The sequence below is a fragment of the Mytilus trossulus genome, chromosome 5 (assembly GCF_036588685.1).
Source record: "Mytilus trossulus isolate FHL-02 chromosome 5, PNRI_Mtr1.1.1.hap1, whole genome shotgun sequence".
NCBI lineage: Eukaryota > Metazoa > Mollusca > Bivalvia > Mytilida > Mytilidae > Mytilus > Mytilus trossulus.
In genome coordinates this window covers 2,517,056-2,805,413 of record NC_086377.1, presented here as the reverse complement: position 1 = coordinate 2,805,413, position 288,358 = coordinate 2,517,056, and the positions used below count along the sequence as shown (strand labels likewise).

General features: G+C 32.6%; 6 protein-coding genes and 1 long non-coding RNA gene across 10 annotated transcripts in view; 2 read left to right on the top strand and 5 right to left on the bottom strand.

Moving 5' to 3' along the window:
- Positions 1-4,139, bottom strand: part of LOC134718454 (uncharacterized) — an 8,256-nt gene extending 4,117 nt beyond the window's left edge. Inside the window, exons 1-2 of the long non-coding RNA XR_010107386.1 lie at positions 4,031-4,139; positions 1,012-1,269 (exon numbers count right to left, since the gene is read on the bottom strand). This is a non-coding gene — a long non-coding RNA (uncharacterized LOC134718454). The remainder of the gene's footprint in view (positions 1-1,011; positions 1,270-4,030) is intronic.
- A 1,800-nt stretch (positions 4,140-5,939) lies between these two features.
- LOC134718453 (uncharacterized) lies at positions 5,940-27,680 on the top strand. Of its 2 annotated transcripts, none has more exons than XM_063580973.1 (4): positions 5,940-6,028; positions 22,608-22,757; positions 23,727-23,928; positions 25,048-27,680. In XM_063580973.1, the coding sequence occupies exons 2-4, from the start codon at positions 22,715-22,717 to the stop codon at positions 25,136-25,138; spliced, it is 336 nt and encodes a 111-aa protein (XP_063437043.1). In that variant the 5' UTR covers positions 5,940-6,028; positions 22,608-22,714; the 3' UTR covers positions 25,139-27,680. The 2 variants fall into 2 exon arrangements, with proteins under 2 accessions (XP_063437043.1, XP_063437044.1); XM_063580974.1 differs by lacking the exon at positions 5,940-6,028 and adding an exon at positions 6,084-6,259.
- Positions 27,681-30,328: 2,648 nt separating this feature from the next.
- LOC134718452 (RNA polymerase-associated protein LEO1-like) lies at positions 30,329-48,023 on the bottom strand. Its single transcript, XM_063580971.1, has 12 exons — positions 47,938-48,023; positions 44,361-45,164; positions 44,126-44,206; positions 43,102-43,202; positions 39,000-39,142; positions 38,484-38,568; positions 37,701-37,819; positions 35,381-35,515; positions 33,458-33,593; positions 32,629-32,800; positions 31,776-31,888; positions 30,329-31,125 (listed from the first exon to the last, which is right to left on the bottom strand). The coding sequence occupies exons 1-12, from the start codon at positions 47,981-47,983 to the stop codon at positions 30,982-30,984; spliced, it is 2,079 nt and encodes a 692-aa protein (XP_063437041.1). The 5' UTR covers positions 47,984-48,023; the 3' UTR covers positions 30,329-30,981.
- An 11,687-nt stretch (positions 48,024-59,710) lies between these two features.
- On the bottom strand, positions 59,711-61,312 carry LOC134719300 (uncharacterized). The gene is made up of 4 exons (XM_063582306.1): positions 61,147-61,312; positions 60,229-60,368; positions 60,075-60,085; positions 59,711-60,029 (listed from the first exon to the last, which is right to left on the bottom strand). The coding sequence occupies exons 1-4, from the start codon at positions 61,295-61,297 to the stop codon at positions 59,795-59,797; spliced, it is 537 nt and encodes a 178-aa protein (XP_063438376.1). The 5' UTR covers positions 61,298-61,312; the 3' UTR covers positions 59,711-59,794.
- A 5,388-nt stretch (positions 61,313-66,700) lies between these two features.
- On the top strand, positions 66,701-170,444 carry LOC134718451 (tight junction protein ZO-1-like). 3 transcript variants are annotated; one of them, XM_063580968.1, is made up of 37 exons: positions 66,701-66,993; positions 81,860-82,025; positions 83,507-83,600; positions 89,000-89,035; positions 112,560-112,607; positions 113,643-113,767; positions 114,172-114,274; positions 117,559-117,646; positions 118,184-118,287; positions 118,818-118,956; positions 119,365-119,589; positions 120,705-120,852; positions 122,241-122,270; positions 122,642-122,798; positions 123,645-123,747; positions 125,175-125,226; positions 125,974-126,144; positions 126,997-127,142; positions 131,102-131,116; positions 133,879-133,929; positions 134,384-134,479; positions 135,274-135,359; positions 136,037-136,247; positions 137,189-137,286; positions 138,001-138,234; positions 139,006-139,054; positions 140,178-140,315; positions 140,679-140,797; positions 141,877-142,097; positions 143,428-143,622; positions 146,132-146,461; positions 152,415-152,567; positions 155,840-155,983; positions 157,334-157,468; positions 161,823-162,034; positions 162,760-162,903; positions 165,955-170,444. In XM_063580968.1, exons 1-37 carry the CDS (start codon positions 66,714-66,716, stop codon positions 166,056-166,058), a joined length of 4,950 nt encoding a protein of 1,649 aa, XP_063437038.1. In that variant the 5' UTR covers positions 66,701-66,713; the 3' UTR covers positions 166,059-170,444. The 3 variants fall into 3 exon arrangements, with proteins under 3 accessions (XP_063437038.1, XP_063437039.1, XP_063437040.1); XM_063580969.1 differs by lacking the exon at positions 157,334-157,468; XM_063580970.1 differs by lacking the exons at positions 152,415-152,567; positions 157,334-157,468.
- Positions 170,445-172,024: 1,580 nt separating this feature from the next.
- On the bottom strand, positions 172,025-182,136 carry LOC134718450 (peroxisomal membrane protein 11C-like). The gene is made up of 4 exons (XM_063580967.1): positions 181,817-182,136; positions 174,677-174,855; positions 173,299-173,379; positions 172,025-172,779 (listed from the first exon to the last, which is right to left on the bottom strand). The coding sequence occupies exons 1-4, from the start codon at positions 182,033-182,035 to the stop codon at positions 172,554-172,556; spliced, it is 705 nt and encodes a 234-aa protein (XP_063437037.1). The 5' UTR covers positions 182,036-182,136; the 3' UTR covers positions 172,025-172,553.
- Positions 182,137-219,079: 36,943 nt separating this feature from the next.
- LOC134719299 (ankyrin-3-like) lies at positions 219,080-242,545 on the bottom strand. The gene is made up of 9 exons (XM_063582305.1): positions 242,402-242,545; positions 239,486-239,497; positions 235,985-236,083; positions 233,772-233,915; positions 229,921-230,019; positions 224,115-224,213; positions 223,312-223,416; positions 221,000-221,092; positions 219,080-219,124 (listed from the first exon to the last, which is right to left on the bottom strand). Exons 1-9 carry the CDS (start codon positions 242,543-242,545, stop codon positions 219,080-219,082), a joined length of 840 nt encoding a protein of 279 aa, XP_063438375.1.
- Positions 242,546-288,358: the final 45,813 nt, after the last annotated feature.

The window sequence follows — 288,358 nt, the reverse complement described above, 5'->3', positions numbered from 1 at the left end:
TCAGGGATCTAATGTTCGGTGGTTGTCGTTTGTTGATGTGGTTCATAAGTATTTCTGTTTTGTCGATTTTTTTTTATATAAAGATCGGACTGTTGGTTTTCCCGTTTGAATGGTTTTTACACTAGTAATTTTATGGCCCTTTATAGTTTACTGTTCGCTGTGATCCAAGGTTCTGTTTGGAAGACCGTAGTTTGACATCATGATTTTCCTCTTACAAATTATGACTTGGAAGGGGAGTTATCTTCTTATCTATATCCAGTAGAGTGGAAATGAAAAACTAATTGAATAACCTGTCATAAACCCCAATAATCTGGGTTTTAGCCTGGGATCCGGCCCAATCTAGCTGCGCGTCGTATACTGACATGATTAGCCAGGACCCCAGGCTATCTGGGTTTAACTGAACAAACTCACTCGTTATAAGAACACACACATAAGTTATTCTAGGCGGACAGGGAAAAACTATTGTGGATTGCATATATTGATTTTCATTTGTAATTATGCATGATAAGCTATCAAAAATTCATCTTCACTTTTGAACATAAATACATCCCGATTTTTAGTGCTGCTGAATACTCATTAACATCCGGTCTTGAGCAAGATTATTTTCCGCAGTTTTAAATACCCCACCAAACCCACAAACTCCCACCCCACCCCAAGAAATTTAAATTCAAATAATCAACCCATTGTGGTTCATTTTCCTGGGTCCGAGAAATTGTTCTCGTCAAAATATGCATCAAATATTTGCCACTGAATGTAAATCAAAACAAATTACTAGCTGTATTGAACTTTATTTTCACACTACTTTCAAAGCTATTTAGTATTTGTACAGGTGTAAGGTCAAGAGCCCCCGCCCCCTTTTCCTCCATAATGTACAGGTATTAAGTCAAGAGTCATCCCCCATCCCCCCATAATTTACAGGTATAAGCAAATAGTCCCTTCCCTTTTCCCCATAATGTACAAGTATAAAATTCAAGAGCCCCTCCCCTTTCCCCCATAATGGCAAATACCTACTTGTCCATGGGTTATAATTTCTATAATGCACATATCCGTGTTTCCTCCTTCTATACACCATACATAGTCCTATGACAATTGCAATGAATAAGATTAAAGCCAACACGATTCCAATTGTGGCGCCAATGGACGGACAACAGTAGTTCCTGCCATCTGGTACCTTTGGTCCACAACATCCGGTCAAACAAAATCTGTATTCTGACAGCGGAATGGTTCTAAAGTAATACTGATAATAGCATGACCCTGCTTTCACGTACGCTAGAAATACAAATATAGAAATAAAATGCGTATGTACGCCAATATAAGGCCTAGATGAATGCGTATATACGCCAATAACATATATATATATATATATATATACATATTTTATTTGCAAAACAAACACCAATTTTGATTATGGCAAATACATAGACAAAACATACATAATGAAAACTCGACAAAATTATAATAGATATGATAAAAACAGTTATTGGTTTCCTTTACTCAGTTCAAATGAATCTTTAATAAAAGAAACAACTGCCTTTACATCATTTGGTGTTGATGGATTTAGTATAATCACGAGTTTATCAGTAAAATTAAGTGTATAAAATTTACATATTTTTGTATATAATATTTTAGAAAGATTTCTCTTTTATTTTTACTAATTTTATAGTTAAAGAAAAATGGAATTTATCGTCTAAGGTATTACAAATTTACCATTTTCTTTCATTTTGTGGTATTTTTGTATATCGGTAATAACATAAACGCCATTAAGTTTTTTTTCTCTGATCGTTAATGACGTCTTTACGCTAAATCCATTGGATGTCATATTGGATTTATAATGGTTGATATTCAAGTCTTAAAGATACATATTTTGTTTAACAGTTGTTACTGGCTTTGAACTAGCTGTCAGTAACTTCGAATACTCTCAGATATGTACCGAGTTGGTGGTGTTGCATCTTACATCTCCCTCATGCAAAGCTCTAATTCCTTTCACGAATTTGGCTATACTTTTTGGACATTTTGGATTATAGCTCTTCGTCTTTTATATAAGCTTTGGATTTCAATTATTTTGGTCACGAGCATCACTGAAGAGACATGTAATGATGTATCGTCGAAATGCGCATCTGGTGCAGGAAAATTTGTACCATTAATGTTATTACATAGTTTAAGATTTACACTTAAGCGAAGGAACTATTTTGTTTGATAACTACTTTCCAGTATGTTTTCTTTTTCTTTTCGGGGCCCCGATAAAGTGGTGTTATATCTTACAAATCTATCCAAATTATTTTGGCAAATAATTCCTCTCAAGCCAGTGCTAGGGGTCTTATTAGTCGTACAGTTAGGTGAGAGATTTTGTTGTTGTTGTTGTTTTATTTTTTTTTTATTTTTTTTTTTGTTGCTCCGTGTTGATGACCTCGATCAGTGTTATTTTGAGATGAAGAACAACAATAAAAGAGATATTCCTTTGAATTTTGTGTGTGCTTTTTGCTGTGCATGTACTGATTTTGTGTACTGGATAAATGCCAGGATACCCAATATCCCTTGTTTTTCTGGATGGATAAGTACCCTTCGACGTCCGGCTGTTTTTTAGTTTGATGATTTTGTCTGCTTTTAATCGAGTTGATGAGTTAAATTCAAATTCTGATTCTTTATAATAAATCAAGCCTTTTCGACTGATTTTTAATAGTTTATTCCTATGTTGTGTTGTAAAATCCCATGAACTGGCGCGGGTTATGTGAGGAATGAGCGTTTACAATAAGAATAAGAATAAGAATATTTCATTATTCCAATCAAGGGCCCTTGATGGACAGCATAACATGTACACATAGAACAATACATAATGATTTGTAACAGAACAACATTTTTATATAATAAAATGAAATATTGAAAAAAGTTCAGACAGATGTTATTATCTTCATTCTATAAAATCATATACATTTAATTCCAGGCAGGATCAGAACCATATAATCATTACAATTATGAATAATTGTTGTTACATACATTAATTAACATTTCGTCTAACATCTAGACTTGTAATAATATAGCTCCCTAAATATTTAAGTACAGACAAATTTTCATTAGTAAATAACCATACAAATTTTGCCTCATTTGAAAGATGTATAAAATTCGGACAAATACAGTTTATCTCCTTGAAAAATATCTCCCTATTATTTTTGTATGCTGGACAACTAGTTATAAAATGTTGTTCATCTTCAACCAAATTTAGACTACATTTCTTACAAAGCCTTTGATCTCTCTCTATATATAATGTTTTATACCGGTCTTTTTCTATTTTGAGATCATGTGCACTATAATTCTAATTTTACATATGGCACTTCTCAATTGAAAATTGTTTAAAGATAAATACATTTCTTTCGAAAAACAAGTTTTAAGTTTGAAATAAGTATCTAATTTACTATTCTGTGTATCTGTTCTTTTTGTGTTCCAAATTAATATGAAACATGTTTAATCCCACGTTTAATCCCGCCACATTATTTGAAACATGTTTAATCCCACGTTTAATCCCGCCACATTATTTGAAACATGTTTAATCCCACGTTTATTCCCGCCACATTATTTGCGCCTGTTCGTTGCCGGTTGTTGTGGTTTCATGTCTGCCATGTTTGTTTTTTGTAAATTGTTTTGTTAAAAACTAGGCCATTGATTAATTTTCCAATTGAATTGTTTAATGTGTTCGAGCTTAAATTTTGAAAGGCTATGTGGACTTTCTACTTTGAATTTTCAACTTTTCGTTCAGTTTTGTTTCGTTTCGTTCATTCCGTTTTGATTTCGTTTCTAATTTTGCTCAGACCAATTAATTCTGAATTTTAGCTGGGTACTTGTTTCTCAAATGGCAACAGGGACAATCTTTAATTTTCTGCGTGTTTATTTTTCTGACTAATTGTCTTATGACCTCGTCATTGTGATATAGTTGTAGATATCCTGCTTGCAACAAAAAAAACCTTCAAAACCTGTGACAAATGTGGAACAAGAATAAAATTGAATATGGGAAAAATTGATCAAATTTGTTACTTACCAATTGTAAGACAAAAGATAAAAACGTTCTCCATCATTTTACATACATCTATCAAAACCGGAAATTATAAAAAAAAAAATTCAATGAGAGATATTTTTAACGTACTTGTGAAACTGAAAGTGTCAGATTTTGTGCAAATTTCTTCCTCGTTTAAAATTTGAACACATCAAGGACTTATAAAGTCCCTGAACACATTTTTCTTTCATATTCCTTCTCGTATAAACTATACTTATCGATGCAGACAATATACAATATTTATTAACACAAACACATTTACATTTTACAGTATTGAGACAACCGTTCGGTTGATTTGAATTTATAGAGTGACAGTGGTATTAACAAGAGGGGGGTTATAAATAAGCTTTGTTTAGAGTCGGCATGGTATATAAAACATAGACAAACATAAGCTCTAATGAGGTTTTAACCGACATAATTAAACCCTTTGGTGGACTCGAAGTGGCACACTTTTTTGGGGGGTTTAATATGACGCGTCCATTTTTACTGAACTATAGTCAATAAGAGTTAAGGCCACCTACGGGTGCAGGATTTTCTCGCTGTGTCGAAACTACATCATTTAGTATTTTTTAGAATAAAATAAAGGTTTAGTTTTATGGATTTTATCTTTTTAATAAAAATTCAAATTGTTTGGAGCATGAGTAAATATATATGAGAGGATGTCGTATGATTGCCAATGAGACAATTCTCCTCTATATTCAAGTAACCAATGAGACAATCTCAATTCAAGTTAAAGTGTTTTAAAAGTTACCATCTATAGGCCCCAAAAAATCATCGGGTCGACCAGTGTAAAACAATTAACAGAAAAAAACCATGAAAAGTAAACTTGTGAAGCAAACCAAAGAACGACAACGGTTACCACTGAACAGCAGGCTTCTGTAAACCATGTTTGTGTTCATTGCAATGAAATATGTATTATTATATGATTACGATATATTTTCTATGATATTGAGATTCCAGTAAGAGAATTTAATTTTGGCGTGTCGCAGGAATAAGCTACCTTAGTTCTGGAAAACTATCAGAAATAGAAATGATTAGATCAATAAAGTTTCCATAACTTCAAGTATAGAACCTTTACATTTATTTTAAATCTATATGAAAAGGTGGGATAACAGAACCTACGGTACCACGATCAATTGAATATTAGATATTAGTAGCCCCAGAGATAAATATATATATAAATATGATGCTTATTTAAACTTTATAGTGGACTCTGAGCAAATACTTTGAAACTGTTACACAAACCGATTTAACTTTAACAGAGGATCAGCAAATACCAAACCAAGAGTATTCAAAGTCCAAAGTCACAATTAGCAATAAGAAGATATAAGAAGATGTGGTATGAGTGACAAGTGGACAACTCTCCATCCAAGTTACAATTTGTCAAAAGAAGAACCACCTAAGTCACAGTACAGTATGATAAAAAAAAAAACAATTTCAGTTAAACAAACCATATACGTATGCCAATATTTACCAAAATCTGTGAAATATTGCCCATTTATCACATATTTGTTACGAATACCTTGGGTTTTGCATATGCCCGGGGCAAAAAAGAGTATATTGATATTGTGTCCTGGTTCCAAATGACTTGACGTCATTGCATCGAGCTCCTAAACGACGCTTTTGTGATAAAATTGTTTTAAATTTTTTAACCGTTCTGTTTCATTAAATTCTTATAATTATTTTTTTTCTCCTTCCTGCAGAACTTAAATATGTGATATGAATATGCTATATAAAGCCTCGTGGCTGATATGGAAGTCTCGGGATGATACCAGGGAACATGGTAAAGGGCATGTTATAATCTATACTTCATGTACCTTTTTTGTCTTAAATGACCTCTAGTAGTTTTTGTACGTTGTGGTATATTACAGTTTAAAAATAATTTTATTATTTAGTGAAATTTTTACCTGTTCACATACCTAACAATCTGCCTAGTGCTTCAATCTGCCGGTCTACATAAATACAGACGAAAGCAAGAAAAAGGTATTTTTGTATCATAAATATTTAAAAAAAGGTATAGGGACCACAACAGGTCTTTAAATGGTCAAGAAAAAGCATAGGTGGTTCTTAGCGGTCTTGCTAAGTGTTCACATAAATAATTTCCAGCTACAGAAGTTGCACTAAAAGTGTAAAAAAAGGGGGGTTGTTATCATCTGTAAAGTATTGTGTAAACACAGCAGTCGAGCAGACATTAAAATGAGATAAATAATTTTGGTCATAAAAATTACAGTAATTTGTAAAGATCAGCTGTTTATATATCGAAATTTACTCTTGGTACTGAACCTAATTGGAAAAGTTTATAACTGTATTTTTTATCCGATGGTCCAGATTGTTTACCAAACTCAAATCATAGTTTTATACCTACATAAGATACCTTTTTAGCCCACCATATTTTGGTGCACTTTCAAAACTGATACAATCATCAATCCTGCATGATTTGGGGCAATATTTAAAACAATTAAAAAGTTATATAGAAAACTATTTGTGTCCTCATCATTTTTTACCTGATACAAGTCTGACTCCCAATGATATGGCGTACGGAAAGGGTCAAAAGTAAAAAGAGCAGCATAAGCTATATATTATAGCTTATGCTGCTTTGTAGCATAAGCTATATTTTGTAGCATAAGCTATATTTTATAGCTTATGCTGCTTTGTAGCATAAGCTATATTTGACGTACCAAAAGGGTCAATATATATTTGTGTGGTTATGCTGCAATTTAATCGCATATGCTATATTACAAACACTGACTATGCTATATTTTTAAATTGTAGCATATGCTGTACTATTTCAAACACATCAATAAAGGGTCAAAACTCGAAAGTAGCATAGGCTATATAATTTATTTTGATCGGACTGTATATATCTCACTGTTGGAAGGCGTGTTTAAAGAATCTAGTAAATTGTCATCACTTAAGTCTCCGCCCTTTTTTATCAATACTTCTAGAAATGGAATGTATAATACGCTCATTTGAAAACAAAAACACAACTTTTTTAATGATCAAGTCGGAGTTTATTGAACAAAAAAATCTTCTTTTTATATATTATTACATTTTATATATACTACATATTTTTTTGCCTATATTTATGGAACGCCACGACTGCCTTATGTTAATAATCAGCATTATACGCAGTGTTCACAGCATTATATGAAGTGATCACAGCATTATATGTAGTGCTCACAACATTATATGAAGTGATCACAGCATTATATGCAGTGCTCACAGCATTATATGCAGTGTTCACAGCATTATATGCAGTGTTCACAACATTATATGAAGTGCTCACAACATTATATTAAGTGCTCACAACATTATATTAAGTGCTCACAACATTATATTAAGTGTTCACAACATTATACGTTTTTTATTGTATGATGAGATTGATGTATGATGAGATTTATGAATGATGAGATCATTCGGTAAACTTCGTTTTTTAGCGGAAATTACCGAATCCAGAATTGGTAAATTACGGTAATGCCCAGCAAACAAATTTAAAAAGTTATTAAAATCATGTTATCATAAGGTAGCATACAATATTTAAAACTGATTGAAATAAGTAAGGAAAAGATGAAACTGAGAGGTGAATGATTGAAGTAGTTCTGTTCGTCGTAAGAAATACGAATTGCAAAATGTAAGTTAAATAATTAAAAGTTTATTTAATGAAATATCGTAGGAAAATTTGTATGATATATTCTCGAGTTCATTTCCTACTGAAGAAATTTAGCAAGGTGCCACTTTATAGTCCGTACTCAGTTTTAAAAAGCTTAATTGCCTTTTAAATAAAACAGTAAGCTTTCTATAACACATAGGTGCCATATTACGCTAGCTTATATATGTCATGATAGAGTCATTTTTGGCATCAATTTTCAGAATTTGGCATTTTTACATGAATAAGTATCTAACAGATATGGAAAATGCAGTTTAAAGCATTTCACTGTAGGTGTTAAACATAACTTTACATCAATTATTCCATTTTTTTGCAAGCTTTTTAGCACGGCAAGTACTAAGATTGTCTTCTAAATATGATCAGCAGTCTTATATAGAAATTTAAACTTTCATAGAAAAATTTACCCTTTCAAGACCCTGTTTAACATTTTCATTTAAAGTTATCATCTCTTATGAAAATTGAGTTTGTGGGGATGAATAAAACGTTTACTACGTTTGTTCGTCAGTTTGCACGGTACATATATATATATATATATAAAAGTGGTATGCTTGCCAATGAAACAACTTTCCATGCACAAGAGACAAAATGACATCACAGAAATTTTAAACAGCTAAACGGCCACAGTACGACCTTCAACAATGAGGAAAGCCCATACCGGATAGTCAGCTATAGAAGGCCCCGAAATGATAAACGAAAAATATTCCTAATTTATGTACAAACAAACGATCGAAAAACTAACATGTATACATATAACACATTAATTAACAAACGACAACCACTGATATAAAGGCTCCTCCTGACTTGGGACGGCCACATATATGCAAAATGTGGCGGGTTTTAACATGTTAGCGGGATGTTGGTATCCTCCCTCTAACGTGGGACAGTGGCGTAACAGAACAACATAAGAACGAACTATGAAAATCAGTTGTAAAAGGCTTGTTAGTTTTCTCGTTTGAATTGTTTTACATGGTCGTATCGGGGCCTTTTATAGCTGACTATGCGGTATGGGCTTTGTTCATTGTTGAAGGCCGTACGGTGACCTATAGTTGTTAATGTTTGTGTCATTTTGGTATTTTGTGGATAGTTGTCTCATTGGCAATCATACCACATCTTCTTTTTTATATTAACTCATTAGATGGGTACAAATATAAATACATATGATCTAACAAGAAAATAGAGTGAACGTGCATGTGGGCGGGTACTTGTATATCCCAACAATAAAAAGACACTATAAGTACTGATCTGAGAGTATATATAACTAATATAGTACCATGCTGTTGATTAAAAATAACATCACTCCAGACCCTTTTGTTTTCCACATAATTAATATTGCCAATAATTAAGAAGTTCCGGGTCGAATCGATACCAATAATATATTCACCTGTTAACTATTACATTATCTGTACGTTCCGCATCTGACAGGAGTACCACGAAACGCTGTATATAAGATTTTGCTATATACACGGGTCGTAATCACAGGGTTGAAACTACTTAATTCAATCATTGTCACATTGTTCCCGATTGTAGTAATTTAATCAGTATGACTTTCTAAGATGGCAATACGAATAATAAAAATCTGGACTTAAAATAAGGCGTATAGGTACAGCATGTACAGTTTTCAATTTGTTAGACATAAAACAGCGAATCAAAGATTCAATTTTATTCATAACTCATAAAGGACAAAACTGTTGATTAAAAAATACTCCTTTCCAGAGACTTTTGTTTTCCAAACAAAATCAATAATACCAATATTAAATTGACAAGTTCCAGGTCGACGGGTTCAAACAGAAAGATGTTAAAAGCAGAGAAAACTTCATCTTATAATCGGCATGACTTTATCAGATGACAATACCAATACTAAAATAAGGCTTACGCATAGTTATATTCTTTAATTCAGTCACAGACCCGCGATATCACGGATGTGTTCTAGTAAATATATATACATATTAAGTTGTGAATATGGTGAAACTAATCCTCAAAATAAGTTTAAAATGCCCTGCATGGTGTGGAATAAACTTGGGTTAAATTGATCATACTTCTGAATTTACTTATTTCAATCCGTTTTAAATATTGGATACTGCCTTAATGATAACATATATAATAATAACTGTTTAAATTTGTTTGCTGGGCATTAATTTACCGTAATTTACCAATTATGTTTTCGGTAATTTCCGCTAAAAAACGAAGTTTACCGAATGATCTCATCATTCATAAATCTCATCATACATCAATCTCATCATACAACAAAAAACGTATAATGTTGTGAACACTTAATATAATGTTGTGAGCACTTAATATAATGTTGTGAGCACTTAATATAATGTTGTGAGCACTTCATATAATGTTGTGAACACTGCATATAATGCTGTGAGCACTGCATATAATGCTGTGATCACTTCATATAATGTTGTGAGCACTACATATAATGCTGTGATCACTTCATATAATGCTATGAACACTGCGTATAATGCTGATTATTAACATAAGGCAGTCGTGGCGTTCCATAATATATATATTAGTGGATTTTATAAAACTGGCTTCGGGTAATTTTAAAACAAGGTGATTGGAAATTTGGTACACATGAACAATATCTTATATCATCTCTATCTCAGGTGATGTATTAATTATGTACCCAGCAGAGCCTTCTCACTAACAAAAATTGACATGAACGTCCCTGCCGTGGCAATTACGTACCTTCAGTATCACTTGGTAAATTCAGATTAATAAGTCTAAGTATAGTACTGAATGCTTCTTGTAAATAATTTCATAGCCTCGAGTTGCACATGTATTAGCGTTGACCACGCTTCTTTACAGAAAGAAACATTCAATTCTTGAATAAAATTTTCAAAACCTGATAATAAAATTATCAAGACATTGTCCAAATAATCCTTTCAAACTTTTGGCTAAGGCCGAAACACGAACAGATATGCCAGTGACACAAAAAGTACGTACATGTATGCAGCAGGAGAATTTGATTTAGCTTTAAAGTGGGACTGAGTTCATAATTTTATGAATCATTTTTTTATAGTTTAACAGATATTCACTGGCTATAGTACTGCTCTTAATAAGCTACCGGTATTAATAAGAATATTTTGGTGACTAGTCTTCAGCTGCCGACGCCGAGTTCTTAATTTGAACAAGAAATATAAAAAAAAAAGTTTTAACGGGGATATTCCTTAATTCTAGAAAAAAATGTAACCAGCTAGGAAACTTAATTTCTATGTTGAAATGATACCAAATTCTACGTTCTATCATACATAATTCTATAGTTCTTGGAAATATTCAGAGCTCTCTGTAACATCCATAGACAAACAAAGAACACACACAAAAAAAAACAGAACAGAGAGAACTATTTCCTTGAAAATCGGCACAAGCAATAAAACAGAATATCAGCTTTAGAGCGAGAGAAAGAGTCATAATTCTATATTACACAATTTTGAAGTTTTTAGTCGGACAGAATCTAGAAACATTGGGAAAAAATAATGCATCTCATAAGTGAAAAAGTTCGTGTATGTTTTGTTATAATAAAACACCCATGCAACCACGCATCTCATATCGCATGATAAGATCAGACCAGAGGCAGATTTAGGTGGGGGGGCTTTTGGGGAAACATGGTTGCTTATATAGGGAATCACTTAGGCGTGATTGGAGCGGGCCCTCTCTTAGGCAGTCAGTGGGCCCCCACTTATGAAAATTTCTGGATTCTCCACTGCCGACACTACTTTAGTGTTTCGACAGTTGAGCTTGGGATGGTCATTTTAAGATGAAGTATTTGAACATAATCAAATATGAAAGTTATTCATGTATATATTGATACATTTATTTTTTATTTCTTCTTCAATAAATCTAGTTGGTATGACAGATCTGCCATCCTCAGGGGTCCAACTGTCAATTTCATGTCAGTAAAGTCTTTAACTTAATCTACTAAGCATATCTCAAACACTCTTGTGTTTGCTATACGCAACAACTGGTGTTGTGTTGAATATTTGTACACAATCTTCGTCAAACTGTAATAAATGCCCTTGTTTCATAATACGTTTCTTTATTTTACGTATATATGGATTATATTTAGTTGAAACTAATGGAATATTTTTCTTTTTCTTTTGTTGTAGTAATTCAGTACGACCAATTGATAAAACATTAGTAATACTATCATTTATTTCCACGTCATCATAAACCCCTATCTAATAATTTCACTTTGAAATTAGTTAGATTGTTTATTTAATTTGTTATGGTCACTTGGTTTCTAATTTGACGTATTGCTTCACCTTTAATAAATTCTCTGAATACATGCTGTGAGTGACAGCTATATCTGTGCAGAAACAGATAAAAATTGGTTTCTTTAAATGTATTTCAAGGTCAAGCATGCCATGTGTTGTAAATAGTTGACCTTTTATTACATCAACATCTAAGAACAACATTTTATCAATTAAGATTTCATAGGTGAAACGAATATATAATTTCATTTAGATATGCAGATCTGATTAACTTTCATAACTTTGCTACTGAAAAAATGTTAACAAAACAAATGATTAACTACGCAAAAATTACTCCAAATACAGTACTTGTCTGTACTTCTACAAGGAGGGTTAACATTTAAGATCATTTTAAAAGAGAGGCAAGCGGTACCAAAGGAACAATCAAATTCAATGGTCGAAAACAAACCGATAAAGCTATGGTGAAAAACGAAAACCGATGAGAAGACAAACAGCTTAGCAGCCAACATATAACAGCATACAAAACAATAAACTCAGTAACACGAAAACTGGAATGATCTCAGATCCACCTGAAAGAATTGAGATCCTGCATTTTGGCCACGAAGGATTTTTTTTAAATATGAAAGTAATTGTGCAATCACAATCATTTTTAATTCGTTTTATGGGTTATTTCTTTTTGAGAGTGCGTATTTTCATTAGGTCCAGAATTATTTGTAGGACAAGATGTTAATGTTTTAACACAGGGAGAAAAATTCGCACCCTGTGGCGGGCTACATCTATCCTTTTAGACAGCAACCATTTGATTTTCGCGGGGGGGGGGGGGGGGGGGAGCTATGGATTTTTTTCTGGACAATCTATTTTTTTGGCGACAAGTCGAAAACAGTATTTTTCTTTCAATTTTAGCATTACATATAGTGGCAGCTGATGGGGAAACAAACAATTTCTTTCTCAGGATCAAAAAGTCAAATGATTTTTATTTGATCTCTTGATGGATATATGTAAACAGGTTGAGAAAAGGTATCACTCCAAGGGATTGAAATTTCAACTTTTGATCAAATTTTGCGGAAATGTGTGACACCTTTACACCACTTTTAAAAAACATATAGGTTGATGCCATGAAGACGTCAAAAAAACATTATAGCTTTAACCTTTCAACTTCTGGATATCAAATCTTTACAAAATACTGATTGCACACATATACAAATATATGACACAAACAGTAGGCTTAATTTGTAAGAAAGGAAAGAAAAGGAGCTGGTAAAATGATACGTATTTTTTTCCTAACAAGTACCAATCTAGGGACAAATCTAATTCAAGAAAAGAGTAACGAAAACTACCATAACATATCACCTTCCTACTCTTCTTAATAAACTCTTTTAATAAACATTTTGGGTCTTCTTTGTTGAACTCCTGCAAGTCTTTCATTTTGCCCATACAGCTGTCGTCGTGTCAACCTCTATCTCACCACCTAGATTCATTAGCGCACATTGCTGTCGACTTTTTAATATAGTTGTTTCTTATGATGGTCAAATGATCTGTATACTTTTATTGTGAAACGTTTTGATTTACGGCACTTTGTAATCAAAACAGGGGGGTGTTTTTTTTTCACATGTCGCACTGTATCTCAAAAACGATTCTTGATTATGGCTTAAAACTTTGAACACTTCTTAGTTATATTAATCTTAATATCTGTATACTTTTTGGTGATGATTCAAAATTTCATTTTTGAGTTATTGAGTATTTTGTAAAAAAAGGGGAGTTTTTTTTTACATGTCGCGCCATATCTCAAAATCGATTTATGTTTTTTTAAACAGGAAATAGTAATTATATTTCCTGCATGAGCCTCGCCGACTCTTCAGCTATGAAACACTTGTTCAGGTCAATATGCAGAAACCATATCGGCAAAGGCGAATCCAGGGGGGGGGGGGGGGGGAATTTGCGCCCCCTTTTCGATGGAAAAATTATGTTGATTAAATAGAATATCACTGAATCATGACTGGAGGCCCCCTTTTATGTCAGTCAGCGCTACACCCACCCCCTTTATGAAAAGTTCTGGATCCGCCACTGACCTCACAAGATTTCTTGCTTAATCGAAAATGAATCTTAAATTGGTATCGTCTCTGAATAGTAATAAGTAACCTTTTTCTACTGTTTTTGTTGTCCAAGAAAAACAATATCTGCTGAGCATTTTCCATATGAATGGTAGTGAGTAATGCCATGACATTGAGTTCCATCTGAGTCATATTTATCATTAAAATTAATTTTAATAGCCTTTGCTGTCGTTGATTGTGTGCCATTTTAATAGCCACAGATGATAAAAATCGTTTGGAATTGCGTTGCAAACCATAGGTGCCAACATGTTCTAAAGCAAAACCTATAGGTAGTCCGTGGGTTGTTTACGTTTTAACCAAGTTTTACTTATTTTCTGTCTATATGTTACCTATAGGTAGATGTCCAATCACACCCCAGGTGTTAATGAAATTGACAACTTCGTGCAATGTGAAAGGCACTCGAAGGGAATTTTCGGTTAACAAAAAAAGAAAATGTCTTTTTAATCATTAGAGAAACAGATTCTTACATAGTTACTCGTGGATTATCGGATTTATCCAATCTCGATAGTTAAATTATAAAATTATAAAAATTGAAAATTTAGCTATCTCGATTGGATAAATCCGATAATCCACTGGTATCAATGTAAGAACCTATATTTACATGTAATATATATATATATGTTCCGGACCATATGAGTATTTGGACCATACGCGTATGGTCATGACCATATGCGTATACTCATATAGTCCGACCATACGCGTATGGTCCGACCGTACGCGTATGGTCGGACCATATGAGTATAATACTCGTTTGGTTATTAACGGGCCGGACCATATGAGTATTTGGACCATATAGGTATATATATTTTTTTCAAATTACATTACAAATGTTTCAATTATACAAAAACTTTATCTAAAAAAACAGTGATGGTTTAAAACATGACATTTTTTTTAATTTTATAATCCAAAAAACTACGTAAAAATTTAATATTGATGCCATAGTTAGTTTTCATCGCTAGTTACATTCGTGCATTGTGTTTGCGAGTGAAAAACAAGCCTTTTTTTGCAGCTGCGTTCAGTGATACCGAGGTCTTTTGCAATTCTGATGTCTACGGGATTTTTAAGAAGCTCTAGATCTCAAATATCGTAAAATGACTGCAATACACCATCTTCACAACACAACTTAAATAAACTAAAAGTATGCTACTTTCCGGTGACTTCTTATGTAACAGTTCATTAAGAAATTTTTTGAATTTAATTTTTTAGTCGACATATTGCCATTTACTCGTAATAACAAATCGGTAATGACCATCGGTATAAAATGTGTTTACTTTCAATTTGACAATTAAGTAAAATTAACTATGTGAAACATTTTATTTTTATTTAGCTTATCTTTTTATGATAATAATTATAATGATAAAATTACCTATATGAAAGCATATTTTGAATGAACGGTCATACCATATGAAGAGTTTAGAAGTATTAAAAGTAAACTGTAACAGAGTGTTAATTACCCCGACCATATGAGTATATACCCATATGGTCATGACCATACGCGTATGGTCCAAATACTCATATGGTCCGGAACATATATATACACTTATGTTGTATAAAAAAATAATTTCGAGGAGGTAGATTCAAAGCAAAACTAGAAAAAAGAGTACACATGATGAAGAAAAAGCTACAAAAATAGACGAAAATCGTGAATGAAGTATATGGATACCGTCACTGAGTATGATCATTTATACAGCATAGTATAGTAATGTTCAAAGTAAGACAATAAGATATCTTTTAGACCCTTTGATAAATATAATTATAGACATTTTTTAAATGTTGCAGTTTTCTTCAACTATTAAAGTCCCCCCCCCCCCCCCCCCCCCCTTTGCTCGGATTAATCATACTAGACTTCGTGAACTTTGCCGTTTCCCGTGTACTCTAGTATTTAATTTTTACGCGAAAATTCTTTACTTATAAAAATTCTTTTTCGCTTGAATTTTCTGATTATCAATTCATGTGATTCGCTATGGTGGAGTTGACCAGTGCGTCGAAAAAACGTCGCTCAGTCATTTTGATATTCATATCTTTGCAATAATTGCTTAGGCTGAGGATGACAATTATGACACATTCAAAGCGACATAGGATTGAGCAAGAACGTATTGACATCTATTTCACTATTCCACCAAACAGAAAGTAATACTATATAGACTAGCTATCATGAAAAAAGCTCCACGGCAAATTTATTTAACTTCGAAAACATGTTTAACCCTAAACGCCCCAGCCTATTTTAAAATAGCATAGCTGAATAATGATCTACAGTCAGTATAAGCTCTAGATATATTTTAAGTCTAAGGTACGAACCATTTAATTTGATGATGAGACAATCTGAGATATTTTAGAGAAAAAAATGACTCTGATTTTTGCTTTAAAATTTCCAACAGAATTATTTAGCAGTAAATGAACATGATGAATAAAAACGGGCACAATTTTTTGTGGCAGGGGTTTGCCGCGATGATGTGTGACCGGACTGTCTGTTTCACCGAACTGATATATTTTTTAAATACTTGTTTCAAGACCAGACTGCAAACTATCTGCTGTGTGTGGCTTTTATGTCCCAATTTGTCGACCGTCATTCATAAATTCGTTGTCATTTCAGACGCATTCGTAGCTTTCGGTTGATTAGGAAACCCTCACTTCTCTTAAATTTGGATAAAAATTGCCAATTTTTCTTTTTTAACTGGTGTTGGTCGTATTGTAAGTTTTATTGAATAGCCCGGCGTATGTCTTGTTTACAACAAGAAATATGTGAGGTTATGATAAGTTAACGTATAACAAAACCTGCGAGAATTTTCAATGTCTATTTTTTACTGACAAGTTCCACATCAAAAGTTATCAGTACATAGCTTTGGATCCATACTATCATTTTAAGATAGGCAATTAATAGGGAGAAAACATCATCGAAAATGTCCAACCCTTATACTTTACAGCAACTACAAAGTAAACACGCCCCACTCCAGGAACCGTTATAAAGGTGAATATTACACATGTTTTATGTTTTTATCCCCAAAAAAGGTCTCAAAATTTGTTCGCCTCGCTCCGTTCGGCGAACTTAAAAAAACTTGCCCCCCCCCCCTTTTCCAAAATCCTGGATCCGCCCCTGTATGCATTTTAAACTTCTACTTTCCCAATAAATCTGGCCAAGTGATTCGATATATATTTGTAATATTTTCAACTTGTTCGTTCCTTTTTTGAATCAGAAGAAAGAGTTAGACCCCGTTCACAATAGCATTTTATTTAATCGATCTAATTTGAATCGATCTAAATAAAACCAAGTAGAGTTCACATTATCCTTAATCATAACGATCTCTATCGGTCTAATCTGAACCACTGCGTTCACACTACAATTAAAAACGCTTTGATCTGACCTTTTTACCTGTCAAACTGTAAGCATTGTGTATAAATAGAAATGATTTGTGAAATTCATGTAATACACCGATATACATACTTGAAAGAAAGTAAAAGTTATTGTTCTCTTGAATCACAAGTTAAATTTTGATACCGGTGTTATTGTAGTTTTTTTTATTTTGAAAAAAAGAACTGTAGCAACAAAGCTTCAACACGACGAAATACTGCGGTTCCTGAAAAGAGAAAAAATCAACATAAAAAATGAAGATTCATATTTCTCGAATCTATGCTACGGCGAAGACAACATGTTTTCAGTTTGTTTTAAAAGCCTGTTAAAAGAGAAATAAGGTTTAAACAACGAACTTCTGAGACAGTTTTGCCGCTGTAGATGCGCATACGTTATTTTCGATTCAATCGTACTAGTTTAAACCGATCTTTGCGTTCACATTTAAAGAAAGATCGGTTTACTTTAGATCGATTCAAACTAAACTACCTCTTTTGGTGTTTTACTTTAGACCGATTGAAGATCGGTTCACAGCGTTCACATTGGCCCTTAAACCGATCTTAAATGAATCGGTCTAGTTTAAATCGATAAAAATTTCATAGTGTGAACGGGGTCTTACTTCTAAGTGATTAGGAATATAGTTGAGAATAGTCGCACAATTTCATCATGAATCAAAATGATCATAATCGCCTTAAGTTTCAAAATGCTTACATTTTCCAACTTTCTTTCATTGTCTTAGTTTTTATTCAAAGATTTTTGAAGTATCAATATTGTAACCAACTAGACTAAGTGTTTGCATTACACCAAAATAATGGCACAGTCAGGAACCTTATTTTCAGTGGTTTTCGCTTGTTGATGAGGTTCATAAGTGTTTCTAGTTTCCTTTTTTATATGGGTAAGACCGTTAGTTTTCCTCACGGTTTGAATGAGTTTGCTGTTTGGTGTGAGCCAAGGCTACGTATTGAAGGCCGTACTTTGACATATATTAAATATGTCAAAATTAAATTTACAAATTGTGACTTGGATGGAGAGTTATCTCATTTGCACACAAAACACTATTTAAGATTACCAATTGCCTTAATTACAGGGTCATAAGACGAAAATAAAGGGAAACTTGAACAGGTACAATAGACAAACGGAAAAGTGGGGACATATATTTAATAGAGTAGTCCGATGTCGGTAATCTGCATCTTTTCTGACTGCTTGGCCCTGATGCATGTATACATTTTTTGTTGATAATCAATTTGACAATATAATTATAAAAAATTGTGGTATGATTGCCAGTTAGACAACTCTCCAAAATAGACCACAATGACACAGAAATTAACAACTATGGGTCACCGTAAACATGTCTTACTATGGCATAACATTTTTATGGCAGTGACAATATACAGCTACATTCAGTTTGATGAATCGATGTTACCACTGTGCTACCATCTTGTTGTTCTAATTCACAATTCTTTCCTCCTTTACAACAGCTAAGAGAGAACTGAGGAATGTTGAAAATCAGTTTACCAATTATCATGGTCAATTTGTATCGATTTAAAACTGTCTGAACATCGGAAGATAATGTCTATTCTTTACAGGTGAATTTGTCACTATAAATTCTTCGAAAATGCTGACATATACTAACATTAAATATCGATCACGAATTCTTTGGCAATTACAAAAAATATATGTCTCCTTTTCGTTATATACTATTAAAAATACCAAATTTGTACATATTTTTATAAAACGTATTGTTCTTTTGTAATGCCATATTTTTTCGATACAATTTGACATTGAATCTAGCTGAGTATTTGCATAATTATTTATATTGAACTTTCAAAATTATGCATCCTTGGTGTCTGCCCATAAAGTGAGAACAATACCTTTTCTTCGGATTTCTTATGATTAGTTTTGAAAAAAATTAAAAGTCCCTATTGAATTTCACCCTAATAATGTTAGAACTAGATTTGATTATTCACTTCCTCCCAGGCCGGGCTGTATAATGTATATCGAGTCTGAAATGAAGACTGGCAAAACTTTTTTTGGGACATATTAGCAAATCGGTAACATAATTTTGCGAAAAAAATGGGCAATATACATCCCATTTTAGCGAAATAAGAAAACACGTAGCTCAAATTACGGAAATTGCGTCGTATTCCTTTTATTATTTGTTTATATTGTAAGGATACAAAGTGAATGTGTTCATAAAACTTGTTTTTTTTTGTTTCAACTACTTTTATTTATATCTAGTAATAAATGACTTCGAACAGTTTAATATTTCATCGTTTCTTGAAAATTCTTATATACATGTACTCGAACTGAATAATCGCCTACTATACTAAACCTTATAACGAACACATATTTCGCTGATCTGTGCTATAATACAGACATGTAAACATATTTCTGATGATTGAATTCAGTATAAAATGAACAGTACATCAATCTCATACTTGTATTTTTCATCATACAATAGACAATTTATAACTAGTGCTTGCTGTATGGTGTGAATTTTATTAATTTTGTAAAGTCTCACAGCGACTTTAAGACGTTCAAATGCATTGTTTTTCGTACCCGTATCTTTATCCTGGTTGTTTGCCTGAATTTTAATATCCTTCATCCAGCTTTAAATATTATGGGGTACCAAAAAAAAAGAAGAAAGATTAAAGTGCCATATCAATCTAAATGTCGAACTATTTTTTATGGTTTTACTTCTTCAAATAAATTTAGGAATCGATTGCCAAAAAACCATTTCAAAATTCTGTGTATTTAAAATGATGAGAATTTCATTATGACAAAAAAGGTAATTAGTCGTGTATTGTGATGTCCACACTTGAATGAAATAAGTTTCTTATTTTCAATCAATCTCAAAATATTTTAAAGATTCTTGTACAACACAGTTTGACCTTCGATGTCTCAGATTTTCCCTATTGCATTTCATTCTCTCACAAACATCAAATATCAAAAGTTTAATTACACATTGTATTTTCAATATGGATGTTATACCTTTTAGTACATAAAATAATAATTATGCATGTGTACATTAAAAATGATCAGTTGGTCAGTTTAGATGACCTTCATGGGGGATTTCTAGAACTATAATTGTATAGTACAATGACAATATTGGGTTTTACTCCAAGTATATTTTTATTTCTATTTTTGCAGTTTGAAAATGAAATGTTTAATTCTTTTAATAAGGATTCATATCTGTTACAGTATCCTCAAAGAAGTTCTAGTATAAACCTCAGCAATATTAATTGTTCACAGAAGTAACAAAAACTGACGAAAATTAAATTATGATAAAATGTAGTTGCCTTTGTATTGTGCTACCTTAAATTTCATGTAAATATTCCGAATTTATCATTGACTCTCTGAACTCGACTATCAATTAATTAAATCATAATGCTCTTCAACTTTCACACACCCTTAACAAAATGTGGTTCTGTTGGCGTTATCCTAATTTGTGAAAAGTCTTCAAAGTTGAAGAGTGATTGACAGTAAATATATAATAGAATCATTTGTGATTGACAGTAACCCCACCTTATATCCATATGGCACAATACAGATTATGCTACATTTACTTTTGACCCTTTCAGGACTGTTATTACTTAAATGTAAATAATGTACATGTTTCAATAATTATAGCGTAATCTGTATTTCCTTTTGAACCTAATGGTACGTCAATGGGACGCTTAAGCTGCATATGCTGTTTATTACAGCATAGGCTGCATTTAATATAGCATAGGCTGCATTTAATATAGCATATGCTGTATTAATTACAGCATATGCTATATAGTATAGCCTAAGCGACATTAATTACAGCATAGGGTACATAAATTATAGCTTAAGCTGTAATTTATATAGCATATGCTATATTAACTGTAGCGTATGCGAAATAATTTACTTTTGACCCTTTCCGTACGCCATACAATGACGGTCTATACTAATATTAAAAGCTTCCACAGTTTTTGGTGAAATAACTTCAACTGGAAGGTTATTCCAATCATTAATAAAACGTTGTTAATCGAAAAGAAGTTAAATTTTTTACATAAATAAGGCCGTTAGTTTTCTCGTTTGAATTGTTTTACATTGTCTTATCAGGGCCTTTTATAGCTGACTCTATGCGGTATGGGCTTTGCTCATTGTTGAAGGCCATACGGTGACCTATAATTGTTAATGTTTGTGTCATTTTGGTCTTTTTTGGATAGTTGTCTCATTGGCAATCATACCACATCTTTTTTATATGTTATACATCTAGGTTTTGCTAATTTCCATATTAACAATGACAATGTCTTTGATAAGGTTGAAAATCAGTGAGATTCATTAATTTCTTAAAGAGTTATGCCCCTTTGAAATATTAATTATATGGAATATATCTCTAATGTACACAGATTTTTATGAAATTTATATTACTGGTTTTCATCATCAATGTCTTTTGACAAGTATATAAAACAGTGCTGATGAATTATTCTTTTAAAAGAGGAAGGTCTCTTGGAAATATGGACATATTATATTTATAAGCTTTCTTATGTGTACAATATTACTGATTACTCAAATAATACAAGCCCTTTCCGTATCTGATTTTCTTCCACACGAGGGCTTGTACTCCTGAGGATCATTGGCCGTGTCGCCTGCTCTCTGTGAGAGAGAGCCAATCGGGGGTGATCAGGATGAGACTGTGCAACTGTCTTGTAATTGATTTACCAAGCACATGTGTTCAATAAACACACATTCGATAAAAATTAATAAACATCAATTAACATCAGTTTACATCATTTAACATCAATTAACATCCGGAACTCCTCCTTCTTCAGCTGCTAACTTAAATCAAAATTCCCATATTGCATAGCGGTGTAAATTTTCCGGTTGACAGTCTTTATCGAGGAAGACGTTCAGGCGTTAATGTAGCCTTCGTAGATCAGCCGAATATAACGACTGAATTATTCCAGTTATCATAGTTATATGGACATATTATATATATAAGTTTTCTTATGTGTAAAATATTTTGGATAAACTTTACAATCTATATCTATATTTTATAACTTCTACCAATCTAGGCACACCTCCAGAGTCTCTTTGTAAATATATTAGTTTAAGTAAAGTAAAGTCACATTTGTTTAATTAGGATAAAGCCAAGGCAGTCCACAGTTTTTTTAAAAGCTCAAACTTGTATAAAATTATGTTACTTTTTTTAAAGGTTGATTTTATGTAGAGAATTATCATGATTATTTTACAGATATTAGAGAACAAGCAAGTAGTTATTTTAAAGAATGAATCTAGAACATTGAATTTCCTGTCTTGGAAGGAGAAGAAATATAAAGATGGGATAAGACTGATGTAACTATGGACAGTATTGATCCAGTCACCAATATCACAGATATTACAGGTTTATATATGTTCTGTTTTATGCCCCCAAAAATTATTTTTCTTCTGAAATATAAGAATTTGGGCGTTGCAGCAACCTGGATTTGGTTTCTATGATATATCAATTAAGAAATAACAATAATTAGATATAGGAAGATGTGGTGTGAGTGCCAATGAGACAATTCTCCATCCAAATAACAATTTAAAAAAAAGTAAACTATTAAAGGTCAATGTATGGCCTTCAACACTGAGCCTTGGCTCACACTGAACAACAAGCTATAAAGGGCCCCTAAATTACTAGTGTAAAACCATTCAAACGGGAAAACCAACTATCTATTCATTATTATAAGTAAAACTATACATTTAAAATCAGTCATACATCGTCTTAAGTATAGGCATAGTAAGCTTTTTAAGGATATTTGGTCATGTTGGGAATCTATCTACTTTTTGCATTTGTATAAATTAACAAAAAACAGACTAGATTTTCTTGCTGCATTGAAGACCCATCGGTGGCCTTTGACTGTTACCGTATAGCGGGTTATTTTCGCGGGTGTAAAATTTCGCGATTTTCATTGAATAAGGTATACGACATTTGTTGGCGGTTATTATTTTGGCGGATTCAACATTTTTAACATTACCTATGCATGTACACTTTTAAATTGGCGGAATTTATTTTGGCGATTTTGTTCTTTCCGCGAAAATAAGCGAAAATTTACACCCCGCGAAAATAACCCGCTATACGGTATATGTTCTATGGTCAGGTTGTTGTCTCTTTGAAATATTTCTCATTTCCATTCTCAATTTTTATTGCCAGGTGAAACTTTACTGTTTATTATAAAGATAAAGAAAAACTGTCTTAATTTATTTAATATAGAAATGAAAGACCCCCATTGTGCATAAAACTTATTTCACAACTTAATTTGTATCAGACTGGCACTGGATTAGAAAAAAAAACCATTAATTTTTGCATTTTCTTTTAATTTTATTTTAGAAGCAACAGCTTCAGCATATAATACCAGTATTACAACGCCATTCTGGAAACACCATGACGATGATGATTCCTCTGGTCACGGAATTAAAGACCATACAGTTTTTGTATCGTTGGTTGTCATGGGGATTATTGTGCCAGCCATCTTTATTTTCATATTTACAATGATTTGCATTAAACATAGGAAAACCAAGCAGACAAGAAGGTGAGATACTATATATAAGAAGATGTGGTATGAGTGCCAATGAGACAACTCTTCATCCAAGTCACAATAGATATAAGAAGATGTGGTATGAGTGCCAATGAGACAACTCTCCATCCAAGTAAGAAGATGTGGTATGAGTGCCAATGAGACAACTCTCCATCCAAGTAAGAAGATGGGGTATGAGTGCCAATGAGACAACTCTCCATCAAAGAGATATAGGAAGATGTGGTATGAGTGTCAATGAGACAACTCTCCATCCAATAGATATAAGAAGATGTGGTATGAGTGCCAATGAGACAAGTGGTAAAACATTTTCTGGAACAGCCTAACAGAAAAATATGAAGAGCTGTCTACAATTGATAAACGTCATAAGGAAGCTAACTTTTGATTTTTATTGAGGGGATAGGATGAAATTGTTAAGAAGGCAGAAGGAGTTTTGAGTAAAAAAAGGGTAGGATGAGCAACTTGGCAAACAGAAAAGAACAGATGACAATTTATGGGGAAAAAATCAGGATAAACTAATTAAAAAAATGCAAGACCAAAGAGAGTGAAAAAAGCAGGACAGACATTACAACTAAAAAAACGCAGGACAATATTTTTCATTGATTAGAGTCTCAGGAATTTGTTAGTACTTATAGTATACACCACACTGAAAGTAATTAAGTGCCAATCTTTGTAAGAATCAGGCAATTTATGTAAAAGTCAAAACATGATTAGAAAAAACCCACCAAGCTAATCATGCTATTTAATACTTACCATCATCCTGAGTTAAAAATTAGTAGTCTTTCGTTTGTGTGTGTCTGGTAATATCAAATAACTTGGTTAGAAAATTGGTTAGAATGATAGCAAATTACAGAGTTATCTCCCCTTATTTGTTAATTTCTAATGCATTTCATCCAAATTGTATCTTCCATTACCAGAACAGAAAACGGAAATGAATGTTATTTTTGTGCATAACTACATATTATCAACTTAAATCAATGTCAAATTGGGTGGTTTTTTTTGGTCATGTTTTCACCTCTTCCTGAATTTTAGGCAGACTGGCACTTAATATAATTTATGTCGTTTATCATATTTATAGATCATCAAAAGTAATATATAAACTTCATTTCTTTTTAGATCAACCATGTTATTGAGAAACGGCCCTGACATTCCCATGGATGATATTCCTCTGTCAATCAGAACAAATCTAGAAAATGGCCGACTCTAAATCATGTATACAGCAGACATCTTGAGAGAGACAGATTAAGGACTATGAATGTCAGAAAACATTTAAAATGTTTTGCTTTTAAAACCTGGTTGTACTATTTTTAGGATGTGATTTTTATTTTATTTTTTTATAATTTTTAGTCTAGTCTACATATATATATTTATGCAATACTTGTATTTGTCAAAAAGTAGCTTTTACAGCTTTCTTTTTTTAAGCCATTCTAAATCTTAAATTTTGACATTTTTCAAAATATTAGGCTAAAGGTCTTCTAACATTTTGAAGAATGAGTGTTATTTCTAGAATTTCGTAGAGAAAATTGTTTTTTACAACTTTTAATCAATTGAATTAGACATGTTTGGTCTTTTATATAATAAACCTTTTGAAGAAGTTTAGATTTGTTGTCTGATTTTTCTAGTGAAAATCTTTTTGAAAGTTTTATATTTGTTGTTGTCCGATTTTTCTCATGATTTTTTTTTTAAAACGTCATTTAGTCAAACGAATGGGGCATTTTTTCCCAACGTATCCGCTTAATAACTACAACAAGTCTTATACCTATTATAGCACTGAATGTAAAAAATTGCTTTAATTTATCAGTGGGAATTAAAATTAAATATTGTGTTGTATAAAACTCTGGTTGTAGTTGAGTCAATTACAATTCTGGACAAAGGAAGATAACTCCAATTTTTAAAGATGACTTTAACAATGACATCATTTATATTTTTAGAACAGATATTAGATTCCTGCACCTTGCAAAAGTTATGTAATTGTCTTGACAATTGTTACATCATTTTTTTACTTAAATATCTGAGTATATATTACATTGATAAATTACTGGAAATGTTCATGGATAGGATGTATAGAATGTTATGATCAATGCACTATATTTAGATATCAAGTCAGTACCATAGGGTTCTGATTGCATTATGTGAAACTATGTTACTGAGCCTAGCTATAGATACTGTAAATTCAGAAATTCATGTGTAATTTGAATTCGATTCGCATTAACTAATTCGAATTAGTTTAATTTGCATTCGAAATGTTTCACGTCCTAACGTCAATTCTAATTTGAATTGGAATGCACGTCAAATCCACTGAACTGTCCTAAGGACGTTAACCTTTTATTCGGACTAACAAAAATGTATTTCAGGTGCAAATTAGTTATTTCGAATAAGCCAAATAGAATCAATTCGAATTAAAAAAGAAGAGTGTGTGAAAGAGATAAGCAAATTCGATTCAAATTAAAGTTATGTGTGAACGAGGCAACAGTTCATTTCTTTTTGCAATTTGAGAGGAACAAACAATATGTGAGATTAGTTATTGCCATTCCAAAACCATATGTATGCAGATGAATGTATAAAATTTCAGAATTTAAGTGCTTATAATTGCCATACTCAGTCAGTACCATTATTGGCAATGATAATAGCCTCACTTTCATTTCTGAATGTACAGTTGTAGAAATGTACTTTAATAAGGGTACCTATTGTAATAAAACAAAACATTTTTTTTTGTAGTATTGTATTAATTGGTGCTAGCAAATGTAACAAATGTTTAAAGTAATTTATAGTCAGGGTCCATGGTATTCAGATGTGTTTTTAATTATTTTCGTTAATCTTTAGATTTAAAGCTGAAATTGGATTATTGATGTTTCGATATGCTTTTTTGTATGTTAACAACATATTGATCAGAAGTCAATGTTGGGTTTAAAAGTGCCTTGTGTATTTATTGTGGGTCTCATTGGGGTCTAAGCGTGAGGCGGGATTGCCAATTTTTCGTAATCGTGAAAGTAAAATTATTATGTCGTGAAAACGAGAAATGAGGTCTTGCAGGACCTGGGAAATAACAGATAAATGAGAATTGCTTACGTACAAAGTGTAACCGGGATACAGGAATCTGACAAAACAGTAAGCGGGGTCCGGGATCGGAACCCCCCAATGAGACCCCCTTTATGAATCTTGTTATTGTTGATATGCTTTCTCAAAGGTTATATTAACATCCTCAACATTGCTTCATCTCAAAGGCTCCCCATAGAGTTTATTATGTGATTAAAATATATCAAGATTATTTGCAAATCTAGTACTTCATTTTTGTCACAATAAAATTTCCAGTCAGTTCCTCATTTCTTCAAGGCATTTTTTTGTGCTTGATAGGCTTATTTACATTCCCTATATTTGACTGTAACATTTGAATTATTAGTATCTCATACTAATAGCCCCTTCTCTCACTTTCCTAATTAATTTTCCTCTGAGTTCAGTATTTTTGTGATTTTACTTTTTTCTCAAGGAAGATTTCCCCCAGCATTTAATACCCTACATTGCAATAATATTTTGTAATAATATTTGAATATAAATTCTTATGATTTTAATCAAAAGGGTTGCGCTAGTATTTATTTCTCATAAGCCTTTTTTAATTTATAATAATTAATAGAATGAATATACATGTACGCATATTTTGTAACTGTGCCTTTTGTTTTATTTCTAAGTGCCTTCTACATAATATTTGTAATTGTTATACATGTATAAAAGAATAAATACTTTTGTTATGATGCAGTTTTGTTAAGTTAAATGCCACAGCATAGACACTGAATAAAAATTCCTAAACTTTTTTATGCCCACACCTACGACAGAAGAGGGGCATAATGTTTTCTTGTTTGTGGGTTAGTTCATTTGTTCGTCCATTCTTCTGTCCATTTATTCGTCCAACTATCTGTCCCGCTTCAGGTTAAAGTTTTTGGTCAAAGCAGTTTTTGATTAAGTTGAAGTTCAATCAACTTGAAACTTAGTACACATGTTCCATATATGATCTTTCTAATTTTAATGCCAAATTAGAGTTTTTACCCCGATTTTGTTGAGGAGGCATCATAAACCAAGAACATCAAATCAAAAGACCCTAGATCTTTATTATACCCCTGCTTTAAAAAAGGGGGGGTATACAGTTTTACCTCTGTCTGTCCGTCTGTCAGTCCGTCCGTCCGTCCGTCCGTCCCATGAATATTTTTCGTCGCATTTTTCTCAGGAACTACAATACAAGGATTTCTGAAATTTGGTTTCAGGGTTTATTCAAGTCAGCTATACTGTGTGATGTGTTTTCAGATTCATCACTCGACAACTTCCTGTTTACCAAGCACTTGCATATTTTTACACTATTAATATTATCTACTTGCGGCGGGGGTATCATCAGTGAGCAGTAGCTCGCAGTTTCACTTGTTATACATGGTTAATGAGGTATATTAATATATGCATAATTCAAAATATGCCAATATATATCAGGCATATGTTAATCTAATGTTTAGTACATTTGATATGATAATTGGTACTTTGTGATATCATGTAAAGTTACAGATCAAGTTTGAATTTTGTTCCAATCTAAGGATTGCATGCAGAGTTATGGTCCTTGGACTTAATTCACTCAAATAATGAGTTTTCCATTTTTTCCTGTAATGCTTGAAGATTTTGATTTGGTAATTGGTAGATAGTTTTAGTCCAAATTAGAATTGTGTTATGGTCAGATTATTTTGTGCAGAGTATGTTCCTTGGACTTAAAAAAATTTCCACACTTTTTGTCGATGCTTGAAAATATTGACATGATACTTGTTGTATAGTTGACACCATGATCAAGTTGGCATATTGTTCCAGTACAAAATTAATTTTTAACAGGTATGGAACTATTTATTGCCATGCAATACTCTCAGAATGCTTGTTTTACATGTCATTTCATGGCCTATAGTACCATGCTGTGAAGTACGGTTTGGATCATGGTTGAAGCCTGTAGAGTGACCTATGGTTACATTTTCTGTGTAATTTGGTCTCTTGTGGAGAGTTGTCTCATTGGAAATCAAACCATGTCTGATTATTATCTTACACATTAGCTACATTAGGTTTTTACAAAATAAAAAATAATTGCGATTCTGTACTTTTTATTACATTAGTTTTCACCATAAGGCTGCATAACTGCCCTAAGTAAGTTGTTGTGTAAAATGTATTCATAATAGTAATGGTAAAGCCAAATAAAAATATCTGTGGGATTCCAGTATCATCCTTAGAGTTGGCAGGAAGGAATTCTTTTATTCTTTTTTTATTTTTATTTTTGATGGTGAAAATCCACAAAATATTTCTTTTGTTAGGGACCACATCAAAAGATTGATGCAGAATAAAAAACTTAAATCAAATAGTTTGGGGGTGGGGGATCAACATTGCTGCAAGTTTTGTAAATCTAAAATCGATTTTACATATATCCCTATTGGTCAATCAATTTTTTCCCAAATTATGTTAAGAAGAGGGGTGTAGGGTAGGGGTCAGTGAAAAAACTATGTGAATTAAGTTTTCATCCTTCATTGAACTTTTGATGTCGTCCCTTAATCAAGTCAGATTTCGGTATATTCATGAATGCGCTTGAAACTTGAGTTAATTTTCAGTGTTGTTCAGTCACTTTTTCGATGTAATTTATTGCAACTAATGTAATAATCATATTTATCACATTTTAAGTTAATTTTATTGCAATCTGTAATATGAATTTGTTGCATTTTAGCCATAACAGATACATTTTTGTACTTCAGATGACAGAAGTCTGTGAATTAAATTATTTAAATTCACATCCCTCCAAATTTGATCATTTAAAAATGGTATTTATCAGAATGAAAAAAAAGTTCTAAGGATGGGGTTTAAACTGGGATCTGTCACATATATACTTTTATTTGTCCTATAGTTTTCATGAAAACAGCGATTTATTGCCCCTTCTGCGTTATCTTTTAAGAAATAATATCCAACATAATTCATTTACTTGTTTTTTATTTTTATGTTTATATTTACAAATTGCACATAGTTTCATCCCTGTCAAATCACATCCCTCGTTCTCATACTTCTCTCTCCTAACAGTTTATTGTAAGTTCCACATGGCATTCATAACTATCTAACAAGCACAACAATGGTTGAAAGAGAATGTTTTAAGTCTGTTTCACCTTAATGCTTAAATAGCATTGATGAAATTGTCTATAACAAGCACATCACTGATTCAAAGAGATTATTTTAATAGATATAGGAAGATGTGGTGTGAGTGCCAATGAGACAACTCTCCATCCAAATAACAATTTAAAAATTAAACCATTATAGGTTAAAGTACGGCCTTCAACAAGGAGCCTTAATGCTTAAATAGCATTGATGAAATTGTCTATAACAAGCACATCACTGATTTAAGTCTGCTTTACCTAAATGCTTATAAAGCATTGATGAAACTGCCTATAACAAGCACATAAATGATTTAATAAGTTATCTCCTATAACTGCTGGTATCAAATCTATATTTTAAGTCAACAAATCGGTTGCACTCAATGCATGGCAATATACATATTATACATTATACATGTATGCAAGAATTTTAACCTTAATAACTTACCAACATTGAAATAGGAATTATACACTACTAGATTGATGATTGAACATTTAAAAATATTCTTACAAATTTTGCTTTCCTTTTTCTTGGTGCTTTAACAAAAAAACTTATAACTGATATTGATCGTAAGTGTACTGAATTGTTCATGACTAATACAATCAATCTTAGTCATAAGTATTTTTATGAAACCGACTCCAGAATGCTATTTTCCAACTGGAAATTACATCAAAATCCCAAAGAGTGTGCAGTTGACATCAATCAAAATAAATTATTACATTGACCAATCAGAATTGGTGTTATAAAAAGTAACATTTGAATCCATGAAAAAATTTATGTCCATGATAAATATACATAATGATAAATGGATATGAACATCATACAACATTCAAACTTTCATACATCACTCAAAAACCACATTTCTATATCTCAATCATACAAACTCCACTATACAATTCATGTCTAGTCCGATTCTGACCCAGATTTATTTTTCTCTGACTCACTACCACTCTGCTTGCCACCGCCTCCACTTCCGGCTTCACTTTCTTCATCAGATTCTACAATTCTGGCTTTCTTCTTTTTATGTCCTGTATCTGAATCCGAATCCTACAAAATAATAAAAAGTTTGACATAGAATTTTTCTTACGAGGAAGCTTGGAGCATGCTTCCAGGAAGCTTGGAGCTTTTTAAGTTGGCACTTCTTAGCAATATATGTAACACCAATTATAGATATAAGGCGATGTGGTATGAGTAAGAATAAGACAACTCTCTTTTCAATTCAAAATAAAAATCACATCAACAAACGACAACCACTGAACAACAAGTTCCTAGTTCGGGCAAGTGCAAACAAATGCAGCAGGTTTTTTACAATTATATCAAAGGGAAAGAATTTTATCATAAGTGTATGTTAAAGGTTTGAGTTCAACATTACATAAATATATTACAAAATTGTAAAATAGTTCATGCATTCAGGTAATACATTTTTTGTTTCTAAGAAATTCTCTATATACTGTGGATTAATTTGTTTTTGTCTGTTTTATAGCAATGGTCAAGGCTAGTAACATCAGAATTTGGTCAACTCATTATTTTAAAATATTCAATGAATATACATTTATCATCTAATTGAATATATTGGGTAATTGGATATATTTTGCTGACATTAGGGTTTCTTATTTGCTAGATTTTACTGTAATTCAAAAGCTTGGTTTCTAATTTGCCAGATTTCACGGTATTTCAAAAGCTTCCTTCTAACTTACATCCTCTACTGGACCTTTCTTAGCCTTCATCAACCGCTGTGCTCCAGATCGTTCTTTGTCAGAATCATAAGAATCACTATCACTAGAGTAAATGTCTGGAACATTTGGCCGATCTGAAAAAATCAAATTATATGACATCTTATATTTACAACTAGTAAATTGTATGACTGAAAAATAATAACAAATACATTTTTCATAAAACAATTATATTTTCATTAAAAACAATTCTGAACTTATTTTTTGTTTAGATGTGAAGGCATACAATCATAATAACTATCAAAATATGAGCATTTTCTCAAGACATGATCTTTGACCTACCTTTAGCATTTTGTGTAAAAGTTTGTTATTTTATTTCTCTAAAAGAAGACTTGACTTTTGACCTACCATTAGCATTTTGGTAATGTTTTTTTTTGGCTGCTATCAAGATTTGACTTTCAACCTTCCACTAGCATTTTGTAATATTTTTTATTGGTGGCTATCAAGATTTGACCTTTGACCTACCTCTAGCCTTTTTGTAATGTTTTTTAATGACTGCTGTGAAGATATGACCTTTGACCTACCTCTAGCCTTTTTGTAATGTTTTTTAATGGCAGCTATGAAGACATGACCTTTGACCTACCTCTAGCCTTTTTGTAATGTTTTTTATTGGCAGCTATCAAAATTTGACCTTAGATCTACCTTTAGCATTTTTGTAATGTTTTTAATAGTTGCTATGGAGATATTCCCTTTGACTTACTACTAGCATTTTGTTATGTTTTTTAATGGCTGCTATGAAGACATGACCTTTGACCTACCTCTAGACTTTTTGTAATGTTTTTTAATGGCTGCTATGGAGATTTAACCTTTGACCTACCTCGAGCATTTTTATAATGTTTTTTAATGGCTGCTATGGAGATATCTCCTTCTTCCTCTTCATCCCCACTTTCTAGGTAACCACCAGAAAGACCCTTAGCAACATGTCTTTCTTTTTGTCTTTTCCTTGTTCCTTCCATTCTAATGGCTGCTCTCAACTTTTCTTCCTCTTTCTGTAAAATATGACAAACTTTAGATTTGACAAAAAGTCTATACTGACTGAAAAACTCAACAAGAATGTGTCAATAGTTCAGAAATGCCAAACTTCTAATGTTCAGTGGACCGTGAAACTGGATAAAATATGACAAACTTTAGATTTGACAAGACAAACATTCTATACAGACTGAAAAACTATACAAGAATGTGTCCATAGTACATGGATGCCCAATTTGCACTATCATTTTCTTATTTCAGTGGACTGTGAAATTGGGGTAAACAAGATCTGTTAGTGATGGGATAATACTGTGGACTCATTTATTTTCGTGGGTATCAATTTTCGTGGATTGCTGAAAAGTTGCATTTTCGTGGATATTTGATTTCGTGGTTTTGACAATCACTGTATATAAAGACTATAGAAAATATATTATTCGTTGAACATTTGAATTCGTGGTTCACCTTTACCCACGAAAACCCACGAAAATTGGTATACAACGAATAATAATGAATCCACAGTAGGCACTACCTTTATCATTTATGTTCTGTTAGAATTATATTAACATTTGATGGGATAAAAGCCACTACCTTTATACATTACATATATACATTTATCATTTCAGATCTATTAGTGAGTTAGTGAAGTTATAATAGCCACTACCATTGTATACATATACCTTTATCATTTCTGATCTGTTAGCATCAGGATCTTTGCCGTGGATGGGTAATACTTTGACCTTTTGTGCTTTCGTTGATCTGTCTGCTAATGACAAGGTCATTTTTCTGTGAGTGAACGATTCTGTAGAATGTGGTCTGAGGGAAAAAAAATAATAAAAAATTAATGTTAAAATATCCATATATGATAGGGAGTCAAAAACATGATGAAGTATGCCTAATCTCAACCACTCTCATACTGTGCCTGCCCAAAGCAAGGAGCCAGCTGTAGATCATAATCTCAACCACTCTCATACTGTGCCTGCCCAAAGCAAGGAGCCAGCTGTAGATCATAATCTCAACCACTCTCATACTGTGCCTGCCCAAAGCAAGGAGCCAGCTGTAGATCATAATCTCAACCACTCTCATACTGTGCCTGCCCAAAGCAAGGAGCCAGCTGTAGATCATAATCTCAACCACTCTCATACTGTGCCTGCCCAAAGCAAGGAGCCAGCTGTAGATCATAATCTCAACCACTCTCATAGTGTGCCTGCCCAAAGCAAGGAGCCAGCTGTAGATCATAATCTCAACCACTCTCATACTGTGCCTGCCCAAAGCAAGGAGCCAGCTGTAGATCATAATCTCAACCACTCTCATACTGTGCCTGCCCAAAGCAAGGAGCCAGCTGTAGATCATAATCTCAACCACTCTCATACTGTGCCTGCCCAAAGCAAGGAGCCAGCTGTAGATCATAATCTCAACCACTCTCATACTGTGCCTGCCCAAAGCTAGGAGCCAGCTGTAGATCATAATCTCAACCACTCTCATACTGTGCCTGCCCAAAGCAAGGAGCCAGCTGTAGATCATAATCTCAACCACTCTCATACTGTGCCTGCCCAAAGCAAGGAGCCAGCTGTAGATCATAATCTCAACCACTCTCATACTGTGCCTGCCCAAAGCAAGGAGCCTGTAGATCATAATCTCAACCACTCTCATACTGTGCCTGCCCAAAGCAAGGAGCCTGTAGGTCAGTTGTATCAATCTTTTATAATTGATTTTGTTGAAAGTGGATTTGTTTATTTTTCATTGGTTCAAATTTTTCGTAGATTGAGGAAAACTTGCATTTTCGTGGATATTTAATTTTGTTGTTATTACAAATTCTGCATGTAAACATTCCATTAGATAATTTGTAATCTGTTGAACATTTCAATTTGTGGTTCCCCTGTAACAGGGGTTCCCCTGTAACTGGGGTTCCCCTGTAACTGGGGATCCCCTGTAACCGGGGTTCCCCTGTAACGGGGGTTCCCCTGTAACGGGGGTTCCCCTGTAACGGGGGTTCCCCTGTAACTGGGGTTCCCCTGTAACCGGAGTTCCCCTGTAACTGGGGTTCCCCTGTAACTGTGGTTCCCCTGTAACCACAAAAATTGGTGTCTGACAAATATTAATGAATCCAAAGTATTATTAAATAAGGTCGATAATTTTCTTTTAAAACTATTTCACATTTCCTTATCTCGCAGCCTATATAGCTGACTATACTGTATGGTTGTGGTCAATGTAAAATGTCATAGAGATCCATTTACTTACTGTGGATTCATTTATTTTCGTGGATTAAGAAAATCTTGCATGTTCGTGGATATATAATTTCGTGGTTTTGCCAAAGTCTGTATACAAGCTTATATAAAAGTTTGTATTTGTTGAACATTTAATTTCATGGTTCTGCTATACCCACAAAATCAACGAAAATTGGTATCCAACGAATAATAATGAAATCACAGTAAACTTAAGTTATTGTCTGGAAACCAAATGCGTCTTTAGTTTAGTTAAGCATTATAAGAACCCCAAAACATCTTTGCGGCCATATAAAAATAAGTATGTTTTATAAATGTTAATATATCATGTAAGTTATACATGAATGAGACAGCACTAAAACAACAAAACGTTCTTACCTGAAGGCCACTTTTGTCCTGAATACACTTTGACCTTGTAAACCAGTACCTTGACGTACAAACAAGTGATTAAAATCTCCCTGAATAGGCATAGTATGGACGTCAAATATCTCCGTGCCCAAATGTAATGACATGCTGAAATATAGAAAAAGTCACCATCAAAATTAATAACTCATAACAGAGCAAGGCATAGTATAGAGGTCAAATATCTCCGTGCCCAAATGTAATGACATACTGAAATATAGAAAAAGTCACCATCAAAATTAATAACTCATAACAGAGCAAGGCATAGTATAGAGGTCAAATATCTCCGTGCCCAAATGTACTGACATACTGAAATATAGAAAAAAATACCATCAAAATTAATAACTCATAACAGAGCAAGGCAAAGTATGGAAGTCAAATATCTCCGTGCCCAAATGTAGTGACATGCTGAAATATAGAAAAAGTCACCATCAAAATTAATAACTCATAACAGAGCAAGGCATAGTATGGAAGTCAAATATCTCTGTTCCCAAATGTAATGACATACTGAAATATAAAACCAGATGCTCTGCAGAGCGCAGCTTTATACGACCGCAGAGGTCAAACCCTGAACAGTTGGGGCAAGTATGGACACATTATTTAAGCTTGATACAGCTTTGCATTTGGATTGTGATTAAAAAGTTGACACAACTTAGGTTTCTGAAACAGAATGAATGTGGTCTAAGAACTTAAACTTAAAAGGTTTTTGAAATATCAATAAATTTAGACATCACAAGCCTATTTTCTTAAAAACACTATTTTTGTCCTTCCAAATTCAGTATAATTATCTGCCCTTGATTAATGATTTTTTTTTCTGAATTTTAATTACACTTGACTTTTTTGATAGTATAATTAAGAAACTTGAAGATATATAACTATCCTGTTGAAACTTTATAAAAATTTAAATCTAAAAAAGTATATTTGCAACATGACCATAAAGGATCCTCAGAAAAAATACTACTTGAAGTTTAAAATGAAATGGTTAACCATTACTACCTTACCTGCCGTCTGACCATCGTACAATCCTAGCCCTTACCTGCCTTCTGATCATCGTACAATCCTAGCCCTTACCTGCCGTCTGACCATCGTACAATCCTAGCCCTTACCTGCCGTCTGACCATCGTACAATCCTAGCCCTTACCTGCCGTCTGACCATCGTACAATCCTAGCCCTTACCTGCCTTCTGACCATCGTACAATCCTAGCCCTTACCTGCCGTCTGACCATCGTACAATCCTAGCCCTTACCTGCCGTCTGACCATCGTACAATCCTAGCCCTTACCTGCCGTCTGACCATCGTACAATCCTAGCCCTTACCTGCCTTCTGACCATCGTACAATCCTAGCCCTTACCTGCCGTCTGACCATCGTACAATCCTAGCCCTTACCTGCCGTCTGACCATCGTACAATCCTAGCCCTTACCTGCCGTCTGACCATCGTACAATCCTAGCCCTTACCTGCCGTCTGACCATCGTACAATCCTAGCCCTTACCTGCCGTCTGACCATCGTACAATCCTAGCCCTTACCTGCCGTCTGACCATCGTACAATCCTAGCCCTTACCTGCCGTCTGACCATCGTACAATCCTAGCCCTTACCTGCCGTCTGACCATCGTACAATCCTAGCCCTTACCTGCCGTCTGACCATCGTACAATCCTAGCCCTTACCTGCCGTCTGACCATCGTACAATCCTAGCCCTTACCTGCCGTCTGACCATCGTACAATCCTAGCCCTTACCTGCCGTCTGACCATCCTACAATCCTAGCCCTTACCTGCCGTCTGACCATCCTACAATCCTAGCCCTTACCTGCCGTCTGACCATCGTACAATCCTAGCCCTTACCTGCCGTCTGACCATCCTACAATCCTAGCCCTTACCTGCCGTCTGACCATCGTACAATCCTAGCCCTTACCTGCCGTCTGACCATCCTACAATCCTAGCCCTTACCTGCCGTCTGACCATCCTACAATCCTAGCCCTTACCTGCCGTCTGACCATCGTACAATCCTAGCCCTTACCTGCCGTCTGACCATCGTACAATCCTAGCCCTTACCTGCCGTCTGACCATCGTACAATCCTAGCCCTTACCTGCCGTCTGACCATCGTACAATCCTAGCCCTTACCTGCCGTCTGACCATCGTACAATCCTAGCCCTTACCTGCCGTCTGACCATCATACAATCCTAGCCCTTACCTGCCATCTGACCATCCTACAATCCTAGCCCTTACCTGTCGTCTGACCATCGTACAATCCTAGCCCTTACCTGCCGTCTGACCATCGTACAATCCTAGCCCTTACCTGCCGTCTGACCATCGTACAATCCTAGCATTACTTTCTTTCTGTGGTGCACCTAACTCATCCAATACATCAGTGCCGTCTACATCTTTCACTTTTCGCCATCGAATAGCATTCTCTACCTGTAAAGTCATGCATAAATTAAAGTAAAGGATTATAACTTAATTTTTGTTGATAGTCATTGAAAAAAAGATTTTATTTTACCTTTTTTCAAACAATTATGTGACTTTATTCACTCAATTCAATTAGTTTTATGTATATATAATTTTCAAATTTTAAAAATATTTATCGTAGACTTTTTCATCAAAATGAGTACCTACGTAATCAAACCTAATGCCATTTCATAAAAAAAAGAGGGTCCTATATATGAGGGCCCTCATGGGGTTTTTGATTATGTGATTACTTGGCCATTTTTTTAATGATTATTTGATTATTAAGCCAAATATTTCATGATTATTTGATTACCTAGGACTGTATTTTTAGTTTATGATTATTTGATTACTAAAGATAAGCAAATATTTAATGATTATGTGATTATATTGGCAAAAAAATGGTGATTATGTGATTACTAGGACCCCCCCATGAGGGGCCTCATATATGTACTCATTTTTAAGTAAAATCAGTTTCAAACATAAAAATACTGTTGAAGAAAAGCATCTTTTCCTGATATGTCAGTTTGACTTTGCAAAAATAACATTTTATGTTTGCAATGTCATTATCTTCACAGTAACTGTATTGTATGCCCTTGACATTGGTTTTCAGACATAACAAAGTGACCTTATTTACCTTCAACTTTAACCTTGCTCGACCTTCTTCATCCAAAACTTCATCTTCATCAATCTCATCTTCATATGTTGTAGCATCATAAGGCCTATAAAATATATTTATCAATTATGGACTTTAGTTTTCTCGTTTGAATTGTTTTACATTGTCATTTCAGGGTTTTTTATAGCTGACTATAGGATGAAGGTTGTACAGTCACCTATAGTTGTTAATTTCTGTGTCATTTTGGGATTGTGGACAGTTTTCTCATTGGCAATCATACCACATCTTCTTTTTTTATATTTTGACTAGGTCAAGACATTACATATGGACTGTTCAGATTATATTTATTATATTGACCATGTTGAACCCTTTCTAGTACAAAACCTGATGTGACATACTATGCTTTGTTGGTATTAAACATATAGTTATGCCTCAGTTTATAATGATACAAGGGGCATGATACATGTATGTGTAAGAACAAATTTTACACAATGCATAGCTCTGTTTTATTTTGTAATGATACAAAGGGCACATTACCTGGTTTCTACACTGAGGAAATTTGGTAGTTTAACATAATGTATTGTTTTGCCAAGATTTGTAATGATACGAGGGATCTCTACTTCTATAAGTGTTTCTTGTGGCTCTTCGACCTCTTCTTCCTCATCAGAACCTCTCCTTCTCTGCAATAAACAAAAATAAGGACATCAGGATTCTTAAGTTAATGTTTAAAAAAGTTAAATGAGTTAAAGTTAAAGTTTTATACATTATTGACTAAGTAAACGACTATAAGTTCAGAAACTATTGCGACATTTTCATTATTGTGATTTTTTTCTAACTTCACCTAATAGTTATCAAAAGTACCAGGATAATAGTACGCCAGACGCGCGTTTCGTCTACATAAGACTCACCAGTGACGCTCAAATCGAAATATTTATAAAGCCAAACAAGTACAAAGTTGAAGAGCATTGAGGATCCAAAATTCTAAAAAAGTTGTGCCAAATATGGCTAAGGTAATCTAGGTATGCCTGGAATAAGAAAATCCTTAGTTTTTCAAAAAATTCAAAGTTTTGTAAACAGAAAATTTATAATCAAAGAGCAGAATGCGTTGAGGGATACGATTGCCATAGTTTTCATTGACACATGTATAGCAGTTCTGCCAAATTTTCATTAAACAAATGCATGAGATTTGGCCAAAATTCAAAAGATCAAAGAGGAAAGATATAGATCTAAGAATACTGTTGCAAAAAAAGCATGAACATGCGCGAGTCTCAAGCATTTTTGGCCGGTAACCCTGGTACAGCTGGATAGTATTATTCTCTAAACTAATTCAACTGCACATGCAAAATGTAACAATCTGAATAGTCACTCAACTTAAAGAATAGCCAATCCTCGTTACAAGTGTATGAGCCATGTACTTATTGTGTTTTATCGAATTATAGTTATCCTGTACCATTGTAAACTCGTACCATTAAAAAAAAAAATCGAACCATTGCTAACTCGTACCAACTTATTTAAATGCATTCAAATGGTGTTCAATGATGAATATACATGATATACGTTACTTTCACCCAATACCTCTTAAGTCTGTAAAATGTATATAATTTGAAAGTACAATGATCAATTTGTAGCTTATGTTCCTTGTATATTGGATAGAAAATACTGTGGCAGATGTAGATAATTAAGGTATATACAGTTTCACCCGAAGAATATTTTTCATGAATAATAAAATCTTAGCAGTTAGTCAAAATGATTGCCAAAATTATTTTTACTGTCTATAAATAAATGTAACAATGAAATTTAACTGATTCCTGTTAAGGGGGTCCGCATTTTCCCCGCAAAAAAAGCACATGGCTTTCAACAATTGTAAACATAGCATTCAATTTGTGATCATGGATTACAGCTTTAATTAACTTAAATTGGATATATACATATTAAACATGTTCAATTTTAATAAGGTACAGTTAAAGCAATGTTTTAACTTTCCTCTGGATTAAGTTCTACAGTGGCGGATCCAGAACTTTTCCGAAGGGGGAGCCCGCTGACTGACCTAAGAGGGGGCCCGCTCCAGTCATGCTTCAATGATTCCCTTTATTATCAACCAAATTTTTTCCACAAAAAAAAGGGGGGGGGGGGGGGGCTGGATCCGCCTATGTTCTAGTTAAAACATTAATGCTTTAAAACATTCTTTATTTTTGTCTAAGTTTTCATTTAACTCCTGTATAAAATTCAAGTAATTCAACTTTATTTCTATTAAGTTTACAAACAGAAACCCATAAAACATCATATTTTTTATATATTTTTCTGAATGTTACGACTTCCCAGTAGTACAAGTTAACTTTTTTGGTTCCAATGCCGTGGTACGAGTTAACTTGCTTCCGTATCTTATCACAGTAATTCTAGGAGGAACCCTAATCTGGACCCCTATCATATTGTGTTCACTTATCGCTACACTGACCTTCGGTGCGAAGCTATATATAGAACGGCGGACCAGTTTAGGAGGAACCCCATTTCTTACTCTTTAATTATTGAAGTTCCTTTTGGTCAGAGGGCATGACTCCTTTCCGTACACACTCCTCTGTTTACATTGAGATCGTTCTTAATATAATACGACGTTTACCGGCATTAACGAGTTAATTCTTCTTGACGAATACTTCGAAAAGGGAGACAACTCGAAACGATAACATGGAAGATTCCATTTCTGCTGAAGGGGTGTTATAGGTAATTTTTACGATGAAACATTTTATTTTAATTTAAATTATGCATGTGATTTAAAATTATGCAACAACAATAGCCCTCCATATGCAGACAGACATAGAAAGAATCCCATGAGTTTCAAATTAATCAATGAAGCGGGGAATCACTCAATCTGATACCCCTTGAAATCAGGAAAACTACACGCATGTGGGGTCTCACTAATTAGCGACAAAAAGCGTCAAGAAGCGACAAGAAGAAAAATAATAAGTGACAAAAAGCAACAAGAAGCTATTTAGCGACAAGAAAACATTTTGTTATCACATACATTAAAATATTTTTTAGGATTATATTGAAAGATGAAGAAATAAAAAAAATTCGATGAAGAGATTGTGTACTTCTTATTATCATATTGATAGATGTAGAAATTAAACATGTGTAAGAACAAAGGAAATGTAAACGCTATAAAATGAAAATAAAAACAAAGATTTGTCACCTTCCTTTTGAAGGATTTAATAAAACAAAAACATGAAATATTATTTCCTTCCTAACTGTACAATTAATTTTTCCTGATAGGACCAACATTAGCTGTGGCTTCACTCTAAGGTAATACACAATTAAGAGCAACAAATGAGATTAACTAGGTGCGTGTCCTTTGTTTTATTGCAACAATAACATCCATTAACACCTTCATCAATTACACGCACCAGAATATAAAATTATTGTACCGAATAGTGAACACCTGTTGAAAACTCAAGATTGTCATCAATTTCCTTTAATCTTCAATCTATATGCATAAACATGATAAATATCGTTAAATGAGACAATACACTAAATAAAATGATGAAAAATATTCACATTTTAATTATGTTTTCCTCTTGTTTGATTTCAGTTCTTAATTTGTATTTCACAATTTGTGTATGAATTTTCTGGACAATTATGCACAAATAATGCATTTTGCAAGTTAATTATATATTGTACAAAAATGGTTTTAAAAACAAATAAAAAGACAAAATATACTTCCTGTGATACCTTATAAATATCATGTAAATAAATGTAGCAACTGAATTAGATTTACAAGTTTCATTTTTCCCCCCTATCAAAATTAACTTTCCTGTCGTTGAAATTGTTTTCTTTTGCATATTTTTTTAATATTTATTTCGAATAAGTAATATAAATAAAAAAATGTTTTCTTGTCGCTAAATAGTTTCTTGTTGCTAATATTATTCTTCTTGTCGCTTCTTGACGCTTTTTGTCTCTACAATTCTTTTTGTCTCTAATTAGTGAGACCACGCATGGACATTAATACATAAACAAACCGCGACTTGCGATTTGGAACAAGAACGTTTATTAAATGATATGATGAATGGTTCTCCATTTCTTTATGAGAGTACAGTATCAAATATCAGTTTCATAACGGTAAAATATAGAAATACTCCACTTCAGTTCTTGTGACAGAAATAGAATTATCGATCGGCTTTCAGAGAACTCTCGCAAGTTATCAAAATTTGGGAATTCCCTCTGACGTGTTTCTAAATTTATAAAAACACTAAATATAAATACTGTTTAATTCTGATTTTCCGTATTGTTAAAAACACGCATATAAGTCAAGGAAAATATCATACATGAAGATTATGAGTAAAACATTACAGGAAAGTTGTTTATGTTCAATTGTTTTGCTTGTTTTTACCTTTTAAAGCAAGACAATCATAAGAATCTGAGATGTTGCCGAATGTTTAGAATAAAACGAATGACGTGAGGGAGTGTGTCATAGGGTCAATGGTAAAAGTCTACAGATTGCTTGACAGCAATCGTATCCCAAAAATTACAACATGATTGATATTCATGTCAACACCGAAATGTTGACTACTGGGCTGGTGATAACCTCGGGGTAAGTACATCCTTTAGTGTAATTTTAACGTTTTAAGTTGACTGCTTCACAACATACCGGAGAATTATCATCTCTGTCACCTGACTCGGGCCGCTTTTCTTTGTCTTCTTCGTCTGAACTGATGTCATCTGCATCTCCAAAGAGATTGTCAACAGTAGCTACAAGTAGATAAGGAAACATTGGTTTTAATGATTGCACATGAGGTGTTTCTGCTACCCCTCTCTATGTACACGATGTCACCGTTGTTGTGACGTTATCTATTAAAGTTCCAATACAAGTATCATTGAAAGCAGACGTTCTTATTTCTAATTTGTGTCCATACAACAACTCTACGTTAAATGTTTTATATTTTTCATTGGCCAAAACTGACAGTCTGACATGAAATTACCCATATGTTGTAGAATGTGACATTAACCCCCATCAAAGAAATTATTAGTTCTTACACAACAATGATGATGCACTGCTCTTGGCTGTAATCTAGTCTCACCATGGTTGCAATATATGAAAGTTCTAAAATGTAAAAAAAAAAACCACCCTACCAACCTGCTGAGTGTGTGAGTCAGAATGCCAAACAAACAATTTCTTAAGGGTGGCCTAGGGGCCATTTTGAATGTCAGGGTTTTTAAAGTTGACAATTAGGTACTAGCAGGTCTCATTGTTGAAGCCGTACTTTACCTATGGTTGTCAGAGCCTTTTATAGCTGACTATACTTTATTGACAGACAATGTTGTATCTCAATGTTAAAAGACCATGTGTTCTCTATGGTTCTGAAAACAAGAGGTAGTTTCTCTGCTACAATCAAAAGGCAACAGAAAATCTACAGGAATAGTTTTTTGGTTCCCTATCTTAATGATCTAGATGGGGAATCTATGTTTATTGTTATTTTCTTAGAAGTCCTATATAAACTTTTTTACCTTGTAGTAAATTAAATATGAGAAGTTGAGTCAAGTCATGCATGCAATTCAGAATTTACTTATTCGCTGCTGTAAAGAAGCTTATAAAACCTTTTGAAAAAGGTTCATTCAAACATTTAGGCGATCTTAAAGAGTTACTTCCCTTTGTATGTTGTAACAAATCTTACCATCTACTCTCCCATCCTGGCCTTCCTCGTCACTACCCATAATCTTCCTCTTCTTCCGTCTACCAATATCTGAATCACTTCCTGTCAACATAATAATGTCATAATTATTAAAGTACAGTCGTTTCATTTATATTCATATTTATTAATTTTCTTGCTTTAAAGATGAGCATACTTTTCTTAGATACTAATTAATGATTTCTTTGTTTTCCTTAAGACTGCATACAATAATAAATACCTGATCCACTTTTTCTTGAACCTGATCGAGATCTTGACCTAGGACTGCCTGCCTTCGACCTTGGACTGCCAGACTTTGATCTTGGACTTCTTGATCTAGACCTTGGACTGCCAGATCTGGATCTTGGACTTCCGGACCTCGACCTTGCACTCCCAGATCTGGATCTTCCTGATTTTGACCTTGGACTCCCCGATCTTGACCTTGGACTCCCTGATTTTGACCTTGGACTTGCAGATCTTGATTTAGGACTACCAGATTTAGATCTTGGACTGCCTGATCTTGACCTTGGACCAGGGCTTCTTGATCTACTTTTAACTGACATAGGGCTTCCAGATTTTGGACTTCCAGAGCCACTCCTGTGAGAATGTGGGCTTCCAGAGCCACTCCTGTGGGAATGTGGACTCCCAGATCCACTCCTATGGGATCCTGGACTTCTAGAGCCACTCCTCTGGGATCCTGGACTTTTAGTGCCACTCCTGTGGGAATGTGGACTTCCAGAACCACTCCTATGTGATTGTGGACTCCCAGAGCCACTCCTATGTGATCTTGGACTTCCAGAGCCACTCCTATGAGACCCTGGACTTCTAGAGCCACTCCTACGGGACCCTGGACTTCCAGAGCCACTCCTGTTGGATCTGTGACTCCCAGAACCAGATCTGTGACTTCCTACAGGACTGCCTACTGGTGTCTGGCTATGTTCTGATCCACTGTGTTGAGCTGGACTACCAGGTGGACTCCCTGAATGTGCTGGACTACTTCCACCTGGAGTTCCTGGGACTGATCCATGACCACTTCCATCACTTTCTGAAAGTAATAAAAAGACCATAAAATTATACACTGTACAGTGATGTCTCTATGGAGTTCAAAGTAAATATTAAATTGCAGTAGAGGAGCAGGTTCCCTTCTTATTGCAGTGTCATATTCTTCAAAATATTGGAAATCAGAAAAAAATAATAAATTTTCCTATGACAATGTACAAATGATGAATTCCAATTCTTACTGAATACCGAGCAATGAGATATATATATAATCTAAAAGTATGGTAATATTGGGAATGGGAATCGGGAATGTGTCAAACAGACGACAGTTAGCTGACCAAATGGCAATAAAGAGCCAAAATCTAGTGTTCTCTCCAGGCAGTTTAAGCGTCTACTTATCAAACTTTTTAGCGTATATTAATCATTTTGATATTGAGCTAAATAAGTTTGATACTTAAAACTATAGAAAGTTATCATGATTGGCGTTAGTTAATGTTTCATCAATTCAATGCATTTAAAGTGTTTCATTCATTCCCAATCTCTTGTCAAAAATTGTTTATTTCCATTAAGTTTTCTTCTGCTGCCATTGACATATTTGTGTAAACTATGGATTGGAACCGGACCAGATATGACAAAAGCCAGCATTTTATGATTATAACTACAGATGCACAGTTGACAGAAAAAAATATCCCAAAGAGAGAAAACTATATATATGCATTCCACACACATTAACAGACTATTTGTTATATATCTCCTGACTTAATGCATTCATTTTAAAAATGCATTGTTACAATACACTGATCGAAGTGGCATCTATTATAAAAACTGCTACTAATTTATTGAGTGCCATAACAGAATGAATTTCATGTGATAAAGAAAAAAGTTTTTAAATTGAAAACTGCTATGCAGGGGCATAAAAATGATGAATTAAACAAAACGATAATTAAAAGAAGAATAATAGACTAATGGGGGTTTAGATATATACCGAATAGTGAAAATTTGTATTAAAAGTATACATTACAGAAAATGATTACTCTACCAACCGTGCGAGGGCTGTAAAGCCAGTCATGTACATGATGTTGTCAAGGACGTTAAACACTTCTATCATCAATGATGACCCAGACACTCTACCCATCCTCATACCTAGACCCTCCTAAAATACTACTTAAACGTATAAATTCTTAAGTCAGAAGTACATGTATGTATATATCTTGAGTAAGGAAAAATTAAATCGAGTTATCTTTCTTTATCTGGGTGTGCACCTTCTTTGGAGGATTGTATACAGGATTTAATAATATCCCCTATGAAATAATGACCACCATTAAATACTGTCCATGGACAATATTGCCTTCTTATTACTGGGTGTACATGTAGTTTATAAGGGTTTTCATACATTTTCTGTCCATGGCATATTTTCACAACAATCGTTCAAAAAGGCTAAACTAACTTTGTGGTAGCTTCAAACAAAGACAAGTGTTTCATTCACCAAAAAAACTGGTGCGTTTCTGCGAAAAAAATCATGTGCAATTTTGTGAATGAATGGGGAAAGTAGATCTTGTGTGTTGCATTCATGCATGTCATTTAATAATAATGCACATGTATACAGTAGAGTTCTTCTCCTTTTAATTTATACTTTACACACTACCTTCTTATTGTTGTTCTTTCATTCATTGTCATAGTTTATAGCTGGGTATTTCTTAGAACTTAAAATGTCTCTGTCATTCATTTCCATCCATTTATTATCTGAGATTTGTTGACAATCAAAATTTTTGAAATTCCTAGTTTTAATCAAAATTTTGACTAGCCTGTCGGACTACTATGATGAAATCAATATTTCTTTTTTTTTTTATTTTGCTTTATTTTGTCCAAAAAAACTTAAGGGTCAGGCATGAAAAATTAGAAGATCCTGTAACAAAATCACATTTCTAGTCTAGGTCTGTCACTGCAAAGTTTCCACATGTTACACAATTTATTACATTGCAATCCACTATATATTTCAACCATTCGTGATCTTTTTCTCAAGATTTTTTAAATAAATCATTCCCTTTTGTCAATTTCAAAAATCCTTTCCCAATGTTCTTTTGCATGTCAATTATTCTTATTTTTTTGTCTGACGGTTTAACTCCTTCCAAAAATTTTCACATTTTGTGTTGTTGTGAAGGACACAACCCTCACCCGAGATATTAATTAACTTGATCAATTGTAATAATTAGTACCCCCAGTATTGTGTAATTGATTTTGACAGGTAATTTTTTTTGTAAAACAAACCGTTTTTGCAGACCTGCCAACTTTTGAAAATCTCCATGGGGGATTTAGCGCGCGACAAGATTTTTAAGGGTTACATTCTATTGGTCTCAGACCACCCGACCAGTGCTAATTTCGAATCAAGGCAAAGATTAAAGATGTCATGTAGTTTGTTTGATTGTTGTGAAGTCCGTTTTGTAGACTACAGGAAAGCGCACCACTCAATTGTAACCTCACTATTGTTGAGGTACTTCCATGTTCACGTATTTTGCCTGTTATTTTGGTTCATGCCATTGTTAGAAATCTTAGCCACTATATGCTTTACCAATCGATCTGCGATCAGAAACTGTACTTGGGAGGGATATGTTTCTAGTGTATTCAATTTTGCAGGATGGAATAAATATTTTACTCTGGAAGGGATTTAAAAATTATAGTGTCTTCGTCCTTTTTGTTAAATTATTTTTTCTACAGTACATGTGACAGGTACATGAACCCTCATATTAAGAATACTACTTATTTTTGAGTGTGAATATCAGAGTAAATCATTTCAAATATATATATGTAGCAGATTATACCATTTCCACTCTCGTCACTGCCAAACAATTCTCTGCTTTCCGCCATGCTTTTTTGCTAAATTAAGAACCGATGTCGGACTGGATACGATAAGACAAATCGGCATCTGTTTATTTCGACACTTCTTTCTTCATAAAATCAAACGTGACAAGTCGTACCTTCACCAACTCGTACTAAACCAAGTCGTACTATATTTAAACCAACATGTAGCCATAATGTATATTTTTTTTTACACTTAAATAAAACATGATAATCTAAATCAAGTAAAATTTAAATGTATTGTGGCAGTCAGGATAATTATTACATTATTATTTCCCTTGTTTAAAACTATAAATTTCATATTTCTTTATTTGATGATTTACATGAAGTTTATTCCGTATATATTTGTTAAATTACATAGATTTTGCTATTTGAATTCATTGTTTAAAGATATTTATTTATATTGTAAAGTTTAATATTTGCACCGTCGCAAAACCTTTGATTTGAGAAACTTATAAATTTTAAATAACTGGTTTTAGATTATTATGTTAAATCCTCTCAGGACTGACATTCAGTCCCACTAAGGAAAGCCAAGCTTTCCAACCAGTTACCAATAGTGCATATGCTACATGCCTCCACAGTACGGTAAATTGAAGTGTTCTTGAATGCTCCATTTCTACATTTTTGGCTTTACATAATAAAAGTTGTATTTTGTTAATTAAATCATATATTGTTTTCAGTTTTTGGTTTTTATTTACTTAGATTTATTACAGCTCATCACTTTTGGCATCAGTCGTTTTCCGCAAATCAGTTTACAAACTAGAATTAGCTGTGGTCCGCACTCCCGAATCTTAGGCAGAATTGTTCCTGCTACAGTATGTATGCTTTTGTATTTTATTGTGAATATTTGAACCTTTTCCTATAATATGGCACTTCTGTGGTGATTGTAACACCAGAAAAATAGAGATAACACAGGAGCGTGCCGTAAGATTTATAGATGAGGAATATTGTAGTACCTATGAACAACTTTTTATATTAAATCAAAATTACCAAGCTTAGAAATTGGAAGAATTAGAATGATAGCAATAGAGGTATATAAAATTATTAATAAACAGTGTCCATTATATCTACATGAACTTATTGAAATTAAAAAATGTAATTACTCTTTTAGAAATAACAACATAGTAGATTTTCCCAGGGTAAGGACAAATACCCATGGGCTACCAACTTCCAAGCAAGGACTGAAGCTCATAAACTCGGCAATCAATCGGTGTTAAACGCAGGACTTCGGGAATGTCCGGAGAGCCGACAACCTTGCTTCGGAAGTTGATGGGCTACGTCACTCATTTAGATATGCAGGAGCCAAACTCTCGAACGAACTGCCAAATAAAATGCGGGAAGAAATGCCATTGGGTCAGCTTAAAAGTTTGGTTGGTAATTGGGAGGGCAGTTCGTGTCAGTGTTCCTTCTACAGATCTCGATGAAGTGTAGATCAGTTTATTTATTTATCTTGTATACTCTGGCTTTTAAATTATTTGGCATAATTTATTTTTTTATTTGTGTTCTTAATGCTTGAATTACTTTTAGTGCTTTACAATAGCTTTGCATGAATGTTAGTATATCTGCATTTTATGTTTGCTTATATGCTTTAATTGTGCTTATTAATTGCTGTGCTTGATAACATTATTTATTTCGCCTGATGTGCTTCGTGTTTTTGTTTTGTTTTATGTATTGTGCCTGTCTTATATGTATGTCGGAAAAAAGCTCTTCAGAGCTTATGTTGTATTGTTATATGTATAATGTATAACCTACTTTAAATAAATCTTTTATGCTTTATGCTTTATGCTTTTATGATCTTTTTTCCTGTTAAGACAGAAAATGTCGTGGCATGTATTTATATATGTATATGTATTGCCCTTTTGAATCTAAAATAAGTCAAGATTACATTTATTATCATGATTATCTTATAATTTGGTTTGCATCTAACTTTGATACACCAACCATGCACACTCTACATAAATCGTTCATTCATCTATACACTATATGATGTTATCTTAACTTTGATAAACCAACCATGCACACTCTACATAAATCGTTCATTCATCTATACACTATATGATGTTATCTTAACTTTGATAAACCAACCATGCACACTCTACATAAATCGTTCATTCATCTATACACTATATGATGTTATCTTAACTTTGATAAACCAACCATGCACACTCTACATAAATCGCTCATTCATCTATACACTATATGATGTTATCTTAACTTTGATAAACCAACCATGCACACTCTACATAAATCGTTCATTCATCTATACACTATATGATGTTATCTTAACTTTGATAAACCAACCATACACACTCTACATAAATCGTTCATTCATCTATACACTATATGATGTTTTCTTAACTTTGATAAACCAACCATGCACACTCTACATAAATCGTTCATTCATCTATACACTATATGATGTTATCTTAACTTTGATAAACCAACCATGCACACTCTACATAAATCGTTCATTCATCTATACACTATATGATGTTATCTTAACTTTGATAAACCAACCATGCACACTCTACATAAATCGTTCATTCATCTATACACTATATGATGGTATCTTAACTTTGATAAACCAACCATGCACACTCTACATAAATCGTTCATTCATCTATACACTATATGATGTTATCTTAACTTTGATAAACCAACCATGCACACTCTACATAAATCGTTCATTCATCTATACACTATATGATGTTATCTTAACTTTGATAAACCAACCATGCACACTCTACATAAATCGTTCATTCATCTATACACTATATGCTGTTATCTTAACTTTGATAAACCAACCATGCACACTCTACATAAATCGTTCATTCATCTATACACTATATGATGTTATCTTAACTTTGATAAACCAACCATGCACACTCTACATAAATCGTTCATTCATCTATACACTATATGCTGTTATCTTAACTTTGATAAACCAACCATGCACACTCTACATAAATCGTTCATTCGTCTATACACTATATGCTGTTATCTTAACTTTGATAAACCAACCATGCACACTCTACATAAATCGTTCATTCATCTATACACTATATGATGTTATCTTAACTTTGATACACCAACCATGCACACTCTACATAAATCGTTCATTCGTCTATACACTATATGATGGTATCTTAACTTTGATAAACCAACCATGCACACTCTACATAAATCGTTCATTCATCTATACACTATATGATGTTATCTTAACTTTGATAAACCAACCATGCACACTCTACATAAATCGTTCATTCATCTATACACTATATGATGTTATCTTAACTTTGATAAACCAACCATGCACACTCTACATAAATCGTTCATTCATCTATACACTATATGCTGTTATCTTAACTTTGATAAACCAACCATGCACACTCTACATAAATCGTTCATTCATCTATACACTATATGATGTTATCTTAACTTTGATAAACCAACCATGCACACTCTACATAAATCGTTCATTCATCTATACACTATATGCTGTTATCTTAACTTTGATAAACCAACCATGCACACTCTACATAAATCGTTCATTCGTCTATACACTATATGCTGTTATCTTAACTTTGATAAACCAACCATGCACACTCTACATAAATCGTTCATTCATCTATACACTATATGATGTTATCTTAACTTTGATACACCAACCATGCACACTCTACATAAATCGTTCATTCGTCTATACACTATATGCTGTTATCTTAACTTTGATAAACCAACCATGCACACTCTACATAAATCGTTCATTCATCTATACACTATATGATGTTATCTTAACTTTGATACACCAACCATGCACACTCTACATAAATCGTTCATTCGTCTATACACTATATGCTGTTATCTTAACTTTGATAAACCAACCATGCACACTCTACATAAATCGTTCATTCATCTATACACTATATGATGTTATCTTAACTTTGATAAACCAACCATGCACACTCTACATAAATCGTTCATTCATCTATACACTATATGATGTTATCTTAACTTTGATACACCAACCATGCACACTCTACATAAATCGTTCATTCATCTATACACTATATGCTGTTATCTTAACTTTGATAAACCAACCATGCACACTCTACATAAATCGTTCATTCGTCTATACACTATATGATGTTATCTTAACTTTGATACACCAACCATGCACACTCTACATAAATCGTTCATTCGTCTATACACTATCACGGTGGGTATGGTTGTCCTGCGAGAGAACGTACTGTGCTGGTGATTTGGTCCTGACGGGTGCTGGTGGGTCCTGATTCTGTGCTGGTGGGTTTGTTTACATTGTATCAGAACGGCAACAAAACGACTGTTTTGTTGCTTATTTTTTCTCTGATGTGTCATAAGTACCATGCAAAGTATATTAAAACAATATTATAATGCAAAAGTCGTGCAAGTTCGTTAAACGGAATTGTCCTGACGCTGTGCTGGTGATAAGAAAAACGGTCCTGGTTCTGTGCTCCTATGTCCTGGTTCTGTGCTTTTATATTTTAGTTAAAAGTGACATATATTCAAGATCATTGATGCTGTACTGTTATTGACTTATTATAGCTGTTGTCTGCTTTCTTGAAATTGACATTGTTGTGAATCGGTTTACTGTTATTATGAGAGAAAAAATACCCCTATTTTAAAAAAAAAAAAATTAAACTAACTGTAATATTATTTATTGGCCTGTTAATGGAACCCTTCTTGCCCCCTTTTAAGCTAAGAAAATATGTTTACGATTTTCGGGATTACCATCATTTTGCAAGATCACAAAAATACGTTGTAATTCATACAATACTTATATAAAGTAGATGATGTGGTATGTTTGTTGTCAATGGACAAATTTCCATATGAAACCAAAGGAAGTATGCGTTAACAGCCATACGTCATCGTACGACCTTCACCAATAACCCATAAAATAAAAATGTAAAAGGTTTTGCATAAAAATGGAGAGCAAAAATATAGAACAAAGGACTTTTGAGCGTTTGAATCGTGTCTTTAGCAGCTTAAAACACATTTGTTTGTGAACAATTGAGTGCTGACTATAAGAATGACAATAGTATTGCGGGTTTTTTTTTTGGTGTGTTTTTTTTTTGGGGGGGGGGGGGGAGGGGAGGGATGGGGAAAAGTTAGATCGAGGTTACAGTGAAAGCTTGGAATAGTTTCCCGTAAGATTTAAAAGTTGTATTGTAAAAGAAAAATGTATCTTATAGCTATTAAGAATCACTTGCTGTAAGATTTTTCCAACATTTTTTTTGTCTAAACGGTTATCAGTTTATTTTTTTTCGAAAGTTCGATAGAAAACTTAAAAAATCACTATTTTATGAAAGGGCAGGCTAGAATATGTCAGAGAATGAAGACGAGATAACCTAGTATAGAGAACACTTATAAAATTAAGATTTCTTAGCTTTTTTCATTTCAAAATAAATAATTTTGATAAAGAATTACGGGGAAGGAAGTGAACAATGTGTCCTTCTTTTCTATATATAAATATTTTTCATGAATAAAAATAAAATGTGCCTTGGTTATAATTGAAAATGAGTAAAAGGAAAAAATACTCAACTAAAATACACTTTTATTTTAATATTGGTAATATCACTAAGCTTTTAAGTTTTGTGTGTCAAACACACCATCTCTGTAGTAATGACTCCTTACTAAGATATTTCACTTGATTCATATTTTTTCTGCATTTTTTTATATTGTAAATTCATAGAATTATTATAATAAAATGTAGCCTTAATTTATATTTAAAAAAAACTGAATCTAAAGCCAGATATATCAAACATTTTTGTTTCCATCTATCCGTTTTCAGGACTTTAACAATCAATAATAACACGCCTGGAAAGTAAAATGCGTACTCGGCTGTCTGTAATCGACCATTTTGAGACACCCCAGGCTCCTAAAAAAACAAGACGGGTGGGGGTTCAAAGATGCAAATTAAGTACAGTCACTACTTATATCAATATTTTATCTTTTCGTGTACGGTTTATGACCCCTCCTGTGGCCTGTCCATTCCGAAATGTGCAAACTGCAATAGTATCAAAACAGCACAGACAATTAATAATAGAGATATAATTTTGTACATATATCAAGGGGAAACTTCTTGCAAAGCAGTATTATTTATAGTTCATTATTGTATTTAGTAGAAAAAGATAATTTAGTGAAAATAAAATCACAATTTTTGTAGAAAATTCACAAACCTTTGTACAGAGATTTTTGTTATGTTAAGCATGGGATCAACACAATGGTTCATTACCGAGTAAAAAAAATCAAAATGTCTATCTACCTTGCACATTTGAGAAAATTCAGATCAGATAACGAAACTGGTTCCAGCAACATTTATAAGCAATTTAAGATTGTGACCCTCACAGTTTCCATTCACCACAAATATTCTCGTTACAACGAATCATTTTAAATACAAAAATACGTGTTGCATGCAGCCTTTTGTTAATCTATTAATATATGTATACGGATAAAGTTATATGAAAGACAGCAGGGTCATCAGGGTGAGGAGTCCATGTCATCTGAAATAAATGCTAAGCATAGATCTAGAAAGCGACATATAATCATGACATTTAAAAAAGTCTCTTCTTTTCGACTTTTTTCGAACAAATTGACACATAAAATGAGTTATATAGTATTGTGGAATTTTTTACTTATTTTAGATACTATATATTGTTATCTGATATTGGACGAAAGATGTTGCCCTTTTATGTTATTATGTAATACAAGTTCAGATCATTTGAAAACACATATTAAACAGCCAAATGGATGCACAAGAGCTAAAATAGGAGTCCTGTTGGCAACACTTATCTGGCTAATTTTATTGATTTGTAACATTTGTTTCAAATATGACCAACTTCTTATCCAAAATCACCAGCACCGTATCAGGACCCACCAGCACAATGACAGGACCCACCAGCACAGTATCAGGACATGAATAAATTGGTAAAATGCTAAATTTTAATAAATTGCAATGTTTTTTCACAAATTGTTTTGTCGTGTGGATTGCGGTATAGAAAGCGGACTCTATGAGCATTTTTGTTTTATTTTTTCAGTTCAAGATTTTCTGAAAATGAGCATTTTTGTGTTACGCTTACTGAAACAGTTTAGAGGGTCATTTTTTTAATGGTTTATATATGAACCCATAAGAAACGAAATTGAAAAATCTATACTGTTTTCTTCCATTTTTCATGAGTGAAAACGTCAAAAATCATCATTTTCGTCTTTGTTTACATTTTTTCATTGATCACCAGCACCCGTCAGGACCGAATCACCAGCACAGTACGTTCTCTCGCAGGACATCCATACCCACCGTGACTATGTTGTATTAAAACTGAAGGTATATTATCTTTTAACACATCCTTGATGAATCAATGGGAGAAAAAAACACGAAGTTTATTCTGTTGTTTTTCATATCTTGTCACTAAATTTTACTTCTTGTCGCTATATTCTTTTTTCTATCGCGCGCCTCTTGGTGCCTTTTGTCGCTTCTTCGCGCTTTTGTCGCTTTTTGGCGCTTTTATTTTCTATTTAATTTATCAATGCAATAACACCGTTATCTTTGCGGTGCTATCTCGTCGTTAAGTATATAACTGACAAGATTTCTTTAAATCTGTTCTGTCGTAATTTTAAAGAACTAATATAACTGTGAATAAATTAAACGTAAACAGAAATAATTGCCCTTTCTTATATCAAGATACTTCAGTTAAACACAAGAAACACTATGGAAAAGTTTTCGACAAAATGGCCGATTTTCCCGTTCCTTATTGTTAATTTTCTTTACCAAATATTTTCATAGATGCAAAGATTTCAAAAGCTCAAACACTTCAAACGAATGGACAACAACTGTCATAGTTCTCACATGGTACAGATATTTTTTAATGTGGATAAACTCATCATAGAAACCAGAAATTACATTTTGTATTTAAGCCAGACGCACGTTTCGTCTACAAAAAGTTTAAAACTCAGCAGTGACGCTCGAATCCCCAAAAAACTTTAAAAGGCAAAATAAAGTACGAAGTTGAAGAGCATTGAGGACCAAAATTCTTTTTAAAAAAATTGACGCATACAGCCAATTACGATAATCTATTCCTGAGGTTAAAAGGCTTAGTATTTCCAAAATTTAAAAGTTTTGTAGTAAACAGTTAATTTATAAAAATGACCATAACAATGATAATCAATGTCAGCACGTAAATGCTAACTACTGTGCTGGTGATACCCGCAGGGAATTTAAACTCCACCAGAAGTGGCATCGACCCAGTGGCTGTAAATAAACTTATGATAAAGATACCAGGATTAAATTTTGTATTTACGCCAGACTCGCATTTAGTCTACAAAAGACTCATCAGTGACACTCGAATCCAACAAAAAAGTTAAAAAGGTCAGACAAAAAACGAAGTTGAAGAGCATTGAGTACCAACATTTCTAAAAGTTTTGCAGAATACAGCTAAGGTTATCTATTTCTGCGGTAGAAAAGCCTTAGTATTTCAAAATTCAAAAGTTTTGTAAACAGTCAATTTATGAATATTACCATTTCAATGATAATTCATGTCAGCATAGAAGTGCTGACTACTGGGCTGGTTATACCCTCGGGGAATTAAAACTCCACCAGCAGTGGCATCGACCCAGTGGTTGTAAATAAATTCATCATAGGTACCTGAATTAAATTATGTATTTACGCAAGACGCATGTATAGCTAACTTCTTATCTTTCTTCATAAGAAGTTCCTGTATGAAGTCAGCCTTATAATCATAAAGAAACAAGTCGGCAAGGAGAGGGGCACAATTTGTTCCCCTTGGAATGCCGACAGTCTGTTGAAAAAGACTTCCTCCGAACGTAACAAATATGTTGTCAATCAAAAAATCAAGCACCTTGACAATGTCAGTTTCAGAGAATTTTTTGTTTAAAGGAGAGTAAAGTAGGATTTGTCCCTCCATTTGTACACCGTGTTTATTTACAATTGCTATATATATATGAACGTAGTTTTCAATTTAGACTCGTTTATATTTTTTGTTTGGGCATGTATCATATTTTCCCTCCGGTTTATATGATCCGTTCATCCTATATTGTCTCTTTAAATTCAAGAGTCAATCTTACATTGAGAGTAAATTATATGGCCTTCCAAATACCGTTTCGATCCCTAACATCACTGAAGAGACATATATTGTCGAAATCTAGATCTGGTGTACTAAAGAAATATTGACACCGAAAGTTTGTGGCACAACATCGTAGCCACAAGTTAACAATTTTTTTTTCTGTGACGTATTAAATTTATATTCAGATCCATTTTGTTACATCTTGTGATCAATTTTATTTGGCAATCGTCAGTGGCAGTCAGCAGGGTTAAAGAACATCAGTTGTTCGACCTGTTAGTCAAATGCGTTTTGTTTAAATATACTTTTTCACTTTTTTGGTCTTTTGGAAAATGTTGTTTGTGCTGTTTTTAGACCCTTCTACAACGAAATTTGTTTGACATGCACACGTATAAAAATTGCGGTTTTTATCCAACGCAATCATAGGTTTGAACGTAGTTTTCAATTTAGACTCGTATATATATACAACTCGTCTAAACATCAACCCAACAATGTTAGATCTGTAAATTTGCTTTTTACAGATCTAACATTGTTGGGTTGATGTTTAGACGAGTTGTATATACATTATGTACACAGCCATGTATCACCATCATTGATGGCGACCCGATGGACACATCTGCTGTAGGGTTGTCACTGACTCAGACGTACTTATGTATATATATATATATATACAACTCGTCTAAACATCAACCCAACAAGGTTAGATCTGTAAATTTGCTTTCGCAAATTTTTGGTTCTTCCCTCGCCGGGATTCGAACCCATGCTACTGTGATATCGTGACACCAAATCGCCTGCACTGCAGCCGTCCCGCTAGACCACACGACCACCTGGGCTCTCAAAAAAAGAGATTTCGGTGGGCATGTGTTACCTTTCCACGTCAGTTTTAGTCTAGCGGCGTACTACAGTACATGATACATAAGGCATGAAGATGTTATATATATATATATAGAGAATAATACATGGCAAAATCCGTATCATATGTCGTATCATCCCGAGACATCAATATCAGCCCAAGGGCCCTTAGGCCCGAGGGATGATATTGGTCGAGGGTGATACGGCATGTGATACGGATTTTGCCATGTATTATACGCTTTATCATATATTTCAACAGAAGAGTATTATATTTTATGAACTGTTTTCTGATCCATAGCACTGGGTTACCTTCAGTTCTGCTTTTGTCTTGTTTCAAAGCCTTAAAATAACTGCTCAATTATTTATACGAAGCACCTGTGTTACCTTACAATCTGTTTTAAAAATATTTTGTTTATTATTGTATTTATTTGAGTGTTTTGTATTTTTTATAGTTACATTTAGTGTGACAAAAAATATGTTGTGAAAACTTGACGTCACATACAATATGAAAACTTCAAAGACGTTACATATCAAACAATGACGTCATTCAAAAAAATTACCTATTTTGAGGATTTTTTTTCTTAAGCCAAAAAAAAACAAAAAAAACTGACTTCATGTATTAAAAATGTAAAAAAAAAAAAAAAAAAAAAAAGGTATGCGATACGGGTTTTACCATGCGATACGGGGTATGCGATACGGGTTTAGCCATGCGATACGGGGTATGCAATACAGGGTAGGTGATACAGACTGGAAAAACGAACCTTTATTAGATATACAAAATAGCTGTATTTTGTACTAAATATATGATAAATATATTTATCATATATTTAGTGCAAAATACAGCTATTTTGTATATCTAATAAAGGTTCTTTTTTCCAGTCTGTATCACCTACCCTGTATCTCATACCCCGTATCGCATGGCTAAACCCGTATCGCATACCCCGTATCGCATGGTAAAAACCGTATCGCAAACCTTTTTTTTTTTTTTTTTTTTTTAACTAAAGTCAGTTTTTTAGGGTTTTCTTTGCTTAAGAATTTTTTTTCTAAAAATAGGTAATTTTTTGGAATGACGTCATTGTTTGGAATGTAACGTCACGTACATCAAGTTTTCATATTGTATGTGACGTCACGAACATCAAGTTTTTACAACATATTTTTTGGCACACTCAATGCAACTATAAAAAATACAAAACACTTAAATATATACAATAATAAACAAAATATTTTCAAAACAACAGATTGTAAGGTAACCTAGGTGCTTCGTATAAATAATTGAGCAGTTATTTTAAAGCTTTGAAACAAGACAAAAGCAGAACTGAAGGTAACCCAGTGCTATGGATCAGAAAACAGTTCATATACTTTAATACTCTTCTGTTGAAATATATGATAAAGCGTATAATACATGGCAAAATCCGTATCACATGCCGTATCACCCTCGACCAATATCATTCCTCGGGCCTAAAGGCCCTCGGGCTGATATTGATGTCTCGGGATGATACGACATATAATACGGATTTTGCCATGTATTATTCTCTATATATATATATATATACACGGCAAATGACGTATTTCGATTAGACATTCATCAGTGGGAATAATTGCATAATATTGAAGTGTGAGTTTTGTCTCTTGCTTGTTATAAGTGTCAAAGTTGTTGGCTGTTATGTTTTATTGTTGTTTTGTTCTGTATATGTTTTTTTATATGTGTTCATGTGTTTCAGCGATGATCCTTTTGTATTGCATTTTATACTGAATAAAATTAGTAAGTTAGTTAGTTTGAATTTTAGATTTTAAATACACAATCACAATAAGATTGTTAAAAAATTGTTAGTGATGTCATTTCATTGATTATTTATCACTTTTTAAACATCCTTCCGGCTCCATGTATACAATTATCAGAAAGCAGGTTGTAATTTGCACCGCCAGTTCCAACATAACTTCCGACATTTTGGTTACCGCCAACGTCACGTGACCCCATAGATTGCCATTGATTGGACATATGTTTTGCGTCAGTTACAACCGTTTGACTGGAATTTCCGTAGCCAGCACCTTTATGAATAAGGTATTGATTTCCATGATCTGTGGTTACTCTAAAAAACAGAAATTGAAATTGTGAAAAATTTATGATGATTTACATAAATTTAGCCTATGCAAAGTGGTAATGCCATTTGCATTCAAGTTTTCTTCAAATACTGATAATCAATGGTTTAAAGAATATTATATGTCTCAACATATTAACATTATAGCATGTATAGAGTAGAGAGACTGTACCTCACGCCCTGGTGATCAACAAATGGGACATTTGCACTGCCCCCCACTACTGCCCATTGGTCTTGCCATACGTTCCACATTGGTCACTTTCTCGTTATATATACCGGTCAGTCCACTTTGTGTCTTTACGTCATGTGGGAAATTTGCCATTTCAAACCCTGAAACATAAACGTATTTCATTAACATTATAAATATACGTGTGCACTGATTACTCTAAGATACAGTTAGTAAGCGTAGTTAACAAAAACATTTCAATAAATTTTAAAAAGAATCTACTTTAAATTTAAAATTTTCAACCAATTTTCTGAAACGGACATTAGCAAGATGGTTCTCACGGTTCTTGATTGGCAACATATTTGTTACGATAGGAGAACATAATTTTCAACAGTCGGTATTCCCCTGGGAACAAACTTGGCCCTTCTTCTCAAGCTAATTGTCGACTTGTTCATTTATTCGTATAATGCTGACTTCATACAGGAACTTCTTAGGAGGAAAGAATTTCCGCTATATAAATGATGTTCTCTCACTAAATAACTCAAATGGACTGATTTTTAATAAAAATTAAATACACAATGTCTGCAGTTTCTTTCAATAATTAAAAAAATAAAGCTGTCATTTATTTGGGAAAATCAGTTAAATAAAAAAATATCAGCACGAAAAAAGGCAGCATTTTTCGATAGTTGTAGCAAGGATTCGTATAAATCCTTGATTGTAGTAGAAGTATGGTGTTTGACGCGGCAAAGTTGAATGTTTCACATTGAAGACATCAAGTAAATAAATCACAATCTTACAGGGGGCAAAAGATACCAAAGGGACAGTCAAACTCATAAATCGAAAATAAACTGACAACGTCAGTGCTAAAAATGAAAAACACTAACAGACAAACAATAGTACACATGCATGACACAACATAGGAAACTTAAGAATCATCATTACCTTGTATTTGAAATTCAGTGTCCTTAGTTAAGCTAGAAATAAAACTGTTACTATTCTGTCTGGTCTTCGATGTTAACTGCGCAATTAAATTTTCGCACTGAATATAAATCAAATCAACGGAAATCCACAGTTCTAAAAATAAGTTTAACATGTTTAAGTCAATAGTAAAATCAATTTTTTTATCAAAATACGCAGAATTTTAGTAAGTTTATCTTACTTTCGTTTTCGAGTGAACTTTCATTGTGATTACAAGTAATAATTTGTTTTCCTAAAAGCTAGTCTTCTCATAGCTGATGAAATTTGAAAATTTTGTTTTTGCATCGTAGCTTTGTTCATACAGAAAAGCATACGTACGATGAGACACGGTGTACATGGTATAGTCAATAACAAATAAAAATGAGACAACTGCAACTTGTCAGATTTTAGGATATAATAGGAGGAATGGTATCATTTAATTACCTACGTTTGTTTCTTTTCGTCCGATCGAATGGGTTTTCGTTAAAATACATATGAGATTCCTTTACTACTACTAAGATTGTTTGTTCATTTCTTTGTGTTAGAAAAATGTTATGGCCACTTCGATAGATGTGTTTTTTTCATTTTTTATTCATAGTATCAAAAATATTGAACTCCGAGGAAAATTCAAAACGGAAAGTCCCTACTCAAATGTCTAAGGCTCAAACATATCAAACAATTGCATAACAACTGTCATATTTTTGACTTGGTGCAGGCATTTTCGTAGTAGAAAATGGATGATTGAACCTGGTATAATATCTAGCTAAACCTCTCACTTGTATGACAGTCTCATCAAATTCTATGATATTGATAACGATTCGTGAACAAAACAAACAGACTAATAGGTAAAAATGTCAAATATACAGCAGTCAACATTGTGTTATATTCAGAGCTCCAGATAAGAATTCACAAATTGGGGTTTTTACCCACCATTTTCTTATGTAATTGGGTGATAAAGATTTTCAATTGCATTATCAATTCCAATTCACCCCTCAAGTAAATATCAAATTGGGTTTTTCACCACCAAGCTCCTTAATGTATTGGGTTTTTTCATCAACACACTATTTATCAACCCCGGATGTTTTTCTATCCTAAGTATGTTTCTTTCTTTGAATGATATGTACTATAGCTGTTTTATTTTCTTAATTCACTGACGAGCAATTATAGGTTTAATTTGTGTCCCGTTTTTAACCTTCTGCCAGTTTTGTAATTTCTCACAACTTATAATGTAAACTGTATATAACGGATATGTGCATTCCCAAGCACTCGTCTCAGATCTTTTTTTCTCTTATATACCTTTATTTAAAAATTCTGAGAGGAGTACCTGTGTGTGTATTCACTCATTAACCGTAAAACGAAAGAAAAAAAATAGTATATAAACTCTTACTATACTTGAATGTTTTTGTTTTATTCAATTTACATAAATCTGGGTTAATTCATCCTTTATTAGAACTTTTGGTTTCAATTACATATCATTTCATAATTGATTTGGCCTTTCACATTTTCTAACGGCAACTGATTCAGTTTTTGACGAAGTCCCGTGTTTATTAGCAAATTATGTTCTCGTTGAGGTACGCAAACACTCCCATGTGTTCGACGGACGCTTCCTAAAAACACTGGCTGAGTGTTGTTATCATCATATCTTTCCCTCAGCTATGCAAAAGAAGCTAAAAACATGCTTCTATTCAATATTTTTATCGGACATTCACTTTCGTTTTAATTCAATGTATGTTATGATAAATCTCGAGCAATTCGAAAAAAAATGTGACAACATGACGCACGCTAATCGGATAAACGCCGAGAAGATCGAAATGATTTCAAAACCACGTGTACCTTTTGAGCAAGGGAAAATGCCAACAGGGACCCATTTCAGCTACTTGATATGCAGGAATCTATTTTTATAACGAAAGGACATTTCCAATTATAAATATAATAAAAATATTATAGATTACGCAACAAGTGAAAACAGATAAGGGTAAATAACGCAAACGGTAGCCAACAAAAGGGTTGAGAACTCATGGTTTTGGCATATAATTGGGTTTTCCTTTGAATTAATTGGGTTATTGAACCCTGCAATGGGCAATTGCATTGGGTTTTCTATTTTTTGAATTGCGTGATCACGCAAATACGCAGCTTATCTGGAGCTCTGTATATTCTTACATCACTAGAAAAACATCAGCTATTTACTAAAGAAGCACAAAATGGCAGATAGACCAAGCACAATAACGACACGAATACATTTTCTTTTTTGTTTTTTATCATTCAAAACGAATTAAAACGAAAGAGATCTAGAAAACTAAGCGTAAATAAAGGCAACAGTAATATACCGCTGTTCGAAATTCATAAGTCGATTGAGAAAAAAAAACAAACAAATCCGGGTTCCAAACTAAAACTAAGGGAAACAAATCAAATATAAGAGGAGAACAACGACACAACAGAAACACAACACTAAAATGCAACACACAGAGACGAACTACAGTGAAACCTGTTTAAACCGAACCTATTCGGGACTTCGGATTTTGACCGATATTCGGTTTTATCAGGTTCACAATTAACGCACATAATTTGATATGACTATGCTTACGAACCTGTTTGGTTAAACAGGTTTTCGGTTTATGCAGGATTCGGTTTAGTCAGGATTCGCTGTATAATATAAGAATGCCCATTTTCCTGACTTGGAACAGGACATTTTAAGAAAAATGGTGGGTTGAACCTGGTTTTGTGACTAGCTAAATCTTCCGCTTTTATGGCAATGTTAAATATAACATCAAAAGGACAACATTCATGACAGGACAGAGAAACACGTCCGAGGGAGAACAGAACTTGCGTGACAACTATTTGATTTGAAGTTTTCTGTTTTGAAATTTCCTACATGTATGAGGGATTTGCCTCAATGTATTCACGGTCTTTTAAAATAGTGAGATAAATTAAGTGTTCCTGAAATAGTATACCTAAAGTTAAATGAAACCCATTTTCAGACATTTCAAGTTTATTTAAATAATATTTATACTTTTATTTGTTAAGGATTTTCCCGAACATTTTTTTTTAAAAGATGAAAAAATCTGGTGTCGTCTCATACTTTCGAATAGCATTTACAGAATGGCTTAAAAGACCCGCCGAGTTATTTATTTTCAATACATTGTAAGTCAGGTTATTTATTTTCAAATTACCACAGAACAAACAATTTTTTTTTTATTATTATTAAGGCTGAATTATTTATTTTCAAAATCCTCCTGTCCACCTCCCCCAGAATATCAAATGGTCGTTCCCTTAGAATACGCGTCCATAGTATGGGACCCTTACTTAATGAAGGACATTCATACACGTGAACGAGTCCAGAGACAAGCAGTGCGTTCCATCAATGGGTATTTCACAAGCAGAGAGTAGTTTAAGGAGAATTCGAAATGAACAAAAACTTCCGACACTGGAAAACAGACATCATCAGACTCGATCACGGTAGACTCACGGTAGACTCTACAAGGTGGCCTGGGAGTTGGTAGTACTAAGTACCAGCTTTACAAAAAAGACTCAGTATTAGTCAGGCCGGGAGAGACTGCCAAAATGACAAATAAAAGCCAAACAATTTAGTGACTATATAACAACAAACTTTGTAGATAAAGTAGTAGGTCCAGTACTTGAAGACACGGTCCTTTTTGGCTCCAAAACATAGCAGTTTTTCAAAATTGTTAAAATCACGGTAAACTTTTAGTTATTTATTGGAAGGAAAAACTTTTCAGCTACACAAATATGGGCTGTTTTTCACAATATAATGCACAGATATCGGGTACCAGCATCATTAAGGCATGCTTAATTACTGAAATCTTCACGATCAGTTTAACTTTTTATTTTAGACGGTTTCAATCTTAAATGAAAGTGGCCGCATTTGTGTTCAATTCTAATATTGAAATGTAAGTTGTATTTGCTGATAATACCTAACATATATGAAGGTTGAAGATGAACAAGGATGCGTGGGACATTTCATTTTTGACCAAAAAATTTTGAAAGTGACATTTTGTGGCATATTGGATAGATTTTTCATATCTAATCTTGCATCGGAGCGTTATTAATTAATGACTTTTAAAATCAGTTAAAATCTTTCACAGAAACTAATTGAATCAACTGAAATAGACAAAGTTAAGTGTTTAAAAAGTGTCCAAAATCTTCCGTCAAATGAACTCATAATTCAGGCCAAAATCGGCCCTTACCGCACCTACTCCTTCTCTAAAAACAACAGCCAGTGCTTCACTGAAAATTCCACCTAGCAAATCCAATCAATATAAACAGTCAAAGACCATCAACCAATCTCGTGTGTGCCAAGACAATTGAGAGCTTTTAAAGTTTAAGACTTCGGTTGCTCTCACAACGTTGAACTAATTTTCATGCGGCCTCTCTCCCGAAACACATTTATGTCATATACTGGCCCTGCAAAGTACACATTCAGATCATGCATATCATATTAAGATATTTGCAACTGTACGTTAAACAAACATGAAGCCATGACAAATCATCCCAAACCTAATCGCCCCACTTTTTCACCATCTCGCCCCACTTTTGTTTACCAACTCGCCCCACTTATGAAAAAGGTTAAATTTCCATTGAAAAGAGGTTGGATAATTGCCGAAAGTCTATTTTTGAAAAGGGTACAAATCTGAAATAAGGTCTACCAACTCAGTCGCCCCACTTGTGAAAAATAAATAAATCCGGATGAATTTAGTAATGCAAAACCGTTGTATATCTTCGTTTCCTGAAATAAAATCAATACCTATGAAAACCTAAGATAAACATGCTTTTCCCGTTTGAATTGTCATACACTAGTTATGTTCGGGCCCTTAATGGCATATACTGTTCGGTGTGTGTCAAGGCTCCGTGTTGAAGACCGTTATTTGACCTGTAAAGGGTTGTCTAACAAATTTTGATTTGGAAAGAGAGTTGTCTCAAAGGCACTCACAGGATTTCTGTGACGTGAATGGCAACTAGCCCCACTTGTGAAAAAAATATAGAGAAATCCTAATGAATTAAGTCTTGCCAACTCGCCCCGGCCACTTATGAAAAATAGAAAAGTCCTGATGAGTTGAATCATACCATCTCATAGTCAATAAAGATAGTTTTATAAATTTTCGTTTGTAAGTGGGTCGAATTGGCAGACATGAAAATTATATATTCATTTAGATTCTAACTTTGTTCATCAAGTAGGGCGAGTTGGTAGGATAAAAAATAACGGGATTTAACCTTTTTCACAATTGAGGCGATTTTTTAAAGAGTTGGACGAGTTGGTATAAACCAGTTTGGGGCGATTTGGTGTGAGGCGATATGCCAGTGGGTCGATTTGTCCTACTTTCAACAAACATCATTTCATTTTTTCGCAAATTCTTAATCGTCTGAGTATGAAGGCCTTTTCATGAATGCATTTCTCAGTATTCTTGTTGCATACCAATTCATAAGTTGTATTTGTTTTATATAAATTTCTGATTTCGTTTCGTTTAATTTGATCGTTTCACAAAAATATTAAAGTTGATCCGCAAAATGGATTGACCGTAATCAAAGTAGACAAGATGGCGGGCAAAAACACTGTTGCCCGTCTTCTTGGTCAACATAAGGCAGCTATACTAAGAGATTTGGATGTAAACAGAGTTTTACCACGACTGATAAAAAACGAAGTTATAACACAATCAGAAGAAAGACAAATACTAGAGTCTGGTGGTCGTAAAGTACAATGTGAAGTGTTTTTAGACATTTTATCCAAGAAAGGTGTCGGAGCATTTCATGAATTTTGTGCAAGTTTAGAAGAAAGTTCGCCACATTTATTGACAGGATTCTTATTAGAAAACCCAGGTTGTTATTTATTAAGAAATATATTTAATTTTTTAAGACATAAAAAAGAAGATGTGGTATGATTGCCATTGAATAAGACAACTATCCACAAAAGACCAAAATGACACAAAAATTAACAACTATAGGTCACAGTATGGCCTTCAACAAATGAGCAAAGCCCATACCGCATAGGCCGCTATAAAATGCCCCCATAAGACAATGTAAAACAATAATTTATCCTTGCAAAATGACGTCACAAATAATTTTACAAGAAATAGACTTGGACTACAAAAAAATTATGTAGGTCTATGACAAGGGTTTCAAATTATAAATATTTTTACCCTTGAAGTAGACTTACATTTCAACATCTATAACTGTCAGGAAGAGCCTTTGATACACTATACATAATAACATCTACGAAACATGAATAATTCTTTTAGAGTTATATAGATATACAATATATACATCCTTAACAATAATAGTGCATTCTAGTCCAAGATAACTCTGATGTAAAACGGCTGTGAACTTCGAGTTGGGGAAGTGGGACGCTAGAGCTCTTCCCATATTGAAAAGTGGATATTTGTCCGTCCAAAATAGAAGCCCTGCTTCGTCCCTTTAGGAGAATCCAGGTCTGTTCGAGCCCAAATCATGTTCACATCAAATTTTTATTGGTTTTGTGTTTATTAAGTTAGAAATCAATGTTTGACAAGTGTATTCCTCTAAGTATACATGTATTTGTTGTCAATGTCATGTGAGACAACGTTTTTTTTGTGTTGAATAAATTTTAATCATGTTTTGGTTAGTGTATTGCTACAATTTTTTGTTTCATTGTTTCAGATTAAAGTGGCCAAGCTGTTAAAATCTTTTGTGTTTTTCATTTAAAATCTTCAATTTTTACTCATACATGTCATACCAAGCTAAATATATATTTTTGTACATGCAGTTTTTACATCAAATTAATTAAAAACAACAATCTTGATTTTCCGATTATTCTATAGGAATTTTAATTTAAAATTGGGTGCAAACGTGCAAGGTGTGAATATGTAGGGTGTGAAAGTGTATTGGGCGCAAACGGACCTGATACCGCTTCAGGACCAAGTGCCGACTAGCTTACAATGTATGTCCTTGGAATTAAAAATAAATTGGACATCAATTTGTTCATTTTTCATTATTCATACCATACTTTTCAGTGAATTCAGTCACTTGTTCAAAGTGTTCTGAAAATTTTGAAAACAGTAACTTTTTGTAGTTAGCAACGATAAAGTCCTAGAATAAACTGGACCCCTGCTGCTGTTTCACTCTTATCGTTTGCCGAAGTAACAATCAGCTGGAGACCAGTTTAGTCCGAGAACTCGAGTGTACAATGACGTTCCCGATTCAATTACAGAATCGTCATTCGACAGTGACTGTGAATTTGAATTGGTCAGTGAATTAACGGATGATAAAATAATTATAAAAGCAAAATCGCTCCAGGTCGGACATTTCACAACGAGGAGTGTGATTGACGGAGTGGTGTTTGATTTTTAAACAACAATGTAGCAATACGTCTATCTTCATCTTCTTTTTTTTTACATTTACATCTAAATCAACACAAAAATAAAGCTGTCGTCTGTTGTGTCACCTATTATCCCTTGTCAGTAACTACCAAAATTACTTTGGTGTCGACTTCCGTTTACCTGTACAATCCGAACACCTGTGAAAACCGAACAAAACGCAAAGTCCAGTGGGTGTTTGGTTTGGACAGGTTTCACTGTATAAGCATGATAAGATAAGATGAAAAATGTACATGTACATTTGTAAGAAAAAAATCAACACAAGCTCTAAGACAGATTACACAATGTAAAAAAACATGCAGATATATAAAGAAGATATGAATGCCAATGAGACAACTCTCCATTCAATGTTACCTTTTAAAGATATTAACTGTTTTTGAACATATTCAAAAAATATATTGCAATTTCTTTTTGGTAATTATACTTTTAGCAGTCCATGTTCTAAACATTAGTAATACACAAAGCAATTGACTTGTTGATGTATTAAAAGCTGTAATTTTTAAATAGATTAAAAAAACATATTCTTTGATAATGGGTAGGGTGAAGTTAAACTATAAAAACATAATATGTTGATGAAGATTGATAACCACGGAAATAAATGAATCCACAGTAACTTTGTCTAAGTCTTTGGTTGTCACTATTAAGGATGTTTGCTCCTCCATTTTTGGATTTTTTGATCGATTTTCGGAATCCTCTGTTTTTATCCATGTATTGTCATTAAAAAAATTTGCCCACTAACCCCTACTTTTCTTTTCATAATTTTATGACATAAAGTTTAAAAAGCCATATTTCAAAATTTTATTAAATTTTTGTTATTTTTTCATAGTTTTTGAAACAAATAAGGTGTCAATGTTAAATATATGAAAAATCTAGAGAGAATTATTTTCCCGCCAAATTTTCAATGACTTATATCTTGAAAACGAATACACGGACCCATCATTTTTTTCTACTTTTTTAGTTTCTTTATTAATATACTATCAAATTATAATAGTCTTTTAAAAAGCTTGTTATTTTTTAACAGAGTAGCGAACATCCTTAAAGCAGTGGCTTACCCAAAAATTATCAAAAGGGAGGGGGGGGGGGGGGGTAGTCATCCATTGGATGAGATTCTGCTCCATCCAACATGTCCCAAGTCCATCCATTGGATTAGATTCTGCTCCATCCAACTTTCCAGGTCAATCCTTTGGATTTGATTCTGCTCCATTCAACATGTCCAAGTCAATCCATTGGATAAGATTCTGCTCCATTCAACATGTCCAAGTCAATCCATTGGATAAGATTCTGATCCATTCAACATGTCTAAGTCCCTCCATTGGATTATACTCTGCTCCATTCAACATGTACAAGTCCATCCATTGGATAAGATTCTGCTCCATTCAACATGTCCAAGTCCCTCCATTGGATTATATTCTGCTCCATTCAACATGTACATGTCCATCCATTGGATAAGATTATGCTCCATTCAACATGTCCAAGTCCCTCCATTGGATTATATTCTGCTCCATTCAACATGTCCAAGTCCCTCCATTGGATAAGATTCTGCTCCATTCAACATGTACAAGTCCATCCATTGGATAAGATTCTGCTCCATTCAACATGTCCAAGTCCCTCCATCGGATTAGATTCTGCTCCATTCAACATCTTCAAGTCAATCCATTGGATTAGATTCTGCTCCATTCAACATGTACAAGTCCATCCATTGGATAAGATTCTGCTCCATTCAACATGTCCAAGTCTATCCAATGGAAAATTTTGCTTCATACAACATGTCCTAGTCCCTCCATTGGATTATATTCTGCTCCATTCAACATGTCCAAGTCCCTCCATTGGATTATATTCTGCTCCGTCCAACATGTTCAAGTCCATCCATTGGATAAGATTCTGCTCCATTCAACATGTCCAAGTCCCTCCTTTGGATTAGATTCTGCTCCATTCAACATGTCCAAGTCCCTCCATTGGATTATATTCTGCTCCATTCAACATGTACATGTCCATCCATTGGATAAGATTCTGCTCCATTCAACATGTCCAAGTCCCTCCATTGGATTATATTCTGCTCCATTCAACATGTCCAAGTCCCTCCATTGGATAAGATTCTGCTCCATTCAACATGTACAAGTCCATCCATTGGATAAGATTCTGCTCCATTCAACATGTCCAAGTCCCTCCATCGGATTAGATTCTGCTCCATTCAACATCTTCAAGTCAATCCATTGGATTAGATTCTGCTCCATTCAACATGTACAAGTCCATCCATTGGATAAGATTCTGCTCCATTCAACATGTCCAAGTCTATCCAATGGAAAATTTTGCTTCATACAACATGTCCTAGTCCCTCCATTGGATTATATTCTGCTCCATTCAACATGTCCAAGTCCCTCCATTGGATTATATTCTGCTCCGTCCAACATGTTCAAGTCCATCCATTAGATAAGATACTGCTCCATCGAACATCTCCAAGTCAATCCAATGGATGTGATTCATCTCCATCTAACATCTCCAAGTCAATCCATTGGATTAGATTCTGCTCCATTCAACATGTACAAGTCCATCCATTGGATAAGATTCTGCTCCATTCAACATGTCCAAGTCCCTCCTTTGGATTAGATTCTGCTCCATTCAACATCTTCAAGTCAATCCATTAGATTAGATTCTGCTCCATTCTACATGTACTAGTCCATCCATTGGATACGATTCTGCTCCATTCAACATGTCCAAGTCCCTCCATTGGATTAGATTCTGCTCCATTCAACATGTCCAAGTCCCTCAATTGGATTATATTCTGCTCCATTCAACATGTCCAAGTCCCTCTATTGGATTATATTCTGCTCCATTCAACATGTCCAAGTCTATCAATTGAAATAGATTCTGCCCCATCCAACCAACATGTTCAAGTCGGCAAGTCCATCAATTGAAATAGATTCTGCTCCATCCAACCAACATGTCCAAGTCCATCAATTGAATTAGATTCTGTTCCACCCAACCAACATGTCCATTTCCTTCCACTGGATAAGATTCTGTTTCATCCAACATGTCCAAGTCAATTCATTGGATGAGATTCTGCTCCACCCAACCAAACAAGTCCATCCATTGAATGAGACTCTGCTCCATCCAACATGTTGAAGTCTGTCTATTGTATGTAATTCTGCTCCATCCAACATGTCGAAGTCCATTCATTGGATGAGAGTCTGCTAAATCCAACATGTCCAAGTCCATTCATTGGATGAGATTCTGCTCAATCCAACATGTCCAAGTCCATCCATTTAATGAGATTCTGCTCTATCCATCCAACATGTCTTAAGTCTGTCTATTGTATGTAATTCTGCTCCATCCAACATGTCGAAGTCCATTCATTGGAAGAGATTTTGCCCTATCCAACATGTCCAAGTCCATTCATGGTATGAGATTCTGTCCCATCCAACCTGTCCAAGTCCATCCATATGATAAGATTCTGCTCCATCCAACATGTCCAAATCCATCAATTGAATGAGATTCTGCTCCATTCAACCATTATGTCCAAGTCCATCAATTGAATTAGATTCTGTACCAACCAACATGTCCAAGTCAATGCAATGGATGAGATTCTGCCCCTTCCAACATGTCCAAGTCCATCCATTGAATGAGATTCTGCTCCATCCATCAAGTCTTTTCATTGAATGAGATTCTGCTCCATTCAACATGTCCAAGTCCATTCATTGGATGAGATTCTGCCCCATCCAACATGTCCAAGTCAATTCATTGGATAAGATTCTGCCCAATCCAACATGTATAAGTCTATTCATTGGATGAGATTCTGCTCCATCCAACATGTCCAAGTCCATTCATTGGATGAGATTCTGCCCCATCCAACATGTCCAAGTCAATTCATTGGATAAGATTCTGCCCCATCCAACATGTCCAGGTCCACTCATTGAATGATATTCTGCTCCATCCAACAAGTCCAAGTTCATCCAATGGTGATCAGCCATATTATAAATACAAGTCTAAATTGAAAACAATATTCAAAACTATGACTGCGTTGGATAAAAACTGTAATTTTTATATGACCGCAAAAAAAAAATTGTGTTGTATAATGGTATCATGTCATTGTCGTCTGTGTCGTCCGAAGACACATTTAGTTTCGGAACAATAACTTTTTAGATTTAGTGAATGGATCTTGAAAGCAGTATAAGGGAGGTAGTTTAAAAGCAGTTAATATACAATGTTTGGATTTATCTCCCTTACACTACTTGTAAATAATGTATAAAGGTAGCAATAAACAGTTAGGAAAAAATACTAAAATTTGCCCTTATGAATTTTACCATTCCCTTTTCATTGCTTTCTTGCAATATCAAGCTTACTGTTTGTGTCATATATGGGCATATGTATGTAATCAGAATCTTCCATAGATTTTATTTCCAGTATATAAAATGGTAAAATATAATTTCTTTTTGGTGTATCCATGGCAACAATCTGCATTTATTTGTTATGAAATATTGCAAAAAGGGGGGGAAAGATGTCACATATTTCCCCAAAATTTGGCTAAAAGTAGAATTTCAATCGCTTGAAGTAATACCTTTTCTGAAACTGTGTACATATATCATTCAGCAAATCCAATGAAAATCATATGTCTTTCGTCTCATTTTTTTGTAAAATTGCGTCAAAAACTTCGTGTAGAAAAAGAGTGTTTGTAAACAGTACATTAATTTCTGGACCGATGACCGGTCTAGCTATGAAAATACGGACTGTCAAACAGAAAACAGCCCATAAAACATGTAAAAAATAATCTTGATGCTCTTATAAACCACCTTTGAAGGCTAAATTAGCACTCATCTGTCTAAAAATGAATTTTATTACACAATAACTTTCCTATTTGAAAAATTCACAGGGGCCATAATGCGAAACTAAACCCCTAACTGTGTATTGCTACCTTAATAGTAAATATTTTTTTCAAAGTCTCCCTTTTAACTTATTTTCTGAGTTCTGCTAGCTAAAACGAGTAAAATGGCCTTTTATTTTTGAAAATTGGTTGAGTAATGAATATTTTATGAAGGTTAGCAGTTGACCCTGAAACGCGACAAAAACTGATTTTAAGAAAGGTGCCAAGTCAAAGTGTAAAATCTTGTCTCTACCTCAATTTTTAGCCAAATCTTAAAAACTGTACCTCTTTTGTCAGTTTTTTAATGTTGAATATTATAATAAGATCTCTGATGATGCAACATTGTACAAAATTTAGCAATTTTAAGCATAAACATGTTAATCTTTATGCTTATTGCATACAAAAGACTTGATTAAAAAAATTGTTGATAGGGAATCAATATCTTACATCTGATTTAATTATGCATTTAATATATGCCAAAATGTAACATGAAATCTTGATAAAAACAATAATTATATATATTCGCAAGAAAAAAACCAACGCGTTAAATACTTGGGCTACTACATGCAGTCCAATCCATCAGAAGCAAACGTTAAGCCGATAGAGTACAAATATAAGCCTAGTGTCAAAATGTCTAATTTTGGTTGCTAAGGACTGTAAACAATAAAATTGACACATATTGTCATTGTTAAACACTTAATTTACTCAGAAGTTGATTTTGAATCTAAATATCAATAGATTTGTGGCATGAAAAGTCTTAAAGTATACAATTCTGAGCTTGGTAAGTATGCCATAAGGTAGCAATAAACAGTTAGGAAAAAATACTAAAATTTGCCCTTATGAATTTTACCATTCCCTTTTCATTGCTTTCTTGCAATATCAAGCTTACTGTTTGTGTCATATATGGGCATATGTATGTAATCAGAATCTTCCATAGATTTTATTTCCAGTATATAAAATGGTAAAATATAATTTCTTTTTGGTGTATCCATGGCAACAATCTGCATTTATTTGTTATGAAATATTGCAAAAAGGGGGGGAAAGATGTCACATATTTCCCCAAAATTTGGCTAAAAGTAGAATTTCAATCGCTTGAAGTAATACCTTTTCTGAAACTGTGTACATATATCATTCAGCAAATCCAATGAAAATCATATGTCTTTCGTCTCATTTTTTTGTAAAATTGCGTCAAAAACTTCGTGTAGAAAAAGAGTGTTTGTAAACAGTACATTAATTTCTGGACCGAAAATATGGACTGTCAAACAGAAAACAGCCCATAAAACATGTAAAAAATAATCTTGATGCTCTTATAAACCACCTTTGAAGGCTAAATTAGCACTCATCTGTCTAAAAATGAATTTTATTACACAATAACTTTCCTATTTGAAAAATTCACAGGGGCCATAATGCGAAACTAAACCCCTAACTGTGTATTGCTACCAAAGAAATGTCAGGTTTTGGACTTGTTGCAAAAAAAAAGTGGAGAGGGGTGTGGGGGGGATTGGTAGTAGGTTTCAATTTTTTTTCCCAAATTTTTGAAAAGTTTGTAGAAGAAATCTTTAATTGCACAATATTGCATAATAGATTTGTAAGATCTTGACATTTGTTTTGTGTCTGAAACTCATATTATGTCAAGAATTTGATCACAATTTAAATTTAGAGCTGTATCAAGCTTTTATGTTGTGTCCATACTTGCCCAACTGTTCAGGGTTTGTCCTTTGTGGTCGTTTAGAGCTGCACCCTGCGGAGCCATTGGTTGTTCATGTGCATGTAAAACGAATTTCACTGAAGAGGGGTCTTAAAAGTACAGCACAAACAACATGAACAATATTTTCCTAATGACCAAAAAAGTGAAAAAGTATATATACATTGTAGCTTAACAAAACACATTTGACTAACCGGTACAACTCCTACTGACTGCAATATATACATGTATATATCTACTGTACAAAGTTTCACATTTAAATTGATGTTTGTAAACAAAACCTTATATAATATGTATTACAATGATTACAAAGTCATAATAGTAAATGTATTATAAACAAACAAATGTGTAGAAATATATCTTGTTTATTTTGTACACAAAAAGATTTAAATTGTGGACTGGATCAAACCAGGTACAGTTTTATCTCTTCTTTTTCCCAGGGTAGATTTACAATCCTGACCTCCCTATTTACCTGTTTGTTTGGACTATTCTGTAGTACAATAGTAAGACTTATAGACTAGTACATATGACAAGATAGGTAAAAAGTTCACCTGTAAAATGTAGGTCAGGTATAACGCTTTTTAAATCACTACAGGTAAGACAATTTTAAATAATTCAAAAAATATAATTTGCATTTTAAAGATGACTTGTAGATAGTAAGTTGGATTACTAATTGTAATATAATCTATATTGAAATTACGTAAAGAAGGTTATTTAAAAATTATCTGCTCAAATTGTCTTTTAATTGGTTGTACAATATTTTGACATAAAACCTTACTATATGACTAGATCATGTCTTTAACTTTTAAAATTTAAGGGTAAAATGAGTCATTTGTAAATCCTAGATATTTTATATTAACACAAATAATAGCATGGAGAATGGTGTTAATTATTACTCATATTTTACTACAAATCACAAAATTGTCATTAGAAAAATTACTGTGGTTATAAAATGAAATAAATTCCCTCTCATTGGCCTCTTTAATGTGGATATCGGTGCATCAACTTTTTTGTTGTGTATATTTAAATATGAGAAGATAAACAAGACGCATGGCTTCAAATGGTAAGATTTACAATTTTGTACACAAACTCAAACGACATATTGGGTCAGACGAGAACAAGTAATATTAAACTTTATTTTGAGTTTTATTTCATTAATTTTGTTTTATGATTGATTAGTGATTGCTAGACATAACCTTAGCAAAAAATGTTATTTTGTTGTGATTTTGGTGGAAGATGTTTTAGTTACCAAAAGATCAGAAACTACAGTGTGTGCATTTACTATTGTGATGGTTAGACATTGTTTCCAATAATAGACAGAGGCAGACTTAAAGGGTTGGGGGGGGGGGGGGGGGGGGTGGCAGGGGGTGGCAGGGGCACTTGAGCTCCCATTTTTTTTGGAAAAGTTGGTTGTATACTTAAGGAATTACTGAAGCATGACCGGAACAGACCCCCTCTTAGGCAGTCAATCCCCCCTCCCCCTTTCCCCCCAAATGAATTTTTCTGTATCAGCCACTGATAGAATGCTGTGTTGTCTATCTATCTTAAAATATAGGCCAAGATCTAAATCTTAACCAGTCTAAAAAAAAAAGGAGGAAAAAATAAAATAAAGAACATCCCAAGTGACATTGACAAAAACAAAACAATGTTGTACTGCACTGTAATTTAAGTAATTATTGTGCTGCTTGTGCATTTATAATTTTAAAAGTTATATATATAAACAATACAAAAATATGAGATTAATTATTAGAATTTTATGAAATACTGCATACAAGTATAAAGCAGTCAAATCTCAAAAGTTTAATTTTTATTAAACTCATCCCTTTGTAATTTTTGTTTTATCAAAAACCTCATAATTTAAAAAAAACTGACCTTATTTAGAAACTTGTGACAAGAAGAAAACGTATTAAATGACAACAAGACAAATGTTATTGTGGATGTCATTTCAGGCCTCATTTAACTGGGGGATGTTTTATGAGGAAATATTTAAAAACAACGATTTGTTCAGTCAGAGAAAAACTGTATGTTGCACACAGACTACATTTTGTATTTGTATTGGTGTGTGTGTGTGTCTTGAGGAGTTATGGTAGTTTTTGTTGAGCCTTCGACTTTAGTCGAAAAAGCGAGACTAAGTGATCCTACATTCCGTCGGCGTCGGCGGCGTCCACAAATATTCACTCAGTGGTTAAAGTTTTTGAAAATTTAATAACTTTCTTAAACTATACTGGATTTCTACCAAACTTGGACAGAAGCTTGTGATCATAAGATAGTAAATTTTTCAAAAATAAAATTCCATTTTTTCTGTTTTTTACTTATAAATGGACTTAGTTTTTCTGCGGGGAAACATTACATTCACTCTGTGGTTAAAGTTTTTAAAATTTGAATTAACAAAATTGTGTACTAGACTAGTTCAGTGAAAATGGACGTCCCATCAAACTCCAAAACCTATTTAAATGAAGTAAAATTATAAAAACATACAAGACTATATATGTGAAGCAAAACTGTTCAACTGTTTAAATCAGCTAGTCTACCCTGATTGAGCCAGCCGTGATATCATCATGTCATGGCTAATTTATTCTATACAACCCCACTAACAAAGGAAGTATAAGATTACTAGTATGAGTAATGATTGAACATATCTTTTAAAGTTAACACCTTGTATTGTTATCTTCTTTGTTTTAATTATAGATATAAGTGTCTACACGTGGAACATTTAATTATCAACTCATAATTTTTTATTTCAACCCAATAGTTAAGTATATGCGAGGTCAAGGGTTCAATCTTATTATTATTTTTTCTTGTCTCTCCCAAAATTACTATATAGGGAGGGGGCGCTCACTCACTGTGGTGGCTGAGTGGTCTAAGCAGTCAAACTTCTGTATCACTAGCCTGCAGTGGCAGATCCAGAACTTTCATAAGAGGGGGCAAGGCCACTGACTGACCCAAGAGGGGGGCTCCAGTTATGCTTCAGTGATTTCCTATATAACCAACCAAATTTTCCCAACAAGTGGGGGGCTGGATCCGCCTATAGCCTGTCATCACTGAGGTTGTGGGTTCCTACACATGGCAGGGACACTTGACTCTAATCTTAATTGATCAGGGTTGTCAGATTTTCTACAGAGGTGTCAGTGGTTCTCCTGGCACTCCAGCTTCCTACAAAAATAAAATGCTACAAAACTGGTAATTGTCTGAAAGTAACATTAAAGTTTAAACGTCAATCAATCAAATTGATCGTTGCTCTATATATGAGAATGATCAATATATAATTGCTATCACCTTATCCTCAGTCCATTCTTATAACAAATATTTTGATCAGTCTTCTCAGAAATTACTGAATAAAATGACTTGATGGTTGGTCAGCATCTTCACCGATACGAGTTGTTTTTAATCTTAAATATTAAAATTGCAATAATAGATGCATGCAATAATTTTTGGACAGCAGCTTAGTAGAATTGTTAGTCAGATCAGCTTTGAGATCTATCAGATTTATTTAGTTGAATTTTAAAGTTATTTGTTATTTAAGAAAAAATGATTGAATTAATAATGTGTTAAAAAAACATCACACAATGTTGATTTGTAAATGTGACTTATCTCCCTTTAACTGTATTACATCAATGAATCCAGGACAATTCACACCAAACATATCAAGCTCCCATAACGGAAATAAATATCATTAAATCAGATATTTTGTTGATGATTTAACAGAATGTCTTGTGAATCAGCTATGTGACTAACTCCCATCATTATCCTCCTTGTTAACTTTAAATTATCTGTACTTCCCAGGTGAGGTCATCCACAAAGGTATTACTGGCTACAGGTGAAATAATTGGATTAATCACTTGTATATTATATTGGATTTCACCTTGATGTAATATATTTTACCCTTGTTTCCCCCCCCTATTACACATTTTAACGTTACCCATTAAGGGGTGTGCTTTTTAATAGGAAGCTCATACATGTCATACCAAGAAAGAAATGAAAAAAAGTAATACGTCACAGGGCTCACACTACTTCAGAATTATAGGGAGAAGTGACTTATCTTTTTGAAACTGATAGGGAGAAGTGGTGAGATTTGAACAGGGTGACTTGTTTTTACTTTTGGGGGTTGGGAAAGCAACTTCTTCGGCCAAGTCGCCTGGTAGTGTGAGCCCTGAGACATTTTGAAAATAAGTCTTTCGGAGGCTGTTAATAAGTAATTGTAAATCCTTAGCTACTGTACACATAATTTAAAACTCTTTTTTTTGTATACATGAACAATGAGGTCAATTCTTTAGAACAAAAATGCACCTAATTACCAAATTTGTGGTCTGGAACTAGAAGTCATTATAAGACAAGATAAGATAGATTTTATTTTCCAAATAAGGTCCCCAGGGGGGCATGTACACATAACATATATAATTGATACATCATACAGTATTTTACATAACATTGTAAAATAAACTTGAAATAGTCATACAGGTATTATTTGTTAAATAAAAAAGTATTTCAGAGTTGCTACTCCAGAGATGTGGCAAACCCCATTTATATAATTACTTATTTTTTTTTTCTTTCTAAGTATAAAAGTGTAATCATCCTCAGAATACAGATAATTCAACCTATCACACCATTAGATTTTGCAGGTTTGAATTAGCCATGCCATGGCCCACTCGCCAATGGCCCCTAAAATTTGGCGTGAGCTACTTAAATTTCTACTTTTCTGGTATAGTGCGGCTACAAAATTAAAGTTGTGGGCTACCATGCCAATATTTTAACTTTAACAATTCCTGTTTTGTGTCACCAGAACAAATTTTGCCCTTCTTTAAGTCCTTAGTACTGAGTAATGATGTGGAGCCTAGAACTGGTAGTATTTTATAAACAGTTGAGAACAAGCATATAAATATAAATTTATAAGTGAACAATACAATTTCAATCTCAGTCACATTTTCATCATGTTCATTGATGGCCCTCAGCTGTTTTCTGCTCTTTGGACTCTTTGACACATTCCCCATGTCTAACCTCAATTTTATTTCATGTTTATCAGTGACAACACAACATTTCTTTCCTTGGCCTAATAGGTGGTCAGGTCTTGTAGTATTGGTTTTATCAACAGATAAGAACATGGATATTTTATTTGTCAACAATTAAAATTCCAATCTCTGTCTCATTTTATGGTCATTTGTTTCTGATCTTAATCAGTGAGACAATATTGATATAAGGGAGATAATTGGTTGACCGTATAATGGATATGGCGACAAGTTGTCACTTAAATTATCATACCATTAAAACATTAAAGACCGTGACTCACATGACTGATAAGATTGTTAAGAAAGAATTATTTTAGAACTTTCTTGTTCGCTTTTGGATCCTGGACTCTAGACAGATCATAGACTATTCTCTATAGTACTGGCTGAATGAAAACAATAAATTAGAAAAGCTTAAGAGCCTAGAGATTGAAATAAACAATTAATTTCCCAATAGGCAACAATGGTAGCCTTTTTCGAGATACAGACTTTATAAAGTTGATTTTTTTTACGAAACCTTGCTAGAATCAAAGAAAAGTTATTAGGACAGTATTTTTTGGTCCAAAAAATATAGGTTCGCGTTGCTTTTCTTAGCGTATTTTGTACTGATCTCCCATGCCTATTAATTTTGCCCTTAAAAATACGTGTCTTGTCCTAGCGTTGAAAAGTCATCTCAGTGCCTTTAGGGCTACGGAATAATTTTTATTTTGCCTTTTGTATAAAGAAGAGTGCACAAAGTCTCTAATAATAAAAAATAACGGGCGCACATATCGACCAATCAGGATTTGCCATACTCTTAATTCTGAATACCATGTTATGCTCATAAAATGGCTGCGCCCATACAATCTAATGGTGTATTGTAACCTAGAGGCCTCTGATCCCTCATTAATTCATTGCTCAAATTATAATGCATCCACAGTTAACTTGTTTTAATAATAATTTAAAAATGCTATAATTTTTTAAACATATTTATTTATAGTGGATTGGGAAACAAGTTTTGCAACTTATATTAATCCCTTTCCACTTTGCGGGTGCGAGTGCTGCCTTGTAGCGGCATTAGCCTACTCTTTTTCGAAATCTACAAGGGTGTCTTTAACGTGCAAGAGATGTGGCTCTCTCTTAACACGGGCCAGCCATTTATCGTCCCCGTCCGACGGACTATCATCGTTTCCTCAAGACCATACTTGCAAATGGTGTCAAGGGAGAGCCGAAAATTGGGTTCCTGAAATTTTCATCCCAAACTGGAATCGAACCAGGAACCTTTGTGTTAGTAGTCCGATGCACTAACCACCACACCACGGTAATATTTCCTGTGATTGAAACAAAAATCAAGGAAAAAGTTTGAAAATGACGGAGGAAGCTTGGAGCAACCTAATTATAATAAGTAATAGAATTGGTTTCCTGCTTATTTTCATGGTGTGATACCAATTTTCAAAGAATATTCACTTTCAATGTAACATTATGTTTTCTTAGATATCAGGTAATTTAGACTGTTGTTATTTTAAATTGCTGGTTTTCCTATACCCATGAAATACATGAAAATTTGTATCCCCCAAATTATAATGAATTCCAAGTTAACATGTTACAACAATTAACATAGGCCAATTTAGAGGGGGGCCAAGGCTTTATTCGGCAGTCAGAGGGCCCCACTTGTGAAAATTTCTGTAATTCGCCGCTGATTAATTCCAACATGTTGTAATACATGATAAAATCTCCTTTGATTGAAAAAAAATCAAGGTAAAAGTTTAACGATATTGATGTTTATTTTTAGAAGCAATATCTGATGAGAAAGGACCAACAAAGGCCCTGCAACTGGGATTTGAATTGGCCCTGAAAGAGAGAGATCATGCTCTGAGACAGCTACAACAAGTAAAGACGGAGAGAGACTCAGCTCTAGCCAGTCTGGACAATCTGGAAGGGAAAAATAAAACTCCAAGGTAAACAAGAATGTGACCCATCTGCACTATTATTTCTTTGTTCAGTGGCCCGTGAAAATGGAATAAAATCTCTAATTTGGCATTAAAATTAAAAAAAGATCATATTATATTAGGGAACATGTTTTGTTTACTAAGTTTCAACTTCATCAAAAATTACATAAATATTTTTTTTAAACAAAACTTTTACCTGAAGCGGGACAAACGAATGGACGGAAGAACGAACGGATGCACAGACCAGAAAACATAATGCCCATAAATGGGGGATAAAAAACAACACTGCTCTTAGTAGACAAAACTTTAAATTTTTTTTCTGATTCATATGACACTAAAACAGAATCAAATTTCAAAAGTGAACCAACCAAGATTTAACGTCTCAGGCAAAAAAAATTCATATAGTTTTACAGTTTAAAACTCTGCCTATTTTGAGGTGCAAACTGAATCATCCTATGTCATTTTATTCACAATTTTACAGTTAGACCCTGTTTACACGAATAGGTGTAATATAGGTATATATATAATCATTATGAAAATAAAAGATTTTTTTCATGTGCTTTTATACTTGCCTAATCAAGAAAAGAGAAGTATTAGCTTTAGATGACAGAGAAAAGATTTATATAAAAAATCAGAACAAGAAGGCTTCATAAGAAATAAATTTGTTATCTTGGTGTGAAATCAGGTGTATTGAAATTACACTGGTGTTGAAAATTCTGTACACCCCTAGGCCTGATTACACCAAGATAATAATACAACAACAACAACAACTCTCAAGTGGTCCCATAAAGACCATCACAACAGAAAGTAGGAACAAGAGGTACAGGCAAGGTGTGAATATAAGATAAACTCATCATAGATACCAGGACTAAATTTTGTATATAAGCCAAACGGGCGTTTCGTCTACAAAAGACTCATCTGTGAAGCTCGAATCCAAAAAAGTTAAATTAGTTAAATTAGCCAGATAAAGTACGAAGTTGAAGAGCATTGAGGACCGAAATTCCTAAAAGATATGTGTTGTAATTAGAACGTGTCCTAGAAGTCATGTACTGTGGATTCATTTATTTTCATGGGAACCAATTTTCGTGGATTAAGAAAAACTTGCATATTCGTGGATATTTAATTTCATTGTTTTGCTTATGTCTGCATACAAACCTATAGAAAAAGTATCATTCTTTGAATATTTAATTTCGTGGTTTGACTGTGCCCACGAAATCCACAAAAATTGGTATCCAACAAATAATAATGAATCCACAGTAAATTTTATACTGTGGATTCATTATATTTCGTTTGATAGCAATTTTCGTAGATTTCGTGGTAGCCTGGGATTCATGAATTCAAATATCCAATTAATTACATATTTTGTAGAGGAATTTGTGCAGAGTTTGGAAACAAAATGAAATATCCACAAAAATGGAAAATATCATCAATCCACGAAAATTGGTACTAATGAAAAAATTATTGAATTCACTGTTATTGTTTATTTTCAGTAAGTCCTCGGACAGTAACCAGGACCACAGATCTAAGTCTCCGAGTCGTAAACCTCGCAGTAAAAGTATGGAAAGTGACACAGAAATAGACGAAGTAAGTACAAACTGTTATCAGCAGGTTAAATTGTCATGACTACGTAGGACAGACAATAAATCAGGATTTACATTTGCAGGACCCAGTTGATGATTCTTCAAACTTTTTAAGAAATGTTTTCAAAATTAACTAAAATCGACAAGACGAATATATTTTTTATCAGGCGTGTACTGTCAGTCGTGTGCAAATTTGGAGGATTAATGTTAGAAACATATTCCAGCATTATTTTCTTCAATCAGAAATCGGAGTATATGCTCTATCGGAGAATATGCTCATATACGTTGAAAATGTGTTCGCATTTATATCCCAAACAATATTACCGATTTTTGACTTTTTCCCAATGATAATATAAAACATAAAACAAATAATTCTTTCCCCCAAATTGCACCATTTATAAGCTTGCTGGTAAATAGATAGCCATGTGTAGAAAAATTTAATAATTGAGTTAACATCATTATAGGAAAGATGATATACATGTGTGTCTGTTGCCTGCAGCCTCAAATGAGTCAAAAAATATACAGTTCATCTTGAAGATTTTTAAAATCTGGCCAACTTATAGAGTAAACATGACACCAGGAAGTTGAATGAAAACTAAAAAAAAATGTTTTATTCAAAGCTTATCCCCCCTTTTTTTGCATTTTGCACCTGTTCCAACTCAGGAGCCTCTCTCTGGCTTTTGTAAGTCTTGTATGATTTATATTTTAGTTCATTTATATGTTTTGTAATTTGGTGTGACATCCACACATTTTGTTCAGGGGCTAACTAGTTGGGTCCCCCCCTTCTAGGTGCATGATTTTCATGACTCATTCTTGGTCTTCAGCTGTTTTCTGCTCTTTGGTTGGGTTGCTGTCTCTGACATATTGCCAATTTCCTTTCTCTATTTTTATCTTGTTTTTTTTATAAATATGGGATAAAACAATCTGGATTATAAAAATGTCTTTTTTACAAACGAATTGGGATATTTCACCTTTAATGGTACTTCTATGGCAGAAATTTGACCATTGGCCATCTGATAAGGAGATTTGTTTATGTTTAATTTATATATTTGTTATCTAAATTGAAATCAAATGAGAAAGCAAGAAAAGTTTAAAGTAATCAGATCCCTCCATTAAAATTTAATTACCGGGGACCACAATTTATCTCGTACATTTGAGATATTGTTACAGAGTTTGACATGACGTACAAATTATAAACATAAGGAGATGTGGTATGATAACCAATAAGACAGATTATCACCAGAGTTCAAATGGAGTGGATGTAAGCAATAATAGGCAATCATACAGCTTTCATCAATGAGGAAAACTTAGGCTGTGAAGGCTCAGCCATGAAAAATTTGAAACAATTCTAATAAGAAAAGCAACGATTTGATTACACAATTATGCCCCTTCTATTCTATATTTTAGGCAAATTTTCTCTATTCTTACAATGCATTCTCTAATCTGTAATACTATTTATTAGTAATAGGCAATCATACAGCATTCACCAATAAGAAAAACAGTAGAACACTGTAAAAAGTATGGAAAAACAACAACCTAATTTACACAATTTAACCCCTTCTATTCTATATTTTGGGCAAATTTTCTGTATTGTTAAATTTGTTTGCCCATTATTCTCTAATCTATAATAGGCAATCATACAGCTTTCAGCAATTAGGAAAACTTATACTGTAAAATGTCTGAACATCAAAAATATGAAATGATTCCAAAAGAAAACCAACAGCCTAATTTACACAACAGTGGCAGATCCAGAACTTTTCCTAAGGGGGGCCGCTGACTGACCTAAGAGGGGGCCCGCTCCAGTTATGCTTCAATGATTCCCTATATAATCAACCAAATTTTTCCCAAGAAAGGGGGGCCCAGGCCACCCAGGCCCCCTCCCCCTTGATCCGCCTATGCACAATCTGCCGCTTATAATCTATATCTTTACTCCCATTTTCTTTCTTCTTTAAATTTTGGGCCCATTATTCTCATAATCTATAAACCCCATCCAGACCCTCGTAGATGATGAATGAGACAAGAAAATTGAACTTAGATTTCACACTTTTATGTGAACATGTAAAAACCTATTTAATACAATCTAAAGGTGATCACCTCAGTACAATGTTATTCTTCTATTAAATTCTTCAGCATTGAACAGTTTTACTATATTATAAATCAAATTTAAAGATGTTTAAAAGTAGAATTTGTAAGAACGTCGAGTGTTTGATTTACTATGTCAATACTGGACCATTCTTTTGTTGTGGGTTGTAGGGTGAAATAAGTATGAGTCAAAATGTACTATGTTATACTACCTTATATCTGAGGAGAAACGAAGGAATTGTAACAATGTAAAAACACGTTCATATTTTAAACGAAGTATTTTAATTATTTAATTTTTTGACAATTTCTTGTGGACATACTTAATATCTAGGAATCGTTACATTGTTTATAACCGTTCTTATTTTAAATGAAAATTTTTGATTTTTGCGCTCTTTGGTGAACATACTTAAAGTTTTAAATCTAAAGAGGAAATAAAGAGATGTAAAATAAAGTCTTCGTACTTTAAATGAAGAATTTTTTGACAATCTTTTGTGGACAACATAAATATATATATATATGTTGAGTAACAGAGGAATTGTAATTGTTGACTCTGTGTAGAGTACAGTCACTCAGGATATAAAGAAATGTTAAAAATCAGTCATACTTTAAACATTGTTATTTAAAAGAAGAATTTGTTTTATTTTTTTCACCAATCTCTTGTGTTACAAAAAAATTTGAAGGAACCCCCTAAAGCTAGAGGATCATTTATATGTGTCCAGCAAAGGAATTCAAAACAAATCTATAATTCAAGTGTTCAAATAGTTATCATACATATAGAAACAAAAGATTGTTAACTAATAATATACCGATATATCAACTGGACGATTCTTTGGTTGTGGGTTGTAGGGTGAAATAAGTATGAGTCAAAATGTACTACGCTATACTACTTTATATCTGAGGAGAAACGAAGGAACTGTAACAATGTAAAAAATGAAGAATTTTTATTTTTTGACAATTTCTTGTGGAAATACTTTAACCATGTAGATTATCTGATACATAAAAATGTTCATATATTGAATAAGGAATTTTGATTCTTTGACAATCTTTTGAGGACATTTACTTGAATCTAAGACTTGAATATAGCTGCCTCATGTTTCTGATGCATCATTATTCCGACAGGAAATAGCTGCAATTAAATTGTTTGCAGGAAAAGGATAAATTCCTGTTCAATTTACTGTTGTTCTGTGTTGAACAAGACTGGATTTGAACAGAATTTAATTTCCAACGTTTGTATGTTATAAGTACATAAATATTACAACAAGCCACAATAATTCCTTGTGAAATTTATTTATTTGAAGACTTTGTTTATTACCATTCTAGTATAGACAAGATAGACTTTGATATCTAAATATTTTGATGGTAAAATTAATTAAATGTCAGACAAACTTTAATGAGGTCGTAAAATTGTCACATGATTTCTGTTTAATTGTGGCATAATCAAGTGGATGTTTTAAGTACCTAAATATTTACTTAAATGTTATAACAGTTGTTATAACTAGTTTATTATTGGAAAAATAATCCAGCAAATATCAGTAGATATTAAGAACAGTTTAGGCCACATATTTGACAGGTCCATAGTGGAGGTAGACCTTCAGATTACAAAAATATGTTGGAATAAGTTTCTTTTCTTTGGACCTGTGTTTACAAATAGGAAAAGACAGGGCAGTAAACCGTAGCATTCTCCAGAGACAATAGATCTTCTTATATGTGGGACTATTTTTATGGACCTTTTTGATGATTTCCGTATTTTGGTGGCTCTCCTAGAATTATGGGCACCTGTTTTGCCTAATTGTGGATGCTAACCTATCACATTATCAGACACATAATTAAATGTACAGCTACTCTTAAAGGAATTAAAACTTATCATACATGTGATTTATGGATCATTGAAATAAAAGGAAATTCAATGCAGGACAATTTTGACTGAAATTTACAGAGTTCTGCTAGTCAACTTTTGTTGTTGTTGCTACTATACATGAATTTGAGTGGTTCCAAAGTTCGATACACTGTTGTTTAGGATCTGCTACTTGTATACGCATATTAGGGTTGTCCTGAAAGAGGAAATCTGCATTTGACATTTAAAGTTTAATTGTGATTAATTTGTTTTAACATTTTTTTTGGAAAAATAGTTTCTCTGATTGAAAATCTATAACAACTTCAACAAAGGAGAAACTTTGATATTTATTAAACCGGCTAGATTTGAACGAGGACGTTAAAATATACATATCTGTTTTAGTAGGATCGTTACTAGGAGACTGAATACATACATATCATCCATTTATTCAAAGTTTTCACGTTAATGGGACGATATACAGTTGAACAAACAAATCTTTCCTTTATTCATGGACTGGATGTTCCTAGTACAATGTACAATTGTTGAGAACATTGATCAGAAATTAACAGTAGAAACTGTCTGAACTTACAAATAAAAACGTCAAGTTTACAGTAGAATCTAGATAAAAATGTCAAATGTACAGTAAAATCTAGAATATTGGACCATTATTAAATAAAGGAACACAAAACTCTGTTCAAAGGGAAAAAAACTGTTTATCATTCAACCAAGGAACATTTCGGAGTAAAAACTTGATTTATTGAGTCGGTGGAAAATAATCTATTTATAGATTTGTAACAATAGGTGTATTGTTGTGAAGGACATGATAAAACGTAATTAATGTCATAAAAAATGACCACACATTATCTATAACTGTGTTTATAAATGTACATTGTTACGATTGTATATGTATGTGGTTAGTGAGGGGGAGGCTATATACATGTACATAAATGTGCAACATTTACTTTACTTAACGTAAGAGAATATTATAGTGCATAAATATTCAATTGAAGTTTGAAAACAAATATAAAATATTACGCAAACCAATGAATTAGACAAGGATATAGCGGAGATAGTGATATATGTGTGATGAAATTTTTGTGTGTTTTAAATGTAAGGAAAATGTTATGTGCTTTACAGATGATTTATATGTTATAACTATTGTGATAGATTAGTCTCGATGGCAACAAAAATTTAAATTCAAATATAAAACGAAGACAAATCTGTCTTTTGGATATATATATGGATCAAGACGTTACAGATCAAATCTTCTACATAGTTGTGTGTTGGTGAATTAATGGTTTAGGAAAAGAAGTGAAAAATGGATAAAATTACCAAACTTTATAATTGAATGCATTATCTGTTGTTTAGAGGCAAATAACTTGTCTTTTGATGAACCTTGTTTTGGAATTGAGTAGAATATATAACTATTTTTTGGTTATTTTGGACATTGCATTAAACAGTGGATTATGTTTTCTTTTAAAATGAAGGGATTAAAACGTAGCTCGTCAGTCAAGAAAAATAAGGTGAGTTTCGCATGTTGACCTGTCTATATGGTATTTATTAACTTGATGTGATGTTTGTAAATCAGTTGTGGTAGAGATTGTCCTAGATAATGACCCCTACAATAATGGTATAGATTGTCCTAGATAATGAACCTGTTCACCATCTCAAAATGTGAATTTTGACTTGCTTTAAAATTAACTTTTCTGAAAAAGAAATAAAAAAATCATTGATTGGAATAAATATCTCCTAAATATGTCTTTAATATTTTTCATACAACTGTATTTTTGGTTTTAGTTCATTGTGAGAAAAAATGGCAAGTTAAGATATATCAATATGCAGCATTTAAGGACAAGTTATTGTAAAAACATTTGCTAGTGGTCAAGACTTGTATTTGAGACAATCACTGATCTCTTTTTCGGTCAGACAAACCCTAAAACAGTTTGGCACACACAGACTGTACATATATATGATGTATACATACACATTGTAATTTTGAAAGAACATTTTTTTTTCTCTCTGTACCTTTCATCTCTCCCTTTGTTATAGAATATTTCAAACATCTCTACCACTTCTGTATAATGATGTGTATATATATGTAAAGGTTTGGTTAATATGTGTTGCATGTGTATATATATATCCACAGAATACAGGTGGAAGATTTGGTATAAAGGGCGTCATAAATATGTTACTTCAAAACTATGATTATAATGGAAAGATAATTTTGATTGAATAATATCAGAACTTTGGACTCATATTCCATGATTAACTTTTGGAACAGAGAGCAACTTCACAATGTATATTCTCCAATGTTGAATAATGTTTTTTACTCAGTATATTAGTGTTTGAGCATAAAGGTAATTAAACCCCTGACAGTAAAGTGTATTATTTACAGAGTACTAGTATGTACAACATAAACATTTTGTTGAGGCATCTTTTATTGTTGGCCCTTATATTTTACAATAAAAAAGTATTGATTTTTTGGTGGAAATCAAATTTTGCAATTATCATCTGAATTTAATCAGCAATGAAAAAAATTGGAAAAAGTGGTCAGAAATTTTTTAACCAGCTGAAAATTGGCTGGATCGCAGAAGTGACGATTCTTTGATTTATTTTTGAATGTCACCTGAAATCTACTTTCTCCTGTAGATATATATGATGAAGAAGTTTTGTTGTTTTACAAAGGATGAATAATAACAAGGTTTGATTGATCATCTAATAATTGATAACTCAGCAGTTTTATTGACAATACTTAACCTTTTTATGTGTGATCATTTGACCTCTGTTTGACCTCTAATTTGTGATCTATAACTAGAAATATAATTAACCAGGACTTTTAATTGTTAATTATGATTTTCTTTCTAATCAGCAGATAAAATGTCCATATATAAATGTCTTGTTCCTAATACTACCACTTTTCCTGAATATATTTATTAATTAATTATTACCAAGATAAACTAAATTTTATATCTATGTAGACCAATTAACATATAGCAGGTTATTTTCGCATATCTTCGTGGAAAGAACAAAATCTCCAAAATAAATTCCGCCAATTTAAAGGTGAACATTCAAAGGTATTGATAAAAGTTTTGAATACTCGAAAATATAACAAAATGCAAAAATTTCACAATAGCAAAAAATTACCCACTATACAATAGTTTCCAAATTTTGCACCTTTATACATGCATTTAATCAGCGTCAAAAGTTATAAAAGAGCAAATGAAGATACCAAATGCGGAAAAATACTGCATGACATTATGTTTTTATAATGTTGCAGAAGAAAGGGCTACATTTGCACTTTAATAAAATAATATCTGACAGCTTCTGATCTCTCAAGTTTAAAATGAAGCTTTATCATTTAAGTCAATGGGAATTTTTTTACTGAATTTATCTCTATGCTACACTAAAATGTTACTCACAATAACTTGAAACTTAATACAGTTGTTCATTATGATGTAAAGTTTTTAAACTTTTCATCTCAAATAATGGTTTTACCCAGATTTTTAGGTTCACTGGACAAGGAAATGTGAGAGGGGCGTTGTGTTTTATCATGGAAGTAATATTGTCTTATACACATAGACATATATTGATTGGGGTGTTAAAAAAGGTATCTTATGAAGGTATGGTTCTGGTTAATGCTTAAATGCTTCACTACCAAGTATATCTTCATTGTAACTGAGATTTGAATAAGTAAAACAAAAACTTTAATTTTCAATGCAGAATTGTCCAGACAATGTCCCAATGATTTTATAATTTTGGTGATTTGGTTATTATTATTTACTGGATAATGTTATTTTTATGATATTTCCAGGTAATGACAATTTTACGATATTTCTCTAATATATTCACATCTGTGTTGTACAAAGTTATAAAATCTCCCATCATATTGTGTTATATTGTGTTATATTACTGGTTTTCATTGTTATGACCAAGGGAGACAACTCTATAGAGTGTTTAGTTTGACATATTTATAGAGGTGAAATCCATCACTGTCATATTGTTATAAACTGTCTCTAAATAAGGATTACATGTCCTGTTTGTGTGTGGATTATTTAAATGCCAGCATTTTTGAAATTTTCAACTTGATTTTTGTATTATTTGTGACTTATTTAAAGGATCTTTAACAAGTGGGTATGTAGAGATTGAACTTTACACTTGATTTATAATGACTAATGTAAAAAATATTGTTTTATTCAAGAAATCTGAAGAATTTAATATTTCAATCAGTTAAGGACAAGAAAAAGCAAAATTTTGTGATTGAGATTTTTTGAAATTGAAATAATCTTACATGAAAAAGAAGAAATAATTTGATGATTGTTCGCTGTGAAAAAATATGGTCATTCTCTAAGTTAAATCTTAGTACAGTATGACACGAAAGTGGCCATTGGATCAGCAAGGGTTTATTAAAAATGAATTTTTCTACAGAAGGTTGTTGGTTCTATCCAGGAACTCTAGCTTCCTCCACCAATGAAAACAATGCCACTGAATATCACAATTTAGTGTTGAAAGTGGTGTTAAACACCAATCAATCTAAATGACTATCAAAAAGGGGGGACTTATTTCTTATTTTTGTAAACAAAATCTTTAAATCAGAATGCAGACTAAAAGTACCACCAGATTGTAAGATGAGCACTATTTAATATAAATTATGCAAATTTATTTAAATGACTTGCTAATCTTATTTGATGTAAACAGAGGTTTTTATGGTAATGATATGTTAATCCTGAAGTAACATTGGAATGTTAGATTAAATTTCAATGTGATCTATGTTATTGTCATCTGAGGTTTCAATATAAATAGGTAAACTCCCAATGGAAGTATGTATATTGAATTCATAATTAGGGAGAGAGTGTAGTCTACAGGTTTTATTTGATGATTGCTATAATTTTACATATTTCTGTCAGCTTTTAAAGTTAAATAATCCTGTTGAATCACAATCAAATGCATGTATCATGTTAATTTATGTCACTGCACCCTAAAAATTTACTTGATGTACGTTTAAATTAAGTGAGATGTTTGATACTGAAAATAATATCCTGTGCACAGGACAAACACTTGTATGCTAGTTTCCCTACAGAAGGTAAGACAATCGCTTCTAATACTGCTGCTTCATTTATCACACTGATGATAACTTGGTGTTAACCTCCTTTGTCCCACTTGGGCTGAAAGTGGCAATAAACAAACTTTACCCCATAGAGGCTGAAAGTGGTGTTAAAGTTCCCTCCCCATAGAGGCTGAAAGTGGTGTTAAAGTTCCCTCCCCATAGAGCCTGAAAGTGGTGTTAAAGTTCCTTCCCCACAGAGGCTGAAAGTGGTGTTAAAGTTCCCTCCCCATAGAGGCTGAAAGTGGTGTTAAAGTTCCCTCCCCACAGAGGCTGAAAGTGGTGTTAAAGTTCCCTCCCCATAGAGGCTGAAAGTGGTGTTAAAGTTCCCTCCCCATAGAGGTTGAAAGTGGTGTTAAAGTTCCCTCCCCATAGAGCCTGAAAGTGGTGTTAAAGTTCCCTCCCCACAGAGGCTGAAAGTGGTGTTAAAGTTCCCTCCCCATAGAGGCTGAAAGTGGTGTTAAAGTTCCCTCCCCATAGAGGTTGAAAGTGGTGTTAAAGTTCCCTCCCCATAGAGCCTGAAAGTGGTGTTAAAGTTCCCTCCCCACAGAGGCTGAAAGTGGTGTTAAAGTTCCCTCCCCATAGAGGCTGAAAGTGGTGTTAAAGTTCACTCCCCACTGAGGCTGAAAGTGGTGTTAAAGTTCCCTCCCCATAGAGGCTGAAAGTGGTGTTAAAGTTCCTAACCCCACAGAGGCTGAAAGTGGTGTTAAAGTTCCTAACCCCACAGAGGCTGAAAGTGGTGTTAAAGTTCCCTCCCCATAGAGGCTGAAAGTGGTGTTAAAGTTCCCTCCCCACAGAGACTGAAAGTGGTGTTAAAGTTCACTCCCCACAGAGGCTGAAAGTGGTGTTAAAGTTCTCTCCCCACAGAGGCTAAAAGAAGCACTAAACTTCCTTTACTCCATGGGTGCTGAAAGTGTTGTTTAAAACATCCCTTTCCCCACTTGTGCACAAAAAATGGTATTTCAAGTTTCTTCTGTGATTCTCAAACCTGAAATGTTACTTATTCTATGTTGTAACGATCACAAAATAACCAACAGAAATGGAAAACAAACTTGTGTGGAATGTTGAGCCTGGTAAAACCCCCTTGATCCTATCTTATGTTCAGATAAGTTTGAGAAATAGATAGCTCTGGTTTGTGTTTTATAAATAGTATTGATGATGCCACATTCTTTACATAGTATTTTATTCTGGAATGAAGAAGGATCAATTTATGTGCCACAATCTTTATAGAAAAAGGATAAATTACATTTGACCAACGATCAATTTATATGCCACAATCTTTGTAGGAAAAGGATAAGTTACATTTTACCAATGATCTGAAATCATATGCAACAATCATTGTAGAAAAGGATAATTTAAAAAAAACCAAAAAAAAATTGAGGTTCAAATATGCCACAATCTGTGTACAACATTGTTTTGGTGTGATTTAATTATATCAAGGTTCAATGACTTGATGCCACTGATAAAAATTGACAAGACAATATTTTATTTATTCATGTTATTTCTGGAGTACTGTATGATTGATTGGACTTCTGTACATCACCTAACAAAGGTAAATATTATTTTTGTCAGATTTTAAACCAAATTTAAATCAGTAAACAGATTTTTTCATGGTATTCAAACTATTTATTAACATTTTATTCATTTGTAAATGTTTACCTTACTTTTGCTAAATATTGGTAGAATTTTAAAGAACTGATTTTTAACTGGATTTCCGTGGGAAGTACAGTGGGCAAGCAGGTGATCGGCTACCAAACTGTGTCTGTGCATTTGTCATGAACCGTTAGCATAGCTTTTCAAATGTTTATACATTGTTACTGATTCAGTTTGTTCTCAGTCTGACCAGTGGCAGATTCAAGGGGGGGGGGGGTTTGAACTCCCCCTTTTTTGGACAATAAATGCATTTGAATGGGACCTATGGTTGGAACCCCCCTTTAACCTGGGTTTGAAACTCCCCTCCCCCTTTTTAAATAGCTGGATCTGCCCCTGCTGACTGTGAGCCTCTTGTATTTAAAAATATTGTAAAAAAAGGTCATAGATGGGTATAGAATTAAATGCCGCTTTCAAGAGTTGACTTAAACACTCAAAAAAGATTTAATTAGAATATAAATAATTGTCACAATAAGTGCTTTAAAATGTTCATTTACATTTTTCGTTTACCTTAATGAGCCTCTAATAACATAACAGTAAAAAAGTTCTAAAAAATTTAGAAAATTTCTAATCTGGTATCATATGCCACTTGAAACATGTCAGATTTAAATATTGTACTACCTATGTGACATTTTTAAGGAGATCATAGTTATGTAAGTGTTTGTTTTTATTGAGCAATCAAGATTACATTGTAAGTTAAACCTTGATCTAGATCTCAATCACAGTAAAACTCTCTAAACACCCAGATCATCTGTAAATACCTGAGATAACTTAGTTGTATTTGTTTAAATATCAACAAGGTACATATGAATGTTCATAGTTAATAGTGCCTAGAAAATCAACTTAACAATGTGAAAAAGTAGATCTGTTTCTTAACTTGCTCCTGTATACAGAAAAAGCAGAAAGTACCTGTGATAACTATGTGTAATTTTAGATATTAGTTTAAATATCAACAAATTACATATGTATGTTCATAGTTTAATCAACGTAAGAGTAGATCTGATTCTTCACTTCATCTCATTCATAAATAGTACGTTTTATTTGTTGGCATTTTATTATGTCTGGGTAAGGTTAACTTTCTTGTAATGAGACTGTGTCACGACCTGGCTGGGGAATTGGGTAGGCAAATGCTCACAATAATCTGTACCGATACAGGCTTTAAATGTCCTCCTTTATCATGTTTATACTCCATAACTCATGGTGGTGCTCCTAATTAAAGGAGGCTCATACGGAGACAAGACAAGTATATATACAGAAAAAGTAACTATGAAAATGATGTGTAATTTTGAAGTTCTAATTGGAAGTTTTGTCTTATTAGTCTTAAAAGTCTATTCGATGACGGAAACAATATTTGGACACTTTTGTTTACATATTCCTAAAAAAAAAAACCAAACTGAATAATCTAAAGCGATGATGACCAATTCAACTATGCATGGTACCTTTAGGACTCAAAGACATGCTGTTTAATTTATTGTTTAAGGAAAAGAAGCAACACACACAAGTAGGTCTTCTCATTTAATAGAATAGATTTTGCTTGACTGCAGGTCTTCCATTTGGTTTCATAGCTGTTTGCTGGCAAAATCTGACAAGGTTTAAGTAACTATTATCTACGATGTAAACTGTTTCCTGTAAGAAATATATCTTTGTTGCATGTGATGTTTTCGTTTCATAGTCTTGATTTCATTTAAGATAAAACTTCAATGATTTTCTTCCTCATATGCAAACTATCTGTTTACGCCTTTCCTGCTAACCCCAAACAAATCTAGAATACATATTCTTTACGAGGTCAGCTGGAGGACACCTCCGGTTGCATGATTTCTCGCTTCAATTCAGTGGCCTTTTGGCTGTTGTCAGCTCTATAGGCACGTTGTTGTCGCTTTGACACATTCCCCATTTCCTTTCTCAATTGTATCTATTTAGTGCCACCTTAGTAAGGCTTATTAACCATTGGACTCTTAAAGAGGTGCCAAATCATACACAAGATCAATCTGTGTGTTAACTCACCTTCTTTGTATAGTTTTCAGGCAAAAAGCTGAGTTTTGGCTTGTAGACTCAAAAGCTTATTGTGAAGGCTGGAGTCTTAGTGTATCAGTGGTATGAGCCATATAAGAGGCCATACCAACCTCTACCTTTGGTGTTATTGCCATTATGAAGAATTTCTTAGTTTGGCCAGCTGGTTAGACTAATGACATACCAGAGAGCCTTGGTGTAGTGGTAAGTGCATCACACTTCTAACACAAACGTTCTGGGTTCCATTCCCGTTCCGGGACTGAATTTTCAACTCTCCCTTAACACTATTTGTGAGTATGGTCTTCAGGAAACAATGATATTTCTTCAGAAGCAAACGATAAATGACTGACTCATGTTAAGAGAGAGAGCAATATCTCTTGCATGTTAAAGGCATCCTTGTAGAATTAAAAAAAGAGCAGGCTAATGCCGCTACAAGGCAGCACTTGCACTCCAAAGAGGAAAGGGATTTAAGTATAAGTTGCTTATACAAAACTTGTTTCCCAATCCACCTTAAATGAATAAATATGTTTAAACTAATGACATTCCACCAAATAATTCCCAAGATAAATATACATGTTACATGTCATGGTACCTGTGTGTCTCACCTGTGTGTCTCACCTGTGTGTCTACCTGTGTGTCTCACCTGTGTGTCTCACTTGTGTGTCTACCTATTGTTATTACCCCCTGTAATGGTACAGGTGTGTGTCTAACCTGTGTATCTACCTGTTGTTATTACCCCCTGTAATGGTACAGGTGTGTGTCTCACCTGAGTGTCTCACCTGTATATCTACCTGTTGTTATTACCCCCTGTAATGGTACAGGTGTGTGTCTCACCTGAGTGTCTCACCTGTATATCTACCTGTTGTTATTACCCCCTGTAATGGTACAGGTGTGCGTCTCACCTGAGTGTCTAACCTGTATATCTACCTGTTGTTATTACCCCCTGTAATGGTACAGGTGTGTGTCTCACCTGAGTGTCTCACCTGTATATCTACCTGTTGTTATTACCCCCTGTAATGGTACAGGTGTGTGTCTCACCTGAGTGTCTAACCTGTATATCTACCTGTTGTTATTACTCCCTGTAATGGTACAGGTGTGTGTCTCACCTGTGTGTCTACCCTGTATATTTACCTGTTGTTATTACCCCCTGTAATGGTACAGTTGTGTGTCTCACCTGAGTGTCTCACCTGTATATCTACCTGTTGTTATTACCCCCTGTAATGGTACAGGTGTGTGTCTCCCCTGAGTGTCTCACCTGTATATCTACCTGTTGTTATTACCCCTGTAATGGTACAGGTGTGTGTCTCACCTGTATATCTACCTGTTGTTATTACCCCCTGTAATGGTACAGGTGTGTGTCTCACCTGAGTGTCTCACCTGTATATCTACCTGTTATTATTACCCCCTGTAATGGTACAGGTGTGTGTCTCACCTGTATTATCTACCTGTTGTTATTACCCCCTGTAATGGTACAGTTGTGTGTGTCACCTGAGTGTCTCACCTGTATATCTACCGGTTGTTATTACCCCCTGTAATTGTACAGGTGTGTGTCTCACCTGAGTGTCTCACCTGTATATCTACCTGTTGTTATTACCCCCTGTAATGGTACAGGTGTGTGTCCCACCTGAGTGTCTCACCTGTATATCTACCTGTTGTTATTACCCCCTGTAATGGTACAGGTGTGTGTCTCACCTGAGTGTCTCACCTGTATATCTACCTGTTGTTATTACCCCCTGTAATGTTGTTTACATTAATGATAGTAGATTTATACCTTTCAATTATATCCGAGAATTAAAAACGAGTTAATTTTGTATTCATGTCTTATTATTTAATGATTTTAAATATGCAACTTGATTGTTGTGAGTTGCACGAATTTGACACATACCTTGAGATTTAAATTGCAATCTTTGAAAGATTTAAGTTTTATGAATTTACATGTATCATGTTATGTATAATAAGGTTTTGAATAACACAGAATATGAGTTAAACCTTGACTGACTTACTAAATTGTCATCCCTTAACATGCACTTCACTACAGATGCAAATCATGAATTTGTAAAAAAAAAAAGAGTTTTATCTAGAAAGCCCAGTGGCTTATTGCTGCTTAATTTATATTGTTACATTTTCCGTTATAAGAAAACAATATATATGTTTATGTGATAGGAATTTTCATGGACCAGTGAAAAGTGAAGAATTTGAAACTGGCCAAAATACAATTTTAAGTTACGTTGATGGAGTAAATGATCTGACCTCTGATGTAACCACTTATTTGAATAAAGTCTTAAAGTAACTTTTTTCTTCAACCATTACACAAAATCCATGGAAAAAGCAAAAGCATTGTATTGCTGTTCTTCATCTTAGAGTAAGAGTGAGTGTTTGAAATTTAGATATCAAGATTTAAGATGTGACAAGGGCCATTGTAAAACTGTCCATTTCTTCTCAATGTCAATTAGTACCAACAGTCAATTTGTTTATATAACTATTAAATATGACAGGAATAAATATTAACATTCCTCAACATCCCAATCATTTCATTAAAAAAACAACCATGATTCCTAACATAAACAAACTTCTAATGAATGATTTTATAACTAGATAGAAATAATTATACTGGACCAGAAAAAGTTTTGCTTGAGGGTTGTAATATTTAACAGTGACATTCCAGCGTGTTGTTTACTACAGTCAACTAGACCACCAATTATACACAAAAAATGTGGAAAATAATAAAATAACAAAAATATTGAACTGAAGGAATATTCTACAGAAGTGATCGGAAATATTTTGCAACTGACTTACTACTGAAATGATTTATAATAGTTGCATTTTCAAACTCATGACACTAAATTTTGATGACAACTGGATTGGAATTTCATCATTATAAATATACATTTATATATGGTCAAGAACTTCTGGATCTTTTGTTTGTTAGAGAACAATAACTAAAGAAGGGTATTTTTTGGACATGAAGAAGTCAAATCAGAAACTTTTGATCTGATTTGCACATTGAAGGTGTTCAAAGGTATTCATTTTCATATGTACTTTGTAAAGTATTGAAAATGAAAGTTTCCAATGTCAGTTTACATTAAATCTACATAAAATTTATAAGAGCCTAAAGGAATTTTGATTCCTCCGATTGATCTAACAATATATGTGTATGATATGGTTATAATCAGAGTTTATGTGGCGTTTATTTCAACTTTATTACATGTTAATATCATAAGAATGTCACTGATCGTTGACAGTTGGAGTTTAATTGGTAAATAATCAGAGAAGGTTCAATGTTTTAGTAAATGTGTTACAATACTTTGTAGTGACAATACTTTGTAGTGACAATACTTTGTAGTGACAATACTTTGTAAGAAACGTCTAACTTTGAAAAATCAGTCGGGTAACGGCTTTATACCAGCTTAATCAATACAGAAAGTTCAATGTTTTAGTAAATGTGTGACAATACTTTGTAAGAAACGTCTAACTTTGAAAAATCAGTCGGGTAACGGCTCTATACCAGCTTAATCAATACAGAAAGTTCAATGTTTTAGTAAATGTGTGACAATACTTTGTAAGAAACGTCTAACTTTGAAAAATCAGTCGGGTAACGGCTCTATACCAGCTTAATCAATACAGAAAGTTCAATGTTTTAGTAAATGTGTGACAATACTTTGTAAGAAATGTCTAACTTTGAAAAATCAGTCGGGTAACGGCTCTATACCAGCTTAATCAATACAGAAAGTTCAATGTTTTAGTAAATGTGTGACAATACTTTGTAAGAAACGTCTAACTTTGAAAAATCAGTCGGGTAACGGCTCTATACCAGCTTAATCAATACAGAAAGTTCAATGTTTTAGTAAATGTGTGACAATACTTTGTAAGAAACGTCTAACTTTGAAAAATCAGTCGGGTAACAGCTCTATTCCAGCTTGAGCAGAACAAAATCTATAAAAAAAAATCAGAAATTTTGATAATTCCATTGTGAATTTTGGACTAATAACCGTGCAAGGCTTTATAAAATCGGTAGTGTTGGATTGTAACAATATCTTTGTATTGTGATTTGGAGATCTTTCTATTGGATATATATTTAGTACCATCTTCTTCAGGTGGAAGTATTCTGCCATTTGTGACAGGAATACAGTACAGACCTATTGACACATTTAAGATGTAATATTGGAGATCTTTCTATTGGATATATATTAGTATCATCTTCTTCAGGTGGAAGTATTTTGCCATTCAGTACAGACCTATTGACACATTTAAGATGTAATATTGGGGATTGTAACTTATTCTCTCTCGCTACGTACACTGTGCATGCTTTAGTACTTACAAAGTATTTAAGTTCTTATATCATTGACAACACAAATTTGTTTAAGAAGGGCAAAATAAATTGACTATTGGATAAAAAATGGAATAATTTTGGAAGTGTTAAAAAAAATGTTCACAGAATTAATCAATTGTTCTGTTGAAACTGAGTCAAAAGTTAAAATTTGAACTTATAATTTAAAGAGACCTGTTGGTGAGGTAACTAAAAAATCTCATAAACTACATCAGGATCCATAGTGTAGAAAGCTAGGGTCATTTAATTATTGACCTCATTATTACAAATTCTGAGATTTATGACATTGTCAGAGATTTATAACATAGTCAGAGATTTATAATGAGGTGATTACATATTTAATGTATACAAATTAATAAGGCGATAATTCAATTACACCAAAGATTACAACATACTTTTATATTAACATCATTTTCTGGTTCGTGTGTGCCTTAAATGGAGCAAACATTTTACTAGATAAGAGCTTGTATGGTGTGACTGTCTAGATTGATACACACCCCGTCTATGTGGATTAGATTTAGATCGCTGTCTAGCTTAAAAGTGGATGAGTTGTGGACCTCTGTGTAGATCCATACATACCCTTTTACATTATTGAGATTTGGACCGCTATCTAAGATCATACAAATCCCCTTAAAGGCCCTTTATGTGGAAGAGGTTTTGACCGCTGTCTAAATTCATGCACACCCATTTTACGTGGATGAGATTTGGACCGCCATCTTAATTTGGAATGCCGTCTTAATTTATGCACACCCATTTTACGTGGATGAGGTGTTGGCTGCCCTCTAGAATCTTACATATTCTTAAAAGTTACATGTAGAAAGCTGGTCTTCTGGAGTTATTGTAGAGTTTATGTGAAAAGTTAAGATTTAGATGTGGATCTGTTGTAAAATTATTTTACAAGTGAAGACATATTTTGAGAAATTTGACATTGTTTCGTTGATTTTCTTGAGTGGAGACTTTTATAGAAATGATTTTTTTTCACAATTTTTTCGTGAGATTGTGAGATACAAAACTTCAGTGTCATACAGTTATTGAAAAATTTATAGGATAAAGATTCAAACAATTGAAAGAAACTAAATTTTGAAATTTGTAAAGAACCTATATTGATACAGTCTTTATAGTGCTTCACATTGTACAAAAAATAGAAATGAAATTTTAAACTTAAGGAGTGAAAGCACGAAATTTGAGATCACCTATTTCGGACTTCTCCGCTGTCTCTGGAAATAGTGAAAGCACGAAATTTGTGGACTTCTGTTGGCTTTGGAAAGAATAAAAGCAAGAATTTGTGATCACCTATTTCAGACTTATCTGCTGTCTCTGGAAAGAATAAAAGCACATATTTGTTATCGCCATTTTATATTACCTTTCTCAGACTTAAATTGATTAAAGTAATTGGCTTATGACATTATCCGACTAGAAAACAACGATTTATAAGATTTACTTTAGCAGAAGTAAGACCAGTCATATTTAAACCCCTGAGAATTTAACCTGAGAGTGACTATTGTATTCAATAAGGATTAACTCTGATACAAGTGGGAATTACACATAATACAGAGTAACGTACTGTGGTATACATGTACATGTAAAGACAAACTCACCTACGGAGAAAATATTATGCTAATTTTGGTGACTGGGTGATAGATTTATATTGTTTATGTCAAATTAAGAAGAAGAAGTTCTAAACCAATTGTGTGCAAGTTTATTGAAGGAGAAAAAAATGAGGAAATTGAACCTGTAATATGCAGATTTGAGAGGATTACATATAATATAAAAACAATAGGCTGAAAATTAGAATTCTATTTTTAAACAAAGTGTAACATTTGGTACATTTTCATTGTGTTTCAGTCAGGATTATTACACTGATGGAATAGATTTAACCTGTGTTGTGACCAGGCTATATCAAATTATTATTATTGTCCATATATTTTATGTGAAGTGTGATAAAACTGAGATCCAAAAACTTTTCGACAGAATATAAATCTGTGTTGTAAGTTGTAGCGCTAATTATAGACATACTTTGTATGAAGTGTATATCACTATTGTCCGTATTTTGTGTAAAGTAACAACACTGAGATTCAAAAACTTTGGACAGAATAGAAATCTTGCGTTATAAGTTATAGCGCTGATTATAGACGTACTTTGTATGAAGTGTATATATCACTATTGTCCGTATTTTGTGTAAAGTGACAACACTGAGATCCAAAAAACTTTGGATAGAATATAAATGTGTGTTGTAGCTGTATAAGACGTACTTTTTATGAAGTGTATATCACTATTGTCCGTATTTTGTGTAAAGTAACAACACTGAGATCCAAAATACTTTCGACAGAATATAAATCTGTAGCGCTGTATAAGACATACTTTGTATGAAGTGTATATCACACACATGTAGTGGGTGACACCAAGGTATAAAATGTTGACAAATTCTTGTCAATGAACGTATTATGTATTCAGGTATTACATACATGTAGATAATATAATGACAAATTTACATGTACGTTATACAATTCTAAGTTATTTCCATTTATGAATTTGGATTAGAATACAGTTGTGTGGGGATTTTAACTCTAAGGATCAATTATTTTCTCTACCAGGAGTGAAGTAAAAAAAATGAAGAAATGTTGAAATAGTGATTTTAAATATTTTCAACTGATGAAGTGAAATTATTAATAAGGATATGTTGGAATAGTGTAATTTTCTTGACGAATTATAGCAGTTAAAAAATTATATCTTCAAACAAACTATGAGGAAAGCCTATTCTTTTAACGCGCTTAGACGCAATGATCCACTAAGATGGTCTAAAAGCCTCAACGATTTGAGGATCCAGAAAAATGTCAATTTCTTGTATGACAGATTTAACGGACAGGTTCAAGTAAGTTACAATTCTGTTTTGGGCCCATTTTATTTTCAAAGATACTTTGTTTTACTTTAAGTAAGAGTAGGGTTAGAGCAAATAAGTAAGTTGAGAGTTCCATTACTAAAAATGTGAGATTTGTTCATCGTTCATGGCTGTACAGTATCCACCTACATGTAAAATGTTGCTCATACATGTATCTCATTCATCCAGCATCAGAAAGTATTGGATTTTCTGCTCTGGGGAATAATCATAATTTTCTGTGAAGATATAAGTCAATCTGAAGGGCAATTAGTGAAGTCTCTTTTGAGGGGTTTATTAGCATGATTAGAAATTCAGGTCAACACTGCACTTAACGTTGAGTACAGTACTAAAATCAAAGTTAGTGTTAGGATGAAATTGGATTCCTTTATGGGTACCAATTTTTAACATGTATATATGAACGAAAAAAATGGATTTGCGGGAGGGAGGATATTTGATTTTCGTGTTTTACAGAAGTCTTTTCATACAAACCTTTTGAAAGTTTGAACTTTGTAGAACATACCAGTATATGATAATCATACCCTTAGCCAGGGGGTTCGGGGGTTTGAACGAAACCCCCCCTTCCCCCCTTGAAAACAAATAAGCACTGTTAAAGTCAATGTTCTGTTCGAATTGTGACTGTTAAAGTCTAATTTGTGAGTCCAACGAACCCCCCTTGCAAATTCCTGGCTACGGGCCTGATAATGTGATTCACCTGTACACATGAAATTCATAAAAAAAACAATAATAGAAATGAATCCACAGTATAGAATAGATTTTTTTATAATATATATTATGTATATTTAAACCTTGATTTGATCATTCATTGTAATCTGAGACTGTTTGTAAGTAAGTTTGCCAGATATATATTTAAAGTGATAATTTGCTGGAGTCTGCCAGATAAGTTATAAATTTGATACTTTAATATAAAACGTCATATTAGTCTGTTACACTTACAATCCCCATACATAAATCTGCCATCATTTAATCCAGTCTTAATTCTACCATCATGTCAGTATAATAATGCCAGGTAAGATTTTTTTCTTCAATTGTGGATGCATTGATTTTCGTTGGATTCCAATTTTTGTGGATTTCGTGGGTATGGGGAACTTAAATTATTACAAATTTTATCATGAAATGTTTGCATACTTAATTGTCTAATTCACAAAATAAGACATCCATGAAAATGCCAGTTTCCTTCATTCAAACCATGAAAATTGGAACCCAAGAAAATAAATGAATCCAAAGTATTGATGTTTATACTGTGGATTCATTATTGTTCTTAGGTAAAAAAAAATAAGAATTTTTTGGATTAATATATAAATGATGTAATTTAAGCGTTTCCTAGACAAACCAATGTTTATAAACATTTAGTGGTATAAATGATTTGTCAAAACAACTTAAAAATTGTTAGTATCTGTTATATGTATGTAAAAATTTGTGATTTATTTGCTTTCGTTTAATCAAGATTTATAAAATTTTAACCTCACAAATGAAATTTTTCTTGGCACGAAATTGCATTAAGCCATATAGTTGTAATAATTATTTAAAAAAAATATATTCAAATTCTTTTGAAATATGTAGATAAAATTCTGTCATTGGACAATTCTTATAGAGAAAAATATTCATATTCTAAATGTTTCAATACATGTAAGTATTTAACTAATTTTCTTGTAATTACATTTAGTTATCTCCCTTGATGATAAAACCTTGTAAATTAATTTTGTCTGACAAGGTACAGACAAAATTACGTAATTAAAATTAATAATCTAATTGCTATCTACACAAAGTGGTCTTTAATTGCAATAATTAACAAACAAAGACCTGTACCTGAGTCTTATCATGACATCAAAGGTTTTTAAACGAACTTAACGAAGCCAGGTGAGTGTTATATTCAACACCTTTCTACCTGTAATCAGAGCACCAATCAAACCTTAGTCTAGACGTTTACTCAAATTAATATAATGAATAGGAAGATAGGGTTTCATGGAATTTCTTAACATGTTTGAAAAGTTTTTGACTTTTAATTAAAGGAAAGATTGTATCATCCTTTCTCTGTCTTTGAAAAGGTGAAAATTGAATTAAAATCTACCTTTAAAACATAAAACTATACTGTTTAAATATATTAAGATAAAAGGTATTATGCATATTCATTAGGAATTTAAAATAAATGGCATACTACATTTTCAAGACAATACCGTTTTCCAAATATGCTAATTTATACATGAGGCCTTAAAAAATGAGTATTAGAATTAATAGAATAATAACAATAAATTTACTTTTAAGAGCGGCCTGATGGAACAGCAATCACTATCATATATACCTATAAGCCATCTCCAATAAAAAAAAACTTAAAACATATTTGACATAGATTAAAGAAATGGTCACACATTGCAAGTCAGTCTTTTTCTAGCGTCCTTTCCGTCTTGCCCTACCTTCCATCTTTCTAGCCATCGTAGATCAGTGGAATATAACAGCTGAACTAGACCAGTAAAACAATAATAAGAATTGTCATAGTCAGCATGGACTTTATTCTTTCTTTTTGTTGTTCTAAATGGCCATAAATTATAGTAAAATTTACTGTCAGCAAATTTTAAACTTTATGAAAATAATTAATATGATATGATATTAAAGATTATAATATAGGTTAAGGGTGTCATAAATAACTCGACAGTTCTCCATTTACTTCAATATAAAATTACATTCTACCTACAATTCAACAGGACTAAATAAGGTAAAAGTAAAATTTTTGTTACATTCCGCATAACTTTTCTTTCAATCAGGAGTAAATTTAGAAAGTAAAAATCTGTAGCTTTGGAGTGTACTTGTTAAGCCATTGAAAGGTGAGGTTTGTGCAATTTTTTTGTGTTACTTTTACGGGAAAATTATCTTACTGAAGAAAACCACAAGGAAAAGTTTGGTTTCATTCTTTTTACTCCCCTTCTGGAGTCACATATTAAACATACAAAAAGCTTAGAGCAAAAATATTATTGAAAATATTATTAAAAGAAAAAATGATTCTTATTAACTTTGGATTCTTAACAAATTACTAGTAGGCAAAATTCAGTGTATTTTGTAACAAATATCAAGAATTGTTAGAAAATGAATGATTTATAAATATGTTCATTTTACCTTTAAAATATGGTATTTTACCTTAGCTTTTTTAGAAGAATTTAAAATATCACATTTCTTTATGAATTTAAACTTTGTCTAAATTTTGGTAAAACAATACCTATCATGCCTATTGATGCAGTTTTACTTTATTATTTAAATAATAATTGTAGTGCTTTTGCATTTACATTTCACCAAAAAATAAAATATTAATGATCAACTATATTATAAATTAACAAAAAAATAAGGGTTTGAAAAAATAACTTCAGAATTTGAGTGAAACAGAAACATAGATATATGGAAGTTTGAACTGTTCCCAGAGTAAAAAAAAAACATTTCACAAAAAAACAAATCTTTTGTAAATAAATAACAGCTAGTAAAAATTTTAAAATATTTATAAAGAATTTGTGTTTGAAAGTGATTAATTGAAATATGACAAAACTTGTGGTCATGATTCTTAAAATGTGTTGTACAGACCAGGAACTTATGGTTATCAAATGACCTGAAGCAATGGTCACTTAATTCATGGTTGACTGAACACCACAATGTCAAAGGGTTATGACCTTAGGCTGTCTATCAATTGTTAGTATTGTTCCACCTGATTGGTTTCTAATTGTAAACAAACAACATGGATTAAATAGCAATTAAATCTCATTAGCCTTAGTTAATCTGTAGCCATATAAATATAAATAACAATTGGACACTTCATTATTTAATTCATCTGTCAATGCGACCTGACATCTTGAGAAAAGTGACGATTTTGTCTTTTGGCGCTTGTGTCAATAATTACATGTGGTGATCATTTTTTTTTAAATTACAAAAGTAAACAGTAAGAGAGATTTTCTCCTTGGACTTATTTTGTTACTTACCAGTTGGGATAATTGGATGTGTTTTGTATCCTGAGAAATAAAAAACTGCAACCAAGGGAGATAAATATGATGATGAAAATCTGTAATCGCTGTCAGAAATATGTCACATCCAAACTACATACTTGTCAGGTAAATTATCTTTATTGAAATAATGATGAAATGTAAATTTTGTAAATATGGAAATATTTCATTTGAACTGCAATAATGTAATTATTGTTGAAAATGGATTTTTTTACATTAAAATTTCTTAGGAATTGTACATTGTTATTCAGAAATTATACTAGATTTGACAGGGAAAACAGTAGTTAAATTTATAATTAAAATATACATTGCAGAGCATGAATATATATTATAATGCTTAAGATCTGACAATCTAATTTAAAAAAAATAAAAACTGTTGCATACTTAGTCACTGAATTAATTGCAATCTTTACTTCTGGTTTCCATTTTGCCTAATTCCAAAATAATGTCTTTTTTTTCATAGTTTCTGATAACAGTGTTATTAGAATGGCATATTTTAAAGTTTTGTATTATTACTGTCCTTGATTTGACAAGAAAAAATATTCGTAAAGCTTTACTAAGTGTCAGCATTCCTCTGATTTTCAATCTGTTAACTGGTCATTGCCATTTGTTTGGTTGACAGTGTAACCTGATTGACCTATGGTCATCTATTGTCCAGTTTTAAGTGTTAAGCTTTCATCCAGTCCGATATTAACATTGAGAATTCCTTTGGTATAGAAATGATATCCTCCCAATATAAGATGATTACACTAAGACACAGTACAGAGAAGTTTGCCAAGTTATTTGTGAACGGTTATTAATAGATATATGTCTTCAGTCTTTAGTTATTTTTCGTTCACCAACCTGTGTGTTATGATGCCATAGGAGTCTGTTATATTGTAGGATTTAACCATGAAAATCCCTACTAATATATTTCGTAAACTTAAGGTAAGAAAGTTTATATTTGAACCAATTATTGGTTGCAGTTTAAACTTGAAGAATAAAAACTTTTAGTCCTTTACGGGATAAATATCTCCTCTCGTAAAGATAAGCATAATGTATTCTGTTTTTTTTGGTTTTCTAAACTCAATTATTTTTTTTAAATATTCCCTTGTATTATTAGTTGATAGATGAATTTAGACAGACATTTATGAGTAATTTACTTTAAAATTAAGATAAAATCTTTTTAAGGAGAGTTATCTACCCATTGTAACTTATTTAAGTTTTAATATCCAACATAATTTATTATTGTTGTCAAAAATATTGTTGACACTAAACAAAATCAAAAACCAATCACTCTTTAGATTTAGTAAACATTGATTTACCAAATAAAGACTTCAACATTAGACTTAAAACACTCTGATTTGACATTTTAATGTGGTATATAAACTGTGAAAATTTGAATGTTTTTTAGCCCCTGATATTACATGTTTACCTGTGAGGTATATAATAATGACCTAGTAATGGCCTTGTTATACTAGTTCTACCACCTCAACCTGTTTTATAACTAGATCGTAACATGTACATGTACTGAATAGCCAGTAGGCACACGTAACATGTATTACATAGCCATTAGCCACCCGTTCGAATTGCTTCAATCTTGCATATCCATTAGTACAGGACTTATTGGTAGGTTATTGTTGAAGGCCCTATGGTGACCTATAGTTGTTAATGTCTGTGTCATTTTGGTCTTTTGTGGATAGTTGTCTCATTGGCAATCATACCACATCTTCTTTTTTTTATTATGATATCAATTATCTCAAGAGTTTGTGCAAGTTTGTATCTGAGGTTCAGAGCCTGTTAAATTCAGGGTGGGAACAATTGACTTTTGGAGAACTGACACCCAGACATAATGAGGAGTCAGAAAATGTACAGACAAAAACTTTTATAAACTCATTGAAGCTAGGATGAAGAGTTGTCTCATTGGCACTCATACCACATCTTATTATTTCTATTTCAGATTTTCTTTGTCTTCAGGTTTCCATGTTGTATTAATATTTATGATAATGACATTGTGTCTGACTTCATTAGAAGAAACGCCCATAAACATTATCATGAAGTATTAATTAGTATCTAAAGTGAAGCAGGAAATTGAATTAATCGCCATGATATTTTACTAGATAAATATGCAACATTCTTATAGGACGTTATCTATCTGCATGAAAACACTCAAGAAAGGATAGAATAATTAATTAATGTAAGATAATAAATGTTGAGTCCAGAAAGTCAAGATTATTTCCAAACATGATATATATAAGTTGATGAAAAATATCTAGAACAAAAATTTAACTACTTATTTTCCAATTATTGTAAAAAATAAGTAGTAGTCTAATGATAGGCTTTTATATGTAGTAAATAAAACAACAAAGACACAAAATTGTATTAAAATGGATTAACCTTTTAGCATTTAGGATTTAATAAAATTAAATTCAGAAAACTGAGTATGTGTTAATTTTGATTATATTATGTGAAAAAAATGTACTATTTACCAAAGTTATATAATTTAATTTAAATAAACAAGTTGAGATTTGATATGTAAATATTTAGATAACAAATACTTGTAAACAAACACATTACAATCATAAACAAACACATTTGTGGGAATAAAGGGAGTTAATCTAAATTATAAACAGATTAAAGGGCAGATAATCCAATAAAGTAGTAATTTAGTGTTAATTAATTTCTATTGTTATTTCGATAATTAAAGACTTAAACACAAATTATAAGATTTATGTAAAATGTACTGTAATGTAGCTGTGAAAATTATCAGCTATAAGAGGAAAATAAATCTTTAGATTGAAGATTTTTTGAATTCTTGTGTTTACGAGTACTGACTTTATTTTTTATTTTTATTTGAAAATTTAAATTCTTTGAAAATTCAATTGAAAAATTGCTAGACTGATAAATTGCTGATTTTATAATTCCTCAGATTGAAGACTGATTAATTACAAGTAAGTAAAGATGAAACGGATTGCTTCAGGTGTCCAGACAGGTATAATTAACTGTAATTAATTACTTCAAAGGAAAATCTATTGTATTTACTAATTACCTGTACAATATTGAGTTGTCTGGTAGTCAAGAATTTTTACCTTCACATCAATTTGATTTGATTTTTTTTTTGGGGGGGGGGGGGTGGTCTTTAATTTGTATTTATTATTTTCACAGCACATCCTCAATGCTTTAAGTAGGATCATGATAACACATATCTGTATTGATAATATAAAGTCATATCATAGAACATGCATTGTACTTAAGTAGTATTCCTCAAAGCAAAACACTCTATCTATCTGCTAATGATAACAGATTCAGATATATGTCAAATAAATACATGTATTAGTACAGGTTGGATATTATCCAATGTTAAGCTAATCAGCATGTAATAGAAAGACACTGATGTGTACATTTATCAGCTCTGAGATTATCCCCTTTTGAGTTGTCAAATTATTTTAAAGAAGCTAACATCTTTATGAATTTGAATTGTATAATGCTATCATAATATTTCTGATATTGACTCCTTTATTTAGCTGTCAGATTAACAAGGAGACAAATCTATCACTATAACAAGTAGTTTTGTCTGATTATATTTTGTAAAGAGGCCTTAAAATAGGAATGGTAGATGAAACCTCATCTTTAAGATATACTAGATGACCTCATAGATTAACATAAAACATATTAAATGTACGATTTACCTCAGTGGTGACTTTTAAAATATCACAAGATCATGGAAAAAATGAAATTGAACTCTTTAAATAATTATGTTTAATCTGAAATATACTGTGAAACTTGTAGGTATGAGGGGGGATAGGACCTTTATCAGGACTCTGGGATCGGGTGTTTTTAAGCTTGGGATTTCGGGATTGACCCTTTCAGAATCCAGGAATTCTTTTTTCGAAGTTCGGGTTGCAGGGATTTCAATTTATTTAAATTCGGGACCTCTGGATTTCGTGTTTTTAAGGCCCTGGATTTCAGGATCAGGATCCCCTCAGGTCTTGTAAGATTGGAGAAATATGAACTATTTAGATAATTACAAATGTATGTTTATGTGCAAGTGTCAATTTTTAATGGAGACATAATAATGTCAGTTTAAAAAATACACAAATGTATTTTTATATTTATTTATGGATATAATTTGGCAGTGATACAAATATGTATACATATATGTCAATATTTTGATGATTTTTACATGAGTTTTTATATTGGTGTTATCCTTGATATATTTTACCTGTACAGGTATTTATATAAGGTTGAAAAATTAAATCTTTTTTATAAAAAGTAAGATTATCTTTCCGGTCAATCTGAGAGTAAGGAAAATATTTATTATGAATGTCAATTAACTTGTTCATATATTATATATAAATGTACCGAGATGACCTTTTGTTATAGTTTAAGTCTATTAGCGAAGGGTATAATTGTTTGAGGTTTGGAAGCTTGTTTAGTAGGTATTTGGGTATACGGTTGTTTAGTCTTGACTTCTAAAAGATAAATGAATGAAGTGGTTTCATGTTTTAAGATGTCTCGCATAGAGACTGAAAAAATGTGAGAATTTTTAAAATGGATTTCATTTCTTACAAGGTAAAGTTAATGTCATTAGGGGTTAATGAATAATCTTAAGGTATGCATTGTAACGGGGTTGAATTACTGTGGATTCATTATTTTTCGTTGGATACCAGTTTTCATGAATTTCGTGGGTACAGGTGAACCACAAAATTAAATATTCAACGCATTACAAATTTTTAATATAGACTTGTATGCAGACATTAAATATCCATGAAAGCGTAAGTTTTCCTTAATCCACAAAAATTGGAACCCACGAAAATAAATGAATTCACAGTATTGCAATTCTAAGAAGACAGACTGACAGTATCATGAGAACCTTAGCCTCTGCCTCAACTACGTACATATATCTGTATTTGATATTAGAATGCATTATTTACATTGATAAATCCCAATAAACTCTCTGAATAAACTCTCTGAATTTACAGTAGCATAGATTATATGTTTTGAAAACATTTTCGGAAGGTAAGGAGTAAATAGGAAAAACTAATCTTGTTGTCCGTCCATGTAGTTAGTTTATTTTATACTAATATTTTTTTCATTTTTTCAGAGTGGAGATACAGTTGTATGGGAAACTCATAAAGTATCACTCACTAGGGTAAGTGAATAACTCATAAAGTATCACTCACTAGGGTAAGTGAATAACTCATAAAGTATCACTCACTAGGGTAAGTGAATAACTCATAAAGTATCACTCACTAGGGTAAGTGAATAACTCATAAAGTATCACTCACTAGGGTAAGTGAATAACTCATAAAGTATCACTCACTAGGGTAAGTGAATAACTCATAAAGTATCACTCACTAGGGTAAGTGAATAACTCATAAAGTATCACTCACTAGGGTAAGTGAATAACTCATAAAGTATCAGTCACTAGGGTAAGTGAATAACTCATAAAGTATCACTCACTAGGGTAAGTGAATAACTCATAAAGTATCATTCACTAGGGTAAGTGAATAACTCGTAAAGTATCACTCACTAGGGTAAGTGAATAACTCGTAAAGTATCACTCACTAGGGTAAGTGAATAACTCATAAAGTATCACTCACTAGGGTAAGTGAATAACTTATAAAGTATCACTCACTAGGGTAAGTGAATAACTCGTAAAGTATCATTCACTAGGGTAAGTGAATAATTCATAAAGTATCATTCACTAGATTAAGTGAATAACTGGTAAAGTATCACTCACTAGGGTAAGTGAATAACGAATAAAGTATCACTCACTAGGGTAAGTGAATAACTCATAAAGTATCATTCACTAGGGTAAGTGAATAACTCATAAAGTATCACTCACTAGGGTAAGTGAATAACTCATAAAGTATCAGTCACTAGGGTAAGTGAATAACTCAAGTATCATTCACTAGGGTAACTCAATAACATCAAATTACAATTTTACTGCAGCCGATGTACAGTTCGACAATTGATGTTCTGAGGCCAAAATATTTGAAAATCCAAAACCTTGTACATATGTGAAAGAGCTGATACCATAAGTAATAAGTTACAACCAGAAAATACATTTGACCAATACATGAGGGAAAGATATATATTTAACAGATTAATATCTATCCTTATCTCTATATTAACAGGTACCAGTGTATGAGTTTTATTCTAATCCTATGCTCTATTTTAACAGGTACCAGGCTTTGGTTTCGGTATTGCAGTAAGTGGAGGGGTAGATAATCCACATTTTGCAAATGGTGATCCCTCCATTGCTATCTCAGATGTTCTAAAAGCGGGACCAGCAGAAGGCAAATTATTGTAAGTAGATATTACTTTTTAGAATTCTTTAACTCTTTATTTGAATAACATGCACAGTTTGGAGGAAATGTGTCAGCACTTAGCACAATTAATGTCATAATTTTTTATTTGATATTTAAAACACATTAAATCTGATCTTAAATCGAAAACAAAGTTTGTAAAATTTGGACCCTTAGGCTTTACAAAAAATACTGGTAGGACATGAAAAAGGGTGTTTAAATGTGAATGATCATATGAATGGACTTTTCCACATTAAATACAATTTCTCAAATCTATATAATATGAATAATGGCCCTTTAAATATCGCTATGTGTCCACCATTACTTGACATCACAGAGTTTGTGTAATTTTGAGGTCATGTGGATAACTGTATAAATACAATGAATATTTTTTATCTCTTTTAGAATAAACGACCGAGTTGTCAGTGTCAATAGCTCTTCCCTGGAGAATGTCGATCATAGAACTGCTATACAAGTATTAAAAGACAGTGGTAATAAAGTCCACCTAGTAAGTAACTTACCTAGGTGTCTTTAATTATTGATAGACAGTTGTTTCTTGGAAATAATGAAATCCAGCACAGCCTGTGTAAAAAACGCTTTTGATTTATTATTTTTTGTGGAAACAAATTTCTAAAGATCAGGGGAAATTTTCATTTTGGTGGATTTTGGTTGAACCTTCGAAATTGTTGAAAAGGCGAAAAATAGTGATCCTGTATTCTGTTTTCATGTTGGAGCCTGGGACAGCATTCACAAATATTCGCTCTTTGGTTAAATAAAATTGAGAATGGAAATGGGGAATGTGTCAAAGAGACAACAACCCGACAAAATAAAAAAACAACAGCAGAAGGTCAGAAAGTTTTTGAAATTATGATAAGTTATATCTTTTAGACAAGAAAACAGTATAAGACTAAGCAGGAACAAATTTTCTATTTTGTTTTCAGTGTGATGTTATGATAAAAGTGGGGGTATTCGGTTTTACCTCTGTCTCTCTGTCCATCTGTCTGTCAGTCTGTCTGTCTGTTCCATGAATAGTTTTCGTGGCATTTTTCTCAGGAACAACATTACAATGGGTTTTAGATTTTATATAAGTCAGCTAAACTGTGATGCGTTTGCAGATTCATGACTCAACAACTTTCAGTCAAGTTGTTGTGACCATGACATATTTGGTTCTAATTATTAACCTTTTGTATCATCTTTCCCACTCATTTTACAGGTTATACATTTACAAGTAGTTGTGACCTTGACATATTTGGTTCTAATTATTAACCTTTTGTATCATTTTTAGCTCACCTGGCCCGAAGGGCCAAGTGAGCTTTTCTCATCACTTGGCGTCCGTCGTCCGTCGTCCGTCGTCGTCCGTCGTCGTCCGTCGTCCGTCGTCGTCGTCGTCCGTCGTCGTTAACTTTTACAAAAATCTTCTCCTCTGAAACTACTGGACCAAATCAAACCAAACTTGGCCACAATCATCATTGGGGTATCTAGTTTAAAAAATGTGTGGCGTGACCCGGTCAACCAACCAAGATGGCCGCCACGGCTAAAAATAGAACATAGGGGTAAATGCAGTTTTTGGCTTAAAACTCAAAAACCAAAGCATTTAGAGCAAATCTGACATGGGGTAAAAATGTTTATCAGGTCAAGATCTATCTGCCCTGAAATTTTCAGATGAATCGGTCAATCTGTTGTTGGGTTGCTGCCCCTGAATTGGTAATTTTGAAGAAATTTTGCTGTTTTTGGTTATTATCTTGAATATTATTATAGTTAGAGATAAACTGTAAACAGCAATAATGTTCAGCAAAGTAAGATCTACAAATAAGTCAACATGACCAAAATGGTCAGTTGACCCGTTTAGGAGTTATTGCCCTTTATAGTCAATTTTTAACCATTTTTCGTTAATTAAAGTAATCTTTTACAAAAATCTTCTCCTCTGAAACTACTGGACCAAATCAAACCAAACTTGGCCACAATCATCATTGGGGTATCTAGTTTAAAAAATGTGTGGCGTGACCCGGTCAACCAACCAAGATGGCCGCCACGGCTAAAAATAGAACATAGGGGTAAATGCAGTTTTTGGCTTAAAACTCAAAAACCAAAGCATTTAGAGCAAATCTGACATGGGGTAAAAATGTTTATCAGGTCAAGATCTATCTGCCCTGAAATTTTCAGATGAATCGGTCAATCTGTTGTTGGGTTGCTGCCCCTGAATTGGTAATTTTGAAGAAATTTTGCTGTTTTTGGTTATTATCTTGAATATTATTATAGTTAGAGATAAACTGTAAACAGCAATAATGTTCAGCAAAGTAAGATCTACAAATAAGTCAACATGACCAAAATGGTCAGTTGACCCGTTTAGGAGTTATTGCCCTTTATAGTCAATTTTTAACCATTTTTCGTTAATTAAAGTAATCTTTTACAAAAATCTTCTCCTCTGAAACTACTTGGCCAAATTAATCCAAACTTGGCCACAATCATCTTTGGGGTATCTAGTTTTAAAAATGTGTGGCGTGACCTGGTCAACCAACCAAGATGGCCGCCACGGCTAAAAATTGAACAAAGGGGTAAAATGCAGTTTTTGGCTTATAACTCAAAAACCAAAGCATTTTGAGGAAATCTGACATTGGATAAAAATGTTTATCAGGTCAAGATCTATCTGCCCTCAAATTTTCAGATGAATCGGTCAATCGGTTGTTGGGTTGCTGCCCCTGAATTGGTAATTTTGAGGAAATTTTGCTGTTTTTGGTTATTATCTTGAATATTATTATAGATAGAGATAAACTGTAAACAGCAATAATGTTCAGCAATGTAAGATCTACAAATAAGTCAACATGACCAAAATGGTCAGTTGACCCGTTTAGGAGTTATTGCCCTTTATAGTCAATTTTTAACCATTTTTCGTAAATTAAAGTAATCTTTTACAAAAATCTTCTCCTCTGAAACTACTTGGCCAAATTAATCCAAACTTGGCCACAATCATCTTTGGGGTATCTAGTTTAAAAAATGTGTGGCGTGACCTGGTCAACCAACCAAGATGGCCGCCACGGCTAAAAATAGAACATAGGGGTAAAATGCAGTTTTTTGCTTATAACTATGAAACCAAAGCATCTAGAGCAAATCTGACAAGAAGTTAAATTGTTAATCAAGTCAATATCTATCTGCCCTGAATTTTTCAGATGAATTGGACAACTGGTTGTTGGGTTGCTGCCCTCCAATTGGTAATTTTTAAAGAAATTTTGCCGTTTTTGGTTATCTTGAATACTATTATAGATAGCGATAAACTGTAAACAGCAATAATGTTCAGCAAAGTAAGATCTACAAATAAGTCAACATGACCTAAATGGTCAATTGACCCCTTAAGGAGTTATTGCCCTTTATAGTCAATTTTTAACAATTTTCATTAATTTGGTAAATTTATGTAAATTTTTACCAAATATAGTTCTCTGTTACTAATGGGCAAAGTTCATGATAGATATAATTGTAAGAAGCAAAATCGTTCAGTAAAGTAAGAACTTCAAACACATCACCATCACCAAAATACAATTTTGTCATGAATCCATTTGTGTCCTTTGTTTAATATGCACATAGACCAAGGTGAGCGACACAGGCTCTTTAGAGCCTCTAGTTCTCACTCATTTTACAGGTTATACATTTACAAGTAGTTGTGACTTTGACATATTTGGTTCTAATTATTAACCTTTTGTATCATTTTTCTCACTCATTTTACAGGTTATATGCTTACAAGTAGTTGTGACCTTGACATACTAATTATTAACCCTGTGGTATCTTGTATTTTTACAGGTTATACGTAGAAGAGTTGTTGTCGCCTCTATCATGGATCCAGAAACTCCACTCAAAATTATGTTGGAGAAGAAGAACAGGAAAGATGGTAAATACAAAAAAAACAATAAAAGGGAGATAACTTCTAAAGGGGAATGATGAAATCTTACAAAAGTTCATCTGGTAAATCTTCATGATGAGGTCTATTAATGACTCTTATAGAAATGGTAGGAAAAAAATATTGAAAGAAAAAATAAAAAAAAAAAAAAAAATATTGTGATAACTTTGATAACATTTTATGGCAAAATCTTAACTTGACTGTAGAATATAAACCAATTTCTGACCCTCATGGGTAGACAAGGTTGCTAACCCCTTTAGGATGATTAATAAGAATAAAGTATAAAGGGCAAAAAAATGAGATGGTTTGCTAAATATGAAGATGATGAGCATAAAAGTAAAAAAAAAGAAATAGTATGCTAAAATATGAATGATGATAATGATAAAAAAGGGGTTAAAATATTAGAATATACACAAATGAAATCTTAAGCACGCTTTCAATAATTTGACTGATAAATGAGTTGTTGTTCATTTTAATTCATCTAACATTTTACTTTATATATAATGAGGTGTTTTGGTTTTGTTTCAGATTTTGGAGTTGTACTAGGCTGTAAATTCTTTATAAAAGAGATTTACTCTGGTTCCCTTGCCAGAGAGGAAGGGACATTAGAAGAAGGGGATACAGTATTAAAGGTTTGTTCAACTTCATCATGTTTATCTTTGCATTTTATATGAAACGGAAAACTTGTTTTGATTAAAAATAACAAATTATGCAGTGACCCTATTTAAGAATCAGTGTTCTCCCAAGATATTTCTTATCGCATTCGGGTAAACTAGTAAAAAGGAAATTTGAAATACCATCTTGTTACAAAAAATTATAACATCACATCCATAACACAATCTATTAGAAAATAAATTCAGATAGCATCACATTTAGAAATATAGCATCACATTACCACGGTGCTAAAAGCCTAAAAGGCCCTGAGGAGAACACTTCTCTCAAAAAAAGTTCTAGATATACCTTTGAATCTTCAATCATTATCAGACCTTCTACTTTCTTTTTACTGTTTAATATTAGACTCTGGTGTTGATACACAATGTTCAATGCAGCGAAAAAATCCAGCACACAGAGATGGTCCTCAGCTGGCCCCTAAATCAAGTTGTGTATTGGTTTCTTGAAAATGGACGTCACAGTCACTCTAATTTCTATTTATGCATTACAGATTAACAATACCCCTGTAGATAATCTGTCTGTCCATGAGGCCAGGAAACTTATAGAGAAGACAAAGGAGAAATTACAACTGTTTGTCACCAAGAAAAACTTGGAGAATAGAAGGCAGACAAACAGGCTTCAGGATGATGGTAAGATGTGATATAAAATTGAGTGGGGGAGGGGAGAGAACAGAGGGCAAGGAATAAGGGTACAAACAGATGGCTTTTTATTAAACATAGTTGCATACTGAAATTTAAAAAAAATGCAATCAGGTTTCCTTTGTAAGTCTTATTTGTGGGGTTTCAAATGATATTTTGTTAAGACAGTTTATTCACTATTGAAAATTTGGATTTTTTTTTTAAATTACGTTTGAAGAAATCATATTCAAATAATAAAATCACCTGGTAGCTATTTTTTTCATAAAAAGTATCTGAAATCCAGCATGTTTATTTTGGTTAAAAAACATTGTTTATAGAACATAAATTAATTGGTTTTACAATTTTCATGAAATTTCTTTCATATAATCAGCTATATAATTATTATTTATATTTTGACAGAGGCTTCTCTTGGTTATGGAACATTACAAGGAACACTCCAAACCCAGAAAAGTGAAATAGATAGTGTCAACATCTACCGCCCTAATGGGCCTGTGGATGATGTATATAAACAAGACATTCCACGTGGAGCCTACCCTCCCAGTGAGCATGCCCGGTATGACGGGAGGTACATCTACGACCATGAGGGACCCCCAGTACCTCCCCTTCCAACAGGTGTCGACCCTAGTAAGTCCTTCAACTTATTCTCTCAATAGATTAAGGTGGTACATATAACTACAGGGAGATAATATGAAAAAGAAGATGTGGTATGGTTGCCAATGACTCTGTAAAAACATTTTTACCCCAAGTTCTACTGTTAAAAAATGTGAATCCTCAATAATCAAAATTAATGAATTTCAAACTGCTATATATCTAACAAATTTTTTCCAATAAGGTGTCTGATATTTTTCTCAAAGGGTGTAAATTAATTGAGATGAAAAAATTTAAGTCAAGGTGTTTGGTACCACTTTAACTACAAATTAGTGAGTATCTCAGTATAAAAGTGAGCTGTCCATCAGAAGTTTAACTTTACATGAAGTGGATCAAAGGAGTTATAGGAAACTGAACAGCCTTTAACAATAAGAAAAAATCCATACTGCATATTTAGATATAGGAAGATGTGGTATTATGATGAGTGCCAATGAAACAACTCTCCATCCAAATAACAATTTAAAAAGTAAACCATTATAGGTTAAAGTACAGCCTTCAACACGGAGCCTTGGCTCACACCGAACAACAAGCTAAAAAGGGCCCCAAAATTACTAGTGTAAAACCATTCAAACGGGAAAACCAACGGTCTAATTATTCTACTTAAAAAGTCAAAATAATTCTAAAAAGAAAATAAACTGCCAAATTTTTAAAATCAAACTTGTATGATAGTGTCAGACCTGATAGTTAGTGAAAAATATTTATTCCTAGAAATGATAATTGTACAAAAAGAACAGTTGAACGTCTCCAATTATAACATTGGATTTTGTAAAATCATTGAATACAATTAGCATTAGTTTCAACCCGTTTGGTTTTCAGCTGAACCACTAGACATTATTGTTATTTAGGAATATAGGTGATAACTGTATTGACAATTCCAAATATTCATACGACAATCACTTTTCCTTTGTGGTGTCAAAAATATTCTCTTTTGATATTAACATTTTATGGAAACTTCTTTGACACTCAGTAATGACGGTCAAATAGCAATAAGGTGTATTTGAAAGTAATGCAACTTCTTCGGAAAGTTTTTCCTAGGCTAAATGCTGATTAATGTTAAATGTTGTATATTAAACTATTTTGTTATTTTACAGATGCTCCCCCTCGACCACCAAGCCCAGGAAAGGAAGCTTTACGGTCGGATGATTTTTACAATTCTCCTCCACAAAATGATGGTTACTATAGCGACAGACCAGAATCTCATATGGACAAAGCTCCAACAAGGAGACATCACCACGACGAGTAAGTTCAAGATTTAAAAAAAATGAGAAAAACCAAGAAAATTTCCTCCATTGAAATTTTGATTTTTTTTTTGCATACTTGATTCCCATAGTATTTTCAATAAAATGCTGAAAATTGTGAAAAACAAACATTTCATCAATTTATGTAGGATATTCCTATCGTATTCCTTTTGATATTGGATACAAATTTTATTAAGTCTACTGCAGACACTTTCTAGTCAAGGTGTTTCAACCGAGGTACTCTATACGTGTCAAAAGGCATCATTATGGAGGAAAGGGTTAACAAATGTATTTACACAGCAAAAGAGTTGATGATCAATATGCAAAAGGAATATCACACATGCACTTAATATAGAAATACATTTTATAGCTTATAATCATACATTTCACAATTGTCATGCTTGTTTAAATGCTGCAATAAATGTTGTAATGGATAAATTTTATTTTTAACTTGTTCATGATGTGAACATTTTTATTATTAACTTGTAATAAGATTCAATTATGAGTAACTTCTAAGTATGAAATGTAAATTTGACCAACATCTATTGCAGTATCAAAAACATTAAACAAATATTTGCAAATGATCATTGAGGGTGGCATTTTTCAATTTGCTTTTAAACTTTGCTTCCATCATGACTATTTCTTATATAACTGCACGGTGGAGAAAACAAGCTTTTCAAAATCTAAGAAAATTTGGATAAAGGAATATATAACACATGGTGCTGGCACTACTGCACAAAAAATATAGAAACACATTTTATTGCTTAAAATCCTTATAATCACAATGGTACTACCAAAATGCAAAGGGAGTGTTGTTCTAATATTATTTTATTTCTGTGGGTAGTGGGGGTTGAAAAAAGGTCCATCCATGGAAATGGAGGGGGGCATAGTATTTTCTTTTGGAACAACCCAGATAAGTCATATAAAAAAAGTAGATGTGGTATAATTGCCAATGAGACAACTGTCCACAAGTGACCAAAATGATGCAGACATTAACAACTATAGGTCACCGTACGGCCTTCAACAATGAGCACAGCCCATACCACAGAGTCAGCTATAAAAGGCCCTGATAAGACAATGTAAAACAATTCAAACAAGAAAACTAAAGGCCTTATTTATATAAAACAATGAACGAAAAACAAATATGCAACACATAAACAAAAGACAACCACTGAATTACAGGCTCTTTGGACAGGCACAAACTAAAATAATGTGGCTGGGTTAAACATGTTATCGGGATCCCAACCCTCCCCTAACCTGGGTCAGTGGAATAACAGTACAATTTAATAAATAATTTTTGTACCAGTGACAATATATGACAACTCCACTTAGATATTTGCATAGCTTTATTTATACACGCTAGATATCATCACCTTACTATATTTGTAGGAGATACGTCGGCAAGAGAAATGATATCATGTAAGTATTCTCACCTTTGTGTACTTTATATGACCTTGGTGACCTCTATTGGCAAGTCAGTAATCATCAGTGAGATGTTGTCAGAAGTATCCTATCCCGTTGAAGACCCGTTGCTGGCCTCCAGCTGTTGTCTACTCATTGGTCGGTAGTTGTCCTTGACATATTATTAACAAATTCATGCTGAGTTCAGTCAGATGTAAATAAAACTTCTGTTAACCAATCATTTCAATTATCAGTGAGATGTAGATAAATTCAGTAATTAGTAATTAGATAATGTTAATTATTAAATAAGGGCAGGTAACTCTATATTAAGTTTAACACAGTTATTTACCATACAGAAGTGATATAGCAAAAGGTTTTGTTCATTTCAGTTCTGATCCCAGGTTTGTGTTCTTCCACAAGCAGCCAGATTTAGGATTAGGATTGAGGCTCGCTGGAGGGAATGCCACAGGGATATTTATAGCCTCTGTACAGCCTGGCAGTGGTGCAGCTGACGTGGGGCTCACTGAGGGAGATGAGATTTTATTGGTAAGTATATAACATGGGGCTCACTGAGGGAGATGAGATTTTATTGGTAAGTATATAACATGGGGCTCACTGAGGGAGGTGAGATTTTATTGGTAAGTATATAACATGGGGCTCACTGAGGGAGATGAGATTTTATTGGTAAGAATATAACATGGGGCTCACTGGAATTTTAATAGTTTTTCAATCTTTAGGAATGTGCATACAGGTTCCATTTAAGGTCTTACCCAACACCTTCACTAAAATTAATTTGACTTGTTTAATTTTCCTATAATTTTGACAAACTTTGACCCTTGGACAAAAATACAAAAATTTCAAAAAATTTGAACCAACCAATTAATAAAAAAAAATACACTGGTTATAAAGCAGTTTGATAAACACTAATTTTGATCATTGAGAAGCTTAATTTCCCTTAACAACATAACATAATTAAATGTTTATCTGATTTTACAGAGTTATCTCCCTGTAGTGTTGAGTATCACCTTAATTATTGATTGTTTGATCTAAGTTCAGTTACAAATATCTCATACATATTCAGGACATAGAGCTGTCTGAGACAGATGTAAAAAGTTTATGAAGTTTATAGATTATTAATATTATAGTCTTTGTTATTAAATTTTTGTGAATTCAAAGTAGATGGATTTATTTAATGGCATAAGGATGGTTTTTAAAAGTGTTATTTTTTTTAAATTTACTAAGAACTTGTTTTTTGTAGTTTTGTATTTTCTGACAAATTGGCAAACATGTGATTTAAGTTATCTGCTGCTTGTGCTTAGTTGGTATATTCTGTGTATACTTTGGAAACTGATAGTTGTAGTGATAATTAATTTTTTTTTTTTTTTTTTACAGGCAAATAACAAAGAAATTCATGGTTTATCCAGAGAGGAGGCAGTGACCTACTTAACAAGCCTGGAAGGTCAAGTTCAGATGCAAGTTCACTATAAAAAAGAAGGTATTAACATTATTTATATCTACATAAAGTCCAAAAATATGGAAATGTATTTTAAGTGCATTTTAAAAGACTTCCTTCATACAAATAACCTTTTACTAGCTATGGGCTAAACATTTTAAGTGGATCAGATTAAGAAGATAAATTTCATACTGGAACTTGAAAAACATTTTGACCAATTGGTATTGTGACTGGGCCAAGCCTTTTGAATAAGCACACCTAATGTGACAGTATCAACAGCAGACCTGCCAACTTTTAAAAATCTCCATGGGGGATTTAGCGCGCGACAAGATTTTTAAGGGTTACAATTTTAGCGACTTTTCTGTGAGCATTGTTTTTTACTCCTAAAATAGTCTCAAGTTCTCATCTTTTTTCTTTTGGTATACTAATGATGAGCTTGTTGGCCTTGGTTACTTTTATTTGCATGATTCTTGTACTATTAAATTATAAAATTGACAAAATAACTGAGGAATAGAGAAAATGGCATTAAAAATAAAGGATTCAAAGTAGAGACCCCCCCCCTTTTCCCCCCTCCAAAGACCTTCTCATCTATGAACCTTGACTCAAAACACCTAAAACTACATGTCCTAAAGTAAGAAGGATGAAGACAGATTTTGATTAAGTCTTACTCATGGTCTTTATATTAGTATCAATGAGAAAATGGATTAAATTTGAGTTATCTTTCTTTGTATTCAGAGGTGCTCTTATCTGCGGAGGCTTATACAGTAACACAGTAGAAGTGTATACAAAATGGCGTCGATTTTAGATCAACAGACATACGATGTCTGGTTTCGAAAATTAAACAAATTTCAAGATGAACGATGTTTTCTTGAGAGTTCTTTACAGTTCTCATCTCTCAATTAATTATGATTTTGCTGGGAACTACGGCAAATGTTGCAAATTGTGCTTGTATGATAAATTGATTAAAATTGAAAGGCTGTTTGACCAAATTTATACAAATTAATTTTGAGGTTTGTTACGACCCATTAGGTAATCTGATTACATACAACCACTAATTAGGACACCTGTTGTGACTGTTGATTAGTGAAGGGTCATTAACTTGTCATAATATGTCCCCAGGTAAAATGATTGATTTTTTAAAATTGATCAGAAAAACTTCAAAATCGGTAAACAATAATTTTTTCGGGTATATTTGTTGAAAATCGGGATTTTAGGTAATTTTACAATCCCGATATCGGGATTCGGGTTGAGGGGTAAAAATCGGGATGATACCGCGAAAATCGGGATAGTTGGCAGGTCTGCAACAGTGAACTCAAATAACTTGGATTGCAATAGTTCCTTGGCCAATAAAAATTAGACACCACCAGTTTGGTATGAAATACCCCAAAGTGCTTACAGAGTTATCAATAAATCTAGGAAATTATCATTATTTTCTAAATTTTAGTTTCATATGATTATTTATTTTTTAGAATATGACAGAATAATGGCCAGTAAAGAGGCAGGGGATTCATTCTATGTCAGGTATGTAACTTGTCCATAGCTCATAAAGTTAATTTGTGGAGTCAAAGCCCATACTGCACAGTCAGTTTTAAAACTTTTGTTGAAACAGAGTTAAATAATATGAGGGAAAGGGGAATGAGATTTTACAAACTAATGTGGTTTATTGTCATAGTAAATATAGTGTCATCTTTACATGTTCACTAATTTGTCTCACCTTGATAAATAAAGCAGATAATGGGAACGGGGAATGTGTCAAAGAGATAACCAACTGACCAAAGAGCAATAAACACTATAACAGACAAATTCTTAAAGTTTAAAAGAAACAATTTAAAATGCAAGGACTCATTATAATGAATCAGTATTACGTACAGATTTAAGATGCTGTTTACCTGTAAAAAGTTATACTAGCAGTAACATACTATACAAACAAACCATAATATTGTCCAGCCATATTGCAGCTTTCAGCTTGCTGATATTCAGTATCAAATACAATAGTAAAATTAATATTCTGTATTGCTTGTTAACCACTATTACAAAAGAATCTGAAGATACTAATGGGAACAGTCAAAACTCACAAGTTAAAGAAAAACCAGAAACACCAAGAAAAACAGTCCTAAAAAGTATACATAGAAAACTAAAATTAGAGCAACACAAACACTGTCAAAAAGTAAACTTCAAAACTTAAAACTGCAACATCAATGATAAAAATATTGATTTATTTGAAATATGTATATATAAAAGATCTTAATGTTTTTCCATTTTTTACAGAGCTCATTTTTCGTTAGAGACTGCCGAACAAGGAGAATTATCTATAAACCATGGCGATATATTCCTGGTCAAGGATACACTATTTAGAGGAAGTGTGGGGTCATGGTTAGCTGTGTCCCTCGGCAAAAATAATAAAGAGAACAAAAAGGGAATCATTCCTAATAGAACAAGGTAATTACATTGTCATTGAAGATGAATGTCATATACTTTTGTTGTGTACAAATTATCCTAATAAAACAAGGTAATTATATTGACATTGAAGATGAATGTCATATACTTTTGTTGTGTACAAATTATCCTAATAGAACAAGGTAATTATATTGGCATTGAAGATGAATGTCATATTATTTTGTTATGTACAAATTAGGGCTATTTGTTAGAACTGATGGTATAGTAGGAAAGGACTTTCGGCCCAATTCAACATTAAAACAAATAAAATACATGCAGTCTACAACAATAGAAAGGTGTCTATGTTATATGTCGACTATGTCAACTGACTTAAAAGTTGGTTAAATACATGTTATCTTCTTAATAATTTTGAGTCTATCAAAGATGTGAATAGACTTAGTGCTATTTCACCTAGGCTGTCACTTAAAAAATGAGGTAACTACATTTAGAAGCAAATTAGAATTTCACTTATATTTCCACTATACAAAAGCATAGATGATACACACCCATAGTTCAGATTGAGAAAGGGAATTCCCTGGGTTCAATGTAGGCTTTTATGGCACATCTCTAAATAAAAACAATTTAAGATCTGACATCAACACACAATTCTCCATATGATAAAAATATTTTGCCCTTGCCTGACAAAAGAATTTTGGACTAGAAACCTGCATTTTTATAAACACCTGAATTCTGTAACGTGTCATGAACCCCATATGAAACTTACTTACCCCGTATGGTCTCATAGGGGTCACCACGTGATGGCATTTAACCAATCACAACTGGATAAAATATCTGTGGTCCAATAATTATACTTATATTGTCAGTGATATAACAAACTTTTTTTTTAATTTACAGAGCAGACGATATCATGGGAACACAACAGACATCTGAAGCTGATAAAGAAAACTCACCGGCTAAAGTGGGGAGGGGCTTGTTTAAACGTAAAACTGCCCGGCGGTCCAAGTCACTAGGCAAGGATCACTGGGAAGATGTTATATTTTGTAAGTCTAAAAAGCCTTTTGATTGGTTCAAAAGGTTGCTAAGGAAATTGTAGCGTAGTCATAGTATAGCTATTGTAAAAGTGGATTTGGAAACTGATGCAAAACATTTCTGAGACTATATTTATTTTTTCAGCAAAATGGAAAAAAAATCTAGAAACTTGTCAGATTATAATTTTATTCTGAGTAGTATCATATACCATTTGACAGTTCTTGAAAGCATGGCTCCTGATGATTTTTACAATTTTGAGTTATCCTGAACCTAAAGTCAAGGAATTTTAAGTGAGCCAGGTCAATGCCTAAAGATTTGACTTGTCCCCCAGAATAATAAATCGCGATTCTACCTGATCCTGCATACTGTAAATTCATTTATTTTCATGGTTATCTGATTTTAGGGATGAAACAAAACTTGGATGTTTGTGGATATTTAATTTCAAGGTTTTGCCAAAGTTTACACACAAGACTTTAGAATATTTATTTTACGTGACCATGCATTTGTATTCATGGTTTGATACCAGATCTTAGATGAAACAAAACTTGGAGGTTTATGGATATTTTATTTCATGATTTTGCTAAAGTTTACACACAAGACTTAATACTTGTCATTGGATGAACAATAAATTTCATGATTTACCCATACCCAATAAATCATTGAAAATTGGTATCCAACAAATTATTATGAATCTACAGTATCAAGATTATAATTGACTCAGGACCGCAACAGTTTCCAAGTTCACCCATATATATATAATATAATCTACTGATATGGTGCTAGTTTGTGTTTAATGTTTGTATATTGTTATATTGTTAAGTTTATGTTATTGTTATTAAATTTGTTTTATGTGTTGATGTCTTTCCCTTGTCTATTTATAAAAACGGGGGGATAATTTCCAAGGATTTTATGCGTAAGGTTTCAAATATCAAACAAGATACACATTTGCAATAGATTTGTATACACAATTGGTTAGGAAATCCAATATCCATACATTTTTAATTTTCTTTAATTCACAAAAATGTGTATCCAGGAAAACAATTGGATCTTCAGTACTTGTACAGCCTGTCTTTTCTGAATGGCTATATTTATGTTTAAAGAGTTATTCAAACGTAAAATAACTGTTGAAGATAAACTTTACTTTTGTAAACATTTAAGTGTATTCCTTAAATAGTAATATACTTTTCTCAACGGATACTTTCACAACAAATATTTGTTGCTTTGAAAAAACAGCATTTTGTCTTAGCAATGAAAAATGTATCCCTTAAATATTCGTCCTTTGTTGTTTTACCTAACATTGATGTGGTTTTGTGGTTTTTAGCTGATGATGGTGGTAAGTGTATGTCACCTGTAGTTTCCTCAGTTGCTATGACAACCTTTTAGTTATTAGCCATGCTGCTTTTGTCATTCTATTCTATGTATTATTTGACCTCTTGACCTTAAAATGATTTACACAACAGCTCTTGTGGATTTTGTTGTTTTCACCTGTCAACAATGCAGTGTCCACTCTTGACCACTCAAATTAAATCTTAGATTTTGTAAAAAAAAAACTCATTTTTCACAGTAGTGTTTATCTAATTCCATCTAATAGGTATTAAGATGAGAGAAAATGTTTGAACAGGGGGTCATACCAAATTTTTTCCCCCTCTGTAACCAATCTCACCATGGACAGGTGGTAAAACAAAATCCATGTGAGCTGTTGTTTAATACATACCATCATTGTTCACAAGCAGCCATTGTGCCACATTGAATGTCTGTCGTCTGCTACAAAGAAGAAGAATTTGCATGAAAATGTCATCATCCTTTTTGATAGTTTCAATAGTGTTAATAGCTTATATATATTTTCATGCCATGGTCTGAGATTCACAATGGACATTTGCCATTGGACGTTAATCAAGTAGCAATCAACCAATCATATCATTGATTCATGTTTGTACATCATTGTCATGCACCATAGTAAACATTAAGGTCTCGCTGTATTTAAGGAATAGTTCTAATAACAAGGAATTATTCAAATCTGGAGTAATTTTGAATTCTGGAAAATTGTAGAGAAATTTATGATGAAAACTAACCAACTAAATAGTTAGTTCATTATGAAATGATAGTGAAAGTAAAATTTACCTTAGCCATGGGGTCATGGGTAACCCTATATAGTTTGGTTACTTTTGATCATACATTTCTAATCAATTTTCCAGAATTCAAAATTATTCCAGATTCAAATAATTCGTTGTTTTAATATTTTTAAGAGTTGCCTATGTCAGTTAGAGATTTGATGGTTATGAAAGCTGTTATCAACTAGCAGAGCAAAGCAAAGCCAGATTAAACAGTTGTGAACTTCAAATCATGATTGAAAGTGTCAATTCTCTCTTACAATATTATTTCTGTAAATTCAGAAATTATTGTGAGGTTTTTATTATTGTGAAAAATGCGACAGGGTTATGACCGCAAGAATTCAAACTTGCATTAATTTTTTTTTATAAGAATCATTGACATTGACTATCATTGTTTCTTAAGACTTTGACCCTCAACCATTTGAGGGCAGACATCATCCAATCAAAAATAGCTTTACATTTTACACTGACCCTCAACCATTTGAGGGCAAGCTACATCCAATCAAAAACAGCTTTACATGTTATACATTGCATTAGAATAATAATCAAAGTGCTGAAAATACTGATGAAATGATAGAATAGCTTTAATTGTCAATGTTCAATACTTACGCAATCAATATCATTGCACATCAAATAGAGTAGAAATATTATAGATAATTATATAGTAGTCCATTTCTTAGTTTTATGTCTTTGTGGTAATAAGTAAGATCACTACTTCTGCTTCCTTGTTTCCCAGTAGGATGGAACAATATGACATTTGACACATTTTAGGAGGTCAAAGAAACAGGGTTAAGGGAGATTACTCTTGAATTGTTTGTAAAAAGCAGATTTGTAAGCAATTTTTATGTCCCACATAGTGCATTGTGTTTTTCAGTTTGTTTGCTTTAGGTCAAAGTTTATGGTCAAGGTAAATTTTGATGAATTTGAAGTCCAATCATCTTAAAATTTAGTTTGCATGTGCACTGAACCTACACATTTAAATGTCACATTGAAGGTTTTACCAAAATTTCATGGTCCATTGAACATAGAAAATAATAGTGTGGATGGGCATCTGTGTACTATGGACACATTCGAATGTGAAACTCATTAAAAAAAACTCAGTTCGAGATATATGTCTATAGTTATGTATACAATGTCTTTTATCCTATTTAGAGGAGTAAGGGTTGAAATAAGATTTTCAAAATGTTTTAAATAAGTGAATATTAAACCAATAAGTTTGTGTTGTAGCTGGTTTTCTAAAATCCAGATCCAATCAGGACTCATGGTGTATGTATCATTGTGTGCCTGCCCTGAGTCATGTCATCCATTCTTCACAAAAAATGTGAATCCCATCAGCAATTCTTCCTATCTAATATAATCATTAGTCTGTGATATTATTGTGTGCCCTGTATCATGGTCATCCATTCTACATACGAAATTTGGATTCTGTCAACTATTATTCCTAACATTCATAATCCTGAGTGAGAGATATCATTTGGAGAATTTGAATACAATTTCGGAGAAAAATTAACGACATAATGTAATTTATTTAATTTTATTTGGATATTTTTTTTCATCTATATTTGGAATGCCAACATGGATAATTTATGCCTTTTTGACAAAGAGAAATGTATTCTAAAGATAATGTTGAAGCTTACACCTGTGTTATTACAATATTTCAAAGTGATACTTTTTTATTTGTTAATTTTGGTTCTCCAAGTTTTAAAATTCTTTGATATCTCTCAATATAAATCATTTCACAGAGTGTGTTTGTCACAATATTATATTGCTTTATCACAGAGATTTCACATTCATCACAAATCATAAAAAAACATCAAATTTCTGAAATGTATTCAAAGGGAGATAAATTGTTATTTTAGGCAACAATTATTACGGTGAGTTCTCTGAAGCCAGACATGGGAAACAAATAAGTCATAGCTTTCAGATGGAGCTGTAGTGCCAATATAAATGAAAGACTAGGGTTTATGCCGGGTTACACTGAATTATATTTTCTGTATTATTGAAAAATAAGAATTTAAGATATAAAAAAGAAGATGAGACAACTGTTCACAAGAAACCAAAATGACACAGACATTAACAACTATAGGTCACCGTACGACCTTCAACAATGAGCAAAGCCCATACCACATAGTCAGCTATAAAAGGCCTTGATAAGACAATGTAAAACAATTCAAACGAGAAAACTAAACAAGAAACTGTCAAGGCTGTTCCAGAATGTCCACCCCACCAGGAAGGCACTTTATTTTTAACCTCCAAAAATTGAAATAGATTATACCACCACAAACCTATAAATGACAACAACACTTATAAAAACCTCAAAATCTATATTATTACACTTTTATCAACTCGTCCTGAATATGCATGAAATATTTGCCACTGGACATTAAACAACCAACTATCAATCAATCAATCTTTTATCAACATGCTGTCACCCAACTCCTGCTCTGGTGCACTACATTGGAGTGCTCAGTGGCCTTGCAGCATAATATTTTCATGAACAGGAAATAAAATTGGCATTCAAATTTCTTCTTTTGGGGTTGTTCAAATATGGATTTAGTATAAATTACTACATAAACACCCTACATTTTCTTCTTTTCTTATAGACAATATTAAATGTTTCATTTCTTTAGTTTATGATAAAATTACATTATAAAAGAATTACTCTGAAAGCTATGACATGTCTTGTTTGGTGAATCAGTATCCTAAAACACAGCATGATCAAAACTACTGTGGATTAATTAATATTCGTTGGATACCAATTTTCGTGGATTTCGTGGGAACATAACCACGAATTTAAATGTTCAACGAAACGTAGATTTTCTATATGCATTGTATGCAGATATTGGCATAACCATGAAATCAAATATCCACGAAAATGCAGTTTTTCGTCAATCCACGAAAATTGATACCCACGAAAATAAATGAATCCACAGTATCTATCTATTTTTATCTTGAAATTCTATTTCTTTATGTATATATACATATATGGAATGAACTTATAACGGAAATATATACACTCCTATAACTAGTTCTTAACTGAGTTATCTCCCTTTGGGAATGAACTTTTAACGGGAATATATATACTCCTATAACTAGTTCTTAACTGAGTTATCTCCCTTTGGGAATGAACTTTTAACGGGAATATATACACTCCTATAACTAGTTCTGAACTGAGATATCTACCTTGATGTTCTAGGAATATGAAAAGTTTTTATATGCTAAATCACAAAATGGGTAAACAAATAAGATTTTCAAGAACAATGAAATGGAATAGAGATGATTTGATGTATCAAAAAACACATGCACCAGTTCAAAACAACCCATAGCATCAGTGGGTTGCTACAGGATTATTCAGAGGGGTGTCTACTTGAAGTGCAAGACTTCATAGATTTTACTTTTATAAAAATTAGATGTGGTATGATTGCTAATGAGAACTCTCACTCATTCTCAGACCAAATAAAGTACAGGATTTTTGACCAACAATGAGTTTTGCATCCTGTCTAAGCATATCATCTCTCAACCTTTCTAAACACTATATTGTACTCTTTGGTGACAATTGTAGTTTAACCAGACCAATCAAAATTCTTTGCATGATCAGGGCCAATAAAGCACATGTCATCTCACATCTAGTTTAAGTTCAGTGGTATAATTGTCAATGAGACAAACGAGGATGTAAGCAATGGATGTGTTAATAACCCTTAAAGTTTAAATTTCACTTTCTTCTATGAATATTTGAAATCAGGGGAAATTTAGTTGGAAGTTTTGCTTGTGGTTTTGGCCTTAGAAGGGGCAGGGCCTTGTACAATGCATTTAAAAGTCAGTGAAATGCATGCAAAGGGTTAATTTCTAGGTAAATTGTCCTCCATGAATATAAGACAAATGTAAAATTTTCCTGATATAAGATATCATCTTCCTGATTTAACTTTTCTGTCTTCAAACCTTATATAACGCCTCCTATTCCTTTTTCTTCAATAAAATATAAGTTGGTATTATAACTTAGAAGTATGAGACCAGAAGGTTATTATTTGGGAAAAAAATATCAAATTCATTTTTATAAAATGAAAGATTTTTTTCTTCAAAGAAGAGTAGTTTTTGCTGTATATTCCTACTCTTATGACCTATTCATTTATAAAAGAAGCAGCGAATGCCATATTTTGCATGTAACATGATTCCAAACTATCTTTTAAGTATAGAAAAAGGCATGTTCAATACAGTATAAAATTATATTCTTATATTCAGTTTAATTGAATTTATGAAATGAGATACTTATGCCACTTTTCTCTTGTACATTTATCTTACCCAGAATGGACTGTTGAGTAATTGTTAAAGAAATATTTGTAAATTTAACATAAGAGCAAGAAAGATCTGTGTTGTAAGAGTCTTTCATTATTTTTATGAAAATGGTTGGCACAAACATTCTATAGATTTTAAGAGTTATGTCCCTTTTCTTGTCTAACTTGATGATATATGATAGAACAATGAAGGTTAACAACCCTGACTGAAATATCTTAGTATGTTCTAGAAAGGGTAAAGGTTTTTGATTTTTCTGACAGCCAGTTTACCGTTATTCATTGATATTTGTACTGTTTTCTGTATTTAAGTGTTGTTTCATTTTTGGATTTTTTTCTTTTAACAGCTAATCTGACGACAAAATTTCCTGCTTATGAGAAAGTTCTGATAAGTGATGGTAAGAATCTTTATTGTTTTTGTGGTTATCTCGTCATAGATAAAAAAAAACTTAAGTTTAAGGTTTAAAGTTTCATCTTTGTCCAAAAACCTAAAAGTAGAGATTGAAGATACAAAAGATACAAAACTAATTCAACAAAGTGAAACTGACATCACCATAGCAAAGACAAAGAACAAACAACTACTACTGAACTTCAGATTTTAGAATAAAATGTTCTGTCATAGAGTTCTCCACAATTGTTTTTAGTCAATCAAAATTACAGATTCTAATAAAACATAAAGTCAAAGTCACAGATTTTATTTTTCATCAAATCTAAAATCTGGATATAAAATAAGTATATAATGTATAAAATTGTGTAAGAATCTATATTTTCCCTTTTGCAATATCAACATTCATGTATTATAATTATATGTGAAAAAAAAATCATTTTTTCACCACATTTTTCTATTTACAGTAAACTTTGTTCGTCCAGTTGTGATATTTGGTGCTTTGTCTGACGTTGCTAGAGAGAAAATGTTGATGGAATACCCAGATAGATTTGAATCACCACGTAAGTATGGTAGTTACTGAGATTAGTAATAAATTGTCTGATGAATCGAAATGGAAAATGCTGACGGGGAGTTCTTGAAAAGTGGTGGTCCTAAGATTTGACCACCAAAATTTGCGAAGGACCAGCACTATTTCAGTATTTTGCAAGGAAGTAATAGTGAATACCAGCATATTTCCCCTCAAAGACCACCAGGGTAAAAAAAATTCAAGACATCTGCTAATTCTAATCTACCAAAATATGAAATCATAACAAAAATACAAGGTATACATTTCAGTCAAGAGAAAAAGCTGAAATTGAATAGTTAAGGTTTCAGGGAAAGCTGTCAACAAACAACTGCATTTAAATTAAAAATTGAAAGTTTAAAATTTGAGAAACCTATCCTGTCACAACTTAAACAATAGTTAAAATATCCCCAATAAACTCTGACTACTATTGCAAATTCAGAAAAAAATGTTGACAGACACTAAGACATCATGATACAAGGACAATTTTAATTTGTTTTATTACATTCAGTGTATTGACATACTGTGAAATCTTCTCAACTCATTGCTGATGACCTTTTGTTTTTGCCATATTTGACCTACGCAGAAATATGTTTAAAATGAACGTCTTTTTCAGAATGAACTAAATATTTATAAGGTGTATTCAAATATATTGCAAAAATATTCAACTCTTAAACTAAGCACAAACTTGCACACATATTAGAATTAAAAGATTATGATTGGTTACTTGGTCAATATTTTGCAATACTTAAAATCTTGAATAATTTGTTAAATAATAATTGTTTTATACAGAACAAGACAACCATGGGTCAGAAGACGAGAAGAAAACAAGATCTGGTATTATAAGACTCGGTGCAATCAAAGAGATTATCAATAAGGTTTGAAACAAATTCTTTCAACTATTATATGTATTTACATATTAATAAACATTTCAGTGATCAAGATCCTTGTCATCCACTAGATTAGACTGAATGTATTCTTGAAATCATTTATAAAAGCCTGTTCTAAAATTTGATTTCTGTACAAATCTCTGATGGAAAAAAATCCCATTGCAAACCAAAGTGATGATTTTTTTTAAATATTTTTTTTTTTTTTTTTTTTTTTAAATATATAAGATATGACACTATTACTAATACTGCTAACAAAATAATTTCAAAAGAAAACATTGTCTCTTACATATTACCCTTGGACAACATTGACAAATTAAGGTGGTACCTAACACTACAGGGAGATAACTCTGTAAAAACGTTTTAATGACACAGTGTTCATAAGGGAAATATTAAGCTTCTCAATGATCAAAATAAGTGTTTTATAATCAGTGTAATTTTTCTGATAAAACGGTTGGTTCAAATTTTTTAAAATTTTTATATTTATGTCAAAGGGTCAAAGTTAATACTTTGTCAAATTTTTAGGAAAATTAAACGAGCCAAATTAATTTTAGTTAAAGTGTTAACCTTAAATAATTGACATGATTAGTTTTGTTTGTCAGACAGAACAATCAATGTTGAGAAATTGTTGACTTAAACTTATAATTTGTTTTGTTTTTATTTTCCAGAGAAAACATTGCCTGTTAGACGTCACCCCTAACAACGTTGACAAACTAAATTATGCACAGTATTATCCAATCGTCATCTTCCTAAAAGCAGAGAGTAAAAACGTCGTCAAAGAATCTCGGTCACGCCTGGCTAAGGGTTCAAGTAAAAACCCAAAGAAACTTTATGAGCAAAGTTTGAAGTTAGAGAAGATGTACAGCCATCTGTTTACTGGTAGGTTATAAGGAATAAATGTGCTTTAAAATTTGTCACCATCAATTAAAGAATTGATGGTCGCAAATTTAGTTTTACAGGCCACTCTGTACTGGATACTTCTGTCAAATGAAATAGTAGTAAAATGTTAAAAAAAAGAAATAGTTTAAATCTTCCTTGAAATGTTATCATTGATTATTAAATATATAAAGATGAGGCATGAGTGCCAATGAGACAACTCTCCAACCAAGTCACAATTTGTAAAGGAAAAGCCATTATAGGTCAAAGTACAGTCTTTAAAACAGAGCATTGGCTCACACCCAACAGCAAGCTATAAAGGGCACCAAATATGACTAGTGTAAAACCGTTCAAACGACTGAATCAATGGTCTAATATATATAATAAACAAGAAACAATTATGAGCAACATAAAACAAAATTACAACCACTGAACATCAGATTCCAGACTTAGAAAAGGTGCAAACAAATGCAGCAGGTTTAAACATTTGAATAGATACCAACCTTCAACCTTACCTGAAAGAATAGTGTAACATCACAACATAGACATTATATATCATTGAATTAATTAGCTCTATAAAATATCAGAAAGAGACTCCCGATTCTGAAACTGACTACTAACTATTGAGGATACATTTATATTTAATTTTCATAGATTGAGGAAAAATCATGTTTAATATCATATATGTCTTGATCAATTCAGTTGAAATGTTTAGAATAAATTTTGTTTACATTAAATACTTGAAACTCACCCGTACACACAAAATCTACAAATATTGGTACCCCACAAATAATATTAAATAAACAGAAACTGTTGATCAGATTTCAATGTATTATTATAGTGACAAATTTTGCTGTTAGTCCACAAAAAATAAATTTGAACCTTTGAACATGGTTTATAAACCTTTAATTTAATTAATAATTATTTTCATTAAATATAAACAGGAGCAGTTGTACAGAATAACACAGATATTTGGTTTAGAAGGGTATTGGAAGTTATTGAGGTGCAGCAAAAACAACAGATCTGGATGTCAGAAGTACAAGTGAGTTATCTTCCATTATATGTATACAGTGAAACCTGTTTAAACCAAACCTCTTCTAGACTTAGTATTTTGTTCCTTTTTGGCTCATGTTCGGTTTTATCAGGTTCACAACGTACATAATTTGATATGACAGTGCTTATGAACATGTTTGGTTTAAACAGGTTTTTGGTTTTAATAGGCAGGTTTCACTGTATAATTAAAAGTTTGCTGCCTCAGGTTATAAGTGCTCTCTCCAGGTACTGTGACTACCCCCACCAATGTACGCTAACAAACAAACATAGGAATAACACACATATAAAAAATAAAATTATTTTCATGCTTTCAAAGGCGAATTCTTTTTAGCAAGGTTTTTTTTTGTGTTGCTTGTACTGAACTCTTTAAACCATCTTAAAATTTATTCCCTGATACAAAAATTCATGAAAAAAAACTCTAAAAGAAAATTTTCCACTAGAAATTATATGGTTCGCTGCTGACCCCCAACGGATCCATAGAGGGTTAGTTAAATTCATAGGGGGTGAGACCTCATAGAAGTAACCATAGTAACATTTTGTGTTTAGATATAAAGAAGATGTCAAATTTATCATGCTACTGTCAGGACTCATCTAAATAAGAAGTTGTGTGGTCATCATTTACTCAAGATGTCAAAAAATTAGTAAAAAAAAAAAAATTATAAAAATTCTATTTGTTTTTAATGTAATTCATTGACTTTTTCAGCCTGAAGACAATGTCCACGATGACTATTTGTTCCCAATGAACAGTCGTCTCAGTTTTGCTGGACCACGGGAAAGTGAGCAAGACTTGACTCGTCATAGGGATGAGTTTGAGTTCTCGCCCAAACATCGTCCACGATTAGTGAGGTCGTCATCTGATCCCAGCGTTAACACCATGGAAAAGATTCCTGGTATCCCTCCTTATCCTGCTCCGCCAAGTTATCGTAAACCATCGAGTGTAAGTACAATTAATATTATACCAATTCAGAATCTAAGGACTGGGTAATATCATTGATTTTACACCAAAATGAAAATAACGTTATTTCATTGGATGGATTTCCATTGTTTACAATGTTTTGAACCAATCACAACGTTTTGTTGTATGCTTTTGAAAAAATTACCCAGAATGCATTAGATTCTGAAACGGTGAATTGTTAAGGGTGAAAAAAATAAATTGTGGAAGATGAATATAAAGAAGATGTGGTATGATTGTCAATGAAACACCTTTCCACGAGAGACCAAATAACACAGAAATTAACAACTATAGGTCACCGTATGGCCTTCAACAATGAGCCAAACCCATACAGCATAGTCATCTATGAAAGACCATTCTTTATTCTTTTGCTTGGACAAAGGCTTCATTGCAGCCTAAAGGAAGTTAAGTGAACAATTTGTCCAGAGTTTTCATTTAAACCCATATACTAAAAAAATCAGTACCAGTAATCATTTAATTTTGCCGCAACAAAATTAAACCCTATCATACTGTCAATTCAGAAATTAATGCGAGGTTTTTATTATTGCGAGAAATGTGACTGAGTTGTAAACGCAATAATTTAAACTCGCATTTTGAAATATTTAATATGAATTTAACAGGATTTTTCTCAAAATTGCAAAATTTAAAATCGCATTTAAGTCTAAAATGACCAAATCGCAATAATAAATGCACGCAATAATTTCTGAATTTACAGTATATGATTTGCATTATATATTTTGTATTTTTTTTTTACAGCCGACGTCACCTGGGGGAGGCATGTATGATGACAGACGTTACGTTGATCGTAAGTTATCTCAATTTTGATTGGTTGTTTATTTACCCTTACCAACATATAAACCTAACAAGTCCATTATTTTAACTTGGCTGTTGGAATCTTTTTGTTTGTAGTTATTTTGTGTGGATGCTTGATATACCGTATAGCAGGTTATTTTCACGGGGTGTAAATTTTCGCTTATTTTCACAAAGAACAAAAATGCAAAAATAAATGCCGCCAATTTATAAGGGTATATGCAAATGTATTGATAAAACTCTTGAATCCGCCAAAATAATAACTGTCAATTTTTTTCGTATATCTTATTCAATGAAAATTGCGAAATTTTACACCCGTGAAAATAATCTGCTATACGGTAAATCTTGGTATACTGTAGATTCATTTATTTTAGTGAGAATCAATTTTTGTGGATTGACGGAAAATTGCATTTTCGTGCATATTTGTTTTTTGGTTATGCCAATCTCTGCAAACAATGCATGTAGAAAATTTACAATACGTTGAACATTTAAATTCGTGGTTAACCTGTACCCACGAAATCCCCAAAAATTTGTATCCAACTACTATTAATGAATCTACAGTAGTTGTATTTTCCGTCTTTGCTTCCTGCTCTTAGCTGGAAAGCCATGATTACAAAAATTTATCAAAAGAATAGTGGAATATTTATGAATTGTTAAAATAAAAGTGAATGTTTCGCTCTGAAGTATGGTATCTTTGTATATTACAAAAGTAAAATATATCACAGATTCATATATTAAACTCACCTTACTATAAATGTCTTACCATGATTCGATGAATAAACACATAAGTGTTTAAGTAGTAATATTGAGCGGATTGTTAGTACATATGAGACCCTAGAATCTATGAATTTAATAGGTTATATCCAGCATTTTATAAGATTATAACTGATTATATTGATGTGGGAGTGAAGGGGGGGGGGGGGGGGGGACTTCCAAACATTTATTTTAATAGAATACTGAATAGCCTTTTAGAAGCTTGATATATCGCACGCCTTTAACTTTGTAGATTGTGAATGCTTGAAAAACATTTAATTTTCATTAGAGATATATTTGAGTTTTCTTGCTTTAGCTAACCAGTGTGAGTTTTGTGTGTACTAACGTGACCATTTTATTTTCAGTTGACCAATCAGAGGATAGATATTACCCATCATACTATGCAAACAATATGTCGCCACGTCACCCTAGTCGAGCACATATTGATGCTTATGCCACAATTACTCCGCATGAACGACTTCGACCTTCTCTCCCTACTGATGGTAGGTTAAAACACAAATATTTTTATCTTGTAACACCAGCTGTAGTAGATTGTGTTAAAAGAATTATGAGGTTAAATGTGCTCGGTCAACTGTAAAAAGTATAAGACCTTTGTTTACTATTGTAAATTCTGAAATTTCTGCAATTTTTGTATTATTCCTGTGAACTCTTTAATTTCTTTGGTAGCGATTTTCATAAATTGAGGAAATATTGTAATTTTCATAATATTAGATTTTGTGGTTTTCCTCAAGTATGTGTACATGTGTGTGGAAAGATTAATTAATGTTTTGAGAACAGTATCTCATCCATGCTAAAATGGACTGTATGGATAATATGAATAAAATGTTTTGAACTTCTCATTGTAGAACGATGGTTTGATCCTGCTTACGACTTAAAGTCGGCACCAGATCATCGGAGAACTGATAGCGACCCTGCCCATAGATCATACCACAATTCTCATCCTCACATTCCAAATGATAATAAGGTAGGTCATCACCATGACAACAGATAGTGACCTTGCCTATTGATCATATTACAATTCTAATCCTAACATTCCAAATGATAATAAGGTAGGTCATCACCATGACAACAGATAGTGACCTTGCCCATAGATCATACCACAATTCTCATCCTCACATTCCAAATGATAATAAGGTAGGTCATCACCATGACAACAGACAGTAGTCTTGCCCATTGATCATTCCACAATTCTAATCCTCACATTCCAAATGATAAGGTGGGTCATCACCATGACAATAGATAGTGACCTTGCCCATTGATCATACCACAATTCTCATCCTCACATTCCAAATGATAATAAGGTAGGTCATCACCATGACAATAGATAGTGACCTTGCCCATCGATCATACCACAATTCTCATCCTCACATTCCAAATGATAATAAGGTAGGTCATCACCATGACAACAGATAGTGACCTTGCCAATAGATCATACCACAATTCTCATCCTCACATTCCAAATGATAATAAGGTAGGTCATCACCATGACAACAGAGAGTGACCTTGCCCATAGATCATACCACAATTCTAATCCTCACATTCCAAATGATAATAAGGTAGGTCATCACCATGACAATAGATAGTGACCTTGCCCATTGATCATACCACAATTCTCATCCTCACATTCCAAATGATAATAAGGTAGGTCATCACCATGACAACAGAGAGTGACCTTGCCCATAGATCATACCACAATTCTAATCCTCACATTCCAAATGATAATAAGGTAGGTCATCACCATGACAACAGAGAGTGACCTTGCCCATAGATCATACCACAATTCTCATCCTCGCATTCCAAATGATAATAAGGTGGGTCATCACCATGACAATAGATAATGACCTTGCCCATTGATCATACCACAAGGGTTATCCTCATATTCCAAATGATAATAAGGTAGGTTATCACGACAATTTGTTCTCTTCATTTATATCCTTTGTGATGTATTCCTCTAATTAAAGATATACATTTGACATATTGGTAAAGATTTGTGAAAAATTGCTTGTGAAAATGTTTGATGATAATTTTGTTTATTCTTTTCAGCCATTTCATGATAATGCCTCATTCAGTGGTGATTCCTACACACGATATACATCTCATCCAGCTAATAAACACGATGATTCAAAACTCAGAGAAAAATTTGGGACCAAAAATGTTCGTAACACATCACATGACCCATACAGATTTACACGGAGTACGGCTCACCCGGTGAATACAGCTAGTGTTGATAAATCAAAACTGTCAGATCTCACAGCACGATACAGGTGAGCTAGAATGCAATTAAGTCTGTAGTATAATATTTTGGTCTATAATTGTATTGTAATTTTAAGTTTTGCTCGTAGATAGATGTTAACAATAAATTTAAACCTCAAAAATATTTTAATCTTCAAAGATTATTTATATTAACATACTAGAAACAATGTAAAACCATCTTCATGAGACAAAAATCATGACAATATTTTCCCATGATACAAAACAATGAAAATATTTTGCCACGAGACAAAACCATGAAAATCTATTCCCCATGAGACAAAACCATGAAATCTACCCCTTGAGACAAAACCATGAAATCTACCCCTTGAGACAAAACCATGAAATCTACCCCTTGAGACAAAACCATGAAAGTCTATTGCCGTGAGACAAAACCGTGAAAATTTATTTCCGTGAGACAAAACCATGAAAATCTATTGCCGTGAGACAAAACCATGAAAATCTATTCACCATGAGACAAAACCATGAAATCTACCCCTTTAGACAAAACCATGAAAATCTATTTCCGTGAGACAAAACCATCAAAATCTATTTGCCATGAGACAAAACCATGAAATCTATCCGTTGAGACAAAACCATGAAAATCTATTGCCGTGAGACAAAACCATGAAATCTACCCTTTGGGACAAAACCATGAAAATCTATTGCCGTAAGACAAAACCATGAAAATAATAATTATATTGCCGTGAGACAAAACCATGAATATCTATCCCAAAGAAAAGATGAACCTTGTCCCAAACTTCCTTTTACATTTATAAGAAATAATCAACATCATTCTTTTATAGATACAAGAAAGATAAACCCAATCAAAATCATTGTTTTATACTTACAGGAAAGATGAACCCAATCAAAAGCCTCCTTTTATACTTACAGGAAAGATGAACCCAATCAAAATCATTCTTTTATAGATACAAGAAAGATGAACCCAATCAAAATCATTGTTTTATAGATACAAGAAAGATGAACCCAATCAAAATCATTGTTTTATAGATACAAGAAAGATGAACCCAATCAAAATCATTGTTTTATATTTACAGGAAAGATGTACCCAATCAAAAACCTCCTTTTATATTTACAGGAAAGATGTACCCAATCAAAAACCTCCTTTTATATTTACAGGAAAGATGAACCCAATCAAAAACATTGTTTAAATTTACAGGAAGGATGAACCCAATCAAAAACCTTCTTTTATATTTACAGGAAAGATAATCCCAATCAAAATCATTGTTTTATATTTACAGGAAGGATGAACCCAATCAAAATCATTGTTTTATAGATACAAGAAAGATGAACCCAATCAAAATCATTGTTTTATATTTACAGGAAGGATGAACCCAATCAAAAACCTCGTTCATTATCAACATCTCGTCTTCCAACTTCACCACAGAATCCTCCATCATCCATCGATCAACCACAGAAAAAGGTTCCACCACCCGTACCCGTCAAAACTTATAACCTTAAAGAACGAGGCATAGAACCTGATGAACTCAAAATGAGGAACTATGAAAACACAAACAGGTAGGGATGGATATTTACAAGTTAGTTTTTGTCTTTTCTGTTATAGGGACATTATTTCTGTCCCTATCCAATATAACCTCATTTTCCAGTGGCAATCCAAATTTCCCCGATCTTTATCATGGATGGGCTTTATTACACGACCTACCTATTGTGTTTATTGTTAATTTGTTTTCGTCCTGACCATGTATGAAATATTTGCCACTGGACGTTAAGCCACCAACAATCAATCAATATAGGGACATTATAAAGCATGGAAATTTTTATATAATTTGTCAATTGTTGAAAAATGAATGACAGGAGAGAAATCATTTGTGGCATAGAGAGTGTACCTCTTGATCAGAATTTAAAAATTTTTGGTTTGAATCATCATAATAATTAAGCATTTTTTATGATAGATATTTTGGACATTTGTGCCCACTTTTTTCAGATTTGACCTTGAATGTTGACCTTCAGGATTATTTGATGTCATTTGGTTTCTGTCTTGTTGACATTTACATAATGTCTCCTTTACTCATATTGGTTCTGAAATAAATGTGTCAAATCAAAATATGTTCCTCTGCAATGATCTCCTTTGATTAGCTTGTATATAGCTTAATATCAAATTTGTTTATTGCTTTTCCATTATTTCAAAATTTTGACGTTTTATTTACTACCAGACTTATACACACCCAAATGTTATTCCTAGATTATATCACCTTTTATTCATATTGTATAAAAATATCTTATATCATACAATACATATATGTACTCAAATCTTAATTAAACTTTGAATAAAAAACTTCAAATATGATATAGTTTATAGATTTACATTTTAATTATGAAATCACTGTAACATTTTTTCTGTCTATGAAGAAATAACATAAAAAAGGGTGCACACTGAATAATGCCTGTAGTTTTTGTCGAGCCTGCAACTTTTGTTGCAGAAAGCTCGACATAGGGATAGTGATCCGGCGGCGGCGTTAGCTAACTTCTTAAAAGCTTTATATTTAAGAAGCTGGAAGACCTGTATGCTTCATACTTTGTATATAGATGCCTCATGTTACGAAGTTTCCGTCAGTCACATGTCCAATGTCCTTGACCTCATTTTCATGGTTCAGTGACCACTGGAAAAAAAAGTTCAGATTTTTTGTAATGTTGAATTCTCTCTTATTATAAGTAATAGGATTACTATATTTGGTATGTGGATACCTTGCAAGGTCCTCATGCCCGTCAGACAGTTTTCACTTGACCTCGACCTCATTTCATGGATCAGTGAACAAGGTTAAGTTTTGGTGGTCAAGTCCATATCTCAGATAATATAAGCAATAGGACTAGTATATTCGGTGTATGGAAGGACTGTAAGGTGTACATGATTAACTGGCAGGTTTCATCTGACCTTGACCTCATTTTCATGGTTCAGTGGTTATAGTTAAGTTTTTGTGTTTTGGTCTGTTTTTCCTATACTTTATGCAATAGGTCTACAATATTTGTTGTATGGAATGATTGTAAGGTGTACATGTCTAGCGGGCAAATGTCATTTGACCTTGACCTCATTTTCATGGTTCAGTGGTTATAGTTAAGTTTTTGTGTTTTGGTCTGTTTTTCTTATACTTTATGCAATAGGTCTACTATATGTGTTGCATGGAATGATTGTAAGGTGTATATGTCTTGCGGGCAGATGTCATTTGACCTTGACCTCATTTTCATGGTTCAGTGGTTATAGTTAAGTTTTTGAGTTTTGGTCTTTTTATCTAATATTATATGCCAAAGGTCAACTATATTTGGTGTATGGAAATATTTTATGATCTATATGTCAGTCCTGCACGTTTTATTTGACCATGACCTTAATTTTACGGTTCATTGCTCAGTGTTAAGTTTTTGTGTTTTGGTCTAATTTTTTTAAACTATAAGTAATAGGTCAACTATATTTAATGTATGGAAGCATTGTTAGCTGTACATGTCTGCCTGGCATGGTTCATCTGACCTTGACCTCATTTTCATGGTTCATTAGTCTTTGTTACGCTGTCTTGGTTAATGTTAAGTTTATGTGACAGTTGTAATAAAGCTTTATACTTAGGACTATCAACATAATATCAATGATTAGTAAAGAAGGCGAGACATTTCAGTGTGTGCACTCTTGTTTATATTATTTATAGTTATTCCTTTGGTAATAGCCGTATTTTAAGGAAATGAATTTGAAGACAAACTAAATTGGTGCCATGACCTGATCATTTTAAGGTGTATTGAATTTGTCATCAAAGTGAGAGGGTTAGCGCTACAAAACCAGGTTTAATCCACCATTTTCTACATTTGAAAATGCCTGTACCAAGTCAGGAATATGACAGTTCTTATCAATTCGTTTTTGATGGTTATATGATTTTGCCATGTGATTATGGACTTTCCGAATTGATTTTCCTCAGTACTTTTGTGATTTTACTTTTTAGCACCACATTCATGTACATGTATTTGCTTAGCTTAATTTGTATTTCTGCTTTTTATTTCCATTGAGCTTTATTCACTGCTTTTGCAGATCTTATAACTATAATGATGGTAGCGCATACGCCACAGTAAACAAACCTGACCGTTACCATAGCGATGAAAATCCATATGATTATGTCGTACCTAGATCTGGTTACCCACGACAACAGCAAACAGCACCGCCACCTCATCAAAGCCATTATGCTAAACCTTTCACAGGAAGTCCCAATAGGGGAGGTAACTCTGGCAGATATTTTGAGAATCAAATTTACATGGACACTAAAGATTTAGAAAAACTGAAATCTGTTCAGCCTGATCATCGTGGCAACCAGGAATATTACTCACGTGACCCTGGATATGTTAGTCCAGGAGATCGACCAAGGTGAGAATTTTGACCTTGAACTTTGACACTCATGGCTGCTTTCACTCAGTACTTACAAGGATAGTTAACTGATTATTTTTACAGAAATAACACAGGTTTTTGGTTGTCATACTAAAATCACACATTTTTTAATTATTTTTGAAATTCTTACTTTAATATCCTCCATCATTAATCCTAGGGTGAATACAGAATTAAATTGAGAATAGCTTCAATCTTATTGGCTTATTTCAGTATTTTTAAATAATACAAAGAAATACATTTTTTACACAATACTTTTTTTAATGGTTTTCATATAGTTTAATTGTTGTTTTGCATGGCTTGCCATTTTATCTTAAGATATATTTAAAATGACAAGCATATAAATTGACAATTTATTTTTGTGGAATATCCAAATATATAATGAACAACTCAATTTGAAATTAAAACTAGTATTTTATATAGAACAATTTGAAATATTTACATGATCTCTGAAAAGTATTTTTAAAAATTGCAAAATATAACATGTATAAATATTTTACGCATCACATATTTTATATGGTTTACATCACCATAATCAATACTGATCTGTACACTTATATGGTACATTGCTGTTTTATGTGTCTTTTTTTGGTTGTTGGCTGTACTAACATTCTATCAATACAATATATCTACCTTTTGTTTCTTGCAGTAGATTAGAATAGCATGGCCCTCTCATCTCATGACCGCTGCATGCTTGTTATAATACTGGAGTCAGTGCACAAGTTATCTCCCTTTATAAGAGTTATCTCCCCTAGACAGTGATGAATTTTCTCCCATGTATATCATGGCCCTCTCATCTCATGACCGCTAGTTATAATACTGGAGTAACCTCCCTTTATAATAGTTATCTCCCCTAGACAGTTTAAAAATGTCTCCTATGCATAGCGTGGACCTCTCATCTCATGACAGCTGCATGCTTGTTATAATGCACAAGTAACCTCCCTTTATAAGTGTTATCTCCCCTAGACAGTGAAGAAATGTCTCTTATGAATAGTGTGACCCTCTGATCTCATGACAGCTACATGCTTGTTATATACTGGAGTCAGTGCACAAGTAACCTCCCTTTAAAACGGTTATCTCCCCTAGACAGTGAAGAAATGTCTCTTATGAATAGTGTGACCCTCTGATCTCATGACAGCTGCATGCTTGTTATAATACTGGAGTCAGTGCACAAGTACCCTCCCTTTACAACAGTTATCTGCAATATAAATTACCTCCCTTGTATATTGACTTACCTCCCCTATGTAACTGATAATCAACCAATATAACACTGTGTTAATTATAGCTGTTCTGGAAAATAATGAAAGAATGTAGGATTTCAGAACTTATTATAGGATTGATGCGGAAAACATTCAATTTTAAAAAACAACAACTTATTCAAAATTTATTTTGTAATTTAACAACCTTCAGAATATTGTAAGTTATAAGAATTTAAGATTAACTGCTTAATTGATATTTATCATGAGCAACAGGAAGGATGCCACATGTGGAGCAGGATATGCTTACCCTTCCGGAGCATCTTGGCTCACATCAGGTTCTTATTTTGTTTTTTAGTTTCCATGTATTCTTTTCTTCAACTTATTAGTTTTGGTATTTTGCTTTGATATTGTTGATCCCTCTTCATAGGAGATTTGCTTGTCTCTTTGATATCTGTGTAGTCTGTTCTTCTTCTATGACTATTTTGCACTAGTTTGGTGAATTGGAAATGAAAAGTTAAAAAGATTCTAAACACAAAAATAAGATAGGAATGGTGTTTGTGTATGAAACTTTAACATAGGTTACGTAAGCATCAGAACATAGGTTACTTAGTAACAGAATATAGGTTACTATGTAACAGAATATAGGTTACTAAGCAACAGAATAAAGATTACTAAGCAACAGAACATAGAGTAACTTCCAGACTGTCATGGTCTAATTTGGACTCTTCCTTCAAGTTCTGTAAAGTATGTAACTCCATCCAGCAGTCATGAATAAAAAACAGCAAATGAAGGCCATGCTTTTCTCCTCAAATATTTCAATAAAAAAATTGTCCCATTATTTTTACATCTGACAGTAAAAACGACAGTGAATGTTTCGTCATTTTAGATTTCAGTGCATGAAATAAAGTAAACATAAGATAACTTTTGTGCAAAATTTCAACATTTAGAACTTAACTTATTTAGAAGTTTTACAAGAAAACTGTGCCATCAAGAAATGGTCTATTGTCCCTCTATTTGAACCCAAACTGAAAGTAAGGGTTAAAGTCTACTGTAAGAAAGAAAGTCTATATGTGTATTTATACAGTGTTAATATTTTCTTGTGTATTTCACCTTTTTGTAGTGTTCTGTTAACATGAATCGGAACACATTTTCAATAATATTAGGCCAAAAAAAATTATATGTCTGTTTCCTGTTTCCCGACCAACCCTGACTCAAAGCCCCCCAACCCTAGATCTTTTTATAGATCTTTTTATTCAATACCGGAAAAAAAATGTTTCTGATCTGATCAAGATCCGTATTTTACTATACCCAAACAATCAAAATGGCTGCTCTCAGCACAAATGTGCTACAAATTAAGGTTTAAAAAATGTCGGCACTGAGGGGATTTTTCAATTAAAGCTTCTTTAAAGAGATTAAATGATTAAAGGGTACAGGACCCTAACCAAAAACAACATTTAACCATCTGCAAATCTGGCAGGGAGTGCAAAAATGATAATAATAAAAAAAAATCCCGACCTATATAGCTACGGACCTTGATTTTTTTGCCTTGGCAGCAGGAAACAGACATTTATTTTTTTTGGCCTTAACATAGCAATTTATTTTGGATTATATTCAATCTGTACAATATTATGTAGATTTTAAAGAAGTTTAGATTTTTTTATTTCATTATTTGGAGAATTTATTATAGGCCTGTAATGGGAGAAATTATTTTACAAATTTAATTGGAGAATGAATTATAGGCCTGTAAAGGGAGAAATTATTTAAATATCTAATTAGAGAATGAATATAGGTTTGTAAATTATTTTACAAATTTAATTGCATAGATGCCAACCATTACGATTTTTCCGTAGTTTTTCCGATTTTGCGATACAAACTACGCTATTACGGTCAAAGTCGAATAGTTACGGATTCCCAATCATCGCCGTTCAATTTTGTAAATCGCGGATTTTTATCATTACTTTTCCGTCCTGGTCCGGTATTTAGAAAACGACAATGTAATGTTTCCGGTTTCTCGGGAGTTATCAACCTATTGATGGGAACTAACTGACTTCCGAAGAGGAAAACTTGCATTTTATGAAGTAGCTTTCCCCCTTTCTCTACTTCTCCTTGACAAAACGAAAATGTACGAGTCAAGAACATCTAAACAATTAATGAATGGAATTCATACTACAGACAACATGTTGAACGACAAATTTTAGTGCACATCATTTTGCAACCACTCGTCAGTAATTTTTATTGGTAAATGCAAGTTTTTGAATGATTACTGAAAACTTTTCAAAAATACGGAAAATTTGATAGTTTGTTACTGATTGTCTGAAAAGGGGTTGGCATCTATGTAATTGGAGAATTTATTATAGGCCTGTAACAAAAGAACTTATTTTACAAATTTAATTGGAACAATAATTATAGGCTTGTAAAGGGAGAAATTATTTTACAATTTTATTTGGAGAATTAATTATAGGCTTGTAAAGGGAGAAATTACTTTACAATTTTATTTGGAGAATTAATTATAGGCTTGTAAAGGGAGAAATTATTTTACAATTTTATTTGGAACAATAATTATAGGCCTGTAACAAAAGAACTTATTTTACAAATTTATTTAATTGGGGAAAATATTTATGTTAGACATTTTACAATTTCCATATCATAATAAATTTTGATACATATTTAACATATCAGGAATTACATATACAGAGTAAATTTGGCCAGTTAAGACACATACATTTATTTCACAATTGGTCATATTTATTGTCATATCGAATGGTTGTTTACATTAGGAGGACACCTCCATTAATTAATGAAATACTTATTTTTATATGAAAAACGATCAAGAAATTTTTTGTCTATTTTGACAAACTTTAATTGTATTTTTACATTTAGAAAAAAATAATTTTCTTTTGTCCTTTTTGACAATATTTTTTATAAAACTGCTGGTTAGCTTTTTTTGAAAATTTATATATTATAAGATTCTCAAGTAGTCTTGATACACAAGTTGTTTTTTTATGTATAGATTTAATGAATTTTATTGTGTACATCTATCTGCTGTTAACAATGTGTACATACTGACTTATAAAAATAGAAATAACGAAACTTTAATAAAATTTATCAAACTACTCTTTCCTTTTAATCCATCATGACTGCTGGAAGGTTACACAGATTAACACATAGGCGGATCCAAGGGGGGGAACATGGTCCCCCTTTTGTAGGAAAAATTTGGTTGATTATATACTAGGGAATGAGTGAAGCATGTCTGAAGCGGGCTCCCCCTTAGGAAAAGTTCTGGATCTGCCACTGTAACATATTTTGGACTGGGTAGCACTAATGTTAATTAGCATCTTATGATCTTTAAATTTTAAGTATTATTTAAATAACTAAAAAAATCAACAGATTTAATTAACACTTAACATTTAATTGATGTTTAATGTTAATTAAGAGCAACCCATTTTTGGATGTGGTGAAATTGTGTAGTATCTATTTCATCCTTTATCTAATGTTACCCAACTGCATGTTAAAATACCCCCTGTATAAATTTAACCCAACTGCATCTTGAAGTGCCCAGTCTTATTTTGATATCCAACTGCATGCTGAAATGCTCTGTTATGCAATACTTTTTTTTTTTTTTTTTTTTTTTTTTTTTATTTGGTCGGGTTGTTGTCTCTTTGACACATTCCCCATTTCCATTCTCAATTTGATTGTCTCATATTTTGGTACATTAAGGAGTTTGGTGTTGATTAATGGTAATATCAGTGACAAACTCTGTGTACAAGTGACAAACTCTGTGTACAAGTGACAAACTCTGTGTACAAGTGACAAACTCTGTGTACAAGTGACATGTGGTGCTGATTAATGGTAATATCAGTGACAAACTCTGTGTACAAGTGACATGTGGTGCTGATTAATGGTAATATCAGTGACAAACTCTGTGTACAAGTGACAAACTCTGTGTACAAGTGACAAACTCTATGTACAAGTGACATGTGGTGCTGATTAACGGTAATATCAGTGACAAACTCTGTGTACAAGTGGTATACTGTGTACCTTTGTGTCAAGACTATTTCCAGTAACTTGTCAGTTTAGATTTTCCATCTTGATTTTTATGAAGACACATTTGTATTTTCTTCCAGGTTGGGGTTCCTTGGATTTGTATAGTGTTTTTTTCAACATAAAGAAAACAATATTATATCTACACTTCACATTTCTCAACTAGGTATCAAGGCTTTCCAGAATACATGGTGTTCATTATTAAATCAGGGAGATACCTGGTTTATATCTGAGTATGTCAAGTCATTTGTTGTCGAATACCTCATTCAACGTGTTAAGTCAAACCTGCTGTGAAGGTCATCTAAATTAAATGAATTTTAGGGTGAAGGTCATCTCAATTGAGAGAATTCTGTGATGTAGGGTCATCTTAATTCAGTAAAAACAATTCTTGTTTAAATTCTTTTACACTGGTTATTTTCTGGCCATTTATATTTTTGCTATTTGGTGTGTGCCAAGACTCTGTTTTGATAGCCGTACTTTAACCTATAATGGTTTACTTTTTACACATTGTGACTTGGATAGAGAGTTGTCTTATTGGCACTCATACCACATCTTCTTATATCTATGTCACTGATGAGTTTTTTGTAGACGAAAAGTGTGTCTGGCATTAACATAAAATTTCAATCCTGTTATCTATGATGAGTTTATTGAATATCATCAATAGATTAGTTATATCCTTCAGTGTAAAATTTCAGAACTGACGATGAATTAAATTCACTTAAACGAGCTGAATATCGTAAAAGCTGGACTGGTCCCCCAGAAAGACAAACCAGAAAATTTTCATCTTATGCTAAGTTAGTTACGCCAGGATTTTATGGAGGTCGTTCTAAATCTCAGGAGAACATACGGTAATGATGAGACTTCGATCACGGAGAATTTGTCATCTGCTAAATAAATTGTTTTACAGTGGATTCATTAATTATCATGAGTACCAATTTTCATGGATTGAAGAAAAAATGCATTTTTTGGCGGTTATTATTATTGCATGCATTTATCATTGTGATTTTATCATTTTAGACTTAAATGTGATTTTAATTTTTTTCAATATTGAGAAAAATCCTATTTAATTCATTTTAAAAATTTCAACATGCGAGTTTAAATTATGGCGATTTTATATACATGTGTAACAGGGTTGCATTTTTCGCAATAATAAAAAAGCGCCATAATTTCTGAATTTACAGTATGTTGTTTTGCCAATTCTACATACAAGTCTACAGAAAATTTGTTTTCAGTTTCTAAAAAAATTAATTCATTGGTAACCTTTCAGTAACATAATTCATGAAAATTAATATCATGTGAATGATGATGAATGCTCAGTATTAACAAAATTACATGTATACTAAAAGTCAGAAGAAATGCAACACTTTCTGTGTCATTCTGGTCTGAATACAAGAGTTATCTTAATCTAAAAATGTCTTGAAAAAAATCCAAAAATGGAATCTAATTAAATACATTTTGATGTGCACTTTTAATAGAAAATAGTAACTTTGTTCTTAAACCATTAAAATAAACTTTCCTCATTATAATAATGCTATAGCAGATAACAAACTTTTTCACCGTTCAGTATTATAGTCCCAGAAAAAATTAATGGATTTAACAGACACTGAATATTTTTTGTGATAAAATAAGACGCCAATTAAGCAACCCTGTGACTAAACCAAAAGACATATAGAGAGCAACATACCAAGAAAATCTTTGATAACAAGTGTCTCAGAACAAACATTAATGATTGCAGCATTTTCAAAACAATAGAAATCAACCCTTTATAATGCTATCCTACAACATAAACTGATCTTTGTAAACAGAATGATATAATCTATGCCCCATCGTGTTGCATTTCTACTAACGTGATATATATACAAACAGTGTTTAGATACATTTTTTGGCTGTGACAAATTCTCCCAACAAGAAATATAGTCTCAGTTTATTAGATGCTTTGGAATTTGGGCTGGTGTCACATGGTTTTGGGTTACTGTCACATCGTTTTGGCTGGTATCACATGGTTTTACGCATTTATTGTACATACCACACACAGAATGTGCATGCACACTAGAAGGAATGCACTACATTTATAGCATATTTATAAAAAAAAGAAATGAAAAATATTTTGCATGACAGATTGGCAATGGAAGTTTGGTAAATGAAAAGTTATAAATTTGCTGCATGACTGCATGATGCTGGGTAGTCCAAATAATTTTGATGTCTTGAAAGGCTATTATAATTTTTTTCTTTGACGCCTTAATTCGAAATAAGGCGTCAAGGAAAAAAAAATATAATAAATAGCCTTTCAATTATTTGGAGTATTTTGGACTAGATGATGGGTGTAGGTAATAGTCTTGTTTAACCTTTGTATTTTAACAGTACAGTAATCAGACAGATAGAATATATAGTAAATATCAACAAACATTACAGTAAAATCACTTATAAATCTACCATGTTCAGAAATTATTGTGTTGTTTTTATTATTGCGAAAAAATCCAACAGGGTTATGATCGCAATAATTTCAAATTGCATTTTGAAATTCTTTATATGATTTTAAAAGGATTTTTCTCAATATCCCAAAAAATAAAATCACATTTTTTTGTCTCCAATGACAAAATCGCAATAATAGATGCATGCAGTAATTTCTGAATTAACAGTAGTTAAATCAATTCACACACCAAAAAAAAATAATTTGGGATATATAGGAATCACCCTTGTCTGTCTGTCTGTCTGTACATTATCAGTGAAACTCATCCTACAAGTAAAAACACAAAAATACCAAAGTCTGAGGAAAATTCTAAACAAAAAGTTCTTTTTCAAATGACAAAATCAAAAGCTTAAACACATCAAACTAATGGATAACAACTGTCATATTCTTGACTAAGTAGTGGCATTTTCTGATGTAGAAAATGATGAATCATACCTGGTTTTATAGCAAGCTAAACCTCTCACTTGTGTTACAGTCACATAAAATTCCTTAATATTGACAACGTTGTGTGAACAGAACAAACAGACATAATAGATTAAAATGTCAAAAAATGGTTTATACAGACAATAGTGTGTTAATCACTATGAAACAAACATATGTAAAAAAGAAACACAAATTGTGTCTGTTGAACATTTGGATTAATAAATGCATGCCCAAATTTCCATATTTACTGATGCTGATGTTTATAACTGATCTTGAGTCTCTGTGGTATTTATTTTATAGTCACAGGCAATTTTGAAGAGAGCATATCTGGTTATTAAGTCAAAATTGGTATTTTCAGAGCATGTTTAAAACTAACTTAAAGGGAAGCATCTCAAAAGGAGTGAAATGATACTTTATTGGGGAGGAACTCAATGAATATATAAAGGTTACTTTATAGGGGAGCATCTCAAGAGTATATACATTCAACTTTATAGGGGAGCATCTGAAGAGTATATTACAATTAGTTAAGAGGGGAGCATCGCAAGAGTATATACCAATTACTTTATAGGGGAGCATCTCAAGAGTATATTACAATTACTTAATAGGGGAGCATCTCAAGGGTATATATACCAATTACTGTATAGGGAAGCATCTGAAGAGTATATAAATGTTTCTTTATGGGGAAGATCACAAGAGCATATATGTAACAGTTACTTTACAGGGTAACATCTCAAGAGTATATAATTGTCTTTATTTATTAAAATGTAACTTTATAGGGGAGCATTTCAAGGGTTTATGAATGTTACTTTATACATGTTATAGGGGTAGGATCTAAAGAGTACATAAATGTTACTTTATAGGGGAGGATCTCAAGAGAACATACATGTTTCTTTATAAAGGAGATCTCAAGAGTATATAAATGTTTCTTTATAAAGGAGATCTCAAGAGTATATAAATGTTTTTTTATGAGGGAGCATCTCAAGATTAGATACATGTTACTTTATAGGGGAGGATCTCAAGAGAACATACATGTTTCTTTATAAAGGAGATCTCAAGAGTTTCTAAATGTTACTTTAAAGGGGAGCATGTTAAGAGTACATAAATGTTTCTTTATAAGGGAACATCTCACGAATATATAAATAATTCTTTATGAGGGAGCATCTCAAGAGTACATAAATGTTTCTTTATGAGGGAGCATCTCAAGAGTACATAAATGTTTCTTTATAGGGGAGGATCTCAAGATGCTAATGATAGCGATGACAGAGGTAGTGCTTTTGAAGCTTACAGAAAACCACAGTTATCAACGTTTGGTAAATCAGACTCTCCCCATAGTCCTGTTGTCTCAACAAACGGACCCATGAAAAATTACAGGTAAATATACAGGCTATACAAATAAAGATGTATATGTAAACATGATATAATTGCATTATGGAGGGAATACATAAATAGTTAGTAATATACATTTTAATGATTGGTGTTCCTTCTTCATGTTGAGGAAAACATTTTTTTATAAAATGTACAAATGCAAGAAATTTAAATGTATTACATATGTCAATGCAAAGTTTTGTGAAAGGTTAAACACTCCAAGTTTTGTATAGATGTTAGTCAAGGTCATTTAGGTAGCAATCTAACAATGCAAAACAAAAAAAACTTTAAAAGAAAATAAAGTTGAAATAAAGAAAGGCTGTGAATATCATTGTAGCTCCTTGTGTGTGTATATTTGTTAAAGTTTCCACATTTTTCTTTAATTCTGTTTTAGTAAATTTATAACCAAAAGGCCAAGGTAATTTTGGATACAAGGTTTTCTTTATTTGTTCTTTTTATTTCAAACCTTGCTTCATTGTAGGCCAAATTAAGAAAAGAAAAAACAAACTATAATATGACTGCTTTGGAATGGCTTTTTACAGTGAATGTCTAATTATTTATATGAAGAGACCGAGTAGTTTCTTTCTTTATCTATTTGTCTGTGAATACTTTCTTTATCTATTTGTCTGAGGATAGCAGTATAACATTCGGGAGTTTGATATTATGTTATTTGTTATTTTGCCTCTGACCTTGTTGATGTTTACATTAACAGCGTCATGTGTGCTTTTAGTTTCTGACAATTATTTTCCATGTCGTTCAAGAAGCATGATATGAAAAATTATCACAAAAAAAGATCAAAGTAAAAATACGCCAAAAAGCAATTTAATCACAAATGTATCCTTTATTGTCATAGAATTGAATGTTCCAATAAAAAAAGATTATAAAAGAAAATGAAATTTTATTGTTATGATAATATGATCAAAGTTTTAGGTCAAGGACATTTTTTACAGTCCTTAGTAAACCTTTGGTGTAAACACCCTCAGACTCATGGGGCCGACTGTATCTGTATCTGTTTAAGGAATTCCCTCCTATTGTTTAGGGACAGTAATAAAAGTGTTAATTTTTGGCAGAATAATAATAAAAGAATAGGTTTGCTAGTAGATTTAGTTGTTTTCTGACTTGGCATTTAAAAGGGAAAATGTTGGATGGAATCCAAAGTTTGATGACATATTTTTTTTTATTCAAATACAATGTACTTGTTTGTATGCTTTCATTGTATCTACAGGTCACTTGGTAAAGTCAAAGTTTAATATTTTACACACACTAGCAGAATAAATTTTTAAATGGACAGATTTCCATCTGACATGTTCTATAAATTATTTTAAATGTTTTATACTGTATTTTCTGTCTGTATAGCTCTGAACCTATATCTTCGGGTGAAGGCACTACTACTACTAACCAAAATGCATTGCAACTTCCTGTTGAATCATGTGACAAGGCTGAAACTCCTCCCCCTGAGAATGAGCCTCATTCTGAAACTGTTATCAGTGGGTAAGAACCCAGCAACTGAAGATGTAATGTCTGAGTTGCAGAATGTTTGTGCATGTAATGTTTGGCTTTTGATGAAATAATCAGAGATTTTAATTTTAGAAGTTTTCTGCTGGCTTGTAACATTGTAATATGACTGTATTCTGCCAAATTAAGCAATCATCTTCATATCAAAAATTAACTTTTCAAAGAAAAAAAAAAAGATTTCAGACCATCAACAAAGTCATCCTGCTTTTAAATTTTGATGTGTAAATTTTGGTACAGATATCTTAGTCATAATAGTCCAATCCACCTTTTTAGCTCGCCTGGCCAGAAGGGCCAAGTGAGTTTTTTTCATCACTTGGCGTCCATTGTCGTCGGCGTAAACTTTTTACATTTGAACATCCTATAGAACCACTGAAATGGAATGAAACCAAACATAGCATGACTGTTCCTTATGAGGTCCTGACCAAGTGTTGTTACTTTGTAGCTGATCCATCATCCAAAATGGCTGCCAGCGGGGAACTTAGTTTAACATAGGACCCTAAGGGAAATGCATACAAATGACTTCTTTTAGAAAACCACTGAATGGAATGAACCAAACATGGCATGAATGTTCCTTATGAGGTGTTGACCAAGTATTGTTACTTTATAGCCAATCCATCATCCAAGATGGCCACTAGTGGGGAAATTAGTTTAACATTGGACCCTACAGGAAATGCATATAAATGACTTCTTTTAGAGAACCACAGAATGGAATGAAACCAAATATAGTATGAATGTTCCTTATGAGGTGCTGACCAAGCTTTGTTACCTTGAAGCCGATCCATCATTCAAGATGGCCGCCAATGGGGTGACTTGGTTGAACATTGGACCCTACGGGAAATGCATAAAAATTACTTCTTTTAGAGAAACAACTAAATGGAATGAAATCAAACATAGCATGCATGTTCCTTATGAGATGCTCACCAAGTGTTGTTACTTTGTAGCTGATCCATCATCCAAGAAGGACATCAGCGTGGGCTTATAGTTTAACATAGGACCCTATGGGAAATGCATACCGAAGTCTTCTTCTAGAGAACCTTCTTCTTTCCTCTTTAGCTTCCTCCAATAGTTGGAGTACACCAACCTTACTAAATTAAGGTTGGTTAAACCCTTATAATAATTAATTATTCAGTGAAAACATAACAAAAATTAAAGCTCCGATGCTGTGAATCGAACCCGGGCCATCTGGGTGAAAACCAGAAATCCACTGAATTAAATGAAATCAAATATAGCATGAATGCTCTTTCCTAATCCAGTGCTGACCAATTGTTGTTAATTTGTAGCCAAATTTTATCTTTTTTTATATGATTTCAAAAACCCAAATAGAGTCAGGTGAGCGATACAGGCTCTTAAGAGAGCCTCTAGTTTAATTCATATTCCTATTTCCCCTTTTTTAGTCAATTGTTTCCATCATTACAAGTTATTATTGTCCCACTCCTTTGTACAATATACCTTTGAACTATATTTTCCACTTCTTGAGAGTCTGTTTGTTAATTCAAAAATTATAGCCTGCATTTATTATTGCTATTTTGTCATTTTAGAAAATTCCTGTTTAACTGAAATAAAAGTTTGTATTATTGGGATTATAATCCTGTTGCATATTTTGCATGGCAATAATTTCTGAATTTACAGTATTGTTATATTTACCTTGATAATGACTTTGAATCCTGGTCAGCAGGAAATACATTTCTCATTATTTTAATGAGAAAAAAGTAAAATAAAAAAAATACTGAACTTTGAGGAAAATGTAACCAGAATGTCCCTAATCACATGGCAAAATCAAATGACAAAACACATCCAACAAATGGACAACAACTCTTATATTCCTGACTTGGTATAGGCATTTTCAATGGAGAAAATGGTGGATAAAACCTGGTTTTATAGCACTAAACCTCTCACTTTTACAACATTCTCTTCAAAATCCGTTATATTTAAAATGAGTATTCTCCCTTTCCATCACACATTCTTAATAAACATTCCAACTTTTCCTGTGACATATTTGTTAATCCACTTCCTTCTAAGTCAGAAAAAAATCATTATTTTAATGGGGGGCTTTGATCACAGATCCCAGTTATCTTTTTGTCAGATTCCTGTGTCCAGCTTATCATTGTTATAATAATGGTTGTTGTTTCATGTGTCCAGCTGCCGGACTTCATTTTCCATTTTAACGCACAATTATTAGACTTTCATGTGTCATGCTTGTAAAAAATCAACCAATCCAGCTTTGAGACCCACCATGATCATGTATCGCCTTGACCTCAATGAGACCCACCATGATGATGTATTTTGATCCCTTTAGACAGAGTTCCATTAAACCTTTCTTTTACTCACTGCCTTTTACTTTGTATTTTAAGCATGTTTGACTGTAGAATACTGGAGTTCACTTTTTCAGATTTAATACAAACTTGATAATTGCAAACTTAGGGAGCTACCATTTGATTTTTAAAGGGGGGGAGCTAGGATGAAATTTGAAAATAATAGGCAGGACAGAAGTTTTGAGTAAAAAAAAAGGCAGGATTAGACACTTGCAAACAAAAAATAGTCAGGATGACAATTTATGTAAAAGTCAGGATAATTTAAAAAAAAAAAAGCAGGACCGGATAGAGTGATAAATAAAAAGGCAGGACAGAGATTACAACTAAAAAAAAAATGCAGGACAAAAATTTTCACCCTAGCCCCCCTTTTATGAAATATTATCACATCTGGTATTACAGTATAGCCATAAAACATCCAATCAGATTGCTTCTTTCATTTTGACAATTTTTGAAAAAATAACAGCTTGGGATTAAGAGTTTTGCTTAAAAAGTGACATGAGAGATGTTGGCCTCATAAAGAACAAGATGGGAGCAACTGTTTAACTTCAAGGAGGGGGATTTGTTTTTTTTTGTCCGACTGAGAAATAATTTTTTTAAAAGTTTTTCATAGGTATCATTCAAATTGTTTTTTTTTTAAGTTAACACTACGGGTATTATAAGTCATAGGAAAAATCTGGTTTCAGAATATTTTTTTTTGTCATCTGTTTGACCACAATATTTTCAAAGATACCAGAATTTGAATATAAATATATTTTGTTTAGGAAATAAAACATAACCTTTCCCTTGAAGTTAAATGGTTTCTACTTATATGGCGATTTCTACATTGTGAATTTTGCTTTTTTAAACCATAATTTAGTACATTAAAAACTTTCTATACTAAATTAAATCGTTAGTTAACTGGTTACCTGTTTACAGTGAACTCTCTTTTTCTTGGATATAAAGTGCATAATCTTTACAACAGCAACAAAGATCATCTTTTTGATAATTCTAATAGATATAGGATGTGGTGTGAGGGCCAATGAGACAACTTTCCATCCAAATAACAATTTAAAAAAGTAAACCATTACAAGACTGAAATGAACTTGCTCATTCAATTAAAAGATAATAAAAAAAAAGAAATTTTGAATTAAGTTAATTATACAAGAGCTCTGTCACAACATGCACAAAACATAATCTCTTGACTTTCTGGTAGCTTTGAACCAGTTGAACCCAAGCACCTGTTTGTATGGAACATAAGTCATGTTGTGACGGGTTTCTGTTTAGAAAGGTTTCACTGTAATGGGTTCTAAATATTATTACATGGACCTACACTGACCAGTTTTATATTTTTAACAAAAACTAATGTGGAAAAGTGGCAAGATATGATAACATAAACTATTATGTAGATAAGACATGTCTGTGTGTCCACCCTTTTTAAACATACATGTTCTAGAGAGATATCCTTAGACAAAAGAAATAATGATTAGAGTCTTATATATGTAATGAAAAACAATGCTTAAATTTGTAAGCACACTATACTGGCCATCTTATGTCACTAGAAATAAAATAAAAAATAAATTATTTTAAGATCGTTTTGAAATTCTTGCAATGATTAAAAAAATATTTTTAATCTTTTTATTGTTAGATATCAGAATGTCTAAATGTATCAAATGTGTTTGCATAGGACAGTTTTTATTCAATTTAGAATTTATTGTGAGTTTGAAGAAAGGAAAAAACAACAAAAGTAATTATTATGAAAATCTGCATACAAAATGTGAGTTCTTATTTTTGATATAATTACAAAGTTCTATTATTCTAAAAATAGAACTTTACAATAATCTCTGAAATAACAGTACCCTGTGTGTTAATTGACATTTTTATTTCCAGATATTTGAGATTTGGTAGAGGTCAAAGAATTGATAGGAAAAGGGGGTGGGGGTGGGGGGTATTTTCTTTTTTATGTAATATATTTATAAATGTGAAAGTGCGATACGGAAAAAAAGAGTAAAATGATAATTTTTTAATTATTATTTTTTTAGATTTAAAAATGACCATCAGCTGGATGAGAATCATACAGTGGTTGCCACGGCGAGGGGGTCATTTGACCATCAGGGAGGAGTGTTGGAATCTCCAGAGACGGGGGTCAGTATTGTCATTCCAGCTGGTGCCATCCCAGAGGGAGTACAACAGGAAATATACTTCAAAGTCTGCCGGGATAATAATATACTTCCTCCATTAGATAAAGAAAAGGGTAGGTAACTCCGCCAAAAATAAGGAGAAAAAACATAGACTTATCATCTATTTATTATCATTTGTTAGATTATAAATTTTGTAATGACAAACCACACATTTAAATGTTAGGACACAATGCTTATACCCACAAAACACTGATTACTGTTTTAGAGTTCTGTCCCTTTACAGTGTTCTCTTTCTAAAATTTGCCTCAATTAAATCTTTTGAAACTTAAACACAATGCTTTTTACTAAAAAATCAGATCAAGTTTGAATAAAGTTGGCATCGCTTTTAATGATTTAGAGTTTTGTCCATTTACAAAAAGAAAAATTTCAAACATCTTCATTCCTAAAGTTTGCCTCAATCAAATATTATGAATCTTATACACAATGCTTGAAACCACAAAACACAGATCATGTTCGAATTTAGTGGCATCACTTTTTTCTGTTTTAGAGTTCTGACCCTTTACAAATGAAAAAATTGCTAAATTTTTGTTTTGTTCTCTTACTAAAGTTTGCCTTAACCGAATGTTATGAAACTTGTACATGATGCTTTTAATAACAAAACTCAAATCAAGTATGATTTGGGTAGTGTCACTGACAAAAGTCGGTGACAACAAATTAAAAACAGGCGATAAACATTATGCTTAGTATTTTATTTTCAGCATCTGCAAAAGATGCCAAAAATTTCTATTTGTGCACACAAAGTTGTGAATGCATGTTTAGTTTGATTTTATTTTTTCAGGTGAGACCTTATTATCTCCCCTTGTGATGTGTGGACCTCATGGTTTGAAATTTCTACTACCAGTTGAATTACAGCTCCCCCATTGTGCCTCAGTCAATCCAGAGAGTTGGTCATTTGCTTTAAAGTCCAGTGATTCTCCTTCAGGTTAGTAATTACCCCCTTACTGTGCATCAGTGAGTTAGCCTCTCCCCAATTGTGCCTCAGTCTATCCATATGACTGGTAAATTGCTTTTGATAAGATATAAGAAGATGTGGTATGAGTTCTAATGAGACAAATTTCCAAAATTTGTAAAAGAAAACCATTATAGGTCTTCAACATGGAGCCTTGGCTCACACCAAACAGCAAGCTATAAAGGCCCCCAAAAATTACTAGTGTAAAACCATTTAAATGGAAAAATCTACTGTCTTATCTTTATAAAAAACTAAAAACACTTATGAACCACATTTACAAAGGCAACTACTGAACATCAAATTCCTGACTTAAGACAGGGGAAAACAGCAAGTTTATACGTTTTAATAGGTACCAACCTTCACCCTAAACTGGAACAATAGTGAAAAATCACAATAAAGAAAGACACACTATAAGTCTATTTGATACTTTAGGTAAGTAACGTTTCCCATATGTGTAACACTTATCTCAATATTGACTCAGTGAGTAGTCACCGCTGCAATTGTGAGTAATAAACACATCTTTTAGTCTCAATAAGTAAATTCTCTCCAATTGAATTACCTTTTCCATCATCATATCATCTTTGTAATGTCATTTCAAGAAAAGAGTTGAAGATCAGCTGTTATTAAATGTATCATTCTTAATACAGTGTCAGAAATAAATTATTTAAATTTATTCACTTATTCGCCCATTTCAATTTTAGATATGATAGATCAGCTTATTATATTACTGTGATGTTAAAAGCCAATTAATCAATTAAATCATAAAAACTTAACCAATTTCATAGTTGTCTTTTGATTAACAAATGTTTGTTGATGTTTTGCCCTAAAATAAAAAATTTAGAAAGCATTAGACAAAACACAAATTTTCTTTCTTTCTTGTCATCCCAAATACTGTGTATACATCATTACTTTTACAGGTCAGCCAACATATAATTGCAATCTTAGCCTACATTGCCTACAAGCTCTTTGATTTTTTTTACAGTTCAGCCAACAAAAGAATGAAACCTTTGCCCACTGTGCTCACAAGCTCTTTGATTTTTTATACGACCGCAAATTTTGAAAAAAATTTCGTCGTATATTGCTATCACGTTGGCGTCGTCGTCGTTGTCGTCGTCGTCTGAATACTTTTAGTTTTCGCACTCTAACTTTAGTAAAAGTGAATAGAAATCTATGAAATTTTGACACAAGGTTTATGACCACAAAAAAAAAAGGTTGGGATTGATTTTGGGAGTTTTGGTTTCAACAGTTTAGGAATTAGGGGCCAAAAAAGGGCCCAAATAAGCATTATTCTTGGTTTTCGCACAATAACTTTAGTTAAAGTAAACAGAAATCAATGAAATTTAATCACAATGTTTATGACCATAAAAGGAAGGTTGGTATTGATTTTGGGAGTTTCAGTCCCAACAGTTTAGGAATTAGGGGCCAAAAAGGGACCCAAATAAGCATTTTTCTTGGTTTTCGCACCATAGCGTTAGTATAAGTAAATAGAAATCTATGAAATTTAAACACAAGGTTTATGACTATAAAAGGAAGGTTGGTATTGATTTTGGGAGTTTTGGTCCCAACAGGGGCCCAAAGGGTCCAAAATTAAACTTTGTTTGATTTCATCAAAATTGAATAATTGGGGTTCGTTAATATGCCGAATCTATCTGTGTATGTAGATTCTTAATTTTTGGTCCTGTTTTCAAATTGGTCTACATTAAGGTCCAAAGGGTCCAAAATTAAACTTAGTTTGATTTTAACAAAAATTGAAACCTTGGGGTTCTTTGATATGCTGAATCTAAAAATGTTCTTAGATTTTTGATTTTTGGCCCAGTTTTCAAGTTGGTCCAAATCTGGGTCCAAAATTAAACATTGTTTGATTTCATCAAAAATTGAATAATTGGGGTTCTTTGATATGCCAAATCTAACTGTGTATGTAGATTCTTAATTTTTGGTCCAGTTTTAAAATTGGTCTAAATTAAAGTGCAAAGGGTCCAAAATTAAACTAAGTTTGATTTTAACAAAAATTAAATTCTTGGGCCTCTTTGATATGCTGAATCTAAACATGTACTTAGATTTTTGATTATAGGCCCAGTTTTCAAGTTGGTCCAAATCAGGATCTAAAATTATTATATTAAGAATTGTGCAATAGCAAGTCTTATCAATTGCACAGTATTGTGCAATGGCAAGAAATATCTAATTTCACAATATTGTGAAATAGCAATTTTTTTTTAATTAAGAGTTATCTTTCTTTGTCCAGTATAGTAAGCAAGAAATATCTGCAAGAATTTTTTTTTAATTGGAGTTATCTTTCTTTGTCCAGAATCAACTTAAACCTTTGTTATATACAATATACAATGTATATTCACTTTTTACTACCAACTGATAAATTTAAATAATCTTTACCATTCAGTGATAACAAGCAGTTTTTTTACATCTTAATATTTTATGATGTATTTAAATGAGTAGTAATTGTTGCAAACTCCATTAGAATATTTTAATTGAAATTAGTTTTGGAATAAGGGAAAGGGAGATGTGATTAAAAAATTGGGTTCAATTTTTCTCATTTGAAATTTCATAAATAAAAAGAAAATTTCTTCAACCATTTTTTTGAGAGGATTAATATTCAACAGCATAGTGAATTGCTCTAAGAGAAAACAAAAATTTTAAGTTCATTTGAATACATTCATTCTGTGTCAGAAACCTATGCTGTGTCAACTATTTAATCACAATCCAAATTTAGAGCGGAATCCAGCTTGAATGTTGTGTCCCTACTTACCCCAACTGTTCAGGGTTCAACCTCTGCGGTTGTATAAAGCTACGCCCTGCGGAGCATCTGGTTTACAGTTCATCCAACAAAAGAATGAAACCTTTGCTCACAGTGCTAACAACCTCTTTGATTTATTTTAGAGGTCGGCCAACAAAAGAATGAAACCTTTGCTCACAGTGCTAACAAGCTCTTTTATTTTTTTTACAGTTAAGCCAACAAAAGAATGAAACCTTTGCACACAGTGCTAACAAGCTCTTTGATTTTTTTTACAGGTCAGCCAACACAGTGGCAGAATATGAACTTGGCTGGTACAGAAGGAGTAACACAAGGACGGGTCGGTAAAAGTAAAGTCTCGGTACTAGTAGATCATTTCTGAACAAGACAATCATTAATGGAGGAACAGACACTTTGTTATAAGTGAAAAATACAGCTGATTTCTATAAATAGATCATGATGCAAACTGCTTATATCTCAGTCCCTTCCATATAAAACATTTAGATTGAGGCAGAGAAACCTGAACTTTTTAAAAATTCAGATTCATACAAGGAATGGGAAGATAACTCTTTTTAAACTAATCTGATTAATGTATGAGGAAGGGGAGAGCAATCATATAAAGTAATATGATGAAAGGGAGATAATTCTTATCAATCAAATTTGATTGTTAAATGAAGAAGGGGAGATTGTTTTAAAACAAATCAGATTTTTTAATGAGTAAGGGGTGATCACTCTCATAAAATAAATCTGATTGTTGTATGTAGAAGGGGAGATAATTGATAAACAAATTTGATTGTTGTATGAGTAAGGGGAGATCACATTGATTGTTTTGTAAGAAAGGGGAGATCACTCTAATTGTTATATGAGGAAGGGACTGTTATGAGATGTCAGGCAGCTGGAAAGGAACAAACCAGATCCTAGTCAATGTTTAATTGTGTATATTGATTTCTTCATTGATATCATACAAATATAACCAAATAGTTTTAGCTAAAAATATCTTCGTGTCACAACAGTTTATGTTTTCAAATGAATCTTATTGCTACAAGAGGTTTATTTGAGAGTATATTTCACATGTCATAACTGTATTAATTGTAACAAATATTCAATAAGTGTTAACAATTTATCAACCTTGTTTAAAAAAAAATTTTCGTTTTTTTCTTCCCTAATTGTGTATTGCCAACCTTGCAGAAGTAAACCTAAAGGATTATCTATATGTTATGTTTTATACCTGTATCCTATATAATGACATACACATTTCAAACAACAGTGCCAAAATGTTATTATTAACTTTCAACAGATGAAAAGTGTTTAGTAAATGAAATTTGAAGTCAACATTGTTTATTTTTTAAAGAAATTTAACTAAACTTACACTTGTGTTTGTTGTGTAATGAATGCTCATTGTGAAATTAAATTGAAGTGCAGCAACGTTTATTTTGTAATGATATTTAAGTTCAACAATGTTTATTTTGTAATGAAACTTAAGTTCAGCAACGTTCATTTTGAAACGATATTTAAGTTCAACCATGTTTATTTTGTAATGATATTTAAGTAACAACGTTTATGGTGTAATGAAGTTTGAGTTATCTCAAAGATTATTTAACAGATATTAGATAAGAACAACAATCTTAAAAGACCACTTTCGAGTTTGTCTGTCACTGAAAAAAACTCGTCAATTATGTGTGCCTTTATTACGTCATTTAACAGATTGAGGGGGTTCACTTCAGCACTGCTGAAAGACAATTATGAGAACTCAATTTGCAGAATAATTCGTGCAATATAGCTTTATAGTTCTCCAACCATTCACTCAACATGGAAAGGAAGTGACGATGCCCCTAAATGCACGAATGATGTTCACTAAAACCAAAGTTTTTTACGGAAAAGCATAAAACTTGAAAGTTGTCTATTATCATGATTATGTAATAAGATTTAAGTTCAAAAGATTTTATACAACATTATAATTGTTTAAAGATGTGTTTAATGAATATCAATTTGTAAACAGCTTACTTTTAGTGAGTGAATTGTTATTTTTTTGAGGTTGTGATGACTGTTTGGTTTTTCATTATTTTATTTCTTGGTTGTGTTTATAAAAAGGTTTGATCAAGAAATTTGTTTAACATTTGTTTATTTTTTTTTATATGACTATCATTGTCCACAGAGTTTTTTTTTATTACACCACTTCCCCTCTTTACATACATTGTTATATTGACTCATTGTAAAACGATTTCAGGGGTTGGGAGTTATCTCCCCTTCTCAGTTTGGGAGTTATCTCCCTTTCTCAGTTTGGGAGTTATCTCCCTTTCTCAGTTTGGGAGTTATCTCCCTTTTTCAGTTTGGGAGTTATCTCCCTTTTTCACGTTGGGAGTTATTTCCCCTCATTATCAAAGCAACAATACTCAGTTAAAGAACAAATACATATTTTGCAGCAATTCATTTAGTAATTCAGTTTTATAGTTTATATGAACAGTATATTTAAACACATAGCTAGATGATTTATCTCTTTCAGGGCAATTCCATTAAAATGAGATTAGGGGTAGAAGAAAGTGAAGTTTGACGAGGGTTTTCTTTTGGTTTACAGAATATATACAAAATGTGTACATTGTCAGAAATATATAATTTATTGAAACTTACTTTAGAAACAGGACTAATAGTAAGGTTCACTACACTTTTCTCCTATTTTGTAGCGAGTAAATATACATTTTATTTTCTGACAATGTACACATTGTTTTTATCCTGCAATTTACACCTAGTGCTTGAGCATTAGTTGTTGAAAATCAAAATCATTGCTTTTTTTTTAAAGAAAAAAAATCTTGATGAATGGAAAATAACAGAAATAAAATATCTTGTTCCGGAAAAAATTTTGAAACTCCTTTCCTACCCTCTCTGTTCCATTTTAAAGAAAAGCCCTTAACATAAGAATATGCATAATCTCGCCCACTTCATTGCTCCATATATACACATGTCCTTTACTTATTAGTTGGCATTCTGCCCATACCTGTATCTGTACGCAATGAATTTCTGTCAATATAGGCACACCTCCGTTTATGGAGTAAAACAATAAAAATAGTTCCAGCACTGCAATAGTATTAAATATCAATCCATCAATATATTTACACTATGAGCATTATGTACACAGTTCACAGTTCAAATTACGATACTTATTTATTCTTTTATATGTAAAAGATAAAAATTGTCTGTATACTATTAAAATAGGAATATAAATATTTAAGAAGTTCATAAAATATAGGATCACATTTAATGCTTTACCATTGGTGGTAACAAGGAGGGGCCCAGTCCCCCCTTTTGGAGACAAATTTGGTTGATTATATAGGGAATCAATGAAGCCTTATTGATGCAGGCACTACCTTAGGTCAGCAGCCCCCTTATTAAAAGTTCTGGAATCCGCCACGGTTTACAATTCTGATCAGAAATTTGTTTATGTTAGACTAGATGTTATTTATACAAGAAACAAAGGTTCTTGTGTAAAACATTGTTAATATCCATAACACTACCACTCGAGTTAAGTGGGGAGATATGTAAAAATTTGTTAATTCAGAAATTATTTTTGTGCAATTTTTTTTTGGGGGGGGGGGGGAGATAATTTTTTTTATCTTTAAAAATTAAGAATAAATTATTGTGTTTTCTTGATATACAGTGTACAACAGTGTTATTTGAAAAAAATACAATACCTAATCTGCTCCAATTTATTCTTTTGCACAATTTTTTTGTGGATTTTTTTTTTAGTTTTTAGTTTTTAGTTTTATGATATACAGTGAACTATAATGTTACAAAAAAATTTTCAAAACCTAATCTGTTCCAATTTTAACATTGATAAAAACATCACAGAAATTTGTGAATTTACAATGTGATTTATTTGTTTGTGCCAAAATATTAACGTAGACTGCTGTTTATAACTTTGCATTAAGAATGGTAGATATATACAGTGTACATAAAATTATTTTAAATTGTAAATTTTTAAAATTGTTTTTATTTTCAAAAATTTTATTACTGGAATATCTTTGTATAATAAATTGTTGAATGTGTTATTGAAAAGTTCAAATATTCATTTTATAAAATATCTTTATTTGTTGCTAAAATAATAATATTAAGCAAGATATATGAATAAATGAGTGATTTAAGGATGTTACCTCTTTATTTTGAATTTTTGCCAGATATTTGGATTCCTCTGGATTTATCGATGTATTGCCAAAATAATTTCTTCTTAGAAGAAAAAAAATACAGTACTAATTTAAGGATACCGTTAGTTTTGTTCACATTCTATTATCACAGTAATTATTTCTAGGTTGTATTGTGTTACTTAGCAACATATGTCTGCCATTATGAACAAAATCTAAAATGAATTTTGATTGGTTGTTATTCTGTTGTTACCATGGTTGTGCTTTATACAAAAGTTTATATTTCTTACAAGTTTTACATTTAAGTGATATTATATTAGTTATATACCATTGTAAATAGAGTTTATACAAAGAAGATAAAGTTTTATTGTTTCACTTTATAATATGATACCAGTTAGTATATTTATTTTCATTGAAAAAAAGGGGGGGAATAAATAGACGATTTCAGATTACGTACCCTTGTATCCAGAGTTTATCATTTTCCTACAGCTAACCTTCTTTGTGGTTGGACATTAAATCTGTACCTATACAGTGCGTTAAATGTCTTCCTTTTTACACCATAACCCATGGTGGTGCTCCTACTAAAGGAGGAAGATACAGAACATACAAACATTATGGTACTCAGTCAATTAATACATGTGACAAGAAACCCAAGGAAAATCAAGTGCATTTTAGGGGAGCAATGACTGATTTTCAACGACTTTGTTATTTATAGGAAAATAAAGCATTATTTTTTCCCAAAAATTGGCATTATTTCATTTGGATTCAGTTTTGACAATATTACAACATTTGTATTCATTTTGTTTTCGTTTCACATTTAAAAGCATAAAAACTATGACAGCTGAGGGGGGGGGGGGGGGGGGGGGGCAACATAATTCTATTGTCAATTAAAGTATATGATTTGTTAACTTTTTCTTCTTCAAAACACCAACAAGAGAGTTAGCAGGTATGCTAAATGTTAAATTATAGTCAGCTGTTAATAGTATAGCTAGCCATCAATATATATTATATTAGCTGTTGGTAATACATTTTAGACTGTTTTTCTGGGATAACTAACTGGTATTATAATTATAAAGTGTGATTTGTACATCTACCGTTCATTATTCCTATCCAAACCATTGTTAACTGCATATTATCATGATTAATAAAATTTATAAAGATATCATTTTTGTTCTTTTACCAGAGATCCCCCTTTTCTATTTCTTAGATTGATTGATTGATTAGTGATCAACACAACTTTCAAAACTATTATTCTGTTTCTTTGTGGTCAGTTCTTATTGGTTGAGGATTCTGCAGTGACAGTAGAAAACCACTAGCAGCCAATATTAATATTTAGATTTAGAGTCAAACATACCTGCTACGTTCCAGATTTGAACTTATAACCCTTGTTTATAGGCTAGCGATATTTTTGCTCCTTAAACCACTCGGTCACCATCATTTGGTCTTTGGTGGATAGTTGTCTCATTGGCTATCATATAACAAACATTTCCTTGAATTTCAGACTTTTACAAAAAAATATTTACTTTAAAAGTTTATTGTAGCATCATCTTCTGTTAGAAAGAAACACAAATGTGTAAGGTTACTTAATTACTAGAAAAACTTAATGTGGTATGAGTGCCAATGAGACAACTCTCAATCCAAGTCAAAATCTAGAAAAGTAAACCAGTATAGGTCAAAGTACGGTCTTCAATACCGGACTTGGCTTGACCAAATAGAAAGCTATAAAGGGCCTAAAAAAACATGTCCAATATCATTGCATTTAGTATGGTCTCCATTTTCACTCGACTAGTACTCATCTTTGTAATAGGGCTAGCTGAAGCATGCATTGGGGTGAGGGATTTTCTCGCTGTGTAGAAGAATCATTGGAGGCCTTTAGCTGTGTTTTACCCTTTGGTTGGGTTGACTCTTTGACACATTCCCTATTTCTCAATTTTATTTTTCTATTTCTATTTACAGGTGTGTTCCATAATTTAAGGTCCATTAGGGATATTGATCAACTTGTGATGTAAAGCTATAATTTATGTTATCTATTGGTGTTCATTTCTGTTAAATACTAGCTGTTGGCTTGCTGGCTAATTGATGTTTATCCTTTCGTGAATGAGAACAACAAATCTGTGTTTCACATATATATTATGGAATCCGTTGGTGTTCTTTTGTGTTTAATACTAGTTGTTGGCTTATTATTGTTTCTCCTGCCATAATATAAAACAATAAATCTGCTATATAAGATTTTAATATTCCAAATATATCAATTGCATATAACAAGTAAAACAGTATTTACAATATAAAAATAATCTGTAGCATGAAAGACAACTATAAATAAATGGCACTATATAACAATTATCAAGGTCTGCATTGAGGGGACTTATTCTTTAATTCTTAACATAATTTTCCTTGTTTTTTTTTTTATCATTTTCCCTTGGAATTTAGTACTAACATGGAAGTAATATTTAAATTACTTCCATGGTACTAATATCTAATTAGTTTAATAGTCTCAGATTTGTCTTTCTTGTTTTATATCTTAAGATTCTCTTAACACCCTTTTAATCCGTATTTATTAAACTTTTTCTTAATACTTTTGCTAATTACGGTTACTAGTAATTATTTATTTTCCTTATGAAAAAATGTATTCAAATTCTATAATACGGTTTTCTTTATTGCACAGACGCCTTGAATGAAATAGGTGGGGAATTTAAAAAAATGTTTGGCCTCTGATTACAGAAATGATTATACATAATACTCATTTACGACTTCTTAGGCCAGTTTTTATATAACATAATACTAGTTGACAACATTCCAAACACACCACTCCATGATCTCGACAGTTTCCCTGCCCATAAAACACCAGGAGGGCACCAGTTTATAGCATTGATAAAATCCGATGAAGCCGAAAGAAGTGACAATCGTGCTTCCAGTAAGTTAGCTTTCAGTACTTTTGCTTCTGTAGATGTGCTCTCTACGGATTCTTCTCTGTAAAGAATAAATGGGTAACAGTAATTAGCACATATGGGTAACAGTAATTAGCACATATGGGTAACAGTAATTAGCACAAATGTATAACAGTGATAAGCACACATTGAGGAGGTGATTTAACCTAAAGGACAATGCAACTTTATAAGCCAAAGAGAAATTGGCAACATCATGGCAAAAACAACAAAAAGATAAATAACAGTCTATAAAACACTACAAAGAAATCTTGACTGAGTTACAGGAATCATTAAAAACATTGGGAAGGCAGGTTTAAACATGTTATATGAGATTACCCTTTACCTGTAGGTGAATGGAACAACTTAAATTTCAACTTTTAAAACGATGTATTCCTATTTTTTTGCAATGATTTTCTAGTCTGTCTGTCTGTCTGTCTGTCTGTCTGTATTGTCTGTCTGTCTGTCTGTCTGTCTGTCTGTCTGTCTGTCTGTCTGTCTGTCTGTCTGTTTGTTTGTTTGTTTGTTTGTTTGTTATTTGTCTCTGTATACCATAAATTCTCACCTTTCATCAGTGGACTCCAAATATTGCTGCTTCTTTGTCTGTTTCAACTTTTTGCTTATCAAGCTAATACTAACTAATTGTCTGAAATTATAAACATGTATTGACTTATCTCATGAAGCATTGTCATCCTACCCCTAAATCTAATTACTACCCTAACCCTCTAACTTTCTGAAATTATACACATATGATACATTGGCATTGTCATCCTAAACCTAAATCTAATTCCTACCTTACCCTAAATTATATACATATAGCATTGTTAACCTATCTCTGAATTATGAGTCCTGCAAACGTGTTCAAGAGACAATTTAAAGAAATAATGAAAGAGTGAAATTAAAATTAGAAGATGAAACAAACAAACATAAGTAAAGCTCAAATTATGATTATATAAAGAATATCTTAATGGAGTTCGCTTCTCAGTTTCAAAATAATTAGCTTTTCAAAACACTAGTTTAAATTGATAGGGGATAAATAAAGAAATCACAAGAGCAAAACAAAATATATAGGCCAATGTGCTTGTTTTCGATATATTAGCCATGGATTTTCATCGAGGAGTCAGAGATATGACCCGTACAGGCTACCGTGGGTCTCTTTACCATCGAGGCTGGCAAACTCAGTATACCCTTGGTAAAAAAAAAAACAAGCACGAATTTTACATCGAGGAGTCACACATAAGACCTCAAACCTTTCAAACTTTAAATCCTTTATTAGGCATTTATATACTTAGAAACATCAGGTGCTTCGGTGGCCGAGTGGTATGAGTAGTTATAACTAAGGTCTACTGTAATCACTAGCCAGTCAACACTGAATTTGAGAGTTTGTGAAATTTTGGCGCGGATACTTATAGATGAACAGACTTACTACCAACACTGATATGTGCCCACACTTGTATTATATAAAGAATATCTTAGGATAATTATAGATGTACAACTTACTATCCACACTGATATGTGTCCACACTTGTATTATATAAAGAATATCTTAAGATAATTATAGATGTACAACTTACTACCCACACTGATATGTGCCCACACTTGTATTATATAAAGAATATCTTAGGATAATTATAGATGTACAGACTTACTATCCACACTGATATGTGTCCACACTTGTATTATATAAAGAATATCTTAAGATAATTATAGATGTACACACTTACTATCCACACTGATATGTGTCCACACTTGTATTATATAAAGAATATCTTAAGATAATTATAGATGGACACACTTACTATCCACACTGATATGTGTCCACACTTGTATTATATAAAGACTATCTTAAGATAATTATAGATGTACAAACTTACTATTCACACTGATATGTGTCCACACTTGTATTATATAAAGAATATCTATTTATAGATGTACACACTTACTTGAGTATTTCAGCCACTAAAGAAAGAGCCCAGATCATTACGCCTAGCACCCACCATTTCTTGGAGTCTGTGTTGATCACCTGTTTGTCAGCTAACCAGGCAATATGCTCCACAGGATAAAATGATTGGTTAATAATGTTTGTTAGCAGGTTCAATATTCTTAATAGTGTGCTCTTCTCCTAAATCAAAATTAAATCCAATAAATCAATTAAAGAAAGCATTGAAATGAATAAAAATGAATGAAATCAAAGATAAAATAATAGTAAACAAATAAAACTGTTAAGTTAAATTATTTCCACTTGTTAATTTTTATCATTCTCTTATACATACGTTATTATAGGGGGCGAGGGGGGGGGGGGGATTGTGTCATTATATTTTTATTTACAGAGCGAAACAGGTTTAGCTTTAACTTAATTAAGGTTTGGCTTTATAAATATTTTGATATGAGCGTCACTGATGAGTCTTATGTAGAGTAAAAGCGCGTCTGGCGTACTAAATTATAATCCTGATACCTTTGACAACTATTTACGCCACTGGGTCGATTCCACTGCTAGTGGACGTTTCGTTCCCGAGGGTATCACCAGCCCAGTAGTCAACACTTCGGTATTGACATGCATATCAATAATGTGGTCCTTTTAATAAATTTCCTGTAACAAAACTTTAAATTCTTCGAAAAACTAAGGATTTGAGTAAAAAAGATGAGACACTTGCAAAAAAAAAAGTCAAGACGAAAATTTAGGTAAAAATAAGTCAGGATAAACTAAAAAAACAAAAGGCAGGACCGAACAGAGTGAAAAATAAAAAGGCAGGACAGAGATTACAGATAAAAAAAATGCAGGACAACATTTTTCATCCTAGCCTCCGCCCCCCTAAAAATCAAATGGTAGCTCCCTGATGGTTTACTTTTTCAAATGTCACATTAGCACTTATAACACACCTTCTTATATCTTCTTACTATGAGCAGTTCAAACGACGGGTGTCATGTATGGAGTAGAATCTGAATACCTTTCCAGAGCACATCAGATCATCACGGAGTAGAATCTAAATACCTTTCCAGAGCACATCAGATCATCACGGAGTAGAATCTAAATACCTTTCCAGAGCACATCAGATCATCACGGAGTAGAATCTAAATACCTTTCCAGAGCACATCAGATCATCACGGAGTAGAATCTAAATACCTTTCCAGAGCACATCAGATCATCACGGAGTAGAATCTAAATACCTTTCCAGAGCACATCAGATCATCACGGAGTAGAATCTAAATACCTTTCCAGAGCACATCAGATCATCACCGTTCTTTGATGTGGTTTGTGTAACTGCTGCTCAGTTTTTAGAGTTAAAGGGAGTGTTATAAAGACTGCTGTGTGTCTTAAGTCGTATTTCTGTTTTTATACGCCCGTCAAAATTTTTGACAGGACGTATTATGGTAGACACATGTCCGGTGTCCGTCCGTCCGTCCGTCTGTCTGTCCGTCCGTCTGTGTGTCTGTCCGTCCGTCTGTCTGTCCGGCGTAAACATGTCGCACCGTAACTTGAGAACGACTTATCCAAATTTCATGAAACTTAATATAGTTGTTTCTTATGATGGTCAAATGATCTGTTACTTTTTGGTGAAAATTAGGTTTAAACTTTTTGATTTACGGCACTTTGTAACTAAAACAGGGGTGTGTTTTTTCACATGTCGCACTGTATCTCAAAAACGATTCGTGATTATGGCTTAAAACTTTGAACACTTCTTAGTTATATTAATCTCAATATCTGTATACTTTTTGGTGATGATTCAAAATTTCATTTTTGAGTTATTTAGTATTTTGTAAAAAAGGGGGAGGTTTTTTGTACATGTCGCGCCATATCTCAAAATCGATTTATGATTATTGCTACAAACTTTACACACGTCTTTGTTATATTAATCTTAAGATCTGTATACTTTTTGATGATGATTAAAAATTTTATTTTTGAGTGATTGAGTATTTTGTAAAACAGGGGGAGGGTTTTTTACATGTTGTGCCGTATCTCTATAACAATTTATGATTATTGCTTAAAACTTTACACACTTTTTTGTTATATTGATCTAAAGATCTGTATACTTTTTGGTGATGATTCAAAATTTTGTTTTTAAGTTATTGAGTATTTTGTTAAACAGGGTATTTTTTTACATGTTGCGCCGTATCTCAAAAATAATTTATGATTATTGCTTAAAACTTTACACACTTCTTTGTTATATTAATCTAAAGATCTGTATACTTTTTGGTTTTGATTCAAAATTTTATTTTTAGTGATATTTAGTTTTTTGTAAAAAAGAACCAGGGTGGGGGTTTTCCGCCGTGTCTCAAAAACTATATATTGTTATTGCTTAAACTTTCTCAGAAACTAATTATGATTATTACATATAACTTCCACATAAGACGTCGGGCGTATCATGCGCTCATGGCGCAGCTGTTTATTTCCCATGGTGTCAGTTTATGGTCAGTTGATACATTTGTAATGCACCTTTGTGGAACTCTTTCTATTCACGAGTCATCTGATGTAATATTTATATCGTTCTACATTTTAACCTTGTGATTGTGGTCTCTCATAGATAAATATTCCTTTGAAGAAATTCATATAAACTTGATAAAAATAGAGACACGTTTAGATTGCACATAAGGCCAAGCAAAAAAGATGAGTGTTTCCTGGATTCCCTTATATATACGTACTTATGAATATAATTATTTTCTGTGACTGTATCTTACATTAATTTGTAGGATCCTTTACTATAGATAATTTAGCTGATCTGTAACAATAACATCTTCATGCCTTATATATCATGTACTGTAGTACGCCGCTAGATTAAAACTGACGTGGAAAGGTAACATATGGCCACCGAAAGCTCTTTTTTTGAGAGCCCAGGTGGTCGTGTGGTCTAGCGGGACGGCTGCAGTGCAGGCGATTTGGTGTCACGATATCACAGTAGCATGGGTTCGAATCCCGGCGAGGGAAGAACCAAATTTACAGATCTAACATTGTTGGGTTGATGTTTAGACGAGTTGTATATATATATATATATATATATAGTCCCCTAATAATATAGGGAATCCGGGAAACACTCATCTTTTTGGCTTGGAGTTTTCTAATATATATATATAGAAATGTATTGTACAATATAACAATAAAATGTGAAGTGATCAAAGAATGACACAGAAATTAACAGCCATAGGTCACCGTACGACATTAACAATATGCAAAGCCAACACCCCCATAGGGAATTGTGAAAGACCCCGAAATCACAATTTTAAAACAAGAAAACTAACGGTCTTATTCATGTATACATGTATAGATATAAGAAGATGTGGTATGAGTGCCAAAGAGCAACTCTCCATTAAAGTCACAATTTGTAAAAGAAATAACATTATCATTTAAAGAACGGTCTTCAAAACGGAGCTTTGGCTCTCTCCGATCAGTAAGTGTATGTATAAATAAAATTGAGAATGGAAATGGGGAATGTGTCAAAGACACAACAACCCGACCATAGAAAAAAAAACATCAGAAGGTCACCAACAGGTCTTCAATGTAGAGAGAAATTCCTGCACCCGGAGGCGTCCTTCAGCTGGCCCCCTAAACAAATATATACTAGTTCAGTGATAATGAAAGCCATTCTAATTTCCAAACTGCACACAAGAAACTAAATTAAAACAATACAAGACTAACAAAGGCCAGAAGCTCCTGACTTGGGACAGGCGCAAACATGCGGTGGGGTTAAACATGTTTATGAGATCTCAACCCTCCCCCTATAGCTCTAGCCAATGTAGAAAAGTAAACGCATAGCAATACGCACATTAAGATTCAGTTCAAGAGAAGTCCGAGTCCGATGTCAGAAGATGTAACCAAAGAAAATAAACAAAATGACAATAATACATAAATAACAACAGACTGCTAGCAGTTAAATGACATGCTAGCTCTAGACTTCAATTAAACTGACTGAAAGATTATGATTTCATCATATGAACATCAGACACAATCCTTCCCGTTAGGGGTTTAGTATCATACCATTATAACATATATGAGAAGAACATAACCCGTGTCATGCCAACAACTGGTTTTTTTAATAAATGTCTTTTGTTCCGATGCAAAGACCCTATAAGTATATCAATATTAACGCCAAAATATGCAATCTTTAATGACCTGACAACAGTATCGTAACTATATCCCTTCTTAATAAGTCTATTCAAAGGTTTTGCTAGTTTCTGAGGTGAATACTGAAAGCTTTGTGCTTTATAAAGAATATTTCTATAAAAAATTGGATGTGAACTACCTGAACGTATAAGAAGTCTGCATGTTGAGCTATATTTACGAATGATGTCCTTATACCGATGATAAAATTTAGTAAATGTTTAGACTAGTTTGTGATATCGAAAACCCTGGTGTAATAATTTTTCAGTAATACATAAATTTCTCTCGTTAAAATCTAAAACAATGTTACATACACGAGCGAAGCTTATATATATATTAACAAAGGGATGGTCAATAAGTTTACCAGGATGGTTTCTAAATTTTGAGGCACGGTTAACAACATCTCCTTTAAAATGAGGATGTCTGATTCCGTTTAAAATACGTGTTCTACAGGTACAAACAAACTTCAAAACCAAATCTTGATATATTTGACAGAATCAAATTAAGGTTTTCATTAATTGGTGGCAAAAAAATCTAGCAGTACATAGATGATACGTTCAGTAAAATTTGAAACGTCACAACGTATAGAACGACTTGTGGTAAATAAACACCATAAGATTGAGTCAAATGGACATAACCACTAAAAAAGTAAAATTAACAATAGGAAACGGTGATGTTTAACTCCGCCAAATTTTGTATGTGTGCGTGTACCAAGCCAGGACACTCTTATATAGTGGTTGGCGTTTGTTGCTGTGCTTCTTTTTTGTTATTCGCTCATGTTTTTAACATAACTTACCAGTTCTTTAGTTTTCTCGTTTGAATTGTTTAAAATTTGTCATTCCGATGCCATTTATAGCTGACTATACGGTATTATGCTTTGTTGAAGGCAATACGGTGACATTTAGACGTTATCTTTTTTTTTTTACATTAGGTCTATTGAGAAGAGTTGTCTCATTGGCAATCATACCATATTTTCTTTTTTATATTTAAAAGTTATGAGTGAAATAGGCAGCCACTGTCGCCGGCAAGTTAACAAAATGAAAACTGTGACCTAAATGTTGAATATAAAGATTGTTTGAGAACGAAGATGAAGTTTCTTCAACCAATCATGTTATAATGTTCCGTAAGATGAAGTTTCAAAATAATTTGTATGACACACTAGACATTTTGTGTTTTCATCAAGTACCATATATATATATTAATCTTATTATACATTACTGACATACCGACGCACTTTTACAAATTAAAACTATTAACAAAATATGTAAACAATGTAAATAATTGATATGTTGTGTACACACATTACTTTTACGTTTATGTGTCAAAATAAGATGCAGTTTGTTTGATAAATTAACTCGTATTTAACCAATCAACAAGAAGTTTTAATTGTTATTATAAATATGGGACACTTTAACAAACATACAAAAGTTTGCACCTGTCCTAAGTCAGGAATCTGATGTTTAGTAGTTGCCGTTTGTTGATATGGTTCATAAGTGCTTCTCATTTCTCGTTTTTTACATATATAGATTTGGTCGTTGTTTTTTCGTTTGAATAGTTTTGCACTAGCAATGTCTGGAACCCTTTATGGCTTGGTCTGTGGTGTGAACCCAGGCTCCATATTGAAAACCAAAATGGTTAAAATTAAGGCCATCATTGAATTGTAAATAGATATAGGAAGATGTGGTGTGAGTGCCAATGAGACAACTCTCCATCCAAATAACAATTAAAAAAAAGAAAGAAAACCATTATAGGTCAATGTGCGGCCTTCAACACGTAGCCTTGGCTCACACCGAACAACAAGCTATAAAGGGCCCCAAAATTACTAGTGTAAAACCATTTAAACGGGAAAATCAACGGTCTAATCTATATAAAAAAAAAACGAGAAACGAGTGACACGTATATATTTCATAAACGAACGACAACTACTGTACATCAGATTTTTAGAGTTTATGTATTCCGTATATCAGGAACAGTCTATAATATACTATAAATAATATAGACTGTCCCTGTATACTTGTTTTATATACACTGCATATATACAAATAATCATAATAATGTAGGCTAGGCGACAAGTACTCTAGGAAAACAGTGACCATGGTGACGGATCCAGAACTTTTCATAAGGGGGCATTCTTTTCAGAAGTCTCAGCCCCAACCCCCTGGATCTGCATACTAGTATATGGGAAATACTACTACCGTACGCGGTGACCTATAATTTTTAATGTTTGTGTCATTTTGGTCTTTTGTGGGTAGTTGTCTCATTGGCAATCATACCACATCTTCTTTTTTATACTAATACAAAAATCGTATACACATCATTGCTTCCAAAGCAGGGAACAACAGGCGTGACATGATTCGTTCAGGCAGTGCTGTCAAAAGGAACGTGCCACAAAATGATAAATTAGCCTTGCCAGATATCATGATTGAGAATGGAAATGGGGAATGTATCAAAGAGACAACAACCCGACCATAGAAAAAACAACAGCAGAAGGTCACCAACAGGTCTTCAATGTAACGAGAAATTCCCGCACCCGGGCGTCCTTCAGCTGGCCCCTTAACAAATAATATACTAGTTCAGTGATAATGAACGCCATACTATAAATTTCCAAATTGTACACAAGAAACTAAAATTAAAATAATACAAGACTAACAAATACCAGAGGCTCCGGACTTGGGACAGGCGCAAAAAATGCGGCGGGGTTTAACATGTTTATGAGATCTCAACCCTCCCCTATAGCTCTAGCCAATGTAGAAAAGTAAACGAAGTTAGATAAAAAAAATTAAATATTTTTTTGTATATTTACACGCTTTATAATTTAGTTAAAATAAAAATGTCAAAGTCGTTTATCTCAATGTCTCAATGTAACTAAAAATGGGAAAATAATAGACACCATCAAAACTAAATGTTGATATCAATACAATGTGTCCTACATTCTGACCTTTGTTATAATTTCACACGTCCTATTTCTTGACCTTTGATAATTTCTTACCTTACTCCCTGTTCCGTAAGAAAGATTGTAGAATAGCATTGGCAAGTCATCAAATAATCTTAGGATTACTCTGCAAGCACCTAGATCTGTAGCAATAGCGCGGATCCGGTCAAAAGCTAATCCCTTTCGGTCCCCACTTACAAACATACACACATAGGTACTGAGTCGTATAATTCTGTCATGTCCTCTGTATGTTTCCAATACGCGTACAAGATCCATGATTGGTGACACAAGTAAGAAGTGTGTGTTTGTGTACTCTGAACCTACGTCTGTTCTAAAGTGAAAGTAAATCACGTGGTTCAATATTTCCCCATTGTCAACATACGAATACCACAAAATAAGATAAAAGTATAGAACACAAAAACGAAATAAAAATAAATTGAAATAAAAATTTAGAAATAGGCTTTGGGACTTGATTGAGCAGTTTCAGCTTTAGTTTCTCAATATCTAACTTGAATTATTTAGCATAATTTAATCCATAGCAAGTATATTCCAGAGCTGTACAGTACTGCTTGATTGTGTAGACATTGGCGGATCCAAGAGGGGGAGGGGGACCCCCTTTTCATTTGGACGATCAATGTATTTGAAATCCGCCCCTGGTAGGGCATATCATTGTTCTCGAATTCTTTATAATTCATCATTTCATTAACATACTGATTATAACGTGCCACTGATTTTACTATGCCGCGCGTGTGTTGGATCATCTAATATTTATTTACAGTGACTAATATACAAAATTTCTTTTTCTTCTTTTTCTACTATACATTTTGGTTAAAACTATATACATTGTAGAATTTATCTATATGTTTAGATTTTTATTGAGAACAGATATTAGTTCTCCATGTTCTCGGAAACTTTCAAGAGTAGTACATTGAACTGCAGCTACTAGAGAAGGTTCCATTGTAAAACTGTTCTTGGGTAGAATGAGTATTTGTATGAGTCTTTAGTCGTTTGTATTGGGGTCTGAAAGAAAAACAAATATGTTAATATTGTCGTGTTCTTGTATCGGATTGTGTGAGTAGATCTGTTGAGTATATGGCTTCAAGATAGTGTATGATTTTGTAGAAGACGATGCGGGTTCTTATTCGCCTTTTCTCAAGAGTTGCCCACTTTAGTGTTTGCAGCGTTTCAGTGACTGAGCTGGTGTTATAGTATATGTTGCATGTGTACCTTGCTGCTCTTCGCTGGACCATCTCAAGTTGGTGTGTTTGAGACCTGTGGTTTTCCCGTTTGAATGATTTTACGCCAGTAATTTTGGGGCCCTTTATAGCTTGTTGTTCGGTGTGAGCCAAGGCTCCGTGTTGGAGGCCGTACTTTAACCTATAATGGTTTACTTTTTAAATTGTTATTTGGATGGAGAGTTGTCTCATTGGCACTCTCACCGCATCTTCCTATATCTATTGTGATTTGGTATGTGGGTCCCAGACGCAACTGCTGTATTCTAGCTTTTGTCTTACTACTGCTGTATTCTAGCTTTTGTCTTACTACTGCTGTAATTTACCTTTTGTCTTACTACTGCTGTATTCTAGCTTTTGTCTTACTACTGCTGTATTCTAGCTTTTGTCTTACTACTGCTGTATTCTAGCTTTTGTCTTACTACTGCTGTATTCTAGCTTTTGTCTTACTACTGCTGTATTCTAGCTTTTGAAAAAGATCTGCAACACTCACTCTGAAAGACTTAAAGACAGACTAAGGGACCAATACTCTAACTGTAACAAGGACGTTAAGAAAGCCACCAGAAAAGATAAGAACGATTTCATTGATGGATTGGCTCTAGAGGCTGAAAAAGCTGCGTCTGAGCAAAGAATGGGCGACCTTTACCAAATTACGAAGAAACTTTGTGGTAAAAAAAGAAACACCAACATGCCAGTAAAAGACAAACAGGGTAATCTAATAACATCTGAAAGAGATCAAGAGAATAGATGGAATGAGCACTTCAAAGAAGTATTAAATAGGCCAGAACCAGAAACAACAGCAAACATACCCATAGCAGAGCACGACCTTGAAGTAAATATAGAAATTCCATCAAGATCGGAAATTATCAAAGCAGTAAAGAGTCTTAAAAACAATAAAGCTCCAGGAAACGATAAACTATCAGCAGAACTATTTAAATCAGATCCAACCTTAACAGCAAACATTCTTCATACACCATTCAAAAAGATTTGGCAAAATATCAAGATACCGAAAAACTGGTCAGAAGGTAACATCATAAGACTGGTTAAGAAAGGTGATCTCACAAACTGCAACAACTGGAGAGGAATCACCTTATTGATTGTCATTTTTATAAATATTCTGTTTACAAAACTTTGAACTTTTCGAAAAACTAAGGAATTTCTTACCCCAGGAGTAGATTACCTTAGCCGTATTTGGCACAACGTTTTGGAATTTTGGATCCTCAATGCTCTTCAACTTTGTATTTATTTGGCTTTTTAACTATTTTGATCTGAGCGTCTCTGATGAGTCCTATGTAGACGAAACGCGCGTCTGGCGTATAAAATTATAATCCTGGTACTTTTGATAACTATTTACACCACTGGGTCGATGCCACTGCTGGTGGACGTTTCGTCCCCGAGGGTATCACCAGCCCAATTGTCAGCACTTCGGTGTTGACATGAATATCAATTTGATTGTCATTTTTATAAATATTCTGTTTACAAAACTTTGAACTTTTCGAAAAACTAAGGAATTTCTTACCCCAGGAGTAGATTACCTTAGCCGTATTTGGCACAAAGTTTTGGAATTTTGGATCCTCAATGCTCTTCAACTTTGTATTTATTTGGCTTTTTAACTATTTTGATCTGAGCGTCACTGATGAGTCTTATGTAGACGAAACGCGCGTCTGGCGTATACAATTATAATCCTGGTACTTTTGATAACTATTTACACCACTGGGTCAATGCCACTGCTGGTGGACGTTTCGTCCCCGAGGGTATCACCAGCCCAGTAGTCAGCACTTCGGTGTTGACATGAATATCAATTTGATTGTCATTTTTATAAATATTCTGTTTACAAAACTTTGAACTTTTCGAAAAACTAAGGAATTTCTTACCCCAGGAGTAGATTACCTTAGCCGTATTTGGCACAACGTTTTGGAATTTTGGATCCTCAATGCTCTTCAACTTTGTATTTATTTGGCTTTTTAACTATTTTGATCTGAGCGTCACTGATGAGTCTAATGTAGACGAAACGCGCGTCTGGCGTATAAAATTATAATCCTGGTACTTTTGATAACTATTTACACCACTGGGTCGATGCCACTGCTGGTGGCCGTTTCGTCCCCGAGGGTATCACCAGCCCAGTAGTCAGCACTTCGGTGTTGACATGAATATCAATTTGATTGTCATTTTTATAAATATTCTGTTTACAAAACTTTGAACTTTTCGAAAAACTAAGGAATTTCTTACCCCAGGAGTAGATAACCTTAGCCGTATTTGGCACAACGTTTTGGAATTTTGGATCCTCAATGCTCTTCAACTTTGTATTTATTTGGCTTTTTAACTATTTTGATCTGAGCGTCACTGATGAGTCTTATATAGACGAAACGCGCGTCTGGCGTATAAAATTATAATCCTGGTACTTTTGATAACTACTTATTACCAATCCCAAGCAAAATTTTCACCAAAATCTTAATAGACAGAATTAAAACAGCAATTGATAACAAACTCAGAAAAGAACAGGTAGGCTTTAGAAAAGGGAGGAGTTGTTGTTACCACATATTTGTGCTACGAAACATCATTGAACAGTGCACAGAATGGCAGAGACAATTAATAATCAACTTTATAGACTTTGAAAAAGCCTTTGACAGCATACACAGAGAAAGCTTATGGAAGATTTTACGATGCTATGGAATACCAGCAAAAATAGTACAACTTATCAAAATGTTCTATACAGAATTCAGATGCACTGTGGGAACTTCATCAGACATCAGCTTTCTAGTAAAATATGGAGTTAGACAAGGCTGTGTTATGTCTTCCCTTCTATTCATTATAGTTGTCGATTGAGTAATGAATTCCACCATCAGTAACAGCAACAACACAGGCATTAGGTGGACTCTTTTTAACTACCTAGAAGATCTGGACTATTCAGATGATCTGGCCTTATTGTCGCATCTAGAAACACACATGCAAGACAAAACCACTAAGTTACAAAAGCATGCAAGTTTGATTGGATTAAACATCAACATCAAGAAATCAGAAGTCATGCCTCTTAATACCACAGAGCCTCCTTTAATAGATTTAAATGGAACACCCCTAGACTGCACTTCATCTTTCACCTACTTGGGCAGCAAAGTAACATCTGAAGGAGGAGCAGACAAAGACATCAGAGCCAGAATAGGAAAAGCAAGAACTGCATTTTTAAAACTAAGACACATCTGGAAGACAAGCAACATCAGTAAGAACACCAAAATTAGATTATACAACAGTTGTGTACTAGCAGTGCTACTATATGGGCGGAATGCTGGAGAATGACAGAAAAAGACATCAACAAGCTCTCCAGCTTTCACAACGGTTGCCTTAGAAAGATATTAAGGATATTCTGGCCGCGTAAGATCACCAACAAAGACCTCCATGAAACAACAGGATCCAACAATATGGAGACTTTATTGAAGCAGAAAAGATGGAGATGGATTGGCCATGTTCTAAGAAGACCAGCAGAGGACTTGACCAAGGTAGCCTTAAGATGGACACCGGAGGGGAAAAGGAAGAAAGGACGCCCCAAAACAACTTGGAGAAGAACAGTTGAAGCTGAAATGAAAGAACATGGAATCAGCTGGGGTGTAATAGAAAAGAAAGCACAGAACAGAGATGAGTGGAAAGAACTAGTCCTTGCCCTATGTGCCCCCGGGCATAATAAGGACTAGGTAGGTATTCTAGCTTTTGTCTTACTACTGCTGTACTCTAGCTTTTGTCTTACTACTGCTGTATTCTAGCTTTTGTCTTACTACTGCTGTATTCTAGCTTTTGTCTTACTACTGCTGTATTCTAGCTTTTGTCTTACTACTGCTGTATTCTAGCTTTTGTCTTACTACTGCTGTATTCTAGCTTTTGTCTTACTACTGCTATGAATGCTTTTTTGTTTAACTGTTTTTGATTTACCTTTAATTTTTTTTTAATGAATTTCAGCTTTTGTTTACATGTTTGTTCCATTTTTGGTCAGTTTGCATAGTTATGTTCATCTATTTTGTGGATGTTTCTTTTTGCAGTAAATGTTGGTGGACAGTACAGTTTAATACATGTATTAATGTTTATTTTGGGTTGTTATCTGAAGGACTGAACATTTGTCTGGATCGAATGACATGAGTCAGTCCTTCTTCCATTTTGCTGCTGATGTAAGGTCTTCTTGGAGTTTTTGTGTGTCTTCTTTGTTTCGTATTGTTTTATAAATTATACTATTATCTGCAAATAATCTTAGGGTGCTGTGTTTGATGTTTTCATTAAAGTCGTTTATATACACAAAGAACAGGATTGGAACCGAAACTAGGATGAAATTTGAAAAAAAATAGGCAGGACAGGAGTTTTAAGTAAAAAAAAAAGGCAGGATGAAGCACTTGCAAAAAAAAAGTCAGGACGACAATTAAGGTAAAAAAAGTCAGGATAAACTATAAAAAAGGCAGGACCGAACAGAGTGAAAAATAAAAATGCAGGACAGAGAGTACAGCTAAAAAAATGCAGGACAACATTTTTCATCCTAGCCCAATAAAATCAGATAGTAGACTCCCTAAGGAATGCCATACTATATCAGTGTGTAAATAAGTCTTTTGTGAGGAACTTTGTCAACTGTTTTGTCACAGTCGCCTGTCTGACTGTTGTGAGATGCTGAGATAGATCAAGACAGTGAGTTCTATCCTCTGGTCAAAGTCGGCTGTCTGACTGTTGTGAGATGCTTAAATAGAACAAGACAGTGAGTTCCGTCCTCTGGTCAAAGTCGGCTGTCTGACTGTTGTGAGATGCTTAGATAGAACAAGAGAGTGAGTTCTATCCTCTGGTCAAAGTGGGCTGTCTGACTGTTGTGAGATGCTTAGATAGAACAAGAGAGTGAGTTCTGTCCTCTGGTTAAAGTCGGCTGTCTGGCTGTTGTGAGATGCTGAGACAGAACAAGACAGTGAGATCTGTCCTCTGGTCAAAGTGGGCTGTCTGACTGTTGTGAGATGCTGAGATAGAACAAGACAGTGAGTTCTGTCCTCTGGTCAAAGTGGGCTGTCTGACTGTTGTGAGATGCTGAGATAGAACAAGACAGTGAGTTCTATCCTCTGGTCAAAGTGGGCTGTCTGACTGTTGTGAGATGCTAAGATAGAACAAGACAGTGAGTTCTATCCTCTGGTCAAAGTCGGCTGTCTGACTGTTGTGAGATGCTTAGATAGAACAAGACAGTGAGTTCTGTCCTGTGGTCAAAGTGGGCTGTCTGACTGTTGTGAGATGCTTAGATAGAACATGACAGTGAGTTCTGTCCTCTGTTCAAAGTGGGCTGTCTGACTGTTGTGAGATGCTGAGACAGAACAAGACAGTGAGTTCTATCCTCTGGTCAAAGTGGGCTGTCTGACTGTTGTGAGATGCTGAGATAGAACAAGACATTGAGTTCTGTCCTCTGGTCAAAGTCGGCTGTCTGACTGTTGTGAGATGCTGAGACAGAACAAGACAGTGAGTTCTGTCCTCTGGTCAAAGTGGGCTGTCTGACTGTTGTGAGATGCTGAGATAGAACAAGACAGTGAGTTCTGTTCTCTGGTCAAAGTCAGCTGTCTGACTGTTGTGAGATGCTGAGATAGAACAAGACAGTGAGTTCTATCCTCTGGGCAAAGTGGGCTGTCTGACTGTTGTGAGATGCTGAGATAGAACAAGACAGTGAGTTCTATCCTCTGGTCAAAGTGGGCTGTCTGACTGTTGTGAGATGCTGAGATAGAACAAGACAGTGAGTTCTGTCCTCTGGTCAAAGTGGGCTGTCTGACTGTTGTGAGATGCTGAGATAGAACAAGACAGTGAGTTCTATCCTCTGGTCAAAGTGGGCTGTCTGACTGTTGTGAGATGCTGATATAGAACAAGACAGTGAGTTCTGCCCTCTGGTCAAAGTGGGTTGTCTGACTGTTGTGAGATGCTGAGATAGAACAAGACAGTGAGTTCTGTCCTCTGGTCCTTGTTAACACGGCGAACAAGACGGGTATATTTTGACTGGTTTGAATTATGTTTATTTACTTGTAGCGTGCATACTACATTTTTATAGAAGATTTTTTTATACCTGATCAGAGGCGTTTTGAAAACGTTCAATATTCAATACTGTTCAAGAGTTCTAAATGGTGATGTTGCAATCATCCCTTTGTAGAATGTACGGACATCATCACGAGTTGAATGACCGTTACAGAATATCTGATCCGTTTCACAGATGATATGTACCTGATGTCTTAATTACAATCCGGTTCAATCTTTTTTTTTTAGATCACCTGAGATCACCTCCGAATTTTGATGGGGTGCGTGTTGCTTGGTCTTTAGTTTTCTATGTTGTGTCTCGTGTACTTTTATTTGTCTGTTTGTCTTTTTCTTTTTTTTTAGACATGCCGTTGTCAGTTTATTTTGGATCGATGATTTTGACTGTCCGTTTAGAATCTCTGTATGGCAAGCCGTTTAACTATTTATTCGAATTTCAAGATATCTCCTATAATATATAAGATATCTTATATGATATATAACATATCTTATACAGTTTAACATATCTTATATAGTTTAACATATAAGATATGTTAAACTGTTATATGATATATAAGATATCTCCTTTAATATATAAGATATCTTATATAATTTCATTTTATAAGATATCTCATATATTATATAAGATATGTCCTACAGTTTATAAGATGTCTCCTAAAGTTTATAAGATATCTTATATAGTGTATTAGATATCTTATTAAGACAATTATATAAGATATCTGATAAACTATATAAGATATGTTTTAAACTATATAAGATATGTTATAAACTATATAAGATATCTTATAAACTATATTAGATATCTTGTAAAGTTTATGAGATATCTTGAAGTAAGAATAAATAGCAAAAACGGCTTGCCATATCTCTGCCCCTCTTTTAGTACAGTGTTACAATTTGTTGATTATAATCTCTGGCATGGCACTTTGTACAGATTCATTCGTCTTGTTGGAGCTTTCACTTCTATTATTTGATGGATCACCATAATCACTTTGATTGTTGGTTGCTTTACGCCGCATTAGCACAAAAAGGCTATATCGCGGCGAGACACCATAATCACCAGCAGTATTTCTGTTTTCTGCATGACCAGTGCTCTCGGTTGTGGTAACTGGACGTGGGTGAATGACAACAACAGGGACCTCATGCTTCCACGGTTGAAAGGCCGGATTTTTTTTAACTAAGTTTTTATATACTGTACCAAGTCAGGAATATTACAGTAGTATCCATTCGTTTGGTGTGTTTGGATTTAATATCTTGCCATTTAATCAATGATGTTCCGTTTTTAATTTTTCTAAGAGTTCAGTATTGTTGGGATTTTATTTTTTTCTCTTGCGTCCTAATGTCATAACTACGATCCTGTTCTGTTTTCACGAATGTGACCTACCGATTTTGTACTAACACGAGTAACACGACGGTGCCACATGTTGAGCAGGATCATCTGCTTACCCTTCCAGGTATAATACCAACAAATCTTGGTACATCACATCCGGTTGTATACGAAAGTAGGTCGAAAGAATATTCCCTTGAATTTGACAGTTGTAGGCAATTAATCTATTGCAGTAAAACATTTCTTTGTAACATGTGTAATAAACATATGTCTTGTTTATTTCAAAACACCATTATTTTTTATTTGGGATTTCTATAGAATATTTTGTAACTTTGAGGTTACATGGTGTATAAACCTTAAAAAAAGGGGAGACATTTGATTGGTGAACATCCAATGATGGTTATTTTCTTATATGCAATGAAATGTTAAGTGAAATTTTTTCTATAGTTCTGGACAATATAAAACTTTACTCATGCCAAGTATTTTTTTTTATTTGAAACAAGGATAAATTCTGCAAATTTTTTTGAAAAGTGCAAATTTAACAAAGGTTAATAGGGGAAAATCAATGGTGGTATAACACCTCCAGAGCACCTGAAATCACCCCAGTTTTGGGTTGGGTTCGTGATGCTTAGTCTTTAGTTTTCTATGATGTGTCCTCTGTATTTTTATTTTTCTGTTTGTCTTTTTAGTTTGAGCCATACCGATGTCAGTTTATTTTCTATCTATGAGTTTGACTCTCCCTCTGTTATCTTCCGTTCCTATTTTATTTTCGATTAATGTGTTTGAATGTACATCCTCTTTTATAAATCAGCTATGTTGGGTACTTACTATTTGAGTTACAGCTAGATTGATGTTGTACAAATTGATTACTTTTGACTGGTTACCATCATATTAGTCATGTATACCCTTTAAGTAGTAGGATTTTAGTTGTTTTAATACGATTTCACTCTTTCATTTGTTTACAATTGTTTTCTAATTTTTAGTTTAGTTAAGATCCAATTCAGTTTTACTCAATTTGCTTTCAGCTGATCTGAAATTCCTTACGATGTTCTGTAGTTCGGATCTATGAACAAACTCTGTATTTTAATGAGTCATTAGGTTTCAAAACCATTTTTACACAGGAGGTTTGATTTTGTTGCATGAGTTGAATTATATGCAAAGTTTTCTTTGGTTTACCACGTTTTGGTTGGCCGATCTTTGTACAGTATCTTACGAAGGTTATGTGATTTCATAAGAGGTATTGTTATCCTTTGTGTTATTGTCTTCATCTCGAGTTGAAATATTAATGAATGAATTATTGACAGCCTTGTATATGTTCACAGTTTGATGACTCATGTGATTTTGATTCATTTGTAAGACGCTTCAGATATGTATAGTGAAACCAGTCCATACAGATTAAGCATGTCACATGACCAACACAAGTTTATTGACTTATTGGCTAGGAGTCTTTATCCTGTATTATAACCTAATCTGCCTAAGATGACCGACACTTGTTTATTGGCTTGTTAGCTAGGAGTCTTTATCCTGTATTATAACCTAATCTGCCTTAGATGACCGACCCTAGTTTATTGACTTATTGGCTATGAGTCTTTATCCTGTATTATAACATCATCTGCCTAAGATGACCGACACTAATTTATTGACTTATTAGCTTCTTTTTTAACAACAGAAGTGTCGTTCTGTTTTGAATTTGATTCTTTTTGACGTATCTAACAGGTATTGTGTATATGCCATTTTCTGATTTTGAGTGTTGCAACAATTTTATTACACGTTTATTTAATTAAAGATTTCAAATATACAAAATGTCCCTGCACTGTTTTCATGTTATAATTTTTATTTTGGTAATGGCCTGTTAATGAAAATGTGAAAATCTTATTCAATTCAATATTTTATTAAAAAGAGCACAATATAGGCCTAATCCAAACAGACAATAACAATATTTAAACAACATACAAAAGAAAAATATAGGTGCACGTAACAACAAGTCATAAGTCGATATATGGATACCATAACTTTCTAAGTAAATTCTATGAATACTATTACATTCAAAATCCATATTGAGACCATACACATATAAAGTAATTTCTAAATTTCCATTTAATTGCCCTCGTTGGTTTTACAAACTTCAGTGTACATACAACCAACAATTACAAAAACTATTACAACTTGTTTGACAATTTTTAACACACATGTGATTATGTCTAATTAATTTTGAATTGACCCCTTAGAAAATGACTTTGCCAAATATGTTTATGTCGCATTAATATTGAATTGACCCCTGAGGAAATGACTTTGCCAAATATGTTTATGTCTAATTAATTTTGAATTGACCCCTGAGGAAATGACTTTGCCAAATATGTTTATGTCGCATTAATTTTGAATTGACCAATGAGGAAATGACTTTGCCAAATATGTTTATGTCTAATTAATTTTGAATTGACCCCTGAGGAAATGACTTTGCCAAATATGTTTATGTCGCATTAATTTTGAATTGACCAATGAGGAAATGACTTTGCCAATTATGAATTGTGATCGATGTGGTCCATTTTTTTGATGTATTTGAACTTTTGCTTTTACCATTTGAAACGTGAATTTCTGATTTTGATTTTGTTTGGAGTATGGTCTTCCTGCTATTTTACTGCTAGAACATTGGTATGTTTTACATCTACACTTACTCATCTACAACATTTCATTATCAATAAATATAATAACTAACACATTGAAATTAACGTCAAATTTACTGACGTTGGAAATATACGGATGATGAAATTTGCAGATAATGAAAATAGGCAGATACTGAAAATATACAGATAATGAAAATATTCAAATCATAAAAACATACAGGTTATGAAAATATACAGATTATGAAAATGTACATATAATGAAAATATACGTACAATGAAAATATGCAGATAATTGAAATATGCAGATAATGAAAATATACAGATAATGAAAATATACAGATAATGAAAATATACAGATAATGAAAATATACATATAATGAAAATATGATAATGAAAATATACAAATAATGGAAATATACAGATAAGGAAAATAGACAGATTATTAAAATATACAGATAATGAAAACATACAGTTGATTAAAATATGCAGATAAGAAAAATATACAACTAAAAAAATACAACTAAAAATATACAACTAACAAAAAACAGATAATGAAAACATACAGTTGATTGAAATATACAGATAAATATACAGATTATGCAACTATACAGATTATGCAACTATACAGTTTAATATACAGATTATGCAAATATACAGTTAAATATACATATTATGCAAATATACAGTTAAATATACAGATTATGCAAATGTACAGTTAAATATACAGATTATGCAAATAAACAGTTAAATATACCGATTATGCAACTATACATATTATGCAAATATACAGTTAAATATACAGATTATGTAAATATACAGTTAAATATACATAGTATGCAAATATACAGTTAAATATACTGTATATACAGAAGAATAGTTAGTGGTTTGTATAAAAATCCACATTAAATCTTGCAAGATTTAGGTTGTAAAAGAGGGACAAAAGATACCAAAGGTACAGTCAAACTCATAAATCTAAAACAAACTGACAACACCATGGCTAAAAATGAAAAAGACAAACTGAAAAAAAAGTACACATGACACAACATAGAAAACTACAAAATGAACAACACGAACCCCACCAAAAACTAGGGGTAATCTCAGGTGCTCCGGAATGGTAAGCAGATCCTGCTCCACATGTGGCAACCGTCGTTTTGCTTATGTAATTACAAATCCGGTTAATAGTCTAATTGGTGTAAATCACTCAGTGTTCTGTCCATGATTCTTTCTCCTGTTATTGTTAGTTTTTACACTCAGTAGAAACTTAGACGAAACGTGACGAGACGTTGTTGTTTTCATTTTAGTTATTTCATCTTGTCACTGTATAAAAAAGTGTAACAAGTTTTAAAATCATTTTATAAAGTTTGAAAACATCATATCTTTTCAAATGCGACTTTTTAAATTGAACATGAACAGGGATAATATAACGTATTCAATATATATCCTATTATATAGATATAGGAAGATGTGGTGTGAGTGCCAATGAGACAACTCTCCATCCAAATAACAATTTAAAAATTAAACCATTATAGGTTAAAGTACGGCCTTCAACACGGAGTCTTGGCTCACACCGAACAACAAGCTATAAAGGGCATCTCTACATTACGAATCGAATTATAAATTGAAACCAATATTGATCCTTTAATACAAACAAAGAAAACACCACTTACTAATACATGGGACGATATAATGTTATCTATGCTGACCCCCTCGGGACACCAATGGATGATGAATCAAATGCTATAATGTAACCAATGTTTACCATTTTGGATCACCTTAGCACAGCATAGGATAATGAATGGTATGATATATTGTGAAATATGTTGTATCTTTTGGACCACCGTAGTACAATACTGGATAATTAATTAGTTGATATAATGTTATCACTGCTGATCCTTTCGGAACACCTTAGTACACCACTGAGTAATAATCGGGAACGTATGATGTAATCACTGCTGACCCTTTCGGAACACCTTAGTACACCACTGAGTAATAAGTGTAACCGTATGATGTAATCACTACTGATCCTTTCGGAACACCTTAGTACACCACTGAGTAATAAGTGAAACCGTATGATGTAATCACTGCTGATCCTTTCGGAACACCTTAGTACACCACGACTGAGTAATAAGTGGGACCGTATGATGTAATCACTGCTCATCCTTTCGGAACACCTTAGTACACCACTGAGTAATAAGTGGGACCGTACTCTGTAACCACTTATCATAAGACCACCACTAGATAATGATGGTATGATATAATGTATTTACAATCCTAGCCCTTCATGAACACCCTAGTACACTTTAGATAATGAATGGAATAATATACTAAATAGTTTTTAGTTTCGTGTTTACAATTAGTATGGCGTTCATTATCACTGAACTAGTATATATGTGTTTAGGGTCCAGCTGAAGGACACCTCCGGGTGCAGGAATTTCTCGCTACATTGAAGACCTGTTGGTGACCTCCTGATGTTGTTTTTTTTTCTATGGTCGAGTTGTTGTCTCTTTGACACATTCTGCATTTCCATTCTCAATTTCAAAGTAATTTAAAATAGAGACGAAAGATAACAGAGGGTTATCAATGCAAACCTTCCGGTTAAACTTAGTTCACTCCTGGATGTTAGTATGTATTTTGTTCTATAGAGAGACATGTAGACTTATTCATGTCTTCTAATCATTTTACCTTCATTGTTAATATAAACATTGCCTAGTATAAGAATATACAGCATTGGTATTACAAACTGCTTTGTAGATGTTGTAATTTGTTTTAATGGCGTTGTCAGTTTATTTTCGATTTAAGAATCTTTGGTCCCTCTTTTGTAATTCATTGGATTGTGTTTATTGCTGCCGATCATATTCCGTATATTCCTTTTTCATTTTTCAGACAGTTATTTAATAATCATTTTGATGTATTTACACTTTCATATAGGGGCTTTTATAGCTTACTTTTTTGGTATTAATGTTGCTTAATGTTCAAGGACATTTGTATAATTGATACTTGTTAAGCCATGTAGTCTTGATTGGACATTGTCATTGACAATCATGTCACATCATCTTATTCTTATCTTAACAAGATCATCATATGTGTTAAAATAAGGATAGAAATATGGTTAACTATTACGTCAAGAAGATGTGGTATGAGTGCCTATGATACAACTACCCATCCAAGTCACAATATAATCTTTACTGTATCGCTGAATACATGTAATTCACTTAGTTATTTGATGCAAATCATTTAAATTTCGAAAAGATATATTTTTTACAGATTTTGAAAATAGAAAAAAGGGTGTAGTTGTACCACAACTAGATATATTGACCTTTAACCTACTCTCTTATCTATGATGAGTTTATTCGTTCATTTAAAGCAACTCTTAATGGTTGATATATCTCTGCTAGCAACTGTTGTGTTTTCTATTTCATCTGCTAGTTCTGTATATTCAGAGTCTTCTCGTAGAGCTTTGAGAAATTCAAAAAACGCATGATCACTTCCATGTAAAAGAATGTCCATTAATTTCCTATTCTTCTGTATCTGTGCTGGATAAGCATTTATTATTTGACTATCAGCTATAGTCAACACATCACGTGATATCAGATGATCAACTATTGTCTCATGCTGTATGCTGTCAATGATCTTTGAATAGTTCTTTTGTAGACGAACTTTATACACCGGAACTGTCCATTCTGACAACCCTACAAATGTTTTACAATTTCCAATTATTGCCACGTCTACTTTTATTTCATGAATAAACTAGCAATATTAACATACGAGCAATCCAGTGTTATACTGCATTTAGTAAACTAATGCATTCTGTCAGATGGGAAGTAACGCTTTCAATGGAAATGTATTCCGAACACTAAAATTGAGAATAGTAACAGGGAATGCGGGTTAGAGACAAATGAATAGATAACAGCAATATAAATCTATTTGAATTCAACGTTATGCATGTGGTATAGTGGAGTCATGATTGCCTTTCCGATTACAATTTATTTGAAACGATATGATTCACTGTAAAATGTCTTAGGCATCTGAATAAGAGCAAAGTCATGTATCCAACCTTTGGTTGTGGCGATCTAATAGGATGATTTGGTATGATTGATATTAAAGATTAGTAAACATGGTAAACATCTAATCTGGTCACTTGACCAATTTGATTTATTATTCATCAGAGAAACATTTGGTTTCTTATTAATACAATTACGTAACAGTGTAACGACAACGCAGACCAAGTAATTGTAATACCTCACATGAACAATAGTTCATGATGCAAACTGAAATTAAGAAATTCTGCTTTGAATGAAGGCCAGCTTTCATCTAATCGTTATTGAATAGTCCTTACACAACAATATAATTTCAACGTGCATATTTGTTATAATGTATTTTCACTTTACTGCCAAAATGGACAGAATTCAGTGCATTAACCAAACAAGACTATATTTCAAATTTTGTGTTTGTATTTTCATCAACAAAACAATCCGGTCTCACCTTTATTTTCTATGTTTCCAGTTTGTACCATAGCTGCACTTGAGCCTTCTGCCCGTCCATCACTTTTTAGTTCATTAGCTAGATCTGTGTATCCACTTGTTCGTAATGCATCAACAAACACAGTATACGTAGGTTCCCCGCTTTTAATTACTTCCCGGAGCAAAGCTTTATTCTGATCGTCTTGTCCAGTATGCTGCTCAATGCGACGTCTGTCATCTGATGATATCACCAAATGTGTCATCATATAATCTAAAATCTGACTGATTTGAATGTCCTGTATGATTCTATCTGAAATTAAATGAATTTAATTACAATATAATTACTATTTTTATTGTGATTAAAGTTTGTTTTTGGGCATGCGCAGATTTATGTTGACAATACTATATATCACCTTGAGACATTACGTACCACTAAATTTGTGTTCGTCATGCTCAACAAGGAAGCATTCATTAGTTTTAGCAGGAACAGATTATCTCTTGCTTGTCAGATGTACACATGTATATTTGTGTTCGGGTAATATTTCACAATAGAAAATGTACAAGTATTTGTTGTGATATGATTTTTGTTTTACTTTTGTTACGAATTTTCTTTTGTATATGAAGTTGGATATTTTTCTCTCGACTTGGTTATTTATAGACTACACGTTGTAATAAGGTATGAGTGTATATGTCAAACATAGTTGAAACTAATCTTAGGATTGATACCACAGACAGTTAGCGGATGTATAAATCACAAAAAAAGAATGTTATTATATTAAAAATCAATTCATTTGTCAAAATACTGAAAAGTAAGTACAATACATGTACAATGATATCTAAAAATGAGATATTATATCTAATTGCTCCACCTCTAACATGTTCATCTATTTCTATTTCCATTTGTTCCCCTATTTCTTCATCGTAAGTTAAGTATGACAAAACACTAGACAATTCAAGGCGATGAAGAGCCTTCCCTAAAGCTTCAAATGTAGCTTCTGGAATCTTAATCCATTGTTTGAGAACCTCTTCTGTTTGACCATGAAGATTGGTCACATGATTGCTTTCAATCTTTTGCATCTCAACAACAGAAAGTCTTAGTTCTATTCCAAGCTGGAAAGTTTGACTACCGATATGGTCAGGCAGTTGCTGTACATTTAAACTTGATGGTCTAAGAAATAACTTGTCTCTTGGTTGGTCTGAAATACAAATGACAAGTTTTATAAAAAAATATAGGCCTTCATGTTATTCCTTCAAAGTGTCGTAATAACAGTAATAACTGTACAAAAGTCAATAAAAAAAAATCATTGTACTAATGAATTCCAAATCGTTTAAACATTTTGATGTCGTGTTTTGAATTCCCGCATCTTTTTTCCGGTCTCGTTTGTATGAAACTTTGAGTAAAATATATATGTAACAGAACCAAAATCGGAATCGTTACGGTATTTCCGTTTTCTTTTTTAAAACAAATATTCAAGTTACAAAAATAATTCATACATACTTCGTTCTCATTTACAGGTAATGCCTGCCTCATATTATTTTTGTTAAACTGACATGTCATTTTACGTCCCATATATTTTTATCGGACAGTTATGTCATCATAAATTTGTGTTTAACTGTAATGTCACCATATTATGTCTCATATATTTTTAACGGACAGTTGTGTCATTATCATATTTGTGTTGAACTTTCAGGGCATCATGTTATGATCTTCTAAACTTTATGTAATAATATTATTTTTGTCTCAAAGTTATGTAATCATTACTCTAAGATGACTTTCATAATATGATAAATATTTTTGGACCTGCATGCAATCTAGTTCATGTGATACTTTTCTTCATCCTATGCTTTATATGTGCGAGACCTTCGTTATACATGTAGTTGTGTATGATATTATTGTTATGACATTGGAGACAATCTCTTTAAAAAGAACTCATCTACCTCTTATAAAGGTGACAAAGACAAGATTGCAACAATACATAGACCTCTTATTATATGCTGGAAGCAATTTGACAAGTACTAAGACGAACACACGACTGTTATATTTATATGACAAGCAAATGACTGATCCATATTTTCTCTGTCATATTGTTAAAACCAGAAGAGTTAGACAAAACTGATCTCAAAACCGGGAAAACACTAAAATAATAAACCAGCAGATTAATGACATAAGGTATACAATTAAAGTCAACAGTAGTATACCGCTATCCATTAGTTATAATTAATTCTAGAATATCCGTTTGACTTAATCGTTATTCATCACTTACCTAACTCTTTTTGAAATTCTCTTGATATCTAAAATGACAATTTTAAAATAACTGTTAATACCACCTGTTTACCATGTTTACAACACTTTGAAAATATCAAGCGTATAACAGAAATATTAAAATGCAATTAGCTTACAATGTTGGTACTGTCTTTTGTCCAAAACGATCTAAAATTTATGTTAGTTGGTGATTTGTATCGGATCCTGTAATCATACACTCAGACGTAAGAAGAAGTCGTTAACACTTGTGTTTTAGATAGGACTTATCAAATCATCTTAACTTATTGAAGTAATCAATGTTTTAAAGATAACCGAGAGATGTCTTCTTCCCATATCATCAATGTTTATCTCATCTGATATTTTTTTTTTCGGTTGATGTATTTGTATATCTATTATATTATAATATGGTACTACATAGAGAGCAACCCGGCTGTATATTTTTCGATACATGTCACGCAAATCTATATAATATGATTATGAATTATTCAGTGTAAAGTACAAAAATGTATCACATAGAAAGCCTGCATGCTATATTTTTGTCGAATAGTGTGCCTTGATTATATACAATATAATCATGGATTATTCAGTGTAAAGTATCACATAAAAAGCCGCCATGCTATATTTTTGTCGATTAGTGTGCCTTGATTATATAAAATATAATCATTGAATATTCAGTGTAAAGTATCACATAGAAATACTCCAGGCTATATATTTGTCAATTCGATATTAGGAATCACATAGACAGCTACCGTGTTATATATTAATCGATTCATGTTACTTTAGTCTATATGATATTTTTGTGGGTCACCGATTTATTTGAATCATACTCAATGTCAAGTTAAGACAACGTCAATCGAACAGCATGTTTTATACTATCTTAACACAATAAAAAGAGTAGTATCAAATTAATCACGTGACAATACTAGCCCTTCATTATAGAAAGAATAAAGATACAAACAACCTGTCTATAGACTATTGCTCAATAAAGAATACACTTCATTCTTTGTTACCAGAGCCAAATATCTTAATGGACAGGAAAACTGCACTGATAAATAAACGCAAAACAATGGGTTTATGCGACGGCATCAAGGCAGAAACTGATTTCATGAAAATGTAAAATAACAAGAATACCGAACTTCAGGGAAATACCAAATCAGAAAGTATTTCATAAAATTGTAAAATGTTTAAACATCGCAAATTAATTGAAAACAAGGGTCATATTCCTAACTTGGTACTTGAGTGGCTTCATACAATCCAGATATAATGTCATCACAATAGACTTATTTCAAAATGTCAAAATAACAGCAGTTATACTTGCACTTTGATATTTTTGCACCAGAACCGATGAGTATAAGCACAGAGTTGCAGACGTATGAAGTAGAGTTTGAATATACGGATTCACAATTTCAATTCATTTTCCAAAGTTTTCTTGAAAATTGTGAGAATAATGAATCACAGCATGGTGGACAGTAAATATCAAATGTATACCTGGCATAGTTTATGAATGTCAATTTTTGCCTCTTCCAAACTATTCTGTAGCTGCTTAAATGAAGCATATTTAGAACTCTTCTTCCAATCATATAGCGCGTTAAGTTTTATATTGAACCCTTCTCGATTGTTTGATTCGTTAATAATGTCCCATTGCAGGGCTGGTTCTTTTTCCTTTATCAACATATATATTGTCCTTGTGTCTTCGTGTGTTAGTTTAGATGCTAATCTTCCTAGGTGTTTGTCCTCGGGCTGGCGGTCTAACCATACCTTGTCTAAGCCTGTAAAATATTGTAACTCAAGTTAACAGTATAACTGTTACAAGAATTATGTAGTTTATGTTCTCTATTGATCGACAGAACCCCAACATAACTTAAAGAGTGTATACAACCTTCTAATTACATATAAACTATATTCCGTTATCAAAAAATAATAGCCATCATTGTTTATCTGACATTTTCACATCAGATTTCACTAATGCATTACAAATATAAATATTTTAATGGAATTGCATGAGTTAAAATCTTGTATTGTTGATTTTTTATACTATTAAACAAGAAGACCTCATTGTTTGTGTCGCTTCTCTCTTTTCCACAATACATTAATCATCATGCCTCTGTGTCCTATAGGTACTATGCATAGTCGCATTTGTCATCCATTCTTATGACTATTCAGTTGGGGTTATTTTGGGAGAAAAACGAAAAAAAAGGTGTCCGAATATGGTTTCCGTTAACAAACCCACTTTTATGTCATTCGTGACCTCCGGATGTAATTTGGAGAACCAATCGTATGATAGATAACACAAATGATAAATAAATAAACCAATCAGACCGTTGTTCATATCGTGGTTTTTGAATTGTAAGAACCATTACCATTATACCTCGGTTTTAACTTGCACATTATTTTCGTAAGTACTCGGACAGGTTCAGGACAATCATTTTTGTATTTATCTGCATGTATACTATGATAAATGTACTACTATGATATATAGAGACTATCTTTGTAATATTGCAGTGATCGCAATGGAGAAAAAACTTTAGATTGATAGTTAATATGTATTTTCAAAGTATACAGAAACGCGAAAATGGTATACAGAAAGGCGAAAATAATGAAAGTTAACAGAAAAAAATAAAGGACTTTGGAAACAAGGGAGATGGAAACAAGGGAGAGGGCTTAACCTGTTTCCAAGTACCTATGAATTTTGATATAATTTCTGAAATTCTCCAGATATGAAATCTTTTGCTGAAATTCTCCAGACACAAAATCTCAACAGCTCGTGATGCCCACGATATCGCGGATGTGTTCTAGTTGTTTATAAACTAAGATTCTTTTATCAAATATAGTTTCAAGATCATAAGTTTTTCCCTGCTCCTTACATATTTATCGAGCCGATCAGAATAATAAAAAAAATGCTCATTTAGGGTATAAAACCAATTGAAAGCTGACTTATACTTTTAGCCTGGACGACTTAATTCCTGATCGTTTTGGCTGATCGGCATTGCTATTAATTATTTCACTCTAGCTGTACCACAAAAGTTCGGCAAAAAATTCCAAAAAGAGTAGAGATAATAATTTCCAACCCAATTCTAAGTTTTGTAGTCTTGTAGATAATATTAACTGATCGTAATTGGCACAGAGAGTCTCATATTATATACTCTCGTATTGATGAATACGACCTTGAAGAGATTGCAATTGAAGGATTTTGTATTTCAAAAAGGGAGTGAACTTAACATAAAATCAGTTAACCATTAGTTTCTTATTTAATATCAATGTTCTTCAAATATTGGTAAGATTGATTTTGTTAACTATCAACAATCGTATTACGCCAATGCACATCGTGTCTAGTTTCATTGATGCTTATCAGATTATAATTCTCTTATATTGGCAGGAGTTGAGGAATTGTAAAATATAACTTATAATTCTTACCAGAACAATCCCGAGGGCATCTGTCGTCCTTTGTAGGTAACTGTAAGATAGGAGTCATAAAACTATTAATTACAGAGACAATGTCTTCACAGTTATCTGAAGGAGGTACAAATCTTGTTTTAGTATGGGGGAATTTGGTTTATTGAAAACAAAATGGGCGGAAGATATGTAGGGATCCATGTAAAAAACAACGACAAAACTCCGACAAATCTAACACAAATAATCGATTTTCTCTGGTGCTCACGAAGGGTTAGCAGATTCTGCTCCAGGTGTAACATCTGCCCTGTCATTATTATAAACAAGAGTGTATAGTCTGAAATATCTCGCCTGCAAAAATACCATAGCCCTACATATTGAGTTCTACCTCAAGTATCAAATTAACCAAGAAAAAAGTGTCAATTTCAACTAAATCATGCCTGAAATAACTGTACACGTGCCAATCATTCCACAAACTAAATCTGGTTCACCTACTGTTCATAGTATACAATAAACAGACCACACCATGCAAACAGTTTATGAAACTGTTTTCGAATACATAAATGATTACACCACTATTATGTTTCCGTATAATCACTAGCTTGATGCGAAAATTACCAAAGGACATTCAAATTTATCAGTCGAAAAAAACCTGACAACGACATAGCTAAAGGAAAAAGACAAACAGACAAACAATAGTACACTAACCAGTGTTTTGCACGATCCTAGTAAAGCTTATAATATACGTACAAAACGCTTTCCTTATTTATTCTATAGGGTTGTAAAAGTGTTGACCGTGCACCCATATTTAGAAATCACTTTAACACTTTAACAACCAAACCAATTTACAAAAAGAAGCATTCAATTCCTAATTAAATTTACTGTTTAGGCTTATGTATATTTGTGCATAACTATCTTCAAATAATCTAACAGAAAAACTTTCATAAATTCTAAAGAAAGCATATACCTTGTCTGCAAACCAGATAGACACAATATTAGTTTTGTGTTTTATATTGTGATCCGGGCATTTCCATTCTTTCTTTGATGACAATGTGTGGTCAAAAAAGCAAAGATCTGTTCCACAAGGAATACCAATCTGAATGGTAAACGGTAAATCTCTATTACAAGTAGAATCCTCTGAAACTGAGAAATAGAAATTGGAAATGTTTGTGATGGCATGTGTAAGGCATTCCTGTGCTGTAGATGCAATGGATGGTACAATGGAGATGTTCTTTTCTGTATGCGAAAGCGAAACTATGAATCTGTTTCCCTGAATGTCAAATCTCATATCATGGTCCCCGTCTATTTTTACATCAGCACTGTCTGTAAAGATCATCAGCCGACTGGATTTGGCACTAACGCGTAACTTCCATATTGATATGAAGGTGGCAATGAATCTGTACAAAACAGCAGGTGGTACTACCTCCTCCTTAAATCTATAAGCCAGATGGATGCTTCTGTCATAGTCTATCTGTTGGCTGTCTTCTCGTTTGGTACTAATCATACATGGCACCAAAAACAAGTCTGATCCATCTTCATCGTCCTTCGGTCTACACATTATGTCCAAATGAACTAGCATGTCTACTATGTAATCTGTATGTGTTGAGATCTCACGGAAACAGTCTTGCTTCCATATTTCATATAAGTCCTGTTTTAGCAATTTTCCGCTTTCTTTTAGAGCTTTTAAGATTTCTTTGAGATTATCTGGCCAAAACTGGTCATCCGTGACAATGGAACGCAATACATCTACCAAAAACACAGGATCTATTATAACGTTACCTCTCAGGCCAGCTTCATCAAAGTAGATTAGTTTTCCCAGAGAATGGTTGACCTTCAGAAATGTTTTAAGCTGAGTAGGGGTCAAAGCCATTTTTTCGTTTTGTTTGTTCATATCATTCAGTTCATCCATTGTTAGTATTTTCTTGTTTTCCTCTACTTTTCTTGCTAGTTGAAGTTCCAGGGGAACAAATTTGGTTGGCATCAGTTCACCACAGAGAGGATGGTCTAATGCAACGTCTACCAACTGTTTCTTTAATGTGGCTATTTCTTGGTCATCCTTGTTTCTTGCATTAACAAAGATAAGTGGTTTGTATTGGAGATGTTTTTTTCCTCCATGGTTTTGAAAGAGTACTTCGATTGAGTTTTCTAATGAAGTTCTCTGTTCTTCAACATCACCCTAAAATAAACATAGATCATAGTGTTATATAAACAGCCCAGTTATTGCAGAGTCTAGGGTCTTCTTTATTACCCTACTATATACTTTAATAAATAGCAATGAACAAACCCCAGCCACACCTACTTATACCGTTGCCTGTAGGGGACTTTATATCTTATATAGATCAGCTTTTTATAACGTCTTGCTAGTTGTGTATACTAATTATGCATAATTGTATGTTATTCTATCATTGTTTTAAAGGATTGGTTCATGGACACGTGCATGCCACCCACGACACAACTATTTCAATCTACTGCAAACAGGATTTAAAGATGAAAACAAAACCAGATAGAGTTTATCTTTTTGAACAGCAGATGACAATGAATACAGATTAAAAAGATTACAGTTAGAATCATTATAGTACGTACTTTGACTAGATCTTTGTGGGTTGCCACACATACAATTTTCGGGTACTCTTTATTTACAAAAGTCTTGCAATACGTGAGGACGGAATTGACCCAATGGATTAGATATACTACAAAAAAGACATACATTTATGTATATTGAAAGTACAAATCTACACTTAAATATATCAAATTATAATAGGTAATATTATAACTTCTGAACTCTAATCATTTCAATTAAAGTTAATATGTAATACCGGAATCACACATCAGCGTATAGCTCCGACGTACGCCAGGCGTGGTAAAATCATGTACGCTTCCAATACGCTAATAATTTTGGTTGCATTCAACCTGTCATTCATACCTGTATCGTGCACAACGAGCCTTCAGCGTGAATTGGGGGTACGAGAAGCGTACCTAAGCGTATCGGGAGTTCAAGTAACGTATATATGGCGTTTGTCTCACATAGATGAAATGCACGCTACGAAGGGAAAAAGTCTCTTCAACGTATTTTAGACGCGTCCCGTTCGTATCGAGGACGATAACCCGTGTTTTCGGCGTGTGTAGGAGGTTTAATTATGGGGTGTTTGTGACAAACACCCGCATAAGTTTTAGTTAGAGTCGAACAAGCTTGAAGCGTATACAACGTGCTCTAAACGTATCTGAAAATTATTTGAAACGTTTTCAACGCGCTCCTAACTTATGTATAACGTGCGTGTAGCGTACAGGTATACGCTTGGCAAACGCTTGAGCTTGATGAAATTTTTTAAGCTGAAAACATTTCCCAGAGTTATAGCGTTCGCCAAGCTTATAACTATGTATTTTGACGTACTTGAAACACGCATTTAACGATTGTTTAACGTTCTTCTGGCGTGCAACTATCGTATACGGATTTTGTCAATTTTCCCTGTACGTCTGGTGAACGCCGATCTTTACGCCAATGTGTGACGCCGGCATAACTAATAATCAGCTTTGTTCAAATTGAAATATAGTATAAAATTGAGAATTGAAATGGGGAATGTGTCAAAGAGACAACAACCTGACCAAATAAAAAAACAACAGCAGAAGGTCATGTATGGCTGTTTTCAAAATATGGGTCCCTGTCAAATTACACTTATATTTTGCCTTCTAAGTTGGTGTAGTAGCCTATACAAATATATTCAGAGAGTTCAAAGGACACTTTATCCCTTTTATAAAGTGGGAGCTGATCAATTTCACTTCATGTCATTTGTGTTGTACAGGTCACTACATTGTTGTATTATTTGATCAAACTTACAGTAAACATGTGCGAGGTGAATTGTCATCAATTTGTAATTTGTAATTTGTGTATACTCAATGCTCACACGTAGCTTAAGTAAGTTTTTGATGAATTCTGTGTACAACAAATTTGCTTAGCACAGGAACAAATAATTTAAGGGTCTTTCAAGACAAAATCATAATATCTTTGTTGAATGGTCACCAGCATGACAAGGCCTTAACAACTTATGACAAATGATTTAAATAATAATTTCAAGGCAATAAAATTGAGAATGGAAATGGGGAATGTGTCAAAGATACAACAACCCGACCAAATAAAAAACAACAGCAGAAGGTCACCATCAGGTCTTCAATGTAGCGAGAAATTCCCGCACCCGGAGGCGTCCTTCAGCTGGACCCTAAAAAATATATACTAGTCCAGTGATAATGAACGCTATACTAATTTCCAAATTGTACACAAGAAACTAAAATTAAAATAATACAAGACTAACAAAGGCCAGAGGCTCCTGACTTGGGACAGGCGCAAAAATGCGGCGGGGTTAAACATGTTTGTGAGATCTCAACCCTCTCTCTATACCTCAATATTAACGCCAAAATATGAAATCTTTTATGACTTGACAACAGTATCGTAATTATAACCCTTCTTAATAAGTCTATTCAAAGGTTTTGTAAGTTTCTGAGGTGAACACTGACACCTTTGTGCTTTATAAAGAATATTACCATAAAAAATTGAATGTGAAATACCTGAACGTATTAGAAGTCTGCTTGTTGAGCTATATTTACGAATGATGTCTTTATACCGATAATATATATAGTAAATGTTTTGACTAGTTTGTGATATCGAAAACCCTGGTGTAATAATTTTTCAGTAAAAAACAAATTTCTCTCGTTAAAATCTAAAACATTGTTACATGCACGAGCGAATCGTACAAGTTGAGATATATAAACACCGTAAGATGGTGACAAGGTAACGTCACCATCTAAAAACGTATAATTAACGATAGGCAATGAAAAATCATCCCTTTTATCATAAATTTTAGTATGCAGCTTTCCGTTAGTGATATAGATATCAAGATCGAGAAAAGGGCAGTGGTCATTGTTAGTATTAGCTTTAATTAAAGTAAGTTCAACAGGATAAATTTCATTAATATACATACTGAAGTCGTCATTATTGAGAGCTTACATATCATTCAAATATATAAAAGTATTATTAAATTTGTTTATCAGATGTTGTTTCGATGGGTCTTTGCTTATTTTTGTCACAAATTGTAACTCATAACAATACAAAAACAGGTCCGCAATAAGTGGTACACAGTTAGTCCTCATTGGAATTCCGATTATCTGACGATATACGGAATCCCCAAAGCGAACAAAAATACTTTATTTTCAACAGCTCAGTAAGGTCATGCGATCCATTTTTGATGACACTCAGCTGACGAAATGGAGTCGACATTGAAGTTACCATTCCTTTGTGGCAGTTGAAAAAACAATAATAGATAATAGTTATCCCTCAAGGACGCGGTGTGTCAGTGGAAGATCACCACTGTGGCAGGAGGCCAGAGGGTGATCTTACACTGAAACACCAAGTCCGAGTGAGATAACTATTTTACATCCCAGCTGTTTTAGATTAGACGAAAAACCATTTACAATTCATACAATCTAGTTTAGAACGCCACGAAATCATTATAATATACTTTATATATTACTATATCATGTAAACCCTTTATAACCCTTGAACACGATGAGTAGATATCAAGCAATGTCATCTCGCCCCACTTGCCAATCGGCACACACTATATCGCCACTACATACAAAAATCGCCCAACTCTTGTTTACCGACTCACCCCACTTTTGAAAGTGTAAAATCAAATTGAACAATCAGTCTGACATCTCACGTATATTATAATTCTGGTACCTTTGATAACTATGAACGAAAAAAGTGTAAACCCACTGAATAAAGGTCTGCCCACTTATTAAAAGATTTTGCTTCCTTTAAGTATGTTAAATTACTGTTATTTCGTATCCAGTCGTCCTTGTGTAGTGGTATGTGTCGTGGCTTGATATATGCTTAAGGTCTTGGGTTCGAATCCCAGCCTATACACTGGATTGTTTCTACGTGAATTTTGATATATAGTCTTTTCCGTATAATTAATTTTAAGTTGTTCTATTGGAATTTACATTCCCGCCACAATATTATAGAACAAAGCAAAGCATGCATAACAAAGAAATTCAAACTGGGATGATCTGGTAGGGGTGATCCGGCTTAGAGCACCCCTGTTAGAACAAAGGAGCTGGGATGTAAGGAGATTTGGTTTTTGCAATTAACTATTTATTACTTAAATCGACCAAAATACTGAGCTCTGAAGTGCTTTCAATAAATCAGTAATCACATTCCTCTACAGGTATTATCAGTAGAAAATATTAAGTTTAGTTGTAGTTGTAGACATAATGATGGGTATTGACCAAACAGACTTCAAATGTCGCAACACTACGGTTCTAGAAGATATAGGTAAATACATTATAAATATATACATATCACTATGTGTTATCCATGTATACATTGAACAGATATACTTGGTATGTTAATGGGCAATTAGCTATTTATACGTGAGGGAACACTATTTTGTTTGTCGAAATAGACAATATCTTCCAATTATAAATTTATATGTACCTGCTGTGTTTCTTAGCCCCTGACATCCGGGGAGTTCTGTATAATCTGGTATGTCTTCATGTATACTTTTACTACCATTGAATATCAGTAGAAAAGTACCCCTACTTGTAATGAAAAGTTGGTGAGTCAAATGGTAGATTTTCTGACCACCAAAATCCCACAGGTCTATAGGTACTATTACCATTTCGTACTGTCCTAGAGTACATTGGGAACGGACAAGCTTGATTATTTCCTCTTCTGACATATCTATGCCAGTCAAGTTTTCGTCTCTGTTCGTTTTGTTCATCTTTGCACGTCTATCATCTGCAGTTTCGATATGTGAGGGCGTTTTACCTTTAAAGAAACGTTTTAATATATAATGGAAGTTATAAAAATCATTAAATTTCAACAAAGATGTTATGTGTGTATTTTCAGATAGGTTTTTGTGTAATGTGATGTCAAGCCTCCTTCTGTCGTTATACGTTTTTGAACACGATTGTGTCACATTGGGCATTCATATATACTCAAAACGTTCATGTGCTCTAAGTATATAACTATACAGCCATAGTTGTGTATATGTTATACATGGTAAAGTATCATATTAAACATGTCTGCCATTTGAATAGTGTCAGTAATACTTTACTTCCCTGGCTCTTGTAATAATCATCTGATCTAATTTATCTACATAAAAAAAGTTCAATCGAACAGAAAAAGAAACAATGGTTTTCAGTTATGTTTATTTAACCATACAAATTGACAGTGCAGATATTAAAAAGAAGCAATCTAAAATAAATTACTCGAAGAAATTATTGTAAATAAAAAAAAAGATTTCAATACATTTCACTGAAAACCATTGTTTCCATAGATTCAAAGTTTACAGAATAAAAACGATTGATTCATTTGCACATTCAGAATATTAATATAACTGTACCTTTAAATGCTTTCTGTATTCGATTTGGGAGATCGAGAAAAGCTTTGAACTTTGACTTATTTTTGCCAGCCTGTTGAACATAGTCCTGAGATTTAAATGCACCTGGTTTTGACAAGTTCCCGCTATGTGTCACTGCTCCAGCATCCGGAAGAGAGGTATAATCATCTTGATTCTTCTTATCCTCGCTTTGTTTAACTGTACCTGGATCTTCTTTGTCATCAGCTGATTTAACAGCACATACTGTAGCTGACACTTCTTTACTTCTAAGCAAACTTTGAACTGTTGCGTTCAATATGGTTCCTATTAATGAATAATAATTCTTATATGATTAGCATATCTATAAGAACTTGAACGGGATTGGCCAAATACAGAGTTTCATATATTCAATGCGTTTCCCTCGGTTTTAGTGTGTTACCCCGATTTTGTTTTTTGTCCATGGATTTACGAGTTTTGAACAGCGGTATACTACTGTTGCCTTTATTCAAAGCATATAAAACATACAAGAAATAATGCCTTAAAACTATGAAAATGAACATAAAATTTAATTTCACATAAAATACCGGGAAATTTCACGAATGATTTGTCAAAGTTACTTCATAGCAAAATACGACCTGATACGAAGGACAACTTTGAAAACGAAAGATTAATTCATTACCCGTACGAAATAAATTTGGAAAATAACTAACCGGGGCTCTTACTCACAAACTAAACATGAAAGTCCTTTGGACTTTTATTCAGTTTGTGAGCTAATAGTCCCTGTAAACACATCAATAGTTATCAAAAGTACCAGGATTATAATTTTATACGCCTCTATAAAAAATGTGTTCAATCCTATATGATTAATCTTTTGAACGAAAACAATACTACCTTTCAAAATTTATTGTCAAACTTTGTTCGGTTTGCAACATGTGAAGCATACCAGGTTCAATCCATTTTTTTAAATTTGAAAATGCTTGTACCAAATAAAGGCAATAGTAGTATATCGCTGTTCAAAACTCAGAAATCCATGGACAAAAAACAAAATCGGGGTAACAAACTAAAACTGAGGGAAAGGCATTAAATACAAGAGGAAAATAACGACACAACATTAAAATGTAACACTCACAGAAACGGACTAAGCATTGTCTCTGAGAATAACAAATATAACATCAAAACCAAATACATTAATTTGGGATAGATAACTACCGTGATACGTCTTATAGTAATGTGAATTCACACTCAAAAATAAGAGAAAACAAATGACACAACGGAAACACAACGTTAAAATATAACATGTATTACACACACAGAAACGAACTATAATATAACAATGGCCATATTCCTGACTTGGTACAGGACTTTTTAAAGGATAAAAATGGTGGGTTGAACATGGTTTTGTGGCATGGCAAACCTCGTTTTTTTTATGGCCATGTGAAATATAACATTGAAATGACAACACAACATTACAGGACTACAACATAAATAAATAGGAGAACAAAATTGACAAAGAAACACACGAATAATAGCTAACAAAAGGCAACAAGTTAAAACAATTTATACGCCAGAAGTACATTTTGTCCACACAAGACTTACTAGCGACGCCCAGATATAAAAGTTTGAAAGCGGAAACAAGTACAAAGTTGTATCCCATCGATGACAACAGTTCAAAAAAGTTGTGCCAAAAACGGCCAGGGTTTTCTGTTAGGTAGCAGAACATACCTATTTATTAGAATAATTTGTACTTTTGCAAACAGTAAATTAAAAAAAAAAAATGACTATACAAGTCTGGAATATGACAGTTGTTTTATCATGTCATTAAGGACTTTTTAATTGAATTTTACTCGAAGTTCAGTGTTGTTGTAGTTTTATTTTTTAATGTTTGGTATAGAAGTAGTTTAAATCTTACGATGCAAATAGGAAATGGGTAACAGGGGTTTATCTTGGTGGTTTCTGCCTGAACCTTTGCGACCTATTCAAAGAAAATGGTGTTGTAAAGTGGTGTTTATCTTTTGGTGTTTTACTTTGTGCGGGGTGTTGAGTGATGGTAGCTGTTTATTACTGCAAACCTTGTTTATGTATTAAATAAAGCAATGCAGAACTTAGACTGCAGGATTTATTTCATCTATTTCTACAAGCGTTATATACCGAATAAAAACTATTATCTTTCCATATCAACCATTTAAAAGGGACCTTTACCTATGTACTGCAAGTTAGAAATGTCTTATTTGCATCCCAATTGTATGATTGAGTAGCTTTTTGAAATTGAATCACTGTGTGTCTATATTCGAAGCTGTGTTTTATGTTAAATATTTGCATTAATTGTATATTGAGTCTTTATTTCAAATGCTGTGCCACCCAAAGGTCCCATATGGTGACATAGAAAGCAAACTTAAACATGTTAAATGACAAGTATTATAATGTTCATCCAGCATACGGTGTATATAGCTCCCAATTGATACGATAGTCCCGTGCTTGCATGTCCTATCATGATTGTCTTGATAGAAGGTTGTTGCTAAAAAAAAGCTATTTAGTCAAGAGTTCCAAATGGTGAAATTGAAATCATCCCTTCGTAAATTTTACGGACGCCATCATTAATTGGTTGACCGTTATGGCATAACCGTTTCACAAAAGATATCGGATATGTCCCTTACATCTTAGCTACAATCCCCTTCCCTTTGATGAATGTGACCTACCGAATTAAACTTTTTTTCCGGATGTGTTATAACAAAAGCTACACGGCGGGTGTCACATGTGGAGCAGGATCTGATCACCCTTCCAGAGAACTGAGATCACCCCTTGTTTCTGGAAAGGTTCGTGTTGCTTATTCTTTAGTTTTCTATGTTGTGTCATGTGTTTTATGGTTTGTCTGTTTGTCTTCTTTTATATTTAGCCATGCGTTGTAATTTTCTTTTGGTTTCATGAGTTTGACTGTCCCTCTGGTTTCTTTCATTGAAAGGAAGATTTTAATCATAGATTCATTTAACGATCGTCGTATCATTTAATTGAGCAACATAAGTAAAGCAATAAACCTTTAATTCTGTTTCTGATGAAAGTAAAAACACAAAAATACTAAACTCCGAGGAAAATTCAAAAAGGAAAAGTCAAAAGTCAAAAGGCAAAATCAAAAGTCCAAACACATCAAACGAATAGATAACAACTGTCATATTCCTGACTTGGTACAGGCATTTTCTAATGTACAAAATGGTGGGTTGAACCTGGTTTTATAGCTAGCTAAACCTCTCACTGTTATGACAGTCGCATTAAATTCCATTACATTGTCAACGATGAATGAACAAAACAAACATACTCAAAGAGTAAAAATGTCAAAAATAGGGGTACAGCAGTCAATAATGTGTTATCATTTTAATATCACTGTTAAGACAACAAATGTATCGAAGAGGCAATAAAAGGTATACATCAAATTTAAATACTAATTTTGTTTTTCTTAAACAACTTAAACAACTTTATTTATGTATGTAAAGTCTTCCCGTAAAGGATAGAAGGTTTCCAGTGATGATGTAAAATTGCGCGCTTGAAATTGACTCAGGTAGACATAAAAATAATTTTGTCGTTTGAATGTTTACTGAAACAATAATTCCATTATCTTAAATTAGCCTAGCACTCCATACTTCACTAAGTTATATTTCAATCAGTCAATTGCTATTGCTTATTTGATAATTAATAATTACCATGCTTTAGAAATATCCAACAACGTTCTTTTATGTCCATTCCAGCCCTTCCAAGGTAAATCCAGATACCATCCGTAGATTCCCGTTCCTCTGGAGCCTCGTCACCAACCAAAATTTTTGCTAAACTCGTTTTACCGACACCAAATGGGCCGGTCAAAAAAATTCTGTTCCAGTAGCACCTGTACGCCCCGCTCATTAACAGACCTTTAAATTCCTTATCAGAGAATACCTGTATTTCTTCTCTGAGGCCTGTAATATAAAAGCGATGCTAATATAAATTACAATATTAAGACTTAAATTTGGAAGTATTATTCTGCAATCAAAAGAAAAGAGTCAGTAAGAACAAGAAGCTGCAAGCGTTCCTGACGAACACAAATCCAGTTAGGCAGCTTGGACACTTATTACAACTTGTTGTTTTCGCATTTTCGTCCACGGTGTTTGACCGAAAAGATATATGTGTATAGGTTAGTTCTATATAAAAAAGAATAATTCTACTTGGAAACAATGATTGGCTAAAAATAACTTCTAGTAACATCTATCAGGTTAAATTGATATAGGGTTGCTGTTCACAAGAACGCTCTTAAACCAAGAGGTCCAAATGGTGAAGTTTAAATCATCCCTTCGTAAATTTTACGAACGCCATCATGAGTTGGTTATCTGTCACGGAATAACCATTGTTCAAATGAAATTCGGATCTGTTCCTTACGCTGTAACTTCAATTTCCTTCCCCTTCTTGAACGTGACCTACCGAATTTAGTTTTAGATATTGTGTCATGTGTACTTTTGTATAGCGTATGTAAAATATTCAACATTGAACAAAAAATGACAGAAAACAGATCTTTAAATTGTTACACGGTACAGTTCAATATGTAAACATATCAAACCACAATTCACCATTTCACATAGAAATTGTAAAACGTAAAAGAAAACACATCAGCATTGACATTTAAGCATAATCAAACACGAAGTGATTCCGAGTTCTCATTAGACGTGTTAGGAGAAGGGTTTAAATACTGCGCTGATGTTAAATAACAATACCGATACAAAATTTAAATGTGTACTTTCTGAAATACAATTGCACTGAAAAGTATCCTTGCGGATTTTAATAGTTTAGCTCTGAAGTGTGTTTGATACAACATGAAGCGAACATTTAACGTCGATTCAAGACGTGCATTGGCCTTTGTAGATGTTCATACCTTCATACATTAAAGCCTGTATTATTGGCGGATCCAGATATAAGGGGTCTGAGGTATGGTCCTTGTTTTACGATCATAGCACTTGAATGGGAACATATAGGGACATATAGTTGGCACCCCCTTTTCAAATAGCTTGATCATCTCTTGTATATTTGTTTGATTTAAGAGAACAAAACAAAAATTAACAAAGTGTATGCAAGATTCAAGAATATGAATGACAGATGTTATGACCACAAGTCCAACAATAAACATTAAGTGTTGGATAGTTAAAAAAATCAGTTTTATCCATTCATGGTTCGTTGCAAAATATGGCAGTTAGCATACATTTTATGTCAATGGATACAGGGCCGCGTGGGTGTAGCTCAAACTTATCAGTGAACTCATCGTTATATCGTTATATGAAAAAGTCCAAAAACAGTGGACACAGTTCTTTTTCTTTATACAACGTTTAGAATTAAAGGGTTACAGAATAAGGTTGTCCTGCAGTGCATATGTGCAAGAAACCCACTTTTAACGAGCTATATGGGTATTGTACTGTCTGCTACAATGTGGGTATGAATGCATAAATGCAATGAAGAAATGAGGAGAATAAAAAAATGATCGGATTTAACGATTCACCCATCACTATGTATCGTCTAATTTAGAAAGCGGAGTGTATAGTCAATCTAAGACAACACAAAATGAAGCAAATCGGGGAAAAATGAACGACAAAGATTTACCAGACTTTGTTTTGCAAGAGGTGCAAATCAATATTCCATTTTCAAAATAACATCCTTAACTAAAGATACTAACATTAACTTCTCCGTGTGAAAGTTTAATGTGAAATCTGAATTTGATCGGGTGTTCAGTTTTGATGTTTGAGGATGCCGTGGTAACAAGAAAAAACAATTTCCGCCCCTTTACCGAAACATAAATTTAAAATGATTGATGTATAAACGTTGCAATATTGTTAAGCTTGATACTATAACCTCTATATAACTTAAAGATTAAAGTTGATAGAAAGAAAATCGAAAACCCTTTTGTTTAATTCTTTTTTTTTATTGTCAAGTACACAAATTTCCATTTAACGCTACTGTGTAACACATTTCTCTACTCTAGAAAATGATAAAACAAAATATAGGAGATGCAGTATGATCGCCATAATAACAAACTATCATGGGTCACCGTATGACAGATTCCCTTATATAGAGAAAACTAAGAACGGCCCCGATATAACAGTTATTTAAAATAAAATGAAATAAACGATCTCACCCTTTATCGATTTTGACAAAAAATCAATGAAATTTAAAAAAATAAATCATGATCGTATTGTTCTTATAAATTCTTATATGGTGTGCTTCTTTAGCTTTGTAAACAACACTGTGCTAAAATTCTCAATAAAATATACTTAGCGCAGACTCAGAGATATACATAATAATGGATGTTACAATATACTTCCCACGTAAAGGAGTAATTTTGGCCTCAAATTTCAGGTTCATCTAACGAAATATTTTGACCTCTTTTTAAACACTTAAGGTGGCATGGGTGTCTTTCGCCATCTTGGATTGTAACAAACAGAGAATTTAAGGTCTATATCTTCTATCAAGTTAGCAAAATTTGACGCAGGAATGCAGATATTTAATGTGAATTTTCATTTAAAAGAACCAATTTATAAGAATATAACTTAGAAATAGTAATATTTTTACAAGTGTAGATTATTTTCGGTTGTTTTTGAATATTTTCAAATTGGAAATTTAAGGGGAGGTAAGTCTAAAACAGTGCATTTTCTGAAGGACTCTACATGCAATTTTCCCAATTTGTCTTTTAGCCGGAAAAAACGTACGGTGACCCTATCTTTGCTTTTGATATTCTCAAATCTTTTTGTTTAGTTTCTATTAACAAAATATTTGTTTTTTCCTGTATAATCCATACAAAATTTGTCATTTTGTCACAACCTGTAGCTTGAGAAAATGCACGGTGACCTATCACTTTTATAATACTTTTGAACATGTATCAATAGATACTACATTTTGACAAAGTATGAATAAATTCTATCATTTTTATTTTAGACTCCCATACCACCTTAAGTGTCTTTTTCATTTGATTCAATTAATTTACGTAAACAAAATATATCTAATTTTGTCATCAAAAAACGATCCGATTCAAGCTCAAATATGAAAAATCTACCAAATATGCCGAAAAATGGCACTTTTGAGATGTTTTTTGTCAAAAAATGAAAGTGGCCGCATCCATGTTCATGAATAATAAAATTAACGGTACCAATGTTCTTGTACCAGATACGGATTTCGACAATACATGTCTCTTCAGTGATGCTCGTGGCCAAAATATTTGAAATCCAAAGCTTATATAAAGGATGAAGAGCTATAATCCAAAAGGTCCAAAAAGTATAGCCAAATCCGCGAAAGAAATTAGAGCTTTGCATGAAGGAGATCTATCACAATTATATATGTTATGTATTATCATTAACTACAACTTACATTTCAATATCTATGATGAACACGAATGCGGCCACTTTCGATTTACACGACAACCGTCTAAAAGAATACTAATATGCAAGAATTGTGAAGATTTCAGTAATTTAGCATGACTTAATAGTGCTAGTACCCAATATATGTGCATTATTTTGTCAAAAACAGCCCTTATTTATGTAGCAGAAGTATTCTACTATCAATAAATAACTAAAAGTTTACATTTTAACAATTTTGTAAAACTGCTATATTTTGGGGCCAAAAAGGGGTCTTTCTGGACCTACTCCTTTACATGACTTGGAACCTATTTGCAGACCCTTTGCCGACTTTATTGTTTTAAACAGTGCAATTAAAAAACGGCAAAATAACATTTATTCTTATTCGTATGCATAATAAAAAGAAGTAATGCACAAGAGCTCGGAGAAATCAACAAAATACAAATTAAATAAAATTCCGCGAAAGACTATTAATCTTTTTGGCGCACTTAAGTCACTTCAAAACAAGACGACATACAAATTAAACCGCTAAAATTTAAAGTTTTCTGTTACGTGAACAATTGAAATTCGTATGATATTGTATTAAAACTGATTTTTGGGCTAGGTTTTATTTCATTTTCTATTATATTGCACTGTTCGCATATTTACTCATTTCAGCAAGTCAACATGGCGAGTCCTTGGTTACAAAATGTTAACCCTGTCTTTCACAGAAGCTTATGAGAAAAAAAATTAAATTGGCTAATGTTGGGTTTGATTATTTAAAATAGTTTTTTTCAAACAGTTATTCACGAAATAACCTACGCAAGCTACATTTTTATAAAGATATTTGAGCTTCATATAACAAGGAGTAAAAAAGAACAGCCACACACACAGCATACCCACCCTCGCTTCAGTTCTTTAAAAGACTGTATTTGTCCTATAATAATCGAACTATTTTCTTAAATATACAAATAAAAAAAAACCACAGGAATCAAATCACATTCAATGATTGATGTAGAGTAAAAACTCGGATTCGAATGTGATTTGATTCCTCTGTTTTCTTTTTTTGTATATGTTGATCCCTTTGTAGATATTCCTTGTAGTCGTTCAACAAAATTGTAAGAAAAAGGGGGATAAACGATCTAAAACTTAATCGATACTGACATTAAATAAATGAAATTAAAAAAAAAATGTGATTGTATTGTTGTTATAGAGCCCTGTCCGTGTATTGAGAAACACATTGTTACTTTATTATTATTAAAAATCATGTCAGTATCATTAAACAAACTCATACAGGTAACTTTAATTGATGGTTATCTGTGCTATGTGAGATTGGCCAACTATAGCCTGTAGCATATAATAACAAAAATAAAAGTATTCCAAAATACGAATGGACTATCACACATAAACGAACATTCCTAATATACGTTCAATATAACATTCAAATTTATTAGATTTTTAACAGTGGTTGTAAAATCCTTGGGATTTGGTTTTGAAGATGTATATATCACACATATTATTTTATCATATAAACATTCAAACCTGTGGTGATTGGTAAAAGATCTTTTTGCTGAGATGTTTTTGAGATGACGTTTTGCTTTTCTGTTGACATGACACTCTACAACATAAAATGTAAAAGATATCAAACGAGTAAGTAAATTAAATGCTGTAATATTTTAGACGTACGTACCTGGAAAAAAGTAAAATCACAAAAATACTGAACTCAGAGGAAAATCAATTAGGAAAGTCCATAATACATGGCAAAATCAAATAACAAAACGCATCAAAAACGAATGGACAAGAACTGTCGTATTCCTGACTTGGTACAGACATTTCCAAATGTAGAAAATGGATTAAACCTGGTTTTATAGCGCTATTCCTCTCACTGTAATTAATGCATAATATTGACCAACTAAAGTTCTAGGAGTTTCTATTGGTTGAAGTCAATTCTTAAAACACATTACATATAACTATTGGCGAATGATTGTTTTGTTTACATTGCTGTTCTACGATGGTTTTGATCAAATCATTATTTAATTTTAAAAACACGAATACAATTGATGTTCTAAGCAAAGGAGTAGGTCCGGTAAGGACCGATTTTGGCCTCAAATTTCAGTTTCATCTGACGAAAGATTTTGACCACTTTTTAAACACTTAAGTGTCTATTTCATATGTTTCCATTAATTTATGTGACAGATTTTAACTTATTTCGTCATTAAAAACGATCCGATTCAAGCTCAAATATGAAAAATCTACCAGATATGCGAAAAAATGTCACTTTTCAGATGGTTTTTGTCAAAAACGAAAGTGGCCGCATCCGTGTTCATCCTCAACCTTTATATATGTTATGTATTATCATCAAATACAACTTCCATTTCAATATTTTGGATGAACACGAATGCGGCCACTTTCGTTTTACACGGAAACCGTCTAAAATTTAAGTAAAATCCTGGAATTCTTAAGATTTCAGTAATTTAGCATGACTTTATGGTGCTAGTACCCAATATATGTGCATTGTATTGTCAAAAACAGCCCATATTTATGTAGCAGAACCATTTTACTATCCAATAAATAACTAAAAGATTACATTTTACCAATTTTGTAAAACTGCCATATTTTGGGGCCAAAAAAGGGTCTTACCGGACCTACTCCTTTGTTCGATTAATAAAAAACATTTAACATTCATACAAAATTAAACATGATATTTCCATAAATAAAACAGACCACATTGTTGTCCAATGCTTTATCAGTTTTTAACTGTACAAAACAAGTAAAAACGCACAAAGTATTCAATATTTAATGTCATATTGATGTTAGAAACATAAAATCATTCAGCATTTTAAACTCGTGTTTTAATTTTGTTATGAATTTGCGTTCTAAATTGGTTTTGCATTTTGAAAACAATGATTGTGTGTTTTTATATATCGAATACTGTTCCCGTGGCCTGCCTAGATATATCGATTGAACAGTGTTGACACATCCTGGATCTGCACAGTAGAGTTTGTTTCCCTCAATTTATCATTTAAAATTAATTTCTGGAAGCCCAACTGTAATTTTCATTTGAATGTCAATAATACTACATAATTACAGAACAAACCAATATGACTTGCATATGTTCAATGTTTGATTCGTTTAAATTATTCAAAAGCCTGCAGACATGGTGTATGTAATTTTAAAACTTTGATGATCGTAATCTACGATTCAATAAACCAGATATTGTACCTTGAGAAAGTCCATTACTTCTTTCTTTTCTTGTTTTCTCTGTGTATCATCATCATTATATTCTATTGCTGCCAGATCATAAGGAGTTTCATTCTGAAACACATTCTTACAATTTAAATATGTACCATTCACATATAATTGATTATAACTTTATTTTACGAACTGTCAAAAACAGATAAAATATTTATAATTACGGATATACGTTCATGAGTATAGGACAGCCTCGAATTGGACAGAGAACAGTGAAGAATGTGTGTAAAATAGCATGTGTAAAAGAGTTGATAAGCTATGGTATCAAATATACAATTTTACTCGAAACGACGAATTTCCAATTCATTGTAATATGGTTAAACCTCTATCCACAATAAGCCTTATCCACGAATATATCATTTTACCTCAAATCATGTTAATTCTTAATCACAAAGTTACACAGATCTTTTATTTATTATCATTATTAAAACAAAATTTGGTGTACCATATATAGATTAACTTGTTTATGAGAATCAAACGTTATTCAAGTAATACTTATTTTTAAGAGTCAATGTATTTTGTTAGTTAAACGATGTAGATGTTTGGCTTTACGGTCGCAGTATTGATTGTTGGATGATATTGTACATCAGTAAAAAAACATCTTTAGCCATGCCTTTATCTTTATTTTAAATTGGTAAAATCTGGTGCATTCTAAGTGTCTGATTAGTGATTGCAGCTGTATAGTGTAATGACAATAAAGCTCGAATGGCTTTTCAGCAAACCTTATATATATACATCGTGTATTTGATTAGTAGATATATATATATATATATATATAAGGGATTATGATTGTTACTGTTTCATCGGAATAAGCTTGCATTTGTTGGTGGTAAACAGGGTTTCCGCTGGCGGTCGCCATTTTCGCAAATTGCAAAAAAATAATAATTGTGGCGATACAAATTTGTCATTTGCGAAAGAATTTGGCGAAAGAAATATATATAGAACAATTTATTTTCCTCCATCTTGTTTATTTACTTTTTTCGAGTTTCTCAGACTTTACCCGATCAGACTATATTCGGAATTCACCTTGACCTCATTAAGATTTGGACAGAAAATCAATAATCAGCTGATTGCATTTTATAACTATCGACAACAAAGGACTTATTAATAAAGGTGTTGATTGGGCTGTTTGACAAAATGGTATGGTTAAATGGCTTCCGCTAAATGTCGCATACAGAATTTATTTACCACTTTGTGACGCACGTGTTTGAAGAACTCTTTTGACGTCTCCTCTCTTTTCAAAGATAGTTTAGAAAAAAAAACTGTTGTTGTGACGAAAAATGTTCGATAGCAAGAAAATCTCCTTTAATTAGCCTTTGACTTTAATATACATGTAGGTAATTGATCAAGTCGTTTGAGTGACACGCGTGTTTCGAGCATAGTTTTACGTCTCAACTTTTTCATTTACGATGGTCAAGAAAAGAAAACTGTTGTTATGAAGAAATATATCCAAAAGGTTGGGAACAACCCCTCGAATGAAAGTAGCCCTTCAATGTTATTACTACACATGAAATGAGGGATCAATTTCATATGATAAAAGCTTTTGTTTTGTTGTAAAAACCACTTCTTAGTACAAAAGGGCACATAATTGTTTTTTATTTTAAAGAAAATTTCTCTACGTCGGACTATACAAATATTATCTAATCAAAACATGGCCATTAATTTTGTTATATTCCAGGACTTATTTCTTCTTTATTATTAAAAGTAAAGTGGCCCCCTCATTTAGAAAAGTTGTTTAAAATACAATGAATATTTTTCCTTTTTAAGTTGATGTTTAGTTTTTATTCAATAAATGTACATGTAGACTCTGAAATAAGTTTGAGAGAATAATCATATACACAATGGTACAAAATCTCCTTATTTAAGGGAAAAGGGGGAGGGGGTAGAAAAAAGGTAAATTTTAAAGAAAAATATAGTTGTGTTACTTGGCGAAAAAATTATTAAAGTGGCGAAAAATATCTTGTTTTGTCGAAAGAGGTGGCGAAAAAAATAAGTGACCCAGGGGAAACCCTGGTGATAAACATAGATGTGTTTCCAAATATGTGGACGCTGGTTGTGCCTCATATATGTACATAAACTCACCACAGATACCAGGATAAGATGTGATGTTATTATTTCTGTCTTCTTATTTTATATATATATGAATAATTCTTACGGACTGTTAACGTTGAGAATCTAATTTTAATTTGATTACAAACTGAATTAGAAAGTGAGGGAAATATTGAAAGTATGACACTAAGTCATTTGTTTATTACCGTTTACACTATATTATATAGTGTTACCTGATGTGTCACAACCAAGGGACTGATTCCTCCGTCTTCTATCAGCCATTTGGTGACCTGTAAATGTCCACCCCATGCCGCATGATGTAATACTGTTTCTCCATTCTATACAAATACCAAACTATGTTAAAATCAAAGGTCAAATAACACAAATAACGAACTCATAATAAATCTAAAAAGAAAAGTAAAAAAACGAATGACAATATCAAAAGCTTTAACGCGTCAAAGGAAGGGATAACAACTGTTATATGCCTAACTTGGTACAGGCATTTTCTTATGTGAAAATCGTGGATTGAAAAAAAAGACAGAACTTGCAGCAGTAATGCTTTTTTTAAGGCAATGCTGTGTAAAATGTATATCAGGATCCCAGGTGCTTCGGGAGGGTAAGCAGCTCCTGCTCATCTTGTGATATTAAACAAATACAATAGCATTGTGTTACAAATATTTCATTGACAATTGTCGGATATTTGGGCAATATTATATCATAGTTCTATCACACAATTCAATAGTCATAACTAAATCACATGCATAGTCTCAATGGTATGTTTGTTCTTTATAAATTTCCAAGAAACAAGTAGTAAGATGTCACTGCTACGAGTATGACGTTAATGTTATTTTATTGTTCTGAAATGTATAAAATGATAATAATTACTGAATTTTGAACGACGACACTATACATGTGAAGCCCCTTTTATATAAATGTTGTGTTTCTGGAATATGATTTACATTGAATCTGTAGTATTATTCTTATCTTACTAAAAGGAGGATTAGGATTAAACTCTAAAGATAATATCTTTCATTACATATGATCTTGTTTCTTTAACACAGCCAACTGCGAGGAGGTACTGGAGAATTGTCAGGTGTCCAGTGTAAGCAGCGACCAATAATGGTGTAAGTCCAAGCTGTAATATCAACATATAGAAAATATCAACAAATCTAAAAATAGAACATGTTGTGTTAAAGATGAAGTAAAATTTATAACACAATATTGAGTGGTCAATGAATTAACATACTACTAATTTCCCTTTTTTTATTATTAATTTCAAATCATATACAAATTAACACTATTATTTCATCAGACTGGCAACTAATAAACAGTTTGTCAAAAACTGGCCAACTGAAAACAAAAAACAACATGTATGAATTGAATGTTTATCCATTTTTAATTATGTTACTTTCAAATTCGATCAGATATTTACAAAAGAAAACAAATATTGTCAGTAGCAAAAAAAAACCCCACAAACATTGAAGTATCTGATTCAGTTCTGGCCTTAAGCCACTTTGATCAGGTACTGGATAATCTTAAATAAGCAACAGATAAACAAACTGTTTCTATAGTGAAATATCAGCACTGAATATAATGAATAAACTGTATGTATTACAATAATAAATTAATTATTAAAATTGAGGAAATATCTCAATACAAATACGACGGTTTTGGTGATTTCAAAATGTTTTTATTTATCATCAAATCTTTTTAAACAATAAGATAAAATTTAGAAAACGCATCTTGATCTCATCGACCTCTAATACAAATTTCGTTCTTTGTTTATTATCTGGCACATTTTGATCAGACAAATCAAATGATTATCCAAGATAAATAAGTGAAAACAATTTATCATTTGATTCGGACAAATAGTGTGAACTTTCAAAACTTCCATCAGCACTGATAATTATAATATGTAATACATGCTTTAAATATTATTATAATTCAGACAAGTTCACTTTAATTTATTGTTGACAAATAACATAAAACGTGTCCATAAATAGTTGACTTGCGGGTTGCAATTAGAAAAAGTAGATTTCTTATAAATTGGACAAATAAAATGATTTTCGTCAGATAAAAAAATTGTATATTAGTTTTATGATAAAAAAAATGTCATCTTTGTTATGTTTATTCTCTAATAAAGTTGATGTGATTAGTAAACTAAAACTTTATTTTACTATTTAGTATATGTTTTCCATTTTACATTAAATTACAATAAGATATTTGACAATCTCAATGAGTTCTTCTTGTGCAGCAAACAATAACGGTGAAGATCTCTTCTGTAACATCAAAATATAACCGACATCAAAACGTGTGTCACAAACTAGACAATGTTGTGTTATAAATATAAATAAATAATATCAATCAATGATCAAACTTGAATACAATGACCATTCATAATTGTATTTATTTTCTACTTTAGCATGTTTAGTTTTTTTTTAAATTTTATTCAACAAAAAATTGCACTTTCTGCTGTTAACAATATACCTCACTAGTCCAGCATACCAGTGAAGAGTCCCTGTTTGTTAATACCAGAAATCCAGGGTTGTTTTCTGGTAAGCATCAATATATCAAATCAACATTAGTATTATAATCTAACAGCTAAGTTATAAAAAATATCAGCAATGAGATAATAAACAAGTAAATATCAGCGAGACTTATTTGTTTACCTATACATATAAATAGGAAAAAATACTATTTGGATATCATCTAGCAATATAAATGATTTTTGAGAATAGTTTTCGGAAACTTTCCATATTTCTCCGTTAACGTTTGCATTGTTTTTCTATCGAATAACTTTCTGGTTTGAAACAAAATTGTCACACCGGTTTATGTGCCTTTAAAAATAGAACAAACAGATGTGATGTAGCATTATAACAGGTATGTCTAAATCAAAATTTATCAGTAGTGTAAAGAATCTTCTTTTTGTAACGGTAAATTGATATAAATATCCTCGTTATTAATCTTAACATGTGGCGGTGAACAGTAAAATTTATATTACTTCATCAGTTCCTGATGTGTAATTTTAAAAATTTATATCTTTAATTAAGTTCCTTCACTTATTTTTGCTAGATCATATATTACTCAAACAAACAAAAAATTATTTCAACAATTTGAAAGTTTTTTCTAGGAAACAATTACAATGCGCAGTCTTACATTTTGCCTGTAATTTGTAACTATACATAAATTCTGCTTTAAATACAGCATACACATTTATAGCTTCTGTTTTCTGTTCAGACATGTAGTAAGTTATATATATACAAAACATTATTAATGTAATCAGATAATTTATTGCATAATATTGTGCATCATTAATTTCATAACCAAATACTAGATTTTTCAATGTTAGAATATTATTATCAATATTCAGTTTACAAATAGGATTTTTTATTTGACTAAAGAAGTCATCAAGAAAATGACATTTCAGAAACATGTCATTATAATCTTCAGTGGTATTGCAAAAATTACAATTTGAAGTATTGCAGATATTCCACTGTTTTAATAAAGTTTTACAAGCATGTTTAGTAAACAGTCTGTTTTGATGTTATATTTAAGAACCTCCGATACCATGTTTTTTTGTGAGATATCAGAAGTTTGTTTCATACTGATGCATGAAATACATGAAATATTTGAGATCAATCCAAATATAAAACATAGTTCTATTTTTTTAAATAATGTGTGACCAACCGTTCTCATTATACATTTATATAATATTTAGAATATGAACACAAATTGATGTAACATGTTTTCTTATAACAAGTACAATTTGATGTTTATTCACAAATCAATGAAAAACAATTAACAATATATACTGATGAAGATATCAGCTATGAAATGTTTGGATTTAAATCAGAACTCTTATTTGGATGATATGGGTACAATACCAATGGATTAATTGCGAGCAAACGAGTGAAATAAAAGATCTTTGCCTTATTGATTCTGGTATTTAATAGGAGAAAATTAGTATCGTGCTGTTCAAAGGTCATAAATCGAATTAACAAAAAAAGAATCCGGGTATCAAACGAATACTTTAGGAACAAAACATTAATCATTCTAGGCATACCCATGTTGTGAACTGTAATTTGTATTACATATTTGTTTATCGTTCATTTTGTGTACATACATACGGCCGTTTGTTTTCACGTTTAAGTTGTTTTACATTGTCATTTCGCTGCCTTTTATAGCTGACTTTGCAGTATGTGCTTTCCTCCTTGTTGAAGGTCGAACGGTGACCCATAATTGTTAATTTCTGTGTCATTTTAGTCTCGTGTTATATTAAGATCATCCTTTAGCACTGCCATTTGAAACATTTCTTTTAAAAATGTATGAAATACTAGTATCAATGAATTGATTTTGATCTGTAAAATTATTATTATCTGAAAAAGGATTTATCACAACAAACTCTGAACAAATCATAATTCCGACAAGTTACAAAATGTGGATAGGCAACTGTTACAAGTCTATTATCTGATATAGTTTTATGAGACAAGCGAAACGAGACTGAAGATATACGTATAGGTATGCGTTGTCGTTTTAACTTAAAACTTTAACAATAAAAATGTACAGCGATTTGGTATAGGGACAAAAATCAGACAGAGGACGCTATATTAAATATCTTGGTGCGCGCTTCTTTGTTACAGCCATCAGTGATAAGATATTTTGAAAATATCCAGGTGTCCTTCCTGTACAGCAATTAATAACGGTGTAGATCCTAACTGTAACATCGGAATATAACATACATCAACACTATTGTCATAAATAAAGGCAACAGTAGTATACCGCATAAACTAGACAATGTTATGTAATTAATATAAACATAATATATATCAAAGGAATCAATCATCAAAAGTGAATACAATGACTAGTCACACTGGTAACAACACATAATCAGGCTGTACTGATGTGTGATGTCAGAACTTCAATCAGCTGGTATTGTGTTTATTTATTACCATCAACATATATAGGTATCAATGATCAAAAGTAAATAAACTGAACAGTCACACTGGTAAGAACTTCAATCAGTTTGTATTGTGTCTATTTATTACCGTCAACATATATATATATATATATATATATATATATATATATATCAATGATCAAAAGTGAATACAATGACCAGTCACACTTGTAACAACACATAATCAGGCTGTACTAATGTAAGATGTCAGAACTTCAATCAGTTTGTGTTTTATGTATTGGTAATACCGACAAAAAAATCTCCAAACTAATCAATCAAATTCAAATAAATATGCAATATAAAAGAAATTGTTGTCAAATTATAAATAGTATATAACTTAAAATAGATACACAACCTTATTTCATGGTTTTCTTATAAACACGTTTGATCAGACGCTGATATATCAACCAGAAAAACAAAATACAACGAGTGTGCTAAGATTAAGACCCGTATTGTGAACTGTCATCACTTGCATTAGTTGTTTTTTGAAACATTTTTTGTAAGAATAATAAATGACTTCGATGTTTTACTTTAGATCTGTATATTTTATTTTGTCTGATTTAGAAGATAACACAACATGTTGTTCTGAACTCGTTATTCAGACAAGTTCAACAGATTTTAATGAAGTTATCTCTTTTTTAGAAAACACACCTGATCTCTTTAGTATGTTTGTTATGTGTATTATGTCTTGTTTGATAAGACAAGTACAATGAAACTATAGTAGACAAATGCATACAACACATTTTTGTTCTTTATACTGTTTAATATTTGATAAAATTTGCTAATAGAAGTAAAAATAAGATTTGCAAAAACAAATCCATTAAATGTAAGTACACTTTGATTAAGTGTTTATTTTATTTAGATAAAATGTGTACAGTAGATCTATTTTGTTTAGAATTACAAAAGATTTAACAAGAACGTGTTCCCGTTAACTACTTCTTAAAAAAATTAGATTCAGATTTAAAGGAAACAGATTATCAGTGAACAAAGTAACATTTAATTCAATATAACAAATATTGGTTGATTTGAAAAACATTTTTTTTTCCGTTTAAATAATTGTATTAAATTTTAAGTGCAAGCACAACTTCTTATCAATCAATGTATTCAGATAATTACGAAAAATCAGAAAAAATATCAGAAAACAAAATTCAACATGCCTCATTTGATTCGTATCTATTGGTAGAGAATGAATGAACTATTAGAATCAAGAAATTATTTTCAATAAAACGAGTAAAATAAGATCTTACGTTAAAGATTGTGTGTACGTATTTGTAATGATTAAAGGATGATTGACATTTGATTACTTCTATCTGGCTACGAATTGAACAAACATATGTTTTCAGCCATGTCGTGTTAATAAGCGAATTCAGATTTGATTAAACTATTAAAATAGTAAATTTGCACCTGCCCTAAGTCAGGAATCTGATGTACAGTAGTTGTCGTTTGTTTATGTAATATATACGTGTTTCTCGTTTCTCGTTTTGTTTATATAGATTAGACCGTTGGTTTTCCCGTTTGAATGGTTTTACACTAGTAATTTTGGGACCCTTTATAGCTTGTTGTTCGGTGTGAGCCAAGGCTCCGTGTTGAAGGCCGTACTTTAACCTATAATGGTTTACTTTTTAAATTGTTATTTGGATGGAGAGTTGTCTCATTTGCACTCACACCACATCTTCCTATATCTATATATTTTTTTTTGTCAAAAACAAACTTGGTCTTTTATTATGTTGATATCTGTTAAAATTTGATGAAATACGTAAATTGAAACTTTAGTTATACTACATGTAAGAAGTATGTGTTGTCCACTAAACCTGCATAAATAACAACAACAATTTGTGTTGATTCAAAATAAAGAAGACTAGGATAAAATGATATATGTCGTTACCTTTGTTCTGGCTTCTCTATCACAGTTTGCTTTAATAAGAAATCTAACAATATCCGGGTATCCTTCCTGAACAGCAAGCAATAATGGTGTAAAATCATCCTGAAAGACAAACATATATTTCATCAAAACTGTAGTCATATACTGAACAATTTTATGTTATAAATATAAACAATGTATATAATAGTACACACGTCATTTGGAACAAAATAATATAGACAATTGTTTAGAATAATGTGTATAATATTATTGTATGTTGATTCCTGTCGAGGAGACAAATCCTAATACAAATATAATATGACAAGATTTTTTTTAAATTGTTTGACAGTGGATCTGTTTATACAATTGTATCTCCAAAATGCAACCAATAACGTGTTCCAATAAAAACTTATCAATGAATTATATCAGATCTTTACAAAAGGATAATGTATGTATACTAGGTAATACGTGTTCAAGTAGCAGTTCATGTCATTAGCGTGTGGTTCACTTGACTCCAATTTTATACGATATTGTCAGTTGTCCTATCGAAGGTCGTTGACTGTCTCCGGGCACTCTGGATTCTTCAAACAATAAAAAATTGTCGACACGAAATATCCATAAGGCGGTGCTTATAAGTGGCGTTAAAACACCAAATAAAATCGTGTCATTTGCAGTATAAACATACCGTATGAAATTTTCAACGTGTTGGTTTTTACTTTCATTGCGTAGTTTTATATTTTCAACGCGTTGGTATTCACTTTCAACTCGTTGGTTTTCCCTTTTAACGCGTTGGTTCTGAAAATTAATGCGTTGATTCATAATTCATCAGTACGAACACCAACCCGTCTATTCCGTTAGCATGGTTAGTTTATCATTCCATATCGTAGACTTTGTACTATTGTCAGCCGTTCAAAAACGTTCATACAAAATATTGTTTAAATATGAGTACACAAATGACCGGACCGATGACAGGACAAATACAGAACCGAAATGCTCTTACTTATATTCTTATCCTTTTTAAGATCTCAAGGGATTTATCTGAAATTTGAAATATGATAAAATTCCGCAAAAATACACAGATGTAAGAAAACAAAACAAGTTTTTTTTTTTAAATAATACGAAAAAGTCATCTGACCATGACCTTACCAATATCGGCAATGATCGAACCAAATAAAAAGGCTTCTTACTTTTTTGTTTCTAAAAGGATTTATCTCAAATTTGAATGATAATAAGATTTCAATATTTGATACAGAGATAAGATTAACACTACAGATATACTTGCACATTTGTACACAGGCAAAATTTATGGACGTTAATTTCACCTGAATCTCAAATGACATTTACATTTACATTAACAATTTTATACATGAAATTCACGTTAAAATGTTCATGTAAATTTCTCATGATTTGAGATTCACATGAAATCACGTGAAAACACGAATTTCACAGAAATAAAAATTGGTATTTTTCATGATTTTTTTTTAAGTTTGAAAATATAAAATACAAATGTTATTTCAATAACGATATTCTAAAAATTCATTTGAATTTCAAATAAAAATTCATTATAGGATTTTCACGTGAAATTGACGTGAGTTTTACATGAAATTCATCTGAAACGCGCATAACTGATTTCACGTATAAACTTGAGATGAGATTTACGAGAATTTCACAAGAGATCCAAATGAATTTAAATTCAAATAAAATTAATGTTAGTGAAATTTGCCGAGTATAGCACCTACTTTAATAGAACAACAAAGGTTTAAATACTAGTGTGTTACTAAGGATGTACCACAACTTGCTGTTATCAACTTCTTATCAACAATGGCAGTCAGAGGTTTTAAAATATCACAAAACTAAATTCAATATGCCTCATATGACAGATCTATATTGTAAAAGAAGATGTATGAAATCAATAAATTCCTTTCGCTACAACGAGTAAACTAGGATATTATTATACAAAATGGTTACATGTATTTGTTATAATTCAAAGATGATTTACTTTAGTTCTAAATAATTACTATTATATAACCAAGGAGTTAAAACAACATGTTAACATCAAGAACACATTAATTTTTGATAAATTTGTTTTGTAAGAAAACAAACTTGGTTATTTATTATGTGTATCGGTTTTTTTTTAAACAACATTATATATTTATTCATCAAATATGCTTGTTACCTTTTTTCACTTCTGATTAGATACATAATATGATTTGTATACGGAAAAACCTAAGATTGTTAGGAAATAATTCAGACCCAAATAATATTTGTCAAAAAATTTATATCCAAAGACTTATTGCTTTAATGATACTCTAAAATTTAAATTTGATTCTAATATGACGTGCTTCTTTCGCTTTGTAAACAACACTGTGATAAAATTCTCGATATATCTATACTTAGCACAGACTCCGTGGTGTACATAATAATGGCTGTTACAATATACTTCCCACGTAAATCCACATGTATTGAAACCTATTTACAAACCCTTTGTCGATTTAATTGTTTTAAAAATTGCAATTCAGAAAAGACAAAATCACTTTTATTCTTATTTGGATGCATAATAAAAAGAAGTCATGCATAAGAGCTCGGAAAAACCAACAAAATAAAAATAAAATAAAATTCCGCGAAAGTCTATTAATGTTTTTGGCGCATTTAAGTCATTTCAAAACATGACGTCATACAAATGAAAACTCTAGAGTTGAACGTCTTCTGTTACGTTAACTATTGACATGTCGTTTACTATTGTATTAAAATTGATTATCAAGGTAGGTTATGTTTGATTTTCTATTCTATTGCATTATTCGCATATGTACTGATTTCAGCAAGTCAACATGGCGGCTCATTGGTTACGAAATGTCAACTTTGGATTTGACGGTAGCTCACGGGAAAAACATATAAATCAACATGACAATTGTTGGTTTTGAGAATGAAACATATTTTTTTTCAGCGGTTGTTCACGAAATAATCCGTGCAAGCTACGGATCTATTAAAATGATGAGCTTTATCTAACAGGGAGTAAAAAAGAACAGCCATACACACAGATTTACCCACCCTCGCTTCAGTTTTTTTAATGATCGTATTTGTCCTATTAGAATCGAAATAATTCATGGAAGCCATAGATTATTGGAAATTTACACATGGCCTGGGCCGTGATATTCGTTGATTTTATCCCTCGCTAACGCTCAGGATAAAATTCGAATATCACGGCCCAGGCCATGTGTAAATTTCCAATAATCTATGGCTTCCATGAATTATTTCTTAATTTTATCATTAACTCATAAATACTTTTCCAAAAATTTCTAAAATAAAAAAGTGGTTATAATCTTCTTCTTCGTTACATACATTAAATAAACTGTCATTCTTCTGTTTCCATTTAGACAATAATTGTTTTGTTGGTAATATGAATTGTAAAAGTTTCCATTTATATATTTTTTAAATTATTTTCTTCTAAATAATGAAACATGAAAACATGTAGTTGGTAAAAACTAAGGTTCTGATTAATTTGTAAAATACGCATCCATTTGCTAACACCAATTGATGGTTCAGATTTATCTTTACAAATTGACTTATATAATATATTTGTTGAAAAGCTTGAAGCTTCAATGTAATTAACTTTCCAGATTATTTTCTGTCTCGGAATATTTACAATACTTTTTATAGAACTTTCAGACTGTAGCATCTGAAGCCAGTCTTTTGGAATGGCTTTTTTTAAAGATATTTATTTCTGCAATCCAATTATGCTTGCATTCTAATTTTTTCCAGAATAAAATGTTGAGATATATTACCAGTGTCGTCTATAATATCATTGACAAATATATCTAATTTTTAAAAATACTAGTTTTATTTTCAAAATTAATCTGTTGGTTCCCCAAAATTACCTGTTTGCTAACTTCTGTGAAGTTGGTAGGTTTATTTGTTTGTCCACCGCCTGATGTTACCCAACATTTAAATACTTTTCTATAAAATTCAGGGATATGTTTGATATATTCTAGAATTTTCTTCTTAAAACTTTCAAAATTCATCTTAAAAATCAACCAATTAATACCAACCACGCTGAGATATTTTAATGGAATCAACTTCCAGTTTAACATATCATTTCTTATGAGTTTACTTACCCAAGATGCTTTTAGAGACATACATTACTTTGTATGTCGATCATTTGTAACCCCCCTTCTTCGTTTGACTTTATCAAGGTATTTCTTTTAACCTTATATGGTTTACCATCCCAGATGTATTTATAACATTTACTTTCTATTTCATTTCTGATTTTCTCCGGAACTGTACAGGCACTTGCCATAAAAATATAAAAAGTGGCAAAACTAAAGTTTTTATAATAAGAATGTTCCCGATTAAAGTAAAATTACGTGTCCCCCATAAATGAAATAGTTTATTCATTTTCTCAATTTTATTCTTCCAGTTTAATTTATCACATTCTTCTCTGTTATGACCAAAGTATATTTCCAATGTTTTGACTGGTGTGTTTGTCCAATTAATCTCAGCTACCTTATCTTCACTATTTTTCAGTTTTCCTATCCATATACCCTCTGTTATTACTTTTATTCAAAGTTAACCCAGAAAATGATTAAAAAATTATCGGGTAAAATTTGACAAAAAAAAGTTCATCGGAAGGCACCAAGACCTTGAATGGCCTTTCGTATCATTGGCGTGCGGATGCACCTAACTACAACCTTAATGGACAAGTATTGTTAGTTTTCCTATCAAAGGTCGGTGATTGTCTCCGGGCACTCCGCATTTGTCAACCAATAAAAACTTTCCGACGTGAAATATCCCAAAAGCGGTGCTCAAAAAAGGGCGTTAAAACACCAACAATCCAATCAAATCAAATCATGTCATTTATAGTATAAACTTACCGTATGGAATTTTCAACGGGTTGGTTTTTACTTTCAACGCGTAATTTTATATTTTCAACACATTGTTTTTCACTTTAAATTCGTTGGTTTCCACTTTCAATGCGTTGGTTCTAAAAACTAACGCGTTGATTCATAATTCTTCAGTATGAAAAACCAACCCGTTGGCTCTTATTTCTATACCGTTAGTTTTTCATTCCATACCGTAGATTTTGCATTTTTTGTCAGCCGTTCAAAAACTTTCTTACAAAGAATTGTTTAAATATGGGTTACACTAATGACTGGACCGACGACAGGACAAAGAAAGAAAAGAATGAAAAATGCTCATACTTTTTTTTATATCTCAAAGGATTTATCTCAAATTTGATATATGATAAAATTCCGACAATAATACACAGATAACAGAATGCAGCAAAAAAATGTTTTTTTAAAAACAATTCGAAAACGTCATCTGACAATGACCTTACCAACATCGGCGATGAACGGACCACATGAAAATGCTTCTGACTTTTTTGTTATATAAGGATTTATCTCAAATTTGAAAGATAATAAGATTTCATGATTAAATACATAAATAATAATAATAAAAAAACGAATAAAGTATTCAAAGTTTCTGAAAAAGGGACCTTATCAACGTTGACAATGACCTGACCAATATTGACATTGACCTGACCGATTTAAACTTTTTATTGCCTTGTTATTTAATTTTTAAATATGCCTCATATGACTGAGAATCATTGATTGAAAACAAATTGTATGAACTAACTCAATCAATAAATTCCTTTCGCTACAACATTTTACAAAATGATTAAATTTATTTGCTTTAATTCAAAATGATTTAAATTATTTCTAAAGAATTACGTGAATTAATATTATCTGAATAAGGAGTAACCACAACATATTCTCATGCAAAACATATCAATTTTTGATAATATTATTATTGTAAGAAACAAACTTGGTGATTAATCAGGTTTTATCGGATAAAATTTGACAAAGCATATAAAATGACATATGTGGCAACGGTCTGGTTGATTATGTTAGTACAAACTCTGTTACAAGTATAATTTGGATTGTCACATTCTAGGAAAGGGAACAAGATTGTGTTAACTATATTAGGAATGTGTAAACTATATTAGGAATATATTACAGTTGTCTAATTTGCAATATGATTTAGCATTTATAACCAACTAAGAGGGGTAGGATCCAAATAAAATCATAATTACATTGTCCCTTGCATCCCTTTGACAGCCCACAGTGATGAGGTATTGGACTATCTGTAAGTTCCTTGCATGTACAGCGATAATCAATGGTGTAAATCCAAGCTGTAATATAAACACATATATTAGACATTATAACTTCAGTCGTAGACGGGATTGCATAAATATGAACAACATATATAACATACAAATCCGTTGCCAACATAAAAACAGAAGGAATACTTATTTAACTTACTTTATTTTGAGATATCAGAATTAAATTAATTCAATAAATTTCAAAATACTGATGAATGACTGATGTTTTTTATGATGAGATAAACTCAAATACAAATACAATATAACAATAAAACAAAAAGCTGTTGGTCGAAAAATATTGTTGCATTAAATCTGTTTTAACAATAATAATTTAGGAAACAGATTGATGTAGACACTTGTAGCCTGTTCATAATCCTTTGTAAATATGAATAAGTATATTGTAATTTTAACTTAGTCAACGAAACGTGTTCTTATCAGCATATTCAAACAGATGTTAACGAAACAAGAATGTACAATATGTATTTATTCGTAGCATGTCTGTATATTCTATATAAACAACATATACCCATCATCAGCACTATTCTAGTAAATACATTTTTGCTCCAGAAATGTATAGATAGAATAAAGATGTATAGGAAGATATGGTGTGAGTGCCATTGAGACAACTCTCCATCCAAATAACAATTTATAAAAGTAAACCATTATAGGTCAATGCACGGCCTTCAACACGGAGCCTTGACTCACACTGAACATAAAGCTATACAGGGTCCCAAAATAACTAGTGTAAAACCCTTCAAAACGGCAAAACCAACGGTCTAATCTATATAAAAAAGGAGAAACGAGAAACACGTATAAATAACATAAACAAACGACAACTACTGTATATTAGATTTCTGACTAAGGACAGGTGCACAGATCTGTAGCGGGATTAAACGTTTTTTTGGTACCGAACCTTCTCCTTTTTTCTGAACAATAGCATAACATCACAATATAGAAAACCACAAAAGAATATACGACAGTTTTTTTTAAATACATTTTAGAATGTATAACTTGTTAAAATTTTACAGTTTTATCAATTAGACAAGTAAATAAAAGCATCTCTTTATGTTATTGAATCGACTATTTTTGTTATTATTTTTTATCTAATCATGTTTTTATTTTGCCGTTTGATTAGGGACTATCCGTTTTTGGTATGTTTGTAATACTATCTTACCTAAAACTTTAAAACAACGGGTCAACTTCTTAAAAAAAAAGACAATAAAATGTTCAAAAACAAATTTCGTTGTAAGAAAACAAAACAAAACAAAGAATGATTCAGTGCAAAATGATCTGTACAACACGACCCACATGTTTATAATCCAACAAATATTTATTGTTTATAAAACCTATCTGACTAACAACATTACCTGTTCAAAGACCTGTACAATACGACCCACATGTTTATAATCCAACACATATTTATTGTTTATTAAGGCTATCTGACTAACAACATTACCTTACAAAGACCTGTACAATAACACCCACATGTTAATAATCCAACACATATTTATTGTTTATTAAAGATATCTGACTAACAACATTACCTGTACAAAGACCTGTACAATAACACCCACATGTTTATAATCCAACACATATGTATTGTTTATTAAGGCTATCTGACTAACAACATTAGTTTATGGTGATTCAAAATAAAAAGAAGATGGATCGGACCAATGAAGCTTCTTAACCACAGCAAGAAACGGAAGAAATGCAGTTATCTTTCACGTACAGTATTTGAAACTAGTATTCTTTCCAATTGATGATATTAACATATAAAAACCCATCACATACTGTATCTTCAACTGGACAATGTTGTGTAAAATATATCAATACAATACAAATCACTGAAATCAATGGTCAAAACTAAGTAAGATGACCAGCTACTCTTCTAGAAAAATCAACGGCTAATTGATATCCTTACACTATATTAAAATTGGTTGTGTGTTAACTAAAGAGGGACGAAACACAGTTTTAATTTGTTTGAAATGTTTTGTTTTATTGAATTTACCAAGATCTTCAGAAAAGTCGAAATGTAGCCAGATTCTTGTCATTTTTCTTTGATGGGTGAGGTACCATCATAAAAAAAGTGAGATTTAATTCGGATCCTAATAAACAGTCTGTGAATTGATAAGGATTCTCGTCAAAAGTCTGTTAACTGGTGACAATTCATTATCATTTAAGTGTGAATTTATTCGAACCCTCTTCAGTAGTCTGTGAACTGTTGATGATTCATCATCAAAATATTTATCTGGATCCTCGTTAGTAGTCTTTTAATTGATGACGATTCGTCATCATTTTAGTGTGAAAATATCATCAAAGAAGAGTGAATGCATGTTGATTCATTATCTGTGAAGTGTGACAGACGAGGATGCATTATAAGCGTGCATTAAAGAGGAATTATCAGTATGTACATGTGCATTGAAGAAAATTGGTCATCAGTGATGTGAATATAATATGGCCTTATCAATAGAGTCAGTGCATTACAATGAGCTTCAACCTGATGGTTCATAAATGTATTGACGAAAGTTTAATAGATGGATCAGAATACCTCAGTTATTGTGTGAATTGTTGATGTTTAATAATAATTGAAGTTGAACGTTATTACAATTCATCGTCATAGGAGTTTGAATGTATAAGGATTGATTATCAACAATCTATTAATTTATCAGCATGCATCGTCGGTTTTGTGTGAGTTTAACATGATACATCATGGGTGATATTGAGGTTTACAATGACCAGTGGTGTGCTAACTTATTAGGATTTATCATCAATAATGTTGCATTGCCGAGGATACACCACCAATAAGTGTGAGGATTGTTCTGAGTGAAGTGTAAATTAACGAGGAGTTTTCATCGGTGATGTGTTAATTTCAATTTTAGTTTATACATTTATTTTTCTTTACCATAAGAGCTTTTAAAAATCATAAGTTTTACCCTAAGCGGTGTGTCAATGTATGAGGGATTCATCAGAGGTTAAGCGTTATTTTATGAGGATCCATACAGTGGTATGCACAATTATAGGGATGCATTATCACGCGGGTAATATTTAAAACTACCACGATATCCTACAAAAGGCACGGGCATACACCTGGTATAGTCCGCAAACATAGTTATTTATTTTGATGTTAATATTTCAAGCTACCACGATATCCTACACAAGGCTCGGGCATACACCAGGTATAGTATGCAAACATAGTTATTTACTTTTATGCAAATATTTAAAACTACCACGATATCCTACACAAGGCTCGGGCATACCTCAGGTATAGTATGCAAACATAGTTATTTACTTTTATGCAAATATTTAAAACTACCACGATATCCTACACAAGGCTCGGGCATACACCTGGTATAGTATGCAAACATAGTTATTTACTTTTTTATGTAAATATTTTAAACTACCACGATATCCTACACAAGGCTCAGGGCTTACCTCAGGTATAGTCTGCAAACATAAATATTTACTTTTATGTAAATATTTAAAACTTCGACAATATCGTACACAAGGCTCGGACATACATAAGGTATAGTCTGGAAATATAGTCATTTACTTTTATGTTAATATTTAAAACTACCTCCGGAATCCTACACAAGGCTCGGGCATACATCAGGTATAGTCCGCAAACAAAGTTATTTATTTTTATGTAAATATTAAAACCTACCACGATATCCGTTACAAGGCTCGCGCAAACCTCAAGTATTGTCCGCAAACATAGTTATTTACTTTTATGCAAATATGTCAAACTACCTCCGGAATCCTACACAAGGCTCGAGCATACCTCAGGTATAGTCCGCAAACATAGTTATTATCTTTTATATAACTATCTTTTTTAACTACCACGGTATTCTACACTAGACTCGCGCATACCACAAATATAGTCTGCAAACATGGTTAATTACTTTTATGTAAATATGTCAAACTACCACGTTATCCTACACAAGGCTCGCGCATACATAAAATATAGTCTGCAATTATAGTTCATGCACTTTTATGTAAATATTTAAAACTACCATGACTTCCTAAACAAGGCTCGGGCATACCTCAGGTATAGTCTGCAAACATAGCTATTTTCTTTTAAGTAAATATTTTAAACTATCACGATATCTTAGAAAAGGATCGGACATGCCTCAGGTATAATCTGCAAAAATAATTATTTATTGTTTTTGAAAATATTAACAAAAAATATTGGTCAGTTGACATTTTTGCAAGCTTTCAATGTGTATTTAAATTATGGCTTCCGGTTCTGTTATGTATTACCTTATTGAATTTTAATATTTTTCAAAATTGAGATTCAGTGTTATTCATTTGAATAATCTTTTGGGGGCTTTTTTCATTTAGTCCTGTTACTGCTACAGTCTTTATTGAACCTATATTTAGATAATACGTTGTAAGAAATATTTTGATAGTTTGATAAACAATGATAAAAGTGCAAAACTTACGATATTGAACGCAAAAACTTCCGGTTTTTCATGCAATATGCATAACGAATCGACGTGTTAGTTCTTTCAACCAACGTGATGAAAGTGATAACCAACACGTTCAAAGTAAAAACCAATGTATTAGAAGTAAAAAAAGCATCACGGTTAAAATGAAAACCAGCGCGTTGATAGTAATAACCAACTCGTTGAAAATTGGATACGGTATGGCTTATACCGCCATTGACATGAACGACCACTAATATACATGCACATTTGTAAACAGGCAACATTTATTTACGTTAATTTAACCTGAATCTCACATGAAATTTACGTGAAAAATTCATGTGAGATTCACCTCAAATAATCTTATACATGAAATTCACGCATGTTCATTTTCCATGATTTAAGATTTACATAAAAAAATAATATTTTTTTTTTTTTTTTTACATGAAATCACCTGAAACACGAAATTCACAGAAATAAATGGTATTTTTCGTGTTTTGTTTTTTAAGTTTGAAAATATAATTGTTATTTGAATAACGATCTTAAAAAAATTCATTTGAATTTCAAATGAAAAAATCATTATAGGATTTAACGTGAAATTCATGTAACCATGAGATTTACGAGAATTTCAAAAGAGATCAAAATGAATTTAAATTCAAATAAGATTAATGTTAGTGAAATTTGCCAGTATATCACCTACTTTAATAGAACAAAGAAGGTTTAAATACTAGTGTGTCACTAAGAATGTACCACAACTTGCTGTTATCAACTTCTTATCAACAATGGCAGTCAGATTTTTTAAAATATCACAAAACTAAATTCAATATGCCTCATATGACAGATCTATATTGTAAAAGAAAATGTATGAAATCAATAAATTCCTTTCGCTACAATGAGTAAACTAGGATACTATTATACAAAATGGTTACATGTATTTGTTATAATTCAAAGATGATTTACTTTAGTTCTAAATAATTACTATTATCTAACCAAGGAGTTAAAACAACATGTTAACATCAAGAACACATTAATTTTTGATAAATTTGTTTTGTAAGAAAACAAACTTGGTTATTTATTATGTGTATCGGGTTTTTTGTTAAACAACATTATATATTTATTTATCAAATATGCTTGTTACCTTTTTTCACTTCTGATTAGATACATAATATGATTTGTATACGGAAAAACCTAAGATTGTTAGGAAATAATTCAGACCAAAATAATTTTTGTAAAAAATTTTATATCCAAAGACTTATTGCGTTAATGATACTCGAAAATTTAAATTTGATTTTATCATTAACTCATAAATACTTTTCCAAAAATTTCTAAAATCGACAAGAAATAAAAAAGTGGTTATAATCTTCTTCTTCGTTACATACATTACATAGACTGTCATTCTTCTGTTTCCATTTAGACAATAATTGTTTTGTTGGTAATATGAATTGTAAAAGTTTCCATCTATATATTTTTAACTTATTTTCTTCTAAATAATGAAGCATGAAAACATGTAGTTGGTAAAAACTAAGGTTCTAATTAATTTGTAAAATACGCATCCATTTGCTAACACCAATTGATGGTTCAGATTTATCTTTACAAATTGACTTATATAATATATTTGTTGAAAAGCTTGAAGCTTCAATGTAATTAACTTTCCAGATTATTTTCTGTCTAGGAATATTTACAATACTTTTTATAGAACTGTCAGACTGTAGCATCTGAAGCCAGTCTTTTGGAATGGCTTTTTTTAAAGATATTTATTTCTGCAATCCAATTATGCTTGCATTCTAATTTTTTCCAGAATAAAATGTTGAGATATATTACCAGTGTCGTCTATAATATCATTGACAAATATCAAGTAACTCTTAATCTAATTTTTAAAAATACTAGTTTTATTTTCAAAATTAATCTGTTGGTTCCCCCAAATTACCTGTTTGCTTACTTCTGTGAAGTTGGTAGGTTTATTTGTTTGTCCACCGCCTGATATTACCCAACATTTAAATACTTTTCTATAAAATTCAGGGATATGTTTGATATATTCTAGAATTTTCTTCTTAAAACTTTCAAAATTCATCTTAAAAATCAACCAATTAATACCAACCACGCTGAGATATTTTAAGGGAATCAACTTCCAGTTTGACATATCATTTCTTATGAGTTTACTTACCCAAGATGCTTTTAGAGACATAAATTACTTTGTATGTCGATCATTTGTAACCCCCCTTCTTCGTTTGACTTTATCATGGTATTTCTTTTAACCTTATCTGGTTTACCATCCCAGATGTATTTATAACATTTACTTTCTATTTCATTTCTGATTTTCTCCGGAACTGTACAGGCACTTGCCATAAAAATATAAAAAGTGGCAAAACTAATGTTTTTATAATAAGAATGTTCCCGATTAAAGTAAAACTACGTGTCCCCCATAAATGAAATAGTTTATTCATTTTCTCAATTTTATTCTTCCAGTTTAATTTTTCACATTCTTCTCTGTTATGACCAAAATATATTTCCAATGTTTTGACTGGTGTGTTTGTCCAATTAATCTCAGCTACCTTATCTTCACTTTTTTTCAGTTTTCCTATCCATATACCCTCTGTTATTACTTTTATTCAAAGTTAACCCAGAAAATGATTAAAAAATTATCGGGTAAAATTTGACAAAAAAAAAGTTCATCGGAAGGTACCAAGACCTTGTTGATAAATATTCCGTATCAACTTCACAAATAATACATGATGGTCTTGATGTATATATTACCCGTACTGACGTTGTTTTTGCTCTATAAAATGTCATTATGTTATATTTATATTATAAATTAGGGAAAAAAACGTTGAACCACAAACGTCAAAATTATTCGATCACGCAGTGGAATGAACCATTTGTGGATTCTTATAAAGTCTATAGAACTGTTGGATTATTTTTAATCTCGGACTATTTCTTAAATTAATTCTTACATACTGTTGATGTTTTAACCCTGTATGCTAACATTTCCCACGTGGAAATTAAAAAATTGTTTGTATGAACATGGCGTATAAAATTATAATCCTGGTACTTTTGATAACTATTGAACAACAAACATATGTGACGTATAAATTTGCTGACGTCAGACACAGCAATGTATATGATTTTAATTTGATAGATGCTTTTGTGTTCTTTTAAGTTGTTTCTTTTAAAATTGTAACACGATGATGACTGCTGTACCCAAATTTTGACTATTTTATTGATTATGTCTGTTCAGTTCACGCATCATTGTAATTCAAAGTTTTGATGTCATTGTTATTTTATTTTTAAAAGGTAAATTGATAAATGTTGGCCATTTATTCAAAAGAGAATTTTAAAAGATTTGATCTAACCGACGTTGACTGTGACCTGATTGTTATCATGACAAGAAACATGAATATTTACCTATCTTTATAATATAGGATTTGCTTCAAGTTCATGGAAACATTCAGAATGAAACAGTGTTCCAATTGTTCAACTTTTACAGACTATTTTTGTTATTTCTTGTTATTGCAATTAGATAACTAGCTTCATCAAACAGTCATCAACAATGGCCATCATGAAGGGAATACAAAGTAAAGGTAAATTCATAGGTGATCTTGTACTAACAGAAGAGTAACAATATAGAAAGAGTTGTAATAGTGGTGATAACAAAATAAAAAGGGTTCACAATCAATCAATGAGGTTTTGTATTCACAGAGGAAATCGACAGTCAGTGTTGTAATAAGGTTGATAACAAAATAACAAGGGTACACAATCAATCATTGAGATTGTGTACTCACAAAGGAGAGTCAAACATGTCAAAGTAATATTTTTATAATTTTCAAATTTAAAATTTTGTAGCATAATTCAATCTCGAGATTTAAAGATCGCAAGAGAAAGCTACGTCAATTTGAAAAAAAAAGGTAAAACAAAACTATTTCATAGACATTATTTTATCTATGGAAATAGCTTTACGGTAATGCATGTAAACGATTATGAAACCTTTTAACAAGCGAAAAATTTAAAACAAATACAAATATCCTGCACAGGTCTCGGGCATACTTCACGTAGTCCGCTCATATATATTTTTTATGTTGATGAAAGTATTCAAAGTTTTCTAATTTTAAAAGAAATTCTGCTTAGACTCGAGTATACATCAGGTATAGTCCGCAAATATTGTTTTTTTTTACTTTGATATAAATATTTAAAACTTCCACGGTGTCCTACACATGGCTCGGGCATACCTTATGCATAGTCCGCAAACATGGTTATGTACTTTTATGTAAATATTTAAAACTTCCACGGTATCCTACACACGGCTCGAGCATACCTTATGTATAGTCCGCGAACATAGTTATGTACTTTTATGTAAATATTTAAAACTTCCACGGTACCCTACACATGGCTCGGGCACACCTCATGTATAGTCCGCGAACATAGTTATGTACTTTTATGTAAATATTTAAAACTTCCACGGTATCTTACACAAGGCTCGGGCATACCTCAGGTATAGTCTGCAAACGTAGTTATTTACTTTGATGTAAGACAATAACAATAAAAACCAAGGAGTACACAAAGACTCACAAAACTAAAGGACATTTACATCAACAGTTATAAATATTCATTAAGAAACAACACGAACTCCATTCAAACCCGGGAGTGAAATCAGGTGCTCCAGAAGTGTAAGGATTTCCTACACCGTATACGACACCCGTCGTGTTATTTCTTTGTTCAGTTCGGTAATGATGGAAGGTTATTATGACTGAGGAAGAATATCAGATATGATTTCTGACACACTTTTGTCATAATGGCCAATCAGCTCATGATGGCGACCGTAAAATTTCTTGAGTGATGACCTTAATTTGATTGATTCATAAGTATTAAAACAACAATATCCTCCACATTTTTTTTTCAATTTCAACGGGTTGGGTTTTTTGCTGGATTCACGAGAAATTCACATGAACATTTAAGCGTTCTTTTCATGTATAAGGTCGTTTGAGTTGAATCTCACCTGAAAACTTTCACACGAATTTCAAATCTGAAAATTAGTATTTTGTATTTTTCATGATTTTTATTAAATTTGAATATATATTCGAAGTACGATGTTCACGTGAAATTTACTTGAGTTTTACATGAGATTCACATGAAACTCGCATTAACTGATTTCGCGTATAAATTCGATTGAGATGAGATTTACGAGAAATTCACGAGAGATTCACATGAATTTAAATTCAAGTGAAACTGATGTAAGTAAAATTTGCCAGAACAAAACCTACTTCAATATAACAAGTAAAGGTTTAGATATTAGTGAGTTATTAAGAATGTACCACAACTTGTTCTTATCAACTTCAATATAACAAGTAAAGGTTTAGATAATAGTGAGTTATTAAGAATGTACAACAACTTGTTCTTATCAACTTCTGAACAATGACAGTCAGATATTTTAAAAAATCAGACAAAAATATCACAAAACTAAATCAAATATGCCTTATATGACTGAGATTCATTGATTGAAAACAAATTGTATGAACTAACCCAATCAATAAATTTCTTTCGCTACAACATTTTACAAAATAATTAAATGTATTTGCTTTAATTCAAAATGATTTAAATTATTTCTAAAGAATTACATGAATTAATATTTCCTGAATAAGGAGTTACCACAACATATTCTCATGCAAAACATATCAATTTTTGATAACATTATTATTGTAAGAAAACAAACTTGGTGATTAATCATATTGTATCGGATAAAATTTGACAAAACATATAAAATGACACATGTGGTAAAGGTCTGGTTGATTATGTTAGTACAAACTCTGTTATAAGTATAATTTGGATGGTCACATTCTAGAAAAGGGAACAAGATTGTGTTAACTATATCAGGAATATATTAAAGTTGTCTGATTTACAACATGCTTTTGTATTTGTTCACAGTAAAGATGAGAAGGGTCAACTCAAAAGTATAATTACATTGGTTCTTGCATCTTTTTCACAGCCCACGGAGATCAGGTATTGGACCATCTGTAAGTTCCCTTTCCCGGCAGCGATATACAATGGTGTATTTCCATCCTGTAATATCAACACATATAACAGACATTATAACTTCAGTCGTAGACGGGATGGCATAAATATGAACAACATATATAACATACAAATCCGTTGACAACATAAAAAAAGAAGGAATACTTATTTAACCTACTTTATTTTGAGATATCAGAATTAAATTTATTCAATACATTTCAAAATACTGATGAAAGACTGATTTTCTTTAAGATGAGATAAACTCAAATACAAATACAATATAACAATAAACAAAAAGCTGTTGGTCGAACAACTGTTTTTGCATTTAATCTGTTTTAACAATAGTAATTTAGGAAACAGAGTGATGTAGACACTTGTAGCCTGTTTATAATCCTTTGTGAATATGAATAAATATATTGTAATTTTATAATTCATAATCAAATATTGTTTCCATTAAAAGTATCAGACTAATTATGTCAACGAAACGTGTTCTTATCAGAATATTCAAACAGATGTTAACGGAACAAGAATGTGCAATATGTATTAGTTCGTAACATGTCTGTATATTCTATATAAACAACATATACCCATCATCAGCACTATTCTAGTAAATACAATTTTGCTACAGAAATGTATAGATAGAATAAAGAGATATAGGAAGATGTGGTGTGAGTGCCATTGAGACAACTCATCATCCAAATAACAGTTTATAAAAGTAAACCATTATAGGTCAATGCACGGCCTTCAACACGGAGCCTTGGATCACACTGAACAAAAAGCTATAAAGGGTCCCAAAATTACTAGTGTTAAACCCTTCAAACGGAAAAACCAACGGTCTATTCTATATAAAAAAGGAGAAACGAGAAACACGTATAAATAACATAAACAAACGACAACTACTGTACATCAGATTCCTGACTAAGGACCGGTGCAAACATTTGCAGCAGGATTAAACGTTTTATTGGTACCAAACCTTCTCCCTTTTTCTGAAACAATAGCATAACATCACAATATAGAAAACCACAAAAGAATATATTTTAGAATGTATAACTTGTTAAAATTTTAGATTTCTATCAATTAGACAAGTAAAACAAAGCATATCTTTATGTTATTGACACGAACAATATATTTTTTTTTATCTAATCATGTTTTAATTTTGCCATTTGATTAGGAACTTTCCGTTTTGAAATTTCCTCGGAATTTGGTATGTTTGTAATACTTTCTTACATAAAACTTTAACAAAACTTGTCAACTTCTTAAAAAAGGACAATAAAATGTTTAAAAAATATTATCGTTGTAAGAAAACAAAACAAAACAAAACAAAGAATGATTCAGTGCAAAAAGACCTGTGCAATAAGTCCCACATGTTTATAACCCAACACATATTTATTGTTTACTAAACCTATCTGACTAACAACATTACCTTTACAAAGACCTGTACAAATATAAAGCAATTGTTTTGAAAACAATTGTTAGGCAGTCTTTCCCCTCTGATGAATGGATAATTGGTTTTTTTTTATTGATTGATTTGGAAAGGGGGGGGGGGGGTATTTGTTTATTTGTTTGTTTGTTTGCTTTGGTATGGGGTCTATATTATTATGTTACCGGAGAAGTTTCATGTTTAGTTTGGAAAGTTTTTCTTTTATTTTAGATACAGCGCGCGCGCAAGATTGAGGAGACATCACGTGACGCCAGTTTAAGAAAAACTTAGTCTTTTTATTTCTTTTTAGGTGGGGACGTTGAACAGACAACATGTATAGAGACGGAATGTACACAATGTAATTTCTTTTGTCATTGTAGGAAATTGACATTTTCATCACAGTTCACGGGCAGTGCATGCTTTGGATTTAATCGATCCGGTGTAACTTTAAAACACATTTAATGATTATTTTCTGATAATGTACATTTTTCAGCACCTATTTGTAACACTAATAAGTATTTCAATCTCGGAGCGGACATTTTATTGTAGGTTTTTACTGAGATTTACGGACCTAGCAAGCGATTTTTACGGCATTGCCATTTTTTTTCTCTAGGAAAAGTCATGAGAGATATCTACACCAAGTTTTTTTATGAACCTTTAGTACATGTATGCCCTGCTGACTGCAAATTTTCAGGTCGATTGGACTTGTATTTTCAGAGTACATGGGGATTTTTTTTCAGAAGAGATATTTGAAACAAGCGAAAAAACCCAAATCATGGCAAATAAGAACTTGGACCCCGTATTAAACACACATAACGGAAGCATGCATACTATGAATGATTGATTGATTTGTTGGTTGGTTGGTTGGTTGGTTAGTTGGTTGATAGATTGATTGATTAAACACGTTAGATAGGGCAATTGAAACAGCGAAAAAGGAACAAAAAAGATCTTGATTAAGCACATGAGAGACAGAAACATGCATGCACTGATTTATTGATTGATTGATTGATTGGTTGATTGGTTGGTTGGTTGATTGATTGGTTGATTGATTGATTGATTAAACACGTTAGATAGGGCAATTGAAACAGCGGAAAAAGAAACTATATTAAAATCGGTTGTGTGTAAACTAAAGAGGGACGAAACAAAGTTTCAACTTGTTTGAAATGTTTTGTTTGATTGAATTGAACAGGATCTTAAAAGAAGTCGGAGTTGAGCCAGATTCTTGTCAATTTTCTTTGAATTGATGGGTATCATCATCAGAAAAGTGAGAATTAATTCGAATTCTTATCAACAGTATCTGAATTTATCAGGACCTCGTCAAAAATCTGTTAAATGGTGACGATTCATTATTAAAATAGTGTGAATTTATCAGAATCCTCGTTAGTAGTCTTTTAATTGGTAACGATTCATTACATCTAAATGTGAAAATAACATCACACATGATAGTGTATGTCGATTCATTATAAATAAAGTGTGACAGACGAGGATGCAGTATAAGCGTGCATTAAAGAGGAATTATCAGTATCTATATAATTTAAGAAGATTGGTTATCAGTGATGTGAATATTATATGATTTTATCAAAACAATAAAATCACAAAAATACAGAACTCAGAGGAAAATCATATCGGAAAGTCCCTAAACATACGTCAAAATTGTCAGTTGTGTATAGATATAGGAAGATGTGGTATGCGTGCCAGTTAGACAACTCTCCATCCAAATAACAATCTATGAAAGTCAATCAGTATAGGTCAAGGTACGGCTTTCAACACGGAGTCTTGGCTCACACCGAACAGTAAGATATAAAGAGCCCAAAAAACTACTCGTGTAAAACCATTTAATCGGGAAACATAACGGTCTAATCTATATAAAAAGGAGAAACGAAAACACGTATGAACTATATAAACAGACGACAACTGCTGTACATCAGATTCCTGTATATTTTTCTGTGAACTGGGCATTTATTCGAAGTCAGCAGTGTAAACTTCCTACAAAACGATCAGTTAAAAAAAAAATGGAAAAAGAAAATTAATCAATGGTGATATAATTTATTTTTAATTAATATTATCGAATTTAGATGTTTACACAATAATATTTAATTACTTTAGATAGGAAATATACATTTGCATTTTAGCCTCCCTGACCAGGTTAAGTTTAAAATATGGTAATACAAATTAGTGTGTAATGGAATTATGTTTAAATAGCAAATAATAATAAACGATGCCGCCTTTAAATATGTGTGATGAACATCAATATTGTTCGATGTATGATTGTGATGAGTAGTTTCTGTTTGACAGCCTGTATATTTATATCTGTACCAGCCAAAAGACAAAAACTTGTCTTTTCGATTTAACTTATTCATTAAATTTATATAAAAAAATGAATTGAAAAGCATCTGCTGTTTTTTTTTGTCATTAATCAGCAATACATATATATGGCACCATTATAACGATAACGAAATCAATTCTAGCACTGTCTAGATTTACAAGAGAAAAGTTTTTTGATAGTATAAAATAAAATTGAGAATGGAAATGGGGAATGTGTCAAAGAGACAACAACCCAACCGTAGGAAAAAACAACAGCAGCAGGTCACCAACAGGTCTTCAATGTAGCGAGAAATTCCCGCACCCGGTGGCGTCCTTCAGCTGGCCCCTAAACAAATATATACTAGTTCAGTGATCATGAACGCCATACTAAATTCCAAATTGTACACAAGAATTAAGATTAAAATAATACAAGACTAACAAAGGCCAGAGGCTCCTGATTGGAACAGGCGCAAAAATGCGGCGGCGGGGTTAAACATGTTTGTGAGATCTTAACCCTCCCGGTAATATGTTTACAGTGAATAACAAAGTAAAGTTAGTAAAGCATGTTAGAAAGAACTATGAATACTTCTTTTTTTTCAATTTGATTTCCCCCCGCAATTTTGTATTGCTACATTCACTCTGATGGAAGTTTTAATCATACCTTTTCTTTTAATCAATTATAATCCTACTTAAAAAAAAAATGCGAATATTCAAAAGTTAGAATCATTTCAAATATAAATATTCAGAAATGCTATGAAAATGAATGATGGTCATTACATTAGTTAGTCCTCTTCATAAATTAAGTGCTGATACAAATTATACTTATGTTTTTGTCCTGTGCAACAAGATCTTGAGATAATATTAAATAAACAAGAAATAGGTTGCCAATATATAATGATTTATATTCCACTGTATTGCTACGCTAAGAAATTTATTAAACTATAAATGTAATGTTATAAATTATGAAAGATTTTCTAGTTCCATGAGTTTAGAATAACCTGATAACTTGACAGCAATAGCAATAAAAACAACACATAATAAAAAGATACAAAATGTAAATATTTATGTTTTAGTATGACAGTTTTGCACTATTCCACTAATGCACACCAAAAGGTGTTTAATAAACATGTCTGGGGAAAATTCAATGTTTTAACATGTGTCTTTATTGGACGTAATGCATAACAACACAAAACTACAGTTATAATGTGTATCAATGTATATCAAGTTAGGGAAAAGGGTTTGAAAATGAATGCATTGGTGTAAGTGCTCTATATAACAGGTGCCCTTGATAAACGGATCTTTAATTACCATCTTCCTCTCACAATGGACCACAGGAGCTCCTATTATTAAAGTTTGCTTAATGCCGTAAATCTAAGCCACTCGACTGATCTGCATTCTATATTTTGTTTATAACAGACAACGCAGAACGCATACCAGTCGGTTAATACATAGACATATAGCCTCAAAAACACGAACCTCTGTACACAAACAAGATATATAGTGAAATGAAGAACATATGTATCATTTTGGAGATATTTACAGATTTACTTTATTAGAGATCAGGGCATGATCTGAAGTTATATATTTTTAGTCGCATTAGAATCAAGAACATACTGTTAATTCAGAAAGGTGTGCATTGTTTTCATAATAGAGAATATATCCTAAAATGGCAATAATTAAACCGGAATATTTGTAGATTTTTCAACGATCACAAACATAGATGAACTTAATAATATCGTAATTTTAAGATAAACTTGAAAAGTAAATATTTAACGGTTATCTTTTTAAGGATTCAACACATTATCTTGAGGAGCTGCATCCATTTATTAAATATCAAGCTATAAAGGTTACAAGGCTTTGTTCTAACATCAAAATTTTGCAATCAAATTTATCTGATTTGTTACATTGAGTTTCACTCAAAAAATGGAAATCACAAATAATTGCAAAATATTTAATGTATATACTTACTCAGTATTTTATACTAATTTAATAGAACGATATTTCTGATCAAGTTATTTTTTTCCCTTTAACATAACTGCCTACTGATCTATGACATTGCCACTTTTATAGGTCATATTTGTCTGATTAAGTATGATGAGATACGTAAAAAAGGATGTTTATTTAACAATACCATTCTGTGTTAATAGCGTACCATGTTCATATTGAAAAGCATTTTAGATAAAAAAAAAAAAAAAATAGACAAGTTTTAAACTTTACATAGGTAGATGAGTGACTACTCATCATAAATAAATTTGAATTGATAGGGTTCATAATCAGAAATTTAGAGGAAACCAAGATAATTCGACGTCATACTCTGTTGTTAACCAATGAAGAACTGAGATAAAAAAAAAAAACACACACGTTGATTTAATTTGTTTATACATTGTGTGCAGAAAGGGATGAATTGGCGAAGAAAACAGATTTTTTTTTGTCAATAAAACAGGTCTGTTAAACAAAAAGATTATGTGCTGGTCCAAAATTATGCTGATTAGGATCAGAGTAAGGTATGTTTACCAAAAGTATGTGTGGTGCAAACCTATATGTGTTTTCAAAGATAGATTACACCTGTACTGTTTTTTTTTGTCTTTTCCATGACAAGATTTTTAAAAATAAGACCTCACATATTCCATAACATCAAGTTCTGTGTTTATTCATAAGATAGAAAATTTGATCAGACTATATCTTACCTCATCTCTAGCTTCTTGATTACTGCCTACAGAAACAAGGTATTGGACAATCTCCAGGTGTCCTTTCTCTACAGCAAGCGACAGTGGTGTAGTTCCTATCTGTAACATCAACGAATAACAGACATCAAAACATGTTGAATAAAATGGAGACTGTTGTGGTATCAATATAAACAAAACAGATAGCACAGAGTGGTCTATACTAAAGGCACATCACACTTTATATTATATATTAAAAGACAAATAATAAACAACCTGTTTTATTATGATATCTGATCTGCCAAATAAATAAAGAATGTTTTTAATATCATGTATTAAGTCTGTGTATCAAGTGATTCTTTTTTGTATGAGTAATATCTATATTGAAAGACATTATAACAAACACTTGTTGTTTGCAAAAAACTGGTAACAAATAATGTCTTTAAATGATAGTATAAAAAACACTTCAGCCACTTTTTCTTGACAAATAAATTGAAATGTTACCCAAAACAAATTCATCAGAAAACTAAATGAAACATGCGTAATTTGATTTAGTTCCATCTTGTGAAATACAAAAGCTTCTTTAATAACTATCATTCAAAAACATATTTTTGCAAGAGATAGATAAAGCAATATTATCATACAATTCTTAAAAATGTAAGATATCATGTTATATTATTCTAACAACTATTATAATATTGATTCTACCACTTTATCGATTGAGATCCGATATCTATTAAATCGAGACAGTGAAATTTTAAAATTTAAAAAGTGGGGCCCGACGAGCATTATAAATTAATAAAATTTAACTGTCGAGAGTGGATAAATCTCGTACTACAAGATATTTGGTGTCGGAATCTAATTTTCTGGTGATATTATAACAATATACAGGAACACTTATTTTTTATTAATTATACGAAAAAGACTATCTATCAAAAATCCAGTGTATATGCTGGATTTGAACTCAAAACCTTTAGCATATCAAGCCATGACACATACCACTACACCAGGACGACTGGAAACATACTTATCTTAATTTGACATACTTAAAGGAAGCAAGCTCCTTTTATAAGTGGGGCGAATTGCCAGACCTTGAATCAGTTGGGCTTAAACCTTTTCGTTAATAAGTGAGTTTTCAGATTGATTGTTCAATTTGATTTTTTCTATTTTTCAAAAGTGGGGCGAGTCGGTAAACAATAGTGGGGCGATTTTTTTATAAGGTGGCGATATTGTGTGGGCTGATCGGCAAGTGGGGCGAGTTGGCATTACAAGGTTACAAGACTGTGTTCTAACAACAAAATTTGGCAATCAAATCTATGTAATATTATTTCAGTTTGTCCTATAATAGTTTTTTTCATATCTTATAGCATTTATATTATTAAAGATTTTTCAGCATTGAATTACCTTCTGTTAATTAAAGTTGTTTAGAGAGATACCACCATTTAATCTTTAATTTTCATAAACTTATATGGTACTAGACTTTTTTTAAGTTAGTATACTCATATGGGTAATTTTCTTTTAGTGATACATATTTAGAGTGATACACAATAGCCTTTTCCTATAAATTGCAATAAACACTTGCCGTTTGATCTGTTACATTGAATTTCATATTGAAATGCATTTTGAATAATTTGCTTTAGACAGGTTTAACATTTTACATAGGTAGATGAGTGAATACTCATTATAAATAAATTTGAATTGATAGGGTTCATAATCAGAAATTTAGAGGAAACCAAGATAATTCGACGTCATACTCGGTTTTTAACAAACGTAGAACTGAGACCAAACTAACCACACGTTGATTATGCAGAATGTTATGAATTGGTGAGGAATTAGAATAACGTAATACCACTTCATATTATCTGACTGTCAAGTTTGCAAAAATTGTCTCATCAATTATTCATAAAAAAGGTAGTTGTGTTGTAGAAACAAACTCGGTATGTGACTGTCATACAAATGAGAGTTTTAGCGCTATAAATTCAGCTTAAATTCACCATTTTCTTTATTTGAGAATGCCTGTACCAAGTCAGGAATATGACAGTTAGTGTCCATTCGTTTGATGTGCTATATCATTTTATGTTGCTATTTGATTAGGAACTTTCATTTTTGAATTTTCCTCGGAGTTCAGTATTTTTGTTATTTTATGTTAAGGATCTGGTAAAATTCGATGAGAAAAAAAATGCTCTATTGTTTGTCAATAAAACAAGTCTGTTCAACAAAAAGATTATGTACTGGTCTAGAATTTAGAGGATAAGGGTCAGAGTAACATATCTCTCTCCAAAAGTATGTGTTTTGACAAAAATATATGTTTTCAAAGATAGATAAGACCTGTACTGTCTTTTTCGTTTTAATGACAAGATTTAAATGAGACCTCACTTATTTAATTACATCAAGTTTTGTGTTACTGATGATGTGTTTATTCATACATTAGTGAGTTTGATCAGGATATATCTTACCTTTGTTTTAGCTTCTTTGTTAGAGCCTACAGAAACAAGGTATTGGACTGTCTCGATGTGTCCATGGAACACTGCTCTCAATAATGGTGTAAATGAATCCTGTAATATCAACATATAAACGTGCAATTCGGTAGACAATATATATATATACAGACCTTCTAAAATTCAAACTGACCATTATTCCGTGCGTTCATCGTGTATCGTGCGTGTTGCGTGCGTGCATCGTGCGTGTATCGTGCGTGTACCAATCGTGCGTTCATCATTCATCGTTCCGTGTATTTTCCGTGTAACGTGCGTGCATCGTGTATTCTTAATCGTGTATCGTGCGTGTATCGTGCGTGTATCGTGCGCTCATCAATCATTCATTCTTAACCGTGTATCGTGCGTGTATCGTGCGTTCATCAATCATTCATTCTTAACCGTGTATCGTGCGTTCGTCAATCGTGTATAATTGTGTATATCAAATAATGTGCATTTGTCAAACGTTCATCTCTTATTGTGTAACGTTCATACATTGCGGTTTTTATATGATAGTCGGTTATAGAGCTCACCAAAGCTTATGTTTTTTCTCACGGTTAAAGTATATATATTTGTTCCGACTTAAATAAATTACAGTCATACTTACTTTCTTGTGAACACTTAATTAACATGTTCATACAGATTCATGACTTCTTGTGTAAATATTTTATCATCTGTTTTCTATTTCCATTTCTATTACACTGAGCGAAATGGACTTAAAAATATACTGTTGGCCAACTATTATTTGTTAAAAATATTCTGTCAATTAAAAACAAAAGTGCTTTTGCAAAATTTAGACGTGGGGTAGCTCCACTAAAAAAATGAAAATGGAAAGTATGAAAGAAAAGAAGTCCACGAGATGACATGTGTTGTAGCTCTACTATTGAAGATGAACTTCATTTCATTCTAAAATACCCATTATATGTAGTTTTAAGACAAATATTATACATTTTAATGAACATTTTAACCTATCATTATCAGATGGCGAAAGTTTTATATTTTTATCTTATAACGGCGATGTTGCTGGTTTAGTCGCCAAAACACCAACAATATTTTATTTTAAAGAAACTATACAAATCCTTGGTTGAACTATGCTAGATTTTAATTCTTCGCTTATTTGGCCAATTCATATGCTACTAAGATATTTTCAAATATTTAAGTTTTGATAAATGCCGTTATAAATATTTTGTCTTAGTTTCTGATGATCACATGCACGTTATGTTATTCCATTGAGAAAATACATTATACAAGATTGTCGGGTAAATGTGTATTGCGGATTAAAATGTTAAATGTCAAACTTGAATTCACAAATTAAACTGAGGTGAATTAACACGAATATATATCCTCTTCAATATTGGTAGAAATCTCTGTTCTGAATTTCATTTAAACTAAGCTAAATATGTTTTGTGGGAAATTGAATAAAAATAAACATTATATGAAGGCATTATTTAATTTTTAATTAAACAAATATAAGATCAGGCAAATATATCATGTATCATCATATTCCTTAAGAAGGATTTTAAATTGAGAAATTTTTAAAACTTGAAATTGAATTAACAAGTTAAGATAAAATCTTGTTTTTTTTTTGTGATTTTTTTTTTATAGAATAGTTAAAAATATGGTATTAACAAAACAAGTCTTTATTTGAATGGAATAAACATGGAACACTTTCACAGATTTATTTTTCATTGTGTTCATGGTTGCTTATCAATGACACCGTTTTTAATGTATGTCTTTTGATTGTTATCCGAAAAAATAATTCACAATAGTATGTTGTTAACAAGGTTGGTCCGCTCCGTAAAACCAGAGACATATAATATAATGTATTATATGTCTCTGGTTAAACATTCAGTTTGCCTTCGGAATATACAAATATTAAGGTATTGTCAAGAATTTCAATAACGGCCGGCTTGTTAACCTTCTATGATTATTAAAGAATGACGGATGTTTTTTTTTTCAGTACGTCTAAACACTGCTAAGGAGTCCTTATTGCACTAAGGCATTGACTATGCTACTAAGGTCTAGAAGGAGTGCTGTCATTTTGATATATCATGTAAAAAATGATATTTAATGCATAAATTTCAAATTTTACAGAAAAAATATTCCTAAATAAACGAAATATTCCACATTATTTAGACACGTGCCGGTTTTTCTTTGATATGCCGAAAATCAATGAACCGATTGACACGTGCCAAATAACATAGCAACTGATTAAACGGTACCGATTAAACAACCACGATCTTTTTATTTTAAGTAATTTAAAACAATTGTATCGAATATATTTATGCTTCACATATTCATAATTAAATGTGTTGTTCTTTTTTAAAATGATAAAAAGGACAAATAGTTTTGCTGTTGTTTTATTTTTTTCCCAACAAAATGTTTTGACATATGAGCACGACTTTGATGTGTGCTAACTTATAAGTAAGAGTGTGGTCAGCTTGTTAAAATGTTTATGTAAGATATATGCGAAGACAAAAGGAATATATATTTATAAATGTTTTGATTTTATTTTAATTCCGACAAAGATGCGTGCATATACAAATGGTTTCAATAAAACCGTAAATTCCGAAAACCATCATAAGAAACAACTACATGTATGTTAAGTTTCATGAAATGTATAGCGGTTCTCAAGTTACAGAGCAACATATAGAAGCCCGGCGGACGGACATACGCCGTACATTTGTATACTATCATACATCCCGTCAAAATGTTGACGGGCGTATAAAAAAAGCGTAGTGCGCCTGTATGTCAGAAGGAAATCTGCTTTGTATGTTTTTTGTCGAGTCTTGACTTAAGTAAAAAAAAAAGCGAGACTAAACGATCCTACATTCCGTCGGCTTCGGCGGCGGCGGCGGCGTCTACAAATATTCACTCTGTGGTTAAAGTTTTTGAAATTTTAATAACCGTTTCTTAAACTATTTTGGATTTCTACCAAACTTGGACAGAAGCTTGTTTATGCTCATCAGATAGTATCAAGAAGTTTTTATAAAATATAAGATTCATAAACTGTTCTGGGTTTTTACCAAACTTGGTAATAAGTTTCTTTCAATGAAAAGATAGTATCAACAGGAATATTTTATTGATTTATTTCCTAATGTTTGTTGAGACTGCGATTAACAGAAAGAATAGGTGAGACATTGGGTTCCGCGGAACCCTTACGATTTTTTTTAACAAATTTTCTGTTTAACATATTGTATGCGATAATTTATGAAATAATGACTGTGGTATATTCATTTCTCACTGTTGAAGGCCGTGGGGTGATTTATGGTGAAAACTTCTGTGTCATTTCATTTCTTGCGATGAGTTGTCTCATCCCTACGTATTCAAAATGGCGATTAACTGGAAACCACAGAGTATATATCAGAATTTGTAAAAACGCTCCACGACATCAAGTCAAACTGACGACGGACGACGACGAAGTAATACCATTTTACGAACGCAAAATGTGTATGCGGTCATTTAGAAACCGACATCAGATATATTGCTCTGTTGACAAATTTATTATTTACATGAAATATTTACAAAATACACTTCAGAAAATACTTCTTCGTCCTGATTTTTTTTACAACTATTCATTTATTATATATATAGTATCCAACCTTAATCCATCAACGTTAACACAAAATATAGGAGGATCCCCGTGTAATCAGACCAGGCAGAAGCTAGCGAACAATAGCTAGCGAACAATAAACGACAGAACCACCATACAAGCATTTATAGTCAATACAATCAGAAAGAGTTCCAATCGTCGGACGGGGGATATGAAGGCTTTCAAGAATGAACAAGTGACATGTCTGACTCTGAACAGTTAGTAAACGGACTATCGACATCGACCGCTTGTTCTTGATATTTTAAAACTGCATGCATATACGTATACGTTTATGATAGTGATGAGCTTTTGTGTCTGACGAAAACTAAATTCCTGCATGGTTATATCTCGCCATACGTTTATATTGGTTTGGTAGGTGATCACTCAAAATCGTTATTTAAAAATCCTGTTTGTAATATGTAGATTCACTTCAATACCGATCTGTGATTTTACTATGTTCATAACTTCGATGAACCAAAGCAAGTTAAATATCGACCTGTATTTAATTCAAAATGGTTCTCTTTTTCTTCTTTTGGTATACAATAGTCCATCGACATCCCATGATAAGATACTGTTGTCATGCGAGGACTGAGTCTAGTCCATTTACAAAACTTTAACCCAAATTAAACAAAATGTATGTTTCTTTCTTATGTTCAATTTACAAATGCCGGTATATAATTTTAAATTGCAACTATCTAAAGTTCCGTAACGTTCTATCCAGGCGTATAAACGAATGGTTGACAAGTGCGTATATTTTTGTTAAATCAATATTTCTTGTATGTTTCAAGCTGTTCTTCACTTTTGACAACGAGACGAGTACTTACATTTTCTCAAATTTACTCTTGGAAATTTTTTAATTTTATCAAATCTTTTTTTTAAATTATTTAGATTTTTATAAATAATATTCTTTACACCAGAAATGTTATTTATAAACAAGCGTATGAGTTTTAGTAATATTGACTAGTATATATCACTATCGGACACGCAAGACAGAGATGTATATTATACACCCGACAGCAAATCGCTTGAATACCTGGACGTGTCACCTCACAATACCTTTGGAAGTAATACCTTTAGTCATGCAGGTGATCAGACAAGGGAAGGTCCGAATTTTTAAAATAAGTTTATTACATAAAAGAATTATGAACAAATTAGATTTTCGAAAACAAATTTCATGGAACACTTATTTATGGTCATTTATTACTTAGAACTACGACCTTTTAACCAATTCCCATATAAACAGTTAAAAACGACATGCAAACCTTGGTTACTTACAAAAAAAAAAACATTTTCCGTATCAAATTAGTAAGTCGGATAATACAACCGTACGATTGACAAGATATCCACTCGCAATAACGACTACATAAGGTTACTGTTTTGGTCTTTTGTGGTTCAAAGACATATCGTGGCCAAAAACGGAAAAAATGGTCAAAGATGGTCAAACTGGCGGCACGCAGAGAATTGATACTCTAATTTTAAAATCGATGGTGATCTCTTGTCTAGCAGGATAAAATTTAAAATCAATGAATTTGAGCATTTTTACAGAATGGACATAATATCAATTCATGAGTTTGATTTTTTTGCGGAGTTTCCCTTTAAGCAAATTGTTTAATCTCGAAAGAAATGCATCTTTTCCCGATATTTCACAGTTTGACGTCGCGCAAAATAACATTTACGGCAGCAATTTTAAATGTGTCAAAAAGAACGAATTCTTCAATTATTTAAGTAAGAACATTTCTGTCAAAAATCATTACATAGGAAACTTTTATTAAGGTCATATAATATGTGATAAGACTGATAATAAAATACTATTTCAATATCATGCAATAAGGTTTAAATGCAAAAAGTTTTTAAAAGAAAGAGTTTAATGTCTGCATTTTTAGATTAATTCTGCGAATAGTTTTTGTCTGTAAAAACATCAAACAGAGAGATAAAGAAATCGCAACTAATTGAATAAAATGGAGGATTGAAATGGAGAATGTGTCAAAGAGACAACAATCCGACCAAATATCAGAAAATGGTGCGTCTAAACACGACTAAGGACTCCTAAGTGCACTAATGAGTTATAATATGGTACTAAGGACTACAAGGGGTGCTGTACAATGCAAACACATTTCTAATCTAGATAGATATTGATATTTAATGCATATATTTAAATTTAATCAATAAAAGATCGTAAACGATTATAGAACAATGCCGTGCCGGTTTTCGTTAATTTTTCCGAAAATCAGTGAACTATTAGACACGTGTCAAATTTCATAACTGATAACACTTTATTACTTACAAAATGAAAAAAATAATTATTTGGATAAGAAAATTACCCTGACATTCAAATATATTTACCATAAAAATATGTTTTAAATTTTTAAAATATCATTTAATATGCTTCGGTTCTTGATTAAATGAAAATATATAGTAAATTGTTAATCTGTTTTATTTCAGGAAGGAAAATAATGCTTGCATCGAGTAAAATAGCCCCTCTCTTATAAATGCTAAATGGGGGCTTAAATTTGGACACCGATCGCGAGGTTTGACTGCCATAAACAACAGATTACGAATAGCAAACAGTGGATCTACCAATTGATATGTATGAAAGACAACGACGGACACAAATTTATTGCACTGTAAAATTTCAACTACCATTAAGATCGATTTTTCAAATCTCCTTATGAAATAAGACCTGCATTTAAAAAAAAGATGGGATATCTATTTCCCTTTTGGTTTCAAATTGGAATTAAAAATTGCACTTTCCCAAAGAGTTTTAGGTAAAATCCCGAGAATCTTACCTCTTAGAAATTTGACTGAGTGTAAGGATGTTTGGAAATATACTTGAAATTGTATATAAGAGATAAAAACAAATTCAGTATGTTTACTGTACAAACAAACAACAGACACCAATTGTGTCAGTTATATTGTTTAATTCATTTTTACTGAGAGAAAAATTTGATTAATTGATTATTCAGTGGTTGTTTAAACGTCCAGTGGCAAAAGTTTCATGCATATTAAGTTTTCTTAACTAGTTCTAATTAATTTGTAATTTTCTGACAAAATAATATCTTTTGCTCTAAATTAACATATACGATTCTGATAACAATGGATAATATAAGGAACATTTGTAACTTACATAAAAAAAAAGAATTTTTGATTGTTTAATCAGTTGTTTTGTCAGTTCGCTCGTGTCAGTCGGATCACTGATTTTCGGCAATATCAAGGAAAAACCGACACGGTCTAAATTATGTTCAACTACTAGTACTCATTTATTGGTGAAATTAACCTAATATGTCCTGTTGATAAGTATATATGTACAGAAGTACAAAAATTTGCAGTGCATGTTAACATACAAGAATCAAATACTTTCTGCTATGCTTGTAGTGAATACGAAAACAGCTTACTATTTTTTTAGATATATACATATAAACCCATCAAAGTGAAAAATTATATAACATGAAAATAAAAATACATAGATCATTCATTTATTGCAATCAATTATATCAAACATGTAGTTGAAATAATTTCTAGAACCAGCCGCTGTCTATAGATATAATGCGTCGGACATTGTATGCATAAAAATAAGATTTAGATTTTTTCCTGTATGAAATAAAATTAGTTTAGGGTTTCGCGGAACACAATGTCTCGCCTTCGTTTGCCGTTAACTTGAACTCTCAGGCTGAACTTTAATCAAGACACTATGTTTTGATTGTTAGGAGCTTCTGTCTAAGTTCAGAAGTATTTCCGGTGCCTATAAAATAGCCGACTTCAATTTAGTTATTTGAATCTGAGCTGGCAAAATAACATATTCTCGTTTCTCGTTTTGTTTATATAGATTAGACCGTTGGTTTTCCCGTTTGAATGGTTTTACACTAGTAATTTTGGGGCCCTTTATAGCTTGTTGTTCGGTGTGAGCCAAGGCTCCGTGTTGAAGGCCGTACTTTAACCTATAATGGTTTAATTTTTAAATTGTTATTTGGATGGAGAGTTGTCTCATTGGCACTCACACCACATCTTCCTATATCTATATATTATCTATTATGCTGGTATCGACAAAACAGCTACAAGTATTGCCTTTAATTACAATGCATATCAATTTTAAATACTATTCTAAATAAAATAGCTTTGAGAATCGTGTAAAAAGCGTTCGTTGTTCATTCGTCAATGAATCATTCAACGTGCGTGTATCGTGTATTTATCATTCATCGTGCATCGTGCGTGTATCGTGTATTTATCATTCATCGTGCATCGTGCGTGTATCGTGCGTTCATCATTCATCATTCATTTTGCGTTAATCCTTCGTGTAACGCTCATCGCTCATCGTGCGTGTATCGTGTATCGTGCGTGTACCGTGCGTGTATCGTGCATTCACCGTGCGTGTATCGTGCGTGTGGTCAGTTTGAATTTTAGAAGGTCTGTATATATATATATATAAAATGACTGAATAAATAGTCAACGATCAATCTTACAAGGCGATGGATCATGTAATATGATTCTGTACACTACAAAATATAATATATAACAAGTCAAAAAGGGTACAACATCACCATAAAATAACTATAAAATATACAAATATTAGATATTTCGGATAACAGATATCCTTCTTCAATAATAGCACGATGTCAAATGAATCATGTCAATTCAAATTGAGACTCTATCAAAATCTTGATTTATACAATTTAAGCGAACGCTGGAACAATTTTAAAATTTCCAAACACACCGCAAAGACTACAGAAATATGCCAAAAATAAAAATAGTTATTTACGATGTGAAATGGCACAACTTTAGATTTCCAAAGGATGTGACAGTTGAGATGTAATAACTGCATTGAGGGCAGTCCTCACACAAAAAAATCAAAAAAATCAAAATAATCAAAAGTGTCCTTACCGATCCAGGATGGTATAAATTAGACAACGGCAGGGCAATTACAACGGAAACTACATATTAAAGCCTTCCAAACGAATAGCAGTCTAATAGTGATTGAAAAAATAAGTTTTGTATATTGAGCTTAAATAATTGAACGTGGCAACGTACTTATACATCATCCCGAATCAATGAAAACCTGTAATTTAAACGGTAATTTTAAAAATAATTTCGAACTGTAAAGCCAGTACTAAATCCGGCGTTGTTTAAAACAGGTGGTCACAGAAAAATGAGGGACTCGTTCTATGTTTTTTCATTTATGCCCTCTGGGGAGACTGTCCGTAACTTTCTTATCCAAAATCTTTCCCGAGCGACTCTGTCGACCTTCGACCAACACTCGTTGTGGTCTATGATCGTGATGGTAAGGTTTTTGAGATCAGCTTGTGTGTGTCCAGGTGATCTCAAATGACGACTTACGGGTAGGTCGGGCTTGCAAGTGTAGTCACTTCGATGACCATTCATGCGTTTGTTAAATGGCTGCTCTGTCTCGCCAACATACTGCATGCCACATCGACACTGAAGGAGGTATACAACATTCTGGGTTTTGCAAGTTACATTGCAATATATAGTGTACACAGACCCAGTCGAGTGGCAAGTGAATGTTTGAGTATTCAGTATTTGTTGACAAGTCAGGCAACGTCTGTTACCACATGACTTGCACCATCCTGCAGTTGAACAGCTTTTATTTGAGGAAACGTCAGCTCTAACAAATAAGTCTTTCAGACTTGCTGGTCTCCGAAAAGCTAAGACAGGAGGATTGGGAAAGATCTTGGATAATTTAGGGTGTTTGGCAATAGTTTGCCAATTGGCACGGATCAAACGTGAAAGGTTATTAAAGGCTGGATTGTATGTAAGAACAAACGGGACTATTTTGCTGCGCCTCTTCCGTTTGTACTGTAAGAGGTCATTGCGGCTGTTATTGTTAGCGCGCGCAAACCCCTTATCTATGTCCAATTTCTTATAACCTCGTTTTGTCAAAAATCCGCGAAGTTCCTGTAACCGTTTCGTGACAGCCTCCTCAGAGGAGCAAATCCGCTTGACTCTGAGAGCTTGACTGTACGGGATACTTTTTGTACAGTGTTTTGGGTGACAGCTTTGGGGAGAAAGGTATTGATGTTTATCTGTGGGTTTACAGTAGAGGTCTGTTGATATGACACCGTCCTTTATAGATGTGGTTGTGTCTAAGAAAGATATCTTCGAGTCGGAAATTTCATACGTATATATATATCCGATGGATACATCTGTTGTAGGGTTGTCACTGACTCAGACGTACTTATGAATATAATTATTTTCTGTGACTGTATCTTACATTAATTTGTAGGATCCTTTACTATAGATAATTTAGCTGATCTGTAACAATAACATATTCATGCCTTATATATCATGTACTGTAGTACGCCGCTAGATTAAAACTGACGTGGAAAGGTAACATATGGCCACCGAAAGCTCTTTAATTGAGAGCCCAGGTGGTCGTGTGGTCTAGCGGGACGGCTGCAGTGCAGGCGATTTGGTGTCACGATATCACAGTAGCATGGGTTCGAATCCCGGCGAGGGAAGAACCAAAAATTTTGCGAAAGCAAATTTACAGATCTAACATTGTTGGGTTGATGTTTAGACGAGTTGTATATATATATATTTACCATCATATATTCAAGACACAACACATTATCTTAAAAAAAAAAGGAATCTTTGAACCCTCTCCCACCTGAAACGATCCTTGTCTCGCTTGATGTTACCTCCCTCTATTCTAATATCCCCCATGACGATGGTATAGAAGCCTGTAGGGAAGTCTGGAACTCTCGTAACATCTTACATCCACCAACTGAATGTCTCATCCAGCTTCTTACTTTGGTATTAAAATGCAATAACTTCACATTCAATGGTGAGCACTTTCTCCAAGTTAATGGAACAGCAATGGGAACAAAGATGGCCCCGTCTTATGCCAATATTTTTATGGGGAAATTAGAACAGAGAATTCTCAATTATTTTCTTTATCAACCCCTCTCTTGGTTCCGATTTATTGACGATATTGACATGAAGTGGGATAATACTGAACAAGAACTAGATTTGTTTATTCAACATGCCAACGATGCCCATCCCTCAATAAAATTCACATATGAAATCTCTGACTCTAAGATCACATTTCTTGACACTACAACGCAATTGAGGGATGGAAACATATTTACAGATCTGTATTGCAAGCCCACAGACAAACATCAATATCTGTCTCCTTCAAGTTGTCACCCATAACATTGCACCAAGAGCATTCCCTACAGCCAGGCCATACGAATAAAAAGGATTTGCTCCACCAACGATGTTGCCAAAAAACGACTACAAGAACTTCGCGGTCACCTAAAACATCGGGGCTACAAAAGGAAAGACATTGATAAAGGTTTTTCTCGTGCTAGCAATATCAGCCGAGATGAACTTTTACAATATAAAGTCAAAAAGGTCAACAGGAGGGTGCCTTTTGTGTTGAATTACCATCCAAAATTTGACAACTTGTCTCACCTTATCCGCGAAAGTTGGAAAGATATCGAAAAACATCCTAAACTATCCAAGATCTTTCCCGAGCCACCTGTACTGGCTTTCCGCAGGCCCAAAAGCCTTAAAGACTTGCTGGTGAGAGCTGAGTTATGCTCTCAAGCAGGCTCTTCGTCAGTGGGCTCTTGTAAGGGTTGTGGAAACAAACGATGTCTGACTTGCAAACAAATACTGGATACCCAGACTTTTAACAGTCACTCCACTGGTACAGAATACACCATATTTTGCAATGTTAATTGCAAGACTACAAATGTTGTGTATCTCCTACAGTGTAAATGTGGTAAACAGTATGTTGGCGAGTCAGAACAGCCGTTTCACAAACGAATGAACGGTCATCGTAGCGACTACCAATGCAAGCCAGACCTCCCTCTTAGTCGACATTTGAGATCCCCTGGCCACACTAAGACAGATCTCAATCGACTGACCATTACTATCATTGACCACAACTCTGCTTGGTCTAGGGAGGATAGACTTACTCGGGAAAGATTTTAGATAAGAAAATTAACAACTTTGGCACCAAATGGGATAAATGAAAAGATGTAATTCGACACCATGCAGTGCTTCACATCTGGGTTATATTACTTATTAATACAGTCCCCGTTTTTTATTTCTATCCTTACTCATTTCTAAAATATATCTGTTGAATATAACAATCTAAATTACTTAATTTTTTGAGAGATGTATAAGTACCAAGCCACTTCCAACTATTTTACTTTAATTTAGTCAAAATTTGTTATTTTTTTTAAACGGCCGTTTGTTTTAAACATCACAGACTCTAATGTAACTACACAACAGTTGTTAAATCTGAAATATTTAGAAATTTAGACCGTTCAGTGCTGTTTATTTAGAAATAAGACCGTTCAATGCTGTTTATTTGGAATTCTTATTGAAGCAATCTTTCTTGTAACATCATAATTATCGACACTGTAAAACCTTTAGAATTGTGCTAGTTCATATCGCACATTATTATATTTATTTAAAACATTTATTTGAACTCTCTGATGTAATTAGTCATATAACCTATTTCATATTCAACATATTTTTGCAATGATGCAAGCGTCTTAACTGATGTTCGGTTTGCCTTTTTTATTGTATAAATTTCAAGATTTAGTAAAAGTTTAATCTAAGAAGACTTAAAGATGATTCATTTAACATCAGAATCTGACTGACGAAGGATATCTGTTATCCGAAATATTTATAAATAATTACATTTATAGTTCCTTTTTGTGTTATTGGTGTTGTTATGTACACTTTTTAGGCGTTTATATAATTTATTTTATTGTGTACATGTATCGTTACTTGTAACGATCCAGCGCCATCGTGGGAAAAATCGTTGACTATTATTCAGACGTTTTATATATATATGCAGGCGATTTGGTGTCACGATATCACAGTAGCATGGGTACGAATCTCTACGAATGAAGAACCAAAAATTTGCGAAATCAAATTTACAGATCTAACATTGTTGGGGTGATTTTTAGACGAGTTGTATATACATTATGTACACAGCCATGTATCACCATCATTGATAGCGATCCGATGGATACATCTGTTGTAGGGTTGTCACTGACTCAGACGTACGCATGAATATAATTATTTTCTGTGACTGTATCTCACATTAATTTGTAGGATCCTTTACTATAGATAATTTAGCTGATCTATAACAATAACATCTTCATGCCTTATATATCATGTACTCTAGTATGCCGCTAGATTAAAACTGACGTGGAAAGGTAACACATGCCTACCGACAGCTCTTTTTTTGAGAGCCCAGGTGGTCGTGTGGTCTCGCGGGACGGCTGCAGTGCAGGCGATTTGATGTCACGATATCACAGTAGCATGGGTTTGAATCCCGGCGAGGGAAGAACCAAAAATTTGCGAAAGCAAATTAACAGATCTAACATTGTTGGGTTGATGTTTAGACGAGTTGTATATATATTTAGACTGAAGAGACATATATTGTTGAAATCTAGATATGGTGTACTTAAGAAATATTGACACCGAATGTTTGTGGCGCAACATCGTAGCCACAAGTTTACAATTTTTTTTCTTTCTGTGACGTATTAAATTTATATTCAGATCCATTTTGTTACATCTTGTGGTCAATTTTATTTGGCAATCGTCAATGGCAGTCAGCAGGGTTAAAGAACATCAGTTGTTCGACCTGTTAGTCAAATGCGTTTTGTTGAAATATACTTTTTCACTTTTTTGGTCTTTTGGAAAATGTTGTTTGTGCTGTTTTTAGACCCTTCTACAACGAAATTTGTTTGACATGCACACTTATAAAAATTGCGGTTTTTATCCAACGCAATCATAGGTTTGAACGTAGTTTCCAATTTAGACTCGTTTATATTTTTTGTTTGGGCATGTATCATATTTTCCCTCCGGTTTATATGATCCGTTCATCCTATATTGTCTCTTAAAATTCAAGAGTCAATCTTAAATTGAGAGTAAATTATATGGCCTTCCAAATACCGTTTCGATCCCTAACATCACTGAAGAGACATATATTGTCGAAATCTAGATATGGTGTACTAAAGAAATATTGACACCGAATGTTTGTGGCGCAACATCGTAGCCACAAGTTTACAATTTGTTTTCTTCTGTGACGTATTAAATTTATATTCAGATCCATTTTGTTACATCTTGTGGTCAATTTTATTTGGCAATCGTCAATGGCAGTCAGCAGGGTTAAATAACATCAGTTGTTCGACCTGTTAGTCAAATGCGTTTTTTTGAAATATACTTTTTCACTTTTTTGGTCTTTTGGAAAATGTTGTTTGTGCTATTTTTAGACCCTTCTACAACGAAATTTGTTTGACATGCACACGTATAAAAATTGCGGTTTTTATCCAACGCAATCATAGGTTTGAACGTAGTTTTCAATTTAGACTCGTTTATATTTTTTGTTTGGGCATGTATCATATTTTCCCTCCGGTTTATATGATCCGTTCATCCTATAGTGTCTCTTAAAATTCAAGAGTCAATCTTAAATTGAGAGTAAAGTATATGGCCTTCCAAATACCGTTTCGATCCCTAACATCACTGAAGAGACATATATTGTCGAAATCTAGATATGGTGTACTAAAGAAATATTGACACCGAATGTTTGTGGCGCAACATCGTAGCCACAAGTTAACAATTTTTTTTTTCTGTGACGTATTAAATTTATATTCAGATCCATTTTGTTACATCTTGTGGTCAATTTTATTTGGCAATCGTCAATGGCAGTCAGCAGGGTTAAAGAACATCAGTTGTTCGACCTGTTAGTCAAATGCGTTTTGTTGAAATATACTTTTTCACTTTTTTGGTCTTTTGGAAAATGTTGTTTGTGCTGTTTTTAGACCCTTCTACAACGAAATTTGTTTGTCATGCACACGTATAAAAATTGCGGTTTTTATCCAACGCAATCATAGGTTTGAACGTAGTTTTCAATTTAGACTCGTTTATATATATATATACATATACAAAGAGGTGATTTATGTACGTCTGAGCCATATATATATTTATATACACCTCGAAAAAAGTATTGCAACACTTACATTAAAAAACAATGTAAAATAACATGGTTGTAGATTGTGTATAATTTGGATGTTACCAAATACTTTTAATCTATTTCTGATTTGAAATTAAATTTGTGTTATTGACTTACTTTTCAGGCCAAATTAAGACTAAAGAAATGCATCACTAGAGCTGTACTGAAAAAGTTATTCAAACTTTGTCTTGTATTTTATACTGACATTTTATAAACTATTTTTTCAGCAAACTAAACATCTGACACAGCAAATGTGTGTTTAAATATGCATTTCAAACAGTTCTAAATGATTAAATGCATAAAAAATCTGCATTAATTGCAGAACTAATGTTTTTCGTGAAAGTATTCTGTAAAACCCAAATTACACATATTCTACATTATTTTCAATTTACTTTTTTTCCAGTTGTATATACATGTACAACATTATCATATCAATACGATGAGAAAAGAATAAGAATATTCTATCACACATTACTCTATCATATAGTTGCTTTGATTATGATCAGGTATATCGGTGTATTTAACAAGGAATAGTTAAGTAATGAGGATTTTGTATTAGTAGTATTTTAATCGAGGAGGTTATATCATCAATAAGAGTAAAAAAAATAGAACCAGGAGTCGTTATCGGGATATTGTGGTGTATAAGGTTTCATAACCAATGGTTTTCATTTTTATTGGAATGTATAAACAATGGTGCGCACATTACAAAGGGACCCCTATTAATGAATTGTTAGTTGATAGGGTTATAGTAGAAGCTGCCATAATGACATCATCCAGTTTATTGTTTAATAGTTTACACTGGTTAAATGTGACAAAACGAATTCAATACCAAAAGGCAATACTTGTATTTAAATCAATTAATGGTATGGTTCCTAACTTTTTACAAGAAAATTCTCATTTTACTGATAATCAAAACTATAACTTACGTTCAGCTGATGAAAAACTATTTAATCTTCCAATACCAAAAACAATTTTTTTAAGGAAAATATTTACATATTCAGGTTCTCAAATATGGAACAGTTTACCAAATGAAATCAAAATGAGTAATACAATTGTATCTTTTAAAACAAAATGTTACAAATTTTTCATCAATTGTGCAAATTAATATGCCTTTTCATTATTATTTCAATACAATTGTATATTGTGTATAATATAACTTTATAATACTGTGTGTACTTATAACTTTGTTATTATTATTTTGAGGACTCTCAGAAAGATTAGTTTTAACTAATGGGATCATCCTCTTGAAATAAAGATTATTTATTTATTTATTTATCTTTATTTATTTCTTATTTCTATTTAATTAGGGTTTAAAGTCGTGCGTTTGTTTATCCATATTCATCAATAAATGATGGATTTATCTTAATATTTTAAATTTGATCACTGTTCAAAATCATTGATCTGTAAAATTAAAGAGGACTGCTTATCATCACTTATATAAATTATAAGGATCCATCTTCAGTGAAGTGTGCGATTCGGAGGATGCATTATTAGTGAAGTGTACGATTCGAAGGATGCATTATCAGTGAATTTTACAGCTATGAGGATTTACCATCAATGAAGTGTGGTTTTGTTTATTGGAAATAAGTAGTTTGTAGTAATAGCTAAAACGGGTTCACTCTGTTGCGTTCACCATCAATAGTGTCTAAAATAATTGATGTTTTAATGCAGTGGTGTTAAGATAATGAACATGTCTCATCAGTGAAGTGTGGGTTGTATCAGGATGCAATGGTTACAGTATATGAGGAGTAATTTTATTAGAATTCATCTTCAGCATATATAGGATCTACAAGGTGTGTTAACCAATGTTGATTTAGTGTATCTGTTCCACCTACCAACTATACACATTGAAAAAAGTATTGCAACCCCTTTGATTTGACAAAAAATGTATGAATAAAGGGTTTATCTAACTGAATTTTTTATGACAAAATGGAGTGATTTCTGTAAAAAAAAATGCATTTTACAACTTTTGCTGCAGTCGAACTTTACAGTGTCAAACATTTCAAAATTAATCTGTGAATGATTGTTCACATCATGGTTGATCGTTATACGCCAACGAATTAGTATTTTGTGCGCAGCCTCAATTCAATAGGATAACCTCCTCTTGTCCTCTGATTCCTTCCATAAGTCGACTGATGTGTTGCTTAGATAGCAGCAACCATTCCTGATGAAGGGTTTTGTTTATACCATGACGTGTTTGAACTGGGTGTCCTATGTGCACTCTACGCGCAAAAGTGTCCCAAATATGCTCGATATTGTTCCAATCCAGGCTACGATCGGCCCAAGAAAGATACACCAAATTCCATTGGAACAATGGATGTTCCTCCACGATGCTCATTTCCAATTTTGGCGAGCACTGCACTACATTGGATATGTAGTGATGAGCTGATCTCGAACATTTCTTGTTTAAATGTTCATGTATGGTGCTCATTTTCTTTTTAGGATTGTATTGTTTGCTATTTCTTAAATCCAGAAATTCTCACTTTTTCTTGATTTTTTTACTTTTATGCCCAATAATGGTGAAAAAATGCCCAAAAGTGTTAAAAAATAACATTTCATGGCAAAGTCCTGATGATTAGTGTCACCAGGAAATCCTTCACAGCACTTTTTTTTCGATTGGGCCGAAAATGGCCCCTTGTGGTCCTTCTCATTTGTCGGATTAACAAACATAGTTTGTGCTGGTCCCGAATTAAAGCATTAGGATCACAGTATTATATGTTTGCCAAAATATGTGTTTTGCCACAAATATTTGTTTCAAAAAATAGATTTCATGTACTGCCTTTTTCTTCTTTTTCAAAACAAGATTAAATGAATCCTCACATATTCAATAATACCAAGTTTGGTGTGTCTGACAGCTTGTTCATTCATACATTAGTGAGTTTGATCAGACTATATCTTACCTTACTTCTCGCTTCTATGTTACAGCCTACAGAAACAAGGTATTGGACTGTCTTCAGATGTCCATAGTACACTGAATTCAATAATGGTGTATAAGCATCCTGTAATATCAACATATAAACTTCACTATACTTGTGCATGGATCATTTTATGTTAAGGGAATCTTTAATTAAATTGATATATTCATAAATACTACTTTTGAACCTTTCAAACAGGACCACTAAAAATCATTTTACTTAAAAAGTCATGTCCAAATTTTTATCGTATTTGATTTATTACCCTACTTGTTTAAAAAAAAGAGTTATAAACTGTCATTGCTAGGGACTTTAATTGTAGTATACGGAAATCAGAAGACGATAATGGTGTTCCAAGACCAGTTCGCATTTAATATGTATAATCATATCTGTTACGTGACGTACTTCGTCTATACATTCCAAATCAGCTCCTTTTTGAAAGGCAAGTTTCAAATCTGTTAATCTTCCTTCACTAGCAGCTTTGATAAGTTTCTGCAGAGATGCAAAATGATGATTACAAAATTGAATGAAATACATTTTATATAAGAACACAGTTCATTAATATATTTTGACCAGACGACGAATTATATATGATTTTGCTATAGGTTGGTCATTCAAACAAATCGATTATAATGTATACTCACCTAGGATATCAATGATATTATATGATGATATTTGTATACTATACAAATTCTTAATTAAATGTATGAAGGCGTAACAGTTAAAAGATTAACAGCCTTTGAAGACGTCATAATTATTTGGAGTATACCTTTTCCAGCTTGGCAGTCATGGCAGTCATAAGGTTCCCTCGTCGTGTAAGTAAATTTATGTTTCTTGTTTTGATTGTTCTCCTCATGAAAAATGCTTAAAATAGAGACGGAAGATCCCAAAGGGACAGTCAAACTCATCAATCTAAAACAAACTGACAACGCCATGGCTAATAGTTGTCAAAGGTACCAGGATTATAATTTAGTACGCCAGACGCGCCTTTCCTATACATACATGTAAGACTCATCAGTGACGCTCATATCAAAATAGCTATAAACCGAACAAATACAAAGTTGAAGAGCATTGAGGATTCAAAATTCCAAAAAGTTATGCCAAATACGGCTAAGGTTATTAATGCCTGGGATAAGAAAATCCGTAGTTTTTCGAAAAATTCAAAGTTTTGTAAACAGGAATTTTATAAAAAAAAATGACCACATAATTGATATTCATGTCAACACCGAATTGCTGACTACTGGGCTGGTGATACCCTCGGGGACGAAACGTCCACTAGCAAAGGATCGACCCAGTGGTGTAAATAGTTATCAAAGGTATCAGGATTATAATTTAGTACGCCAGTCGCGCCTTTCGTCTACATAAGACTCGTCAGTGACGCTCATATCAAAATAGTTATAAATCAAACAATTACAAAGTGGAAGATCATTGAGGATTCAAAATTCCAAAACGTTGTGCCAAATACGCTAATGTTATCTTTGCCTTGGATAAGAAAATCCGTAGTTTTTCGAAAAATTCGAAGTTTTGTAAACAGGAAATTTATAAAAAAATGACCACATAATTGATATGAATGTCAACACCGAAGTGCTGACTACTGGGCTGATGATACCCTCGGGGACGAAATGTCCACCAGCAGAGGCATCGACCCAGTGGTGTAAATAGTCATCAAATGTACCAGGATTATAATTTAGTACGCCAGACTCGCGTTTCGTCTACATAAGACTCATCAGTGACGCTCATATCAAAATAGTTATAAACCAAACAAAAAAAGTGGAAGATCATTGAGGATTCAAACTTCCAAAAAGTTGTGCCAAATTCGGCTACGGTTATCTATGCCTGAAATAAGAAAATCCTTAGTTTTTCGAAAAATTCAAAGTGTTGTAAACAGGAAATTTATTAAAAACAATGACGACATAATTGATATTCATGTCAACACCGAAGCGCTGACTACTGGGCTGGTGATACCCTCGGGGACGAAACGTCCACCAGCAGAGGCTTAAAACGAAAAAGACAAACAAACAAACAATAGTTCACACGACACAACATAGACACCTAAAGAATCAACAATACGAACCCCACCAAAAACTAGGGTTGCTTTCATGTGCTCCGGAAGGGTAAGCATATCCTGCGCCACATGTGGCAACCATCGTGTTGCTTGTGTGATAACAAATCCGGTAAATGGTCTGACTCTTTAGATTAAATGTTCTCCCTTTATGTTAAAAATCCATTTATTAATCAATCAGGCATAACATCTTAACAACAAAATGTGTTTAACTCAAATATATGGTATCTGCATACACATTTATGTTGTATCTGTTTTTTAAGCATTCTATCCAATATAGAGATACCTGTGATTTTATTTTATTCTAGACATTCGAAGTAAGAACGGAGATTAGTATTAACCTGGGACTCTAAGTTCTAACTAGTGTCAATAAAGCATATATTGACATTTAAAGGACAGTAGAATCCCGACTGCCATAAAAACAAGACATATTATTTGACCACTCACAGAGAATCTTTAAAAGTAAGCGTAAGGAAATTGAAAGCCAGGGTAAAGTCAACAAAATGAACAGAGCAGAAGCAGTTGAGACTAACACGTCAAATTGATATACAAGAAACACACATTTGGAGCTAGTATGTTTATATTTATCCTATAATATTCTTTGTCATACACACACATGTATACAGTGAATGTTATAAACGTTCCTATATGTATTCGTTACTGAATCTTAAGTTCTGTCACGGTTGAATATACATTTAAATTTGTTTTAAGCTCACCACAATATGGCTGATATATCTCCGATTTGCGTGAAACAACAATCAATGATTACTGGTATATGTGTGCTTTTTTTTGCTGTAATATTTATTAAGAAATTGAGAAAGAAGAATGGGATTTATTCAAATTTCATTACTATTTAAAAAAATGAGATAAAATATTGCACTTATTCTACGTACAACTCAATGAATCGCAACCTGTTGAACACTTTTTGTTATCACTACATGTTTGTACTGTTATAGTTGTGTGTTTGTTGGACCCGTGGACGACACGAACATTCTACCTTACTTCTAGCTAGGGCACCTAGCTGTGAATTGTTTAAAATTTATTAAATTTAAAGGTAAGATACTGTATTGGTTGATGGTTAAGTAAGAATAAAGTGGAATACAGACACAAGACAACAAAAAAAAGAACAGTGTTTTATTGCAGTTCTTAATCTTGAAAGTTGTAGTTAAATTTTAGACGGGAGATAAATTCCTCACCATTGGTAATTTCAAATAAAGGCAAGAGTTGTAAACAGTTGTCCGAAGTTCATAAATCGATAGAGAAAAAAAAATCCGGTTTACAAACTAAAACTGAGTGAAACGTATCAAATATGAGAGAACTCCGACACAACAGAAACACAGCACCAAAATGTAACACACACAGAAGCGAACTATAATATAACAATGGACATTTTCCTGACTTCGAACTGGGCATTTTATGAAAGAATGGTAGGTTGAACCTGGTTGTGTGGTATGCCAATACGCTCCCATCGCCAGTTATTTTAATAATGTTTAATGCAGACTAATTGAAACCGTTTGCAAGTACATGTATATCTATTGGTCTGTAATAATTACCAACGAGTGTTGTAGTGGCCCTTTGCGTTGATTTTGGCCATTACAACGTCACTCTGCAATTGTCACTGACCTCAGGCATATACCAGAGACATTATAAATTCACATATTCATCAAAACTAACAGATATGATTTTTAAAAACAGAAATATTAACTGCAAATTTCCATTTCATGACCTCGATTACACATGGGATGATATGGTTGTCTTGAATATGTTCTCCTGAAATTGTATTCTCTAAACTGTACTTCCAGGATAATGAGTATAAATAACAAACACACGTTATTTAGCCAATTATAAAACATTTTGACACCATTATTATATATCAGCTTTAATCTCTCCCTAAAATTGTAAACATTGAATTCCTCCTTATTGTAATCTCATAAAAAGACGTGTTTTTAGTATCTTTGTCAGAATACTTTACCTTGAATGTTCTGTGTAGCTATATGCAACAATAAGTGAGATCATAAATGGATATTCAAAGTGAAATCTTACCTCATTCCAACTTGCCATTTTGTCCTACAAATAGAAAAAAAATACATCTAGAAGTTTTACAGCAGAACAAATACACATACGTACATTTGACCATTGATAAATTAAATAGTATAACCAAGAAAATGTCACTATGAAATATTTTAAATCAAGAAAAATGTTGATCTGGTTAAATGTCCTTTGGAGTTTCTTTTAGTCGTTAGCTTAATGTGTAATTAACCTTAACTTTACCGAACTGCATGGATAACACAATGTTCAGATGACAAACAATCTTATTTTTGATAAAAAGAAGAACTATTGATACTACGTAACATTGCAAACCGTATGTTAATATCGTATTACAAAAAAGACATGACAGTTTGTAATACCAATTTAAAAATGGCAATGATTGTGCTCCCCCTTATTTCCGATATTTGTTTTCGCATATTTATTATAACATTTGTTAAGATTAATTACATAAAAAATCCGTAGGTATTTAACATGACTCATTACAAATATTAGTGCATTTATTTCCAAAAAAAATGAGGAAAGATCAGCATTTGTAAACAATGTAAACAAAATTTTACTGAAAAGAATACATTAAATTTTAAATATACTGCATAAGTTGTTCAAAATAAAAACTTTTTAATATCAATTGACTTGTTCTTTTATTCAAATATTTTCAACGCCTCTGTGGTCTAGTGGCGTCTGATTTGTTGTGATGGTGTAATAAATTCATTTCAAGCATCGACCAAACATTGAGCCGCTATGTTAGTGTAATATGAAAGTGCAGATTAAGAGAAAAAAAATTAAAAAAAGCAAAATGTTATTTGCAAATAACCGGTCGGGTTACCATTTGTTACGTCATTAAAATTTAAAAGCTTAGTCACCAGAGTTACCGAAGCTTTCACCATATAGTCTTTATAAAGGTGTGTGCATGTGGATCTCTTTTTTTTCGAACTAACTACGAAACTAAGATAACAGTTGCGCTTCATGAAATTGAATACTGTCATAATGCATAATTTCACGCTTTTAAATCGTTATATATGTTTGCTTTCTCTTGAACTGAACTTATCATAAAGTTTTAAATTTAAACTATCTAACATTGGCTATAGGGCGTAGTTATATCTAAAGACAAATGATGAGCTAATCAAAATATTCCCTTTTTTGTTGGTGAGATCTTTTGTCATATCACGTATTGTCAATATTACGCTAACCAAATTAATTTCACTGAAAAAAAGTGTTTACATAAATATCATGATAGTGTGTTCTGGGTAATTGTTGCATGGATGTCTTTCTTATTCTGTGCAGTATATTGTAATATACTACTAACATAATTCCATCCGTAACACGTTTGTAATATGCATCATTCTAAGCAGCCATAAAGCAATACTAAATATGTGAGTATTTACTTATTGCAGTAGTCAGTTTATCTCATATCTACCTTCGATTCATACACAAATCTACATTCATTTATAACAAAAACTGACCTTACACAATGAAGAAAATCTTCTAATGACAGAAGGAAACAATAGGAATTCCAACTTTGTTTGGGCATAAAAGTCGATTTGCAATATTGCACAATGATCAATATGAAGAGCATATACATGCTCCTTGTCTAGGTTCTCAATGAATAAGTACTAATATATCAAGTAGTGACTGCTGACTAGTATTCTGTAAATAGCATGAATTGTATTCAAATGGGTCCAGTCAGTTGTATTTTGTTTTTTTATACTTGAAACACCCATGTCATCTTGCATTTCTTTCTGCATTTTTTTCAATTGTTATGCCATATACTTTTGAATGCATGTTTAATACATTATTCCTCCATTTGACCTTTTAAAGTTTTGTTGTTTCGAAATCTTGATAGTCTGTAAAGTTAATCAGGCAAAGATTACTATTTATTTTTTAAAATTATCTAAAATGATTAAACGTTTTTGCTTTAGTTTAATTGCAATGTTTCCAATAAAGCTGTTTAATAAAAAAGTTAAATTATAAAAGCTATGTACATATTTCAAATTCAATGTAGTATGACAGAGGGTAAATAATACCATGCAATAGAAAGAAGATGTGCTCAGGAAGAGGGACGAAAGATATTAAAGGGACATTCAAAGTCATAAAAGAAATGGTTTCAACAAAATGAAACCAAAGTAGTTTTACCTGAAATTATTCAAATTAAGTATTATTCATAGTAATATTAAAATTTTGAATTGTGTCTTCGAAGAAACAGTTAATAGTAGTGAAATACGATTTACAAGTAGTAGCATACTTGGTATAATTGTAATATGTATGTTACTAAGCAGCCGTAATTCAATAGTTAGTATATAAGTAATTAGTCATTGAAGTGTATTCCATATTTGCTTTAATGTATACAGATATTCATATTATATCACAACACTTGCCTACATCAGTAAGGGAAACTTATAGAAGTACAAACGACAAAGGTACAGGTCTCACCATACAGCAATTTGTCCAATAGTATATACAGAGCCGGATAAGAAATACCTGCAATAAACTTTCTAATTGAATACAACATAATGTCATGATTAAACTGCACATATTTTCTCATATTTGATTTCAAAGTCATTATATTACTTTTGTAAGCACGGAACTCCTTTTCTCTTATTCTTCGTCAATTTATCCCTTTCTGCACCCATTGTATAAAGAAATTTAATTAACGTGTGGTTCGTTTGATCTCAGTTCTTCGTTGGTTAAATCCGATTATGACGTGGTAGAATCTATATGTAAAATGTATTATATGGATATCATAATCATGTTATATATTAAATTTTTTATATACAATGCATGTTTCCGTAAGTCGCATTTCATCTCTTTGCAGTCTGCTGTTCAACCCTCAAATGAAATATAAACATTTCCAGTCAATAAGTATTTACTACTGTAGTCCTTCGTGGGTTCTTACAGTTTTGTTGTTTCAAACCTTTTATTTAGATTTATAATGGCTTTTATTGTCAGTAAATTTAGAAAAGCAAAGAAATTCTTGCACTTTATTTTATATTTTGAGGAGACGAACACCATTGATTTAATAAAGAGTATGTCAGATCGCTTGAACATAGTCGATTTAGTTTCATTTAAGTTTTGAATCTGCGAATTGTTCAACGTTGATTAATACAGAATACACTAGCAATACTGACACACATGAGGAGCTACCAATCAAATCAGATCTCTCGAAAAATTATACATAACAAAAGCTCTCACTTGACCTGAAAAAAACACCATTTGATTAAATGTATGAGCGGCAATAATTTAAATAAGGCATTACGCTTAAATCCTAGGCAATAAACTAAAGTGTATTGCTTAAAGACAAATCCTTCTATTCAGATCTACCAATAATATCTTCTTTCTATTTTATTTTTACTTTAGGCTAGGGAAAAGCTTTAAAATAAGCAAATAAAAAAATTGGGTCACCAACCTCGTTTTCGATTTAAAACGCCATCTTTTTCACGGAATTTGGAAATTAGGACTTCTAGTCAATAGCAGTGTAATATTTTTTTTTAAGTCCGTATCCAATAAAAACTTGTCGGTTTTGTTAACATAGTTTTTAATACAAACTATTTTACAAGTATCACCATTTTCTGAGTGGAAAATAGTAACGATAAGTTCCTATAATAGTTTTAACGCCTTTTTTTATTGTGAAATACCTATAAAAAGTCAAGTTTTGTTATGAGTTACAATTTATGACAAAGATAAGCAAAGACCCATCAAAACAACATCTGATAAACAAATCTAATAATACTTTTAGATATTTGGATGATATTTTAGCTCTCAATAATGACGACTTCAGTATGTATATTAATGAAATTTATCCTGCTGAACTTACTTTAAATAAAGCTAATACTAATAATGACCACTGCCCTTTCCTCGATCTTGATATCTATATCACTAACGGAAAGCTGAATTCTAAAATTTATGATAAAAGGGATGATTTTTCATTTCCTATCGTTAATTATCCGTTTTAAGATGGTGACGTTCCCTTGTCACCATCTTACGGTGTTTATATATCTCAACTTGTACGATTCGCTCGTGTTTGTAACAATGTTTTAGATTTTAACGAGAGAAATTTATGTATTACTGAAAAATTATTACACCAGGGTTTTCGATATCACAAACTAGTCAAAACTTTTACTAAATTTTATCATCGGTATAAAGACATCATTCGTAAATATAGCTCAACATGCAAACTTTTTATACGTTCAGGTATTTCACATCCAATTTTTTATGGAAATATTCTTTATAAAGCACAAAGGTGTCAGTATTCACCTCAGAAACTTACAAAACCTTTAAATAGACTGATTAAGAAGGGATATAATTACGATACTGTTGTCAAGTCATTCAAGATTGCATATTTTGGCGTTAATATTGAGTCACTGATAAGGTCTTTGCTTCGGAACTAAAGACATTTATTCTAAAAACAGTTGTTGGCATGACACGGGTTACGTTCTTCTCATATATGTTATGATGGTATGATACTAATCCCCTAACGGAAAGGATTGTGCCTGATGTTCATATGATGAAATCATAATCTTTCAGTCAGTTTAATTGAAGTCTGGAGCTGGCACGTCAGTTAACTGCTAGTAGTCTGTTGTTATTTATGTATTATTGTCATTTTGTTTATTTTCTTTGGTTACATCTTCTAACATCAGACTAGGACTTCTCTTGAACTGAATTTTAATGTGCGTATTGTTATGCGTTTATTTTTCTACATTGGTTAGATGTATAGGGGGAGGGTTGAGATCTCACAAACATGTTTAACCCCGCCGCATTTTTGCGCCTGTCCCAAGTCAGGAGCCTCTGGCCTTCGTTAGTCTTGTATTATTTTTATATTAGTTTCTTGTGTACAATTTGGAAATTAGTATGGCGTTCATTATCACTGAACTAGTATATATTTGTTTAGGGGCCAGCTGAAGGACGCCTCCGGGTGCGGGAATTTCTCGCTACATTGAAGACCTGTTGGGGACCTTCTGCTGTTGTTTTTTATTTGGTCGGGTTGTTGTCTCTTTGACACATTCTCCATTTCCATTCTCAATTTTAAGTTTAAAAAAAATTGACCAATAATATCTCCATGAGTCTTCAATGGATTATGCGTGGTTTACACCTTAACAAAATAAGGAAATAAAAAGATGGGGTCACCGTAATGGAAAAAAAGATATTTCTAAAAAGGGGTAAACAAATTGAATTGGCGGGAACACATTGCGCTAATTCTAAAAACAACGTCAAAAGACGTTCGGCTGGTTTAGGGATATATTCTTACAAATTAGGGACAACCCAGTTCTCGTCATTTGCTGTTTTGTTGTTTTAAACTACGATAAATTAACATTAATCTACACACGATAGTACTTGGTTTTCAGTATCACAGACACGTAATATAAATGCGGTGGTTGGAAAACAATGCGTTGTACAAATGTACACACGAATGCTGCTATGAACATTTCTTTCAGGTTATTTATAGTGATCATGTGTTGAACAGAAATTCTTTTTAAAATAGTGTAGACATTTTTATATAATATCATTGTTCAATCAAAGTATATCTGAAAGACAAGAAAGAATTTTGCTTCCGATATCGTGAAATCTAATTTCGTTTAAGAATGTTGTTCCTTTTTATTTTGACGAAAACATTCCATCTCCAGATGTAGTTTTAAAAGACCGAATGTTTTATGAACCTATTGTTCTTCAAATGAAAACGCTTTAGATACATCGCGATCGACTTTTCAATCAATCAATCGATATAACATTCCAAGTATTTTATGAAGATGTGAAAATAAATCTGTGCATGGTCAGTTTAAAAATGTTCAGTGTTTATTCTCAAATGATTTGACAGAACGTGCCATGGAGATAACAAAAACCAAATAAATATATTCGACGTTTTTGAGTCATTCTTCTCAAAATATATTAATAAAAAAGATGTGGTATGATTACAAATAACACAATTCTCCCCAAATAACCAATTGACACAGGAAATTATTAACTATGGGTCACCGTACGGCCTACAACAATGAGCAAATACCATACCGCATACACAACTATTAAAGGTCCCGAAAGGACAAATGTATCACAATTCAAACTAGAAAATAACAAAAAAGAAATTAATGAAAAACAAATATGTAACTCTTTTACAAACAACAACCTCTTAATCACAGACTACTGAGTTAAGACAGGATCCGTTTCAGTGCTCGACTGATACCGTTACTTATTCGTTCCTTATTTGCTTATACGTTGAAATACATTGCCCCTATTACGAAACAAATCTTTTCCATTGTTTTCTTGTCTCTGGTGTTAGCTATGGGTTCGTTTTATCTTAACATACCTATTAGCGCGTATTATCCAGTTTTAGCGCTAGACCGATAACCTGCTACTTATTCGCTTACAATATGTTTGTTAAATGTCGCACCTTTTTAAACAAATTTTAATCTTGCCTCTGAAGCTATATATTGGTTCTAAGAGGTAAAATTAACCCTATACTAAGGCGTAAATACTCGTTTCAGTGCTCGACTGATGCCCTGTTACTTATTCGTTCCATATTTGCTTACTATACCTGTGTTATTCGGTGCACCTTTTGAAAAAATATGTTTTCAATTGTATTCATTATTTTATTTTTTTCCTGTAAATTACTTATCTTCAAACGAAATGGAATTTATAAGTATTTTTTTCTGACAATTCTTTGTTTTTAATTACGTATAACATGTTAATCAAAAATAGAATTAATAAATGCAGAAGCATGTAATTATCTAATGAACCAAATATTTCCTTATTCAATTTTCTACGATTTTTTGTTAACGAAATGGTTAGACCGATTATTTAGATCTGCAATAAAATTGAGAATTGAAATGGGGAATGTATAAAAGAGACGACAACCCGACTATAGAAACGTCCTTCAGAATGTATACTAAATGTAAACGCACAAGTTCTTATAAGATCGAAAATGCGAGATGCCTTTCAGAGATCGATTTAATTTCAATTCCGTGCAAGTGTTAACGGGGTCTAGTTAACATCATTTCTGTTTCGAACATTCATCTTTCGGCATCTAAGAATATCGAAATATTCCGTAATGTTGCTAGAAACACAGTCTACGTATACTCATACAGCTGTCATACCGTGAGTATGAATAAAACCTAGACCGACCTCTTGTCTCAAATTTTTTTTAATTGTTTTTTTTCCATATGCATTCCTCTGTAATTCTTCATTCCGACAACCTTTTAACACAGACACGATTATGTTTATTTTTGTATACAAAAATTGCGCACCTTATACATAAATATCAAATTTGGTAAATTGGAACAAACTCGAAATGTTCATATAGAAAAAAATACAATGTTAGAAGGCATCGCTTATATGTTAACTTCTCTAGATGTACTTTGTTTTACATGTATGCGTCGTTAGGTTACTGTTTTGTTGATGTTTATCAGAAATCTAATTATTATGTTCATGTAAAAATGAAAGTGCCGTACACATTCAAAATATGTCAGTGCAATTTGCCATATCCATATATAGGTACGTAATGTACCTATTGCTAAAGATACATTGAATTTTGAGGACATGGCAAGAATAATGATGATTTTCGGACTTTCTGAAGGATTTGTAAAGTATCGTATCGATATAATTAAGAATCTACGAAAGTCGATACATGTAGAAAATTCTGGAAAAAAGTATTATATTATAATTTGATTGGCTCATCTTGTTGTCGAGTATCCAGGTTCTGTTTCGTTTCTTTACAGTCATTTTTTTTGTATTTTTTGTTGTTAGATTGCTGTATAGTTGACTCTCTTTTCATTTTTCATATTTTATCCAATTCTGGAACATGTCTAATATATAAAAAAAATCATTTTCTTCTCGGCAAATTTTAAAACCTATCAAAGCGATTGTTACTCTCTCCATCGGCTCAAAGAGGAATAACTCTAATAAACGTTTCCAGTTCGCGGACACCGCGACGTCATAAATCGCTGACGGCATAGTACTGTTGCGCTTGTATATGCGCATAAACAATAGAGGGATTTGTCTTTAAATGATGGTTGACCGCAGTCTTAAATCCTGAATTATGGGTGCAGGCATTATGCTTAACGCCTAAAACATAAATGAGAGTAATCACAAGGTATGATTTATTAATTTAACGACAAATGCATTTGTCTCATATCAACATTATGAGGACTGAAGTTTAAAATGTCATCTACCGGAAATAAAATCACTATTTAAATCATCAAATAATACTTAAGAAATATAAAAACTTTAAAGAAATATGTCTTAACATCATTTGCTATCACACGTTGTGCAATGTTTTAAGGGGCACTAGCTGTCAAATTTATGTTCACCAATATTTTGACAAAATTGAACCATACTGGCTGCTAATATCTAAAACTTATTTAACTGTTGAACTTTCATAAATGATTGAAAAAAAAACAAAGTCAGAATGTAATGTTTTGTATGTATTCCGTATCAAGTGGCCCCTTAACAATTGGAAAATGGTGTAGCAAAAAGTCCTATCTTAAATGTTGTCTACTTTTGACCCGTTTAAACTAGCTCGACTAGCGAAGTGTAAACATTTTTGAATAATGATTATATTTATTATACAGAATCTTCCCCCTTTTCTATTGGAAACAATAACTTAAATTTTCTTATCCCAGGAGAAGATTACCTTAGCCGTATTTGGCACAACTTTTTGGAATTTTGGATCCTCAATGCTCTTCAACTTTGTATTTATTTGGCTTTTTAACTATTTTGATCTGAGCGTCACTGGTGAGACATGTTTTTTTGAAATGCGCATCTGGTGCAACAAAATTGGTACCGTTGATTTTATTACCACCACTGGGTCGATGCCTCTGCTGGTGGACTATTAGTTCCCGAGGGTATCACCAGCCCAGTAGCCAGTACTTCGGTACTGGCATGAAAATACGGATTTTTTGTGTTATTAAAATGTGCTGTTACAAAGTATTAAAAATTATCATAAATAAAGGAATGTATCTCCCTCATGCAAAGCTCTGATTCTTTTCACGAATTTGGCTATACTTTTTTGACCTTTTGGATTATAGCTCTTCATCTTTAATATAAGCTTTGGACTTCAAATATTTTGGCCACGAGCATCACTGAAGAGACATGTTTTGTCGAAATGTGCATCTGGTGCAACAAAATTGGTACCGTTGATTTTATTACTACCACTGGGTCGATGCCTCTGCTGGTGGACTATTAGTCCCCGAGGGTATCACCAGCCCAGTAGCCAGTACTTCGGTACTGGCATGAAAATACGGATTTTTTGTGTTATTAAAATTTGCTGTTACAAAGTTTTAAAAATTATTATAAATAAAGGAATGTATCTCCCTCATGCAAAGCTCTGATTCTTTTCACGAATTTGGCTATACTTTTTGGACCTTTTGGATTATAGCTCTTCATCTTTTATATAAGCTTTGGACTTCAAATATTTTGGCCACGAGCATCACTGAAGAGACATGTTTTGTCGAAATGCGCATCTGTTGCAACACAATTGGTACCGTTGATTTTATTACTACCACTGGGTCGATGCCTCTGCTGATGTACTATTAGTTCCCGAGGGTATCACCAGCCCAGTAGCTAGTACTTCGGTACTGGCATGAAAATACGGATTTTTTGTGCTATTAAAATTTGCTGTTACAAAGTATTAAAAATTATTATAAATAAAGGAATGTATCTCCCTCATGCAAGGCTCTGTTTGTTTTCACGAATTTGCCTATACTTTTTGGACCTTTTTGATTATAGCTCATCATCTTTTATATAATCTTTGGACTTCAAATATTTTGGCCAAGAGCATCACTGAAGAGACATGTTTTGTCGAAATGTGCATCTGGTGCAACACAATTGGTACCGTTGATTTTATAATGTAGACGAAACGCGCGTCTGGCGTATAAAATTATAATCCCGGTACTTTTGATAACTAATTAAAACAAACAAACACGAAGGTATGAGTGTATTCTGTTTTAACTCGTAGAATTACTGAAAAAAAACTTACTAGAATTTGAAGATCTGTCTATTGAATGTACAAGAAGGATTATTTATACAAAAAGTCATGCAATTTCAAGAATATAGTTATCATTTGATATTCTAGATCAAAGTTTCCAGAATACGATGACAATCTGCGTTAACGTGCGTTCACATGATTGTTTGGTCAACATTCATTGTACCATCTATACAAATAGATAACATGGAGTCTAGTTAACTCACGATATAATATCTATAATATATCGCATGGGTGTCCAGTTAAATTACCATGTATAATGTAAACACATATATCGCATGGGTGTCCAGTTAAATGACCATGTAGTATCTATACACATATATCGCATGGGTGTCCAGTTAAATGACCATGTATTATGTATACAAATATATCACATGGGTGTCCAGTTAAATCACCATGTATTATGTATAAAAATATATTGCATGGGTGTCCAGTTAATTGACCATGCATTATGTATTCAAATAGATCGCATGGATGTCCAGTTAACAGACCACGTATTATGTATACAAATATATCGCATGGGTGTCCAGTTAACATACCACGTATAATCTATACAAATATATCGCATGGGTGTCCAATTAGCTAACCATGCATTATGTATACAAATATATTGCATGGGATTCCAGTTAACTGACCATGCATTATCTATACAAATAGATCACATGGGATTACAGTTAACTGACCATGCATTATGTAAACAAAAATATCACATGGGTGTCCAGTCAACTGACCATGCATTATCTATACAAATTTATCGCTTTGGATTCCAGTCAACTGATCATGCATTATGTATACAAATATATATCATTGGTGAACAGTTTACTGACCAAGTATTATGTATACAAGTATATCACATGGGTGTCCAGTTGACTGACCATGCATTAACTATACAAATGTATCGCATGGGTGTCCAGTTAACTGACCATACCTTGTATACACAAATATATCGCATGGGATTCCAGTTAACTGACCATGCATTATGTATATAAATATATTTCATGGGTGTCCAGTTAACGGACCAAGTATTATGTATACAAGTATATCGCATGGGTATTCAATCAACTGACCATGCATTATGTATACAAATATATCGCATTTGATTTTAGTTAACTGACCATGCATTATCTATACAAATATATCGCATTGAATTCCAGTTAACTGGCCATGCAATATGTTTACAAATACATCGCTTGGGTGTCCAGTTAACTTACCATGCAGTATGTATGCAAATATATCACATGAGTGTTCAATAAACTGACCATGCATTATGTTTACAAATATATTGCATTGGTGTGCCATTAACTGACCATGAATTATCTATACAAATATTTGGCATGGAATTCCAGTTAACTGACCATGCATTACGTATACAAATATATCACATGAGATTCCAGTTATCTGACCAAGTATTATGTATACAAATATATAGCATGGGATTCCAGTTAACTGAC

What these genes read in the sequence shown, in the direction of transcription:
- LOC134718453 (XM_063580973.1), top strand. Translation starts at nt 22,715, where the DNA reads ATGGACAGTATTGATCCAGTCACCAATATCACAGATATTACAG. An exon ending in CAATATCACAGATATTACAG is followed by an intron (nt 22,758 to 23,726) that starts GTTTATATATGT and finishes ATTTTATTTTAG; the next exon opens with AAGCAACAGCTTCAGCATAT. An exon ending in AAAACCAAGCAGACAAGAAG is followed by an intron (nt 23,929 to 25,047) that starts GTGAGATACTAT and finishes ATTTCTTTTTAG; the next exon opens with ATCAACCATGTTATTGAGAA.
- LOC134718452 (XM_063580971.1), bottom strand. Translation starts at nt 47,983, where the DNA reads ATGGCGGAAAGCAGAGAATTGTTTGGCAGTGACGAGAGTGGAAATG. An exon ending in ACAGAGATGATAATTCTCCG is followed by an intron (nt 39,143 to 43,101) that starts GTATGTTGTGAA and finishes TGTTTATTGCAG; the next exon opens with AGAAGGAGAGGTTCTGATGA. An exon ending in ACAGATCAGAAATGATAAAG is followed by an intron (nt 32,801 to 33,457) that starts GTATATGTATAC and finishes CATATTTTACAG; the next exon opens with AAAGAGGAAGAAAAGTTGAG.
- LOC134719300 (XM_063582306.1), bottom strand. Translation starts at nt 61,297, where the DNA reads ATGTTAAACTTATTTTTAGAACTGTGGATTTCCGTTGATTTGATTTAT. An exon ending in CACTGAATTTCAAATACAAG is followed by an intron (nt 60,369 to 61,146) that starts GTAATGATGATT and finishes TTTATGTTTCAG; the next exon opens with GGTTTGAAATGGCAAATTTC.
- LOC134718451 (XM_063580968.1), top strand. Translation starts at nt 66,714, where the DNA reads ATGGCGGGCAAAAACACTGTTGCCCGTCTTCTTGGTCAACATAAGGCA. An exon ending in ATAAAGTATCACTCACTAGG is followed by an intron (nt 112,608 to 113,642) that starts GTAAGTGAATAA and finishes CTATTTTAACAG; the next exon opens with GTACCAGGCTTTGGTTTCGG. An exon ending in AACTATGAAAACACAAACAG is followed by an intron (nt 143,623 to 146,131) that starts GTAGGGATGGAT and finishes CTGCTTTTGCAG; the next exon opens with ATCTTATAACTATAATGATG.
- LOC134718450 (XM_063580967.1), bottom strand. Translation starts at nt 182,035, where the DNA reads ATGGATCTTGTACGCGTATTGGAAACATACAGAGGACATGACAGAATT. An exon ending in TTAGTGGCTGAAATACTCAA is followed by an intron (nt 173,380 to 174,676) that starts GTAAGTGTGTAC and finishes TTATAATTTCAG; the next exon opens with ACAATTAGTTAGTATTAGCT. An exon ending in TTGGAGTCCACTGATGAAAG is followed by an intron (nt 172,780 to 173,298) that starts GTGAGAATTTAT and finishes TATTCTTTACAG; the next exon opens with AGAAGAATCCGTAGAGAGCA.
- LOC134719299 (XM_063582305.1), bottom strand. Translation starts at nt 242,545, where the DNA reads ATGAATTTTGAAAGTTTTAAGAAGAAAATTCTAGAATATATCAAACAT. An exon ending in TTAAAGAAACAAGATCATAT is followed by an intron (nt 223,417 to 224,114) that starts GTAATGAAAGAT and finishes GTATTTGTATAG; the next exon opens with AATGGAGAAACAGTATTACA. An exon ending in CCTTGGTTGTGACACATCAG is followed by an intron (nt 221,093 to 223,311) that starts GTAACACTATAT and finishes AATGTGTTTCAG; the next exon opens with AATGAAACTCCTTATGATCT.